Source organism: Fundulus heteroclitus, chromosome 20 (assembly GCF_011125445.2).
Source record: "Fundulus heteroclitus isolate FHET01 chromosome 20, MU-UCD_Fhet_4.1, whole genome shotgun sequence".
Taxonomy (NCBI): Eukaryota; Metazoa; Chordata; class Actinopteri; order Cyprinodontiformes; family Fundulidae; genus Fundulus; species Fundulus heteroclitus.
In genome coordinates, this window is record NC_046380.1 from 29,440,632 (window position 1) to 29,678,493 (window position 237,862).

The following is a 237,862-nucleotide window of genomic DNA, read 5'->3' on the forward strand; positions in this document are numbered from 1 at the left end:
TAATGCAGGTGTCAAATAACATCTGAAAATACATTTTTAACAATCAAACAAAGATTCATCTCCTGCTCTGTCATTGCTGCAGCCTGGTCTCTGCCCTGACACCTGGCCTTCTCCCTCGGCTCCCTAATACAGATTAAAAATACTTTAGAGTATGTGTGTGTGTGTGTGTGTGTGTGTGTGTTTGTTCTCGCCATGAACTGACTTGCAAAGGATGCAACACAGAGGCAACAATAGGATTCTTTTCAACTAGCTTAACATGATATGGTGGCATGTATTAACGAGTCATCATTTAGCTAACGTTATCTGCATCATGCATGCAGCAGCATCACTCAACTTACACAGTTTATTTGGAAAAACCCATGAAGCCCAAAAAGCATTTCTGCCCATGCTTTTAATCTTGTACAGCCAGGCAGCTCCCACAGTATAACAGAGCCTTCACTGTGCCTAACCCATTATGAGGTGTTCATGTGATGGTCCTTTTTTAAAAATGTATCCTATGCTGATTAAGCACTTCTTTAAGCACTGTATATTTCCTGTGGCTCGGTTCAGTTGTATGCATGGCTGAAACCATTACCCAAAGGACGTTCAACGCCTTTAAATGGATTTTTCCACACCGGCATCCTTCCCTTGAGTTTCCTCACAGGCCTTCGGGGTGTCTCAGCGTATTTATGTTATGTTAAAACTGATCTGTCAAGGTGACTTGCATCTTGCTAAAACAGAAACAAAACCCAGTTATGATTTATTTTTACTGACCACCCGCAATCGTGGGGAAAACCGTGAATTTCATGCGTCGCCTTTGACTGGCGGAACGAAATCCTCTTAATTCAGTGATCTGTTCCATTATTGTTGTGTTTCTATGTTGTTAAAAGTGCAGTTAAAAATGTTTTATTATTCTGATTTTGCAATATTGGGAAATTTAGAGAACAAATTATTCTAGCCAGGAAAATAATAAAAGGATCTAAATTATTTCCAATATAGTGACCTAAGTGACCAAAAGAGGGTGAGTACTAACTGACTATAACGCTAATATGTATATATTGTTACAAACCTTTATCAAAAGCGTGCTGGTAGATGCGGTGTAAAGAAAATGAACTGGAGGCAGCTTTATTTTATACTCTGCTGTACAGGGCAGCCAAGGAGCCCTGATCTCATGGATGTTGTTGCAACCAGAGTCCCTCTTTCCTTCATGTAACCTCGTGCACAGATGCAACGGCTCAGCAGACTGCACGAGCCCAACCTTATCAGCAGGCAAAATAAGGGCCTCCGCTTCATACCAGCGCTGACAATTAACTGTCGCCCGATGACTGGATCGCTCTGATAACCTTTCATTTGTTCCTCCAGGGTACCCCCTCTCTTGCAATCTGCCTCCATACGAGTCCAGCCGTGGAGATACGATCTGAGGTGAACTCAAATCTCTTCCGACATATTGCTGGTACGTCGGATGCACCTCGATATAAGTCGGCTGTGGGCGTTAATCTGCACTGGCGTGCCTCGGTAATCACACCGCGATTTTTTGTTCTGCGGCTGCCCGGTACGGCCTAACTGATTTTAAACTGCTTCTGGCTGAATCCAGTGGCAAATCAGAGAGGTCATTAGGTCAAGGAGGACGTGTGATGACAGACAGTGCCCTCTAGTGGCTGATTGCAAAAATACCATGAGGAGAAAGTTCAAGATAATTAAAGGCTCGGCGACGTTGAACCTTGCACAGTGAAAGCGGAGAATCTGTGTGGTGATTTGAGGTTGCGTCTGAAACTGTTGTTTATGACTGACTGACCTCATAACGCAGTCAAATTAGATGGAGGGCACCTGAGAACATTCATTTTCATGTTTTGGCACATACTCTAATTGGATGTAGGGCTGAACTGTCTGTCTAGCAGAGAAAGGGCACAGCAAGACAAGGGGAGTGCATTATCTACACAGGTACAGCTAAAAAAAAATGTTTGCCACTCATTTTAAAGAGTGAAACTTCTTTACTGTAGAGATTCATAGATTAATTTAAGCCTTCGCTTCTTGTAGTTGTGGTGATGATGGCTTACAGATAAGAAAACTTAAAAATCTAAGTCTCAGAAAATTTGGTTCACTGATACCAAATAAAAAAAAAAAACAGTTAAATGTATAAATATTATGCAAAAGGCCATATTATAGTCTACACAATCACAGGGAAGACTGCTGACTTGACATATGTCCAGTCAATGAAACCCTCCACCAGGTGTTGTAAACAAAAGGTCATAGCTAAAGAAAGTTGTATTCAAACATATTAATTGAAAGTTGAGTGGAAGGAAAAGGTGCACCAGCAAAAATCCAATTGAAGAATTTGGGGGAGCTTTACAAGGAGTGGATTGAGGCTGATGTAAACATATCAAGAGCTACTATGCATAGATGAATCCTGCATCTGGCCTATGAATGTTGCATTTCTCATGCCAAGCCACTCCTGAACCAGAGACAGAAGCATCTTACCTGGGCTAAGGAGAAAAAGAACTGGGATGTTTCTTTGTGGTCTCAAGTCCTCTATTCTGATGAAAGGTAATTCTGCATTTAATTTAGAAATCAAGGTCGCAAAGTCTGGAGAGAGATTGGAGAAGCGCAGAATCTACATTGTTAGAAGTCAAGTGTGCAGATTGTGATGACTTGGGGTACCATGCCATCTACTGGTGTCGATCCACTGTGTCTTCTGATGTCCACGGTCAATGCAGCCGTCTAGCAGGACATTTTGGAGTACTTCCTGCTTCCTTCTGCTGAGAAACCTTATGGAGATGTTGATCTCGTTTTTACAGGACTTGGTACCTGCCCACACTGCCAAAGGTACCAAAAGCTGACTCATGTGACCTTGATGTTCCTATTCTTGATTGGACAGAGAACAGGTCTCACCTGAACCCAATAGAGAATCGATGGGATGTTGTCAAGAGGAACCCAACAAGGCAGATGAAGTGATGTCTTAATTTATATTAACGCAGAACCACAGGCTGATTGCCTATATGCCATGGTGCATTGATTTAGCATTCCATACAAGAGGAGGCATAACCAAGCTTAAATCAAATACTTCTCAGAAGCCCTGAGAAATTATTTTATCTAAATTAATAATTTAAATAAAATGTATCAGACATTTTTTGTCCGATACATTCATGCAATTGCACAGTAATTGACATTGTAAAGTGACTGCAATCGGTCTTTTCTGACTCGATCATTTAAATTTTATCAGCTGCTAAGGATTATTTGCACACTTTTAGTTTCTCTAAGTTTTGGTGAATTAAACTTGAACATTGTCATTCTGTGTGTTGTGTGTGAATTCTGAGCAGTGTCTCACTAAAATATCATTATGGTTACACAATGACAGAATGTTGATTCTTGATTTATGTTTAAAATATCCTTTATTGAGCTTATGAAATATTTTAATGACTTCATACATTGAATTACAACAAATGAGGGCTTGAAATGTTTCTATATATCTAATGAATATGTGAGTTTCACATTCTGAAATAATAAAGAAAATGTTAGGCTTTTTCAAAATAACATGACATTATTTCGGAGAGCTTTACAGAAACAGAAAATCTAGTTACACAGTAAAGCTCAGCCAACAGGCCCTTTCAGAATGGTGTCACAGCAGAACAAAAAACACTAGGCTGGGTTTAACTTCAATGAAGACGAAATAAGAAAAAAATAAAATAAATATAAATGCAAAATAATAATGCAAAATTAGAGAAGCAGGAGATGGCAGAGTGAGGAAAAGTGGTCTGCATATGTCCACTTGTAAGCCTATTTTAAAAGTAGACAAGGTATATGTCACTTTTCACTAAAAATTAAGGGGAAAAAACATGTATTTTATTTCTTACATTTCATAACTATGAACCAATTTGTGTTGCTCCATCACAAAACACAGTCAAATAAAATTTCACATATATAGGTCTTGCATTATTAAAAAAAGAACTTGCAATGAGGCCAGCGGCTATATACAATTGTTTATTTTTGATTTGCAAAACAGACAAAATAACATTACATTAACACCAATTTATAATAGAAAAAGAAAGAAAAAATAAAAGATATTCTGAAATTACATTAGAATTTAGTAGACATAAGGTTCTTGATAAACGGAGCCATACCATCCTGACCAACACTGGCAGTTCAGGGCTAGTACTTTGATCAGTCCACATGTCACACTGTGTTAAGTGCTTTTGTTGGTTCAGATACAATTTGGAGTTGGAACGCCAAATTCTGAATTTTTTAGTTACGTTTTTACAAAATGGGATTATTAATTTGATTGACAGACAGCTAAGAAAGAAGTGAATCGTGCAGTTGGATGACTTTCTGCTGAAATCGTCTGGAGGAACGCGTGAAGCCGGCCCCGTTAACACCCTCGTTATGGCACACGGGGGCAGATGTGACTGAGGCAACGCCGTCCCTTTCATTTCACCAACGTATAAAAAAAAACACGGCAATTTCATTCAGTGTTTCCCTTAAGCAGTTTGACAATGAAGACAAGATGGGCTCACCAAAAGCGAACCTTGCTAACATGATGCAAGGATCTGAATGGAAGTGTTTTTCCCAGGAAGCACCGGTAAGTTGCACATGTTCTAATAGAGACACATTCCTCCAAGGGAGGCTTGTCCCCCTCTGCTGCAAAGTTATACTTTGGACGATGTTATGCACTGTGTCCTTTGCACGCAACGTTTTGGCGCCCCATGACAATAAACCAAAAAAGCAGCATTGCATGGATACTGAGGATTTCAACTCTTCTCATTTACATGGGTGAGGAATTGTACAAAGACTTTGCAACAGAAGGAATGGTGGAGAGGATGGAGAAGACTAGAAAAACAGACATGCATTACAGAGCTCAAGCTATGCCAAAGAAAACTCTCACTTCCTCTGTTGCAAAGTCCATCAGTTTATTTATTTTTTTTTAAAAGGTGTATTCACTCTGGAGATGTCTCTTCATTTTGCCCTTTAAAAACAAGAAGACGCTGCAGATATCAGCATCATGGCAGCAAGATTAACTGCATCCTGTCGCCGACTAGCGTTATAAAAACAGTTCAAAGAAACGGCGATGCAGATAAGAGTGTTGCAACCCGAGCAAATGCAGCCTCATCCTAGCCAGAGTCCAGATGGTCAGAGTACAGGCACTGGTTTAAAAAATAAACACAAAAAAAAAAAAAAAAAAAACACACTCCTGGTATTTTGTGCGTTAAGGGGGGATAAAAAGGCATTACTAATCCAGAGGAAATATAAATTGCGAAATGACAAACAAAAACTATGAATGACTTCATTAGCTGGACTCTCCCAAATGTGTGAGATATCTCTGAGGTAATCATTGAAGTATGACTCATTAGACAGCAATAAATATCCACATGAATACAAATATTTAAAAAAGTAAAAACAGAGGCAAGTTCTTAAATTCTTAATGCTAAAGCAACATATGAGCTAAAAAGAGGTAGGTATTTTTTTTTAGGTAGATTATAATATACATCCATCATGGACACTCCTTAAAAAAAACAAAACAAAAAAACAACTACATTTATGTTGATTCCATTACAATGCCTGTTCTGAAAGGGGGGGAGGGGGGGGGGGGGCACGGGGGAGACTAAATCCTTCGCGTGGAAGATCGCCCGACCGTTCGCTGTGAATATTTGCCCATGGTTTGTTATTCCAGACAGGATTTGCAATGACAGTCATTTTAAATTTTAAATAAAGAGAGAAACTGTAAAGCTTGCTGGTGACAAGTGTATCTTGATGTATGCATGTGCAGGCATTGTTACGGTGTTATGACGTTCTTTAAAAAAAAAAAAATAATAATAATCTAGTCTGAGCAGCCCAATATTTAATATTAATATATATATATATATATATATATATATATATATATATATATATATATATATATATATATATATATATATATATATATATATATATATATATATATATATATATATATATACACACACACACACCAAACAGGAAACTCGTGACGATGCACCATGTTCACTTTTACTGTATTAGCTTGATTTTTGGGGCTAATTAAATGAGAGGAAAAAGACAAAGAAAATAGCATCTAATCAGATATTTAATGGCACAGAATAACACCACATTACATTATGCCCAATTAGTGTTCAATTAGTGGCTGTAATACATCCTTGCGAGCTTTCCTGTTCGGTTGTCAAATCCACAAGTGCAACTCCTCTGTTACCCTGTTCTTGTTGCGGAGGAAACTCTCCCTGTGGCACTTACACATTCACTGATCCTCCCACGCTACCAGGCCTACACAAATCAACACTGCGTCTCAAAACTAAATAAGAAACGGAACCAAATCAAACGCGCATCAACATACAAACATACAGGGAGGGAAAAAAATGAACTTGGAGACTTTCAAATTCTCAAAAGCCAGTGTTGAGAAACCAAGCACGTCCTCACACACCCTCTTCACACACGCGCACAAGTGGTACTGCCTACACACAATCTAGCTTTAACCCCCTAAAAAGTCCAATCATGGCAGGGTCTGTTGCAGGGCACATCAAATTGAATACCGGTTTGTATTTTTTTAAGTATGGGAATATGGAATGGTGATTTTATCTTGTGCTATGAAAGTTGTTTGAGTGGAGCCCTGACTGTCAGCTCGCGGAGCGTCACAGTGACTGAAAAGTTAAAACAAAGTCACAGTGGCGTAACAACAGTCTTCAGAAGAGCGCGGGGATTTGAAAACGGGTCCGAACCGACCGAAGCAACCACTTCTTATGTGTTGTGATATGGAGACGGCTCTCCAATAAATGTGAGATCTCGTCTTTCCCCACCTTCCTTACATCGTTATATTTACCTACCGAGATAAAAAGGAAGAAGTCTTTGTACCCCTTTTGTTTTGTCAGCTTACAAACTCAAACTTCAATTTATTCAACACAAAATAGTGCGCAATTGTGAAGTGGAAAGAAAGTAGAGAGCAGAAAACGTGGCAGAAGGTGCTCTTGTGACATAGAAAATGCTACACAGTGGTGGACAACTTACACCCTGAACACGGCATCCTGATGGTGAAGAAAGGTGGTGGCAGTATCATGCTGTGGGAATGCTCGTCTCCGCCATGGGACACGGGAGCCCTGTAGGGGCTGATGGGAAAATGGAGCGAGCTAAATACAGGAGCACTGGATTTTGTTTGAGGGGAATTAGCGTACAAGGAATTCGGTACAGATTTGTCCTGTCAAACATTTTTTTTCACTTCACAAATACGTTAAACTTTGCGTTGGTTCGTCACATAAATTCCCAATGAAATAAGTCGAAGTTTGTGTTGGTAACGTGACAAAATCCGAAGAAGTGCAAGGATTTTGGATAATTTTCCAAGGCCCTTACGCTGGACATGGGGTATGGGGGGGGGGGTGGACTATTCTAACTGGTCTACAGCAAAATAATAGACATTTATTCTTTCCTTTGTTGGTCTGCAAAGTTCTCTGGGGTTAAATCACTTGTCAGAAAGGGGGGAAAATTACTTCTTTGGAGAAGTGCTTCAACATAAAAGACGCGCCATCTTCTATGGGAACGTCTAAATCCCGCACGTCGCCTCACAACACTGGCCCCAATTCTTAAATGCTTAAAGTTTCTTGGCAGTTTGGTTTATATGTCGTTAGATGGTGTCTGATGAAGCATTAGCCAAAGATGACCGACAGCAGAGAGGAGGCAGGTTCCTATAAATATACAAGCTTATGTTCCTAAAGTCATATGTAAATACCATTTTAGCTCAGGACATAATTCCCAAGGCTCTAAACACATCAGTTTGATGCACTTTAATATAGCAGGTAACTAACTTGGCAATTTATATGGCTTATACGCGAGAGCAGCTTATCCTCTTGCTAAAAATTAACATTGGAAAGTGACACCACACTACACAGATGATAATCAGTCCAACACACAAGCAATCCCCGTTTTAGCCATTTCTTGATCTTTCCTACTAAAGGATACGCCCAAAGCAAAAAAAAAAAAAAACACAGAACAGAGTGTTTCAAAACAAAGTGTTAATAAATCAGAAACAAATTGTGTTTGCATATTTCTTTCTGGGGTGGAAAAAAAGTCTTCAGGATTCTTGTAGCCCTATGTACAGCGGCAGACGTTATATATCTATAATATATATGTAAATATATATATATATATACCTGGTATTTACAGAATGCAGCCACTAGAGGGCTGCGCAGCATACAACATCAAACGGGAGGGCCAAGCTGTGGAGGTGCACAGCACCACTGCAACTACCAGGCCCTCAGACATTCTAGAAAATCCACTTCCCAGTCAGAAACGAAAGGGGTGCGATATTTGTGGAGGTCCGGAGTAGCTTCAAAGGGTCTCCACCCTCTGAGCTGACGGTATACTGGATAGGAACAATTCATGGAATTGGTTTTTTTATAGGCGAAACGAGACAAAACGCACAAAAACTAACTAAACAAAAAATCTATTGCAATTATATCCATATTTATGCCAAGTCCAAGTATGGTATGCAGCTATATATAAACAAGAAGACAGGCCCCTTGCTTTGGCCTCCGCTTACTGTTCCAGTTAGGTTTGGCATGTTAGCCCTTTAGACATCTGTGATAATACACTGGATGCACAGGGTAGCTTAACAGTGCTTAGAATATATGACATAGCAGTAATTATAAACATAGAAATAGACAATCAAACCGAAGATTAGTCAAATATACTTTGAGGAGTTACAAGCCATTTACAACTCCTGGTTCGATTGATAATTAGCAGTGTAAAAGTAGCTAATACATTTAGTGGCTAATTCTCACCTCAGACCCAGCCACCTTGTTAAAGTCCTATCAAAAAGTCCCTAAATTACAGACTATGCTCTGGACTCTGCAGACTCTGTATAATGAAATTTTCCTTCATCGAAGTCCTCGCGCAGAGCGGCTGCACGAGGAAAGCAAACCATGGAGCAGCGGTTATTTTCAGGTAATGGAAGCGGTTTCTAGATTATTTGACTAGACCTTTGGTGAAAGGTTGAAAGGCATGTGTTTAAATTGTACACAGTCATGTTCATATGTTGCCTTGGAGAGAAGCAGACAAATACACACAGGACAAAAAAAAAAAAAAAAAAAAAAAAAAAAACATGATTTCCAGATGATTCAAAGATTCAAAGTTGTGTGCAGGCACTGCTTTTGCACTGGTAAACTAAAACGGTGCGGTATCCAAACTGATCTGTGTAAAAGTGACTCTTTCACAGAGGTGATGTAGTTATAAAACAACCCGGTAAAACAAAGAGGTAGCTGAACTGAATGGCTAAACGTGTAACTGAGGATGCTTGTTGTGAAAAGTGTGGGCACACGAAACGTGCACGCACAGACTGTCCAGGTATTTTAAAGCAGCTGTTTTGTCTTAAATAAGTAGAAAAACAAGTAAATAGATATATAGGCAAATGTCCTATGGATAGCTTAGTTTGTACTACGTGACATTCCCTTGTTTATTGTGTTATTTAACATCTGCCTGCTCTCCACACCTGCTTGGCCTTTGGACCAAGACGCACTTCTTCAGACGTCGCAGACATGAAGACACACATTAACACACACACACACACACACACACGCACGCACGCACGCTGCACTTTCTCTGCTCCACTTGCTCCATACTCCACATCAGCTTTAAGTCCCTCCAGCACATTCTCAGCTCGCTCCCTCCATTTTTACCCCCGCTGACGTTCAGCGGAGGATCCTAAGAGACCTCGCTGCCGAACACCTCCAGCACCAGCGGGGTGAGCTGCATGCTGTGCTCCGGCTGGAAGGACAGTGAGCGGTACTGTTTGGAGTGCTCTTCGTTGAGGCTTCGCAGGTCGGCCAGCTTCTGGATCATCTTGGCATACAGCAGCTGTCCGCCCGGGTGGTGGAGGCGGATGTAGGCCTGCAGGGTCTCAGACAGCTTGTCTTGGAGGGATTCGATTCTCGCGTGATCCTGCACACCTGGACGGTCTGCAGCGGATGAGAGGAGGGTAGGCTCTAAAACATTTACGCTTGTTGGCACAGGAGACTGAGCAGTAAAATAAGCAGAGATGATGACAACAGGAAACAAATTATATTTGTTAAGCATACATTATGCAGCTTAGTCACTGCTCCACAAAGACGCAGTACCTGGAGAGAGCAAACAGATGGCCATCAGCAGTACATGTTCCTCTTCATGTAAGTTCAGCTTCTTCAGGCCCACCTGGAACTTCACCAGCGGCTCCAACAGCTCCAGGGTGTGACCCGCTACAAGAGAGATCAGCCCATCGTTACTTTCTGGTTAGGGATCCCAAACTGGTGGCACCATCCTTCAGGATATTCTGCTAGAGACCAGAATTCATTGATCCGTCAATTACAGCAAGTTGCCCAGGCCACTATGACGTTCTCCTGAAATGCTGTTAGTTTTATGCCAGATGGAACGAGACCCCACAACCTTTTGAAAAGCTGCTTTTGTCTCATCAGTCCACAAATGCTCTGAGGTCTTGGGAATCATCAAACTGTGTTTTAGCGGCTGTGAGGGAGTACTTTGTGCTCTTTTTTGGTGCTTCAGACGCTGTTCTGGGTTCTTTGTGACCTCCTAGATGGGACGTCAATGTGGAGTAATAGGCCTCTCACTGCGGGGACGTTTACCACCGTTCAGGTTTACTCCATTTCTAGATAATGGCTCTCATTGTAGTTCGTTGGAGGTCTAATGGAGGTCAGTGCCTTTGTTTGTCATCTGTCCCTAAATCAGGACAATATGTGATGCTTTTTGAGGTCTTCTAGCTTTTGTCGTATTTTCAGACCCTTTGATTCTACACGTCCTGCGCTAATCAGTACATAATCACAGTTAATTTATGAACTTGCAATGAGGTTTAGATAGCCACTTCTTGCTTATCATTTAAAATCTAATTTTTGCATCTACTCAGGTTATTTTTTGAATATTATAACATGATGATCAAAAGAAAAAAAAGAAAAGAAAAAAGAAGTCTGTACGTGGGAAAATACACGATTAACTTTAATATGGTTTTATTCAGTATGGGCTGCTTACTGGCATCGATAAATATCAAGATTTGAAAAAGTTTCCAACCGCAAACATGTCACATCATACCATTCCTGTGGGTTAAAGTCACTTTAATGAGATGCCAGGGAAATGCAAAGGGACGAGTCATCTCCAGCTGTATGTTGAAGGTACCCCTCCCCTACATGTTTCTGTTTAGTAACTGCTGGTTAGCTGGCTGAAAAAAAAAAGCTACTAAACTTTTTCCTTGCTTACAATAAAATAGACAAATTTGGCATCTTGGTAATATATTCATTCACTACAAACATGAAGACCCATAGGTTGTAAGATAAAGGAGCTAGTTAAGGTGGCAAGCTGGCAAGTTACCATCAACCAAAGTCAGCTCAATTTAATACTCTATAAGGAGCAGAGCAGCAATAGGGTCTAATATTCTGCTAAATAAGTACTTGAAAACTACATTTAGGATGTCTTTATTTTCTATTCCTGCTTCAGTTTATGTATCAAAAATCCAAGTATCAAACGTTATAACAGAATTAAAACTGAAAAATTTAGTGTGTTATAATATTTCAGCAGCAGCAGGGATACCTATTCCTGTTTTAAATAAATGGTTATGTGATGTAATGCAGATTTACGTGTAAATAAAAGCCTGTGAAATTGTGATATTTTTATTTAGATTTTCTTTCGAACGTTATCTTACCTGCCGAGAAGATATTAATTTCCAGAGCCCAGATTTAACTTCCCAGCATCAATAAGACAGCACACATGTATTCAGGTGGTGGTGGCAGGACAGCATCATGTTTATGGCAGATCTGCCCCTGCGCTAGGTTCAACTTTCCGGAGCCAAATGAAAAAAGAATCAAACGAATCATCTAGTGTCATTTTGAGATTTTATCTTTAACTAGCCTGTCTTAGACTACTGCCACGTTACACTAAAAACAGCAAGGACCCCCTAAAATAGAACAAAAAACACATTTGCTTTGCTTAAATTATATATTTTTTTGTCTTATTTTATGAACTAAGTATTTTTTTAAGCATCCACAAAAAGAGCAATTAAAGGGCACAATAGATTGAAAAATATTTTGTTTTTAAATGTTAAACACGCTGAACGAGACATTTTTCTGCAAATACGCCACAGTGAATGCCTCACAGCGGCGTAACTAGTTCAGAACGTACACGCCATCGATTAGCGCATGAGAAAACACGTCTGTTCTCTCATGTTTCTGACAAACACTCAGTGACCTAAAGTACTTTGTGACAGATAAGAGCACAACAACGCTTCTCCTGCTGGTTCGCACACTTGTTTTGCAGGGGGGGGGAGTGGGGTCACGGGGAGTGACATTCCTTTGCCTGATCGCAGAAAGAGGTCTTGTTTTCAAGGTAAATGAAAGTCATGCCCACAGGGGATTCTAAAGATATGTAAGGCCGGTTATGCAGAAACAACCGAATCAATATCCTGATCTCATGAGAGTGATGGTTCAAAAACAGTGATAAACATATCTCCAATCGCAGGGTGTTTTTTTTTTTTTGTAACATATATATATTTGCTTTAACTCCTGGCTCTTTAAATGTGTCGTTTTTAAATAACCCTGAACTGTAGCTTGTCTTCAGAGCAGTCAAACCGGCAAATCAAATATAGCAGCTTTCAGACTGACCTTTGGTGACATCACTGATCTGGTATTTAAAGTCGGGCCCACCGCAGCTCCAGGACATGTCTTCCAGATTGAAGCTCTGATTCGACCGCAGCATGATCACCTCGATGGCGCTGGACTTGAGCAGAGCAATCTGGTCCTCTGCAGTTAGCTCCCTAGTTATATAAGAAGAACGAGCAAATAAACAGCTTTAAACAGTGAGATTTATTACCAATTATATCATAATAAATCAGTTCGGTGTAGGAGAATCTTAGTTCTTTTGTAATTTCACTTTTGAAATGCAGTTCAAGGTCAATCCGAGCTCAGGAAATCTTATATGCACCTGTTTACTTTGTTGCAAGCTGATACAGGGACAGGTTACTATGCGTGGGACGTGGCTCAGTTAAAAACACTTCATCTGGTAACAACAATTCTCTCGAAAATATTTTCAAATGTAACTAATGAACTGACAGGAGTAATGGGCTGAAGCCTGGAGAATTCAAGGGGAGGTCCAGGGGTGTTTTTAAAAGGGATTAGAAAGCAGATTCAAAGACGGCAAACATTCCTAAGGTGATCTTTCATGTCCATCACCTGTTATGAAACCTTTAGAAAAATACAGGTCCTGACTTGTTGCTGCCTTTACTTTGGATTGACCCTTCGACACGCATTACATTTGTCCCTGTCAACACACTGACAAACACCCCAGAAGGGACAGTTTCCATGAGGATAACAGAAACAGCCATCTGAAATATAAACTTTGCGGTAATTAAATAAATAAAAAGCAGAAATGCAGCAAGCAGGATTTTACTGGCTTGCATACTAATCTCCTGTTGTCTTGGAGGTCTGATCGGCAGATTCTAATTTTGACTGAAAGACAACATATTGCAAATAACCGCCTGGAGTGCAATAAGTGTTAGCTAATTCTTGAAGCCCTCTGCATTCAGGCAGCCAGTGGCCCCCCCCCCCCAATATGTTTGGTGACATTTGTACAACATAAAAAGATTGAAAAAGGTAAAGAGGTGGTGCAATTGATCAGAAACTCCAGCTTAGTTGTTTCATTGCCAAAACATCACTAGTTGGAGGGACGCACACACACACATCAGGTTCCATGTAAGATTGTAGTTTTTACTTTCATGGAAAATGAAGGGATTACAAAATTATTCCCATACATGTTTCAAAGCATAAATCTATGTTTGTTGATGTCAATACCTGACCTAAGAATCGGTGCCTTACAAATAATAACAATAAAAAAACTGCTAATGTCTGTAACATGCATATTATATATTATTTTTCTTCATAATCTTTCCTCCGTATCTTTGAATCGTAATTTACCAGGAAGAGATCTAAACCAGTCAAATTTATTTTCTTATATTTCCGGATGTTACTCAAATACATTCTTGTCAGATTCAAAACCCGTTTGCTCCACCATGGTACAAAATAAATTCCTTTGGCAAAGGGAAGAGCTATGGGAGCAAAGTCTTCAAAACTGTGTCAAATGTCACTTTCTGATAAACAGGAATACATGAGCTTTATAAATAAGTTGACATGAGGAGCGATTCTAAAGGTCTAGTGAAGCAAGAGTTTTAATCTCCTAAAGTCAGATTAAGGCAAACAAAAACAACAAAGAAACAAAAAAAGAAATCAAGAAAAATCGATTATAGTCAGTAAAAATCCTTCTATTTTATCTCATCTTACTGTTACAGCAGCCATAGTTTAAAGTCTAAGTGCTTGTTTGTTTTTTTATGAGAATGTTTTTCTGTACCATTTTTACAACTTTTTGAAAGTATTCATTGTCCTGGCGCTTTGTGACGTCACAATCACACACTTTAATTGTGCTGCCATTTAATGTGACAGAACCCCACAAAGTACAGCACATATATCAGGGTTCTCGCCCGCGCATTTCAGCGCAACGTTGTCAAAATTACGCTGAATTTGGTCAGTAACACGGGTGTTTCAGAGCAACACAAAAAGGTCAGAAGCTAGCTGTTGTTAGCGTGACGAACAGGCCCCTTCGAGCTGCGCTACGCAACGGTCCGCTGCGAGAATGCATCCAGAGCAGCAGCGAAATGACACCAGCAATCTCTTGAGTCACTGCATTATACACCATCTTACATCGCAATTACAGATGCAAAACCTTTAGAGGTCTGTCCTTAGTAGCTTTGCACAGGTTTAGACAGAAACGTTTGGTTGATATTGGACTTTGGAAAGGGAAATGGGCAAACTGAATGGGTACATTAACTTTTATTGAAGTCTGTTTTCATGTCTTGCCAAAGACTTTGACTGGGCCATTCTAACACAATAGTGTTTGCATCTCAACCAAAACATATTTTTGCTCTAGAGTTTATACAGTTCAAATCAATTCAATTTTATTTACATATCGCCAATTCATGAAACATGTCATCTCAAGGCACTTTCCAAAGTCAAAGTTCAATCAGATTATACAGACTGGGTCAGATTATACAGATTGGGTCAGATTATACAGACTGGGTCAGATTATACAGATTGGTCAAAAGAAAATACATACAGCAGTATCAGTTTAAAGTGGCTGCATATTAATGCACAATACACCTTTTAGATTTGTAAAAGAAAGAAACATTGAAAATCTTTTCCTTTTATTTTGTGTTGGCCTATGACATAAATCCCAATGATATACAGCTAAATTTGCACTAGTCAAAATGAATATAGCTCAAAGGGTGTGGATATTTTTCAAAAGAACGGCAACTGCAGTTGACAGCAGGTTAATGTTTTTCAGGGTGAAGTTATTCTTCATGCGTACACACGTACACACATACCTGAAACCAGGAATCATCTTGGCAAAGCCAATCACTTTCTGTATACTGTAAGAGACCAGGTCAGCCAGGTGGGGAAGCATTGAGAAGCTGGAGCCTTCCTCCTCACTAGAGTCCGGGCTGTTGCCATGTTCCTGGTACATCATCAGCAGGTTGTTGAAGTTCATTTTTGTGTCGACAGACTCTGCAGGGACAAAGCAGGTTATGTTTAGCGCTATGTTAAAAGAATTCTCTATGAGGACACAGCCGATTTGGAAATATATCAGCAGAGGTTTGATGAGTGGCAGAGTACGGCCTGGAAAACCTATGAAGCATGTACAGCTAACAACGGTTGTTTTCAGTAATTTCTCTCTGCCTAGCTCAGACCATGTCTTGAACTGTCGTCACTTCATTAGTGATGGATGCCTTAATGAATGGCTGCTTACTAGTGGGAGTCAGGTGTCTGCATGGTGCTCATCACTGGAAGGGGTTTGCCTGGATTCTCAGCACTGTAAGCCAACTTGTGCCATAAACTAGCATGTATTTAAAAAAAAAAAAACTTTTCTCAAACATGCCTTAAATATCACAATACTCTAACCTTTTTCACTTATTTCTAGAACATTCAAATTAAAAAAAGGTGAAATTGCTGGATAAACTGTGTAGTATTCTAGTTTAATCCTATGTGAAGTGTGTCACAGTGTGTGCCTTTTACCTGGAGAGTGACTAAAAGAGTCGGAGGAGGCATCAGAGAAGGAGTGGAGAGAGGCAGCTCTGCTCGCGCTTCGCGTCACTGGGCCCTCGCGCACAGGAGGCTGCAACAGGGAGAGAAGGGCCTTTTATAAAAGCTCAAACACTAAAGCTTCATATCCTCCTTTTCAATAAGTAAGAATATGTGTTCCAATGAGACTCGTTTGCAAAGTCAAAATTTAACAACCTCTGAGGAGGTATTAAACACCTTTCAATAAGATATAATTTCTGTATTAACATGTTGTTTATTGGTCCGATGTAATATTTTAATCTTAAATGTGTTTTCATTAGCTGGAAACTGAAAAATCATAATTAACAGAAATAAGGACTTGAAAACAGTCTGTTTAAAATTAATCTATACATGGTTAAAACTTAAAAATAAGATTTTGATACAGCAATGTCAGCCTGCTGCAAGTATGTATTGTACAGTAAATGCACTTAATATTTGTTGGGTTCCATTTGAATGATCACTGCATCTATGCATCATGTCATGGAGGCGATCTGGTTGTGGCTCTCCTGAGGTAAAAAGGCCAGCTTGCTTTAATAGCAGCCTTCAGCTTGTCTACATTCTTGGACCTTCATCATCATCATCTTCTTGGTAATACCCTTAGGTTCTCTATGGCAGAGATGTCCAGCTCTAGTCCAGCATGTTTTAAATATGTCCCAGCTCTAACGCATTTAAAATCGATTGGCTGAATTACCTCCCCAGTACGTCCTCAAGTTCTGCAGAGACGTGGTAATGACCCTCTCATTTGATTCAGGTGGCCTGATCCAGATAATCTAAAACATGAAGGACACCAGCCCTTGAGGAGCAACTGTGGACGCCAATGCTCTATGGGGTTCAGGTCAGGGAAACCATGGTCATTAAAGCAGTTTCTCAGACTTTCGGCAGAGTGGCCAGCTGCCGAGTCTCGGTGAAAAATTAAATCAGCATCTCTATGAAGCTCATGAGCTGAGAGGGGCATTAGGTGCTCTACAATTCCCTGAATTTGGACTTGATTAAACACAGCGGACCCAACAGCAACACATGATATGGCTCCCTAAATTATCCCGGAATGTGGAAACCTCACTCTTAACCTCAAGGAAATTTGACAGCAGTCTCAGGAAACTTGATTTCTAAACAGATGCAAAATGTTCATTCCTCTGGAAATAGGACTTTGGACCCTTAAGCAAAAACACACTAGTTTAAGTCTCTTGTTTAAAAAGGTGCATAGCAAAGTTATTTTACTTTTTTTTTTTTTTATATGCCAGTAGCTCACTCTGGTTGCATGCAAAGTTTTTATCAAAGATTATGACGTCCTGCTGGCGTATTAGTTGTCATATTGGTGTTTTATGCTTTGTTTTTGGTCAATTTGTTAGTAAATAAAGCTTTTTGTGTTTATTTACTATATTAACTGAAGTACATACTGTGCATGTGGTGCAGGGGTTAAAACGATGCGAGTATATATTCTGATATGAGGCTCTTAAAGTTTTTGAAGATTGTTTTATTTAAATACCTAAAGCTACTGCTTTATTATGAGGCATTGCAGAGGGTCAGGTTTGGTCCGGCATTATTTACAATTAAGCAAACCGGCATTATGTGATACTACCGGTAGATGTAGTCACGTCTGCTTATATTTGTTAATCTCGCCCGAAAGTGAATTATATTTCGGCTCATAAAGGACTATCAAAACACTATCAAGATGGAGGCTTTGTGTTTATTACCTTATTTTTTTATGATCAAACGGTTTTTGGTCTGTTTTTTTATGAGCATATTATGTGGCTATATACCTTTAAGAGGTATTAACATCAACAAATTAACAGTTGCAGCCCACGTTCTGGGTACATATGTGTGGTGACTAATAAAGCCTTAGCCCCTTTCACATCGTAGCTTCAAAATAAACATGCAATCATTGATCAGTAAATCGCGAAAATTGATCTACTGAGAAAATATATTGTTTGTGCTTTCAGATCACACAACTAGGATTGCAGAACCAAAGAGGCATAGCTTACAACGTGCTGCATTCAACTGATATACCAAGAAAATACCCTATAACTTGTCAAATTCCCCATATTGACTCTCCGAATGCATTCAGTGATTTAAATACAGGCAAAATTGTTGAACACCACCCAAACTATCTGCTGATTTCAGATCAGATGGACATCCTGCATATAATCTCCCACTCTGCACCTGCTGACAGTGCTGCTGTATTTGCTTTGCATATCACCACATTTCATCAGTACAACTGTGTTTTACCCTTTAAAGTGTTCCAACTGAATGCGAACAAGGCAAATGGGACTAGTGATTTACATATTAGGACTATGTAAAGCCGCGATCAGGAGCAAATTAAGGGTCGGCGATGTGAACACCACATTTCGAGAGATGAAAATACCGCAAATTGCAATTTGGGGGAAGAGTGAATCAATCTGAGCTTCTCTGTCAATCGGTGTGGCATTGGGGTCCTCTTTGTCCATGTAATTTAAACGTGAAAATGTTTTTATATGTTACTGATTTAGACGACACGATTAGGCTATAATTCTATTGACCAGAGATTTGGTTCTACTGACCGCAGACAGATGGAAAGGTGCTCTGCAGCGGGGATAGAGCGGATGTAGTTGGTGTCCTGGAAGGTGATCCATACCCCAAAATGTGGCAGCAGATCCTCATACTGGGTCCTGGACAGACGGAAGTACCGCTGGAAGCGACCTTCATCCAGACGCCTACGCCTTTTTCGGCTTTCCGCATTATATACAGCACCGTGACTCGCTTGGTAAAATCCATCTATGCCATGGTGAGTTGAACAGAGGAGGAGCCGGCAATCGGATAAAGGCACCTCCTATTTAATGACGCGGTGAAACGATCTGGGCGGAATTTTGCCACGTCAACATGAATTGTTTGTGAGAGAGAGAGAGGCGAAATGTCAAGCGACCAACAGCAGGCAATCAATGCAGAACGTTTGCCTCATTCGCATTCAGTGTGAACGGACCTTCACAGTTCATAATGGCTAGATGTTTTTACTGGCTCTACAGGTAGGATTAGGGGCGTAATACTGATGGGTTAACGTTATCCTCCCGCTCATTGTCTGGACCTTTCAGTTTATTGGAAGTAGCAAAGAATCATTTTTAATTACTGAAAAATTATTTGAAAGGGGTTACAGACTCAGTCCATGCCTTCTGAATATTCTTTGTTTATGTTGTGGTTATCATTTCTATCCCGTTTTCCTTCGGGTGATGTGCTTGCGTACATCACTCTGAACAGCCGGGTTCCTTAGCAATTACCTTGTGTGGCTTATACTCATTAAGGAGGGTCTTAATGACCGTTTTCTGGACATCTGTCAAATAATTGTGCAGCTCATAAAACAGGACATTTCTGTATTAAAAATCCCTTTGTAAAACTAGTGTTACACAATATTGGAAGTTTTTGGATTTTGGGTTTTCTTTGGATGTAAACATGAATCTTCATAAATAAACCCAAACACATGAAACTTATTCACTCAATGGGTACTGAATCAATTAATATTATAAAATAGCACAAAGTCCCAGTGTTACCATTATAAAACAAAAGGAAAACCGAGTTGGCAAGTTAGGAAAAACCACGGCAAGTCAAAATGTATTTCTTAGCTTCACATTGTTCTGATTTCATGTTGGGCAAAATAAACAGATACCAACCCGAAAGCGGCAGAAATCAGAGTAGGAGTCGTCGTATGTTTTGTGGTGTGCCTCCACCAGGGTAGCGATGACGTGACTCTGTTCATCTGTGAGTCTCGGTCTCCTTGCTTCCTTTTCTGCTTCACGTTGTGCCTCCTCGTCCTTTCTTCGCTGAATCAGGTCCTTCTTTCTCTGAACTTCCTCGTCTGTCAGAATGACTGCAAGGGCAAGGCCGAGAGCACGGTTGAAATATACACCCGCAGTAAAATCAACTTTCAGATTAAAAAAGAAAAAAAAAAGAAAAGAAGAAAACATACTTTCGTTGGGTAAAAATAGCATCAATAAAACAGAAACCAAGCAGGTCAGGTAAACCACCGGATGATGAATTATAAATAACCACAAAAACAGAATCCATCCGCACATCAAAACTTTTCAAAAGGTACATTATGTACTTGGGCTCAACACTATGATGACAGACGTGTGTATGTTGCATTGGGTGAAAGGAGGTTGTTATTCTCTGGAGGAAGAGAATGGGAGGGGATGGGTCTATATGGAGACCCCTGCTGCACTGAACAACTGAACACATTGTCTTTGTTCCGTTTGCTGCTTGTTGTTCTAGCAGCTGAATTAGCTCACAGAAACAGAGCGAGAGCCGGCTCTCCACAACATGCTGCTGTTTTTTTCAACAGTAACAGCCACATCACTGGCTCCTGTTCACATAAAGTGTACCGTAAGGGCTGTTGCCAAGGCGTCCAAAAAAACCTGAGGGTGAAAAACCGTATAAAAACAACATCTTACCTGGCAGGCTGAGACCTTTTGCACTAAAGAGAACTTTGGACAATATCCGGATATCGGCAGAAAACAAGACAAGACGTCTCTTCTATATGTAGACTATTAAAACAAACAAAACTGTAACAGGAGGTCAGGCTAGATCGCACACAAGGTGTTTAAACTTTAGATGGGTATACTTTACACAATGCTGGGAGGCTCCACTTATATAAACAGAACATGTCAACACTCTAAAAGGGGCAAAGACCCAGAAATCCTTAACCTGCGTCAAATGATTACATAACATGACAAAAGCCCTCCACCCCCAAGAATGCATATACCAGTTGTACAACTTCAACAAAAAAAAAAAAAAAAAAATGGTGTTTGTTTTCTTTGCCTTTTTCCCCTCTCCTGGAGAAATCGGATCTGATGTAATGGAAGTACAGTAGGGAGCATATTCCTTTACATCCTTCTGGTGGGAAGCTGCTCTTGGATCCAACCCTGGTATTAACTTGGTGTTTGCACAGCATGTTGGGACAATTACAATGCCGCAAGCTCAAGTTTCCAAGCAGATAATCCATTAACAGAACCACACAATATTCAAAAGGGCACATTATACCCCAACAACTACACTTACACTCGTCCGCTATTTTCCCAGTTTAAGGCCTTTTATAGCCGTTTGAGACTAACCAATAACCAACAGAATAAAACTTGATGATAATTGCTAATTTCTTGCTGGCAAATTTCACCTTAAATTACAGCAACAAGAGCAGTCAAACTATATACTATATGGGTCACCATGCCCCCCCCCACTTACACTCTTTCATCATGCCAATGTCCACACAGCGTTTGAGCCGGCATGCCTGGCAGTGACGCCTGTTGTCCTTGGTGATGGTGCAACTGCCATTAAAGGGACACGTGAAGGAGGCCTTGCGTTTCATGCTGCGCCTAAATAAATGACATACATTTCAAAGGTTAGCAAAATACAACTACAGTGCCTTGTAAACATTTATCTAACCCTTGAACCATTTTCCACTTTTTATCATGTTAGAACCATAAACTTTAGAAAATATAAATTCATTGTGAAGTGGAAGAAATAAAATACATGTTTTCAACTTTTCTTTTACAAATAAAAATGGAAACATGAGCATTTGTATCTTTCTTGCAAAACGATGAAGCTCTGCCCCAATCTTTAGTCTTTTGCAGCTTCTTTGAGGACGTGCATTTTTCTCCATCATTCAATCAACTCCGAACAGTATCCTTGTCCCTGGCTGAAGAAAAGCATCCCTAAAGAGGTTGCTGGCACTACCACGTTTCATGGTGGATCCAGAAAGATGTGCAACGTCGTAACTTAAGTTACATTTTGTTCTTATCTATCCAGAGCATCTTCTTCCATGTGTTTGCCATGTCTTGGTAGTTTTTCCTGATGCTGGTTGTTAAATAATGTTGTCTAAGATTAAATCATACATCAGTAGATGGGCTCCAAATACCAATAGTTGACTTCTGAGAGAAAGTGGCTGATCTTTGTTTTCATTGTTTCAGAGTGAAGGGAGCTAAGTGAGTGTAAATCTATACCACACTTTGCAGATTTTTATTTGGCAAACATATTAAAAACCATGCATTATTTCTCTTTCACTTTACAATTATGAGTCAGCGTTGTGTTGGTTTATTATATCGAATCGCTGGTAAAATAAACAAAGTTTGTTGTTGCACCAGGAAGAACTTGGAAAAGCTGGAACTATATAAAGGTTGTTTTTTTTTGTTTTGTTTAAAACAGTACATTTTATTTTTTATTAGCATCATTTAATGTACAAAAGAACATATAAAAAGTTAACTGGGAGGCAAGTTCACAGTGTTTTGCACAAAAATAATTCAAGGCAGAAATATATAAATATTTTTTCCTTCAGGTCTGGGACTGAAGAGAGAAAAAGCAAAAATATGGACATATGCCAAAGAATCCAGGGGTAAGCGAGAAGTTGAGCTAAATAGTGACGCAAAGTATAATTATTTAGTCACAAGAATGTAGGAACATCTATAAACCCATGTGAGCTAAAACATTGATGCACGTGCTTTATGAGAGTTCAAACGAAGGCCATGTGAGAGACGAGGAAGACAATTTTTAAACATCCGTATTTTTTCTGCTTTCCCTTTGAATACCAACACTGCTGAGAGGAACAGACGTAAATGTACAGAACACAGGCACATACTCCAAAACAAAACATGGAAAACATTTTTTTTCCCCCACAGTTTTATCTGTACTCAGATTTCAAACTCTTTTTCAAATCAGTGAGCAGAGAAAAGGGATCCGCACAGTGGAAAACACAAACATAAACAACACCCAAATCTTTTAGCACGATGTTATCATTAATCTGGTAATATAACATTACTAAAAATAAATATTGACAATGCACATAGTTTCTCTGAGACAACCCTTTGTAGGTAATGACGGATGACTGAGCTGAGGTTTTTTAATTTTTTTTCAATCAGTAATGAATAATTTATTTTTAAAATAACTGCCTTGACATGCTGGCAGATCTTGTGTCAAAAAGACCCTACTTGAAATAAGAAAAAAAAAAATGAACGATACTTGCTTCAAAACATTAGGAACATTCCCCCAGCATTCTCATTGTGCAGAGCTATGCGGTGTATGACAGCTTTGTTTGGGTGATGTTGAGCACGGAAGCACTTTTTTCAACATTGTGCGCACCTCTAGAGGCTCAGGAAGTAAACACCTGTACTGTCGGTCGCTTTACATATCAGGCACAGAGGATGCAGGGAAAACAACGCAGGAGAAAACGTGCATTGCAGCAGCAGTACATTCAGTATATACTGGCAAAACAACGACTGGGTTGCGAGAGGCTCGTGGCTTTATCACTTGACAGCTAAAGACATCCTATACTAACCATTTTTACTGGAAAGAAATTGGAATAGCCATGAACTGTTCCCATTGGGAAAAAATCTTATTCGCACTTGTTCATGCGTTTCAATGTTTGATTGTGTTTATTTTATACATTTGAAAAATCCTAAAAAGGGGACATATCATGCTTTTAACTTCTTCCTTTCTTACATTTAAATCATTCAGCTGTTGTCTATATAAATTGGAACGGCAATGTTTTGGTCTGAATTCATCGTTGTACTATCGGCATCCTTCAGCTTGAACTAGAAAAAAAAAAAAATAAATCGCTGAGAAAAATAGGTAAGCTGTAAGTCAATGACCTTGTTTAGTAGTAAATACTGTGACGTAATTGTTCAGAAACACATAACAGAGAATAGAGAAGACTGAACGGCTTGAAAAATATAACCCAAACAGAATATTAAGATATCTAAGCAGCTCCTGGGACTACATTCAACATGTCTGTACTCCTAGACGGCAAGTACACAACAAAATGTATTTAAGGGCTAAAAAGTGTATTTAGCATGATATGTCCCCTTCAAAATAAAACCCAAGTTAACTTTGGAGAGTATCAATAAAATAACATCTTCTTTTTGAGATATGAGATCTTACAGAAGCTAGGAAGGGAAAAGTAAATGTGAATTCTCTTGACACCATGCAAGATGAGAACCTGTGCAAGAAATCAGCACTACTGCCCTAGTTAAACAATGTCTGTCCACCATCTAGCATTCAGTCTCCACGGCAACCAAGCACTTCGACTCAGATATGCACCAAAGCATCAGAATATATTTTTGCAGGGAATAATGTTAGGTGACAGGCTAAAGCTAAAGCTGCATTTAAACAAATGCTCTATGGAGCATGTCAATAACAGAAACACAGCAGTCTCTTAGTTGCAGGTGTGTACTTGCTGCTGTAAATACTCCATCTCGTTATCCAAAGAGCAAACAGTAGGCAGTGCTGCAGTTGCAAACAACTGCAGGAGCCTCCACAAACTATACTGACGCATCTATTGGCATACCGCTCTGCCCCCCGCCTCTGGAACTCTCTACCACCCCTACTTAGAAACACGGACTCACTTCAAAATTTTAAATCACAACTCAAAACTCATCTGTTTAAGACCGCCTATTCTCTTTAATTATCAATTTCCCTGTCCCAGCCTCGGTATTTATTTATTTTTTATTTATTTTTTAAATGTTTTTTGTTTTGATTCTGTTCCTGACATTCTGTTTTTTACCCTTCTGTACGGCGACCTTGAGTGTCTAGAAAGGCGCCTTTTAAATAAAATGTATTATTATTATTATTATTATTACCTGAAGAAGCCCTTACATCCTTCACAGGTCATGGCGTTGAAGTGGAAGCCTGTGGCCTTGTCACCGCACACTCCACAGATGCGTGGCATATTCCTATCAAACTCATCGGGGGCCACGGTGGATGTACTCACAACGGTAGACTCCATCACTAAACAGAAAGCAGAGAAAAGCAGGACAAAGTTAACAAAAAAACAAAAAGAAGAAAAAATTAAATCATGTAATAGTAAAAGCTCTATTTATCTCAAAGACAACTCTATTTTTCATTTGATCAAGGTTACTTTCAAACTCCTACATACACAGAAAAACTGAGTGTGTGTGACTCAACGTCCCAGTTTACCCTTTGGAAGCAAACTTAACTTCAGTGGTTTTGTCCAAGGGTGTAGAACTGAAGCCATATGAATCAAACGGAAAAACTCTCCTTAACCCCCACCTCCTGAAAAAATAAGGGTTTTGGTACTATTTGAATCCACAGGGCTCTGATTACCTTTTAAACTTGGCCATGTGATAGGAAAAAAAAAAAAAAAAAAAAACATGTCACCACAAGGCTAACATCCTCATAAACAAACAATCACTGTCCTCCACAAAGCTCCTCTCATTTCTTTCTTTGGTCCCTTTCACTGCAGTGAAAGTCGAGCAAATGATGGAAGGAGGAGGAGGAGGATGTGGAAGGCCACGGTAACTAAAGCAACACTCAACAAACTCGCAAATAAATCAAAGGCCAATGCTGCAAGGAGCCAGCTGAATAATTCAAGATAATTTGACACAGCTTTTCATCACTCATGTCCAATAATAATAACAAGAAGACTAAGAAAGGTTTGAGTCAAATGTCTCAACAATTTCTGTTGCTGTTTTGCCGTTTAGATCAATATAAAAATGCAGTATTATGCCTTTAAAACAAATTTAGACCAAATTCTGTAAATCATATGAACCGGACATGCATTCTGCATTAAAATCTAAAGGATCTACTTACTATGTTTTACTATGACAGATTGTAGTGGGTCAAGGTTTTACAGTCTCTGAAATTGGATCCACTCATTTCAACCCACAATATCGGCTACATTCGGTTATTGTATACTGCTACATGTCTGCCAATACTTGGTATTCATCTGATGGATCAAACGGCTTTAATGAACAACAAAAAGTAATTCTCTGACTGGTTGGTTTTGCTACAGAGCCAGGGATGACCAGTAGACTCAAAACAAGTACCAAATTTGGAAAAGCTACTATGAAGGCTCTGCATCTTGAAGATCAATTTAAAAATGATCACTAAATAGGTAATAATTTTTTTCTAAACTATTTTCTGTTTCAATTTCTTTCTGTGGACAGTTTACGGTTCTTTGTCCAACTCAATGTTTCATTACAAATATATTTCTCTCTATCTGGACATGCACCAGACAACGTAAACTAGAGCTAAACGATAGAGAAAACAAAAGCAAATCAATGAAAATCATATTGCTCGATATTGAAAATGATCAAAACATGTCGCGTGTGTTTGTGCATTCACAAAAACACACGAGAATCCATCTTGTCCCACTCTCGTCTCAACTGTTCGGACCAAACCAAGAACGATTAAGGCCAATCACGTTGCAGTGTTATGGGTTAAAGCGGGGCATACAGCTGTAATGAAAGCAAGAGCGGCTAAGCCCACAGTTGAACCACAATAAACATGGCAGCTCAGAAGTTTACATCTCCATCTTCTAAGCAGAAAATCCTTGAATGAGAGATGCTTTCTTTTTTAATGATGCCAGCGATTGAACTTGGACTTTTATTGGCAGATCACATACTTTGGGGTAAAAATATGTTCCCCCTCTATGCAAACATTGTGTCAAAACTAAACAGTTGCACCATCTTCGCATTATATTGATTGACTTTTTATAGATTAAAGAAATATTATGATAAAGTTAAGGAAATATGCTTGGGGAAAAACTTCCATATTTTGTGCTGTATTCAAATAAATCAAAGAATCTAAGCTCAGTTTTTTTGTCTTTTACATGTGATAGCCCTTTAGATCAGGATGTACAAGAAACAGAATTAGACCTCAATGAAAAATGGAGGCTGCTATTGGCCCGGTGAAGTGAATCGGTGCATCTAAAAACAGACTTCCCCTGAATATCCCTCTTAGTGACAAGATCTTTTGTGAACACAAAAGAAATCTCTGATCATATCAAATAGAAATGATGTCGCTTGGAAAGATGAAATTATATATGAGCTTGTGTTTAATATTTTGAAGTATTTGCACTTTATGGATCCAGTATTATGTAAATAATACCAGTTTTATTTGAAGTTTCCCGCTGATAAATTGTTTAAAGTATCAAAACTAAGCCTTTGGGAGTGATTGTAGTGTCTTGAGAGGTGATCGGCTGTTACCGAGTCCTAAATGTCTACAACAGAAAGCTGTATGTGGTTGTTTTAAGGATCAAATTACCGCATTTACCATAATAGTCCCAAATCAATATTCACCCTCATGTAATGTTGTAATACCCGACTGGTATAAATGGAATTAACCTTTATAATAAAGCACACTGTATCAGTCCGACTGCCCTAAAGCAATCCATTCACAGCAAGCATCAGTCATTATGAACCAAAAAACCAATTTACCTCAGTTTACTATTGAATGACGGCTGAAGTCAGTCCTCTGTTACTGCATTCAGCCTTGACAGGCCATTACACTAAATGTGCAGAAGAACTGAGAGAGCTCTAAATAATGCAGCTGCTTATTAGACTAGATGTGTACTCATTCCAGCCTTTTAAATGCGAAACAGAATCAATCCCCCCCCTCACCCCCAACTTCAGGCATAGAATCAAGGTCTTACTTTTGACTTATTCACACATAGTTGAGACACTGTTAAGCCGTGGTAAAAATTCAAAACATATCTTCAATATGACTTTCAAGAACAGTAATTTTGAATTCTGCATATGCTGGACAATAAAACAAAGTACTTCACAAAATCTTAATAAATAGATATTTCATTCTGACATTCACGTTCACTTAGAGCAAAGCTCAAGTTGATAAGAAACTAACATTTAGATTTTTAAAGCATACATGAGCTTGTGAAAAGCAGGGTTTTTTCTATCTTGTAAGTGACCTTTACATATTTTTTAATGGAAATTAATTTGAGGGTAAAAATAAATAAATAAATAAAAAAAAAGATAGTATTATTCTCCTGAGAATCCTCTGAGCATTTAATATCCGTCCAAGAACTGGTGCAAAGATTAAGACTCACGCACGTGGTTTTTGTTATGAGCTTTGCCACGACATCAAATGATCTCCAACAGGGCCTGATGGGTCCGTTCTTATTCAGAGAATGACGCTGGCAAGGTAGCTTATCTCACACACCTGACTCGTATTAGTAGAAATATGCAGAAATCTTAACCAAGTGCAAAGTATATCTTAAGACTGGTCTGTCATTTTAAATTCTCTCATGGGTTTTTGAGTTGTGTCTTCCACCTCTACACTGGTTACAGTATAGATGTATGATTTCATAACTTTGCTGAGTCACATCCTGTAAATTTTAAATCAAACTATGCAGCGAACATAACAGTAAATTTGCAGTCATTGTCAAAATCCTTGTTTGAATTAGTTTTGACTGAAATCAAAATCACAGTGATTGTCCAAATTACAGTGGGCATGTAATGGTAGGGGAAAAAACACATCAGCACACTGTTAAATTCACAGTTCTCTAACTAGATCTTCAGCAAAGAAATGATTTCCATTAAAGCTTTTGGATTTTTATTTTCACTTTTTGCTTGTGCTTCGTCCTGGAATCCTGGATAAAATTAAAAATGGCCGCACCAATGGTTGCTTTCTGCCCACGTGTGTCCCTCTCCAAACCCTAAGGTGTGGCATTTCTTAAAACCACATGCACAAACTGGTGATTTAAAGGAGTCATAAAAGTTAATTAACAATGACTTTTATTTAACGTGTGTGTGTGTGTGTGTGTGTGTGTGGGGGGGGGGGGGTATACCAAAAAAATACCTCAATTCAAGGTAGCCCATTGTGTTCTGCAACTTTGACCTTACCCTACATTTACAAGGGACAACCCTGAATGCTTCAGTGGAGTAGGAGGATGAGGGTCAACACGACTGGCTTTCTAGCATTTAAAATATAAGATTTTTAAGGGTGACACTTGGAGCCAAACAGCAAGAGAACATTTGTAAATTACCTCAAAAAAGTAAAAAAAAAAAAAAAGTAACAAATCCTCAATGGCTTGATAACCACTCCACTTTCTAGCCTGATGTTTTGATACGTCACAATTAATGTGATTGTTAATTACCAATTATTAGCATTGAAAAACAACAAAACTAACACATTTAACACCGACTGGAATTAGCATTGGGGTACAATTTGGGTTTTTACTGTTTACTGTTTACTGTTTTTGTTCAATAACATGCACTACCTTACTATCCATGTTTTAAATAAACAACATTTAAAACTACAACTCCAAGAGGGGTGGAAGAATAGCATATCCTTGCTTGATAAATGTTTTAAGATCTACAACCTGGATATTTTATTTTTGCATTACATTTATGTAATTTCCCTTTGGGGTTAAAGTATTTTTGAACCAAATTGAATTCTTCCTTGAAATGCATAACAATGTATGCTGATGACAAACTGGATTGTTAAGCCACCTATGTTTCCTGTTTCCTTCCTGGCAATCAGCAACAACTGATCATGTACGGAGGGTCACTTGTCTCAGTGGAGTATTTTAATCAAAGCCTATGGAGTGGCAGGGTAGGTTTAGGACTAGGAAATTGGGTTCACAATAATCTTTATCTAAAAACTTACAACTGCAAATAAAATGTCATTACTTTCACAGCCCTGGAGTTTCACTGGAGTCCGGCTATTTTGCCACGAATGGGTGGTTTCATTCATAGAGATGTTGTGCATGACTGTAGTGAGCATTGTAGGAGAGATGGTCGCAATGAGTGAAGTAGGCCTTAGAAGTCATATCAAAGACATATTAACAACAATGTAGTAAAAACAGGCAGATAGGCATCTGGATATACAGCATGAAGGCTGGGATGTCTGACCTCTGTCAGAGTGACCTTCTGTGTCGCTATAACTCGCTGTACCCTTCTGGTATTTGTGGAAAATATAATGAGTAGTGACCAAAAGAAGATGATCATCACAAACAGTATTTTTTTCATCATTTCAAAAGCAGTCTAAAAATACACCCTCATAAGCCGCTTCAGTAACTGGCTAAATATAAATACTCTAATCTATGACAGCTCCTCATCTGAAGACGGATCAGAGGACAAAGCAGTTTGATGTTCATGTGGGAATTAATTTTATTGTACGATTTCTCTCTGCTGGTCCCCTTCTGTCACATTTAAAACCAAAAAAAATAAAATAATAAAAAAATCAAACAGCTGATTTGGGAATCACATGCTGTGTACGTAGACTAATCAGTGTGGAACTAGCTTTCTGTTGTCTGTAAGTGTGAGAAAAATCACATGTTAATCCTAATGCAGCTCTTTATAGCGATTGGGACTTTTTTTAGGATCAATATGCTGGAGGTAAAAGGTGATAACCTCCATACCTTTAATCAATCTGCTCACCCAGAGAGAGCTAATCTATTCAGGGAGACACTGATAGTGCTGCACTGATAGGCAGTATTATACACAGTTACCGCCAAACGTAGTTGTGTAACAAATGACAAAGATATGATGTTCTTCTCCATTCCACACGTTCAAGTCATTAAGTTGATCTGATTGTTAGCCTGATAGTTTGACAAAACCCGAGCAAAGAGTCACCACAGGCAGTCTCTCACACCGAAAAGGAGGGGTTGTCAGACACTATTTGGGTATCCTATATATAATGTGGAAAAACCATGATTACAAAACACAGGATTATTGGAGTTTCTCAAAAAAAAAGCTGTATATGTCCTTAGTATTTTGTAGAACTGTCTTTAATGTTGTTTTCACACAAGGACAGTCCAATCACTCTGTTCAATTGGTTAGGGATTGTCACACCTAGATCTGGTGTGGTTCATTTTCACACGGCACAGTTGAAAATGGGCCAAATCAAAAATGGGCCGTGCAGTTTCAACGGCTGCTCATTTGGGGGTGATATCAGAAAAAGCTGCCTTTGGAGAGCACCGGTTGAGGCAGTGAGCATTCAAGCATGTTGCTTTGTATAAATGAGACAAATGCAGATAGTAAAAGCTGAGTGTTGGAAACCAAAACATGCTGCTCGTCTTACACAATGCTGAGCAAAGATTCAAAGGTGTTCAGACCCCATCTGTAAGTCAGACATGCTGTGATAGCATGTCACCGGTGCAACAAGTCCAGTCATGAAATTTCATCGCTCCTAAATATCCCACAGTCAACTGCCAGCAGTATTATAACTAAGTGGAAATGACTGGGAATGACAGCAACTCAGCCACGCAGTGGTAGGCCACCTAAACTGACGGAGCATGCTGAGGCGCATGGTGCCCAGAGGTTGCCAACTTTCTGCAGTCATTCACTACAGACCTAACTACATGTGGCCTTCAGATTAGCTTAGAAACAAGACATAGAGAGTTTCATGGAATGGGTTTCCATGGCTGAGCAGCTGCATCCAAGGCATACATCAGCAAGTGCAATGCAAAGAGTTGGATGCAGTGGTGCAACGCACAATATGCTCTCTAGAGTGACAAATTGTGCTTCTTAATCTAACAATCTAATGGACGAGCCTGGGTTTGGTGGTTGCCAGGAGAACGGTACTTTTCCGACTGTATTTTACAGTGTAAAGTGTAAAATTAGGTGGAGGGATTCTGGTGTAGGATTGGTTTTCAGGAGCTGGGCTTGGCTCCTTAGGTCCAGTGAGAGGAACTCTGCTGTTCAGTATTCAAAGTGATTTTGGACAACGGCATTCTCTCGACGTTGTGGGAACAGTTTGTAGACGGCCCCTTCCTCCTCCAACATGACTCCACCAGAGCACAAAGCAAGGTCCATGAAGACATGGATGAGAGAGTTTAGTGTGGATGACCTTGACTGACCTTCAGAGTCCAGATCTCAACCTGACAGAACACCTTTGGGATGGAGTGGAGAATGAGAACCAGGCCTTCTCATCCAACATCAGCGTCTGACCTCATAAATGTGTATCCGGAAGAATGTTCTAGACTTCCTTTAACACACTCAAACACCTTGTGGACAGCCTTCCAAGAAGAGTTGAAGCTGTTATAGCTGCAAAGTGTTGACCAACGTCATGTTGAACCCTATGTATGAAGAATGGGATGTCACCTTAGTTCATATGCGAGTCAAGGCAGGTGAGCAAATACTTTTGGCAGTAGTGTTTATAAGTGAAGTGTTTTCCTCTTTTTGGTTTGCTCAAAAGTCCAGCTGTGGACCCACGTTTTTCCCAACCAAAAGTTAAGTTGATTGGTCTGCACTGGTCAGATAAGCTTTTGCATCTGGCCAAATGAAGCAGGCTACCTGAGGAAAACAACTGGTTCGTTTGTAGCAGACGAAACAACTGAAAGAGCTCGGGTCAAACGTTTTGGGTGTCTTTCCATAAGCTTCTTACAAAGACCTCTGACAAAACTGGTGTAACTGCCTCAGGTTAGTGGGCTGTCGTTTTGGTACACGCCTGTTCATCTCTTCCTCAAGTTTTCTATGGGACTGAGATCCAGGGTTTGTGAAATCCTCTGCAAAACATAAATACATGTTTTTTCCTCAAGTTGCCATCTGTTTTGTGCAACAGTCAAGATGCAGCAGCGTAACGTCCCATAACATGACGGTGCTAATAATGTACTTTACAGCTGGGATGGTTTTCTCAAGCTTTTAAATTCCCCTTTTCCTCCAAATATAATGATGGTCATTATTGTTTAGCCACACGGCAATTTTAGTTTCATCAGATAACAGGACACGTCTTCAAAAATGAAACCCATTGTCCCAGACTAAATTTGCAAACTGCTCTGGTTTCTGATGTTACTTTTGACTTATTTTGACTAGTTCTTCTTTAGGTGGCCTATTAGCCTATTTCTGTACATCTCATAATGGATACTGGTTACCAGTTTCATCCAGCATCTCAACAAGGTTGACTTTTCTTCAACGAAACAAAGTTATCTCTGGGCACAGAATAATGGTTGGACATTCCCGTGGTGTTTAAACTTGAACATGTTTGAACAAATGGATGAAACACCTTCAGGCATCTAGAAATTGTACCAAAGGATGAGCCAGACTGATCGAGGTCCCCAGTTGTCTTCTCGATGTCTTGGCTGATTTCTTTGGATTTTCCCATAAATTCACACAAAGACACAAATGTGTTTAAGGTGCCGCCTTAAAAATAAATCCAGATGGGTGCTTATTTTTTATTCATGTGTGAATTGTAGCAAATCAATCGCAAGCTAATAAAACCACAGCCCTTTAATCTGAACTTCCAGTGTATGTAAACTTCAGTTGCTCAGAAAGTAATAACACATTACAAAATAAACTAATGAAAAATTACAGATGTATTTAAACCTTCCAACATAATATAAAGTTTAAGCTAAATAAAGTGAGAGGATGAAACAATCAACTTGTGATGCTGCATATGCCACAAATTAAAAACTAAATTTGTCATTTTAAATACATTGGAAATTTTCATCAAGCCCATGAATCTGCTTCCCTAACAACTTACACCCAACACTAAATAGTAAATAAATAAATAATTTTGAACAAAAAAGATTTTAAATCAAACACTTTTTTCTATATATAGGTATGCTCCATGGGAAAGTCAAGAAGTCACTTCATAATGTATCGTGATGGAAGAAGGAAAAAAAACTCTTGCAGCACCAGCCATTTCTAAAATACTTTAACCGATTTAAAAGTGATGAAAGGAACAATCTGGAATGCTACAAAGAGAAAGCGAAAATGAAGATGTGTTTCAAGGTCTGGGAAAACCAGCAGCAGTGGGCGAGTGAGCGAGAAATGAGGCCTGTTATAATTATGGAACGAATCCCAAACTGACTGCAGCACGTCGTTTTAACTGGGTGGTGAAAGCTGTAAAGACGCAACCCCAATTCTGGCCGCGTCCTTGGAGGAGAGGATAGGGAGTTTCCTCTTCTTTTACCCCAACAGATTTAACTCTGAAAGAACAAGTGCAACTTTGCATGCCGAGGTCCAGTGACTCATCTTTTCCTAGTTTCGCTTCATGCGGGTACAGCTGAAACGATTTCACAAAATGACACTAACGCCTCACAGGTTTGAAGTGAAGAAATAGCACGCCAACATATTCAGCTTAACAGCGGAAGGCATCATGCTACAATGCTAGAAGTCCAATGTGTTTAAGGGGTGTCCCACAACAATCTGCATAAATGGTAAATGGCTTGTACTTGTATATCGCTTTTAACTAGTCTGGCGACCCCCAAAGCGCTTCACACTACAGTTAGTCATTCACCCATTCACACCCCAACGTTGGTGAGCTATGTAAGTAACCACTGGACCGAACCGGCAACTCGTCAATTGCAGGACAAACTCCCAAACCTCTATGCCACTGTCGCAACACCCAGAAAGCGGCACATTCCCATGTAACAGTGTGAACTTCTCGGGCCATCTGCAGTCCTGTGAGACTAGCTAATTGTGCTAGAACTAATTTTATGACACTTAATGTTTTCTGCTCAGATTTAACTTTGTGCAGTGCTTTGTGAAAGGTTTTCATACCACTATGACTTTTTCACAATGTGTTACATCACAGCAATAAACATGACGGTATCTAACAAAGAACGCAGTCTTTTTATGTTATTTTACAAATAAAGTTCTGAAGTTGCATGTATTTTTATGAAACAAAATCCAATGAAATCAACTGCAATTGGTGAAAGAAAGTCAATATGCATCTTTGAGGTTTGCAAAAAGCCAAGCTGACAAGACCAAACACTTTCGGCCTACATGTAAAGCGCAGTACATTTTAAAAGTTTCCCACATCACTCCGAACATTCCCATCCCTACGGTGAAACGTGGTGGTGACAGAATCATGTTTAGGGTCTGCTTTTCTTTGGCTGAGACAAAACAAGCTGGTGAGAGTTAATAGGAAGCCTCTAATAGAAAAACCTGGCAGAGGCAAGAAAAAAAAAAAAAAAGACTTAAAACTTGTGCAAAGCAGAACAACAACCCTAACTATACAAATACATGCTGCACTTTAAATTTTTATTTGCAAGAGATTTTAAAAATCACGCATCACTTTTTTTCCCAGCTATACCAACTTTGTGTTGGTCTATCATATAAAATCTCAATAAAATATACTGGATTTAGTGGTTGTAGTGTGACAAATGTGTGGGAAATGGTTTAAAGGGCACAAAGCCATTTGTAAGGCACAGTATGTCCTAATAAACTAAGCAGTGCTCATGAAAATGACTGTCTTTTCCACACCGTAATAAGCAAATAAGTGATCCCCTGCTGCTATTATGGCACCAGCTGAGATTTTAAAGCAGAAGTTAGTACCAATGCCGACCGTGGAACACGCCTGGAGCCAAAAGGATTTTCTTTTATCATCATAAGTCAATCACAGATGAAACACAGATGATATTTAAGATGCAAAAATGACTGAGTGCAGCTAATAAGATAGATACGTTTCAACCTAAGTCAATACTAAATGATTCGAAAACCCTATGAGAATCCACACCAACCATCAAACAAACCTAATTAAGCGATGCCATTACAGCCCGGACGTTAAAATGAAATGTGGATGAAGACAGGAAAGACTAACAAAAAGTGGATTGAGGGAAGGAAACAGAAAGCATTTAAAGTCTAAAAAAAACCAACACAAAAAAGAAAGGGGAAAGAGGGAAATAAAATAAAAAAATAAAAAAACCTCTGGCATCACATCCTAAGAATGTCAGCAATGAGCTTACAGACCACATCCCAACACGTTAGAGTGAAATTTAGGATCCCATCCAGACCTATAGCAGCACTGAGAGGAATAGATGGACAACTGAATGAAAGAAAGGGGCCTAAAATGACAATCCAATGAGCATTAATCTACATCACATGATGCAATGCCCACAAATTGTTTTGAAATTGTTGCGTGCAAGCCAAACATTTTCTCGTTTAAAAAAGAGGGGGGAAAAAAACGGACAAACTGGAAGAAAAATCTAAACGTGGAAATGGGGAAAGAAAAAAAAACAAGAACCTGAGAGCGAGAAAACATAAGGCGATGTGTTTTACTGCATACCTTGATCTGGGTCACTACAGTACGGTGGAGACATGAAACAAATCAGATCTGGAATGACCCAGGTTGCAAAGAGAACTGGGCAACAATAGAAACAAATGGCCTTTTGATTCACACACGGTAGCACACAAAAGAGCACAATGCCAGCAAAATGCAAATACAACCAGAAATAGAACAAAATATTAAGAAGCACAAAACAATTCAAAACATGAAGATCAGCGATATTTACAGGTACATCTAAAATAATTAGAATGCCATGAAAAGTTTGATATTTCAGAAAGTGAAACTAATTTTATTAGATAATTTCATTACACAAAAGGAAATGTGTCAAGCCTTCACTACTTGTCATTTTGATGCTTACTTACAGATGATGGTAACCCAAAATATATCAATTTCAAAAATATATTTTAATGTATAAATGTTATGTTATGGCCATATTGTGGCCTTCTTACACTGTACAATTTTAGCAACCATATATATATATATATATATATATATATATATATATATATATATATATATATATATATATATATATATATATATATATACACACACACACATTTGTGTGGCGGCACCAGTCGTACCCTGTGGAGCCTCTCATATCGTAACAGCTCTGTTTAGACACAGGTCATAGCAGCTGTCACACGGTGAGATATTCTTTCTAAATATCTCACACATTTAGATATTGATCAGAGGTTATCTCTGGTCGTAAGATGCTAAAAATGGCCATCCTAGAACCTGTCTCACTTTGTGACGCAAGACTGCAGATGTAGAGCCACGACCAAAGATTTCGCCACGATTTTTCTACAAGGCAAGTGTATTTGTACACTTCAGTGACAGGGACATTCAAAGTGGTGTACATTAACAGAACATAAGAAAACATACAGAGGAAAGCACATAGCAGGGGAATAATATCAGTAGGTCAAGAAAAATTGGACTACAAACTTAATTGTGGATGTACAGATATAAAAATTTGGGCCGATAACGACATCCGATATTATTATTACGGTAATGACTGATGACTGATAGTTACCGATGTGTGTATGTACACACATTTACATATCCTTGATGGTCAAATTTTGTACACTTTTGTGTCAACTGAAAACGATGCTAACTGAATTTCTGAATGTGGGTTATAGTCCAGATTTACACACTGCTTTCAAACGTCTTCTTTCGACACCGTGGAAAAGCGACCACACTGCTGACATTGCATCCCTGCTTCATTTAAAAAAACAATCCTGGCTGTGATGCATCACTGTCACTTTCACATTACCAAACAAAAACTGCATGACCAGCCCCCTCCACTACCCCTCTTGAAACACAGGCACAACAGGCAACTACATGGAAATAAACGTCGCCAAACAATACCGGCCCAGTTTTACTTATCTGACTGATATCGATATGATATCGGCTGATACCAATGTCAGTGCCGATATATGGTGAATCCCTAAACATAATCTAATGAAGCTTCATTGAACTACAAGAGTTTAAATTGAACATTTAAAGACAACTCTAAACATATATGTTTTTAACCTTGATTTAAAAGGAACTTAGGGTTTCAGTACTTTTAGTATTGTGGGAGTTTGTTACACATAAGTGGAGCATAAGTACTAAATGCTGCTTCTCCATGTTTGGTTCTGGTTCTGGGTATGCAGAGTAGACCCGAGTGGTGTGGATGGCTGATACACTGATAAGTCCGTAATGCATCTAGGTGCTAAGCCATTGAGTGATTTATAGACTAACAGAAGTATTTTAAACTCTATTCTCTGAGATACAGGGAGCAAGTGTAAGGACTTTAGAACTGGGGGGATGTGCTCTACTTTCTTAGTCTTAATGAGGATGTGGGACGCAGCGTTCTGGATCAACTGCAGCTGTCTGATCGACATTTTTGGCAGCCCTTCGAAGACATCGTTGCAGTTCTACAGTCCTCGTCTTTCATCTGTGACGGCCAAAAACCGCACAGTGTGTACCGGGCATTACATAATCATATGGAAGACTGCTGACTTGACAGATGTCCAGGAGACACTCATTGAAACCTTCCACAAGACCACCTCCACGGGGTGTTGTATACAAGCATATTCACAGAAAGCAGAGTGAAAGGAGAAAGTGAGATAGAAAAAGGGGCACCATCAAAAGTGATAATCACAGCTTTGACAAAAAAGGGGACATGCCATGTAGAGCGGGCTCGTTGGAAATTAAGAGTCTGAGGAGGCTACTAAGCAATAACACAGCTACTACTTGCCTTAGCATGAGCACAACATCTGACGCCGCAACATCTGGTCGTCTTTATCTGTGAGAGTGAGGCGCATGCGGGTTACAGAGAGAGGCAAAGCTGTGACGTCATTGTTTCAGAAAAGATCCAGCTTGCATGTACACATGGAAACACTAAATCGCCCTTTAAAAGTTATCTGTTCAGGGCGCCGGTTTCAATAATTACCGTCCATGGCCTTCCAAAACGCTACAACTGTGGGGACGCACAGCCTAAACGACAAAATACCTTTGTGAATACACCTAATCTCATTTCCGTGTGGACAGGGCCTTAAAAACACATGCCTACAATGTTGCAACTACTGGACTTCTTCAAGCATCAAACCAAACAGTGTGACAGGTCAGGCTTCATTTTTATAGATTCATAGCTCTGTGCTTCAAGTTGTCAAGACTGCTAGACGACAGAAATTACACAGAGGTAACAGCTGGTGATGCCTTTTATTTCTTATTACCGCCACTCGCTGGACTGGAGGTGTGGAGCAGCTTTCTTTACAACTTCCCCATATGTCTTTGGGCTCATTTAAATGGATTTTCCACATTTCGAAGACACAAAATTTGGGGGTTTTATTTTTATGTAAGCAATATTCATCACAATTACAACAAATAAATGATTGAAATATTTCACTCGATGTGTAATGAATCTATAACAGGTTCCCTTTCTGAAATGAGTGATGAAAAATATAAAACTTTTTCATGATATTCTTAACTGTTTTAGATGCACCTGTAAGTTTAATAGAAATCTACTTTGTACAAATGTCCCTAAAAAATGCACAAAGGACAGTTGTTCAAGGAGGACAGACAAAAACAGACTGTGCGAGCCAAACAACGGCGTACACAAAACAAGTCTGTAATGCAGTTAAACAACTGGCTGAGCAGACTAGTCCAGTCCTGTCTCCTCACTACCCTTTCCTTCTCCCTCCTGCAGCCTCCGCCGCTCTATCTCATGCTCTTTTCCTACGATCACAGGGAGCATGTTACAGCAGCAGTAATAGCACATGACAAGGTGACCTGTGCCCCACACAGGATGGGCTAAACTGGGGTGGAAGGCGTGGGGGATCTCATCATGTCCCGTGTCCAGCCCTATGGTCTCCGCATGCCCCCTCCCCAACCCCCACAATGTTCAAACACCCGGGCTCCACTGCTGACCAGCAAGGGGAGAGGGAAGGCAGTAACGACAGGCAGCCCCCTTTATGCTGGGCCCCTTGCTGGACTCTGGAGAGGAGAAAGAGACAAGGCAGGGAGAGGCCCGTTCAAATACACACACACACACACACACTCACCAAAAAGTCCCTTTTATGTCAATGTCGAATATGACAAAGAACGCACATTTTATAGCAGGCCGAGTTCCACACACAGACGTGGACATGTGGCAGGTGGGTGCAAAAGCACTTAGTCCAAAAGTTATGTAACCCTCCATAACGTGATGTCTCTTGTTCAGTGCAAATTCTTCAGGGAGAGTAATATATATATATATATATATATATATATATATATATATATATATATATATATATATATATATATATATATATATATATATATATATATATATATATATATATAGCCTGCTTGATTTGTTCTGATCAGAAGCTTTCAACCACAGGAGGTCATTGAAAACTTAAAGACATTATTGAGAACTTAACACGTCGTTAGTTTCAAAGGGAGCTGAACGAACGTGGAAAGCTGCACACACATGCACTTAAGCAGATTAAAGACGGTCTTCACAGTTTGGTTAAGTAGTGTCATACTCTCTATACGGTCACATGCAGAAGGAAGCAACCAATTACAGTAGCCACGAAAAAAAAGGAGGAGGCAATTGGAGGAGGAGTCTTAGGTGGTTGTACCATCTCCAATGGCACAGTGCTTCGTAAACAACCTGTTATAACTTGATTCAAAAGTACAGGGTCACATGTTATGAAATCTGAGTAAAGGTCTACCTCAGTTCAATGAAATGAACTGATTTGTACCTCATCGACCATCTGTTCTGATGGCTACCCTACTTTTAACCAACTCTTTGCTAATGTCACCTTACATCCACAACCTTTGTAATACATTTATAATATTTTACAATATATTGATAAAATATCGCATTATCCAACAGTGACTTAAATGTTTGAATAGGAAAAACAATGCTCCCTAAATCAGGGGACCAGCTGATAAATTGCCTTCTTGAAACCTGACAAAATCTAAAAAAAAAAAAAAAATTAAATGAGCAGAGAAACATCCTCCTTCAAAATTTGATTTCTAAGTAGCGAGCATCTAAGAGTGGACAGTGGGGTTTTCAGCGTCTCAAATAAAAAAGCGTCTCGGTTCGCGGCAGACATTGATTATTCATCACAATGAACAGTGGAAGAATTCTCCGTGCCTGATAAAGTGATCGCGGACAGCAAAGTATGTCAAGTGTCACTGTGACAATCACTACCTTCTCAACCAACTCTAGGTTTGCAAGCAGTCATAACAGAGAACACATTCATACAAAACGTAGTAACAGTTAATGGCTACATGACGTGAACATGCAAAACCATAAATCTATAAAATGCCCGTTTTGATTTGGGCTAAAAAAAGAAAGAAAATAAGCTTCTTATTTAAATGGATTTGACTAGTAAGTCTGGAAATTATGTTAACAATAAAGCCTTTGTCCATTATTTTCAGGGAGTGACACTACTTAACCTGGAACATACTGTATTTATACAACTGACATTAATGGTCACACTGCAGGAGGGCGTTGTTTATAAGAAACAAAAGCGCCACTCTGAAGTCAAACGACTCCACAGATTACAACACACAATTACAAATATAATAACAGTAATTGTACATTTAATAATTATAATTTTGCTGATAAGTCTTTTTGCTTGTTTTTCTTGAGTATGCCCCATTTATGGTTTCAATGCCCTTCTAGCGTGTTTAATTTCCCTTTATAATCTGTGATATTATTTGTGAACATTATTTTTAAACCTGCATCGGAGTTTTAAAAAAATCATAGGTTCTTATAAAGTTCATCTAACGCCTTAGAGTGGTACAAATACCACTAGTATTTGGGTTGCCTTTAGTAGTAATTAGAAGAATTGTTATTGATATTTACTGAGTACATATGACTAAATCTAGTGCTTAAAAGTAACAACAACCAAGCAGATGAGCTGCTGAAGCACACTGACCTTTGCTTTAGAAAACTTACTCAAAAGAGAAGACAAAAGAGTAAACTTCAAGAGCTCTAAGCATGACTGTACGAGGATGGCCGGATGATAGCTACCCAGCAATAAATGATGGTTGCAACATGTAGGGGGGGTTCTACTTACCTTTGAAGTTGCAACTTGGATGTGGGAACAACATCACTTCCTTGATTGCTTTAAGTCCCAAGTTTAACAATCAGTGTTTGATGTTGGTGAGTCTGAGTCACAGATTTCCACAGTGTAAACACAGGGACGTACATTTGTCCAGAAATTGTGAATTTTCTTTTAAACGCATTTGTCCTAAACTTTTAACCTACACAAGTGATGTCGGTTTTACTTGAAAGTGCTTTGTATTGCTCTTTCATGTTTTGACACACGACTCTATTGAACGTTTTGGTAACATCTGATAGTTGGTGGCAGTACTGTACTGGACGTGACTTTACCGTTTCCTCTACCCTTTAAAATAACTTTGGCTGTGATTTGCCCCACGTTTAGCCCAACGGGGAGTCTTTGGTCGCTTACATTTTACTTCTTAACCATTTTACACTATTAAAATTTTGGTACCAGACTGTGAGGGCTCAAAAACGGAGCTCTGTAATTTGACAAGGCCATTACCCAACCCCTGCTTGCTTTGAAAACTGAAACATTTGAAGTAGCCTTCTGCTTGAAGTCGATTGTAAGGAAATGTGGTTATAGGACTCAAATAGTTAAAATCTACCAGCAGGAGGTCGAGTAGAGTTTTGTGGGTTTCATTGAGTCATCTCTGCCATATGGCTGAAACACTGGGTCAGAACCAAAACAAATAAAAATACAATTGATACAAACGTTCTAAATAATGTACTACTGAATTTAATAACACAGGCGATTTAAGCACATCACAATCAACTCCATGATTCCTGTTAATCATAAACCACAACAAGAAATGTACGAACATATAATGGTTTAAGTAAAGTGGGTGCGAAATGGGCAAAACGGCAATGCGTAGCTAAGAAATCGAGGTTTGCATCGGTGCGGGTTTTAATCTTATTTAGCTCGTTTGTGTTGTTGTTTTTTTCTTAAAGCGTGCGTGCGTCGCTATACCTCCAGCCTGCAGTGTACGAAAACTCCAGCATTTAAACCAGACTGCCAACACGTAAATTAACAGTGCCGCAGCTTTACAGCCCACAAGTGCATTCTAGTGAGAGGAGAAAGAAAACGTCTCACCTGAGGTTTTAACATGTCCTCGTACAGATTGTAAAACTCGAAACCTCTCTTCCGTTTTCCCGGGTTGTTAATCCTGTTCGGCACAAAAGCAAAAAAAAAAAAAAAAAAAAAAATGGTATGTCGCAAGTCACCGACTGAGCCTTTACCCTCGGACCTGACCTGCAGTTGCTCTGTTTATGTAACACTGAACTATTTTCAACAGTAACATACACACTCTGAAGTGATCTTACGGCGGTCAGGGAACTGCGTGGGTAAACACGCCGATTAAGACAAAAAAAAAAAAAAAAAAACAACGCCGTGTCTCAGATGGTCATCGTAAGCTTTGGTAACAACTAGAAAAAAAATAAATCACAATAATGCAAAACCTCGACTTGAGCATTCCTTCGGTGCCTGCGAGTTTCATACCTCAGCTCAACTTTTCCCCATGTAGATCGAGCAGCTTTTTAATCCTCTTTAGTTGTGGTTCGCCGTCTTCGTGCTCTTGCAGCGCGTGTCCTCCTTCATATTGTGCAACTTACAAAAACAAAAAATAAAAAGGAAAATACGACCAGAGACGGTACACTTCGAGAAATGCAAGAAACACTTCGGGGAGAAAACGTCAAACTCGTACGCCCTTCCAGACGCTGGCACACGCACACACACGGATATACGCACACACGGGGTGGGTTGTAGTAGCTAGCATTAGCGTGGCTAGCTGCCTGCTTTAACCCTCAACGCGGCTGAGACTTCGGTCGCGTAATTAGCCGCTGTCTGCGCGCGACTCGCCAACTCCCCACGGGAAAAAAAACTCGGCTAACGGGTAGCTAATACACATAAATCGTGAGCACACCTGCAGCAGTGCGACAAGAAATAGGCTAATCCTCCTTCTTCGGGACCCAAATAGATGGCCATTACTTTTTGTTATGCACCGCCCCTCCTCCTTTGGCTCTCTACGGGGGAAAAAGGGATTTCCCCCCTCGGCGCCTACGATAGCCAATCGCAGCCCGGCTTGGTGTGAGTCCTGTTGTTTGATTGGTGGCGTGGCTTGTCGAGCCTCTCCCTGATTGGTTGGATCCGGTGCTCGTTGCGCGAGGTGCCGCCCCGTCAAACAGGGGTGTGTCTTTACGTCAGAGGTAACGAAGAGGTAAACAACTTTGACCGCGTGAGGTTTAAAGCAACATGGTTACACCGCTGATCTCTGAATCAGCGGCAGACCCGAAAGGCGGATCACCGCGCTCACCCTGACTGCGGCACTCGCGTCTCCACGGGCTGGAATAAATCGCCTCGCTCAGGCGTTGTTCATTCAGCTGCAGCAGAGCCGAGTGCCTTTGTTTGTATTTGCCTCAGTTGTGCAATTTCACAGAGCCCCAATGCAACTGCAATCGACATCACACGGTCGAAACTTTAAAACCACGGGTGCCGACGTTGACACGTCTCGGTTCACGCGTTATAAAAAGTGATATTTTTGACAGTCTCGGACGTGTGCAGCGAGGCGTGCACATTGTAGGGGTGTGTCTTTTCTGCAGTACGGTGGTAGGCTGGAGCCAGGCGATGCAGGCGCATGGCTATGCTGCTACGCATTTGCATTACATGAGAAAGGGCTGCGTCGCCCACATTTAGGAGTAGACTAATCCGTTTTCTCGCCTGTCCATGCGGTTTGGTCATCCACTGCTTTATGCGCACCCGGGATCTCGGATAGATGGCTTAAATTGAGGCGTAAGTTTTGTGTTTGTGTGGGCGGCCGTGTGTAGGCATGTGAGACGTTGGAATGAAGCAATCAAGATTAAACGAGGGCGTCGCTGCCATTGTCTTTGTGTGTGTTTCAAATACAGCAAACTCTACAAACCGAATGCATAATCAGATATGTACATATAACTTTATATTTAGGTATTGCACATGTACTAATTATTTGAGTAAAGCATGTTTTGCAAATTAGTCAGTGACACTGTCAAAAAAGAAAGAGGCATTGTCTAGTTGTGTGAGAAATTTAGGACACTGATTGCAGTATGTTTGTACATATTTGGACACGTTGATGTTTATCATCAGTTTAAACACTGCAAATTAAAATAGGACATTCATTTTTTCCAGTTTTTTTTTCTGCATATTTGTAATAAATGGTTAAAATTTCCAACCATTGCAAAGGACTAAATCATTACTCAGAAAAATTTTAGTCATTTAATTTGGTGTGCTTAGACTGAAACCATGCTATTGAAAGAGCTGAAGGGGTAAGGGGCCACAATACTCAGAGGGGACATATATTTTCCTCCAACATCCTTACACACTCACAATCCATGGTTTTGGTATAAGGTTTACATTTCACCAGCCACATCATGTTCAAGCACTGGAATGTAATTTAAAAAAAAATGTTTACACAGTAAAAACTCATTACCGTTTTATATGCATTTTACCGTCCATAGACAAATCAACCACAAACGCACATCGCATGTGAGAAAATCCAGCGTTTTTATTAATTCTTTTAAAACCTTTTTACTTTTTCAGAAATGTCATCTCTCTCTCTCAAACATACACAACGTTTAATGTGGGAGACCAGTAAGCATTTTTTTCTCTCTTCGGTTTTCTATTCCTCTTCAAAACTCTCTTGATCTGATACGGCAAGTTGGCCAAGTCATCAACATAAAAAATCTTTGCAAAGGAAAAGAAAAGAGCCTCTTCTTGGAAAAAGGTGATGAGGGGAGCCAAGTTCTTGGATTCCCTTGAAGAAACATCTCTGGAGTTCACCAGTCATTCAACCAAGAACCAAATAGGAGGCATGTATTTAAAAAAAAGATCTGTGTTGTTTTCATAAATTTTACGCTAATCTGTTGATGTGGTCAGTATGTAATCACATGGCTGCCCTCTTCATCTTAAGCTGCCTTCGCTCAGACCTTTCAAAACTTAGATCACATCTTACTATGATCCAAGTTACCATTTTGTGTTGCCTCCTTGCAAACATGGCATTTCGGTGGCGCTCTGTTTTGGAGTTCCGTTTAAAGCCACTTTGCACAAAACCTTCCTCCAGTTGGAACAGCCAGTTTTCAGAATGCAGGGGAGAAATGGCGACAAGCATAACCAAATACAGTCTCTGCTGATGGAGTTCTCCAATCATGTGTCATCTCTGTACCATGACTCAGTGAATCCCCTTATGTGGTCGCCATGTTGCATCATGGGGAAAACCTCAAGGACAGGCTGCACAAGACACAATCAGCACTTTTATAAATCCATCAGGAGTGTGAGAATAGGCACATTAATAGTTTTAAAAAATATATATACAGAGAATTGTTCACCGCTGAGCATGCATAATTTGATGTAGTGTTGCATTCGGCGCACATATCGCCCAGTGCAGTCACGTGGAATCATGCTTACAAAATTCAAAATCTCTGAGTTTCTGATATGAGTTGCTATTCACACCAAGTCTCGGAAGCCCAAGCTCGTCTTTATGTGTTGCAACGATGCAAATACTGTGCAAATACTATACCCTTTGAGTCACAGCTTGTGCCTTTTCTGCTGTTGCATCCTCCTTTCTCCTCAACACCAAGTACCATGCTAGTTTTTTTCTTTGACAGCATTTCAAAACCATTTTGAATTTAGACTATTGTTTGAAGAACCCACACCATCTTTCAGTCATTTAGTATCCAGCCTATATGCACAATTTGGAGGTGTGTGCACTTAATCTTTTAAGTATATTTCTCGTGATATCAAGATGATACTGAAATGCATATACAAAGGGCCTGACCATGTTGTAGTTTTTGAACATTTCTTTTGCTGAGAGCTCATTTTCTCGTGATATCCAGAGCATACTGATATGCATGTGCAAATTGCCTGACCATGTTGCAGTGTTTGAACATTTGTTGAGTGTGGATTGTTCTTTTCAGCTACTTGATTAGATCCTTTTTTGCAGTGCCAGGATGCAATGGTCACAGAAGCCAAAAGCATGAGGATAAATTACCTTAAGCACTGCCAGCTGGCCGTGGGCGTAATCAGGGTGTAGTTTTGGAAAGAGGCCAGGGTGGCCAAAGCTCATTCAGATTCACGAACGACCTAGCCACAGTGCGACTTGGACACGTCCTGAATAAACTGCCACTGTATCTACCAGACTTTTGTATTCAGGGCCCTTGTTAATGATCCATCATGATCTCACCACTCTTTGTGCCCACTCAAAACAGATCGCTCACACAATGTGGAGGGCACCGCATTGTTGATGCAAACCAGAAGACCCCTCCAAGAACTTGAGAAGAGGATCTTCGATCTGTGTAATGTTGTAAAGGCACAGAGTTCTTCCCTCGAGGTTTCCTAAATTTTTAAAAAGTGTCACCGATCATGTAAAAACCAAAACTTCAAACTCCTTTAACTGTGTTATAGCGGCTTAATGATCCAATCCACAATGCTGTTATGTACAAAGACAGTTCTTCAATAAGACGCTTTACCCAGAAAAAACTTTTAAGGCTACCTGCTGATTTGAGATTACTTTATCAAAATAAAAAAAATAAAAACACCCCCCCCCCACACACACACACACACACACACATACACATGCGCGTGCACATTTTATAAGACCCACACTGTGCATTGACATACAGCTTTTCATTTTTTTTTTTTTTACCTGACCCGTATGTGTTTCGGTGCAGTAAAAAGCAAAGCTAGCTTCACCAACCATGCCTCTCTGCACATTCTCTTTCCCCTTTTACAATATAACAGGGCTTCCATGTGTGTGGTAGTAAGGTCAGCGGAGGGGCCCTCAGGAGGTGAAGGTCAGATGTGCGTCTAAAGTGTAAACACCATAAAGACCCCAGATAAGGAGGGGAGGGAGACATACGAGGGAGGCCAGTCCAAACCATGCACGCCCAAAAGAGCACAAAAACATGAGGTGAATAGAATACAGAGTAAACGTGGTGACTTTCTGTATATGCTTTAATGCTGGGTGTTTTGAAAGACTAAAATTTCATACAAACTAATGTTATTACCGCTTATCACTTTGTTACTACAAAATTACCAAGAAATGTGGAGAAGAAAACACCAGTGTATTACTACGATACCTAATTATGTATTTAACTTATGTATTATAGTTCAATAAAAGCTTGAGCTGCAGTCAGTTTATTGCATTAGAACACATAAACAAGCTATCTTAACTCATCAGAGGTGTAGCATCCCTCTGTTGATCTTTGCAGTGCAATCTGCAGGAGCTGCAGCGTAATCGCCTCGTCTGTTCTGCCCTCCAAATCCCCTGCTAGCGGAGCTTTTCCTCCAAAACGGCAAGAATTTTTACAGCTGACATTCCCTCACTATTTTAGTCCATTCCACATTAGACAGTTATGCGTTTTGTGCCCGTCGGTTGGACCAAAGAGTACAGACCACTCAACAATTAGCCTCACACCATAAACCCCAAGGACACGTGCAAAGTTCACTGTCAGCTACAGACCTGTTTACGCCAACTTTACATTCATTCTGCACCTCAGAAGTTGCGTGGGCCAAGGCTGCCAGCACCTCCAGCATGTGTCAGATGCATTTTTTTTTTTTTTACTGTTCATTCAGAGCAGAAACTAATAGTAAAGTGTGTGAGTGTCAGGCTCATGTTTGTGGGGAGTCGATTCTTGTCCTGTGGCTTGGCCAGTGTCCAAGTCTGGCACCAGCTCTGGATCAAGCCGTTCTGCAAACGGGGGTGGGGTGGGGGGGGTTATTTGGCTCCATAGCACGCATGTCAGACATGCATCCTGGCCCAGCCATTTTGTGTCCTCAGATGCTCCAGTTCTTCACAGTGGGCTGGCCTGTTCTTTGGAAACCAAGAGAGTGGAAATCGTAAATCAGAAACGACTCACCCCCTTAAAGTATGGCGGTCGGTATTTGTGGCAATGGCACGGAGACATAAATAACTGACACGGTAACGAAGCTCGGGGAGAAAATACAATCTACTGACAGCCAGATTTAACCGTATGTTTTTACTGTGGTGCAAAATAACAGTACAGGACTCATAAACATCAACTGAGAACATGTGTTGGTTTGTATGTTAAAATCTCCATCATGAGATTTAAGTTTGAAATACGGTGGTTTTATGAGATTACAGTAAATGTTTTTTTTTTATGATAAGAAGTGTTGCATGCGCAATGCCTGACAAAAAATATTCACACCCTCTTAAACCTGTCCCACATTTTCTCACGTTACAACCACAAAGGTCAATAAAATGCGCCCAACACACAGTAATGCATCATTGCAAGTAAAGAGGAAATGAAAAGGAAGAAGCTCAAAACTGTGGTTTGCATGTGGGTTCAGCCATCTTCACTCTGGCTCTCCTTGTCTGCACCCGTGTAGAATGTAAACGTGACTGGCTAGACAACATTAGTGAACAAGCAGCCTCATGAAGATGAGGGGAGAAGGTTAAGGAGAAGCTAAAAGCTTTGGAAGGTTACAAAACAATATCCTAAGCTTTCAACATCGTATCAAACTATTACAAGCCCACGAGGACAGAGCTGTATACCTACAGGGCAAGGCATGTGTTATTTCATTTTTTTCCCCCAATCTTGATGTGCCAACCTGGCCCGGGCATACTCCAAAAAAAAAAAAAAACAGTTGCTGTTATAAAGCGCTTGCATTTTCCATCCACCTTCCCAGTTATGCTCTCCTTTCTGTTTGTTCTATCACATAAAACTCCAAAATTTCAATTACAGTTTGTGACTGGCTGCAATGTGATAAAATGTGGACAAGTTCAAGGGGTCTTTTGCACGACTCTGTATGAGTGCTGTGCAAAGAAGTGTTTCTCCAACCAAACAGGAAAGCAATAAAAGCTGAGATGGGCAGCTTTGGGGTGGTCCGAAGACAATTAGCCACCCCCAGTAGTACAGCTGCGACTCATGTGTATCTGCTTTTCCTAGAAATAAAGTTAACGTGCTTTAAAAAAAATTTTCCCTCCAGAATCCAGGGCTTTGAGGAACATCCAACTCTTTAATCACCAATGAGCATCTTTGGTAAGGTTTGGAGAGCATGTGCTGATTAGCTGGGAAACCTCTTAATGGACTCTCTGCCTTCTCTGTTTGGTGACGTAACATGAATGTATGGTATGCCTATGAAACTCAGGATATCCTGCTTGAGGGACAGCCACCCTGTTCCACTTACATCTGTCATCATGAGATGCCTTAGGCGGCTGGCCAAGACCCACACAGACTCACATCCCCTGGGTAATCTGCACTTTGTATTGAGCATTAAATCACTATCAATATAACTCTCTCTCTCTCTCTGGCTCAGAATGTTGTAGGTTGACCACAGAGCATCAATGAATCCCCTTCACCCTCAGGAACCATCTCAGCGCCACTGTCTGCAACTCAACCCTGGATTTGCTGATGAGCAGGTCAGTGCTGGTAAAGATTAGCGCCTTCTCCTCTCTTACTGTAAAGCATGCCAGTGCTCACTGGTCTCACCTTAGACTATTACACAGCAGAATGCCAATCTCTGAAAATGCCACTGCAGCAATAGGGGTGCTAAGAAGAACGGAAATTAGAGTGTGCGGTGCAAAACATAAAAACTTAGTGCAGAGTATAAATCTCAATATAAATCCATCTGTTTTTGTAATGACTTCAGAGGCCTGTTAGAGAATATTAATGAGCAAAGGGCTCCAAACAAACAAAATAGATCCCACCCCCCTGGAAGTTCAGGGACAAAGTGGTGGAGAAGTTTAAAGGAGGGTTAGGGCTATTCATGCTGTCACCTCATGAAGGGAGGAGTGAGACACAACTGCAAACTGCCCAAAACGTGGCACACAAACTAAACTGATCAGCCGGGGAAGGAGAGCGTTCATCAAAGAAGAAGCCAAGAGACACACGGCAACTGTGGGAGCTCCAGAGGGCCTCGGCTCAGGTGGGAGTATCAGTCTACAAGCCGTTTATTAGCTGTCCACTCCCCAAATTAGGTTTTTCAGGGATAGTGGGAAGAAGAAGAAAACCCACTGGAAGTTTGGCTAAAGACTGCCACAAGCCATTTAGGGACACCCTAAACTAGTCAAATGATATGCTGTGTAAACATGCAAAATGCTACGTGTGCTGGAAAGCAAACACTACACATCACCATTCCTGTGTGAAACATCTCCACATCTTCCAAATCCTAGAATCCTTAGAAGCAAAATACTTAAGACTGGAGAGGATGTTCACTTTCTGCCCCGACATACGGCCAGAGCTATAACGGAACGGTGTATTAATAACCATGCACACGTGTTACCATGGACTAGCCAAAGTCCAGACCTAGATCCAACTGATCCAACTAGATCAACATTTGAAATTCTTCATCCAATCTGACCTAAGCTTGAGACATATGAAAAACATGTATAGGCAAACAATTCAGCCGCCAGATGAGGTATGAATACTTTCTGAAGGGCCTGTCTCTTTCAGGAGCATCCTGATTTAGGAAACTTTTTTTTTCTTAATCCAGATGAAACGATATTTTACGCACCTTCAAAACCCATGAACCCGGACATTGATCCACCTCTGACCCTTTGTCATGTATGCATGCAGAAACGGTTCTCGGGCCTGCACAGAAACTTTCTGATGACAGGACGAAGCAAAAGGGGATGACAGTGGGATACAGGAAATAACAAGGTCGAGGAGGAAGCGCTCGGATCGATCTGATGGAAGTGGAGAGAGTCAGCAGTTTTGAGTCCCCTCGGATCAATATTAGTCGGTGATGTAAACATGGAGACTGACCATGGCTATAAACATGCCCATAGTCCTCCACATGTGCAGCACTGAGAGCTGCAGCTCCTGGGTCAAATATATGTGGTGTGATGCACAGCTCTGCTCTGCAAATCTATGCAGCAGGGTGATGTAAACAGCACAGGTTCTCAAAGGAAGTAAACAGCCAATGCAGGGGAGGGGGGGTTTACCAAGAGAGACGCTCATGGAGCTCCCAACACACCCTGGCCACAACCCTGGCAATCCTGAGAGCTTTGGAAAACATTACAGGTAAGAATTTCCAGTGGTTTCAGGACAGCATCGGTGCTCCACTCGTGCCTTTTCCTGTCTACGCAAAACACAATATCGTAGCAGTTGTTTGTGTGTGTGTGTGTGTGTGTCACACAACCAAATGCACTCAGCTGCAGCAGAGCCGAGTGTACGTAGAAGTCAGGAGGTTTGCTCCAAACGATTTTCTCTTTCTGGTCTTCACAACCGCTAAAAATCTATCAAGGCACTCGTGACAAACAAGGGCCTTACATAGATTGTTGAAGTTCCTCTCATTCTTTAGCATTAAATGGATTCTTTTGGGCTAAACCTGGAAGATCAATGGCTAGTTGCCTTAAATTCCTAATAACAACCACAATAAAGCTACTTTTAAAGCTGTTTTTGATACAGGCCTTTAGACTTTGCAAAGAAACAAAATGGAAAGGACACCATTTCTCGGTTTTAGCAAAGCATTAAAAATGTCGCAGGAAATCCAAGATCCTTTCCGAGGAGTTTTTGGTCTCTGCAAAATGGAAATTTTACTGCTCACAAGGCATTCCATTATAGTGTCTCTAGCTCCCCCTACAGGATGCATTGGGGAAATACATAAATACTCATCACCCACTACCCCATTTTTACAGGGCTGGTGCATTAAAAACAAAACAAAAAGCCCTACAGAATATTTTATGCCTTTTCAAACTAATGACGGTCTGTCAGTAAAATGTTTACCAACAGGCCGCAAATTGTTATTCTAGATTGCTGTTTCCAAGCAACTAAAGATTTAAAAGAAAGGTAAAGGTCAATAAATATTCAATACACATTTTGCAAGACGGTGGGAAGATCAAGCAGAAAGTTATTTTTGGCTAGTACATTTTACACTTCAAATGAACTCAATGAACTGCAGCACTGCTGCTCCTTTTCAGAAATGAGCTGTGTTTGTATATAATATTTGTCTGACACTGCACAAGAAAAAAGTTCTGCCCTGACTGTTTCAAAGACAATTACTGAGTCCAGAACAATGTTAATTTGTTCCTTCAGCTGAGGGTTGAGGGAACACATTTCTCTGTTTTTGCAGAGTATGCACAGCCTTTATGATAGGTGAGTATCAACAAGTTTCCAACAGTCTGGAAAAGTCTGGTATTGGATTTGAGTATTTACAAGGTGAAATTAAGTATGAAAACATAAAATACCAAGGGAAAGTAACTTTACTTTTACTCTTTAATCCCCTTGCTGTTGTCTAAAAGTGAATCATCCAATTTTCCCTATACCCATCCATTCATATTGGTGTTCAATGTGGGTTCTGTAATTAAATCCTGATAATTTTAGAGATTTAAAGGTGCATCGTTCAGAAGTTTTTTCTAATGGTCTGTAGGATAGATTACAAAATTTATCAAATAAATTGTCCTGTAAAAGTGGCTTATTGGGACTAGAGATACCTGAAGGACTGAGAACTGTGGACATATATATTTCGGATCTAAAAATGTTTACTTTAATTTCAGCTAGTATGTTAGTTCATCAAGTTGATCTATCTTGTTTTTTTTAACTGTACTTCCTGTTTTTCTGTTAAGCACTATGAATTACAATGTGTATAAATATAAGCAGACAAATAAACTCACCTTGCCCTAAAATAAGACCCTTCCAATTTGTGTTAGTTTTTTTTTTTTATATGGTCAGTTTTTTTATATGGTCACTTTAACATATAACTATGGTTTAGCATAAATTATATTGTGGCTCTGGATGTAACTTGAGGATGAATGTCTTGTTGGAGGTTGGACCTTGTTGGAGGTTAGACCTCCACTCAAGTCTCCTTACAGAGTTAACTCTTTGTATTTAGCTCCACCCATCAACTCTGTTCAGCTTCCCTGTCACTAATGAGGAAGATCACTATGAGGGTGGCATGTCAAGGGTGGTGTGCGCAGTTATTTTTCTGCATGCCTAGTATTTTCCTGCAAACAATTTTAAATGTCCTCATATTTGCTGTGTCCCCTATACAACTGTGTGCTTTCAACAAGGACTTTCTTCATGGCCCTCTTCAACAAAGACCAGATTTGTGAAGTGCATGTCCAATATTTGTCTTGTTGACATCTGACCTGTGGATCTCCATAGCTCTGCTAGGGTTATCACGGGCCTCTTGGCTACTTGTCTGATAGAATGAACAGTGATAAGTAAAATGCCTCCCGTTTGGATATGGTATTTTTCAATCTAACCTTGATTTAAACGTCTCTACATCCACAATATTCCTTCAATCCTCACTGGTGAGGTCGTTGGCCCTTATGATGTTGTGTCCAATCACTGATGTTTGCTATCAAACCTCTGAGACCTTCACAGCTGGACGGGCGCCTGAGATTATACTACACACAGGTGGACTAAATCCTGCATTTTTGGTAAACTCACTTTTCAGATGTTTTTATTGCAATAAAATGTTGAAAACCCACAGTGTATCGTTTTCCTTACACTTCACTGTTATTTGATAGGTCGTGTTACTACATAAAATACATAAAACTTTGCGGTTTTAACGTGACATAATCTGAAAATGTGTGACTACTTCATCGAAGGAACTATTAACACCACGAATACAAGTTTCCCATAAATCCTACTTTTATTTTGAAAACCTCGCTTTTATTTTGTTAAACACAACAGAAACCAGAAACGGGCAACGACATTTAAATCAATCCAAATGACGTGTTTGCGACCTACTTAGCACCACGGCTCTTTAGTGTTTCATTAATTAAATCCACAATAGTCTTCAGACAAAAAACCTGAACCTGTTTGTGCGTAAGCAGACATCTTCAGGCTACGCTCACCGGAACGCGCTTTCACATAACAGCGAGTCTTTGTTAAGTGAGGCGTTAGCCAAGGTAGCTTAAGTGACTTAATGGGTAATCAAAAAATTGAGTTTCCGATGTGTTCACTGATATACTATGTCTTTCTTCTTAGAAAAACACACAGCGAAGTAACCCAAAAGCCGAACTGTGGGTTTATGTAGGAACATGGAGCGTCTGCGCACGCAGTCGGTCCCATGGTGTAATGGTTAGCACTCTGGACTTTGAATCCAGCGATCCGAGTTCAAATCTCGGTGGGACCTCGTCCTTTTTATTCCCGACAAAAATAAAGAGTCAACCTTAATGAAGTGAAAAGTTTGATTGTAGAAAAATTGGTGCATCATGGGAAATAATTATATAGTAAGGAAGACCTGGTGGAAAAACTAACACAGATAGCTTGTAAATGATACAATGTACACGTCGGTTTGAAATCAGTACCTTGGTTTAATAAGTCCAATCAAATATGACACACATCGTTCTTTTATTCTTTCTAACACATCAAATGGCTAAAATATATTACTTTTTTTAAACATAAAAATCCTATATGAAAAGTAATAATAATTATATTGTCAGTCATATAAAAGTACCAAACAGATACATGTGGAATATAAATGCAGGAAAACAGGTTTAAACAAAACTTTGGCTTGAGGTTTGCATTTCTCTCTGGAGAAATATGTCCAAGTTGTTCAACTATGTGTGTGTGTGTGATTATGTTGGAAATAGATACATGTTAGATCCTACTAAGATGAAAATTCTGTCAGTGCAATTGTCTTAAAATCTATATTAAATCACACACTTTTTTTGTCTGTGAAATCTCTGTTTAAGGATCTATTATTCTCACTGAAGCAAAAATATATCTTCTTTGTGTGACTATTTTACTTTTTATATGATTTTACAACACATGCATCTACTGATGAGAATTTAGCAAAATTACTTTCTTCAAAAATGATCAGGAACCACAAAAACCATAATTGAATCGCTCATATTTCTCTTTCTTACATTTCACAGAAAACATCTGCATTGATGCCATTTTACTCTTTAAAACGTGACACCGTTCTAACACATTGTTCACATACATTAACCTCTATCCTTACAGCTTTGAATGCCAACATCTGGTTAAATATATATGCTAAATGTGATTTATTCCATATAATTTTTGGACTTAGTTGTATATCCCAAGGATTGCATGAAACACGGTAAAAAATATATAAAACCAAAACACAGAAACAAACATAAAAAGTCATGTTACAATCTCTTTTGGCATGTTGGGTCAGTCTTTGGCCTTTTGACATGTGTATGACTTCCTGCTTTGTAAATTGACTTTCAAAACAAGACGTCTGCAAAAATAGTTCAAACTGGATTGTTATAGAAAAACAGTCATGCAGCATAGCACAAAGGTTCCATTTGCATAAATTCAAACAAAAATATAGCTTTTGAATGGACGAAATATCTTTTGAAACGTGTCAAAAGCATCTTGCGAAGCTTGACGGTGCATAGATTCCAATGACTTTGTTGCTCATCTTCGCAGCTGTGGTCCCAGCATGACTTTGTTGATGAAGTTGACTATGGCCACAGCTGGCTGCTCAGGGTCCATCTCGGCAAACAGGTGACACACGTTCTCTGTCGTCGTCCCCGTCCGTCTCGCCACAAAGCCAAACATTCTGCACAGGAGAGAAGGCATTAAAGGACTCTGCTATGCGACTACATTATTACTTACAATGTGATACCAGCCAGGTTTGAAAATGTAGGTACTGTCAATTGATCAATACTTTATTTTTTGCAATCCACATTTCTTTATAACTTTACTTTCTATTGAGGTTCCTTCAAGGCCCTTAAAAATTCCTTGATTTATCACTGTTTCTACTCTCCTTTTATGGTATTTTGCTGCCTCCAACATCAAAAATGACTTAGATGCAGCTTGTCTGCCATGGAAACCCATTCTATGATGCTCAACCTGTCCTTGAGCTAAACTGGAGGCTGGTAGCTTTTGAGTATTTGAGGGTTGGTGATCTTTTTTCATGATGCCTCAGCACTTGCTGACCCTTCTCTTGGATTTTACCGTATTTTCTGGACTATAAGTCGCAGTTTTTTTTTCATAGTTTGGCCGGGGGTGCGCCTTATACTCTAGAGCGACTTATGTGTCGCTCTAAAGTGTAAGAAATTATTACACATTTGTACCGGTATATCATTACACCTGTTATTTTCACACCAAACCGCAAGAGAGCGCTCTAGGCCTGTGTTGAATCAGACGTAAGCGACGTAGAAGCGGAAGTGCCGCATCTTCTACGTCCAGAGTTATTTGAAAGTGACACCGAGGATGAAGATTTCACTGGATTTTAGTTATTTGGAGTGACACGGGCGCTTTGGTTAACTTCTTCACATGTTATTTATGCTATAGTAATCTGAATAGCTTTTAATATTTGATGTTAACATACCAGGCACGTTCTCAGTTGTGTCATGTAGCGTAAGCTAACCGTACAATTATTCAGCCTGTTGTTGCCTCCATTCTATTTTTATTTAAAATTACCTTTCAAGATGACATGTCTGTTCTTGATGTTGTATATTATCAAATAAATTTCCCCCAAAAATGCGACTTATACTCCAGTGCGACTTATATATGTTTTTTCCTTCTTTATTATGCATTTTATGGCTTGTGCGACTTGTACTCCGGAGCGACTTATAGTCCGGAAAATACGGTACTTGGCCTACCACTTTGGGGACGAGTTGTCATTCTCATTCAGGCCCACTACTAACAGTAGACAGCAAGAAATTTCATGGGCCCATTGCACAGGTGAAATGCTATGATGGTAACATGTTGGAATTAACTAAGCTTCTGAAAGTGACCTAATTATTTCACAAATGTTTGTAGAAAGCAGCTACATGCTACTTAACTTTAAGTACCTATGGCATTCAAAGTGATTGAGCACCTGAATTCGAGAGAGTTACAATGTCAGTGTGGTAAATGCCATTTGATGATGCATTTTAAAAGGAGCGCTAAGTGAAAATTCATTATTTTATCAGGACCTGTTCTTAAAAAAAATAACGGTCTTTGGTAAGAAGTTTTCAGATAAGGAAAAAGACAAAATGAGGATTAACATTGGCCTCACGTTTCCGAGGTGGAGAGCATTTCGAGAGCAGAAGCATCTCCACATTGAATTGGAGCTAGCTTTTCTCCACCGGACAGGTTAGTGACAGCGTTAAGTCAGATGCTGGTGTTACAGGCTTGTTAGACTCACTTGTGTTGCTATGTTGATTTGATTCAATGCAATGCTATAATTGTGGCATGTGGGTTAATTGTTGTAGTGACCAGCAATGGGCCAAGTGTTACTGTTATGTGAGGTGAGTAGCTGTTAGCCCAGCTAACATAATTATCATTGTCCATTGTAGCACAGCAGGCTTTAGAGCTGCCCACTGTGATCCTCGCAGTTCTTTTGACAAAAAAATGTGAAATTGAAACAGATAGCTGGTCTGATTGTGAAGGTAGAGATGGTTGTGGCTTACCACACATCTTGTTTTGGTCTACAGACAGTGCTCAACCAGTGGTGAAATTTCACTTATAACTCCAAATTTTCACTCACACAAATTGTTTTTTTCCGCTGTCTAACTCTGACAAAGAAAACACATCTTTTGGAGTGAATGAGACATGCAAAACTTGCGAACAAGCACACCGTGTTAGCGAGTCAAAGCACAGTAACACAAGCACTTACTTGCTTGATGTGCTATCAGAATTAGTCCACCTGAAGCAAAGGCACACAGGGGCACAGAGACAAAACATAGAGATACATGAGTAACAAGAAAATGGAGACATTTGTAAAAGGCACTTGTTAGAAACTGGACTTTACATACATGACAGGGTAAAAAAGCAGACAAGTAACCCGAAGGGAGAACTTATATTTCCGAAGAAATATAAGTATACAGAAAGGCTTTTTTACATTAGCAGCGAAAGGTATACTAAAGGTGCCCACCTTTAGTATAACATTTACTCAAGGCAGAAGGCAAACATTTGCATATGGTGATATGAGTTGATTTCTTTTTTGTAAAAAAAAATAACAATAAAGAAATAAAGATCCAATGTGTGTGTGTGTGTGTGTGTGTGTGTTTTTTTTTTCAAACCTCTTATCTTGGGGGCCCAAACTGCTGAAAGTGACACTGTTGATTGGGTAATGGCGCCGAAAGAATAGTCTGCGTAGACAAAAAGATAAAAGATAAATAAAAAATACAATGCCAAATCTCTATTTGATATTTCAACAGGTTCATGGATGTTGGCAAGGAATGTCCCGATCAAAATTCAAATGATCAGATTGTAGTACCAATCTGTGCACTTTTAAAGCATTGCTAACTTGCTCCCTGATTAAACCCAAGAGCTTGATACATGTGGTAGGGTTATTCTCTAAGCATTCATGTTGTTATGGCATCCAGTAAAGTTTGCAACAGTACTTTGTGCTCCATTTAAAAAACAGGACCACCTAAAGGCCTGTGCACGCCTTTTATAACTGTTGATCTAACAAATTTGGAATTTCCCTGACAATCTAAATGATCCATTACACAGACTTTCTCAAGACATTCAATAATCACTTAAGTCAGTTTGAAGCTCTCAACAACACTCTGGACTTTGGCTCTGGTAGAGCCAAAGTCCTGGCTCTACCAGATGAACAGCCACTCAGACTTGACAACATACCGGAACGGATGCTCAAAGACTGTGCTGACCAGATGTCTAACGTCCTCACAACATATCCAACACCTCGCTGGCCCATGCTGTCGTCCCATTATGTTTCAAGACTGCAAACCATCATACCAGACCCCCCCAATAAAACATGATTTCATCACTGAACAATTATCACCCCGTAACACGCACTCCAGTCAAAATGAAATGCTTCGAGAGGCTGATGAAGGACCACATTATCTCCAGACTCCCCCCCCCCCTCTTTTGATCTGCTACAGTTTGCTTACCACTCCAACTGCTCCACAGAGGACACCATTTCCGCGGTACTCCATTTGAGCCTGGAACACCTGGAGCAGAACAACACCCACATACGTATGCTGTTTCTGGACTTCAGCTCAGCATTTGACACAATCATCCCCCGGCACCTAATGAGCAAACTGGCTCCCCTTGGAATCAACACCCCCTGTGTAACTGGCTGCTTGATTTCCACACAGACAGACCCCACTGTGTTTGGGTTGGCAAAAACACCTCCAGCATCATCTCCCTCAGCACCGCCTCCCCCCCAGGGCTGCATACTGAGCCTACTGCTCTTCACCCTGACGACCTAGGGCTATTGTGCCAGGTTCAGTATGAACCACATCGTTAAGTATGCGGACGACACGATGGGTCTCATCAAGGACAACAACGAACTGGCCTACGAGAAGCAGGTGAAACACCTGGTTGACCGCTGCGACAAAAACAATCCAGTCCTGAACGTCAATAATAAAAGATCATGGCTGACTTCAGGAATAATCTGTCAAGTTACACACGCCCTCCTCATTATTGACGCCACAGTGGAGTGAGTCAGCAGCATCAGATTTCTGGGGGTGCAGATCACGGACACTTTGACCTGATCCCTCCACACCTCTGCTCACGTGAAGAGAGCACAGCAGCGTCTGGACTTTCTGCGACGGATGAGAAGAGCAACCCTCCCATCCTCGCCACATTCTGCAGTGGGAAAATACTGACCAGCTGCATTGTTGTCTGGTTTGGGGCCTGCAATGGACAGCACAGAAAATAACCAGGACAGTGCTTCCCTTCATCCATAAAACTGCTCACAGACGCTGCATGACCAGGGCTCGGGCAACCATAAAAGACCGCCCCCTCAACCACCTTCATCATGGACTGATCATGGACTGATCACCCTGCTGTGTTCTGGCCTGGCAAGAGGTTCAACAGCTTCAAATACTGCTGCTACATATATATCAACAAGTCATATTAAAACAGTGTGTAAACACACTAGTATCAGCTTAGCTTTTTAGCAATCAACTCCACATGACATCTTAATTTTTTTAATACTGTAGTCTTATGCGTTGAGTTAGATTTTAGACAAAAAACCTTCAGACAAAATAAAATGGTATGCTCATTTCAGCTGACGTGTTGTCCTTATTCAAATGAAATTCACTCATTTTATTTATGTAGTGCCAACATTTATTTAGTGCCAACATTTTCAACAAATGTTGAAACGAAATTTCATTCTGTATGCACTCTGTACATACAAAATGACAAATAAAGTTGTCTAAATCTAAGTCTAAGTCCAATCTTAAGGCAATTTACATAAAAAGTAATTTCCTATCTAAGGAAACCAAGCAGATTGCATCGAGTCATTGACTTGCAGCATTTACTCATCCTGGATGAACATGTAGCGACAGCGGACAATCGCTTGCATTGTGTCGTTGACTTGGCAGGAATCCATTATACAGAGCATGCATGTATTAACAGTGGAGAGGAAAAGTCCCGTTTAACGGGAAGGAACCTTCAGCAGAACCAGGCTCACTGTGAACGGCCATCTGCCATGACCGACTGGGGGTTTGAGAAGACAGAGCAGAGACACAAAAAGAGCAACGAAGTACTGATCCAGGAATCCTTTCTATGTGAGAGAATAGTAGAAACGTAATATCTGGAGTGCCTCTTTTAGTAGCTTCATCTAGGAGAGAAACACAGCTAAGTAGATAAGCTCTGAGCCACTTTTCAAACTAACTGGGTTCGAGCAAGAGAAAAGGTTTACATAAGCTCCAGTTGGGACAAAATTCAATGATTTACACAAAATGTGGGCAATCATAGCTGATTTATGATTCAACAGAGGAGGATATAGTCTTTTCAGACTTAATAAGTTATTTGTCCGGATTCAATGGCGGCTCATGAACATTTTTTTATTTTTATGAGGGTGTACTGGAGGTCAGAGATTACCATATAATAAGAAGCTCTATTTGAACATAAATCCATCCACAGTCACATGCCTTCTGCTGGATTTTTTTTAAGTCTGGTCGGACTGGACCAGACAGATCAAACTTAAAAAACCCGATAAAGGACAAACACAGGTCCTTTATCAACTTTTTTCCTCCAGTGAAAGCTGCTTGAAATTATTATTTTATAAAGAAATTACCAAATGATATTTTTCTTTGCCCTGCTTTCCTGTCTTGCTTTTGTAGTCTGACTCTTCTGTTTGCACCATGTGTGAGCGACATTTGCGCCAAAGCATATAAGGTCTAAGTTAGGTATAATGGCTGAATCAGATTGGATGACAAATTACAACTATTTTGTTTCATTGGAGACCAACATGAAGTTACCAGGATGCCAAAATGTTACAAAGCTGCACACACTGTCTTCTGTCCAGTGTGTCCCCTGTCATTTTGATGGGGGTGCTGCCCCCATCGAAAAAAGCCGCTACTGTTTGGATTTTTTTTCTCCCCTTAATAAATTATATTGTCATTTGTAAATGGTCATTTGTATTTACTCAGGTTGCCTGATATAAAAGTTTGTTTGGGGATCCTTTTTACTTGTTAGGTGTTTTTCATAAAAAAATAATCTATGTACTGTGCAATCATGCATCAAAAAAAAAAAATTCACTATGAAAGAGGTACCTTCTTTTACTGTCCGTTAGTGTGATCCCTTGAGAGGACACTTTGAAGTGGACCACTGTTGGGACCGGGCGTGGATTCAGAGCCATTGTAGACTTGACAGCCCTGGAAATGGCCTCTGGTCCCGTTAATGACTCTGTTTCCACTGAATTCAGGTAGAGCACGTTGCATGCTAAATCATTGTAAAATAGCAAAAGATAATAAATAGATGTTTGAGATCAAACATCTGTCTTGAGCAGATTTAACAGTTCAACGACACAACATTCTGATATGAACAATTAATAAGTCCACATCGTACCTGCTCCTTGTTTAAGGAGGTCAGCAGCTGTACTAGTATTTGTTGCACTTTGTATCTCCTGAAGCTCACCAACCAAATCTGAAATATGACAGCCGTCAGTTCCTTTAAAAATGACCAGAATACATTGTGACATCGTTCATATGTAATATCTAGAACTATTGAGTTTAAAAATACTAGAACTACCTTTGTCAGGAATGCGGAGGGCACATGGCAGAGAAATTGGAGTTATTGAATGTTGGTACACCAGAGCAGATAAGCTTCCTGAGACCGAAGGGTTGGAAAAACAAAAGAAGCAAACAGATTACACGAGTGTGACAGATTTGAAGGGATTAAAACAATTAAAACAGGCATCTTGAAGGGGCACCAAACATTGAAATGCTCATAGGTTTACATAATCTGCTTTGTGTGTCCTGAATAACAGAATATGTGAGGCATATTATAGTTAGATCTATAAAACAACTGACCGAAGTAGGACTCGTTCTGGCAGCCCTTGATCTTCACTCCCCGTGGCCCTGTCTCGATGAGGAAGTGTCTAACCAGCTGTTCCAGAGCGTCCCCTGGGAAACAGGAGAAAATGTGGAAAATATAAGACAGGCTGTCATGTTGTCATGAGTCTGTGCGGTGAACACCGGTTAGCTCTACTTCAACCCTCTCTGATATATTGTCGGAGACAGGAAGAAATGAACTGACAAAAACAGGCCATGTAGATTGATGTAATCATAAATAAATTACATGCCAAAAAAGGTTTTCATCCATTTCTCTTGTGATCCTTACTCTATTCATTCGTTGTCTTCTGCTTACCTGAGATCCTCTAAGACATTCCTGCCCAACTGACATCTAGTTCCATCCATCCATCCATCCATCCATCCATCCATCCATACATCCATCCACACATCCATCCATCCATCCATCCATCCATCCATTTTCTACCACGTCTATCCTTTGTAGGGTTGCGAGGGGGGCTCGTGACTGGGCTGGTCGCCAGTCTATCGCAGACATCTAGTTACTTCAGCGGCTAATTCAAGCTGTTCGTTCCCAGGCCAGAAGTTTGTGGGTCTAAAACAGGATCTTATTATAGCGGGGTGGGGGGGGGGGGGGGGGGGGGGGGAAATAAATAAAAAGCCTTCCACACACGTTTTGATGCAGAAGAGCAGCAGCTCTACTCTAAGCTCCATCTTGATGGTGGAAGCTCCTAACCCCATCTATAAAGGCTCCCACATACTCGAGCATACTGTGAGCCGTATGGGCTCTCCAATGACTCTGCGCATACGTTTTACCCTTCATAGTTGAGCATACCTATAGCCCACATTTCGCATGACAAATTCATTCATACAAATTCATTCATACATTCATACAATTTTCACTCTTTCTACCAGCGGGACGAAGTGGGGGAAGAGATGGTGAAATGATTGATTAGCTAGTTGAGACCCATTTCTTTTTCCAGCAGCTACCCACCGCACACGTGTCAGTGTCAGGGAATTTCTCAGATGCTTAAACCGAGAGATATTTGTTTTGACTTATTGTAATGATGATTCTTTAAGACACCTTATAGACTAACAAGAGACAAGCTTTGATTCAAGAACTGAGACTTATAAGAGCTGCCCCTGAACATAGCTGCTTCACATTTGGCTGTGAAGCTCTCTAGTACAGACTTAATCTTACGCCTTGAAGATGCCACAAGAACCACATCATCCGCAAAACGCACAAAATATTCCCTCCTCTCCACAACTGGGCTTTCAGATCTTGTCCAGAAACCCCACACACATGATCAGTGATACGGGGCAGATCTGGCAGAGTACAAATGATTCAGGAAATAAGCTTGACTCTGTGTGAAGAATGCAGACACATCTCTTGCCTTGGGTATACAGTACAAGGACCCCATGACCCTTAAAAGAAACTCAGGTATCACATATTTCTTAGGCTTAGACTTAGACAACTTTATTTGTCATTTTGTATGCACAGAGTGCGTACAGAACAAAATTTCGTTTCGCATACAGCTTGAAATGTTACAGTAAATAGCGTGCAGCAGTGATTTCCTAGTAAACAATTTAAATATAAACAACGTAAACAGTGTAGGAGAAAAACGACAGTGGTAACTGAGAGTTCGGCAGCATTTGTAGTGCTAGATAAGGATGCAATGATGGAATGTGCAAATATACAAATATTGTACAGAGGCCATTTTGTGGCTGTTCAACAGTCTGATGGCATATGTGCAAATGTGTAAATGTGCAATTTTGCAAATGAAATTTGGTTTGGGTGCTGCAATTTTGCAAAAACCTTGGGGGACATTCTTCTAACCCTTCTCAAGATCCACTAAATATATGTGGACCAGACGACCAATCTGCAATGACCCCCTCAGCTCCTCAGCACTTTCCCTTGGGTAAAAAAAACAAACAAACAAATCCTCAAGTTTTTGTATTGAAGTTTAATGAAAAGTTTAAAACTTAAAATGACTAGAAAAAGCAGTTCCTGCGTAACAGCGAGTGAGAATGCTAATCTGCAGAATGCTTTGAGCAGAAGATTTCTGCAGAAGAGAAAAAGTAGCTGAAAAACATTGAAATCAGATTTGAAGAATTTGAAAAAATTGAAGAATTAGAAGAATGTGAAGAATGTAAAGAATTTAAAGAATTTGAAAAATTTGAAGGAATTTGAAGAATTTGAAAAAATTTGAAGGAATTTGAAGAATTTGAAAAAAAATGAAGGAATTATAAAAATTTGAAGAATTTGAAAAATTTGAAGGAATTTGAAGAATTTGAAAAAAAATATGAAGGAATGTGAAAGAATTGAAGAATTTGAAAAAATTTGAAGAATTTGAAAAAAAATGAAGAAATTGAAGAATTAGAACAATTAGAAGAATTGGAAGAATTTGAAGAATGTGAAGAATTTGCATTGATTTCAATGGGAACAGCCAAAAAAACACACAAAAAGGGAAATATTTTAAAAAAGTGTAAAAGTTGGCATAACCATGAGATATAACAGTCACGCCAGGAACGAGACGAACGTTTTGATATCAAAATTGTTGAAATTGGTTGAAGTATGCGGGAGTAATTAGACTGCGATGGAATAATCATAATACAGTAATAAAGAAAAACAGGAAAACAATAAGTGAGAATGTTGTATAGCATTCTCACTGATTAAATAGATAAATACTTGATGTGTAAAACAAGGTGTATTGTATACCTTTGTTTCCAGTGATGTTGGCATTGGGAGGAGGAGTGGCCACCTTAAGAGCCAGGCCATAAGCACCCTGGAATGAGTTACTGTCTCTAATGAGAAACGCTCCTGGTTCCTTGTCCTTCAGCGCAGCTATGGCTGTGGCAGAGAAGGCAAATTAGTGACCTGGTCAACTGTTTCCTTACCATACTGTGTACAGGTTATTAGAAAATGAAAAATCTAAAACCTAGATGAACGTTTCTCAGTCCTCTATAACCCTCACCTTGGTCTCTGGAGATGCCTGGTTTGTACCAGTATTTGGAGCTGTCCTGAACAAACTTAGAGTTGACCCTTATTTCTGCCTCCTCTGTGTAACCGGGTTGTGCAGATTCCCTCCTTTTCTCTCCCACCGCAGGGGAGAAAGTAACATGGTGCATTTGTGAAGGACAAGAGGAAGTCTGGAGCAAAGCAATATGTCCATTCGGGGATACCACTGTGGAGGAAAATCGTTTTTTCTCTGGGAGTGGTGGTTGGATGGCAGGGATCGTTACGGCAGTGTACCCAGTGTATGGCACGCGAGGAACATTTAATAGTGAGTAGTAGTAAGAGGCTAGGGGAAAGGTCGGTGTGTGATATCCGTCTGGCACGGGTGAAGGGGGTTTCACGTCAGCTGTGTCTTTGGCCGAGATGGAGTGCTGAGGAGAAGGCTGCTTCTCTGGAGAGCCAATAGGAGAATGAGGGGAAGGGCTAGAAGGACTTGAACTTGGACTAATGCAGGGATTTGTGTTTACACCGTTACTGCAGTCAGACGTAGCATTGATAGGAAGGACAGCGCCATTGAGTTGAACTTGAACTGGAGGGATGATGACAGTGGCATAGTTTGAGAGGTTTGATTTGGTCTTTTCATCTGAACTTCCTCTGACCTCAGCAGCTCCAAGCTCAATATCGCTTTTCAGGAAAGACTCAGTTGATTGTTTTGTGGGGTTTACAGATAGTGTTAAACTCTGGGTTTTTTCCTCTGGTGCTAGTGGTGTAAGAGATTTGCCCGTATTTGTGTTGGACTCCAAATGGGTCACGGGTTCCTGGCTCTGATTGAGGCTATCAGCATTTGCACTAACAAGAAAGCAAAATATGGGATAAATAAGGATTTCCGTATATCTTAAAATGTGCAACTTTGTAATGAGTGTCAGCAAATACTTGAACCAAAAGCTTTACCAACCTGTCTTCGGTGTGTGTGGGGCTGCTGCTGCCAATAACAGTGTAGTCATGATCAGAGTCCACCCCGGGGGTGCTTGACTGGCAGCGGACATCAGATTTACCCTCCGAGCCTAGAGATATGTCATCTTCTGCGACAGTCTTGCCTTTTTCCACTTTGACAGGAGAGATTTTAAGTGGTGAAACAAGAGAAAAGATTTTAAGTGGTGAAACAAAGGAAATATTGAAAAGAAAAGAAGCAAAAATGCAGGTACTTTTCACCAAAAATCCTAACTATTAAATATTCACCTTTGTGCTGTTCAGTGTGTGGCTGCTCTCTGGACGCTAAAGGGATTTCTGGTAGCTTTCCCCTTCCAGGAGACGGGCTACTTGCTGGCAAAGGCGATGCTGAGCGAGAGTGATATCCTGAAGTGTAACCCCGGCTTTCATGGCTTTCAGATGGAGAAGACTGATACGGCGAGCAGGGGCATGAATGTCGGGGCTGCAGAGGGGTGTGGTACCCACTGCTAGCTCCATCTCTGACATCTATCAGACTCTGAGGTACAGGGTAGTTTTGATGCTGTCCAACAGCAAACCTAGGCTGCTCCGGGTTTGAAACGTGGTCCATAGCAGGGTGGTAGAGATGAAATGCTGGCAACGGGGCCTTACACGGCCAAAGCTCCGCCTCTCTTGTAAGGTCCCATGGCTTTTCTGTTTCCCAAAGTGGAGGTACCTCTCTTGAACGTTGGACCCCAGCCCCTTGTGACCAGTGTGGGTTTTCGGCTTTGTCCGGGTGCAGTTGTTGGAACACTTTGACTGAGGCCGATTGATGTTCTCGCCTGCTGGAGCAGTCCTGGCAGGGGCAATAAGAGGAAGATGTGGGAGAAGTGACAAAAACCTCTCTGTAAGGACTACCAGGTGGTGGTTGGAGGGAGGGGTGAGATACTGATCCATGGCTAGGATAATGCAGGAGGTGACAGTCTTCTCCAGGGTAGCATCTGTTTGAGGCTGGCAATGTGTGACTGTGGGCAAGGACATGTTCAGGGGTTGGATAAGGGTAGCATGCACTGTTAAGGCAGGGCAGAGACGGAGGATGGATTGGACGGTCCCATGTCAGCTCAGCTACAGGATGGGCACTGTGGCGATGGCAGAGCTCCATAACAGCCGAATGGAGAGGAGGAGACATAGATTTGGATGGTAAAGCTGGCAGCGTTTGGCTTTTTGGATTTTTTTTAATGCTGTTGCAGTGTCCGAGACATCGGCCACTGGAAAGACAGAGTTCCCTCTCTCTCTCCCATCCTGCCTCGCCACATTTTGCAACGGCTCGTCCACAACAGGAGTGCTCTCGTCTCATAACCCCTGGACTTGACGGGTCTCCGTCGTCCAAAATCGCAGTTTCTCTATCCCTCTCTTTCTCTCGCTTCTTCTCCTTCGCCCCGTCTTCCACATCTCCTCTCCTCGGTGGGCAGTCAGGGTTTTCTCTCTCAGAACTGTTAACGGACATGGAGGTTTCACTCAGTTGATCTGAAGAGACCGCGGAGCCTCTGGGGCTACAGCTGAAGGCGAACGGTTGCGGTTTGGAGGGAGACTGGGGTTTCACAGTTGGGCTACTAGTTAGGCATCCATTGGGTGAAGCAGCCGAGGAAGTTGCGCCTGGACCCCGTCGCTTCCTCACTTGGGCATATAGGCTGCCATCTAGAGGGCCTCTTGTGTGAGCGATGTCTGATGGAAGGGCAATGAAAAACAAAACGGATGTTATGCTTGAATTAAACATTAAGCTATGAGTCTATTTCGGTGTGAATGTTTCTTACTCTCCATGCTGTCTTCATGGTGAAGATTGAAGTTTTCATAGGAATCCCATTTGACCACAGGGTCTGAGGTATTGTAGTCTACTTTAACAGAAGAGTCGTTTTTGCGGTACTCTCGACCTTATAAAGCAGATTTGTGGAAAGATGAAACACAAAGCACCATTTAATGTATAAACAAGAGCAATGACGGACCAAAGATGAAAATACCTTTGAGTTTCTCTGGACTGTTAGCGAAGATAAACTCCACTGTGGTGTCTGGCGGGAATCTGTCATCTACAGAAAGATGAGCACAAAAGAAGTAACTAAAATATCTAGATCATGACCACAGAGAGCGAGAAAAACGTCAAGCAGAAAGTATGATCTATCAAGCAGAAAAAGTTAATAAATAAAGAAAAGTTGCTTTTACTCAGAAAGAGCAGAAAAAGGAAGAGAAATACTTTAATAAACAGAGCAGAACACATCAAACACGCCTGTCATCTGAAACAACCTTTCTTGTCGACATTCAATGCTCAAAGTGGGTAACATAATATATAAATCATATAGATTTTGCATGCGTCAGCATGTAGCACCAAGAGACTTCAGCTTAGAGGGCCATGTGCAAACATCTCACATCTAACCTGACAACGTTGTTTGCTATTTGTCTCAAAGTACACCCAAAAACAACAATGGTCAGAAGAGAAAGTGGTTCTTGATTCATGTCATCAAGGAAGCAACAAAATGAGGCCTCTTTGCTGTTTGTACAATTGTGTGTGTTTTCTACACCCACTTATCCCGGAAGGGTCATTGGGGGCCTGGTGCCTTTCTCCAGCAGACTTTATACCTGTGCAAGCCAGGTCCAGCTCTGTTTTTCCAAACCACAGCTGGGCTCCATGAACTGTGCAGGTGTGGAACTGGACTCTGAACACAACCTCCCGCTCTGCTGCTCTGCTCCGCCGGTGGTAGCACTTCACCTAAAGAGGCAGGTGAGCAGAGGCTCATTTAATGAAGAATCTCTCAGATTTAAACCACATTTGTGGTATAATATATATATATATATATATATATATATATATATATATATATATTAGATATGCTTTTTCATTTGGGTGGCTAAATGCTAGTCTATTTACTCTACTTACTCACTCAATAAGACATGCTAAATAAGCACAATACAATCACACTATTTTATAACTATTTTTTAAAAGCTAATTTACACAGAAACTGTAGGCCGTTAGTGACACACGGCGTAAAATGCCATCTCAAGGTCATAAAATCTGATTAATCTTTTGTTATATTGCAGCCTCAAATTTTACTGATTTCTGAAAAGATTTTTGAGTCAATATGAAGCAGTTGATAATTGTGGCGTGAAAGTAAATTAAGAGTGTGAGTCACACACTTTTAAGGACTTAATTTTACTTAGTTCATTTAGAAGTTTTTTTGTGGCATGCCTCTACCAGCTTTGCACATCTAAAGATAGAAATTTAGCATTTTTCTTTGCAGAACAGCCTAAGTTTGAGAGACTGGATATGTACCAACCATAATGTACATGACTTTTTAATTTCCCTAGATTCTGGATTGAATTTTGATCTATACTTTGACTGGACCATTCTAACAAATGACCAAGCTGTGATCTAAACTATTTCACTGTAGTCCTAGCTGTACATTTATTTTTGGTGTCTTTCTGGAAGGTGCACTTCCACCCAGTCAGGTATTTTGCAGTGTGGAGAACTGCCCTGGGTTCAGGACCTTCCATCTTTCCATCAGCTCTGAACAGATCTTGTACCAGCTGCAACTCACAGCATTATGTTTCCACCACTGTTTTTCCTCAGGAAGATGGTGGTTCAGGGTGATGTACGATATTATTTTTATTATTATTATTATTCACTGCACAATATCATCTGACCAGAGCACCTTCTTCCACATATTTGCTTTGTCTCTTACATCACTTGCAGCTAACTTTGAATAGGTCTTCTCAGAGCTTCCTATGGCACAGGTGGAAACCTTTTAGTAGTAAAATGACTTTAGGACATTCACTTACTCTGGACCCCCCATTTACAGCTTGGAGTGTAAATGGGGGGCTAAATAGAAATCCATGCACAAAATACTTTTCTGAAAATTTATTTGTAAAAACCTTTCAAAATCATCAATCACTTTCTTTTCACTTTGCAAATGTGCACTATTATATGATGTTCCATTTCATAAAATCCCAACGAGTTAGATTGAAATTTGTATTCGTAACATTACAAAATACAGAAAAGCTCAAGGAGTATACACGCTTTCCCAAAGCATCATACATATGTGCGTGACTACAATTGGGATTGAAATCAAACAAAATGTTTGGGTCAATTGATCAGACGTATCTCACCATAATGTCACCCTTTAGTAGTAGAGCTGGCTCCATAGTCACACACAGTTTTCTAGCCCTAGAGCTCTGAGGATCACTGTGCACACGTAAAAAGAACAAAAACAAAATGGTATATTTGCTTAGAAATGACGTAGAAAAATATTTCAGTAGAATAAAAAAAAATGTGTAAGCACTATTTCCTTTAATGTAAGCACAGACAGGCTACACTTAAACACAGACAGCAAAGTGTAGAGTCGACATCTGTCAAAGGGACTCAGGGAAGGAAAAGCCTCCACCCACAGGAGGTGAGAGCACACGGTGATTCAAGCAGACAAGTGGCAAGATACTTACTAGACGCCTGAGGTGTAAACCAGCTGTAAGGACTGGTAGATTTTCAGAAAAGGATAAAAACCTGCAAAGAAAGGTAGTGGAGAAGAGACACCGAAGGTTTGATGGTGAAGGCTTTATTTAGTTTTACATTAAAAGCTCAAAACACAGTTTGTTTGTTGTTTCGCCCTCATAATCACCACAAAACCCCGGGAGAGCGACAACTGACCTCCTCCTGACTGGAAGTTTGGTAGCGAGGGAACAAGCATCTGATGAAGGAACAGAGGACTGCTGTTCATCTTGATGGTACCTGACAGCAAACCGCTGAAATAGTAGATGTACCTGGTAAAGAGAGGAAACGACGCGGGAGGAGAGATGAAAATGAGATTAGGAAGGAGATGTCCGCCGCAAAGAATCATGAATGTCAGACCTGCTCTGAGATGGTTGCAGCGAGGAAGAGACTTTGTCTTCACAAAACTTCCTCATGGCTAATGTGGTGAGAGCCTGGTCTGCTCTGAGGGCACAAGAACAACATCGGGTTTACATGTATATATTTGTAAACGGGACAATGGATATCAATGAACATAATGTAAATATGCGGGATTATAGTCCAAGCTAATTTCTATCTCCAGCCTGTCGGCAGGCTAAGCCAGACACAAAACAACAGAGGACAACTGAGATCTAAAAATGTTACAAGCTCTGTTACTTGAGGCTTTAAAAATATCCTGATTGTCCGTAGTTACTAAAGGTTATTAAAAATCATAGAGAAAAAAGAGAGGTGTGCATGCAAAATGCAATGTTGGTTGGGTCTGCCAATTAAAGTTAAAGAGATTTGTAAAAACAGGAAATAATGATTTAGGATTGAAGAGGATTATTGTATAGGCGTCGAGAGTCAGTTTACGTGGTTCTTAGTCTGTGTCATCATATAAAGGGGCAGACCAGATTCTTTAAAAGGAAATCATATTTTCTACGACATGAAACATGTCTGTGGTTCATTTAGGCTGCAAGAGAGAGACCAAAACTTTTAGCAGAAATCAGGAAGGCTACAAGGGCAATAAAGAAGATGCTGTGTTTTATTCGTTTGGGATTTCAACCACAGTGTGTCACATAACTGGAGATTTTTTTAACTTTTTCATTAAAGATCCACTTTTTCGAGGAGTACACACAGGCTTGCTCTCCATGCTAATTGCCCAAATTGCAATGACCAGTCGAGATGTTGATGATAGTTTTAAGTGGCAACTATGTGGTTATTTTGGACTTTATTTTTCAAGATATAAATAAATCTGAGTTTACAGTAATGTATCTCTCCACACCCACACTGTTATATCCCTTCTGCAACTAAAATAAATAACAATGGCCACTCATTGTGGATATCGAGATAAATATGTTGAATGCTGTTATTATATCTTCTTATATCGTTATTCGTTAAGGAAAATCTGAATTTGGTGAAATCAGTACTGGAAGATCAAAGGTGTGTCAAAACTGGAGATCAGAAATCCTTCTCAAAACGCTGCTTGCTGCATCTCTAATAGCTAGTTAATTATATTGCTGCATGTTACCCAGCTGATATCTTGCTGTAGTGCATGTAGGCCGCCACTATGACCCCCGTCTTTCCTTTGTTCCCCTGTCAGAGCGATAATAAAAAGAACAGCAAATGAGACACTTGACTTTACATCATTCACAACAAAGGAGTCGACGTGTGTTCGTGCTGCACCAACTTTGCAGTGGAGAACCACAACGTTGTGAGGGTCAGCGGTCAGCCACATCTCCATGGCCTTACAAATGGCGCAAATCCTGTCCAGCGGAGGGGCGTGGAGATCAGGCCAGCCGTAATCCTGCACCTGGACAACATAGTGGGGTTGATGTTTCAATTGATAGATTTTTTTTTTTTTTTTTACTGTGGCGAATCTTAGCATAACCAGCTTGACAGAAATCATATAAACAGTGTCTTGTTCAAATGTTTCTTATCCCTTGAACTTTTTCCCATTTTGTCTGGTTCAAACCAAAACCTTCAAAGTGATTTAGTTTGATTTTAAAAGTGCATGATTTTGGAACAGAAAGAAATTTTTTTTCAAGGTTTCAACATTTTTTACACAAATGAAAAATATGAAAAGGGTGGCGTGCGTTTGCACGTAATCCAGAGACAGATGTTTTTGCTTATTTTTCTTAGCTGAAGCTTAGTCAGACTGGATAGAGGGGGTTTTTGAACAGCAATTTTCCATTCCTACCACTGATCCTACATTAGATTTAGGCCTGGACTATCAGGCCTAAATTCTATCATACACTGCCAGGCCAAAAAAAAAAGGTCACACTCTAATATTTTGTTGGACATACATTTGCTGTGGCATTGTTTCCATAAGCTTCTGCAATATCACAAGATTTATTTCCTCCCAGTTTTGCATTAATGTTTCACTAAGATCTTGCATTAATGATGGTAGAGTCAGCCAGCTGCGCAAAGCCTTCTCCAGCACATCCCAAAGATTCTCAGTGGGGCTAAGGTCTGGACTCTGGTGGCCAATCCATGTGTGAAAATGATGTCTCATGCTCCCTGAATCACAATTCGAGCCTGAGGAACCCTGACATTGTCATCTTGGAATAACCTGGTCATTCAGTACATTCAGGTAGTCAGCTGACCTCATCCTTTGAGCTCATACTGTTGCTGAACCTCGATCTGACCAACCGCAGCGACCCCAGATCACAGCACTGCCCCCACAGGCGTGTACAGCAGGCACTAGGCATGATGGGAGCATCACTTCACCTGCCTCTCTTCTTACCCTGATGCTCCATCACTCTGGAACAGGGTCGATCTAGACTCATCAGACCATGTGACCTTCTTCCATTGCTCCAGAGTCCAATCTTTATGCTTCCTAGCAAATTGAAGCCTTTTTTCCGGTTCGTCTCACCGATTAGTGGTTTTCTTAAGGCTACACAGCTGTTCAGCCCCAATCCCTTCAGTTCCCTTTGCATTGTGCGTGTGGAAATGCTCTTACTTTCACTACTAAACAAAGCTCGGGGTTCTTCTGTTGTTTTTCTTCGATTTGATTTCGCCAAACGTTTAACGATCACGACCATTCAGGATTTCTTTCCGGACACATTTTTCTTTGAAGACGATTGGTCCCCACGATCCTTCCAAGTTTTTAATAATGCCTTGGACAGTTCTTAACCCAATTTTGGTAGTTTCTGCAATCTCCTTGGATGTTTTCTCTGCTTGTTGCCTGCCAATGATTTGACCCTTCTGAACCAGGCTGACATCTTTTCCACGACCACAGGATGTGTCGTTGCACATGGTTGTTTAAGAAATGAGAAGCAACTCATTGCACCAGTTGGGGTTAAATGACTGTTGCCAGCTGAAACATAATCGCCCATGAAGTAATTATCCATTGGGAGGCTCGTACTTATTTGCTTAGTTAAATCCAGGTGGCGACTTTGTTTTTGGCCAGGCAGTGTAGCTCTGGTTGTATTGTAACAACACGGACATGGAGCTAGAGGTCCAGTTTGCTTGGATCTATTCTGAACAATAAGCTGTAATTCAGAGGCTATTTTAGATATTATTCATAACATAACCTGCTGTGTTCCTTGGTCTTCATGACGCTGTGTGCTCTCTGATGATCTCTAACAAACTTCTGAGGTGTTCACAGGTTTACCACTGCTTATTCATTTTCCCTTCGCTGCAGTTATGCACTGCTTTGTGTCGGCTTTGCAAATCAAAATAAAAAATTTCTCAGCAAAACAGAATGTGATAAGTTTCAAGGAGTACGAACACTTCAGCAAGACATAAATGCTTAAATAATGCCCAATACCTTTTAAGGAGAAAAAAAATCTTACCTTTGGGTTAAGCCTGGTGATGTCATGTCTCTTTTCCGACAAATTCAGTAGCTGGACAAAGCCAGAAGCAAGTAAGAATATCAATAACCAGTCAGGCGTTTCTTATTTTTAATTCCGGTTATTTAGACTAACCAGAAACTTGTCCTGGTGCTTAGATTTGAGCATGGTGGCCACCTCCTGCAGGTTTCTGCGGTAGCGCTGCTCCTCCAGGTCCGGCACAAAGAAGACAGAGATGATCCTCTCTGTGATGTAGGTGAGGTCGAAGTCGTAGTGCCCCTCCATCACATGTTCCATCACTTGTTCGACGCTTTTCCTTCTGCACAGATATAACATCCATTGTTTTGGTTCATCAGAAACAGACACTCACACTAAATCTCAATTCTTCAGCCCACAATGGCATTTAAGAGGTAACAAAGCTTTTAAGAGGCCTGGAGCAACACTGAGAGAGCAGCAGGGCTATCTGACAACTACTGATCATGTTGAACAATTGACACTCCCCATTAGTCTGGGCTAAGGATTAGGGCAAAAGTCTTTTCTCCCAAATAAAACTTTGCAAAGGCTTGCAGATGTGTGCTGTCGACTAAACAGTGGCTGAAGTTTTGGGCCATAATCCTAAATTGTGTCGGATAAAAAAACAAAAAAAAACTCCAAATCCCCGGAAGAAGACCATACCAACAGTGAATCATGATCAGTAGTTCTACGTTTTCTGTCAACGTGGTTGAAATTGAGGTTCCCGTGAAAACCTACATGTGACTTCTAGAAAACTAAATATGAAGATGGGTTTAATTTTTCACCCTCACAGAGAGTCCAAGCATAAACCCAAATCCACATACGAGTGACCTCATGAGAGGAAAACACAATAGTTTTAGATCGGCCCAAGACGTTTACAGAGGTAAATTTGATGCACAGCCTGTGGAGTCACCTGAAGAGGGCTGTGGACCACTGATGACGTCCCAGTCTGAGAGATTTGAGGAATTTAAGCAAGATGGATGTTGCTGATGAACTCCTAAAGAAGTAGACTGAATGTGTATATTAAAACAAATGGTGGTTGAATAAAGTTAATCTGGTTAAATAAAGGAAAATGAAATGATTAGGGTTGAATTAATTTAAGGGTGTGCACAGTTATGCAACCAGATTAATGTTCCTTCTTTATTTATTCCTTAGGACCAATGTCTTTGTGTTTGAGTGGAGCTGGTCTGGGCAAATGCCAGAGAAAATGGGAAAAAAAATAACATAATTTATTAAAGCTGTGTGTACACTTTTGAAAGTCCCCACAGATCTACTTCCATAAATTAAAAAAAATAGCCACTTTCTTCCATCTGCATGTTGAGGTATTTTTAGGCTTTTTGTTACCTTGGTAAGGAGCTTCTTTTCTTCTGAGATATTGACTTTGCGGAGCTGTGCTGGGAAAGCAAACAGAAAGGAGCAATACGGTGCTGCAATGAAACCCGATGAAACAAAACATCTCTGGATGTCAGAAATAACAGCAGCGATCGCACAAACGTACCAGATCCGGCACTGGGGCGCAGGTGGCGGGCACCTGCGAGGGAAGAGAGCATATGGTTAGATTTTTGCAGGAGTAACAAATGCACTCATTCCCAAACACTGGGAATAAATTAGCTCATATCTCGTCATCTGTTTGATTTAACGCTTTTGGTTCCCCTCCAGCGGTGCAGATGAACGGAGAACAACTGTGGGGTGAGAGGGAAGGATGCAGGGAGCTGATGGGGAGGGTAGCAAAAGTCATTCCTCCTCCGTCATCTCCAGCAGATGGCTGCAGGAAGTTTTTGCCATAAATCTTCAAATTGCTCATGATAAAAAAAATGTGACAAACCACCAATCAAGAAAAAAAACGTATCGATAAACAGAGTTGCTGTTGCGCTGTGAAAAACAGCTGAAAAAATTAAAAAGACTTCTAACACCTTTTTTGAACCTCAGAAATCTGATAAACGGTTTGTCAAAAACAAAGAATGAGCAGAGATGTGTGAGGATATCACAAGTCAAACATAAATGTTGATTTCTTGAGTTTTAGTCAAATAAGAAGACAGTGTAGGTAGTTTATCGCTGGAGGAAGGCTGGACATGTGTTGAGCAGTCCTTGTACACTTCTGATGACTCGACTAACTTCAACATAAGGCGAACACACATATATAAATTACACACAGTGAAGCGGAGGCCCTTTAAACAGGATACGACAAAAGCAAAACGCTCCATGTTGCAGCCACTTTTACTCTGTATCGATCATACTGAGACGTCGACAAACTGGAAGAAACTCACATGCCACTGCTAAGTTATTTTAAACACAAAATTCGGTACTGCTATTTAGCTCTACGCTTTGAGTCATAAAATGTGACGCCAAATCAGCTTTTAAACTTTGAACCTTAAAGCGGTTAGACCAGCAGCTGAGCCAAACTCAGAGGTTAAATGGTGGCAAACACCGACAGGTGCCAAATAAAAGGTTGACAAGTGAAATTCCTGACAACAACAGTGATTTACAACTGTAGCAATGTGAAAAAACCAACAGCGACCAGGACGGGGAGCTGGTTTTAAACTCTCCCACTGACCACTACAAGACTTTACCAGAAAACTGGTCCTGCTACGAAGAGATGTGATCGGTTGTACTGAATTGTATCATATTTGTTTAAAAAAAGGCCCTGTTGATGTCAGAGAAGATGGTCAGATTGGTTTAAGATGATAGGAGGGCCCTCTAAATCCCAGCTGCCATGGTGGTCTGGTGCCTTCCTCGAATCTTGGGGGCTGGGTGGTCTTGCTGCCGGCGGTTGGTGTGGGCCCCAGGCTGAAAGCGGGACCATGCCCTGGGCTTAGTGATGGCGCTGGTGTGGCCAGGCCAGGGTGAGGTTCAGCTTATTTCTCTTTGGTCTGCCGTCTGCTGGTCCTTTGCTTTACGGTTGACCTGCCTCCGTCGGGGCGAGTGGCTAACTGGACTGCATGAGACCGCTACGGCCCTCGGAGCCGGGTCCACCTGACCTTTGATAAACTGGGGTGCTCTGTCTAAGAGTTGTGCTCAAACACACACACTTAACAGAAACACAGTTATTTCTGCACATACACTAACTTGTTCAAGAGCAAACGTGTCATTGGAGATTTTCTATATAAAACCAGAAATACCACAACAGGGCACTGGAAGAAAAAAGGCACTTATAATAGGGCCTTTTTTAAATATCATCTTTGAACACCACCGAATGTTGAACTATGAAGGAAATGAGCTGCAGCAGGCTTATTCCTATTGAGGGGCAAATAAAACTGGACCAAAACCCTGTTTAATTGATTTTTTTTTTTATTCTGAGGCTGTTTTAAGGTCTCATAATAATAATAATGGTGTCAAAAGAATCCATCCGCAAATTTGAACTACAAACTGAATAACAGTAAATGATCTCCTTAAGAGGGGCTGAATACTGTATTGGTTCCCTTGAAGTTAAAATTCTTGCAACACAGAATGCAGATTGAGAAATAAACAATGTCTTCATCTGTTAAAATCTGGGCAAGTAGTGCACACTGGCACTGGAAGCATTTTACTACGTAGAAATGAGGTAGTGAAAGGTCAAAGAAGGAACCTGTGGTGTTTCTTCCAGTTCATTTCAGAAATGGTTATGTCATAACAGTAGCCATACCCGTTTAAGTGATTGTTGTACAACATAAACCAAACATTTCATCTTTAATATGTTCATGTCTCCAGGTGGAGATGGGCAGAGCATACGCAAACTCTGAACCTTTTTAATAGAAAATGAATAAACACTGTGATCAAGCCATGGGGGATAATTTAACAGGTTTAATAATTGTAATTAACTGGATAAATTGGATCCAGGAAGGAAGAGGAGGAGACAGAGAAAAAAAACAACACACAAACGTACCCATGTAAAAATACAAACTTAAACACACAGACACACGTGCAGTAAAAATAGGTGAACATTAGAGGTAGAGACCATGGAAAACGCAGAATTTGGCCAGAGAAGCAGGACACCAACGTCAACAGGAAGCAATTTACAACAGGATGTCAGAGTTAGTCAGCAGAGGTCCACAAACACACACACAGATACATGCAGGGCGATGCATGGGTGCTTGGTAGCTCTCCCAGCCTCGGGGTCTTCATTAATGCCTGCTGGAGCCGATGGGAGTGGGCCATCTGGTTCAGTTTGTCTTGTTCATCAGTTAGCATTTACTGAGGTGCCAGTGACAGCCCTCCATCACTCCCTCAGGAGCAGAGTAAATGTTGCCCGACCGGCCGGTTCTGTTGTTTTCTGACTCTTCTGGAGACAAACTCAAGGTTTTCTGAGTTACTCTGAGCTGAGCCTTTTTTAATGTTTAGTCTACTGGACAAGTAATTAAAAGAAAACCTTTTTTTGTTTCTAGAAATGTTCTCATCTTTTTATGATAAATATACTAACGGGCCTGAAGTCGAATCTGGGATTGATGTCAGACTGAACAAGTCTGGGATTGGCTGGGTCCTGGTCCCAGTGATGAGGCTAACACAGCATTTGTATTTTGTGCAGTCAAACACTGCAGCAACATGTTCACAGGCGGAGATTGTGCAGAGCTATGTGTGCAACTTGTTACATGAGATGTAAACCATCAGAAGAGCAAATAAACATCTTTTTTACTGCAGCTGTCTCAAAGTTTTACATATGATGTTGCAATACTTGATTTTGACGTAGAGGTTAGTAAGAAACACCTGACTTTCCAAATTAGAAATCTGATTGGGTTTCTGAGTTGGGATTTCGAGAGTGTAAAAAAAGAAAATGCTACTTTGAAGATTTTCTTTCATTTCTCAGATATTTGCTCAAAAGACTGCCAGGTTCTTGATTTGTGTTGCAACACAGTTTAGGAAGTTTTTGACCCAAATATTGAATCAGAAATTGTTTCCCAGTTTTCCTGTGCAAATTCTCAGTTATCGGACTTTCGCTCAGGTTGCCTCCGATTTAAGCATGTTTGCTGTTTCCCAGTTTGCTGGATTATAGAAGAATTGAAAAGCAGCCTCCTTATTCTTCACAGACCATCATTTTTGAACAACCTGTTCAGATTTAAGGTAAGATGGTAAAATAATGCAGCACAATGATGCTGATGCCAGTGGGTTGTGTTTGTAAATGTAGTTCAAAATAGAGAACTGATGTATTCACTTCAGATAAAGTTAGCCTTTGCTAAGTAGTCAGCTCAAGCTAGTGCCGGCTTCGTTTAGCATCCATATTTAGACCAAAGAATAAGTCATACAGGCAATATTTTCTGTACTGACTATGAATTTTATGATCAACACATAAGTCTTAATAAAGACTTAAATGTTATAATTTGTTTATTCAAATGTAAACATTTTTATTTTGAAAAACCTACTGGGCTCACAGACAGTAATTCTTTAGCTCAGCTGCCTCACAATAAGAAAGTCCTTGGTTTGAATCCCAGCTTTGGCCTTTCTGTGCAGGGCTCTCAGTTCTCCCTGTGCATGTGTGGGTTCGTAGGCAGTCTGCCTTTCTCCCAATGTGCAAAAACAGGCAAAAACGTCTTAAAGTGTACGCGCATATTATTAATCTTGTAGATTGTTGATCTGTCCAGGTTGTACTCTGCCTCTTGGCTATTGGCCAATAGAGATAAGCACCTGCCTTAGCAACCCTGAAAAAAATTAATTAGAAAATGGATTGTTTGATTAAGTCTAATACAAATAAGTCTTGCTTAGTAACTCGGGTGGTTTTTCTACTTGTCGGCCCACTGTTGGTGGTTGCTCTAATGTTAGACGGTGTTTTGAGGTCAAAACCCACACCCATAATGTTGGGTCAAACCTATTACTCTACCCCGTTGAGTTAAATTTCCCCTGGCGTGGATCGGTCCATTTTCTTCAGAATTGGGGAAGCAAAACAAGCCAAAGTTTTAATGCGATCCACTCCTGAGCGTCAGTCAACTACTAAGCATTAACAGAGTCCGGACCTTCACAACAACAGCACGAGTCCGCATGATGACTGCCTCCTCTGGGGTTGTGTTTTCAGAGAAAGGAGATCGAACTTATGGATCGGTGAGAGCCGAGGAGGGGGGACCTACACATGAACGTTGAAGGCTCAGGCGTCAGGCGTTTCACTCTGAGCTGGCATCTCACTCTGGAGAGAGGGAGGAGTGAGTAAGCCGTCCTGTCAGTAGGAGGGGGGAAAAAGACCACAGCTCCTTCCAAGTTCCATAGACACATGAAAAGCTAAAATAAAATCCCTTTTTTTTTTTTTTAAATATGCAATTGTTCAAGTTCACTCAGGGAAAATTTGGGAGTGGCTGAAGTCATTTCTAGAAGGCACGTACCAGTCATCTCTCTTCATTTCATCCCCTCTGCTATTCATCTACGCTGCAGCCTACAGAGCTTCAAGCATGACGACTATCATCCCCTCCATGAGATGTAAGCATGGACCCAAACACTCTCCTCCCCCCCAGTGCAAACAACATTAGATGACAAACACCAGCCTGATAAGTATCGCCACACATAGCCAGCACTGGTCACAAACAAACGGGCCCCCGAGCAAGCAGGGAGCAGGAGCTCAGAGCAAAACCAAAGCAGAAAGATAGGGAGAGCTTAACAGGGAGAAAAGATGGAAGAAGAGAAGGGGAGGCAATCAGAGAGAGAAAACAAGGGAGAGTTCTGAATAGGAGAAAGATGTCAACAGCTGAACATGCCTCGTGAGCCTCACGCAGATTTAACAGCGCTATTTTAATAAGGCTTCTTATTTTAGACCAAATGCCGTCCATCTCGGAAGACTTGAAAGCTCGGTTTGTCTATTTGAATGTCAGTCATCTCTCCAATCCACTCACCTTCTTTGTTGTAATTATGGCAACACTTCTAAGTGGATTAGCGCCACGTGTCATGTGACTGGTTTATGGTTGCACTAAATCGCCGCGTTTAGCTGGCCTAGCTGCCCTCTTTGGTCAAGAACCTTTAACGCCTAGGAAGTTAAAGTGGAACAACTTCCCCGTTCATGTCAGCACGTCGCATCCTTAAAGACTTATCTGTTGTTGGAATGCAGTGCAAAAAAAAAGAAAAGGAAAAAAAAAAAAAGGAAGGGGGAACAACCTAATTCCCACAATATTAATCAGTGTATCTCAGGAAATGAAAAGCGGAGAGTCAGTGTAAACATTTGTAGCATGCATCTGCACCTGTGATACTCTGATGTTGCTAGGGTGAGGAGAGCAGTAAAGTCAAATTAAGCATGACGATTATCCGCATGCAGCCCATCATGTCGGTGATTATTGTAAAAAGCAATAATAAGGCGACTGTGATAAGCCACCGCCGTCATTGCTTTATAAAGATATTCATCAGAGGGGATATTTTTGTTTCCCTCTAACATGCACTCCAGCGATCTTCGTCGGCTTTTTTTTTTTTTTTTTGCCGTCCTTCTAATGCGCGGTGACACTTTGTGCTGCCACAGGACAGCATGTTAACCTGGCTCCCTGTGGTGAGACATGAAAGGCTGCAAAGGTTGGAAAATGAGGCCCCTGGATCCTGAGAGATGACAGCAAAACACACAACATTTGGAGGAGAGCTGGCCTTGCTAAAGCTTGAACTTTTTTCACAATTTGTAGCATCACAACGACACATATTCAAGAATTTCATTGGGATTTTTTGCAATAGAAGGGAAAAGATTCACATTTTTTTTATGTGATACCCCTAATTAACATCCAGCTCCTTCAGAAGTCAGCTAATGGAGCCCAGCAGCATGTAATTTAATTACTGTATAAATACAGTTGTTCTGCGAAGGCCTCAGAGGTCTGTCTCAGTGTACAATGTGTAGGGGGCATGGTAAACATGTGGATGAAGTTGCTCTGGTCAGACGAGCCCAGAGAGTCTTATTTTTGACCTGCATGCAAATTAGGTTCCCTGGCCCCAGCTTCCCCTTCAGGGAAGACAGGATGGTGGAGGTGAATGCTGGACAAAGAAGAAAAGCTGCAAGATGCTGCAAAAAAAAAAAAAAAAAAACTGGAGCAGGGGTTCCGCTTCCAGCAGGACAACTCTAAACATACAGAGCTGCATAGTTTGAGATCAAATTACATCTATATATCAGAAGACCAGACCCAACATGATAAAATGTGAAGTAAGCTAATATAAATTCGTTTGGCCTTTACTTCTTCAAAAACCGGCTACGAAAATCCATGTAAAAAACAAAAATGCTGGATTTACCCAAATACCCCCCCCCACCCCCCCAAAAGAAATCAGATCTACTCCCAGTAACAAACAAGCACCAATTACAGTAACAATTGATGAATATACATGAATCATTAGAAGAGCAGCTTGCGTATAAAAGAAAGCTGCAAACATGTATGTTTCACTAAAAACATATACAATTAATCAAAGTGTGCCAGCATATCTGAGCGGCTACTTGTCTTCGCTTATAGTTAACCGTGACTGAATATCAGAACAATAATTGTGTGGATATGTTTAAATAGCTGTGAATCAGACACTTAACAGAAAGCTTTAAATAAAATGAATCAAGTTATGATTAATCTAAATGTGAAAAGACCTGCACTTTCAACTGACTGATCCACACTAACATTCACAAACATGCAGTCATGCACTGACACTATTTTGTGCACCATATATGTACATCATCTAAGTAAAAAAAAAAAAATGCTTCAAACATTTTCTATTAGCATTACAGCATCCAAGCCAGTCTCCACGATTTAAGTTGCAGTTCTCTACCCTTTAGTTCATAAATGTCTCATTAAAAAGTAATTGTTATGAATTCACTCTGTAGGATAAATCATTTAGACCAGCTTATGTTTTACAGGTCAGCGGAGCGGCGCTTTTAATTCCACGCTTGCCTAAAATAAAAGCAAACATAGTGGACTTTTTGATCATAGTACGAGATCTAAGGCTACATCTTTATAAGAATAAAATGGCATGCGGCAAAGCAGTCAAAAGACTGCGAAGGAGATAAAATGAGTACCTTCAAAAGAAGTTTCAGCCACTGCGCTCAGGATGCGCCAACTAAAGTCCAATAAATCCGACGCAGAGCATGTTTTACCTCTTCAAGAGGAGCTTCAGTCCCGTTCCTCTGCCTCTGAGCAGTCCTGTCTGCGGACTGTGTCTACGCCCAGCCTCCCTTGCTCCTCTAGTGCACACAAACGCTCTGCTCGCTCTCTCACCAACTCACTTGGTCTTCCACCCTCACAACAAGGCACACACACACACACACACACACACACACACACACACACACACACACACATGACGAGTGTGCAGGCAGAGCGTGCAACATAGCGTTAAAGCCTCTCACTGCGCCTGTGACATACACGTAGAGACAGCAGAGCGCATCAGCTGGGCGGGCGAGGACTTTTGCTCGCCTGTGCACTCAGAACTACTTCTGCATGCAGACAACAAGCTGCCCTGGCACGGTGCGCTCATGTCTGCTGACCTCTCCAGGCAGCCCGAGGCTCTGGGAGTAAAAAGGGACAGAAGGACGAGCGGCAGTGATCTAGTGTTTGGACTGATGGTGAAGATGTGTGATGTTATAAATCTGTATCATAAGCTATGATATATGAAACGTTAAAGCTGAAATCCTAAAATTTTTTTTTTTAAAAAGACACCTTTTAACCATGAAAACATTAGAAAGATTCAAAATATAAATCCAAAAACACAAATGAAGACGCGGTGCATAACTTAAAAGTGGAAGTGACCTGTTAGATGAGATGAACCATACACTAGGGGACATGGCGTGACATGAAGCAGACATCAGTCTCCAGCCTTGGCCTAATGTTCCTCTTTATTTATGAATACCCCAAAATGGGAATGATTAAACACACACACACACACACACGCACGCACACACAGCTGCCTCCCACCCCCACAATCACTCACCAGGAAGCATCCATGGCACTCCTGTCATTTTCTATATTTACCCACTCTGACTTCTCCTCTCCGCACTGATCACCCTCCTGTGTGCCCATGTCCTCCCTCATCCGCCACGCCCGCTCTGCTGCGGTATCAGAGAAATCTTTTTTTATTTACCTTTTTCTATTGCCGTGGTGACCGGAGGCATAAGTGCGACGAAAATAATACAGGCAATCTTTTTTTTTTCTAGTGAAGCACTTCGAATGGTGAAGCTCATTCATGCCATATTACAGTATTTGATGAAAAGTGTGTAGCGTCAGCGACATCATGCAGAGAAAATATGTACCCTTAAGGTGAATTATTTATGCTTTAACACTGAGGGGGAACGTCTGTGGGAAATTAGTTCAAATTGAATGTTTTAATGTCCTCAGAAATCATGGCTGCATGTCTCATTAAATATAAAAAGAAGTGTTTGTCTGTGTTTGGACTCACTTTTGCTCTCTCTGTCCCTCCTTTTACTTTCGGAGCAAGTCCTGGTGGTATTTATGACTTAGACTGTCCACAACGGAGTGTTTTCCACTCACCCAGTCCCACTGCTGGACCAGCACCCACGCTTGCTTTGCAACAGTTATTCTAGCACCAGACAAATGGTTCAATCTTGGCACCGACTCTCCACGGGGGCCAGAGAAAAGACACCCTTTCATCGCTGGGGGGGTGTTCCTAGAGACCAATCACCTGTTAAGATATTGTGACTGCCACGTTTAACACTAAAGTCAGTCACACGTTTAGTCTGCGTAATTAGGGGAAGCATTAATACACGTTGATATTGTTACCGCAGTATCAGAGCATAGAAAAAAAAGAAAGGTTTTCAGCTTTAGCTTGAGGCTCTTAAGCTAAAGCTGAAAATGTCTTTTTCATGATTTACAGTGGTCCATATGAATGTCTAAGTCTACACTTAGTACAAAAAAGTCACTTTTGCTTAGTCTGAACCAGTTTTGTAATATCTCTAACTTGGAGGGGGGGGGGGGGGGTTACACACAGAGGTAACATTGACTTTAGTCTACGTTGGTGTAGCCTCGATATAAAAACCAGGACTATTGCTTATGTGGGTGAGCCGGTGTTTGAGAAAGAAAAGGATGGCGATTTTGAAGGAGGGATTGGTCTGTGTGTGTGTGTGTGTGTGTGTGTGTGTGTGTGTGTGTGTGTGTGTGTGTGTGTGTGTGTGTGTGTGTGTGCGTGCGCGTGTGTCAGAGCTCAGGTCGGATTTTCCTTTACTATTAGCGATTTGTGCGGCCGAACACTGATATACAACAACCTGCTTATAGTGGGGTCGTGAACTCAGAGGCGAGTGATACTGAGCTGCTGTCACATGAGGGCACAGGGGGCTGCTGCCAATGTTTTGACATAAGCTGTGGACAGAGGGAGTGCTTGTCTCACAGAGTGGAAACGTGTCATCTTTAAAACGAAACAGTCCACTCTTTGTCCAAACCTCCGGGTTTCCGACACGTTTTTCCGCACTCAGACGTTTACATTTATTTATAGATTCTTTACATCATGTTCAATCCGACCTGTGAAGATGAATAGGTGTGAGTTAATTATTAAAAAAAAAAAAAACATATAGGTAAAAACCCAACAGCTAATGACGTCATATCATTCAGGCTTAGCTGGATATCTGCAGCTCTAATGTAACTAAAACGTAGTTTAACACAAAACTGGTTCATTGCTCAGCAATATTACGCAGAGCAATCTGCAAGAACAATAATGTCTCTGTTAGAAGAAGTAACAAAAATCCTGGTTTTTGATCACATATTTCTGATAAATACCACGCCAGAGAAGGCGACCAATTGCCTTACATCATTGCTTGTCACAGTTTAGAATGACAATACACAGTAGACAAATTTTGCCAGGGGATGAACAACTCTGGGATTAACTTTATCTTTTTGTTGAAAAAAGTAAAGTTGCCTTGTGATATTCTTTGTGGCAAAGCAGTTACAGGTCTTGTTCACTAGTTAGGTGAATTCTGAAGACACTGGATTTTATTTAAGGGTATCAGGGCAAATAGGTTTGAACCTAAACTCACTTTAAACATTTAAACTTTATTTGTAAAAAACTAAGGGCATCAACCAACAAACCAGTTTCATAAGACTTCACAATGATGCGTTGCTTTTTGTTTGGCCGTCACATAAAAATAAATGAAACTAAGGTTTGTGGTTGCATTGTGACAAAACTTAATCAAGCTCAAGGTTTATCCCCCCCTAAACCTTGCCCCTCTGGAGCAGACCTTTTTTTTTTCAGATCAGACTGAGGTGTGGGTTGTTGGGTGAATTGAGGTTAGCTCACCTTTGCTTCGCACATCTTGTGGACTGCGATCTTGCACTCTGCAAACCAACAAGAGGGCCCGGTTTGACTCTGGGAATCAGCTTTGACATACACGAAAGAAGACAGCCAAGGCGAACTTGTCCGCCTGCATCCACGCTGGTCAGGCCCGACTCTGGAACCCGCCACGGCCGACTTGACAGAGGTGTGGACTCACCCTTGCAGAAAGCTCCTGGGTCGTCAATGCTCTGCTCGCACACGTCACACACCCGTCTTTTCCTGAAGCTCTTCACGGTGAAGACGTGACTCGCTGGCTTGGTGAGCTGCAGGAAGGCACAGGACAGTAGAAGCTAATCGCCCGTACAGAATGTAGGCGACAACACACGGAGATTAGAAACGCTGCTCCTGAGAGGAGGGCGTTGTTTCAGCGATGCCCAACAGAACGGAGCACGGAAAACTCTACTGACATGGGGAGGGTGTGATGTTGTGATGAGCTGAGGTTTTGCATTTTCCCCATTTCGTTTCCTTGGGTATTTGAGCTCACTCTGTTCCTTGTGTCGCTGTTGTCAGTACAGATGTGTGCTTCTCCCCGAAACTCCTCCTCCATCAAAAGCACGCCTGTCACCTCGCAGCCTCTTTTAAAAATGTTCTGATTCTGTCTCGTTCTGCGGGCCGACCGCGTGACGAAACGCAGGGGGTTTGTCCGTTCGTTTCAAGGCCCCTGTCTTCCATATGTACAGGCAAGATGAAAGTGACTGAACATACTACGTGAGAAAGTATTGAGCGTGTCTATTGTATTAATAGTGTGTTGGCGTTTTTTTCTTGCCTATCTGGCTGCGCATGTGAAGTTTTCTCCTCCGTAATGACGAGCTTAGATTTTAGTTCAACATTACAAGGAGGGAACACACTGGGCAGTGCTGGCAGCTGTGTAATTAGAAACCAGGAGTCGCTGTTTCTATCCATCTGAAACAAGCAGACTCAACTATTCACTCCTGGAACACAGCTTCGCATAGTGCCTTGCAGAAGTGTACCTACACCTTGAAGTTCTTAGCATTTTCTCATATTGCAGATACAAACGTTAACGTATTTTACGGTGAATTCCTTTTTCTTATTGGATGGAAAATGACACATAGTTTTTACTTCATTTTTGTAAAAAATAAAAATTCCGACACATTCAAGGGCTTTGATCTGAACCATGATTTGCCTGCATTGAGCTCCATCTGTCTTCCCGTCAACTCTGACCGGCTTTCCTGTCCCTGCGCGGGGAAAGACAGTCCCAGAGCATGATGCTGCCACAGCCATGTCTTAAGCTGCCTCGGGCTTATTAAGTGAGATGTGCATTTTCCATCACATGTTGTTTCTCATGTTGGTCAAAATGTTAATTTTTCCATCTCATTTGAGCTCCTTTTTCCACATGTTCATTGTGTCTCCTGCATGGCTTGTGGCCATCTGCAAAGGGGACTTCTCACAGCTTTCATCGGTGGCTTTCTTCTTGCCCTCCTTCACTGACAGCCAGATCAGTAAAGTACAAAATCATCGTTGGCTGTGGGATCTGCTGCTGTTTAGCGTTATTACTAGCAATACATGACGAGAACAATGTATTTCTTCATGTTTTATACATTCAAGCAAAATAGGGAATATGTATAAAAGCAGACATTTCAAAGGATTAATAGTAATTTCTCCATTGTGGGACAACAGGAATATCTTGACAATGGTTAAAATAGATTAAAAAAAATATCGGAAGTGCTACTAATGTCATGATTTGGGTTTTGTTGTGGTTTATGTTTATTATTTGATTAATTAGTTCACTCACCTGCTTTAAGTTCAGTTTCTGTTTTGGTGTTTTTTCTTGTTTGGTTTCTATTAAAGCTTGTGTTCTGTTTAGCCTTAGGTTTAGGTTCTGTGTCAGTTTTGGAATAGTTTGGGTTTTATTGTGGTTTGATATTGTTTTATGTTATCAGTTTTTATGGCCTGCTCCGATCACTTCTGTCACCAGCCTTTATTAAGTTCACCTGCCAGCATTCTTTCACCTCTTAGTCGCCACCCTGTCACGCCCCTTCTCCAGTCACCATCCTATCAGCTTCAGTTTACTTCCAGTCACTTCCCTTCCCCTGATTAGCTCCACCCATGCCAGTAATTAGTTTCACTCCATTCACCTGCTCACTCCCCTACTTATACCTGCCACTGCCCCCTGAAATCTGCCACATCATTGTTTTTTTTCCGTGCCCATGGGTGAGTTTTGTCCAGCAGTTCCTGTTATATGTTTCTCATGCCTGATCTGACTACCTGCCTTTTTTGACTTGGACTGTTTATTTACCACTAGCCTTGTTTTTGTCCTGCCCTTCATTTTTGCCTGCCTGTTTTTCTTGGTTCCTGCTCACACCTGTTTTGGAAATAAACCTTCTTAAAAACGTGCCTCTTGTCCGGCTGAATACTGGGTCCATCTGTTCCCGATCATGACAACTAAATTGTTAATACATGCAACTTTTACTACAGTTAGCCACATTGGATACCAAATTGGATCGGTAATGTCCAGCGTTCCCAGCTGGGATACCTGCATCAAGGAGCGTTTTTGATCTTTTGCCAACTGGGAACTCAAAAAAGCGGACTTCTAAGTACAAACAAATTGCACCGATAACCAGGATCTCTTGGCTGTTCTATTCATGAGCCAATCAGTTTGGATAGACCATCATGTCTTGGTAGGTTTGCAATTCCTTTTTGCTTCCTGATCTTGTTCGGTCACTTATGTTCTTTTACAAACCTTCAGAGTAGTTGCATTTTACTGACCATAAACCACACACTAATGAACTCTATATACCAATTAGGGCAGCAGGAAGCGACTTAGGAAGCAGCTGGTTGTGCTGGATTTTATTTCAGGTGATCAGAGAAAAGGGGGCTGAATGCAAACGCTTTCTGGTGCAGAGAAAGGCCATCCTAAATTATTTTTCCCACTGCACAATTATGCACTACTTTGTGTTGTTCTCATACTAATTAAACACAAATGAAGTTTTTGGCCGTAAAGCGACTAAATGTAAACAAGAACAAAGGATATGAACACTTTTTCAAGGCCCTGTAGTGTCCTTGACTGAAATATTTTATTAAAATAAATGGGTGGTGATGTGCTTTATTTAAATTTCATATTATAAGAGAACTACTGAACATGTTAATCCACACCCAGTATGTGAACTGGAAAGTCAAAGGCACTGAGTCATATTCCACAGATTTTTTTTTTTCCCCCCTCAGTTTTTAAATAACCGCCTTTCCTGGTGAAAAGAAGCGGGACGGTGTTTATATAAAGTTGTGTTAAAAGTCAGCGAAGCAAACGAATTTGTCAGCATGTGAGGCACATTAAACCATCACAATTTTCCGAGAGCAGAGGGGGAGGAGGGGCCTGGAAACATCAGGAGGAAGGTGGGCTTGTGCCATGTTAGCTGGTGGCGTGTGCGGCAGAGCGGGAGAGGTTCAGAGCAACAAACACCGCACAGTGTTTGCAGACGTGTGCGTTAGCTCTACAGTTAAACGGCTTAAAGAATTAATGCAGCGGACTTTAACTGCGGCAGCTGACACTGCATACAAATCAGTTTTCTGACTAACAAACCCACCTTTTGATAATACAGAAACACTGACTGTTGTTTAACGCCTATCTTAGTCTGTGATTCCTTAACTTGCAACACAAAAATCGCATCAAACATCATGCAAAAGAAAAAAACATTTTGTTTGTTGCTTTCAGTCCTGAAAACTGCAGGGAGTGGTGGGTTATCCATAATTTACCTGAACCAGAATGGGCTATTTTTTACATAATAGTGCAAAATCTTTTTTTCTCAGAAATGTACAGCACAGTGTGGGTGGAACAACGGTACAACTATTTAAATCTTTGTAGTTGTTACTTGTTTTGTCATTTCCATTTCTGGGATTAAATGAACGCATGTTTTGGGCCATTATCTTATTAAAAGACCCAAAGATGATCCATTTTCAATTCACCTGATTCTTACTTAAAATATCCTAGTCTTTCATTTCATTTCTGATGCCATTGCCTCTAACAAAGTTCCTCGGGGCGTTTCAAAGATAAAATAGGCCCGCAGCATCATACATCCCACACTGTACGCTACTAAACACATTCATCCAGGAATGTTTAATCTTTGTCTCAACTAAGCATAACCAACATTTCCAGGTAAAGCCTGAGTAAAGTTGAATAAAATCCATGTGTTTTTATTTATTCTTTTTTTCCCCAAGGTAACACTTCCAAACAACTGACATCTACAGAACAAAGACATGTAAACATTTTTTCCCTGTTTTTTTTTTTCACTGTCTGACATCAGACAACACATTTTTAATGTTTTAAGTCAGTAAGGACTCCCAAAATTATTTCTATTTCCTAACTTTTAGAATAACAAGAGTCAGAATTGTTGATTACTTTATTTATATTGAATAGTTCAGGCATGCCAAGATTAATGTGCTTTTTTTAAAAGGGTAATTATGTCATGGGTTTGGAAGCTTCTGATAGGTTATTTTACAATGTTCGAGTTAGAAGACCGCTGCTCCCCTGTGAGACATAAGGGAGAAATCGCAAGTTATCAGCTAAGAGAATTGTGGACCTCCACATGTCTGATTCACCCTTGGGTTCAATATTACGATGCCTGTAGGTGTAAAGTTAAATCTGTGTCCCATTTTGTGTGTGAAATGTGTGTTTGGAACCCCAGAAGATGAATTTGGTGAGCGAATATCACATCCAGAGTGAAACAAGTCAGGTAGTGACATGTGCTGAAAGCTCTCTCGGCAAGAAGGGAGCCATTACTCCAAAAGCAGCACAAAGGCCAGGTTACAGTTTGTAAATGCACTCAGGGGGAAAGACTTTCATTTTTGGAGACATGTCTCATGATCGGACAAAATGAAAAAAAAATAAAAAAAATAGCCTTAGCAACCCTTGTTGCTATATTTTGGGGGGAAAGGGGTAAACGTGAAAGCCTGAGAACACCCTCCTAACTGAGGGGGTGGCAGCATCATGTTGTGTGGGAGTTTTGCCACATGAGGGATTGATGCATTTCCCAAAATGCATGGCATCATGAGCAAATAACTTTCTGTGGAAATATTTAAGCAACATATGAGCCAATAAGTTACATTTGGGCACAAATGGATCTTTCCAAGGAATAATGACCCTAACAATACCACCAAATTAGTTTAAAAATGACTTAAGGAGAACAAAATCAACGTTAGGGAATAGCCATCACAAAGGCTTTATCTCAGTCCCTTTTCTGGGTCTGAAAACATGTGCGTGAGCAAGGTGGACTACAAACCTGGCTCAGTTTCATCAAGTCTGTCAGCAAGAACTGACCAAAATTTTAGCAAACTATGGTGAGAAGCATGTGGAACCAAACCTAAACCCTTTGACCCCAGAAAATTCTACTAAATATTGAAGAAATTCGTTTTAACCTAAAAAACAATCACTTTTTCTCTGCCATTTGGTAAACGGATAAGATTTGGCAACCTTGAATTATCTAAAAATGTAAAGGTTTGGTCTGATCAGACAGTGAGAGCAAAAAGGCTAAGTCTTTTTGAAAAGTGAAAGCTGGGATCAAACCCTAAGAGTGTTTTTTTTCCCCTAAAAGTACTTGTTCTTTTTCTATTCTTAGTTGTTCAGTGTAAACGGAACAAAATCGGCACAAAAGCGGGTCTCGATTCTCACATCCCAGCAATATATTGTTTGTGGCAACAAACTGTGATTCCTTGCAGAGTATTTCTTGTGATTATATATTTCAATAAAAAAATGTTTGTTGCTTATTTTCAGGCAATGGTTCCAATTTCTTTTGCAAGTTTCTAAACGAGATGTTATGGCAGCATTAATGAAGGCTGTCTGAATCAATGCATAGCATGAGCCAAGAGCACAGCCTGGTGGACATATTGAAGTACTGCAGCTAATTTTTAAGTAAAGAGATAATAATAACAAATCAGTTAATTAGGAGCTGGAGAAAGCCCACATAGCTGTTTTTGTTTTAATTGTGTTGTTGAAATTCAGGCTATTGCAACTCATGAAGTTCAATATGTTTCAGTCATTAAACTGCTGGAGTTTATCTTGCAAGATATGTTTAAGTGGGGCTTGGATAAGTTTAGGTAAGTCTTTTTGAGTTTTAGTGAACATTTTTATTATTAACAATAAAACTGGCTTAATGATGAAAAGCAACATAGGCTAAATAGGCCTAAGCTTTGTCCTTAATGGTAAGTTGGCTCTTCAGATGACAATTTTGCAGTGATAACCAATCAAGGACAAGGGAAATCTTTGCAAAAGGATTCACCTCCCAGTGAATTTTTCACATTTTGCAACCAAATCTTGACTCTTTTACTCCAATCACCTGAAAATATCATCCAGCACAACCAAGTGCCTCAAGATGTTACTTAATTTATAAAATGACTCCACTTCCAGGCAAAAGGAGAGTTAATCAGCTAAGAGGACCAGAGACGACTCTGCTTGGAGAATCTGTTGACATCAACTTATTGAAAGAAAGCCTTCAGCTGTCCTGTTTTCCGTTTGGCACAAGCCATGTAGACACAGCAAGCATGTGGGAGAAGGTGCTCTGGTCAGATAAGACCTAAATGGAGCTTTTTGGTCTACATGCAAAACGTTACAAGTTGTGGGAAATTAACACTGTACATCACTTTGAACACATGAGTTCGTCTCACAATGACACATGGTGGTGGCAGCATCATGCTTTGGGGTTTCTTGAGAAGGGAAAGCGGTTGGAATACTTTACCAAGATGCTGTGAATCCACCAAATGTAAATTTATAGGACTTTGAATATTATATTTGCATTCCTGCTCCTATAAAAATTGAAAATAAGACATTAAAAGTAGCTTCAATATCATTCCAGCCACTTAAAAAAAACCTCTAAACTAAAAACCCTGCAAAACCTAAACCGTACTGATCGTTTTGAGTCTGATTTAAAGCTGTTCTACCAGCAAAAAGGATCTCTGGCTGAGCGGACCTTCAGTCTTCGGAGGCTCCCATGAGGATGAGCAGAGATCCAGCGTTGCATTGCAGAATAAAAGAACCCCGCCCTGAGTGAACGGTTTAGTGCAGCCAAAGTTTATGTCATTCTCCAAGCATCTATGACCACTAACAAGAGCCTGAAGCGCTCTTCCACATCCAGCATGTCGATCCAGAGAGGGTCATCAACAGGCAGCACAATAATGGATCTCTTTATGACTGTTGCATGGTCTCTGTTTTTTATTGCAGGAAAACAGCAGCAGTCGCTTTTAATTCATATGTAAAAAGTTAAAAAAGCATCAAATGTGACCAAATTGCCTTGCAGTTTTACATTTATCTAGGGTTTAAACTAAAAACCTGTCCCTGAACCAGATGAATGAGCTTGTGTACAGTAACACACCCCGCTTGGCACTAAATGCCTCATTGGCTTTTTTCAGTGGCACCTCACAAGTGATGACACGCTGGAGACCAGGAGTCACAACCCGACACACAAACACACACACACACACACACACACACACACACACACACACTATCCACCCGGGAAGAGACGGGAGCAGGTGGTAAGCCGGGGGTTCGCTCCAATCCTGGGTGGGTATTTATAACCTGTGCAAGTCGGGGTCACCACCTCCAAACAGCCATGAAAAAAAGCTGAAAATAGGTGCAGGAATGGCAGTGTGTGTGTGTGTGTGTGTGTGTGTGTGTGTGTGTGAGAGAGAGAGCAAGGGAGGCAAATGGACACTTCAAAAACGTCACAAAGACCTCCTCAGCCAGTATGAGATATTTCATTTCTCTGCACTGCATTCACGTCCACCCATTCAGAGGGGAATATGCTTTAATAATTTGGCATGGTCACACACACACACACACACACACACACACACACACACACACACACACACACACACACACACACACACACACACACAGAAATGATCCGGGCAGCTGAGGAACCAGAAGTCTTTTGACTTCCTTCAACAACACATTAAATCTAACTGTGTTGAACTGGTCGAAGTTCCGACTGTATTTACTGACCTGACTGCAACAAGGGTTTTCTTTTAGCGCACTGATATTTGTTTGTTGTGACACGTGCACAGACAGAAATTACATTAGTAAGAGCAAAATCCAAATAATGCTGCTGGATCTCGGATGTGGACTTCACAGAGACGCGTCGCGTAATCCCCACTGCTTACATACTTTATATTCTGTATTGTACTAAACAAATTAAAAGCTATTTTCAAAACCCTCCTCTTCCGCTGACCTCCAGGGAGGGATGGTGATGATTTACACCGGCATGTGAGCAACAAACGTTCAAAGTGCTCGGTCCTAAATCCATGGATGCTCTTAAATAGAACCAGCAGACAGGAAGGCGGTGGGTCAAACCCAGACAGTAACTAATACCACTTCCTCTTAATCTAGGAGCCTGAAGAGACATCATGAACCCTTAATCAGCTGCTGCGCATTATTTTTTCCAATATCTTATTAAAATTATCGGCTCAGCATCACGATAACCCACCCAGTAACAACTAATACATAGTTAATACACCAGTTATTAATAAAACAATTAACACTTTAGAAACCATTAATAGTGAAGTAATGTTTACAGGTGAGACAGAAGTGAGAAGTTATTTTGCATTAGTGTGTGAAAAGTCTCCTATACCTGCCTTATAAGTACTTATTACTGGTTTATACAGTATTAAATGGGTTAGATTTCAAAATAATGTTTTTTATAATCCCTCCATTGAACCTTTACATCAAGGCTCCCTAAATAAACCACCAATACATGGTTTATAAACCAGATATGAAGGAAGATGTAAGCCTTATAATCTATTAATAGTCTATCATTTACATTAAACACGTTTTACCTCTTTAAATCATGCACTATACCTCTGAAACAATTGTTTATAAAGTGTTACCAGCTTAATAAAAATGATAATTTAGGGTCACTTTATGTGTGCCTTTACAATAACACCCCCCTTATGATCAACTAATAAGCTGCAAACTGCTTATAAACCACCATTAAAGAGCCATAGTGCCTTATTTAATGGTTGGGAGAGTTGTTAAAATTGACTAGTGCTTTATCAAATGATGATTCCTCATTTATAGCTGCCTCATACCTGCTTTTATCTGCTATGTATGCTGGTATTTATTAGCTCCTAGCCATGAATTAATTTGCCCTTAACAAGGGTTGTCCTATTATAAATGTAAAACAAGACTGTCTTTATAAACGATGAATGACACACAAGCTATTGATCAAGTGGTAGATATGTTTGTAAACCATTAATAGAAAGGTTTAGTACATTGGGTGGGAGAGATGGGAAGCATAGCTAGTGTCTTGCCAAATGTTTTTCTGCATCAGCGTCTGAAAAGTCTCTTTTTGCTCATTTTTAACTGACATTTACAACAGTTTAATAACACCATCATAATTACTGATCCTTCCTTGTTTGTACCCTGTTTTATTAGGGGATGCTGATTGATAAGCTGAACCAAAATACCTGGTTTATGCGTGATAGTAGTCTCCATATGTCTCATGGAGAGGGAGCTGCACAGAGCACAAAGATTGTGAAACGTTCGCCACAAGCAGCAGATCTGCTTTGAATCTAGGTTTGAGACACGGTGATAATGGTTTGCGTTATTTATCCATTTATTGGCTGTGACTGACGTGTGACCAGCGGTGTGCAGAAATGAAAGTTTAGCAGAGATCCGGCCGAGCCAAATAACTTCACCTGCAACAGCCAGGCGCATTAAGGCGAGATCTGGTCTACTCACCTTCTGATCTCCCTCAAAGCCAGCACGCATTTTTTTTTTTGTTTAACAAGCCGAGCAAACTGCACGACAGAGACGGCAATATTTCTGACATGTGCAGTGAGACAAAAGGGTAATAAATCATGCACCTCAGTAAGCTGAACGATCTCAGGATGCACCTCGGGGTCTGCCTTCGCAGGGATTCTTTCCGCTCCTGCAGCCGGGCCATCCTCCTTCGTGGTGCCGCTGCTGTGCATGCACCCCATGCTTCCAGCGTTCAACTCTTCCCCCTCGCGCCTTTAATTTCCTCAATCCTTATCCACTCTTTCCACACACCAGCACCGCGCTCCCAGCAGCTCTGGATGGATCGTCGTCGTCCTCTCACCACTTCATATTTTCTTCTGTTTTCCTCCTCTCCCACATTTTCTCCCTTCTCTCCCCACCACCCCCCCCCACTCTTTACACCTCTGCCCTGTGCTCTGACAGCTCGTCCTGCTCTGAAACCAACCCCAGATGACTTTCAGCTCCCCCGGACTCTCCCCTTACAACCCCTCTTTCTCACCCACCCACCCTCTCCCCTCTGAAAGAAGTGTCACTGAGAGCCGACACTCCTCTCTACCTCCTCCAACTGCATTCTCCAGCTATCCTAACCCTCAAGGCTCACACCCCCCCTCTGCTGTCCATTTGCCAGCACCTCCTTCGTGGTTCCTCCAAACCCTAACATGCCCCCCTTCTCTTTACACTGATGAACCCCTTTGGTCCTCCCCTATCTTGTTCCATCAGGCTCCTCTTGCTGCCCCCCCACAAGAGAAAAGGGGCAGCTGTTTTGTCCCGTTGATGTCAGACCCTTCCCCTTCTTTTTTTTTTCTGGCTTCACGTCAGGCCCTTTCATGCTCTTCTTGCTCATGGGGAAATGATCAGATGAACCTCCCCGCTCAGGAGCTTCTTCAGAGGGTCATGCTGTAAAACCCTGAAAGTGTTTTCTTTTTCCTTCCACCTTTCCATTTCAACATGTCTGCAAAATACTCTAAATGTAATTAACTTCACCGCTCTGCTCGATAGGGCACATGACATCAACTTTCATGCATTTTATTCCTTCTGCTCAGTTCTCTCTCTCCTGTGAAATGAAAACAATGATAGGCTCTGTGCTTAAATCAAAGATCTGTGCTCCCCTCGCTCGACAAATTCCTTCGGACTGCAACGAGCTCCTTCTCAGGAACTCGCACAGAGCCGTATTTCCTCAAAGTGGGTTCCCCAGACAAAATACTGCTTTAAGCCAGAGGTTTTAAGGTTGTGAGGTGAAAAAAAAAACTCTCTCCAACAATAAGCTCTTTCTACATCCACGCTCTTAGCCACCAGTCAGACCCTACAAAGCGGTCTTTGGTTGAAAACTGAGACAGATCCAATGGTTGAGGGCTATTTTAGGCTGGAAACCATCAACATGTGTTTGTGAGGGTTTTCAGCTGAGGAGTGCGTATTTATCGGCAGCCCTATTAAGGATGTGCAAGGAAAAAAAAACTTAAAATAAGTCTAAATTTTACTGCTATAACATTCAATTCGAATTCCAAAATACTTTGTTAATCTCAAAGAGAAATTAAATAACCTCACATGGAAAAATCTAAATAATAGAAATTGCCAGTAAGTTGCATGTCGCTCTTCGTAAGTGAGGAAATAGCAACAGGACAACAGCGAATATTTTTAGATATCAAAGATTTCAACGTTTAAAACCACTGGAACTGTGACAAGCAAGGCTGACCACGCCCTGTGAGCTGGATGGGAAGTGGACTGAAAAAGTTATTCAAAGCTCACTGTTGGGGTACTGCAGTAAGCTTTGATAAAAAAAAAAAAAACAATATATGCCAGCTACATGCTCAAAGGCTCCTAGGCATGCCAGAAAAACAACAACATTCTGACCTACCATCACAAATGAACAGCCCGTGGGTGAAATTCGCTAAGAACACCAGAAATGTGTGCTTTGGTAGGATGAGACCGTAACTGACCTTTAGGAGAGGCAAACTCCTCATGTGGGTTTGACTTGAAAAAAGGAATATGCGGGAAATGTGGTGGACCAGTGTTGCTGGTCCAGGGAACCTTGTTAGCATGCAGGGCATCATGAACGCCTCACAATACCAGGAGCGTTGGACCCTGCCCATAAGGCAAACGAGTGGGAATAGGTCTTTTACTGGGATGATGATCCAAAATTAATATAGCAAAATCAGCACAGAAATGGTTCTCATGACACAAAATCAACCTCCTCCCTTTGCCCCCCCAGTCCCAGGTCCAAAACCTGAGAAAATCTGTAGGGTGAGCTGCAGAGAAGAGATGATATGACTGGACCAAGGACTCAGTAGATTGTGCAAGGAAAAATGGTCAAAGCATGCGCCGTGCGCCAAGTAGTGAAATGTTACAGGAGCACAAAGCCTGATAAGATCAAAGCATTTAAACTTCTAGAATTTAAAAGGGGGGGGGGGTACTTTTTTGTTTGCAATGATAAGCGCCACTCATGAGGCCTTAAGTGGAGGAAGGAGGAATCAGCTGCTGGAGTATGTTGCAACAGGCACAGGGGGGTTTCTGACAGTCGATATACAAGTTAAAGCTCTATGCTAGGCTCCTTTATTTTCTTAACCACTGTAGCATACGGTGCAGAGACAATAAGCGTGAAAGCTGGAGAAAGGTAAAACTACAGAACCAGTCATTTGCCCAAAATGGTACTTTTTACATTTCTAATAAAACGTGTAGTAAGTAAAGACTTAATTTAGCTAGCAGAGTCTTTGTTATTAATGGGAAGGTGAGGATTGCATTTCTGCAACTAGATTGCAATTTCTCAGAAAAATCTTAAAACTGTAATACAGCTTAGTGACGTTAAAGTATGAACGACACCTAAAGACACTTTGTGGCAATAAGAATTGATGTCTTAATGCTAAATAGAGCTCGACAGATTTTGCTTTCACAAGTGGAGCAGTCAGCTTTCGCCATAGTGCTCCGCTTGATTTATGCATGTAAATAGTTTTATTGTGATTCCTGCGGGGAGAATTTAAATTATGTGGACACTATAATGGGAAAGTAGGAGAGTAAAGGAAGAACAAACAGAGAAAAAAAAGAGAGAGGTGAAAGAAAGAAGAGATAAAAGGGAAAGAATGATAAAACGTCTTCCGTCTGCTTCATCACCTGGAAAGAGAGATGTAAAAAGAAGAGCACAACCAACAGACATAAAGCAACAGATACAATCGAGTAACACCTTGATACCATTGCTAAATCATAAGTATTATTATTTAAGCTGACGTGTGATACCTGAAAAAAGAAAGTGAAAAAAAAAAAAAAATTACAGGCTTTCTGTATATAAGTGAACACTTAGAACCTGGAACCTAGAACCTTTAATTACAAATGACTGAGTGAATCACAATTTATATTATGTTATCATCATTATATATTTTCTTTCTTTTCATAATGACAAGTGAGGCCTGACTTGCCTCCCCTAACTGCACGTCACTGGTACCAGGATGAAATCCTGACAGCTGTTGTTGCATTCCTCGCTGGTGCAGTGGGTTCTCGGTTCCTCCTGGGGTACGATTATGTAAAGACTCATGCAGCAATACAGTGTAGGCAGTTCCTGGTGAATTAAGAAATTGGCATCATCGACTGACCTCCACGCTCCCCTGACCTAAATCCAACACATACAGGATGTCATGTTTAGGCCTATCTGACTCCACCAGGTTGCACCTCAGACTGTCCAGGAGCTCGGTGATGTCCTGGTCAGGATCTGGGAGGAGATACCCCGGGACACCATCCGTCATCTCATAAGGATCAGGCCATGATTTTGTCAGACTTGCATGCAAACACATGGGGGCCATATGAACTACTGAGGACCATTTTCATTTGCTGCAGTGACTTTTCAGCAAACTAGACCAGCCTGCTGCATTATTTTTTCAGTCTCACTTTCTCCGTGACTTTGGATCCAGTCTTCTGTAGGATAATTTTCCTTTTCATCAAATTATGTGGCATCCTATTGTTCCTAGCATAACAATTCCATATCAGCGTGGATATCCAGCATGTTTTCTTCTCCCAGTTGAGATCAGATGCTTTTAATGTTTGTTTTTAGTAGTGTAGATCTGTTTGTTTACAGTCGTTTCTGCATCTCAGAGGTGAACCTTGCAGCCTCTGATGAGGTATTTTGCAGGATGGTCCTGTATTTGCCTACGTGTTATTGCCACTGCTATGTCCGAGCTTCCCAATTGTGGGACAATAAAGGTACTATCTTATTGTTAGAATGGCCCTTAGAGGCTGGCTGAAGCAGGAGACTTGAGGCAGAGAAACGGTGCACCCACTTGGTATTTATTGTCCAACCTTAGCAAACAGGTCACAGGAGCAGCCACAATCCCACTAGCGTCTTACAAGAAGCCTTTTATAGATCACCAACTCCTCCCATTAACCAGATCTACCATTAAACAGGGGAAACACACTCACACTCTAACATACAAACACTAACAAATAATATAGCTAAAACATTATACTTTATTTAACAATCATCATCATCTATAAATATCTCAGAACATTTCTATCTAAATTCCTAAAATACTACACCAGCCAAAATACAGTTTACTTCCCCCCCTCAATCCATAATGGACTCTTCCGGAACCTTTAAAAGGTGTTCAGGCCCCCGGGGAATCTTTTAGCCTGAACACCCTGCAGAGGAAGAGACAGGAGGTAAGTCATTTACACAAACAATCACAATTCTAAACAGTAATCAATGGTTTGGTTTGTTGACAGGTCATCAGTGCCAGCTGAGAAGAACTGCACAAACCATCACAACTGAAAATAAAATACTTTAAATCACAGTGCAAGTTATTTGTATACAATATTCTAAAACTGCATTTTAAGTGTCATAGAAACAGTAATGAAGCTCTTCATTACACTTATTTAGCACTTATTTACTCAGTTTTACCGGCTTCTCTGTCCCCACACCATAGGCATGATATTGCCACTACCACGTGTCACTTTAAAGACGTTGCATTTTACATGTTAGCTACAAAGCTCAGCTGGTCTTATCTGACCAAAGCACATTCCTCCATGTTTGCTGGACTCTTGCCTACACGGATTGTAGAAAACTGCAAAAGAAGACTTATGTTTTTTTTTCCCCCAGCATAGATTTTCATAAAGAGAAATGTTCAGTGAACAAGTAATAGTTGTGCCAATAGATTCTCCTACCTGAGCTGTAGCTTGTTCCACCTCCTCCACGGTCACCACAGGCCTCTCTTGGCTGCTTCTCTGATTATTGCTCTCCTTCCCTGACCTGTCAGCGGACCTGAACAGTATTCAAACCCATTGTTTTCTAACCCAACTCTGCTTTAAACTTCTCAACCTCCTCCCAGACCTGTCGGCAGGGTGGCTTGGTCTTCATGATGCCGTTTACTTACCGTACTAATGCTCTCCAAGAAACCTTTAAGGGGTTCATGGAACAGCAGCATTTACACCAATATTCAATTTCACACAAATACTCACGTTCATATTGGAAGACTTCTGAAGGCTATTGGCTTTTAAGGGTAGTATAGTAAAAAGGAGACAAATAAAAATGAACAACTTTAAGAATCACAGTGGTCTAAATAAAATCAAATTTATCTTATTTACTCAGCTAAATGTCTCCTCTGGGTTTTGGACATTTTTATTTTTTCAGAAGTCTTTTGACTCAGGATTTTCTTTATTCAAGTGTGAAAGCTAGCAGAAAAAGAGCCACTGGCTGGATGAAAATAAAACCAATAAAGCTTCTGCAAAGACTGCCACATGTGCCAAGGATGAAGAGATTCCAGGGGTAAGAAAAAAACAAGAGGAAACATTTTCCAATGCAAACACCTGGATGTTTTTCTGTCCGTCCAAAATGTAGAAAGAACTAGTTCAGTCTTCCAGCTCCACCTGTCACCTCTACTCACTGTGTCTGCAGCTAAGTCAGTAAATGCCTGCTCTCCTTAAGGTTGTCAGTTTTGCTTTATCTTGTCAGATTTGTTGGAGAAGAGGCATTTAGCCGAAGGCAAACTGAAATTCAAACTTTAATTTCATTTGAAAAGAGGACTTTGGACCACTGAGCAACAATACATTTGTCTCATCAAGCCATGTAAGATGCTCTGGTTCAGGAGGGGCTTGACCAGTGGAATGTGTCCCATCTGCAGCCCCTGTGAACTGTCCAGCCCCAGTTGGAAATGTTGCCCAACTTCTTGAATGGATTTTTCATTGACAGTCCTGCTGTTCTCCCTGCTGCTGGTGCATGTTTTCCTACCTCTTAACTTTCTGTGAATGTTATAACTTTTGTTTTAATTTACATTTTCTGAGACATTGACTCTTGGATTTCTTTGGAGGAAAGGCTTAAAATATTTAATTTTGTGTAATCTAAAGTTCCACTTTCTGAAATAAGTCACAAATATTGAATTTAACATTCATATATTTTTTAGATGAGCCTGTAGACAGGTTTGGGTACGCCTAAATGATGTTGCATCCGACTGAAACTTTTAGTTGCACCAGAGCAACCAGTTAGTGGAAAGCTCTGTAATAGGATATGCAACTTCACCTTTCACTGAGGCACACCCCATGGCATAAAACCCCCATGAAACAAACCTTTCACTAAATGTGAGATTAAGATTAATTTAGCCAGACACTGATCATCTCCCTATTTGGCCCAGTGTTCTTGTCTCCTGTGAAATTGAAATACCAGCATAAACTGGAGACTGGTTGAGCAAGCACCATCTTATTTCACTTATCCAAATGTTTTTATTTTTTTTAAATAAAAGGCGAAACTTCATCTTTTAAAATTTTACCAGAAAATGCATTGGGACACATTTGCCCAACATACTTCAAAGATCCGTTTCAAATCAGCAGCACAGCTCTTGAAAGGCAATCAAGGTTCTGCCACTATCACCAATAGGTCTATGTAACTAACAAAGCATGGCTGGATGGATGGTTAGGTGAAGAAACCAAAACCACAGGTCATTTTGAATGCAGATTGTGTGAAACGCTCAGCAGGGTCCTCAGCAGCTGCACCCATTAGACTCTCAGCAGGGTGCAGAGGCTGAAGAAACAAAAGAAACTAATTGCAGCATAGACCACACCTGAAGAAAAGCTAGAATAACACCTAAACACTTTGTTGTTCCATATGTGGGACTCATGACAACTCGTCACTCTGCAAATACGTTTTATTGTTTAAGGCACGCCCAGGAAGCTGCCGTTTTAAGATAATCTGTTAGACTGACTGACCTGCAAGTAAACGGCCACGTTCTGCTTCAGCAGAGCATCAATGAGCTGAAACTGTGCAGCAAGCAGCTGCGTAAAGCAGAGACCACGTTATTGGAAAGCACATCATCTTTCCAATTGACAGAAAACTAGAAGAAGAGCTCATTTAAATCCTCTAACGCAACTACCAAGCCAAGCTTTTCCTCATGGGCACATTGTTGGAGCTACACAAGAAGCATAAATAAGTCAAACAGCTGAAGAGAAGCTTTTATATGATTGAAAACCACCTTTATGGGCGTTGTACTGATGCGGTTACTTCTGTGCATCAATGGGGAGGGGACAACAGTAGTGGCACTTTGATGGATCCTCCGCATGAATCGCACAGCGGCTGCTTCTTTAGTCTTGATGTACAGATGCTGCTGTCTGTGTTAGTCCTTTCTGCTAATACTGAGTCAGCTGGAGCCAGAATAATATTTAATAATAATAATAATAATAAAAAAACAACACTAATTCTGCTGGATTGTTAATACATGAAAAGCAGAGGGGGTTTAAATTACTAGCTAAAAGTCTATGTTCTTGAGCTTTACTAGTGGAAGTTAGCTTTCAACATTAAACTCGCTGATAGATTTTTTTTTTTTTTTTAATGTTCAATCACTAACCTGGAAATACAAGGAGCAAAACTAATAAACTAAAAACACCATTTATCTATGAAGTACGCAAGTCAAATACTGCTCATTAAAAAAAAAAAAAAAAAAGCTTCACTTATTCAGCTACAGCTTGTTTATTAAATCCCACCTCGACACGCTTGGAATTAAAAAAAAAATATATACAAATTGATCTTTTTCCTCACTTTTTCCATTTATTTATTACAATTAATTCATTGCTTGCCATCACGTTTCCATGTGTCAGCATTTCCATTTAAAACAAGTCCAGTAGGTGACTGTTTTCTTCTAGAACCTGAAAAGTCCTGAAGGTGGGCCGGGGGAGGAGGGAGGGATGGTGGGCTGAAAGTCAAGGACAGGTTTGTAGCAGGAAAACAAGGGAGAGGGAGGAAAGGGGGGGGGGGGGTCAGGGAGAGAGTGGCCCCCTCCCCTCAGAGCCACTTCCGTGTGAGATTTATTTTTCATAGACTATGTGAGATTAATTTTTTAAATTTTTTTCTGGAGTTTGTCACTTTATCCTCTTGATGCGCTAGCAGGCCTCGTTTCGTCATTTACTCGACGTCCTCGGTGTCATCTCCTTGCTCTCCGTCCATTAGCAAAGCGGCGTATTTGCTGGCTGAGCTGAACTTCTGAAGTAAAACAGAACAAAAAAAAGAAAAATATGTTAATTATGTTTTTACTTTTCTTCCTTTTATGCATTTCCATTTTTAGCAGAGTTTATTTTGTATCCATTTAGGTGTAACTTTCTTTCCTTCCACTTAAGCTTTACTTGGTGGACTTTATTCATGTTTATGTTTTTAGTTATAAAGTACAGAAGCAAGTTATCGATTAATGAGTTAATCTAAAGTTGATTGATTGACTAACGTATGATTGATTGACTAATGTATAACTTAATTTATTTTACAAAATGCTGAATTTAAAAAAGGAGTCCCATCAATATATTTTAACAATTTATGGTGCCACCTGTATCACATACTGACTGAATAAACACATTTTTTTAAAGGTTTTCTCACATCATTAAACAGGAACCTATTTGGTCACTGAATAAAAAGAAATAAGCTGAAAAGAATAAAACTCTTGACAGCTCTTACAATCAACTGTGCTTGCGCATCAGGTCTTTTTCGATCATGCAACAATTTTCTTTTTTGCGTAATGCCCTAAACCTGTCATCACTCCTGAACACATCAGGGAGTTTTGGTTCAGAAGCTGACGTTGCTCCACCATGCAGCAAGGCTGAACACAACGCTATTTAGGTAATATAAAGAGCTTGTTGAATGTTTATATTTAATAACAGAAGCGCATAAAGTGCATTTTATGTACTTGTCATTAAACAGTGTAAAATAATCCCACACCAGACTCCGTTTGGACCATTTTACATTCCGGTTCGGGGTTGATTATTTTCTTTTACTACTGTGGTCTGGCTCTGCTTAAAGATGAGCAGTGGTGCCCTCTTCTGGATGCCACCTGGATGGATTTGTCCTTAGCTTAGGTGGGACTGTGGTTCAGGAGTGTTTATAAACAGGGCGTGTTACAGTTGTAGCCCATGTTCTGGATGAGTCTGGGTGTGGTTGCTCCTGAAGCACCAACAGCAGCCACGGTCCATGTCTCGTCAATCTCCAACAATCTCCAGTCATTATCTAATTTGCATATTCGTTCATACATTTGTGACCCAGGCTGTAGGTATAAGGCTTTTGCCAAGTGACTGAAAACAGTAATTAAACTACAAATGACCTTCATGAAAGAATTTCTGAATTTAATGCATTGCCTGAATGCACACTACAGTACACAAAACAAACTGTACCAAAAAGAGATACCAAAAGGTGCACAACGTGAACGAGGTGAATAAGTGATCGAAACTAAAATTATTCCCTGAATTTGATTCACTCTATTTGTGCATGTATGATTCATTTGAAAACAGTGGCGTGGGTCTCCTCTCTGCTCCCTTTTCCTAACTTCCTCTAGCAGGGATTTCAGGACGAGGCAGCAGCAGCTGTGGTGTGCCTGTGGGACAGTGCTGAGGAAAGCAGGAACGGGCTCAGCAGCTCTTGTTGCTGCCTCAAGACTCACTCCAGAACGATTGATGCTTTCACGTCAAGTCCCCATTAAAATGGAAAAAGACGATAGACTTTTTGCTAGTCGCTTTTTGAAAGAAAGTCACCAAATATAGAAACAACGACGCTAAATAGGCAACACTGGACTTTCCCAGCGCACAGTAGCTACTAACCAGCTTTGCAGCCAGACGGGCCACAAATTACCTGCTATATTTCACTAAACTCTGAGGTCCTGTGATAATACTAACCCAATGCGACTAGGCATTTCTGTGATTTGGGCAGAATTGGGTAGAACAAAATATGTGAATAGGCGTTTTGTTTCCTGGGCGCTTTTTTTTTTTTTTTTGGCAAAAAGGCTGTAGGAACAATTTCAGATGCAAATGGTGGATCACATCGTACATTGCACTGTGCGTTTTTATTCTGTTTCTTCTGTATACAAAACTCTCCCGTCCAGTACCTACTCTTCTTAGCGCCCGCTATCTTGAACACACAATGTGTGCCGTTATGCAATCCGCAGCACGTTAATGTCATATCCAGGGGATGTCTCTAAATTTCAGAAAAGTCTCAGGCTTCGGTTACCACGTACAAATGCGGCACTTAAAAAGCTGACGTAGGGGGGTATATTTTTTTTATTACATGAGGTCCCAAGATAAAACCAATCGCATGCGAATAGGGCTTTACACGAGATGTCAGACATTGCTCCTGAGCAGCCAGGTCTAGTTACAGGAAAGCTGGTTCTGGGACACAAAGCCATCTGGGATCCAAAAACTAAGTGAGCTCCACCCATTACTCTTATTAGAGTAACGGTGTTTTAAAACTACAGCTGTCTGCTTAAGAGACATAGCACTTAAAGACTGATGGCTACTTGAGCAGACAGCCCAACTAACCAACCAATGGCAGTTTGCTGAAGGTACAACATTCTGTGCAATAGGCACTTAAAACCTGCTAAATTTGATTGTACCAAAGCATTTATTATAAATGTTTGACATTTAATTCTTGTTATTTTTATAAAGATATATTTGAAGTTGGAATAATTGTTTTTTTTCCACTAAATGCATTTAGATGATTTTATACATTTTTGTTTTTGCGTAAATAGAAAAACCCGGTGTTGAAATGTTATACTGTGAAATCTGGTAAAAGAACAAAGTAATGCTAAACAATGACGACTTACGGGGATTGGGGTTTCCTCGTATTTCTTTGGCTCTGGAGGTGGTCGGGAGTCTCTTCTGATGTCCTTTCTACAATCAGAACCACCAAGAGGGTTAAATCGGCAAACCAACAAGTTAACTCCGGGTGTTAATCGGTAAAACAAACAGCTGAAAAGCACTACACCGCTAACTCTGAAAACCAACAACCTGATTGTGCCCTGTCCATGCTAAAATGGCTAGATCACATTTATTTATGCAGCATATCATCAACTACTCTACTGCTTAGCTCCACATAAAACAGGTCAGAAGACTTGGATTACAGCTGGAGGTTTTAGTTCTGATGCCAATTTTCTCCCTATGATTTGGTGCAGACAGGGATGGGCATTTTTAAGTGGAAGCTGGACATCATGGCGTTTGCATGTTGTTCAACGTTAAGGGGGGGAGAAAAAAAAAAAAAAACGAAGAAACAGCAACAGAGTAGGCCACTCTTTACAGATGCCCAGAAACTGTTCTCCTGTCTCATTAGGAGTGCTGGAAAGCTACTTGTTCTTATTTTATTGCTGACCTGTCTGCCTCCTTTTTTCTGTCTTTGCTGGGCACCTCTCCTCGGCCCCGCCCAGCTCCAGGCCCTGCAGGCCCCCCTCGCCCCCGTGGGGCCCCTCGGTCCCGACGCACACCATCAGTCTTGTTCTCATCTTTAAAAAGATGACAGACATTGAGTGAGGGCCTAATTGCGGTGTTTGTGCAGTAGACAACACAGTAATAATATCTAAATGAAAAGCCATTTTGCTTCATTCAAGATACCTTGTTACAAAATGTAATGCGTAAGCATCAAACAAAAAGTTAACTAAAGTTTAAAGCTGCAACATCAGCAGAAAGCTCCATTAGTTTGTTCCAAGAAATGGCAAAACAAAAACAAAAAGAGAAAAAAAGAAAAAAAAAAAAGAAAAACAAGAGCCAGTCAGTAAATGCAGTTAAATTGGAAAATGCTTTGGTTGTTTCCACTGCAGAAGCTGCTCGAGATACTTTTTCATCTTGTGAAGCCAAAACGGTTCTATTTTAATGAGGGCACCGACACAGACAACCGTTTCTCTCTAAACAAGTAGTAGTTTGGAAAAGACCGACAGGCCAAAACCTTAACCGGCCCAAACAGCTTCCTGCCTTTACTGAAGACCGATTTTTCCTGGAGATGCAAAGAAAGGTCGGCTGCTGACCAGAATCCACGTTGCGGTTTCAAAACCGCTCCGATTTCACGAGGATTGTATGATTTTAAGTCCATTTAACGAAAAAGTGCTGAAGTAACCAGAGGTTTCGCCAACATCTTGAAGCTGTAGAGCAAACATGCAGGGCCCCTTCCCCACCTGTTGCTGCTCCCTGCCGGTCATCTTACATCTCCTGCCTCATGAGGAATTAAGGCTGTGACATTTTTTTTCTGCTCACAACAATGTGGGCTGTCATGGTGAGAAATCTCCAGATGTATCAAAATTGAAATATAAATGTTACAGAATAAATCATAATTGTAATATTTCATACACTATTTAACAGTGGGAGGAAAAACAATTTTAAATAAAATCAATGCAAAAAGAGATTAACATGCAGCATTATGTCAAAATATAAAGTAAAAAAAAACATTAAGATTTTCAAAAGGAAAAACTAATCTTGTAATGCTTATGTTGCTTTTACTTATCTGGCTAAAATAGACCTATTTATAGAAATAAAACCACTGTATGCACTGCATTGACTACATCAACCAAATGATATAACAAAATAAAAAAAATAAATAAACCAGCATTCCTTGTACACAACATAACCAAAAAGCAGATGCAGCATCCTGAAACCAAACATTGTGGACAAAACGGTGCGAATAAAATGTTTGTCTCTTACATCAATGGCCAGCAACTTTATTAAGCCTCATGTTACTAAGTTTACATAGATCCTGGTCTACAAAAAAGTAAAATAACCCACTGTAATGAACTTAAAACATTTCTAGCAGAATCAGAGTGAGATAAGATAATCAACAAAGAAAGCCATGCTGGAGAACAGCGTGTTGACATAAACAGCAGGTCTAAACAGGTTCAGCCTCTTCCTGAAGTCTCAGGGTTATGATAAAACAAGGTGGTTGTTAAAGGCTTTTTGACAATAAAAAGGCAGCTTAATCAGCATGGGGTTTCTTGTTGGTGTTCCTAAGTATGTGCATAAACAAATCTGGTCATGTATATGTGCACTAGAACGCTACGACAGGGCTGGAGAGAATGGCAGTATTTTCTAGACAAGAAGGGGGCTCTAAGTTTTATAGAATCACCTCACAGCTCACCCCAGATAAAATCTGATTATTTTCACCTTGATAGACCAGTTGGAAACTTAAAGGAGCAATAAGCGATATTGCACCACTAGGTGGTGCTAGAACACCACCTGTAGACCAAAACAAGATGTGTGAGAAGCTTCGCTTCTCTCTACCATCACTCCAGCTGCATATTTGGAAAGGATAAATACACAGAATCACCTTTGGGAGAAACATGTCAAGTGAAGAAGTAACTCATAACTTTATATTGCTGTTAGCAAGAGAACATTTTGATCTGCTGGGGGTGCTATCCGCCATGTTGCTCCAACACTGCACTGCTCTGACAGTAGCACTTTAGGGCTGGCAGGGGCTAAGCCCTGAGTGGCAGCTGTTCACATGCACTTACATGCATGCGTGGCCGGCCCGACTTTGTAAACTAGAGGCTGGAGAGCAACACAGAGAAATGTGGTGTGGCATTTAACCCACACCACATCTGAAATATCGCTATTCTTTAGTTATATATATATATATATATATATAAAAAAAAAATGGCATTTTGCTTACTGCTCCTTTAAGAAAAGTGTTATAAAGTCATGTGGACAACATCACTATTTTTCGTGTGCAAGGTGTTGGGGGAAACCCAAAACATGCAAGAAATTAAAAGGATATTTAGGGAATATCAGCAGATAACAGGAAGGCTGGACGTATTACAGCCATTTGTCATTTTACACTTTTAAGCTTTCCACCGCAGTCATGGAAAAAGGCAGGATTTGGAAAGGTACAGATCTTAAAATACAACAATAATATTAACTTAACCAAAACCAATTTTTATGTTTAAAATAAAAGCCCTAAAACCCTGTTTTACAGAATGCTGTCTCTCTCACATGGTGTGATGTTGCCTCTGCCCCAAATAAAAACAAATGAATGTGGTCATATTACATAATAAAGCACAAATCTGTTCATAAGAAAGCAACAGAAAACTGCTTAAAATAGGTTTTTCTAAGATACAAATTTATCACCAACTCTGATGCAAAGATCCCCATGGTGCTAAAGAGCCTATAAAGATCCCAAAAATACCACCTTATGACAGTAATAATGTGGCTCTAGGACTAAATAACACAGGCAGTCCAGATTTGTGTCAATAACTCTCACTGTGAGATTCCAGGATCAACTGATCAAGCTATAAAATGGTACACTGAGATACACCAGCTTGCATTGCATGTCAAGTTTGTGTTCAGCACTCACCTTTTCCAGACCCTCTTTCATCTCCAGAACTTGGGGAGCTACAGTAAAAGAAAAGGAAACAAGAGATACCCTTTAAAAAAAATATTTCAGACTAACTATTTAAAACCCATTTTCTTTCCCAGGCATCTCAAGATTAAAGGGGGCTATTCAACAGTCCTCACCTGAACTTGGGGGGAGCAGAACCACTTGGAGAGACCGGAGAGACCGGGGGTCGACTCTCTCCCTCACTAGAGCCTGTGCTCACAGCACTTCGTTTGGCCCAAGCGTTCTCCTTGGGAGGCGGGGCGGGCATCACTTTCAGCGGCTCCTTCGAGGAGCTCGTGGAGGTCGGCCGCGGTGAGGAAACGGGGGAAGAATTCCCTTCTCTCCCGGAGAAAACCTCATTCTCCCCAGAGCGCTCGCCATCTAAACACCTTGACCCTGCCGGATGAAAGTCGTTTTAGAAAATGCTAAAAAAAAAATTAAATAAGCAAAGTTACTTAATGGCACAAATTGTCATGCTACAGATTTAATTTGAATGTTAGGTGAAAAAACAATACAAGGTAGAGTGCATTGTGGAAAGAAAGAAATCATAGGTTAAACAGGATTGTTATTAGATTTGGAAAAAAAACAATGTAATTATTCCACTTTAATTATGTACCATACCTTGCCTTGAAATCCATTTAAAAACACATTCAGGTCTATGGCTGGGGTGCTTTGAATACTATTCTAAGGGACTGTGTGCAAAGAAATAAAATATACCCATACATGGATTTTTAAAAGGAAGGCTTGAGGAGCAGAGATATCTCACCTCTCCCAGAGGTGCTTCCTGGCTGTGAAGACTCGCTTTCTGTGCGGGATCGCTCAGAGAGAGTTTCTTCGTTGCGCCAGCTGGGGTCCCTGAAAACAACAAAGCAGTCCCTTTATTTATTTACCCAAAAACAACCAAAAAGCACATTGTTGTAACTTTATGCCAGGGTTCTCATTTGAGCGTAACAGGGCATTACCCTGTCAGTTGCCTAAATTATACTGAAATTATTAAACTAATTAAGCAGTCTAATTAACGGCTTATGGCTGAAACCTGAGCTCCCTTTACGCAGGATTTTCTCCGCTGACCCATCCACATCTGCCCAAATTGTCACTTCTTCCTGCACTTCAAGAACCTGCCTAAAAATGAGAGTATATAATGGATGGAATGTTTCATTTTGTAGGTTTGTTAAAAAAAACTGAATGACAAATCCACGGTAATATTGTATGCCTGTGGAGCTACAATGAAGGCTAACCGCTAAGCTAACGGATACATAAACACTAGAAGTGTGCAAGTACAGCCAGCAAGTGGGCATTAACAAGGAATGAGTACGCACATCGGCGTTACATGAGCGCGTCAGAATATGTTTTACGCTGGTGTCTGCCTTAAAGGTAATTTCACCAGATTAAAACGACTCTTCAATAGTTGACATGTGGATGTCTGGTGCGAAGAGCAGTGGTTGGTTTTTACAGGCCTGCAGCTTGTAGAAGTTATGGAGTCTAGATAAGAAGCTGATAATGAATGGAAAGAGCATTGAAAGCAAGGCACTGAAAGTTTTTGGAATACTTGAAATAATTTGTATGAGATATAAGAGCTCCCTTCAGGCAGCAAGACACATTTCAAGACCTTGGCCCGCCTGCCAACAGGTTCTTTAAATTGTGGTATTGCTAAAATTGTTTGTGCCTTCTAGAAGGTTCTCAACTCAAGAAAGATGAGACATGCGAGTCTAATTGTTGCACTTTATTCTCAGACTGCAGGCTCACTGGAGGTTTGTGGCGTTTCGATGAATGGGAGGCTGATCTTTTAGTTATCAGCCTCCTCTCCTGTGGAACCAACTCCCAGTCTATCTTTAGGAACAGCCTTAAACGTTTATTTTTGATAAAGCTTGCAGTTAGACTGGCTTAGATTATCCTAAGCCATCTGTCGTTATGCTTCTATAGGCTTAGAGCTGCTGGAGGACATACTGACCACTACTTTTTCCTACAATTCTTGTTGTGCGTTGACAACAGTTATTGCTGACATTAGCTTTATGTTCTGTTTTTTGTTCTCTATTAAAGTTACATCTGGTGTTTCTGTTCTACTGTGACACAATCCTAGAGAGAGCAACCAGGGGAGCTGTTGCTGCCAAAACCTTCATGTTCTTTCTATAGACGATACACTTGGAGATATTGTTGCGATGGTTAGTACACACATTTATCCCATCGTTTTCACAACTGCCTCAGAGCTTATCTGTTTAACTGTGTTTCACTCTAGATGAGCTTATGAGGTTATAAAGGGCTTTACTTTTTCTTTAACATAAAAAGTATTCCTGGGTCAATGCTTCTGTGTGTCTGCTCCATCTTTCCAAACCCCAGCCAGTCATTCACACTGAGGCTGGTGTTGCTGGAGGTTTCTCTCTGGTAAAGGAGAAGAATCCTTTCTGTTTTCGTCTAATGCATGCTCAGCATGAGAGATTGGTGCAAAGTCACAATGCTGTCAGCTCTCCACTTATATATGTTTGTTCATGCTGCAGAGTCAATCAATCAATGCAATCATCCTGGGTTTCATTAGACAGGAAACTCTTTACCAATTGGCATTTCAAACTGAACTTTGCATTGGGTTAAACCTGGACTGAAATTACTACATATTACTGTATAAAGATTTGTAGCCTCGATATGAGATTTGTAATGAACCGCCACTATATAAATAAACAGAGCTGAACAGACTTTGAATTAAATAGTTTTCTGAATAGTTTACATTTGAACCACACAAACGTAGGAGTCCTCCCCGCTTACCTGTCCCTGATCTTTCTCTCGGGTCCCCGGCTTTTGTCCACCTCTAGTTGTCTTTGCAGCCTCTCTTCTTCCTTCTTCAGCCTCTCCTCCACCTCCCTCTCCTTAGCTGCTGTGTCAACTGGTTTTGCCCCACCGAATATGGAGGAAGACCTGGCTCCAGAGCTTGGAGGGACAGCTGGGGATGTTCCCCCGCTGCTGGTACCTTCCTCCTCTTTCGGTACACTGCGAGGCTTCAGGTTTAACTTGGGTCTTTGCTGAGGGGCTGGTGGAACAAATGAGTTAGCACATCCTCAGAAAACTGAACTTCAGAGTGTAATAGTTAAGAAAATCTAATAAGGTTCCTAGACATTGTTCTTGTAAACCCTTCATACTTTTGCAGACGAAGCGTAAATACATAATTTCACAACTGATTCATGGTCAACCTGCAGAAACTTCAGACTGGAAGGAAGATTGGAAAGAGACAAAAGACAAACATACGGGTGATAAACAGATCTACACACATCAAAAAGACAGATCGATAAATGGATGTACAGACAAGTGATGGATGGAGAAACAGATTGGTGCATGGATGGAGGGATTGTTGGGGGAGGGGTAGAGATGAACAGATAAATGACAGACGAATGGAGAAATTAATGTTAATGCATTTCCAAGTTGGATGGACTTAAGAACGGATGGATGGGTAAAGGGATGAAAGGAGGGAAAAGGGCAGACAGTTGGATGAACACATTAATAATAAATAATAAAAACAAACAAACGGATGGAGGACGGAATCAATAAAATAATGTAGGCATAATAAACGTAAAAATGCAGAGAAAGTTGAAAGAACAAACTGCTGCATTGATGGATAGACAGACAAAAAGCTGGACTGACATGGAGGAATTGCATTTTCATTTTGGATGGATGGACAGAAGGAAAAACAGAAAACAGGTCGATTCACAGACAGACCAAAATACAATGGGATATAGAATCGAATCTAAAAACCAAAAGATTTCCTTTTTCCACATTTATCCAGATCTGGAAAATACAAAATTCAAACTCCATGCTTTTCCAAACGGCGTAGGAACCCTAAACAATTATTGTATTTATACAAACTCACCTCTCTCATCACGCCTCTCATCTCGCCTCTCGTACCGATCATCCCGGTCGGCATAGCGATCCTTGTCGCCGTAACGATCACTGCTACCTCGACCGTCTTCATAATCTCGACGAAAGCTGCTACCAAAGGCACGACGACCTCCTCCACCTCCGCGGGAGTCAAAGCCTACAAAGATGACATTAAAACAGAGGCAGGAATTAGCGTATCTGGCTGCAGGCAGAAAAGAGCCAATCACAGCTACCTGCAGGCCAAAGGGGGGGTCAGAAGCAGTCTGACAGACAAAACCATAACTCACCTCCTTTATCAAAGTCTCTGCGGTCTCGGTCGTCATAGCGATCCCTGCGGTCCCTGTCATCATAGCGATCCCGGTAGCGGTCTCTTCCTCCATCGTAACGGTCGTCCCGCCGTGACCCCTCTCTGAAACGGTCGGACTCATACCGGTCCCGTGATCCTGGGACGGGATTAATTACATAAATAAGAAAGTTGCATCTGAATTTCCTTTAGAAAAAAAAAAATTCTCAAACTTTTTTCTTTTTGGTACAGTTTTTGATAGGGATGCATCAAGAAAGATGGCTTAAAACTGACCATTTTCATCTTAAACAGTAGCACACCAGTTGGAAACTCAAAAATCCGATATTTCTCCAGGTCAATAAGCAAACAAGAGCCTAAAGGCTGATAACACTGTTTAGTGCGAAAGCTGCGACAGAGAGAAAGACTGTTTGTCATCCTCCTTATACTATAGGTGCTGAGTTGTAACAGAAGTGATTATAATGTCATTAACTTTCACAAACATCATGCAGTGGGACGTCTGCTGCAACAGGCAGACGATTTCCGTTATAACCCTATAAGATTGTTTTTTTTAAATGGCACCTTGTGCACCAGGGTTCACACCCACACATGGTGTGCCTAATAAATGACCATTTACCACAGCAGAGCTTCTTCAGCCTGTTGTATAGCTGAAATTAATTACCGTACTTGATTTATTAATTTACCACATCTAATTACATGTATATGGCATAAGATATTCTGCCATTATAATAACATTCATATATCAATGTTGGATGTCCTCATATTTTGCAGGGGGAAAAAAAATTGAAATTTTGACTCACTTTCTCCAAAAGCATCATCCCTCCTCGGAGGTCCATCATCACTGTCCGCACTTGGTCGAGCCCTCCAGTCGCTGTCCGTCTTGTCAGGACCCATGTCTGCCATTCGTCCACCCCTGTCTCTACCTCCCATGGATCCATCTCTTTCTGCAAAGTTAAGATGAAAGGTACGTCCTCAAAAGTTTTACATAAATATAATAATATACCAGCTGAGTCTAAAAGCTTTTAAAGGCATGATTAAAACGGAAAACAAGCACTAGAGGATCAGTAGGCAGTTTACATTTGCATTGCATTTGAATGTCTCACATCAGTTCCCTAGGAGTAGAAACATCATGTCCATCTTTAGTTTCTCCCTAGATGCATAGAGTTTTAAGGAATTAGCCAATGATACTGAATTAGTAGTACTATTGGCCAACGTTATGCTGATGTCAACTTCTTTCTGGTTTCCGGACTTAAACATTTTAGACTTCAGATCTTAATTCCCATTTTTAAATATAAAATACACAATTTCATTACATTTATGGCAGATATTTCCACACTTGAAAGGTTTTAAATATAAAACAGTAAACTCCACAGACAGGAAGGAAAAATGAAGGACACGCAAAAAAAAAGTACATAAGGACGAGCGGAAAGAAGAAAAGGCAGAATGGAGTTCAGAAGGAAGGAAGGAAGACAGAGGAAAGGACAACATTTAGACAATGGGACAGGAAATACAGTCTGAAAATACTCTTTACTTCTTCCATATTTATCCAAAGCAGGAAAATACTGAAATCACATCCAACACTTTAGGACTGAATAAAACTGTGCGACTTCTACAAATATAAATTGTTGCTGTATGCTAGTAGATGCAGTTGTTAACCCTATAATCCACAGCTGTTAATTATAAAGCCCCTAAAACACATAACACTACATAGGCAACTTCTGAATAATTTCATCAGAATCTACATTGTTTTTTTTTAAACAAAATTCAACCAACAATTTGGGATAAAACTGTTCTTAAATCACCGTTTCTGGTCCAGTAATATGGGACCAAAGGGATGAGGAGAGTAAATATCAATTGGAGAAGGAAATCCTGTTTTGGTCAACACATTTAAAAAGCCAACACGAAACGCACCTTTATCATTTGACTGATCTGCAATATCGACACGAATCCTTCGGTTTCCAAGGTTCTGTTGTCATGATCCGTGAACAAAGAAGCACAACGCACAAAGTTTAGTTATGTGACTCAAATACAGTTTGAAAAGCCAAATTAATAAGCCCCTTCTAAGGCTGTTCATCTCACCTCTTCATTCAGACTCAGGGCCCTCAGGAGGGACTCCAGGTCATCGAATTCAGCATATCCAAAGCCTTTCAGCCTCTCTGGATTACTGGGCTCTCGAGGCAAACGGACTGCGCTGATCTGGAGACAAAAACCAAACGAGGAAATTAAAGCTGCAAGCAGCATTGGGTGGCCCTCCCACCTCGAAGCAGCGACCGCTGATGTTCTGCATCACCGGCGTGGCGCTTCCAGCTTCCAGCTAAGTTTTCTACGCTGGGGAGGAATCCTGATGTGTACTTGGGATTTTCATCTATCAAGATTATTTAGCTGCGATTGTCCGGGTGAATTCTACCATCAATATAACTGGCTGCCAAGTGCCTAGTTTACTGTTATCGAGGTGAATTGCTCAATTTATCGCGATATTGATTTTTAGACCATATCGCCCAGCCCTACTTCCTGTTGTATTTTGCAAATGTCATTTGAAATTATTATGTTATTAGACAAAGGCTGAAACATCTACAGGCAGTCATTGAGTGTCATTCAGCACAGAAACCTGTAATTTTGCAAGCAGTGGGCAGAGCTAAAGGGATGTCATTAACTTACCATACTAATGTGTTTTAACAGTCATCATTTTGGTGTTGATATGACAATGCATAAGGGATATAAAGCTATTGGAAATATTCTAGGGTGCGTAGTTGCTTTAAATTTGAATGGAATCCAATGGACTCATTTGGCCATTGACAAATATCCATATCCAGTTTGGAGCAAACAGATTATGCATGTGTGATTTAGAGCCAAACTTATGCACAAGGGCGCTATAGTGAAATCTGCTCTTCTGCTACACCCACAAGCTCCAGCCAACAGTCACTGTTCAGAGTAGGACTCAACACCTTGTTCTGCCATCAGACACTGAAACTTATACGAGTCAGAGTGTAAAAGTTGAATATCCACGAGCAAATATGTTACTTCCTGTTCTAAGTGGGTGAAGCTAAAGTGAATGTGTTGCATGCTGGTCTGTGATGACAGAGTTTGGTTCAGCTCTGACATTATGAGTGAGAGTCATTAAACCTTAGTCTTTCATGGTGAGAAGTCCGATTTTGAGGCTTGGCCACACCCACATGCTTGAATACAGCAAAAGGTTTTTGGTAACTTTTTATTAACAATGGCTTAAGACTACGCTGAGTAATATTGATGTCTGCGAGTGAGAAGCTGTAGGCAGAGATCTCTCATATGTGTGTAAAAGACTGATCCAAAATGGCCGACTTCCAGTGGAGTTTGACAATGGCTTTTCTGTAGGCTTTGCAACACTACGTATGTGTACCAAATTTTAAAATTCTTGGTCAAACAGTGCTTGGGACCGATTGCTTTAATGCTTCTAGGGGCCACTGTGGAGGGATATTGCCATGCCCACCAAAGTCTTGGCTAAATATTTTAAGAGATTAGAGAAATATCAGTCATGGTGAATAACATAGAAAGGATTCCTGGATCAATGTGTGCTTCTGTGCTTTTTGCGTCTCTGCTCTCTCTTCTCTAAACCCCAATCAGTTGAGGCAGATGACCGTTCATACTGAGCCCGGTTCTGCTGTAGGTTTTTTCCGGTTAAAGGCGAGTTTTCCTCTCCACTGTCACTTCATGCATGCTCAGTATGAGAGATTGCTGCAAAGCCATCAACAATGCAGGCGACTCTCCCTGTAGCTCTACGCTCTTTCAGGAGTGAATGCTGTTTGTCAAGACTTGATGCAATCTGCTGGGTTTTCTTAGATTGGAAACTTTTTGACCATTCTGTATGATTTGATTATATTTTACTGTAGAAAGTGCCTTGAGATGACATGTTGAGAATTGACACTATATGAATAAAATTTAATTGAATTTGGTGCAGAACTAATAAAATGGGAAAACTAGCGTCAAATGAAATACAGAAGTTCACTAATGGCAGAATTGTGTGCAAACCTTTGTGACTTCATAAAACAAATTCATTTGGAAAAAGGAAGAAAAATCCTGCGATTACAAAAAGCCTTTGTTGCTCAGATCTAAAGTTTTCAAATAAAGCCAGAGCCTTGCAAACGTTGGGCAAACAGTGACATGAAAAAAAGACTGAAAACTTTAGTAGTTACTATTAGAGGTTTCTGTTGCCAATTTCTCAAACAGAAATAAAACAGTCAGTGAACAATAAGTAATAATAACTAATAAAGAATGATTATTTGGTTTTAAATGATGAAAAACAGAAGTTATAGTTGATCTCAAATATTTTACTTTGGGGCATCTATGAACAAGATGATAAACTTCTCTAACTGACGGGTAACCCATGTCAAATTGTTTTTTTTAAAACACAATTTTGCTTCACACATTACATCAAAACAAACTTAATTTTAAAGCCAGAACTTATTACATTTAATACAAAATAACTGCAGATGGCAGCAAAGTACTGCGAGCTTACATGCATGGTTTTAAACATGCGAGTACTTTAATAAATTAGCTCATCAAAACTTTATATACACTTCAATATTTAAAAAAAGAGATATAACACAACTATTTATTTCTGTTAATTTGCATTATTATGGCTAATGCCAAATCAAGAACATTACATATTACCAATAAAAAAAAAAGATGTTTAATACAGAAATATTTGCCTAGTGAAAAGTACTTCTTAGTACTGTGAAGTATATTCTTGTAATACTTGATCAGCCCGTGTCTCTGCTGGGGTGCTAAGGAAGCTCAAGTATCGACTCCAGCTGCAGTCCACAGACTCTTGCAGAGGTTTGTTCCACAATACTCTAAATATCTTGGTCGTCACTGTTGCTTTTGCACCTTTTTTCTACCCCATGTATCCCTCCGGGTCAACCTCACATTATTATGCATGGATACAGCCCTGAATAGCCAGCCTCTTTAGCAATGACCTTTTGACACTTAATGTCCCCGAGTAGGATGTCAATGACTTCCTGCTGAACAAGTGCAAGTCAGCAGTCCTCACTGATGGCACTGACCGGAACGAAACATTTCTGTATCAGAAATTTGTTTTGTATTATATCTTATATAATATTATCATTATATAAGAAATCTAATTCAATTTTCATTAGCTATAAGCCACAGTTAACACAATTAACAATACATGCTTAAAATATATTACCCTGCTTGCATTAAATGCCGGTTGTGCTTGTCAAAAGATAAACTTGCACCAACTAAACATTTCATTGTCCTATCACCCACCACTTTTATGCAAGCACATTGTGTCAACTACAAAGCGAATGCCTGCCTGCTGCGTGTTAGCTGGACCTACCGCTAAGCCGCGGAAGAAGTCTTTTATTGAGTCCTCTGTGACGTCGTAGGGCAGGTTCCCCAGGAAGGCGGTGTACGGAGGGCTACGAGGCAGCCTGGCGCGGTCGATGTTGGGCTCACGGGCCGAGCGAGGGGCCGTGGGCAGGATGGACCGGTCAATGGGTGGTGCCCTGTACGTATCCTCCTCAGTGTGCCACGATGTGGCGACTAAAATGATTCCAAGAGGATACAACTTAGAAAAGGGTATCAAGAAATCAAGAAATAATTTCGGTTAAGAGAAGATTTAATTGCTTACAATATGACAAATCAGGGCAAGACGATATAGAAAAATAGCATATCGATAAATAAAAAAAAATAAAAAAATCAATAGTTAAAAAAATTGATAGAAATCACATTGCTCGATATCAACAATTATAAAAAGATTCAAAACATATTTAAGTGCAGCCCTGGCCATTTTATGCTATTGCTTAATGACCTATTTTTAGATAAAGACAAATACTGAATTCAAACATAACCCTTTATTCAACTGACTTTTTACCAAAACTGCAAATAAAATAAAAGTTGGTGATTGGTTGGTAGTGACTGTAATATTAACCTATATTATAGGCTGAAATACAAAAAGGAAAACAATGTTTCTTCTATTGAACTTTTTATTCCCCCCTTTTTTCTATTGCAACACACATCAACCGATATATATCGTTATTTAATTATTGTCCAGCCCTATGACAAACTTAACTCATTCAATTCGTCTGGGAGTTTAACTAAATATGCTTGTAAAAGAAGATGGTGGCCCTGCCATTGTAAATATAACAAAATGTTTGCTCTAGTGGTATTACACAATGAGCTAAGAACAGGCTTCAGTCATATAACTATAAATGTTTAAACTCGTATTATGTTTAAAAAGGTTAACTCTATTTTGACAATATATTTACGTAAACATATTCAGCATTGCATTCTATTCTCTTCATCGAAGTCCAATGATCGCATTGGTAAAATAAAATCTCAATTTTCCAGAAATTAAATCTTAAAAAAAAAACCTGCAAATTAGAATGAATTGATTAAAATCGATTTAACTCCCAGCCCTAAATTGACCTTTGACTCAATCACAAAATTATTTCCTTACTATACTCATCTATAGTATGCCACTATATGCTTTTATTTGCCGGTTAGTTTGCTATTGATACAAATAAATTTTGCCAGGCTAAATGTCCTTTATTTTAAATATGTTTGTTTATACACTAGTAACAGGGACAGCAAAGACGGTATGTAGTAGGGTTGTTAAAATACGGTAATTGATGCCTCAATGTATGAGATCAACATAAAGCTCAGTTAAGCTCCTGTCTGCAACAGTTAAGTAGTAAACCTCCTGTACAACATAAGCTAACGCTAGCTGTTGTTAGCTTGACGGACAAGGACAGCGCAATGACAAATGACCCCTCCCCCCCGTAAAATACAGCCAGAAGAAAACCTTTGCGACCATTTTTAGCAGACATGGCTAACATTGATCGGTTGTACTTTCCCCTATAAGGAAGACTTACAGGTAAACCGAAATTAGCTATGCTAACAGTACAAGCTAACGCTACAAGATAACGCTACGACAATGATGTCTAAGAGCAACATAGAAACTTAGAAACTCCAGGATCTGCAACAGTGAAATGGTAAACCTCCTGAGCTCACACCGTACCACACCGTTCTATTGTGGTACGAATTAACGCAGAAGAATTTCAAGCTGATGGGTCAGTCAGCTGCTAAAAAGTGAAGCAACAAAAAAAATAAAAATAAAAATTTGCTTCTACATTTAGTTGTAAAGGAATCGGAGCCTAATGTGGCTAATAACACAGTTTCTCTTTCAACATTTGTTTCGGTAGCTCACTAAGGGACACGCCCTTAGCACCTGTCTCCCAGAAGCTCCATTACATTACGCCAGTCTTTACTGGTATACAGAAGTGCTGTTAGCCCTGGGAAGAGGGACTTCCTCCTAGCATAAAATCTGACGTCACACTGGTGATCCTAAGTCTAACATCTCTTCTCGCCTCTACAAGCATCTGTAACACGGCTGATACGGTAAACCCTTTTTGACTTTGAAACGTCAAAGTATGTAGCATGTAGTATCTACATAAAATGCAGCTTGTGCTGAAACAGTCTATGAAATGGGCTGATGGTTTATTTGATTGTCAGAAGTGGTGTTTCTACACTGGTTGCATTGTTATGTCTAATTATATTCCCTAGGTGCACTAGCACAAGGGTAAGGTTTAACCAAATCACATTTGACACCCCGGTTTTACAGCTTCAAGTTTGTTGTGTTAAATCGCTGTTCATATAGACAACATTCACTATTAAATGATTGACGTACAATCTCGTCAACATAAACTTTATTTGAGGCAAAATTATTTATTACCTAATATTATTGTAACAAAACACCTAAGTAGCAACTTGTTTTTTTTGTGCGCTTATCTGCTCTGTTAGTCTTTTTGTCCGATTCACAGATTAAACGTAAAAATAATCGATTATTAAAATAATTGTTAGTTGCAGCCTTAGTTGCCACGTTAACAAAAAAGGGTATCAAGTATCAACTTTGAAAATTTAGAGACAAACCCAACAGTAACAACTTCATGTGAAAGTGTTTTTATTTGTTCCTAGTTTAATCCTCTCATAAAACATACTAAGTAGCAAAAGGCCCCCCCCCCTCCTAAATTGACAACAACAAACTAACCCTTGACATTATTACAACACAGGGAAACCCCAGAAGCATCTGCATGACAACAACTAACACCAAACAAAAGGCATCAGTGCAAACCATTTACACCTGTCTCTACTCAAGAGTTCAGTCTAATCTTTTATTTTAGCAATTCTGAAAACAGCAAAGAAACAGGCACAGTATGAAAATAAAAATAAAATATATGTTTTTATTGAATCAAAAATCAAAGGCATTTATATCCTCGTCTACATTTCCCCAATTATGAGTTATCTAAGGATGAAACTAAACAACTAATATCATTTAATTAATGCCTCCTATCCACTGACCGAAACCAAAGTTAACCCTCTCAACATGAAAGTAATAAAAAAATACATTTAAAAAAAAAAATCAGCGTTCAAACAGACCAGGCCGAACTACGGCACAGGACGGTTTTTTCTTTTCCATTCATATCATTGGCAAGGTAGCCGAGACCTATCAAAACTACCACTCCTGTTTGATTTTAAATGTCTACATTTTATATGCGGAAGATTAAACCTAAGAAACTTCCCAGCTCATCATCTGAAGACACCCCCCCCCCCCCCCCCCGATTTAAATGCATAAAATCTCAGCTCACCATCTCCATCCAGGTCGTCAGTCTCATCAGCCCAGCTTGTGGACTTGGATGGGTAACTGGGAGGAGGAGGCCCGCCGCCGCCGCCACCACCACCGCCGCTGCCTCCGTCTTCTGCCAGGAAGTCATTCAACGTGAGGGTCTTGCCCTTCTTATTCTTCTTCTTAGCTACAGGAAAAGACATACAAAGCATAAGGTGAATTAAGACAGCACACCAAGTCATAGTTTAGGTGCACTTATAACCTAGTGATCTGCACTAATACTACTGTAATAAAGACTAATGTCGTATTTCTGGTCACTTTTACTTGCATTTTATGTTTCTCTGTTTGATTTAATGTCATCTCAAATTCATCAGCAATGGTTTAAGCTAGAAGACAACCAATCAGAGACTGGAAATCTGCCCATTTTTCTCCTGATCACCAGGTCACATGTTGATCTTTTAGATCGTAGGAGATTCTTTCCCTGTTCTAGAAAATGCTTGAAGACTAAAACCTCAGAGCATTTATGTGCAATGACCAACAAGCAAGTATCCGCTGCACATTTCACAGTTTGATAAAAACTCTATTCAATTCATGTTCCCTAATGCCTAAGTGGAGGAAATCAAGACATTCCTTGATTCTGTTTGATGTTAAACTTTACAAAAAGAGCCTGCAGCATAGTTTTCAATGTAATGCCCTATAGTTAGAGGGAGAATAAAAAAAACTAACACCAAATCAGATCTGAGTGAAAACTGGTCGGAATGGCCCGATCAGTGCAGCTCTAGTTAAATGATGTCAGCAGAGCTGACCGGTGTGTAAACACACACTAACCTGCAGGTGCTTGACTTCTAACATTTACCACTATTGGATTTTATGCATTACAGTTTGTTGCAAAGCTAAACACCTTAGTGCAACTGCAAACACCCATCACAAGAAGTGATCCATTTTAAATTGCAAAAAACCCCCATATGACTGAAATTTAAGTTCAAGTACAGACCCCCTCCCAACCTTTTAAAGCTTATTTTAGGATAACGGATGGGGAGCTTTTAATGCCATAATTGCCAGGGAGGGGCATAAAGCATGTTTGATTTGTTTTATTTGTTTTGGTGTGAAGAATAGGCAAAACCTTTGAAAATCCCTGCGGTCAGGACGTGCCTTATTTTTTTAATTAGTATTCAAAACACTTTTCCGACTTACATAGAAGATAAACCTGCCGAGCCAAGCAGCTTTATCTGCTCTTACACGTGTAATGTACATTATCAGGAGCATCTGTTCCAGGACGCGGGACTTTATTCGGCTTGACGTTTATTTTTTATTTTTTTTGCAGGAGGTAAAAATGTTTAGTGTGTAAGCACAATTTGCTGGCTTCGTTATCTCTTTTGTCTCGGTCTTTGCGGGCTTAGTCACCACAGGACTGCTGACGGAGGAGGGGAAGTATCCCTGCTTAGCTGGCTAGGTTTTAGGGCCTAGTGCAACGTCAGGATCCAAGTGCGCCATCAGCGGCGCAAGACTCGGCCGACTGGGAGAGGGCAGCTCCAAGTCGGAGGAGCCGAGCTGTGATCGGTACCGGAGGCGACCCGACAGGTCCAGCTGCCCCGTTTCGTCAGAGACGAGGTGCCAGGGAGCGGCGCCGCACACGTGGGAGACACTTTCCAGGCGGCCCGGGCTCCTCGGCCCAACCCCTCCTCCACAAAACGCGCCTGCGCCCGACGCTTGTTTGCCCGTAGCGCCACGGCGAGCTCCGCACGCAGTTAGCAACATTTGCCAACGCATTACCCCCAAAGCGTTACAGCAAATACACCTAAGCGCCCAAACACCGAGGTTACAAAATCTCCGAATAAGCGATTATTTTGGTTTCATTTGTAGGCCGGAGCATTTCAGATCACAAGTCGTGCTTCGTTCATACGGCTTCCCCGTGCCAGCTTCGCCTTCGGCGGACTAAAACAACCCATTGACAAATTCATAGGCCCGGGACAACAAGACGAGCCGCTGCACAGACGAAAAAACTAGCATTTTAATTTAGCTCTTGGAGTGTGCGGACACATAGCCCCACGGAATTCCCTCTAAACGACCCGGGTCGTTCACCCACATAAGCCTCACCTGACGCCGCCATGTTGGAGAAGCAGTTCGTTGAAGTTCCCGGATGAAAGCGTCAGAGGTTTATGGGCGGGAGCGCGCATCGCCGTTCACGGGCCTGTGCCTCCTCCCTTGTTTACTCCCTGACCCACATCTGCTCCATGCTGGCGTTCTGCTCGGTTGGTCCCTGAAACCGTCTCCAAATCCTAATCATTGACTGTTTATTTCCATTTAGTAAGAATTTCAGATATTGACCTATTTCTTTTTTTCCCCCTAGAACTCATTTTAGTGAGTTATAGAAAGCTTTAACCATAACTCCAAGAACAAGAGTTAAATGTTAAATAACAGGGCAATTTCACTTATCCTGCATGTTTTAAGAATTGACACCCCCCCCCCCTCCACCAGAATTATTTATTTTTCACATTTAGTTCCAGTAACACAAGTAAAATAAAAGGATGGGTGAAAATACTTTGAAGTAGCCATACATCGTAAATAATCTATTCAAAGTGATCGACAAATAACATTTAAATCTTCTTACACTTTATCAATTTTACCTCATTATATATATACTTTTTTGTTGAATCTGTGCACACTTTATCACTGCAATGTTCTATCTGGTCTGTCAAAATGAAATGTCTAAGCCAAGCTTTATGGCAAACTCTGCAATACAATAATTTCAGAACATGGCAAGTTCACTGTATATCCTATTGATGTGTTTTTAATTATATAATTTAATAAGCTATTTGTCTTTTTAGCTGTGTTTCAATTTATTCATGTTCTAGTGTTTATACTCTTTCCTGAATTTCCCCACAATAAAGGTATGTATTCAATTCTATTCAATTCTATTCTATTCTATTCTGTTCTAAAGCACCTTGGTATTTGTATTTATTAACAGTGCTTTATAAGTAAATACACCTGTTTACTTACATGCTATTAAAGGTATAGTGGACGATCTTTCAGCTCTGAGATCCGGTGGGATCATATTATCTATTGGTTGTCCCACATGCCAATCATTGTGACCTGCTCAACGTGCGTGCTCGCTCCTTGTTAGTGTCCGTTTGCTGGCTGCGCATGCATACTTCTATTGTTTATGTATCCAGTGAGCTTCGGTGTTAGCCATTCATTGTAGCTCTGCTGCTCTCACCTAGTTCTTTGTAAAATGGCTGAGAGTCGCAAGAATCAAACCGCGTACATGTTTATGAAAAGAAGAGGAAGGTCTTAGTAGAAAGAAACAACACCAGAGTGGATTTGGGAGGTTTTTACTTGCAATCCGAGGAGCGGAAGAGCAGGTAAGATGGTCAAAAAGGGACTTCTTACCAACATACCGGAAAGATAATCCACTCTACCTTTAACAACATCACTTGGGGTGGTAAACATTGTCTAGGCATATAATGTCAAGTCAAGGATCAATCATAACTGGAGAAGTAGCTGAGAGGCCCATGCTAACTCTGGAAAGAGATCCACTGCTCAGGTGAGATAATCTTTTGACAGAGCAACAATAGTCAGGCACTCCCCACATGTCACCTTTATTATACAGTACTGTGCGTCAGAAAGAAAGTCATTGTTGAAAAGGGGCCATGCACAAGCCATGGAGGGGGACACAGTAAACATGTGGAAAGAGGTGCTCTGGTCAGATGGAGTTCCCCTTCCGCCCAGACAAAAACCCTAAACATACAGCCAGAGCTGCGATGAAATGGTTTAGAACAGGGGTGTCCAAAGTGTGGCCCGGGGGTCATTTGCAGCCCTCTGAATGATTTTGTTTGGCCCCCGACAATTCTGGGATAGAGCAAATCTAACCTCCAAGCACAGACAGTTGATGCAAATGGACACTTCTTTTATTTTTAGGGCAACATTTTCATATGCAAATAATTTTTTTTAAAATACGGTACCTTCAGGTCTAATTTATTATTGAGCAGATGAAACAAAGGGACAAGAAATTTGCTATTACATTTAAGTAAAGTTTAGACCTTCGGCCAATTAAGCATCTGTGGTAAGGTTTCACAAATGTATGTTTACCGATGCATTCCATGTAAACTGACTGAGTTTTAGCTGTTTTGTAAAGAAGAATGGGCGAAGCTTTAAGTCTTTAGATGTGCAAAGCAGGTAGAGGCGTGTCTCAAGAGACTTGTAAACACAGTAGGACAGTTTCAACTCAGGTGGTTGAATACAAATGCACGCCACACTCTTCAGATACTGTGGGCAATGTGGAAAACCAAATGTAATTTTTTTTCTTCCACCTAATAAACATGAGTCACCTTGTCTTGTTTTGGCAAAATCCAAATAAAGTAGATTGAAGTTTGTGTTCTTAAGGTAATAAAATGTGAAAAAAAATAATTCATGAAGTATGAATCTTTTTAAATTACACTTTTGAAGTTTACTTTTAGGGCGGGCTTTGTTTATTTTTCAGGAGCAATATGCCGAACCATTCTTCAAGCCCTAATAGCAAAAAAGTAAATTTGAAGTTTTGGATATTCATACCCTGTCTTTACAGGGTATGAATGTCTTTTTCAGTGCAGAAACATGCAAAATGTATGTAAAATTTTGATAATCTGTCAAACATTAGCATTTAAGCTTGCCATTTTTATTCATGAACATATATGCCTTTTGATTTCTATTCTGGTTGGTAAATACTTAATACTGATATTATGAGGATTATACTTGATTTTCTGCTTCATCTTCTAACTCTGGTCCAATGACTTACCCATCAACTTTATAAAACACTTTAATACCTTTTTTGTACATTGAGCAGCTGTTCTAAATTGCGAAGGGCATTATACAGTTCTATTAAATAATAAATACTCAAAATCACCACAGCATGGGAACAATTTCTTTTATTTATCAGAACAGGCAATGTGTGTTTCTGAAACAGTTTCAGTGGCCGGGCTGTATTTAGGATTTCTTTTTTTGGCTACGTGGATCAGCAAGATGCATTTTTCAGATTGCTGTAGGTTGTGGGCGCGAGATTTTGTTCTCCCTCCGGACCTCTGTACTGAATTAACTTGAGGCGGCCAGCTCCTCCAGTGCATCCTGGAGCCTGTGCAAAACAGGATACATTTTGTTTTTTATAAATTCTGATTGAAAACGAAGGAGGAGATGGAGCCATACACATTTTTATCCCCTTTGTAATTCTTACTTAAAGTCTCCACCATCCAGCAGACTCTTGTAAGTGCTGATCTCGGCCTCTAGTTTCATCTTCATGTTGAGCAGCGCCTCGTACTCTTGGGTCTGGTGCTGAATGTTCGCCCGCAAGTTGGTGAGTTCTTCCTCCAGGCAGACTATGAGGTTGTTGTACTTCTCCATTTCCATGTTGTTGTGTTGTTCTGTGTTGTTTAAAGTGTCTTCTAAGGAGGCTTTCTGATAAAGAAGTGGAAAAACTTGTGAAAATAGGACCCAAGAAAATAAATGTTTTAATAAATAATTTGAATCTGAATAGATGCAAGGCAAGAGTAGAGGCACCGAAATGTCAACTATTGCAATAGCAATTATAGATAAATGTTAGATTCCAGTGACAGGCTTGTTTTGAAAGGTTTGATTATTTTAGTCTGTGAGTAAAATAGAAACTTAAAGAGTAGGTTTCTAGTGCTTACTAAGTTCTGTTGAGACGCGAGTTCAATTTCCAGGGTTTGAATCTGTCGGGATAAATCGCTTTTCTCCATCTGAGCCCCCTGAAGTGCTTCTGTGTTCTGTGACACCTGGACTTGCACATCTGCAATCTGACAGGGGAAGAAAAACAGCATGTTGACCAAACAAGACAGTCAACCAGTCTGTTTTACCATTTTACTTTCTCTTTACAACATTCATTACCTGATTTTCATGCCAGCGTTTAAGGTCCTCTGCGTTCTTCATGGCGATCTTCTCATAGTTGGCTCGCACTTCCTCCATAATCTGAGCCAGGTCCTGACCTTTGGGCGCGTCCACGTCCACTTGCACGCCAGAGTGAGAGACCTGACTCCTCATCTCCATCACCTCCTGTTGGATTGGAAGAGGGTCAAAAAATGTAACTAATCTTGCATGCCTAGTGACCTAATCTATTTTCTGAAAGATTAATGTCTTTTTTTCAATTACTTTTCATATCATGGGCAAGGCAATTCATCTTATTGTTGCCTTTGCAGGGCTCAGTTAGTTAGGTTACTACGACCTTGTAAAAATGATACGTGAACATATTCTCCCACCCTTAAGAAGCTCTTATCACCCCCCCCCCCCCCCCCCATCATAAACACACGAGGAAGTGCTGATCTTCCTGTGTAAAACACGTACTGAGAACTGTGAAGAATTTAGTCCTGAATAACTCTCTGATATTAAAATAAAACAACAAGAAAGAACATTTTTAAAGCATTTATGTTAAGCAAACGCCATTATACAGTATATATCCTCACACTACCTTTGTATTAAGTAGTTACTCTGACAGGAAACACTGTTCTCAGCACTTGTTTCCCACAGCATGATCATTTTTTGATCCTTCTCCTCCCTCCTCTCACCAGTTTAAGTAATCTCTAGCATCTTTGTAATTAACAACCAGGTTAATAAAATAGTGTTAGCATAGCCTGCTGTGACGTCTGAGATTAACAAATCCAATTAGGTGTTTGCCCCTAACTGTTAGCTTCAGCCTTCGGGATTAGCTAATCTGGATTCATACTATATGAACATACCAAGAGAGTTATTTACTGCTGGTGACATTTTAACTGTTCATCCCCTTTTGAAGGAACCCAATTTTAAAAATCCTAAATTCGCCACTTCAATAAAAACAGCAAACATACTTTTCTTCTGCTGTAAGAACAAGAACAAAACATGTTTTTTTATTTTGTAAATTAGTTTTTCAGTTTAAGAGACTTGAAGTTTGAATAGTTGGATGTTTGTTTAGCCTGTAGAATCTTCAGGTGAACATAAATATAGTGCAAACATATATAAATAAATAAAACTATCTCAGATTAATGAGATCAGAGTCAAGCGCTAAAGCCAGTATGGCTTTCAGCCCTGGGTGGGGGTCGTGGTCGCCACCTGGCAAAATAAGTGTCCAGAGAGCTTTGCTCTTACATAAATATGCAGTAAAGGGAATTGGCGCCTCCCTGTGGGGTGTGTGGTTTAAGCGTTTTAAGAAATATGTATAAAATGTTATATATTGTTGCATATCATTTGTATCTTATTTTTCAACCTAATTTAGTGGCCTGCTCTCTGTTTTTTTAGGAGGTTTGAATACATTCAATCACCTCTAGTTTCAAATTTGAAGTACCTCCACTGGATTATTCTACAGATAATATAGGTCAGAGGTTATATTTTTTAAATTAAAGACATGTTGTGCTTTTGTGACATTCCAATCACCTTACATAGTTTTAAAAGCAAAAGCACATAGACTAAATTTTGGATGCTTTAAAATAAAGTTTGTGTTTTGTAAAACCTCAACTCAAGGTGAAGAAAGTGCATTAATTTTGAAAATGTTTCTAAAATCTGGTGAGATACGAGGCTGCTCAACTAGAAACAGCAGCCGAGTGTTTCCATTTAGATGTGAGATGTTTGGTGAGTGTTGATGCTCAGTTTTATCTAAAGAACAGGGACTGATTAAAGCCAGTGTTCACAGCTTGTTATTGAAGCTGCATCTCAGCAGTGGGAAAAGAAACTCGGCAACTCTGTTACCAATGCGTGTTAAAAACTGCAAGGCCACAGATAAATCCAGGGCGACTTGTATGCATTCAAGGCCACTCTCATGTAGTTAGGATCTCAACATAGAACATAAACACATTTCCTTCAACAATATCTGGTACATTGGACCTTTTACTCTATAAAAAATACTGAGGATTTGTTTCCCTATTTAAAACTTGGTTAAAACTGAAACATCACAAAAGAAATTAAAATATTTCCTGTGACTTTTGAGAACCACTTGTGGCAATCAGTAAATGTTTTGGACATTTGCTCTGTATGAATCTATTGTTTTCTATTCAGTTATTAAAAAATAAATTGTGCTGCTCAAAGAAAAGTGATACAAATAACACAGAGGCACCATAAACTCACATTTTCATGATTCTTCTTCAGGAAATGGAGCTCTTCCTTTACAGCTTCGATCTCACTTTCGATGTTCATCCTGCTCATGTTGGTTTCGTCGATGACTTTCTTCAGGCCAGCAATGTCGCCCTCCACAGACTGCCGGATCGCCATCTCATTCTCAAACCTGTTAAAAATGCAAACGTTATTCCACGTTACATTCCAGAAGACGACAACCATTAAAGTAATTGATGTGGAGAACCAACAAAACGCATACTTCACTTTGAAGTCATCTGCAGCAAGACGGGCGTTGTCAATCTGGAGCACAAATCGAGCGTTCTCTGCTACTTTGTCAAAGATCTGGATGAGAAAAATACATTTTGTGGCATTAATGGCATTTGAAGACATTATTTCAGAAATGTGTTTAAAAACAATCTTATAGTGCTTCAGGAATATTTGTTGAAGGGCTTCTTTCATAGATGTAAAAATATGATTCAGAGCAGATACTTCTCCATTGTTAACAGTAGAAACCGCACGAGTCAACAGGGTAGTATTGTTAAATCCATAGCAACATTTGTTCATAATAAAAAAAAAAAAAGGAACCTTAAATTGCAGAACAGGAAGAGGGGATGTTCCTGTGCCAAAACCGAATTTAGTTTGTTTTAGTGTTGCTATGTAAACGGGTTTCCTGTCTGAATAAGTCACGCAAATAACTTTTTCTTCTCTCCAGCTTTCAGTCGTACTGTTGCTGTCAATCATTTATATCACTCTGTGGGTAAACGGGTGCACAGATCGGGGACATTCTTTCAGAGTGACTATCGGCTTTTTTTGTGGTCAAACATCCTGCCGCAATAGACAGGCTAAATTCTTGTCCCCTTTATGCTCAGACTGCCACCATAAACGTGCCATTATACGATATTGAAGCACTGGACCCTGGGAAGGAATGTGACATTTGACTCTCTGCGACTGGAGCAAATTGCTGAAAAACCATTGCACTGCAGACATCTTTCAGTGTGTGGATGTGGGTTTACTACACATCTGTTTCCCATTGAGGCCCTCCCACACCAGAGCATGCTTGTAGAATCACCATCTGACAAGCAGATTCTTTCTTTTTTTTTTTTTCTTTTCTGGTCGTCTGAGGCCTCCTCAGTAAGCCTCTTGTGATTCAAACCTCGTGTTAGTGATTCATCGGAGGAAGTTCTGGGCGGTTTGAAGCACTAAACAAAGTTTTGCAAAGGGAGGGTTGTAGCTTAGCAACCACACCCTTCATTTTCATGCATGAAACCTGAAACTTTTAAAGGAAATGCGACCCATTTTAGGAGTCTTATCTGGGCCTCCTGTTAGTCAGGAACACACCGACAAGGGTCCATTTTCACCGCTTAAACCCCCCTTTTTGTCATTGCCTGTGCCTTTAAACTGTAGCAAGCAAGAATCACAGATTTCCACTTTTCTTCTCACCTGGTTGCGTAGGTCTTCTATTATGGGTTCATACTTGCTGTAATCCCTCACATCCTGACCCCCTTTTTCCAGGGCTTCCCTGATGTTCGTCTCCAGCTTCTTGTTGGCCTGCTCCAGGTTCCTCACCGTCTCCAGGTAAGTGGCCAGACGGTCGTTCAGGTTCTGCATTGCCCCCTTCTCGTTGCCGAGGATGCCAGCACCTCCACCAGATGCACCAGCAACACTGGCCCCGCCGAAGCCAGCGCCTGAGCCTGCTCCGCCGCCCATCGCGCTGCGGAGCTTGAATCCGCTGGAGGAAGATGACATGGGAGCACTGGAGCGCAGGGAGGATGCAGAGGCAGAGGAGATGCGGGCCCCCTGTCCACCAGCACCGCCATAAATGCTGGCAGCTCGGTACTGAGGAGCGGAGCGGGTGAAGGAGACCCGGGTGGAAGGGATCTGCTGGATGCTGGAGGTTCTGTAGCTCATTTTGAAGAGTAGCAAGAAGTGCAAAGAGAAATCAGAGATATAGAGACTGACTGCTGGCCGACTGAGAAAGTGACGCTGGCAGAGGGAAGTTGGAAACTTATACTGCTGCCTCGCTCCTCCAATGACAGCTGGCCTCTCAGACCCTGCCCACTTCAACATCTAACATTCTTTGTTTCCTGATCCGCCTCGCTGCTCTCTCCTTCTGTAGTCCACTCACATGTTCTAAATCTTTTAACCTACAAAGTGTTTTTTTTATCACCATGGAGATGCGTTAAACAATGTTGGCTGTGAAAAAGCTTTAAGGTTGTTGTTTTATTTTAAGAAAAATGAACCCAAGACATGAATTATTCATCAAAGCAGACAAAAGAAAGTTACACGCATTCTGCTCAGAGAAGTTTGTGTTTGAGCTGTGTTTCAAAAGAAAAAGGGTAAATGAAAACTCAAAGTTGCCGTGATCTGCATGTCATTAAGAAAGGTGTTCTAAGTAAAGATCAGGGGCATCATGGCTTCTAGTTTCCATCCATGCCAGGAAAATGCTTGTGGTTTGTCCATAAAAGGCGTAACGAATCAGTTGCTGCATAGTTTCTGTGTTTGTGGTCAGCGAGTCCCAAAATAAATAGATTTTTCACCAGCCTTCCTGCCTACAACAGCCTAAACACAAGATAACGCAGCTGCAGATATTAGAAACAAGATCAAACTGATCTGCCTATGAACACATTTACGATAATGACAGAATTTCAGTACTAAACACAGAACTGGTTTGCAAAGCTCTTCACACCCCTTGAAAACGGCAAGCAGCTTCAGTGTACTACATTGGCATTTGGTTTGATAGACCAATGCAAAGTAGTGCATCATTGGAACTGGTACTTTGTGGAGCCAACTTCCGACCCAATTACAGCTGCAAGACTTTTGAGGAAGCTCCAAATTAGATTGGACAGATAATATCTGTAAACAGCCATGAGCAAGTCTTGCCCCCAGATTCTCGATTAGAGTACCGCAGTTCTTATGTTTGATATGTTGTCTATAACCTCATCCTGTTTTAAACCTCTCCACAACCATCTCCCTTATCTGCTGCTGTGTTCTTGGTCTTCATGATGCTTGTTGATCACTAATGCACTCTAACAAACCTCTGAGGCCTTTACAGAACAGCTGGATTTGAAGAGTAAATTACATATGGATGGACTTTGTCTCCTAATTAAGTAAATTCTGGGTGCAGTTTGTTGCAACTAACACAGGAACAGACCATCATACTGAGAGTCAAACATAGTGATGGTAGTGTGAGGGTTTGGAGGCTGCTTTTATTACCTCAAGACCTAACCTCTAAAAGGAACTGGTAACAAATAATTGAATGAAGTTTACCCAACCTAATGTATTTACGGTGGTTTAACTTGACAACTTATAAACTAAATAAATTAAATTGGATCATTTTAGGGAGAGTTGGTTATTTTTCCAGAAATGAAGTAAGAAGTGCCCAAGTCCCTTTTTGAATGACTGCGTATGTGCAAGACGATCTTACTTGCTCTTCTGCTATCCAGGAGGAATCAAATACACCCTGGTCTTTTTTCTTTCTTCTGAGGCCTTCCTCTTCTCATAAACTTGTACGACGGTTCGCTTCTTGTGACTCTCAGCCAATTTCAAAGTATACAGTGAGAGCAGCAGAGCAACAATTAACAGCTAACATCAAAGCTAACCACTAGATACTAGAAGTGCACATGCACAGCCAGCAAGTGTGAACTAAGGAACGAGCACGCACATTGGTGTTACATAAGCGTGTCACAATGAGTGGCGTGTGGGACAACTAATAGATAAGGTGTTACCCCTGGAACTCTAAGGACAGAGGGGTGTGTGTGGGCAGGACCAAACCTCTTACCAAGCCGATTGGTCAGAGGTCTCTGTGGGCCTGCAGCTCCCACAGATATCACATTTTTTAACCTTTTTTTTCTGAATAATGTGTTGACCACTCTCTGGCTAGAACGACCATTTCACCCAGTATAACAAAAAGCGTTTCTGAAGAGGAGCACCAATTATAACTGTAATTCAGTTACTTGTTACCAATATCCAACCGTCAGTACAGAATCTTAGTCCAAATCCCACTTTGGTTCTACAGAAGGACAATGATCCAAAGCACAGCAGAGAGATGACTTCTGAATGACTAAAAAAGAAGAAGAAGAAGAAGAAGAAGAAGAAGAAAAAAAGACAAAATGAAATTTCGGAGAGGCCTTGCCAAAATCTGGACTAAAATCAAGTTCAGATACTATAATATGACCTTAAACACGCTGTTATCAAACTCTCCAACATAGCTGTAACTGAACACATTTGCAAAGGAGAGTGTGCCAAAATTCCTCAGTGGTGATGTTAAAATAAACCTCATTGCCAGTTACTGCAAATTCTTGATATCAGTTGTTACTGCTAAGGCTGGCACAACCAGTTATTAGGTTTAGCGGGCAATTACTTTTTCACATAAGGCCTGGTTGGTTTGGATAGACTTTTTCTCTCTTAATGAATAAAATCATCCTTTAAAAATACTTTTTTGTGTTTACTTGGATTCTTTACCTCTATCCAATATCAAAAACTGATTATCTAAAATGTGTGACAAAAGCAAAAACAGGGCAAGGGGGCAAAGTTTTTTAAAAGCACTTTACTACACTTTCCAGGTTTTTATCAGTAAAAAAGTTTTGAAAACCATATTTTCTTTCTATCTCACAATTGAGTTCTACTTTGTTTTGGTCTATCAGATAAACTGAATAAAACATGTTGAAGTTTGTGGCTGCAACATGACTAGAAAGGAAAAGAGTGAAGGGTTGTGAATGCTCTCACATTGTCACAATATGAAAAGAGGCATATTATATAGCAAACTAAATAATATCCAAGCTTCACATGTTTTGGTGTCTGTGCAGGTTACAAAATACTGGAGAAACAAAGGTTCTTTGCTAAGAATCCTGTCGAATTGAAACAACGGATGCCCCCATTCACCAGTCATACTATCTGTATATATCTCTGTCTTTGAGGATGTTCAACACATATTACCAAAGCCCTAACTGTGGGACTTGACATGAGAGCCAGCCTTAAGTAGATCAGTGTGAAAACCGACCTTTATTTATGTTAAGTCCCTGGGGATCGCAGTTTTACATCATTCTCTTTATATAAGATATACTTTTAAAGGTCCCAAATTATTATTATTATGTTTTTACATTTTACAAAATAAATAAACATTTATGAAGATTTTGTAATTTAATATAACAAATGACAAAGTTACTTGTCAATGTTCCTTCAGCATATTCCAAAATCCTATTGGACAAATTTCAGAAACTCTAAAGTTGTGGCCTGAGACGGTATAAAATGATCCGCCCACAGGAGGGAACTCTAAACACTCCCCAACGCCCTCTTGAAATCCCTCTGCACCAAAACCCTTTTCTTTTCAGATTCAACAATACCACGATCATGTTTCAGTGTATGTCACCTTTCACATTATATTGAATAACTTCTTAAAAATTAAAAAGTAGCCCAAAATGCAGAAAAAAATTGCAGAAAGGATGAAAGGAAGCAGCATGACTCAAAACCTCATGACTGTCACCACTGTCCTGTTTGTCTGAATGTGTGTTGGCAACGTTTGATTCACTCAGGGAAACCCTATTAGCAGCTGACAAACACAAAAAGGTCACATGTCCAGCAGTTTCATCCACAATAAACAATCAATTTTTCATATGTTACAATACATCAATATAAATGGTCTTAGTTTCTGAAGTTTTGTTTCTTGCTTTGGTCTGAGAATTAGAACTGCTCAATGTTTCCAGAAGATAACACAGGAAGTATGATGAATAGGACAACTGGAAAAAGTATTACTGTATGAATCAAATAACTGCAGGAATGTGGAAACTACTGGGAGTTCCTGTGTTTCGTGAGTGTTGGGCCACAGCCTTAATGTTGCTGTTCTCATGTGGTTTGGCCTTGAATAAATCTCACTTTCCTTCCTGCTTTGTTTAATCCAGATTTTGTGTAGACTGAGAGCTCAGGCAATGCCTTGCAACAGTATTAACACTCAGTGAACTTTTTCACATTTTGCCACATTACAGTCACATAAATGTTTGCAGTTTACCTGGATTTTATGTGACAGACCAAGATAATACAGATGTGTGTATATATATATATATATATATATATATATATATATATATATATATATATATATATATATATATATATATATATATATATATATATATATATGCCAATAATATATATATATATATATATTATTGGCATCCTCCCAAACATGATTACCTCGTCCTCAGTAAGTGAGGCAGCGTTGGAGGAATCTTTAGAACCTGCGCAGTGTCTGAACTGTTTAGAAGCGGAAGAGCTTTCTGAGCGATCTAAAAATTTTAGCTTCATCTAAACCTTGTGCCTGTATTTTAGACCCAATCCCAACCAAGTTGTTTAAAGAGATATTCCCTCTGATCAGTTGTACTATTTGAGACATGATTAATCTATCCTTAGTAAATGGATATGTACCACAGGCTTTTAAAGTAGCTGTTATTAAACCTTTACTTAAGAAACCATCTCTTGATCAAGATGAGTTAGTAAATTAGAGACCTATATCTAATCTTCTTTTCTTATCTAAAATTCTTGAGAAAGTAGTTGCTAATCAACTTTGTGAACATTTACAAAGTAATGACCTACTTGAGGAGTTTCAGTCAGGCTTCAGAGCTCATCATAGCACTGAAACGGCTCTGGTGAAGGTCACTAATGATATTCTCATGGCCTCAGGTAATGGACTTGTGTCTGTACTTGTCCTGTTAGATCTCAGTGCTACATTTGACACAGTTGATCACAATATTCTCCTACAAAGACTTGAGCATACTGTAGGGATTAAGGGGAAAGCATTAGGCTGGTTTAAATCTTATCTGTCGGACAGGTTTGAGTTTGTTAATGTTAATAATAAATCTTCTTCAAACTCTAGGGTCACATGTGGAGTACCACAGGGTTCAGTCCTTGGACCAATTCTCTTTACTATATATATGCTTCCGATTGGTAAAATTATTAGACAGCATTGGATTAATTTCCACTGTTATGCTGATGACACTCAGCTATATTTATCCATAAATCCTGATGAATCCAATCAATTACTTCGACTGCAGTCATGTCTTGATGACATCAACAGCTGGATGACTTTAAATTTCCTGCATTTAAATTCTGACAAGACAGAAGTTTTAATCTTTGAACCAGAGTCCTCAAAAAATAAACTTCTTAATCAATCACTTAATCTGGATGGCATTAACTTGGCCTCTGGTAATAAAGAAAAAAATCTTGGTGTTATTTTCGACCAAGACATGTCATTTAAATCCCATATTAAACAGGTTTCCAGAGTTTCCTTTTTTCACCTCAGGAATATCGCCAAAATAGAAACATTCTGTCCAGGGGTGTGTCATGGTTTAAGTTGTCTGGCTTCTTTCTTGTTTTGTAGTTCACCCAGCTCTCCCTCCCACAGCCATTAGTCACACCTGTTGGTAATCAGTCAGATGCATTTCACCTCCTAGTCTCCCTATTTAAGCCTCCCTCTGTCTCACTCTTGTGCCGGTCCGACTTCAGTCACCACCTCTCCATGCCAGTCCTCGTTTTGCCTTTGAAGATTTGTCCCTCTCGTGTAAAGGTTAGTCTAGCCAGTCACTCTAAGGACTGTTACCCCTGTGTTTCCCTGGAGAAGTTTCTGCTCTGTGTCCAGGTGTCTCTATAGATCTGCTAACCTGACTAGCCGCCCAGGAGATACGCTGCTCTGAGCCATAGTGTCTCCTGAAGACCTGAGACCTGAGGACCTCTGTGCTTTCTGACCACTTTGGTCTTTATGGACTCTAGCTCCGGGCCGTCAGCTCCTATCGTCACTTTCATCTCTGATCCTCTGCAACCCTGACCCTCCGGACTTCATCATCCACCATCCAGCAACCTCTTGTAATAAAACTCTTTAAAGACCTTCAGTCCCGTGTGCGCGTCCTGAGTACACCGGTAAACAATCATGACAGGGTGATGCTGAAAAACTAGTCCATGCATTTGTTACTTCAAGGCTAGACTATTGTAATTCTTTGCTATCAGGAAGTCCACAAAATGCAGTTCAAAGTCTTCTGCTGATCCAAAATGCTGCAGCAAGAGTTCTGATGAAAATCAAGGGGGATCATATTTCTCCAATTTTAGCTTCCCTTCATTGGCTTCCTGTTAAATCAAGAATAGAATATAAAATTCTTCTTCTAACATATACAGCCCTTAATAATCAAGCTCCATCTTATATCAGAGCTTTGATTACCCCGTATGTTCCTAACAGAGCACTTCGCTCTCAGACTGCAGGTCTGTTGGTGGTTCCTAGAGTTTCTAATAGTAGAATGGGAGGCAGATCCTTTAGCCATCAGGTTCCTCTCCTGTGGAACCAACTCGCAGTTTTGGTCCGTGAGGCAGACACCCTGTCTACTTTTAAGACCAATCTTAAAACTTTCCTTTTTTGACAAAGCTTATAGTTACAGTAGCTCATGTTACCCTGAGCTACCTCTATAGTTATGCTGCTATAGGCTTAGGCTACTGGAGGACATCAGGGCCTATTTTTCTCACTCTACTGATTTCTACTGTTCTCCAGTCTACTGTTCACCAGTTTTGCATTGCATTACATTGAAATGACTGTCATTTCAGCTTTTACCTTTTTGCTCTCTCTCTCTTTTCTTCATAGCTCTGCGCTTCTCCAGGAGTGAATGCTGCTTGTTAGGACTTTGATGCAATCAACTGATTCCCTTATATAGGAGATTTTTGACCAATCTGTATAATATGTTGAATTTGACTTTGTAAAGTGCCTTGAGATGACATGTTTCATGAATTTTCGCTATATAAATAAAATTGAATATATATATATATATATATATATATATATATATATATATATATATATATACATACACCCTTTATCCCTTGCCTTGTGGGGTTGTGAGGGGTGCAGGTGCCTATCTCCAGCTGTCAATGGGCGACAGCTGGAGATAGGCATTTATATTTTATATATATATATATATAAATGGGTACTGAGCACTGGAGCAGGTAGAGAAAGGTGTGGCTTGATACATGGCTTGTTTTGGTCTACAGACAGTGCTCAAGCTCCACTTAGTGGTGAAATATTGCTTACTGCTCCTTTATAAAGAACACAACTGAATTATTTAAAGTGCAACACCTTGGACTGAATTCCTCATCATTGTTGCCCCACTGCCCCTTTTTTGCCCCTGTTCTGAGGATTGTCTGAGAGCAACTCATTTAGGTGTGGTCTCTTTAAAGTGGACTTTTTTTGCAAATAAACTGTATAAACTGGGCCTAACGGTGCAACTTTAATGTTACTGTACAATCTTTTACATTTTTATGTGACCTTGTTTAGTTCTGCAATATTTGTCTTAAAACCATCCTAGTGCTGCCCTCTTAAGGTGGTGGCATAGTGGTTAGAGCAGTGTGCTTGCACTCTGAGAAGGTTGCAAGTACCTGGTTTGATCCTTGCAAACTGCCACTGTGGATCCCTGAGCAAGACCCTTACCCCCAGATTGCTCCCCAGGTGCTGTGATAGCTGCCCACTGCTCCCTAAGGGATGGGTTAAATGCAGAAGACAAATTATATTGGAATGTCCAATTACAAATAAAGATTTCTTCTTCTTAAGGTTGAACGGTGGCTATTGCAGTTAAATTTTCCTATTGGTTCAAATGCTTACATCACCATAGACTTCTGTTTGGGGGGTGAAAAATCCTCCACCTCAGAAGACCGTTCCATGACAAAACCACCAGATGTCGCCCTGCTCACTCCATGTTTCAACAGGTCACTTTCCCTCATCCTGACCGCAGCGGCAATGAGCACCGCTTAAAACTCCCACCGCTGACCTGTGTCTCTTGGAACCGCCTATTTTGGTGGAAATTTACAAAATGTGTCTCGGGGCAAGGTCATGCCTTTATATCAGGGTTAGTTACACAATAAAAGCAGATCATGCCCCCCTCCAGGTCACAGAGCGTTCCACTCCACGCCACTCAACCATTTTGTTTTAGTTTGCTGGGGGAGGAACTGTGTGGGTTAGTACGCCTAACAATCAAACATTTTGACTTATCCACTTGTTGCTTCAGCATCCTTGAACTTGGACCACAAAATTGCGGTGAAAAAAAATAAAAAATGGGGAATTTGCTAAATGGGTTAGCCAGGGTCCAAGACCTATAGCAGCTCCCCTGCAAATACTACGATTTAATTGTTAAAACAATTTATAGAGAATGGAGAAAACTGAAACATATGTCGCAGAAAGAACAGAACAATATATATGAGCTCCAGGAGAGACTGCATTTACATTTTCTGCCCTTTCAAGCAGGGATTGATTATATAAAAAAAATCCCATTACACTGAGCACAGTTAAATTCATCGTCTGAAAAAACAGTTCAGTTGCCTTCGATTTTAACATGTTTGATGGTAAGAAGAAAGCCTCAAGGGGTTTGCAGTGTGCCCATGTAGGGGACACAGCAAAAATGTTGAATATTTGGAAGAGAGAGATGGAAATGTTACTTATTTGGACTACATGATAATTTGAGTTGGGGAGCAAAGCTAACATCCAACACATCATCTCCACTCTGTGATATGTTGGTGGAAGCATCATGCTGTGTGGATGGTTTCTTCAGCAGGTACAAGGAAGCTGGTCTTAGCTGATAGAAAGATGGGCAATAGTTGAAGAAAGAACTTGACATGGTGGTGGTACTTTAACTTTCAGCAGCCTAACCATCATAATCAAACAGACAGAGTTTATATCACAACATATTCATTTAGTAGGATGGATCCACCACAGAATCTATGGCAAAATTTTAATTGTTGCTGTTGATAATTGGACTGAGCCTGAGTGATGTGTAAAGCTGGTAGACACACGCCACAAAATATTTGCAGATGTGATTGTAGTGAAAGATCCTTCCGTAAAGTATCGACTCAGGGGACCCATTACAAATGCCCGCCACACTTTTCATATCTATATTTGTGAAACATTTTGAAAACCATTTTTCTTTCATATTCCATATCAATAGTGAGTTAGTCTCTCATAGAAAATTCTATTAAGATAAACTCAAGTTAAGAGTTTTGTTTAGAGATAAATGTGAAAAAAATCAAAAGGGATGAATACCTGTATATAAGTAGGCAACATATTATATATTTTTACAGATTCACATGCATGTTTTCACATCTTGTGGTCCACAATATGTACAAGGGAGCCTGCTTGCATATGTGCGAGCGTGACACATTCTTACTCAGAGAGTTCCTCACATCCTCCCTTCTCGACTCATTTCTCCCTTTCCACCTTCCCTCTTTGGCTGACTAATGATACAGCATTAAAACACACCCAGTGGACGCAAAATTATATTCTATTTAAACAAATTTGGATAAATATGTATTTACTTTTCTTTCAGATTTATGGGCAGAAGCACTGACAGTGTGAGGGGTACACATCACAGCTCAGCGAAATGTGTCGTCTCGGAGACATTTTCTCTGTGGGTTGTCATGTCCATTTTGAGCTCAAAGACATTTCACAGGAAGACATTAAAGGATCGACTGCTCATTGTGTGTAAATTCTGGAGCGCCAGATCCATTTCTCATGTCAACAGTACATGCTTGTTTGATTAACCTTGTTGGCAAAAAAATAATTTACAGGACACCTGGATTTATTATTAAGTCACAGCTGAAGGGTTGTCAAAAAATGTTCAGTTAGTGAATGTGTCTGCGACTTCTTTTTTATATTTTCTACTGTCACAGCTCTAGCTTTCAGTGTCTGACAGATATTTAGTTTTAATGTGTGTTTTTGATTGTTTAATAATGGTTCAAAGTGCAAGAAAACAAAATGTATGGCAAATCATGGCTGCACATACCTGATGGCACTAAGAGGGTTAAATTAAGTGAACAAATTGATTAAAATAACAGGGACGATAATGGACAACAATAACAATTACTATTTTTAAAAACCAGTGGAAAATGTCCCAAGAGTTAAAGGTAAAATAAAATCCTAATGGCCTTCTCTGAGCACCAGACTGGCATCAGTAAACTCTGCTTTAGTGGCATTGAACAAATCCTGTTAAGCAGGCAACCCTAGTAAAGATGAGCAAGAAAACCTTATGGTGCGTTCACACCTAACACGAACAACACACATTTTTTGCCATGTTCACCTGCTGTTGGACGCTTGACATTTTGCCTCTTTCTTGCGTGAACAACTGGGCGAAATTTCCCCCCGCTCGCCTGGGGAGCATCTATCCACTTGTCAGCTCCTCTTGTCTGTTCAACTCACCGTGGCCGACCTTGATCTTACAGATGGAGTTACAGTGTTATAGGTAACAGCGGCGTAGACGCCGGCGTCCCTGGGTCCACCAGATCCTCCAGAGACGCACCTGGTTTGGTGAGTACCACCACCTGCTCCAGGAGCTGTGTCTGGATGACAGTCGCTTCCAGCGTTACTTCCATCTGTTCAGGACCCAGTATGAAGACCTGCTGGCCCACGTCGGGGGACGGAATTGCATTTGCACGAGGAATGCAACATTGTAGCCCATGTGTAGGATTTGTCTGTGTGTAGTATCTCTTGATGCATGGACTCCAGCCTGAATGAATTCTGCTGAACAGTTCTCTCAAGGGTGTTTTTTTCCCCCTGTTGCTTGTGCACCTCTTCCTTCCACTCAACCTTCTGTGACCATTGCTTGGAAATAGCACTCTATGAACAACAATGTTTAACAATGACTTTTTGTAGCTTACCCTCCTTGTTGAGGATGTTGGTGACTATCTGTTGAATATCTGACTGGTCAGATATTCAACAGAAATCCATGTCTCCCCATGACTGTGTAACCCACTGACCCAGACTAAGAGACCATTTAGAGGCTGAGGATCCTTTGCAGATGTTTTGAGTTATATAGTTCATTAGGGTCTGACACCATGAGTTTCCAGTATTTAACTTTTTCCACTATAGTCACAATTTCTGAGTCACTTATTTTTTTGTTTTCACTATCTTTAAGAAATAATCATCAGAATTACACGAAACAAAGTCTTGATAAATTTGACTCTATGTGTATTGAATCTATATGTGCTTTACTTTCTCTAATGAGTGACAAAAAATGTTGACTGTCATGATACTCTAATATTGTTTGACACACATGTATGTTAAAAGATGCAACAGTTGCATTTATTTTACAGAAATTGTCAGAAAGTTTCAGTATGTGTGGCAATGAAGATTTTTTTTTTGTGAAGAGTAACATTTTGTGTTAACATTTTTCCCCAGTGAGCAAATTTAGTTCAAAGGTTGGATTTAAAACGTGTGACATTATACTACTCAGTGAAACATTTTTATTGACAATTTGCAAACTTTTAACAGGGTACTTCAAATGGTTGAAATTTTTATCTAATTTAACAGCAGTCTCTCCGCACAATGAAAACTGAATCCCAGTAAAAAGATGGTCTCTTGAGGAAAATCAAACGTGCATTTACTGAACAGTGTTCAGTGAACACTGAAGGTTTAAATCCTTTTAGCTGCTAAGATATAATAGCAGTGACCCATCATGTTAGCAGAGAGCCATTATCATTAAGAAGAACAACAGACTTTTTTGGACAGACCAAGCAGAAGCGCAATCACTCCAGACAGGTTTGCTCTGTTGAAAACACTCAATTTTGACACTAGGGGGCATAAGTCACAAGCCAAATAAACTGCTGTAGCTGAAGAACAGAAGCATCTCTACACTGGGTCCCAAAGAAGGCACACATAGTTAAAAGTATTTTTTTAAATAGAACATAAACATAAGAAACACAAAAAAGGCTGGCCTAAAGTAAGAAAAGACCATACAAAAGTTCTGCAATGTAAACAATCAGTACATCACAATTACTGATATCTGAACTTTTACTCTCTTTAGTGGGTTAATTTATTTAATCTTATTTGCTTTTAAAATAGATTCACAAATTATCACTAGGATAAGTTACAGTACACTGTCTGTAAAAATTATATAGAACTCTAAATAAAGTAATTGTTTCAAAGTTTTTGCCACTTTAAAGTGATGTAAAACTACAAAAACTTAGAATCGTTCAGCAGCTAAGTTCCTCTTCCTGCTGTCTCGATGTTCTACCCACAGCTTTCTTTACGAAAGTTTTGACAGTCATAAAGTCTGCTTGGACCCAGATAATAACCACTTCCCTTTTGTCAGGCATTTTCCCCCAGGCCCTTAAAACAGCAATTTTGAAACCACTGTTGAAAAGAACAGTTTGGATAAACTACTACTGCAGAACTCCAGGCCCATCTCAAACCTCCCCTTTATTAGTAAGATTATTGAAAAATTATCATTTAATGACATCCATATAAATGCAGACTGTGGGAGAACCACAGTGCTGGTACTATTGAACCTGAGTGCAGCATTCAATACAGCTGATCAATCTGTTCTATTAGAGCGCCTGGAAAACTGGGCCAAACTTTGTGGTACAGCACTTGACTCGTTTAAATCTACCTAAAGAACAGGGATTTTTTTTGTGTCAGTTGGTAACTTTATATCAGAGACCACAAAACTCACATGCGGGGTTCCCCAAGGTTCCATCTTGGGTTCCCTCCTATTCAATATCTACATGCTCCATCTAGCTTGTTTCAATGCCTCCATTCTTATAAGATCTGGGGAGCACAGTTTTTAAGCTGGTGTGGATAAAGTCTCCAGCCACAATGAAGATGCCCTCTGGGTGTTTATTCCACTGCTTGTTGTTGCTGTCATGCAGCCTATCCATGACTCAATGTTTGCAGCTACAAGAAGGGTTTTGTCTGGATTTTGACAGTCTGCATTTTAACAGTAAGAATTCCAGGTCTGGGCAACAGTGTCTCTCTATAACGTCAGTGTCCATGCAGAAACTGTTGTCAATATAGACACACTTACTCAAGTATGATGTGTGGTCTGCCCAGAAGATTGTACAGCCTGCTATCTCTATAGTTAGATTCAGGATGTTATCATCCAGCCATGTCTCCGTTATGACCATGATACAGCTGTGAATGCAGGGGTTAACATCACGTGGTTTAATCTCATCCATCTTGTTAATTCAGGAAGCAGAAGTTGGCTAGAAAACTGTTTGGACCTTCTGGTTGCGGGGAGCCTTGCTCTGATGGCTTGTTTGCCGGTTTATGGCATGTTTTGCAGCACTGCTGCCGCCTTCTCTCTTCCTTGTGTTCCAATGTCTGCTCACACTAATTATTCTCTCTCAGCTCTTTAGCCCTTATTGATCTCAGCTATTTCTCATTCTCTCCTGATTTCCCTCATCTGCTTGCCCTACCTTTCTCTTTACCTTTCCCCTGTTTATACACTGTTTGGTTTTCCTTGTTTCTTTGCTTGAACCTCCCATTATTCTGCTCAATGCCTCATGCTTCTCTGCCTCTAGACTCTGTCTGCATGTCAGTTCCATGTTCTGTTCCTCCAAGTGATACTTTGTAAGTTTTTTTCCCCCCAATGTCATTACTAAATCTTTCTTTCAACATGTGGCTCCTGAGTTACCATCTGCGTTTTGGTTCAGCTCCAACCTCCCAGCTCACGAAAGATCTGTGACACATCAAAGGCCAGACACATTTTATGAGAGAACTACAGATGTAATAATTACTACATTTTTTTCCAGCAACTTTAAGCGGGAAGCACTTGAGCGCCCCCTGTTGACAAGCAGCCACTAAATTTGATGCAATTTATCAACCTACACATCTACTTTAAAGAGTCCCTACAGGATTTCACGATTTTTTGTTGTTGATTTTTTTTCCAATCAAAATCACAGATTTTGTGGTGCTGCTTTTGCAATATTTGCAATGAATTTTGTGATTTCTTTTCTAACTATACCCCTTGCAAAATCTACATTTAGAAGAAAATAAATGAGAAGATAAGACAGATAGGACACACATTTTTATTCTTTAAGAACATAAATAGCTCAACATCAGACACTGACATAGCCCATGTCCTCAATAGCTTTCAATTTTTCAAATCAACATAGGACATCAACTTATATTAACTTCTTTCAACTTTTCAAATTAAGAAGTCTACTTATTATGGTAAGAAAACGATCACAACAAACCATAAATCATTGCTCAGGAATGAATATACCACACTGAATGAAAACAAATATCGTCAGAATGTGTTTCTAAACAGAAACTGTTCCCATATCAGTCAACATTACAGACTAAGTACATACCTCCCTAGTGTCTCATCAAATATAACTGCAACTGGATTCCCTGACATTTCCCTTAGTTTTTGTTTTTCCTTTGAGTAAAGATCTCCAAGGTATTTCTCTTGAAGTTGGTGTGCTTGCCATATTGATCATGGACTTTAACCGAGGAGGCAGTGAAGTAGACGTAAGAAATACTGTCACCTGCAGGTTGGAGTTAGCAGTCACTTAAATCCAGTGTTTTTTCACAATTTTTGCAGAAATCTTGCAACAAATTAAAAATTATGCATTAGTGCAAATTTCCACGATCGCAGAGTGATGAAAAACTGGAGGGACTGTTTAAAGTTATTTGTTAAAATGGCTCCAGTCAATTAACATTTACAAGTGGGGGGTCGCTCAGAGTGTTTTTTGTTTGATCAGGGGACATAACCACCTAAATTTAAAAAGAGTCCACTGGACCAAATAGGGAACTGTACTGAACTGAAAAATTAACTGGGACTGGTTATAGTACAAATATTTTTAAAATGATATACCGTAAATAAATTAAAGTATATGTGACAGCTGATCATTCTATGATTATGTGTGTTCATAATTTGTAGTTCATAATCTCTTGAAAATATTGAACTACAAAGATAAACACATTAGCATTTCAGCATATGTACACGGAAGTGTTTTGTTTAAAGATATGAATTAGAATAAGGAAAGGATGAAATAGTAACACATGGGTACAAAAGAGAGGAATTGTTAAAGAGACGAACAAACGGACAAACCTTCAGCCAACCACGTGTTTGTGTTGTTTGCTCAACAGAAGGCCGCATCATTTGCATAGATTTATGTCCTGTCTGTGGACAAAGGGCTTTATTTGTATAGGGTGTATCAGGAAGCAACTTTTACAGCATCTGTTTCTGATAGCGCTGAAGGCTTGGTAGAACCTTCCAGAAAAATGATTAAAGATAAAAATCAAGCTTCAATGTTTTTTTTTTTTTGTTTGTTTTTTTTTGCTGTGATTTGATCTCCATTTGAACTAACTCTAATTTTCCTCACAGGTTACTGTTTTAGTGAAACTTAATCCCAACTGCAAGGTGAAGTTAAACATGAGCCCATTAGAGTGTAAAAATGCATGTTTAAGAGAGCATAACAAGGCAACCGAGATAAAGCATTAACTGGTCAAGCACAGTTTTATTTGTTGACATTTCTGTGCAGCTTCATACATCCCACCCAGCTCCCTACCGATCCCCGTGAGTCAGCCAGTGGTTGAGCAACAGATTTCTTCCTTATCTTTGCTAATTGTCTTCTCATATACCCCACCAACTCCACTTCTCACCCTTGCTCCTGTTTGACTTGTCGCACATATGTGTTTCTCTCAGCACATTCCTGCCTCGGTGTGTCATTTAGCAGCTTGGCACAAACAATCATCTTTGGCCTCCTCGGAGCTTTGAGTTTTGGGGATAAGGTTTGCAAATGAGCCTCTGGGTTCCCTGCTTTCCCGATCAAATAAGGACTTTTATTAGGGATAGGAAACGCAACCTTTAAGAGTTGGCCGTCGTGGAAGAGGTTGAGTAAAGGAAAAAAAACAAACTGGTTAACTTGTACATATATGGTTGTCTCCAAGTTCAGCACAAGTACTCCTTTGTGAAGAATTACATCACTCCTTGAAACTAGCCAAGCAAAGCATGCTTTTTATATAAGGATAGCTGCAGTGGTTTTGCCTTTGATAAACATGCCTCCTCCTCCTGAGGACAGTGTACCATTTTCATTAGTACATTAAATGTAAAAATGTTAGTTAGGAGGGCTTCTCTGGTTAAAGTTGGCTGCGTGAGTCCCAACCTTGGCAAGCTGCACATGAATCATGATTTCCACACAATGAGAGTAAGATTTACGTTTCACTGAGAGAAAATCATGAGAGCTTCCCAAAGATCTGTTTAGATTTGAGATATGTGAAACCATGGCAACAGAAACAAACACACACACACACTAGAAAGACCTGGGTCCATTGATTCATTCTCCTCTTCTTTCTTTTTTTGTCACACTTGACTGTTTGAGATTATCAAACCAATTTTAATGTCAGTCACACATAACCTGAGTAAAAACAATACATTTTCAAGTTATTGTGTGTCAAACTGTAATTGTTCCCCCCCATTAAAAAATGATTTCTCTTTGATTAACCGATTGCTGCCTGAGCCATAGAATCATGAAACCACAAACTCACAAAGAACCTTTCTGAAAACATGAAGTAAAATATCTTAAAAAGCAACACATCATGTCCTGATCTACAAAACAAATTAGGTATGATTGAGAAACAAAGTCTTAGCAATCGGTCTGGGGAGGGCTGCAAAGCCAGTTCTGCGGCTCTGGCACTCCAGTGAACCACAGCGGTAATCTACAAACTGAGAACGCGATAAAAGTAAAAATAAATAACTAAAAATAACATACCAACAATCAAACATGGTGGTGATACTGTGATGGTCTGGGAATGCTTTACTATTTCTGGACCTGAACAATGGGGCAGGAGTTGATGAAACCATACACTGGTTTCATCAACTCCTGGGGTTGTGGCCTAGCAGTTAGAGCAAAATCTTTGCATTCTGAGAAGGCTGCAAGAACCTGGTTTGATCCCTGCAGACTGCCACCATGGTTCTCTGAGCAAGACCCTTAGCCCCAGATTAGCTCCCTGTGTGCCACTCAGTGTTGGAAACACACTGCTACGGGATGGGTTAATCACAGAGCCCTCAAACTCAATGGCACTTGAACCCACCTGCTGAAATATATATTTGATGTATGTACTTGTACTTTCACCTGAGTGAGAACATTTTTTCCACATTTTACTGATAGTAAGGACTTTTGGCCCATTCTAGATTGGTCCTATTGTGATGGAAGGAGAAAAAAAAGTATGGTGGATAAGAAGTGCCTTCAAGCCAATCCAACTTGTCGGAGGGGCTTCGGGAAGCAAGGGGTCACATTTATTAGGTTAACAAATTGACAGCTAGATTGCCAAATTTCTGCAAGGCTGTAATTGCTGCAAGTGGAAGATTCTTTGATAAAATCAAAATTGGAAGGACAAAATGATTTTTTAAATCATTATTTCTAATCTAGTCAATTTTATGACTATATTTACTACTCAATTTGCAGTGAAATCTTTTGGGCAACCCAAAACTTTTGAGCAGTAGAGTATATTGGCTACATAAAGAGAGACAGCGATGGGCATGGGGTAGGGCTAGGGTTACCCGACAGTCAGGGTGTGCGACACAGCAAACATCAGGGAACGGGGAAAGCTCTTCACTTTTCCCATGAATTTATACAGGCAATGCATAAATTCATTTGAACAAAAAAAAGGGGAAATTAGAGAATTACAGAAAACAAATTTGAACATACATATTTAAATATATACATATATATATATATATATATATATATATATATATATATATATATATATATATATATATATATATATATATATGTATATATATATATATATATATATATATATATATATATATATATATATATATATATATATATATGTATATATATATAAGAATGTTTTATCAGCAGTTTTATCTACGTTTCTATGGGTGGGGCTGTTGAGACCAAGGTGGGGTCTTGTGATAAAGATAAAGACAGATCCTGTTTGTTCCTGACCTTACATATATAGGAGGAATTCACTTGCAGGATTTGAATGCAAACACATCAACCCTGGCCGATAATAAAGCCATTCAGAAGATTGTCTGAACCATAAAGTCATGCTGCTGGCTTGCTGTAAATACATCCACAATCCCAAACTCTTCAGTGTGGTGCATTTATTTATTTTGTGCCCGTATCCATATATATAGTTTCAGGATAAGGATAAAATATGACAAACAAAAAGGAAAATTTGCTGCTTCCATAACTGTGAGGCTACACAGTCATTTCTCAGCATCAAGTAAAGGACATCACACGGAGCAGCCAGAGTTTCCATGACACATCTGTGAGAAGAGGTTGTGGAGTAGGGAAGATTGTGGTGAAATTAGATTCTTGTTCATTATTTCTAAGGTATACATTTTTAGTATACGATGTGAAACACATAGAATTTAAATCTGTTAACGAATATAAACATTGCAAAGTTTGAGTCACATCTGAAATATAACAAATCCAACTTCTCATATGTCTGAACAAATGTGACTTTTTTCTGTATTCCAACAGTAAAATTAAGGCCGCTCTTGCGACTCCTGAGTCTTTATTCTAATTTGCAGTAAATGTGTAACATGATGTAATTTTCTTTCCTGACATTACCTCACTTTGTACTGCTCTCACTCTCCCCTCTTGACTCCAGCCAATCGCAACACAGGTGGGTCCCTCCCCTGCTCTGATAAATACCACCGAGGACCAGGGAGGCTCCATCTGCCCGACTCTTCCCCTCAGCGGAGTCTCTTCTCCTTTCTCACCACCTCAGTGCTACAGAATCCCAGTGTGACCATGTCTGTCAGAGCTGTGAAGACCACCGCCCTCTCCACGGTGTCGTCCTCCAGGGGCCCCACCCAGGGATACAGCAGCCGCTCATTCTCTGGCTATGGTGGCCGGGCAAGGCAGAGCTACGCTGCCCGCACCTCCTATGGAGGAGTCGGTAGCAGTGGTGCTGCTGTGGGTGTCGCTGGGGGGTTTGGACTGAGAGGAGGCGCAGGGGATTTTGGCCACCTGGGGTTTGGTGGGGGTATGGCCAACGAAGTGGTGGCCCCCATCACAGCCGTGACCGTGAACAAGAGCCTGCTGGCTCCCCTTGATCTGGACATCGACCCCACCATCCAGGCCATCCGCATCCAGGAGAAGGACCAGATCAAGACCCTAAATAACCGCTTTGCTTCTTTCATCGACAAGGTCAGTCACTCAATATTTATATGTAGCAAAAAAGCACAATTAGCAAAAAATAGAAAACCAAAAAAAGAAAATAAACACCCAAAACAAACAAAAAACCAACCAAACAAAAGAACAACAACCATTGTATTATGGGGAGCTGCTACTCATCTTGGTTGTGGTGTCTTTCCTTGACCAAGCCCAGGGACCAGCAAAAACACAAGGAGACATCCGTGTGTTTTTAGCATCCTTACATCCATGTTTTGATTAGATACCATCTTTGACACTATCAAATCAATAAAGTCAGTTAAGCAACAGATGGAATATTCTTTTTTCTCGTGTTGTACAAGAAATCTGCATGGTATGGTAACCAGACCCACGGCTCTGCCCAAGCTATTAGGAAAAAGGTTAGAAAGAAAGGAAATTCTTATGCACAGAAGGAATATTAAAAAAATACAATGCACATGTTGTTGACCCGACAGTTGGGATAGAATAAAAACTCAGGAAGTGCAAAGGAAATGAGTGTTTTGCAAGCCAAAACAGGTGATTATCCTGGGGACATAGCCTTGGAGAACAATATTCTTTTTAACAATGAGATATTTGTGGAGTAAATCTCAGGGATATTGCTTGTTCTGCACAGTTTCCTAAATTTGATCTGTGATGGAATCACAGAGCTCAAATTGAAAAGGCACCCTCAGTCCAGGAGCGCTTTTCTCATTAGACAAATATCCTGCAAAAATGCCTTATGGAAGAAAGATACATTTTCAGGCGTCCTTTACTTTCCTGCAAAGTTTAATGCATACCTTGTGCTCTTTGTAAACATTGAAACCTGAGTATTTACTGCTTGTACGAACAAACCGAGAGGAGTCAAGAGACAAGTGACTCAGAAATGTTTTCAGGACTATCTGTAAATCCTTGCAGCAGAAACTTGAACAATACCTGTTTTATGAGGCCAAGAAAGCTTTTAAGCTGAAGGGAGAATGAATCATTGTCATACTCTGGAAATTCAACATGAGAAAAGTTTTTTTTACAAACCAATGCTTGTTTTCTGCTGCACAAAAGGTGATTTCTTCAGTGATTTTTCACTTTTCTATACAATGTTTAATAGTTTTCTTGATCCAAGGAGGCACAGAATAATGAAAGGGGTTTCAAGTAAAGCCTGCTATAATTCCTCAGATCAGCTCTCTACCATTGCTCCTCGGACCAGTGTGACAGCACAAATTATATTGACTTGGTTGTAGCTTGACTCCACCCAGAGGGAGAGTGGCAAAAAGAATAGTTGTACAATCGACTCTTGGGACAAAGGGCCACATTGTGTTGTGCTGTGGCATTATGTGTAAAAGGAATTGTTTCATTTTAAGATGAGACGCTAACTTTTGTTTTCTCTCAGCAGTCAAACTTGCTGTTGCTGTTGGAGTCATCCCCACGCTTTACATCAATTCCTTATATATCAAGCTCCATTTCAACAACCAGGCCCTTCTTCCTTTTAACATAAACGTCTATCATCAGCATTCAGTTGTGATCCTCCTTGTCTCCAGGTGCGCTTCCTGGAACAGCAAAACAAAATGCTTGAGACCAAGTGGAAGCTTCTGCAGGAGCAGACCACCTCTCGATCAAACGTCGACGGCATGTTTGAGGCGTACATCGGCAACCTTCGAAAGCAACTGGACAACCTGGGTCATGAAAAACTCAAACTGGAATCTGACCTGCACCAGACAAATGGCTTGGTGGAGGATTACAAAAACAAGTATGTGCAGCTGTGATTTAAACAGTGAAACTGGTTTCCTTTCTTTTTCAACCTTACATGCTGGATGGTCTAGCTTTCCCCAAATCTATTCTCTGTAGCATTACTCGACTTCTAGCAATAAAGCTGAGGTTTTATAACCTGAGAAAAAAACAAATGTTCCCCTATAATGATTCATTCCCTCGTTTAGGAACAGGCTTTTGGCAATATAGAGTTTAAGGGTGTATTCACACCTGCCACATTTGGTACGCTTTAAACAAACCAGAGTTTGTTTACCCCCCCATGGTCCCGAACTTTTGTGCAGGTCTGAATATACTAAAGCAAACCTTAGTCTGGACTAAACAACCGGAGTAAGACCTACTTTTTGTGGTGGACTCAGTCCGCTTCCAAATGGACTTTGGTGCGGTTCGCTTCTGTATAAACACAAAATGACCTCAAACCAGCCCAGCTAAAGAAAATGTCCCTTGGTACTTATCAAGCCACCGTAGAGGTGAACATAGTACTTAAATCATAGCTGAACTGCATTTTGTTGCTCAGCAACACAGCTTCCAGCATGCTTTGGGGCTCATTCGGGTTGCAGGATGAATTATCTGACGCAGATCCAAGATTAGAAATAAAAACAAATCCTGCATTGAATGAGCTGACCTTGACACTCAGTGATTTAGCAGCTGTAATAAAAATACAAACACGTAAAACCACGGTGCTGCAAGCAGGATTTCTAAATTAGTTTTCCTCCATATCCGGGTCATTGCTCTGTCTAGCCCTAGTCATTTCTGTCCAATGGAAACGACTGTCACACGCGTGGCTTTGTTCGCTTTTAAAAATAACAATTTAATAGCCAACCGCATCCAACAAACAAAAACAAAAGGTTCGCTTTTGGTCCAGTCCAAAGGACTTTCCTGGTGTGAATATATACCCTAAATCAGATTTTATTTAGCTAAGTCCACTCACTCGACTTACTTATCAATGGCAGTCTGAGACATCAACTTTATATTTACATATATTTTGTCCCATTGGGTGTTTGTGTGGGGCAGCCTTTTGTCTCTAAACATACATTTGACTTAAAACATACAGCTAATATCCTCAGTAGACTCACATTCAGCTCATGCTAATAATTTTTTCATGTGGAGCAGTTAGCTGTAATGAGATGCTCATTACAGCTAACTACTCCACAGTCAATAATTCAGCATATTTTCTCTGATTTAATATGACTTGTTGATCATTTGGCTCTCAATGACTGCTGTCTGAGGACAGTGTTCGTCTCGTGACACAGACAGACAGGGATGTTCTGCAGCCAATACAGTCTCTCTTTCACTGTGCACATCATTGCTGAAAAAAACGTGTCATATTTCCCACGTAATACAGATATTTAAAAGTTTTTGCTCATTGTATTCAAAGGTAAGATTAAAGTTAGATTAATTTAATTCCAAATGGAAGACCTCTCACTTTTTTCTGTTTTGTAAGGTATGAAGATGAGATCAACAAGCGCAACGAGTGTGAGAACAACTTTGTCCTTATGAAGAAGGTTTGAGATAATTTATTTACAAAACGCATACAACACCCTGTGTCGTATTCACCATTAAATGCTGCGATTGTTCTGTTATCATCCGAAGGACACAGATGCAGCCTATATGGTCAAAGTGGAGCTGGAAGCCAAGTTGGATGGCCTTTCGGACGAGATCGAGTTCTTGAGACAGCTCTTCGATGCAGTAAAAACCTTTCTTCACAGCAGAGTTCTACACGATAGGCACCCTAAAGTATAAGCTACCGTTTTCTACAGTTATTTAATATCTTATCATTTAATGCAGGAAATTGAGGAGCTGCAAAGTCAGATCAAGGACATATCCGTTGTGGTGGAGATGGACAATAGTCGTAATCTTGATATGGACGCCATTATTGCTGAGGTGCGCGCTCAGTACGAGGACATTGCCAACAGGAGCAGAGCGGAGGCAGAATCCTGGTACCAGAACAAGGTGGTAGAACATTTCTCATGGCTTAAAATGAAACCTAACCAGTAATGCAGATTAGAAGTATTTGTTGCTGTTTTTAGAATTGCAGAATGACTTGAAATTGTTGGGTGGTTTTTCTTTGTTATGAGAAATTGCAGATTTCTTTTCTTCTTTCCTAATCATCCACGTACATTTACTCCTTTTTCTTAAACCACGGCTCTTCTTATTCAGAAACTGACTGTAAAAAGGAAAGATACATTTTTCAAAAGTGGATCAGGTGCTAGAGGGTTTATAAAAATCACCAGCTAACAACTGGTTAGAAATATTTCATGTCACACAGACCTTATCTCTAAACATAAAGAATGGTTATGTTTAATCTTCACTTTTTTGTATTGATGAAACAAACAGAATGCTATGGGAAACTGCATCTTTTCATAATATTAAAATCTGTCAGCCTAACCATGCATTTACATTATAAGCCCGTTAAATAGCAAGTGAAGATAAAGAGCGAAGCTGAAACATTGTTCGTCAGAATTTGTTGAGGTAGTTGTAGGTATTTAACAGTATTGGTAGCTGCTTTTAAAAGAGTGCTGTTACAATTTTTGAGGCATAAGTCGTGCAAAAGGACAACATGTTGTGAAATGTTCTAAAGTAGCCAAGGTCATTTTGCAACATTTAAAAAGCAGATTGTTATGCAATGTCAAAGTTAACCCTCAAAGTAGAGTCATGCATGCATGTCATCTCGTCTATCTTCAACAAGGCTTCTTGCTTAGCCTCAAAACGTTTTATTTTTCAGCGCACTTGATCTAACACTGTGGTGGTTGCAGGTTTCATGTTGCTGTCTGCCTGCAGTGAGCTCTGCTCCGCTGTGCAAACCATTATCTTAAGAAACCACAATTCATGTACTTTTGATGAAGCAAACATAGTCGGAGTCATGTGTCTTTAGTTTAGAGGCAGCCGAAAAACATAATAGGCAACAGATGTAACAATGGAGAGAACTTGAGTTTAATGAAACTGCTTTTCATGTTGTGTGTCTCTCTTTGTTGCAGTATGCAGAGATGCAACACTCAGTTGGGAAATATGATAACGACCTAAAGTCCACCAGAGCTGAAATCGCCGACATGAATCGTAGAATAATGAGGCTTCAGTCTGAAATTGACATGGTCAAAGCACAGGTGACAATTAAATTTTTTAGGTTGTATATATTCTGCTTTCTTTACTTAAATACGATCTTGGATTTACATTTCTTTGATTATGATAATTAGATTATGATTCAATAATTCGGAAGCGACTCTGTTTCACACACACCACTCTTAGAGAAACAACTTGGAGGCTCAGATAGCTGAGGCTGAGGAGCGGGGGGAGCTGGCAGTGAAGGATGCCAAGCTGCGTCTCAGAGACCTGGAGGAAGCCCTACAGAGAGCCAAACAGGACATGGCCCTGCAGGTCCGCCAGTACCAAGAACTGATGAATGTGAAGCTGGCTCTGGATATTGAAATAGCCACTTATAAAAAACTGCTGGAAGGAGAGGAGATCAGGTAAACTGTCATTGCCGGAGTACTTCTGTTCCCTCCTGTGGTGGAAAATAAGAACTGCATCCAATTGAAACATATTTAAAGATGACTTTTTTGCATCTTCTTGGTTTCTATTTCTTCTGCAGGCTAGCAACAGGAATCAAAACCAGTGTGTCTAAGCAGACTTGTAAGTTACTGCTGTACCATCATGTAAACGGAAAGTGTTACCTTCCATACGTCAATGGCACAAACAGCATAACTTTGGTTTTTAATTCTTTCTTTCTCCTCAACATGCAGCCTATAACTATAATGCCTTCAACCTGGAGACGTCCCGTATTCCATCATATGTCAGCTCTTCCTATGATGCAATCAAGTCCAGCAGTGGTTCAGTCTCCACCCTTGAAGGCGGGGATGTGAAGACCACCACAGTGACCACAACCGAAACTGTGGTGAGCAAGACTGAGGAAAACAAGGAGGAGGAAAATCATATAGTAACCGAGGAACTCCCCGCTACAGAGAAGAAAGAGGAGGAGGAGGAGAAGGCAGAAGCTGAAGCTGAATAATTATGTGATTCCTTCCTGATAACTAAAAATAAAGCACATCTTCCCAACCTGTTGATTCCCTTCTTTAAAAGCATTGCCTTGTCAATAGGAGGCGCTAAAGTGCTGCCTCATCAGAATTGCAGAAAACAAGAGTGTAGGCACAGTAAACACAAATAACCAAATACAAAGTAATTATCATATCTGTTCTGTCAAAAAAGGTGCCTGACCTTTGATTTTTCAGCATTCCCATTCCATTTTGGGTTATTTTTTTTTGTTATTTCTTTTTGTAGGCCTCCTAATTGAATGCTTCAGTGCTAAATGGCACCAGACAGATGAATGAAGGTTCTCATACTTTCGGCTTCTCTGTAACATCGTGCTGGTCTCTAATTGGTTACTTAAAGTGTAACTCACCCCAAATTCAACTTTTTTGCAGATTAAGTGGGCCTAATGGTGCTACTTTAATGTTACTGTGCAAATTGTTTTTACATTTGTCTTAAAACTGTTTTAGTGCTGCACTCTTAGGGTTGAACGGCGGCTATCACACTTAAGTTTTCCTATTGGTTCAAACAATACATGCTTTCAACACCATAGCCCTGCATTCAGGTTTGAAAGCATCTCAGTTAATCATACGCACCCGTGGCGAGTTGGAATCACAAGCATCAGGAGCACTGATAATAGAGTTTAGCGTTTGTTACTGCTTAGAATGTTAGCCTAAGTTAGCAATGATGCATCAATTAACGACTCAGAAACAGTACCCATTCTGTCCTCCTCTGCCTCGGCAGAGCAGATTGCTAAATCAGCACCTTGAGCCAGTGGCTCCAACTGATCCTCGTGGGGACTCCTCATCCTCCGGTGATGAAGGAGGTGGCAAAATCCTGCAACTCTAAACACTACTGCATGGCAAAACCATTAGATGTCACCCTCCATGTTTCAACATGTCCGTTTCCCTCGTCCTGACTGCAGCCCTGTTCATGTACAGCACTTTACATGTCTTGTTACTGAAAAGTGCTATATAAATAAACCTACCTTACCTTACTCATCCCCACACTTTACATGCCTTTACATCAGGGTGAGTTACACTTTCATCTCAGCTGTCTGCGTGTCTTCCCAACCACAACCGTTTATGTCATTTTTCATCCAATCAGATTAATTGATGATACTACTCAAAGCCACACCCCATGGCAGCTTAGATGTGCAGACTGTCAAATAAGAAGAGTCAGACTACAACACCAATCAGACAGAAGAGTATGGCACAGCAAAAGAGTATTTTACGGAGCCCGGCAAGTGTCAGCATGGTAAAAACATAAATCAGGTGGAAATCAGTGCTCATGCTTTACTAAACCATGCACTCCGTTTTGCAATCCGTTCACGCAGATTACTGAGTGACGTCTGTGGAAAGCTCAGATGCATGGCCCTCACCTGCCTCATTTTAAACATCTTATCTCAGTGTAAAATAAATAAAGTCACATTACAAGCTGTGAGATGTGCTGATTAAAACAGGGTAGTGCTTTAGCATCATAATATGACAACATTACCACAGAATTTACCTCGCAAGTGGGCCATGCGTCCAAACTCTTGACAGATGTAACTGAGTAACGCTCATGTGTGGATTGCAAAACTGAGAGCACAGTTAATCCGTGTGCACAGTTTAGTCACACATGCACGGATTTCCGCCTGATTTATTTTTATTTTTTACCTGCTGACAGAAAGGTTGGGATCGGTGCCTCCAAATCCGAGGCCATGGTCTTGAGCTGGAAAAGGGTAGAGTGCCTTCTCTGGGTTAGGAAGGAAGTCCTGCCCCAGGTGGAGGAGTTTAAGTATCTCAGGGTCTTGTTCATGATTGAGGGAAAGATGGAGCGGGAGATCGACAGGTGGATTGGTGCAGCGTCTGCTGTGAAGCGGGTGCTGTACCGGTCCGTTGTGGGTGAAGAGAGAGCTGAGCCAAAAGGCGATGCTCTCGATTTACCAGTCGATCTACCGTCCTACCTTCATCTATGGTCATGAACTCAGAGTAGAGCCGCTGCTCCTCCACGTCGTGAGGAGCCAGTTGAGACACCTCCCTGGTGAGGTGTTCTGGGCACGTCCCACCAGGAGGAGACCCAGAGGGAGACCCAGGACTTGCTGGAGGGACTATGTTTCTCGGCTGGCCTGGGAACGCCTTGGGTTCCCCAGGAGGAGCTGGTCCAAGTGGCTGGGGAGAGGGACGTCTGGGCCTCCCTACTGAAGCTGCTACCCCCGCGACCCGACCCCGGATAAGCGGAAGAAGACGGATGGATGGACCTGCTGACACTTGGCGAGCTCTATACAAAAACACAGCATAAAGTCAAAGGAATATTTGGCTACAATAAAACACAGCAAGCTTTATAAAGAGAACTATGGAAGAGCAATTTAAAATACCTATAATCTATTTCAAATTCATTCCACTAGAGTATTTAGTTATGCCACCTGAACAGCTTGATTCTTGTGTCTCTTGGGATGTCATCGAACCACATAAACACAAAGCAGTTATTGGGGTTTTGTACTTGAGCAAACTTTAAAGCTTTGTATTTTTGTATTGGATAACTATACATAATAACACAGCTGTTTTCTTTCTTTTTCTTTTCTTTTCTTTTTTTCTTTACTGTTAATGCACATTTGTTTAAAAGAAAAAAAACTACACAAGTGTATCCTACCTTTAACTTCAGTTGTTCCCCAGTGAACAGTGACTATTGCACCAGCATTTTCAAGCCAGCAGATGGCAGTGCAATAAAGCACAGCTGACCTGTGAGCCTTCAATTCTTTCTGTAATGTCTTTAAAAACAACACAAGACTAAGGTAGGAAAACATATGTTTATATATGAATTCTTGCATGTGTTTGCATCAAAGTCTTTCAGATTGAAAGTGCAATCAGTTGTGTTCTATCTCACTGCAGTTAAAAACCTTGAGAAAGGTTCGTTGCAGTTTTACTTCACTGAACAGCTATGGGTAAACATTACCAGGCAGCATGGTGGTTATGTCAAAAACACACACATAGACTACAGTTAGAAAGCGAATCATAAAGGACATGAGGGTTGCAACCAATGTCCCAGCCTGCATTCCTACTGATGCACATAAGCCGCCTCAGAGGAATTTCTCTTTGACAGAATCAACGGTTAAAGGATGGAAGATCCCTTTCATGATAACATATCCAGCCAGAGTTCTCAAAACCCCTGACAAAACAAAGTAATCAAACATGCAAACTGATTCACACAAAAATGGCATACTCGAGAACCCGTGACTTTGAAAATATAAGAAACATGATCCATAATTCGGAGCTGGACCTTTCAAGCTATCCAAGCCCACATCGAGGAACAGGTTTGAACACAAATAATGGGTGCTGGTGCCCCTCCCCAGGTCATGCAACCTCTCATGTAGTCAACAGAAAACTCTCTCCCTAAATCCCAGCTACTGTTTAGCTTTCTCAATGCAGCGCTGGCGCTCACTGGGACAGATGTGAGCATTTTTTTTAAAACGTGATCACCTAACCGAGCAAAAGTGACACCACAGGGTGTAATGTGTGAACAGAATATGCTCACAGCGGTATCTAAATCTCAGGTGGCACAGCTGACCGCACAAAAGCATCCTGTGAAAGCTGTAATCACACATGTACTTCAGTTATGAATACAGTGGGGCACACCCGACGGGTCACCAGTCGATCCAATTACTGACTGAGAAAGAAATAGACACACACACAAACACACACACTGTCAGACAATTACCACTTTGTATTGAGATGAACAAGAGAGAACAAGTGAAAAAAAGATAAATGAATACACAAAGATAAACCCCTTCTGTTGTATGCTGTTGTGATTGGTTGTTCTTTCATCTGTAAGTGTGAATTACATGTGAAACAGGGCTAATGTGTAAATATAATCCATGCATGTGAGTGTTCTCCATCGGATACGCCAGCTTCCTTTCAGGGTCCAAAAGTATGAATGTTAGGTTAAAGGAATGGTTTGGTTGATGTTCTGTGAAGTTATCATCAGTAATACTGTAGTAGCCTAACCCTATAGTAGAGAGATGTGCTTTCACAGTGAGCTTGTTCAAGTTGATACATCTTTGGAGATGTTTGAGCTCATAAGCTATGTACACCCTCTGTTTTTAGCTGACTTCAGAAATTTAAAACAACCCTAACAGAAAATGTTAATGTCGGTAGCATAGAATGCTGTGCCGGTGGCAATATACAGCGTCACGTTTCTCAACCAAGACATTTGGCCTCTACACTCCAATCTCATCTCTCCATGGCCATGCTGCTCAACATTTCTTGGAGAGATGAGCTCTTCTCTACCCCTCTTTACAATACTCCACCAGGTTAGGGAGTGAAGAGGGTGGTCTCTGACGTCAGAGGCCAAGGGGGTTGCTTGATTGGTGGAGAAGCTAAAAGGAAACAAGAGAAACTGTCAGCAGTAGCCGGCTGGCCACGACACATGAAAAGCAGAGTGAAGCAGGATGCTTTGCAGCTTAAATAGTTGGCCCAAAACGTTAAGTTATGCCTGATAATTCTGTGTGTGAAGCAGCAATGCCCCAGTTAACTGCTTGATTTAGCTAACAGGCATTGCCTCAATTTTGCAACTTATAGGAATATGCAGTTCTGGCAACTAAACCTGCATGTTTCACCTGAATATCTTCTGTCCCTTTCTAGAGGGGAATATAGCTCTTCTAGAAAGACCCAAGCTACAAGTATGCAGATGAAAATGTCCTTTTAGAACATAAGAATATATTCCTGCCTGGATTATTGAGATACAAGGTGGAATATGTGAAACACATTGAAATCAAAATTGGTTTAGCGAATGCAATATCAAAGCACTAATTTGCAAAGATAAAACTAAATTTGCCATGACAAGACAACATATAAGTGCACACACACTTAAAAAAGGATGTGCACAAAACACAAAACAGAAAGCAAAGTGTGGAAAATCTATCAGGGTAAACATGGAGGATGAGCATGAATATGAAGTATGTACTTCGGATGTTTGGTACATTTAATGTTCCCAGCATGGAAAAGGGTTCCGAGTTTTTCGATCATCTGTCATCCCAATGTGCCTCATTTGACTAACGCTTGCACACGATACCCTTTAGGGATCTGCTTCGTACGCAGGGGTTCGGCATTCAGAATACTTTTCGCTTTCTAAATATTCAATCACGTCCTTTGTTCAGTGACACACCGCCGCATTCATTCACTTAACAACTCATTTAACGTTTAACTCATTCAACCAACAGGAGTGGTGGGTCTACTTTACACATACTAAGCAGATGACATGCTAAACAATGCAAGGCATGCTCCACATTGCTACAACAACGCTGAACTTAGAAATGTTGCTCTTGGTCATTATGAACTAACAGTGAGAGTTGCTTTCCTTTTACTCTAATCACAGTTGTAAATTGTTAGAGCAAAAAGAAAGGAGTGTAAGAGTAAAAGTAAAGAAAAATAACACGACAGGTGAGAAAACGAAAACAATATAGGTTAAGGCAGGTAAAGGAAAGCAGAACATATTAAAGAAATTTAGCCATGGTTATGTAGCTGATTGATGGGTGGGGTTAAACGGAGCGTTTTGTAGGTTTAAAGGAATCAGTCGTACCTCCATGGTATGCAAGCCACACAATACGCCTCTGTGGAACTGCAGCGCAATGGAATTCTCTACAGAGTAAATAAGTTCACACCTGAAGGAGAAAGAAAAGTTACGCCTTTCTGTCAGAGGTTGTAGAGGTTAGCGAGTTGTAACACTGCGCTTAGTCAGAAGATTTAACAGATCACATTTTAATCTGAATGGTGAGTTATGGAAGCTGCTTAAAAACAGTGGCCAGAAAAAAACAAACACAAAAGCGGCCTCTTCCTGGATATTTTAGAATTAACACATTTAACTTGTGGTTTGTGCCAGCAGGGGTCTTCTTTTACAAGCCCCCTTTAGGTTCAGGTGACTGAATAAATAGAATGCCATTCGATTCTGTTCAATTCAGTTTATTCCTTTAGCGGCAACGCACAACAATGTCATCCAACTAACTAATTTTTTTAGAACTGGAAATATTAGAGAAGAAGAAAAAGTTGAATTTAGAAATCAAAAGCAGAGGTTTGCATTTGTGCCATACTCTTTGCACTTTATTTGATGTTTTAAACAGAGCATCGCATGATGTTCAAAGCTAAGGATATTATGTTATGTTAAAAACGAACCTAATGAAACTCTGGCACAGCGTCATTCCTGACCTGTCTGTTGGGATTCTTGGTCTTAATGATGCTGCTTGTTCACTAATATTCTCCTGCAAACCTACAGAAAAGCTGGATTCATACTGAGAAGAAATGACATACAAGTGCACTGAGTAGAGGACACCTGAACACAATTGCTCGCACTTGATTTTATTTAGGGGTGTCGGAGTAAAGGAATACAAATAAACACCAACGCTCCAGATATATCCCTTTGCCTTCCATCCGGCAACTTATCTGACAACAGTATACACTTAGCGTTGGTCTTAGAGCTCAATCAAATTTCCATAGTTCCCACTGGCTTGGAATGCTTTCAGTAAATAAGCTCTCTCATACAATGCTGCACAAAACAGCCCGATTGCAATTCCCAAAAAAGAAAAAAAAAAGAAAAATTACTTGATAAGAACCCCAATGTTGAGGAAATTTGTTTATGTCACTGCTATTTCTTTATGTCACTGCTCAGGAGGATCCCAGCGGTGAATGTGCAGTCAGAAAGGCAAAGCGTCGTGAGCTAAATCAGACGTTATCAGGCTGCATGTGACCAGAAGATTTATCTCCACATAAACCAGGATGACCTCCTAGTACAGGCTGAGGCTGAAACAGAATAATCCAGAATAGTAACACTGTGTCTATCTTGACTTTTCTTTATTAGGTTATGCAAGGGCTGGAGAATTCAGCTTGACACACCTGTCCATTCCTGAGGCAAACAGTTATGCATGAGAAAAGTAGACGAACAGCGAGAGTGCACGCTTTCCTATCAGAGCCTAACTTATGATTGACGTGCGTTCAGTGAATCAGGCATCTGGCAGTGAATAAGAACAAAAGATCTGATAAAGAGACCGCCCATGATAAGCAGCTTTCATATCTGCTGGTCTGTTTCCAAATGACGAAGCTAGAAAGGAAAACGCAAACAAATGTTGGGAATTAAAGATGAAGTGTAAATCAAGAGGAGTTGTTCACAGACACATATATTTGCTTTCTCCCACGTTATATTTACAAAGCAGCAGAGGACTGCACAGATGTAGACGTAGCTTGACAGCATTTTCCACTTTTGGACATCATCGCACATTATCTGTAGCAGTAAGGTCTGTTAACAGGTACTATTTGGAGGCACACCCTGTCAGATCGTAGCGAAGATAAGAAACTTGATTGGACACGACAGACAAGTCAGTCCAGCTGTCAGGTGTAGTTTGAACAGGGTAGACCCTCCTCCTTCTGTCTGCAGGGGCTAAAGCACCTGTCAGTCAGTGTGGGTGGAAAATGACGGATGGCGGCGTAGTCAAAGCCAGAGCACCGATGTCATCTGTCAGCTTTGTTAAACCAGTGAGCTTTTCGTGTTTGTCAGAAACCACGTGAAATGCTTTGAATGGTTCAGAGGGGTGTAACGAGGTGTAAATAACCCAATGTGGCATCCCGGCTCTCACGCCTTTTTATCTGTTCGATCAGCTTCTCCTTTTCCTTGTTTACTGCTAATGTATCAATCTGTTTCACTGGTTTTGATTGGATTTGTCCATAAACATTCTCCTGGGTTCCTTTTCTGAAGCTTTGTTCCTCTTCTTTTTTTGCAGAAATGATTTCTGCAAAAAATCACGAGAGAACACAAAATATTACAATTAATTAATTCATTACAAAGCTTATATTGAGTTAGAGGATTTAACTTGTGGTATCTGGTAAATTAAGGCTTTTCTAAATGACTGCCATGATGACACACTCATCAATATGGTGTACATAAACAAGCAACTTATACTTTCAGTCTTGTTAAGTATCCAGACAGTTCTTTTTATTTTTTAGAAAAGATTAATAAAACTGGCATTTTAACTGTAAAATGTACACAGCATTTTGTATTAATAATGCACATGGCTCATATTGCTTCTTGCTTATATAGTACCTGGTAACATTTAAGAATATGTGTGATTGGTGTTCTTTAGTTTTCCTTTAGATCAGATTACTGCCTTAAAATCTTTGACATTTAAAATATAATTTGATCATGTCACTGTTGCGGCTAATTCTCTTGAGCAACCCGTTTGCAAGTTTGTACATTATGAAGGTTATGATTGCAATGAAAATGCCATTCTCTGTCGTGCATCTTCAAACGAATCTAACTTGGGTTAAACAATGTAATGCATTGTTTTAACTTTGTGCTTGAAGGAACATTGAGACACCTACAGCAAGAATGTGCAGAAACTGAATTCCACAGATGGGCATACTCTGATCCTATAGGTCTCAGTTGTCTCCGCCCTGAACCTGTGTAGAGGAGTCCCAACTCAACCTGACAGACTTTCTTATCAACTTCTGTTTTTTCCACTATTGTTGGTGTGAAAACTTGTGCCCGTGTTACAGGCATCACCTCAAATCCCACTCAGACAAACTGTAAGTGAGACAAATTGGTGTAAGGATTTACCGTATTGCCTCTGGTGAAGGATTGGTGCATTTAAACCATTAAACCTGTCAGCTTTCACGACTAAACCACACAACCCCAGGAGAAATATCATGAACCAACATGTTCCTCTGCTACTGCCAGTCAGTAACAGCTGGAGGATAGATTTAATCTCACTGTTTCATAATTAGGCGCTGTGGGCCCAATAGGATATACTAAATGATATCAATGCCAAGAAACAAGTAATGAGGCAGGCTTTCTATTTGATGAGTCATGCACCGATTCACCGCTGCAGGTGATTAGTTTTCAACTATACTGGGCATTTCTAAGTCACTGGCTCGTTTTTGCCTTGTGAACAGTATTTGTATACCAGCAAAAGAAAATCATTAATGTGAAATACTGTGACTTCCAGTGCATTTAATTGGGATTATATGAGATAGAACAGCAAAGTAATGGATAACTGGAGTGGAAGGCAAAGGAAACATGGTTTTTAAGATCTACTTTTACAAATACAAAAAGTTGTGTCCATTAATATTCAACCCATTTACTTTGACATTCCTGAACAAAAATCCAGTGTGAGCAATTGCCTTCAGATGCTACCTAGTCAGTTATTAATTTATAGCGTGTAATTTAATTTCAGTATAATCTGTGAAGGGTTTGGGGGGTTGTTAGAGTCGAGGGACATGTTAGATGTTTAATCACTGCAAAAAGGGAACTAAAAGTAAGTCAAATTATCTTGAAATGAGTGCATGTGTCCTTGATTGAAGCAGGTAAACAAGATTGTCTGCCAATGGAATTAGTATTTTGACTCCTAAAATAAGATAATTAGATATACTGCACTTGAAATAAGATGTTGGGGATGAATCATTTAAGCTTGCCTGCTCAACTGAAGGACAAATACACTAATTTGAAGAAAAATTAACTTACTTCTAGTTTCCTTTTTGTAGTGAACTAGTGCCTGGTTCTAAAACAATACCACTAGCTTTGAAAATCTCACAGAGGACCATGCCGTCATCCAAAAATAGAAAAGCATGGTACAATTACAAACCCATCAAAGCATAGTTCAGCTAAATTGAGAGACCAGGAGAGAAGTGAATTAATAAAAGCAGCCATGAGACCCTTGGTAACTCTAGAGGAGCAGCGCAGATCCATAGCTCAGGTGAAAAGAAGCAAGTGGCCAAAAAAATAAATAGAACAGCAGAATACAAGTGGAATAAAGCATTCTGTTGGCGACATTAGGTTCAGGTGTGTAGGAAACAAGGAAACAACCAGCATCTTAATGTTAAATATAGTAGTGGAAGCTTCATGCTGTGGGGATACTTTTCTTGAACAGAGACAGGAACTGTTCAGAAGCAGTAGAGCTTTCTGAGCTATCTAAAATTTTAGCTTCATCTAAACCTTCTACCTGTATGTTAGACCCAATCCCAACCAAGTTGTTTAAGGAGGTATTCCCTTTGATTCCCAATTCAATGAGAGATAATTGAATTGAATTGAATTGAATTGAAAACAGCTCGGAGTTGTAGGGAGACGGACGGAGCCATTAATGTAAAACCCTGTTGGAAACAGCAAAAACATATAAATGATAAGACTGGGATAAAGGTCCTGCTTCATCCAATAAGACAGAGCTATTTTACGAAGATGAATAGGGAAGAAATTCAGTTTATGACGTAAAGCTGTTTGTGATATACCCCTAAAGAACAGCAGTGAAATGCGGTATCATAAAATGTTGATTTTGACAAGTCCATTGTTGCACTTTCAGATTTTTCATTCATGAAAACCATTTATAACTTTGTTTGCAGTTCATAATTATGTACCACTTTATGTCACAAAAATCCCAAATGAAATACATTGTAGTTTGATAACAAACCATGTTGTAACATGATAAAATACAACCAACTAATTCAAAGCAGGCAGGAAAGGGTTTATGAAATAGCTTTTCTGGAGGTGCACAAGCACTACAGAAAATAAGTTATCAGTCAGTTTTGCCTCTGTATTTTCAGTTGCTGATTTTCATGTCCAGTCAATAGGGTGTTTCCAGAACCTTTTACTGTTTTTGTGAAATTGAAAAAGGATGTCCCAAGTTTTTTCAAAAATATCAATCAAGGTGGTCACTCAGGGTGCAATTCACGCTAAGCTCTCATTGCTGCTATGGCTTTTTTGAGAAAAAGATTATTTTCATCTTGCAGAAGTCTTCTTTAACCTTGGTTTCGTAATGCCTATCCATCAGCTGGACAACTAATCTGTGTTTCATCAAAGTAAAGGCAGTGAAATAATTACCCAGGGGCTGAGTTACCTACAGGGAAACATGCTGAGAGGTCAAACTCCTAACACAACCTCACTTCATCCACAATGCCCTTTTAGCAACAGAAATTGTAATGTTTACAAAAGAAGTTACACCACTGTTAAAACAGTGCATTTTTTCTACAAGTTTGAACTACAAAACTCAGACAAATATACCTCCTTTGAGCTTTTTAACAATAGTGGGGAAGGTTTTCTTTTAGCCAAATGGAAAAATGAGTGCTAATAAGCAGCAAACCTCTGGCATCCTGTTGGTAGACTGCAGGGTAGGAGCCTAGTTAGTAATTTCCTATGGTATCCTGAAAGTGTGAGGATTAGGATGGTGGAGTGGCTCAATGACATGTTGTAATTTCCCTTCTACCTGTTCATACAAGCAAAAAAACTTTATGCGTCAAGTAGTGTGCTTTGAATTGCAACACTTCTCTGTTGCTATTTAATCCACTTTTGATGTTTTCACTTAGTAGAGGATAAATCTTAAGTCCTTCTTTCCACAGGTTTTCAAAACACTCAAATACAGATATTTACCTCTACAAATCAGAGAACAAAAAAGTTGACAATGCACTCCCCTAAGTCGAAACCTTTCTAAAATGTTCACCACCACATAACTACCTTGTTGTTAATCAAATTCAAACTTTAACATGTGTCAACTAAATTCTGCAATTTGGCTCCAACCATAAAAAGAAGTGTCCCAATAATTTACTGTCCAGTCGTGTTTTAGTAACCTATGCACAAAACAGACACACCATAAACCACAGTTAAATAATTAAGGAAGCTCATGAATACGCCGGCAGCCTGCTGGTTGCTGGGCCTTCCAACACCAACACATATATCTCTGAAATGTGTGAAAAGAATGTTCTCTATGTCAGTGTGGTAATTTCTATTACCAGTGCAATCAAATGTTATTTTGTTATATTATATCACTTCAGAATGTGGGTAGGGTTTTAGTATTATTCAACCTTGGTTAATAAAGGTGACAACTGAATACAAACAAGTCTCGCTCGGCTTCTATGATAAACAGTGAGTACTACTGTTTTTAAAACCTTAGGAATGGAGAGCTCAGTTGCAACATCAAACAGGTTTCACTGCTTATGAGAGGCCCATAATCAGCCGCTGTGTTGACTGACCAGCTGTCGCGTAACCACACCCTTTGAGAGTTTTTTGTCTTTTGGTTTGTAAAACCTGGTCTGTTTGAGTCAATGCAATGTTCATTTAGCAGTAAATAAAAAAAGAAGCCACTTAGCTGTAAAGCTTGTGAACCTTTCTGAAAGTGAATTATGGGCAGGTTGACATGAGTTCAGGGGTTCTTGGTGCTGTCCCTAGTCACTGGAGGTCAACAATAGTCCAGGCCTTCGTGTTACATGTGCAAATTGCAGGCAAAAGAGGCACTCAGATAAGCTACCGTCTACGACTGCCCAGAGAAGTACAGCTCTTTGGCTTTCAGTTTGAATATGCTTAACCTAAACGTTATTTTATTTAAATCAGGTTGCTTTTTTTTAAATTAGTTTTGTATTCCTAATCTCAACCAAGTCAGCTAGCAAACATGGGATGCTAAAAGACGAATCTTGCTAATCTCGGCATGCTTAAACGTCTCATGAAACCTTGCTAACAGCAGCTGTTTTCTAATTATCACCAAACACTATGGATAATGGGAGTGCTATTCATTTGGATTTAGCTAACTTGTTAAGATTCTGTGAACAGCTATTTTCATGAAGGTCTTTTCCTAACTTCATCCTAGGATTTGCTTCCATTCCATTTTTTCAGGGGGCACACTGAAAAAAACATTTTATATGCTTTAGGCTGAACAGTGGCTCTGTGACCACTCCTACAGAGTTTTATATAGTTCCATACTTTTAACAAGAGTCCAAGAAAGCTTGAGATTTGGGCTTTTTTTTGTTGAGGGGTTATTTTACATTGTGTAGGGTGCATGCAAACTATCGACACCCCGACAATGAGCACAGCTGTCTCTGAACCAGCAGTGACCCATCCCTCTAACTGTAATTGGTTAGCACGTTGCCTTCAGTCGTTGATTTGATTGGTTGAATTGTATGATTGACAAATCAAAGATAGAAATAATACAAAGTTGGCCACTGCAAGATAAAAAACAAAACCCAGCTTCCAGTCCAGGGCGGGCACAACCAGCATGACCACCTGGCCTTTAGTCTCTTTCTCCCATTATAAGGCAATTCTCAGCACAGTCAAATACATAATGCTAATTTTTATTTTTACAGTTTGGTTCTCTTAATCCTACTTTTTCTCAATGTGGCAAGAAACACATAAGGCATGTGTCCATTGGGTTTGTTACCAATATTGATGACTAACTAGCCAGAGTCACTTTCCAAGGCAGCGGTTTGAGCTCAATGACCAGTCTTTGATTTGTTTTGTACTATTTTAATAAATGTATATTACCTTGCACTGCAGGAGTCAGGAGAATTTAAGATTTTAATTTAAGACAGCTATTAAGACAGATGACTAACTGCCAAGTATGCTAACTCTGACATAGCAGTGCCAGAGGTTTTGTATGAAATGCAAAACCTAGGCTGCTTTTTGTTTTACACATTAGTATCGGTGAGAGACACAGACAAGTTGCGAAGCTATTCATAGCAGTGTAGTGTAAAGATCTGCTTAGACTCTCTCACAAAAACAGATATTTGTTAATCCTTCGTCACCTACTGTAGACAGAGCTAATTATCATTGCAGTGTGACTGTTAAAACAAACCTAGTAACAACACTGTGACTTCATACAAAAGCAGATGCTTTCAAAATATTTCCCACACAAGCTGATGAGCTGGTTGCTGGGTTTTTATTTAGCCAGACAAAATTCATGATGTTGCTTCTCTGACAAAAAGTAAGTTATGTCTGATTGCAGAATTTATCAGGGTCCCCATACTGGACTAAAATTGTAATGAGGTGTGAGAGGCATCTTATTATCAATTTAATATTTTTCAGTATATAAGCCAATCTTGAGGAATATTACCAGAGAGGTTTGAACTGAGGTTTGGCTGAAATGAGACTTAGGTGGTGGTCCATATTGCACAAAACCCAATCAAATTCCCAAATAAGGAAGCATAGATGTACAGGTCTGGGTGTGTACGTTGAAGTGTTGGGGGAAAAAAACAAGATTTTAAAATCATGCACCATTGTTGCAAAGTAATGATGGTTTATCAATAAATTGAAACAGTTCTGGCATGCCAACAGGGTGCATGCAAACAGTCCTGCTCCCGTGAGAAATTCTTCTCTGCAGCGACTCTGCAATGCAGCTGAACGTGTTAGTCTCTGGGAAGGTTTCGTAAGATAGGCTGCTCCTTATTCTGTTAACTCATTTTCATATAGTCCTGACTGCAGACTAACCACATTCTGTTGTGTTGGCCTTCACCACATATTTTCCGTGCTTGGCTTGTGCTCACTCTGTTCTAAGGGCGTATTCATTTTTTGCAGGTGGTGGAATTGGGAGGTCCGAGTTCTAACCCCATTAGACAACACTCCATCACACCCAGTACTTTGAAGAATGCCAAAAGAGGGAGTGTTCACAAGTTTACGACTGCAGGATTATTTGGGTTGTTTCTTATTTTCTTTTCTCGGTAGATAATAGTTTGGTTATCCTCTTAAAGATCTAAGCAAAGACATTAATCTCTAGCTATTAACTTTGCTAAAGAAACAAGTTGTGCATAAACTAAAAGAACAATTTGCAAATTAAAAGAAAAATGTCTACAAGTACTGTGCTTCAATTTAATTTATACTCTTTCTTGTTCTTGATTGCTTGTTCGTTCATGAGAACCCCCCCCCCCAAGACTTTTGTTTAGGCAGTGACCACTAAGACGTTTGTGAAAATACTCTGTAGACTGATAAGACAAAACTACATCTTAAAACAAGTGTCTCCTGTTATAACCTTGCCTGCAAGCTGAATTCTTGTGTTATTTGTGCATTCATAAACACACAAGAATCCATCTGGTCCCGCTCCTGTCTCACTTATTTGGGCTGAACCAAAAATGGTCAACAACAGGACAACCGACGTTATGTTCGTAAATTCGTAAATTTTACAACCATGTGACAGAAATGTGACATTTAACTGAACAGGAAAAGGATTTGCCAATCCTTTATAACCAGACCCCTGCTTAACATTGATGATTTAATCTGCAATCCTGGCCCCTCAACAATAGGACAACCGACGTTATGTTCGTAAAAAGGAAAAAAGAAAAAGGAGAAACAAAGTCGACCACTGACCAAATTTAGAGGAAGATGCTGTCAAACAAGTTTACGTAACCGGTGGTGAAGCTTTAACGAGAGCATGAAAGAAACAAAAAGGCTCAAGAATTGAACAGTTGACAGGTGGAATTTAAGCTATATCCCCTCCGGTTGCCTTTGGCTATGAAGATGGTGACAGCTTTGAAGCAGAAAAAATTCTTTCCTAACTTTTACTACCAGATTTGCATATAAACATTGGGCATAGCACATGTCAGACATAACTGCAGCTTTGTCTCTTCTGTTGTGTTATTTAACTTTTTTCTTAAGAGAAACTTAATTGTGAAATGACACAATGAAAGCTGCTTTTACAACTGCCTTCAGTAGCTGCCTAATTAATAAAAACAGTATGGATCCACATGTTCTGTGAAGGCCTCACATGTTTGTTAGAGAGCATTAGAGGACAAGCAGCATCATGAAGACCAGGGAACATACGAGACAATTCAGAGATGAAGCTGCAGAGTAGATTTTAGCCAGGTTAGGCTATAAAAACAATATAGCGTGCTTTGAATATCTTAGGAATTACTGTTCAATCTACTGACCAAAAAAAGTTAGCATGGCACAGCTTCAAACAGATCAATACATGGCCGTCCACCTAAGCTTATAGCAAGAACAGCATAAATCAGGGAAACAGGCAAGAGCCACATAGTAGCGTTCAGCAGCTCCTCAGGTGGAAAAATATCTGTTGAAGGATTAGCTATTACTCATACACTCCTTAAAGTTGTTTTTTTATGGAAGAGTGGCAAGAAGAACGTTAATGTCAAAAGAAAGCCGTAAAAAGACCCATTTACAGTTTGCCACAAGGCGTGTCCACAGCAAATATGTGGGAGAACATGTTCTTGTCAGGTAGGACCAAAAACGTAACTTTAAGGCCTACTTGGAAGACACGTTTTGTAACAACACAAGTCGCTCTGAACGAACAGATGGGGAAAAATGCTGGTGCAGCATCATGCTGTCGAGATGCCTCCTGCTTCAGGGACGACTGTGGTTCAGTAGATAGTCACCTTATAATTTCACATCTCTATGTTACCCTGGCCAAGGAAGGGACATACCCTAAAGTTACCTACCAATCTGCATATTGGCTATAGTGTGAAGCTTTGAGTGGTCAGTATGACTGAAAAAGGCAAAACATTGACCCTTTACTACTATAAAGTGATTTAGAACCAAGCATATTTACGTAGTAGAATAGCTTAGCCAAAACCAAGTCCTAAACCTTGTCTTGGAGAGTTTCCCTGCTTGTTCTCCATACGTCGAGCCAGAACATTTTTCTTAAGAGGTGTCTGACTACTGTACTGTGATTGGACAGGATTTAGATTAGGTTGGAGAAGTGGAAATTTCTCACGCATCTGTCAAATTGGAGTCCCGCAGTTCAACTCTGGTAGTAGTTGAACGTGCTAATTACACTCACTCGCAGCGTTTACTCTATTAAATTTTATAGCAGGGCAGTCCTGCACCCCATAGCGCTGCACGTCCCCGGTGTTCACAGTCTTTCCAAATAGCACCAGAGCACACCGTGTGTCTGCTGCTCAACTTTCAGCTCTCCATGGCCCCCTCCGCCTTGATCTTCAGTGACGTTGGGCTGACTTCTGCAGCTGAGCATCTCGTGCAGCATGAATAGACAGTGCCGAAACAAACTTTGTTCTTCTTTTTCCCACCATGACCACGAGACAAAAACTTTCTGTTCTCATGGAATATGTAACGAGCTTAACTTGTCGTGGTTTCTCATGGTGCCTGCTGCTTGCATTATCATTTGATACCGTAATTGCCCAAAAGCAACATTGGTAGGCGGGAACTTTGCTACGTAGGCAAAGCGACACCTAGGAGGGACATGTAGCAGAACTTTCTGCTGAACACATTTCATGGGAGCAGACCCAGATTGATAATGTGCAGAACGGAGAGTGCTATACATTATCAATCTGGCCTGCCAGGTTACTCCTCTTACATCTTGTGTAAAACTAATAGAGCAAGAACATCAGTCAGACAGACTGACATGGTGTTGGTACTGTGTCTGGGGGTGTTTTACTTCTTTTAAATCTATACACTGTATGTTGTGATTAATGGAACCACAAGGTCCACCATCCACCAGATAATCCATAAGGAGAACGTCTGGCTATCAGCCACAACTCAACTGCATTTGGCATCAGCAGCACAGCGATGACCCAAGAAGCTCACTACTGCCCACCTGAAAATAATGTATCTTTCAGCACCCTATTAACACTGGTCATACCTGAAATAGCCTTCTTAAAACTAATTAAATACTTCTGATAGTCTATAGCTGGCTTCATTCTTTACTTTGATAGAAAACTCTCACGCACATGTATCTGTGAAAACTGTCCAGTAGGTTGTGCCTATGTGCTTAACAGCAGACGTCTCTAATTGAACCACCCTGCAAGGTGTGGTTCAATCTGAAGTTACAAATCAGGAAAGTAGTATTGGTTTCTAGTTGAGGTTAAGATGTAGTCAAAACAAAGATTTGATGTAGGGTTGCATTGAATGTTTAGTGTCGTAGTTGAGCTAAAGCCCCCACACTATTTCAGTTAAGTGCAAAACGTTTTAGGAAAATACACAAAAATCTTTTGGAGCCACAAGATCGTGGTGGGGAAGTAGTAAAGTAACCATACTTGGTTACTACGTGGAACTATGTGGAACCATCACTCTATTTTGTCTTTATCACAATTTTTGTCTCTGATTTGCAATGCCTTGCAAGTGCATTCTGTACCTTCTCAGATTTTGCCATGTTGCAAGCACAGTTGAATTGTATGTATGTTTCTGGAAATGTATGTTAGAGGCAACTGTAGTGTCTGATAGTAATTTTTTTCTTTAGACCATCTTTAGGCTGCTTGGAGAACATTTTGCCTGAACTTGCTCAAAGACACAGGCTATGCCAAATATGGAAAGTGTGTGCCTGTTGAAAAGACTGTGCTTAAAGTTAGATCCATGAGCTGGGAAATACAAAATTTGGGAAACAGTTTGCACTTTCTGTGCACTTATAAAGAGAGGCTGGTTCATAGGTCTTTGGGGGAAACCTTGTGCAATCTGCTTTGTTCCCTCTAGAGTGGTGCACCTTTTGATATGGGTTGATATGGTTGAAAAAAGATCCTTCTCAGCTCAACAAAGTCTGTGTCAACAGAGTCTTCTTCCTGAAGTATTTTCACATTGACAAATCCCGGTACACAACACAACACAGACTAGTGCGTAATTGTGAAGTGAGAGAAAAATGGTATTCAAAACTTTACAAAAAATAATATTCTGAAATATATATATATACAGTGACTTTGTATTGATTGCAACCAATTTTTCTTTTGAGGCCACCTATTTTTTTAAATAGATTATTCACAAGTGTAGTTTAGTATAAATCTTGCTGTTCTGTGATTTTCTCAGAGGTTATTTAAATGCATTAGTGAACAAACAGCATCATGCAGACCAAGGGAAAGCAGACATTTCGTAGACAAAGTTTTGGAAAAAAAAGAGTACACAGGATCAATGATCCAAAAAGACTTGGCAAATCTTCTTTCTCTGGAAAGGTGTAGTTGCAGGTGTGTCACCTGGAGGAATGCAAAAGACAATCAACAAGGATGCTGCTGGCACAAACCGTTTTGGGTGAAAATGTCATGCAACATGTTTAGCTATTTCAAGCAAAGATTAACTTCATAATTTTTTTGATCTAAACATGTTTACCTTAAACCTAACTTGTATGTTTTATTGTTTAAACCACATAAATTAATAAAAAACATCAAACAGAACAGGGGAACAAAACTGCACACACATTTAAAACTAATTTGTTAAACAATTAACAGTATCCAAATTCAAAGTCAGATCTTTTCCCATTAACATTTTACAGTGATGTACTGTTTGAAGTACATTTTACAACCATGTGACAGAAATGTGACATTTAACTGAACAGGAAAAGGATTTGCCAATCCTTTATAACCAGACCCCTGCTTAACATTGATGATTTAATCTGCAATCCTGGCCCCTCAACAATAGGACAACCGACGTTATGTTCGTAAAAAGGAAAAAAGAAAAAGGAGAAACAAAGTCGACCACTGACCAAATTTAGAGGAAGATGCTGTCAAACAAGTTTACGTAACCGGTGGTGAAGCTTTAACGAGAGCATGAAAGAAACAAAAAGGCTCAAGAATTGAACAGTTGACAGGTGGAATTTAAGCTATATCCCCTCCGGTTGCCTTTGGCTATGAAGATGGTGACAGCTTTGAAGCAGAAAAAATTCTTTCCTAACTTTTACTAGATTTGCATATAAACATTGGGCAGAGCACATGTCAGACATAACTGCAGCTTTGTCTCTTCTGTTGTGTTATTTAATTTTTTTTTAAGAGAAACTTAATTGTGAAATGACACAATGAAAGCTGGTTTTACAACTGCCTTCAGTGGTTGCCTAATTAATAGAAACAGTATGGATCCACATGTTCTGTGAAGGCCTCACATGTTTGTTAGAGAGCATTAGAGGACCAAAAACGTAACTTTGAGGCCTACTTGGAAGACACGTTTTGTAACACCACAAGTCGCTCTGAACGAACAGATGGGGAAAAATGCTGGTGCAGCATCATGCTGTCGAGATGCCTCCTGCTTCAGGGACGACTGTGGTTCAGTGGATAGTCACCTTATAATTTCACATCTCTATGTTACCCTGGCCAAGGAAGGGACATACCCTAAAGTTACCCACCAATCTGCATATTGGCTATAGTGTGAAGCTTTGAGTGGTCAGTATGACTGAAAAAGGCAAAACATTGACCCTGTACTACTATAAAGTGATTTAGAACCAAGCATATTTATGTAGTAGAATAGCTTAGCCAAAACCAAGTCCTAAACCTGACTGATAATGTATGGAAAACCTTGAAAACTACTTCCAGAGATCCTCTCCATCCAATCTGACTGAATTTAAGTCATTTTCCAGCAACAATTTCAGTCTGTACAAAGCAGGTAAAAACATTCTCTAAAAGATTTGCAGCTGTAATTGCAGTGAAAGGTAGTTATACGAAATATTGACCCAGGAGACCTGGAGATGTATACATGCCATGCTTTTCAGGTTTCTATTTCCAAAAAAGGTTGAAAACCATAAATCCTTTTCTATTCCATTTTATAGTCAAGAAGGACTTTGTGTTGGTAATACAAATGGAATTCCAATAAAAGATAATAAACCTTTAAGTTTTATTGAGACAAAACGTGAAACGGTTCATGTTGACTGAACTCCTTACTATCCTTAACTGAAGCTGAATTAAAACAAATATGCATCAGTTTATAAAACATAGTTGGACATTTGATCACCTGCCACACCTCCATAACCTGTCCGGACTCTTTACAATAAACCTTGCAGTCCTGAATGAAACCTTTGTTGCTTTGCTGCAACACAAAGACGAAAAGCAACATGACCTGGGTGGTCTTTAATATCACCAGTTATCAAATAAACACTCAAGGCCTTGCTCTGCAGGTATTGAAAACTTTGCTTGCATTTGCACTTCACACGGATTGATTCATTATTGCAAACGTTCTGTGTGAATTTAGGAATCCAATTATGTGCACATCTGCTCATTAAAATGTTCAGTGTGACCAGGCCACACCTTAGACATTGTTAGGTGTCCACACCCAGTTAACACACACTGTTGAGGTACAGAAGCAGTTTATGTAATAAGTTTTACTCTGCGTCTTAGTTTAATTTGAGCTTTACTCTCTTTACAGGCAACATTTTACATGCTAGAAAATGTTGCCCACTGTAGTGTGTATTAAAATAAGTTTAATACACGCGATCAAATCATTGCACTTCTAGTACTTGTTCTAAGTTACCTTTATGGTTACAATGAGAGTTTCCAATAACCTACAATGTCATGATTATAAAAGCAAGTATACCCCTAATGAGAAAAGGGGATTGAACGAGAAAGAAAACAAAAACAGACAAAAAAAAATCCTGATATTTCTTAAAAGCGTGAGTAAAACAGGTATGAGGAAGTTAGAGAGGGTGGAGAGGCCTCATGACAAGAAAGACTATACAGTCTTGGAGATGCAAATGAAGAGCTAATTCTTTCCAACTCCATTATCATTACTTGATATGATAGAGATGAGATCAAGTGTAACTTAAACTGTGAACTCATTGCATATTTAATTTGTAAATAAATAATAGATATAAGAGAAAGACCCTAATAGGAAGGTTTAATGTAAAGGAATTTATCTCTTACTTACTAGTCCCCATGTTGACACCATTTTGTTCTTGTAGTTTAATTAGATCCTCAAGGCAAGGCAAAGCAAGGCACATTTATTTGTTTAACTCATTTGAGAACAAAGACAATGCAAAAGTGCTTTACATGATTAAAATATAGGAAAATAAAAACAGAATAGAAGCAAGTTGGAATAAAATATAGAAAAAATTTGGGAAAATGGAAACTAAAAGCAAATATTAAAAACAGCTGGACAACAAACTTGAACTAATGATGTTGAACAACATGATGTTGAACTAATGATAATGAACAGTTTAACTAGAACAGTGAAAGGCAATCCTAAACAAATGTGTTTTAATCTTTGATTTAAGAGAACTCAGGCTGTCAGCACTTTTACAGTTTTCTGAAAGTTTGTTCCAGATAAGTGGAGCATAGGAACTAAATGCTGCTTCTCTGGCAAGGCAAGGCAGATTTATTTGTATAGCACATTTCAGTACAGAGACAATGCAAAGTGCTCTGTGTTTGGTTCTGGGTATGCAAAGTATGCTGGAGCCAGAAAGCCTTAGTGGTCTGGAGGGTTGATACACTAATAACAAGTCTGTGATGTATTTAGGTGGTAAGCCATTCAGGGATTTATAGACTAACAGAAGTATTTTAAAGTCTATTTTCTGAGATACAGGGAGACAGTGTAAGGACTTTAGAACTGGGGTGATGTGCTCTACTTTCTTAGTCTTAGTGAGGATGCATGCAGCAGCGTTCTGGATCAGCTGCAGTTGTCTCATCAACTTTTTAGGCAGACCTGTGAAAACACCGTTGCATTAATCAATTCCACTAAAAATAAACGCATGAATTAGGTTTTCCAGATCCTCCTGAGACATTAGTCCTTTAATTCTGGAAATGTTCTTCAGGTGATAGAAAGCTAACCTTGTAATTGTGTTTAGATGTTTTTGGAGGTTCAGGTCTGAGTCCATCACTACACCCAGATTTCGGGCCTGATCAGTGGTTTCTAGCTGAAGCGGCTGAAGCGGCTGAAGCTGTGTGATACCTTTTGATCTCTACCCTATTGGTCCAAAAATTATTACTTCAGTTTTGTTTTTATTCAATTGGAGAAAATGTTGGCACATCCATGCATTGATTTCTTCTAAGCATTTACCCAGTGCTTGAATGGGTTCATAGTCACCTGGTGACATGGTGCTGTGTTTTGTCCATATAGTGATGGTACCTGATGTTGTTTTTTAATGATCTGAGCAAGAGGGAGCATGTAGATGTGAGGTTCCCCAAGGGCCAGGACCCTTGGGGAACCTCACATTCGATTTTTGTCATTTCTGATGTAAAGTTACCTACTGACACAAAAATCTGTAAAAGGTCTATTCATTTTGGCAATGTTCTAAAGACAGCATCTGTCTCAGCCAGCACAGTATCTCACACAGCCCTCACCATACTTCCAAGCAAATCCTGGTCACCCTTTTGTGTGAGCTCCTGAGCTGTTTCATGAGCCCTGGACATCTCATGCAGCCGAATTTTGTTCCGGAGTGAAGACAATGTTCTCTCTGTTGAAGAATGCCCACTCCTCAGATATGGAGACTCAGATCTGTCAGGACACTGGTTGACTTGATAGTACTGCAAACAATACATCCTGCAAGTAAATAAAAATGATCGTGATTGTATAATTGAAAAGTTTCCCCAATACCTATATTACTAGTTGCATCCACTGCTGGCCCAAGTCTAAAACATGCATCCACAATTCCGTTCATTATAAATGCTGACTGTTTTGCACTATGACTAACTTAAACATGAAAATGAAATGATCAAGCTATATTTATGTTATTCTTTACTTTTTAATGACTGCCCTGAACTATACTGTAAGATGTCTGTCAAGAATAATATACATAACTAAGCTAAGCTTTTAAATCTGTGATTATCAGACAACTAGAAAATTAAAGCCATAATATATTAATATTCCAAATTTACCACTTTGACAGTAAATGAATGCTACTGTAACCTGCATAGATTTATTTGATGAACTAAACTTCATATACACACTTGTTCCCATGTTTGCTGGTGTTCACCTAACTTTCTGTCCCTCCATTCTAACCAAGGATGTCTGTTTTTAAAGTCCCTAGCATGACTTTCACTCTACACGGCTAGCCAGGAGCTCATATCTAAAAACATAAACAAGGAGTTTTACAACGAGTACTAGGCACAGCGTTTTGTTGATTATTGGAACAACGACACACTTGGATATGAATAATTTTTATATTCACAAATTTATTTCATGTTTATCAGCCCTGTAAACTTGCATTAATTAAAAGTACTGCCTTATGAAATGTAACAGCAAATAGCTGCACTGTGTGATGCAACACAGTTGCAGCATGAGCTAGCATCAGCTACCCAGCCAATTACCAGGGGTAACGCTGACATCAGTCTCACTACCACTGTTTTCAGCCGTCAAATTAATAGCGCGTTCTTCTGAAGCTGCCTCTGTGGCTTCAGCCTCAGCTAGTTTATATAAAAATTAACAAAATGCAGCTTATTTTTCTCTTCATTTTGATTCTATTGTCATAAGCATTGAACAGTTGACTGCTGCGTCTCTCTCGACCATGCTTCTTTGTAGAGTTTATCCTCAGCGAGTGAGCCGTGGTAATGAGTTCAACCAAAGCCTGTGAGTCTCGGGGGGGGGGGGGGGCAAGAGGGAAGGGGTTTGTATGGCAGTAGGTGACAGAACAGCGGATAGGAGCAGAAGAGAGTTTGCTTTTGTCCTTATAACAGAATGTAATCAACACGTTCTGCATACAGATTGCCACGCATCACTGGGCACTACAAAGAGGTTATACAGAAATTTCCAAGCATTTCTAGTGGGTATACAGCTTACACCAACGTATCACATAGACTAGCCCACTGCTCTGAGTGAACCTACAGAGAGTTGATTAAACTAACTCACACCAGATGTCGTGAAACAGAAATCTCACAGTTTCCAATCGCAGACTAGATCCATTCAGAGTCAAGGATTTGATTCTGAGTTTGTTAACACTGTTTCGTGAAATAGACCTCAGGTTTGAGCTCCTCAGCAGCTACAGCCATGACTGATAATGACATTTCTAACAACAATAGACAAATCTGTGTTGATGATGTCTTACCTCTGGAAAACAGATTTGGTGTGAAACTCTGGCTTCCCTAAGTCTTTAAACCTAGTTCAGTTGCTTTAATTAAAATCAATTCTAAAATACTTTACGAATCCCAAAGGGAAATTAAATGTAACTCTTAGTATAGGGATTTCTTCGATGAGTTGTTGTAGATGTTGATGGCTGCAGGCAGGAAGGATCTCCTGTAGCGGTCTGTCTTACAGCAGATCTTGTAAAGCCTCTGACCGAATACACTCTGTTGTTTGACAGTCTGATGAAGAGGTCGTCCATAATGTTCTGTAACGCTTAGAAAGATTAGAACCTGATATCCAAGCCACACACGGCGTACCACTTTAAAGGTTTATTTAAAAAAATAAAACAAACAAAATCAGATGTGAGCAGGGAATGTCCAAAGGGGAGCAGGCTGCTCACAGTAGAAGATGACAGGCAGGAGAAGACAGACAAGAACAAAGGGGGTGGGCAGGAATTGTGGTCAGAGTGCAGTCCAAGGTCATGTCCAGACATCAGAAGGCCGATGAGGTAACCAGCGAGGGCAAGGGAAACAGGGAATCCAAAAACAGAGAACTGGGGTCCGTTCTTCGTACGTCACTAACTCAGTTAGCTGGATTTGATTGTTGATGATTTGGCATGATCTTGGATCGTTTGGTTCTTCCAAAGACATCCTGCACTTGTTGTCATAGCAACATGTGCGCAAGCTTAAACCTACTTGCGAGCAGGCTTATTTCATGTAGACAGGATTAGATCGCAGCTTTATAAGCGGAGAAGATAGGGAAGTCTGTCGTAGCCATGTCCATTTTTACGACAGCAACCTGTTGCGGAAGGTGCAAGAAAAATTTGCAGAGTTTTTTTTATTAATCGTGTATTGCGCAATAGACAGGATCCTTTAGCGCAGCGCGTCAGTGTAATTGTAGAGAGATTTTTCTTGGTGGCTGTTATAAACAGACAAACACGTCATTTAACAGTGGAAAAAGTTGTGTCAGAGCCATAAATAGAAAATATTTAAGTTATTTGTATGATGGTTTGTTTTTTATTTTTATCATATTCAGTAAGAAGATTTGTTCAGGCCATTTTATTGTGAAGTTTAGTTTTACTTTGAAAGGCTTGCTTCCTTGTCGAGCCGTACATTGTATTAGAAAAAACTATGGATGGGTTATCTAGACACGGAATAATACAGTTTTACCGTGTAAACTGTGTATGACTTGGAAAAGGAAAAACTTTATTTTTTATAGATAAAGAATTTTTAGTTAAAATTCCTGGTTTGCACGCGTTCTTTACTTCCATTGTCTAAGGAATGACACCAATATTGGATCTGTTGCCATAACAAGTGGCTTTTTAAAATAAAGTATAATAAAAGGCTACCATTTTGTAGAATATTCTTGTACTTCACTTGTAATTGTCCCCATGTTGTAGTGGGTCCCGTGGAGGCTCTGACATAAAAGAACAAAGTAAATATTAAATTATTAAATGCAAAAATACATACTTTGGAAAGTGATAGAAACAGCTAACATGGACAGCACTTATGCATTTAATTTGTCTACTTTTGCCAGCCCTCTCTCCTGGCTTTAGCAGACTTTGAGGTGTTACCTGTCGTTTTAATTAATGACTCAAATTCGGCATAACATTCCATTAAAAGCTCTTGTTCTGCTTGGGAGAAATACTGTTCGCGTTCTTTGGCCATGCTGAACATCCAATAGCAGCGTTGCTGATCATTGTTACTACTATTGATACATTTCCCCTTTTAAAGCGACGCATGAACGCGCAGTTATCACAGATAACTCAATCCAGCCATACTAATCATAAACAACAGGTTTGTTCAAAGAACCCAATTAGCCGGATCATGATTAGCCGGATGAAATCATCCTGGATGACTCATTTGATCTCGGATTTTTTAAGCAACGTACGGAGAATGGACCCCAGGTCAAAACCAAGCGACACAGACATCAACGATGGATGGCTACTCACACAATGCTTTCAGACGATCTGGCAAAAAATTACTGTGGGAGGCAGGATCAAAAGGCAGAATCCCAGGTGACACAGATGCTGCATAATGAGCATAGCACAGGTGGACTGAATGAGATAAATTGGATGGAGCTATGGTAGAAGGTGACAGATCGAGAAAAAAAAAACAACATTAATGGAGCTGAATAGAAATACGAGGACATAATTTGACTGAGGACACAAACACAAGACTCCAATAAAAAATAAATGCAATAATTAACTAGAACCCAAACGGTAAAAAAATTAATTAACAAGGAAAAACATCTAACAGATCTAAAACATGAAAAGACCTATAGAACATAAATGACAAGAAAAACATGAATCTGAATCAAAACCCTTACCAGACACCTCCAAATCATAATACATTCTTCATTTTATGAGGAATCCTTCTTTGTGAAATCTTATCCAAAGGTTCTAGAGGAGTCCCCAGAACAGAGCCGGCTTTCTATAAACTTGTTGAACTTCTTTAAGTCAGCTGGTCTGATGCTGCTTCCCCAACAGATGATGGCAGAGGAGATCAAACTCTCCACAACAGACCTATAGAAAATATGTCATAATTTGCTGCAAACCCTGAAGAACCTACTGTTCCTTGGGAAGTACAGTCTGCTCTGTCCTTTCCTGTAAACGGCTTCACAGTTGTGTTACCAATCCAGTCTGTTGTCCAGGTGAATTCAGAGCTATTTATACTCCACCTACACTTCTTCTCCCAGTATAGTAATAATGTTGGTAGTATTACTGTCTCTCCTCAACTCTACAATCATCTACACCATGACACAAAGTGGTCCACAAGCTCCCTGTTCTGAGCTTTCTGTCCATCTCTGATGCACCCAACAACTGTGGAGTCATCTGAGTAATTCTGCAGATGACAGGAGTCTGTCTTTTACTGGAAAGCCTGCGGTGTAAAGAGTGAAAAAATGGTGAGAGTATAGTCCTCTGTGGTGCTCCTATCAGAATCAGAATTGGAAATACTTTAATAATCCCATAGGGAAATTGCAGTTCCAGTACAACCATCCATCACATACATCACAAACATTTCGGGGGAACGATTGACTGAGGCCTTGCTGCCGAGGACCCCGCCTGTTGCGGTTACCATAGGGCGCTGCCTTTAACCCTGTGGAAAGATAGGAGCAACATTTGGAGAGGGAGAGGAAAAAAAGACATATTTCACACTTTATCCTATTCCAGGATACAGTTTGAGATATCAAAAAACCTCGCACAAGAAACGCACATATGATGAGGCAATATTTAAGCATGGGGTTAAACTTGGAGACTAGTCGCACGAAGTTCGTATGTTGTTGTGGGCATCAGTTATGTGTGTGTGTTTGGGTGAGAGTTGTTATATTTCCATGAAAGCTCTCCAGAGTGCCATTGTCCTTGATGTTATCAGCCGGCCCACAGTTCAGAAAGCATCCACAGATGTCCGCGGGGGAGGAGGGAGCGGGGGTAGTTCTGAGCTCTCTGACCATAACATCCATGGGAGTTTTTTTTTGATAGGGGAGACATAATCCAAATACACAATTTGTTATGAAAACAAGCTGCACCAACTTTTCCATCAGCTTTAAGTCCTATTCATTGGTGGCTCCACATGGCGAATCCAATATTCAAAATTTGTTGGGATTTTTTTCTGCGTTTCACATCCAGATTTTATCCCATCTCCCCTTTGAGTTCAACCACCGAAGCCAGTCTCCTATGCTGCTGATTACCTGGTTAGACACACAACACTTCAATCTCACAAACTGTGTTTTTTTTGTCAGGTAGTCTCTGATCCAGGCAACTGTTGAGGTCTCTACCTGAGTGTTGTGGAGTGTCTGACAAAGTAAATCAGGCGGAGTTGTGTTAGATGTATTGGAGGAATCAAAGAACATGATCCTCACAGTGCTGTCTGCCTTATCTTAATTGAATTGACTTGCTTCATTTGTCCCCCAGGGGGAAATTGCATTTCAGTACAGCCCATCAAGAAAGACAAACATGGGTCGGACAGGTGAATGAGGCTGCTGCCACAAGGCGCTGCTTTTTCACAGATTGGAGAAAAAATACATCAGCATAGTTGAGGGGGAAAAGCATTTCTCTCAACAAGGACAGTATGAGAATGCAAGAAAAAGCCCTCAGCACAAAAAAAGCAGCATGCAAACACCATCATACCACACACCGGAGGCGGTGTGTGTGTGTGTGTGTGTGTGTGTGTGTGTGTGTGTGTGTGTGTGTGTGTGTGTGTGTGTGTGTGTGTGTTGACATGTTCATTTGTGTGACAGTGGGTTTGTTGAAGCAGGTGTATGATGGTATCTTCAACTCTTCAACTCCAACTCCATGGCAATAAGCAAAGTGCAGGGTATCCTCATAGTTGCTTGTTTGATTCCTCAGGTGGGCCAACAGGAGTCTCTCTGGGACCTTTGCAATGTGGGATGTCAGGGCAACAGGTCTAAAGGAGGGTCTGATGTCTATTTGGCTGTGGGCAAGAGAGAAGGATGCCAAGTTTGTTCCTGAACTAAACCTGTTGAAGAATGTGTTCAGCTCATTGGCTCTGTTCAGACTTCCATCTGTCCAATCCTCCTGCTGCTTAAAGCCAGTAATCGTTTTCAGTAATCGTGTTTGACCACACATCTCTTATATTGTTCTGCTGGAGCTTGCTCTCAAGGTTCTTCCTGTACACATCCTTGCTTATCTTAACTTTAAGTTGCTTCTGTAGACTCCCTGGTAATTCCTGGTCTCCCTTCCTGAAGGCTCTTTTTTCTCATTCATCAGTTCCTTCAATTAACTGGTGATTCAGGGTTTGTTGTTGGGGAAGCATCCCCACTGTTCTGGTGGGGATGGGGTTATCCACAAAGCAGTTTATAAAGTCAGTCACACACTCATGGTATTGATGTCCTCTCCATGTGGCTGACACAGTGCACAGCAGTCTATTGCCTCCAAACAACCCTTAAGGGGTTCCTTAGCTTCCTTTGACCATCTTCTCACAGTCTTTTTACTGCAGGTTGCGCCTGAAAAAGAGGCTTATATTCTGGGCAGAGAAAAACAAGATTGTGATCTGATCTACCAAGAGGGGTCTTGCTTTGGAGATTTATGAGTCCTTAACAATTGCATAGAACAAATCTAGTTTTGTTTTCTCTGGTACAGCAGGTGATAAACTTTGGAAAGTTGGAAGTGTAGAAGAGAGTGAGGCACGATTAACCAAACAATTTAAAGTAAACTATTCAAAAATAAGTTGGTTAGTAATATGTGTGTAGAGTTGTGATGTCCTCTGTCACTGATATGTGGGATACATGTAGTTATAGGATACACTGCAGTTCATATGCTAGTCTACTACTGCTATTCTGAATGTTCAATACTGAACCAGAGGTACGGATGCCTTTCAATGTCCAATGTTCTCAGGAGTGATTGCACCCACCGCTGAGGAGGGCATCACTGTAGTTGTTTTGTTTTTTGTTAATGCAATTTTTTTTTTTTTTTTTGCTGAGTCATGTATTTCATTCAACAGTCTATTTTCATGATTTTGTGAACTTGTATTAAACAAACATAAAAACAACCCAAAGAAACAAGAACATCTCATAAAGGAGGTTAACATTTCATACATACTACTGTCCCCACCCTTCTATCTTTTTTTGTTGCAGTCTGTCTGATGGAAGAAGATGTCATATCTTATCTCATTGTAATCCTCCCCACCTGTTAGACAAGACTGGCCTCTCCTGTCTCTATCACGGGTGTGTAGGGGGACGCTTGACTGCAAAAATGAAAGGTTGAAAAACATGTTGAGGTGGCTGAAGAAGACCACCTCAAGCAACTCCCCCTAATTTGCCACAGTATAAAAGGAGGCAGCATCAGCAGTCAGACACTCAGAGGGACTCTCCTTTTGAAGCGTGTACATCTCCAGGTTTCTTTTGCTCAGCCAGTGGACAATCTTTTACACTGCCAAGATGAGGAGGGCAATGTCAACTACAAGCTCCAGGACCGTCAGACAATCCTATGCAACACCTGGCACCTGGAGCAACCAGACAGCAATTTATGGTTTTGCACCCAGCTACGCTGGTGGCATCAGCAGCATGTCTTTGGCAAGGCAGGGGTTTTGTTTTACGCAGCAGAGCATAACGCCACAAATTTCACCAGTCCACTTCAACCAGAGCCTGCTGACCCCAATACATAGAGATTTTGACGACACCGCTCAGGCTATCCGCATCCAAGAGAAGGAGCAGATCAAGACCCTCAACAACCGTTTTGCCTCGTTCATCGACAAGGTTGGTGTACTGTCTACCTCTTTGCCACAGTTCAGCTACTGCAGTCTTGATTTGCCTGAAACAACTACTGCTAATTTTGCCATCTTTGACTTGTGTTTGAAAGAAAAATGAGAGAGAAGTTAAAGCACATAGGAAATGTAGTGTTTAGGATTATGCGTAAAGACACTGTATATCTGATCTCTGAGGCATAATGATCTCTGGCATGTGTCTGTACCTGAAGCTGCTCATATTATTATGTCAGTCATGCGCTGATTTGCTTCTTCCTCCTTTAATTCAATCTAAACTCTACTGTACTTGGCTTGAAAGCCCATATGAGCTGTGTGCAGGCAACTCTGCCCACTAAACTTAGGTAGAGATTATATCAATGCTCACTTGGTCAACCGGCATAGTTAACACAATACCACTAAAGAGTCCAAAGTCTGTCATTTGCACATTGCACATGGATCAACCAGTTTTTAAAAAAGTTTAAATTTATTTAGTATTTATACCAACATCAAAGGCATTTAAAGCCTCATCCCTGAAATGACAAACCCTTCAAATTTTTATTTTAACCAGCAAAACACATCATGTTTTGTTTTCTATTTTTTTCTGCAGGTCCGTTCTCTGGAGCAGCAAAACAAGATTCTGGAGACAAAATGGAGCCTCCTGCAGGAGCAAACCACAAGCCGGTCCAACATTGACGGCATGTTCGAGGCCTACATTGCCAACCTGCGCAGACAGCTTGATGGTCTTGGTAATGAGAAAATTAAGTTGGAGGGAGAACTGAAAAACACGCAAGGCCTGGTTGAGGACTTCAAGACAAAGTGAGTTTTGGAAGAATTAACTGAAGCATTTATGCTCAGAGTCTATTTCACTGTATAGATATAGAAAGAAAATATGCTCTTGTTTTATCTTCCAAAAGGTATGAAGACGAAATCAACAAGCGTACATCTGCTGAGAATGAATTTGTGCTCTTGAAGAAAGTACGATAACATGAACTTGGCTCTTTTAATTGTTTCAATTCATTTCTGGAATTTGGATAGATAAAAAAAAAACATTCTTGTGTTTCCAGGATGTCGATGCTGCCTACATGAACAGGGCGGAGCTGGTGGCTAGAGTGGATGCTCTTCAGGATGAGATTGACTTCCTCAGGGCTGTGTATCAAGCTGTATGTACAACTTCTGTATCAAACTACTTGCAATATAATTATGACTAGTGTCCATCAAGATCCTGCACAGAGGAGCTAAATTGGCAACTTTTTGTGCTGCAGGAGCTTTCTGAGCTGCAGGGCCAGATAAAGGACACCAGTGTTGTTGTGGAGATGGACAACAGCCGTACCCTTGATATGGATGCAATTGTGGCTGAAGTGCGTGCTCAGTATGAAGAAATTGCAAACCAGAGCAAGGCTGAAGCAGAGAGCTGGTACAAGCAGAAGGTACCTAAAATTGTGGTTGATGTTCTTTTCCCCATTCTATTACAGGCATGAGCATGTAAATGTTGTGCTATTACACACTGTTTTAAGGTGATTTAATCTTTAATAAATAACTCTGTGTTTTAGGTATTGTCCAGTGAATATCAGTCTAAGAGCTGATATCAGGACAATAGTTGAAAGGGATGATTCGAGCAATGGCGTTCTTTTAACAGTGGACTACGCACACATATAGAATAAAGGAGTGACAACTTCTCTTCAAGTTCAAGAATTTATTAACAGAAATAATATGAACATCCAGAGAACATCACTATTTATCTGAATTAACACTATATTTCAATCAACTAATCCTCTCTACGAGGCTAGTAAAACTTAATTAAAACTACTAAGCAAAATAAAGATGAAAAGAAGCTAAAGAACTATGTACATACAAAAGACAAAATAAACTGGTTGATTAACATCATCATCAGAATACTTCAGTGAATGATGGTTCACTGCAAATCTGAGTTAAAGAACCAAAGTTCATCTTAAAGAATGAGAATTGAGGTGGCTATGCTTCGGTGGCACATTGGTTAGCGCGCACAACCCATGTACGGAGGCCTTAGTCCTCCACGCGGCTGACCCAGGTTCGACTACGACCTGTGGTCCTTTGCCACAGGTCTCCCCCTCTCTCTCGTACCCCCTTTCCTGTCAGCCCACTATACAAAAAAAAACGAGCCACTAGTGCCGTAAAAACCTCAAAAGAAAAGAAAAAAAAAGAATGTGAATTGAGGTTAAATTGGCTAAACTAATTCAGTACAACATTGGGCATGTGTTTCAACCCAGTCACAATGTGAGTTCAGTTCACTTTGGGAAAGCAGTACTCCAGGAAAAGCAGCGGGCATGTGGCTCTGTGGCTGGCCGAAACGCGGTCGGAGGAGGCCGCTCAGAGGTCCGAAATGCAGTCGAGTCCCCGGAATGCGAAACTCAGCCCTGCAGCAGGCGACTCCCGATCAGCCTCTCGTCTCAGCTTGGCCTGGTGAGGAAAGGAGACCGCTTAACGCCGTCTAGCGTCAGCTTTCCTGCAACAGCTGAGAAAAATAAAGCTGGTTCGGCTAGATGGATTCTTTCACTTCGACATTTGGTTAAACAGAAGTCAGACTGCAGACTTAATGCTGATTTGGCCAGCAGCTTTCCAATGCCAATCAGGTCCTCTGCTCTGCAGAGGACGATGAGAATTCCCCCCTTTGTCGCTCCACTGAAGCAACGGGATATGAGTTTCACAGAAGTCTAATTTTACACAGCTTGTGAGTCTTTAAGCCCCATGAGGCCCGCATAGCATGGCTGGTCCCCCCCCAGTGCGCACCCTCTCCTTGAGAGTCCACCAGCAAGAAGAAGAGAGTGAGGTGGAATGTGGCCTCATAGCAGGGCACCCTGCTGTGAGAGGCTGTCTCTGCGTGAATGTGTGAAATACCTTTGCTTACAACCCATTTAGATTTCTCCTCATGTTACATGGTGTTCCCAATTCAATCAGACTTTTGCCCATGGCCTGATGGCACAACATAACCATCTTTCTGGAGTTGAGGTTCTTAGAACTAATTCTGTTCTTCTAATTGACAGTTTAATGAAATGCAGAGCTCCGCAGGACAATATGAGACAGACCTGCGCTCAACAAAGTCTGAGATTACTGACCTGAAGCGTATGATTTCACGTCTTCAGAATGAGATTGAAGCCATGAAGGCACAGGTACAATTCAACAATATGGTGTCTAAAATATTGTTTAGAATTATGTTTAGACATTCAGCCACTTGTGACATTTTCTACAGAGGAGCAGCATTGAGCTTCAGATCACAGAGGCTGAGGAAAAGGGTGAAAAGATGGTAAACGATGCCAAGGCTAAGATCAAGGATCTGGAGGATGCACTTAGCAAAACCAAGCTAGAGATGGCCCGCCAGGTGCGTGACTACCAGGACCTGTTGAACATCAAGATCGCTCTGGACCTTGAGATTGCCACCTACAGGAAACTGCTGGAGGGAGAAGAGTTCAGGTGGGAAAAAAAACTCAATGTTTATTTCAATTGTAAGCCTAACCGCCACTTTGAGCACTAAGTCTCCATTGTTTCTCTTAAAGACTGTCTAGTGGAGGATCCAGCTCCAAAATCCATGTGCAGCAGAGCTCTGCAGGCTATGGTAGGTATCCAGTGTAATTTATCATCATCATATGTGGCAAATAAGACACTGAGATAATAGAAGAAAAAAATCGTATTCCTTCTTGTACATGTACAGCACTTTGAATGTCTTGTTACTGAAAAGTGCTATATAAATAAACTTACCTTACCTTACCTTCTTTTTTGTTTTGTGCTGCAGGAGTAATCAGTGGCAACACCGGATATGGGTATGGTGGCATGTCCAGTGGTTATGGTGGTGCCATCACCAAGTCTGTCACCACACAAAGCAGCTCCAAAAGATTATATTAATGTTTTTCTTAGAAGTAGAGCTACTTTTTAGACCCTTCAGAAACCTTTGAATTTGTGCTAAATCTCTACCCTTTCAGTAAGTAATGCTGTCACACGTATTCAAGAAATGAGCTGAGTGTCTCAGAAAATCTGCAATTCTTAAAACGGGCAACAATTATGTTCTGGTCAACAACATATAAACAGAGGTTTCTGAAGGGCCAGGTCAGTTAGCATGGCAATATTTTTTCTGTACTGACATCTCTTGGAAAAGGAGACACAAAGGTTAATGTAGAGTGGTAAAACACATATAGTTTTATAGTTATAGCACATATAGCAAGTGAATGCTTTACTTCTTTTGCAACACAGGAAAATGTGCTTCAATTTTATTTCTGCCTCAGACTACAACTGTAGTTTACAGTCAACCATTGGTTGTCTTTAAAATCTTGTTACTCATTCTTGTGATCTTCAAGATGCTTAAGTTGAGCAAGTCTCTCACTAGACCTAAACTGGAAAAATACAGAATAAACATTTATTGAATTTACATGTTTACATTGAAACCTTGTTATCTGATTGGTTATTGACTCACTCCCTTTAGCTTTGTTCAAACTCTCCTTTGGTTTTTCATTTAGTTGCCTTTGACCAAAAATAAAGTTAAAACCAGGTTTGCTTTATGAAAGCTATCTCAGTGGCATGATGAATGAATGTTTAATTACCATTTAAACATCCCATTAAAGTGAATCTGAGAATATAACAAAAAAGGTCTTTCTTTATTATTGTTTCGATTACTAAAAGTAAACAACTTTTTCAAACTTATGCAGATTTCTCAGTCACTTTAACTTATTAGTTGGATTACAAAAGGGGTAAAAATGTCTCCCAATGGTAGCTGTTTTCGGACAGATCCCTTTCAGAATCAGAATCAAGTTTAATCGGCAAGTAGGTTTGCACTCACAAGGAATCTGACTTGGTGTTGATGGTGCAGACAAAAAATAAGAATACAGTAAAATAAGAAGATGCACAAATGATATACCTATTCTGCTCATTCTGATTTTGACCAATGTCAATGTTTTTTCTAAGGCTCATATAATTACATGTTTAAAAAGTAAAAATATGTTAAATTGGAAAATAGGTCAAATGAAAATGCTTGAAAATAGTCCGTTCCGTCCGTCCGTCCGTTGTCTTCCGCTTATCCGGGGTCGGGTCGCGGGGGTAGCAGCTTCAGTAGGGAGGCCCAGACGTCCCTCTCCCCAGCCACTTGGGCCAGCTCCTCAGAAGGAACCCCAAGGCGTTCCCAGGCCAGCCGGGAGACATAGTCCCTCCAGCGTGTGCTGGGTCTTCCCCTGGGCCTCCTCCCGGTGGGACGTGCCCGGAACACCTCTCCAGGGAGGTGTCCAGGAGGCATCCTGACCAGATGCCCGAGCCACCTCAACTGGCTCCTCTCGACGTGGAGGAGCAGCGGCTCTACTCTGAGTCCTCCCCGGATGACTGAGCTCCTCACCCTATCTCTAAGGGAGAGCCCAGACACACTACGGAGCGCACAATTTGTAGTTCTTTTTCAGATGGCTGTAGGCCCGATTTGACTAGAATCATCCATATGTGTGCTTGTCTTGTAATGACATATGAGTTAAAGACTGTCCGAAATTGGCAGAGCAGTCTGAAGCTCCTTTCCTTTGCATGATAGAGTTCTTGCTGTTGACCTCATGAAAGGTCAAGAACAGGAACTAGGAGATATAGTTAGAATGTTTCGGATGCAGCCTTAGAGTGTCTTAAGCAGGGAGGATGGCGAAAACAGAGAGAGCTGTTTGGTTGATCCACCGCCTAAACAGTGGAGGAACAAAGCACATAAACATCTTTAATAATCATACAAATATTATGTAGAATATGGCAGCTGGCTGCAAGATAAATCAGTCATCTCCTTCAAATTATTTAAACTTTCCTATTCTCAATGCGATGGCTGCAGATGCACCCACACAAAAGGGGTAAAAGCAAAATTGTCAGATGGAATAGATAATTGTCACGATCTAGGCTTTTGATTACTTTTTTTTTTTTTTACTTTTTTGGACTAATTAGTTACCACTCCCCTCAGCCAACAGCCATTTGTCACCACCCAATCAGCTCAGTCCACTCCTCAGTCACCAATCACCAGTCAGTTAGCCTAGATCAGCTCCACCTGCTGCCATTAATTACTGCTAACTGCTCACCTGTTTCCCTGTCTATAAATACCTGTCTCAGCCAACTCATCCCTGTTTCAATCTGAAAAACTCAAAGAGAAAGAAATGGCAATTAGAAGAATTTTATTGACACAATATTTTAAGTCTTTGGCGCTCAGACCTCGGCAGGAACATTAATGCTGAATTATACTTTAATATGCATAAGTAGATGTATGAGAACAGGGATGTTCCCCCCCAGGTCTGAAACTGGTGGTGGAGTGAAGAAGTTTGTTCAGTCCATATGGTGATCTGTTTAAGATAGATGTCCAACTTGATAAACACAGGTTTGCATGAACTGTCCATGATGAGCAAGCTTGAAGCGACTGTGGAGAGGAAAAACTCCCCTTTGGGAAGAAACCTCTGGCAGAACCGGGCCCAACATGGTGGTCTTCTGCCGGACCAATAACGAGGTGATAGGGAGTGCTGAAGACTGAAGGGAGAAAACACTCTGATGGGTTGAGGATGGAGGAACGTCTTGGAAGCTAGATGAACTCAGCTACGATGGTGGAGAAGGGGTTGGGGGTGGGTTGAATCGGACATCTGATTCGAAATCCGACATGCAATCCGTTTGCATTTGCTGGTTAGCAGGCTGAGACGTGGATTTGAAGTTGCTTTTAAGATGAGCGCGGGATGCTGATTGGGCTTCATGGAGGTGCGGTTCGTAGCTGATTGGCTCACATCAGAGGCGGATCGGACTCATTGAATGGAGGCAGGCGATGAGTTTCTTCAATTGAACTTGCGCTTCAGCTTCTTTTTTTAAAATAGGTAAACATAGCACTGGCAGATTTGACTATTGTGGGCAATAAGAGACAATAGAATATGTCATGTTACATTGTAAGAAATGTGAGGAAATAAGGAGCATGGAAAGAATACGCTTTAATTTAATAGAAATTTTTAGAATGAATTCAAGACATAAGTGCTATGGAATTGTTTTTCATTATCTTAGAGCAATCAATATGACTGAGAGGATCTGAGTCTTATGTTTGCTGTGTTGATTGGTTTTTCATTTAGTTGCCTTTGACCAAAAATAAAGTTAAAACCAGGTTTGCTTTATGAAAGCCATCTCAGTGGCATGGTGGATGAATGTTTAATTACCGTTTAAACACCCTAGAATGAATTCAAGACATAAGTGGTATGGAATTGTTTTTCATTATCTTAGAGCAATCAATATGATTGAGAGGATCTGAGTCTTATGTTTGCTGTGTTTGGTTTGTTCTATTTTGTTCATAACCGTTCCCTTAGATCAGCTGACCAGTTGTTACTCAGGGTGCCGAAGACCTCTGTTCCTCTGTTCTGTTCTGCTTAGAAATTTTGTGTACTTCACTGTCTAATACTATTCCATTAATATTAGCACCATCTGTAATGATTTGGACTAATGGTTCAGTACTGATGGCAAACAGGAAGTCTGCCCTCCCTTCCTATGAAATCTACTTACAGCTGTTATGATATATTTTTCTGGGATGAACCCGGACACAGCACGCACACACAGAGTCAGTTCTTATGAGTGAGTTTTATTGAATAGTTTGGAAGATGGAGGATGAGACCAGAGTCTTTCAACGGACGGAGGTGAAGGGTGTAGAAGCTGGCCGGCAGGAGGAGTGTGGAGAGACTGACCGGGAGGAACTCTGGAGCCGAACACTGGAGAGCAGAACATCTGAGCCGGGTGCTGGAGAGCAGAGCATCAGAGCCGAGCAGTGGAGAGCAGAACGTCAGAGCCGAGCAGTGGAGAGCAGAACGTCAGAGCCGAGCAGTGGAGAGCAGAACGTCAGAGCCGAGCCGTGGAGAGCAGAACGTCTGAGCCATGCAGTGGAGAGCAGAACGTCAGAGCCGAGCCGTGGAGGGCTGAACGTCTGAGCCATGCAGTGGAGGGCTGAACGTCTGAGCCGAGCTCTGGAGAAAACAAACTGTCGGAAAGTCTTTGGGCTGACTGTAACAAGACCAGGTGAAAGGAGTCTTCAGGCTGACCGTAACAAACGGAGCTGACAAGAATACTGGCAGGGACTGAGCGGGAGTGAACGCTATGGACCGGCGACGGGAACAGAAAGAGGTGAGTCTTATAAAGCGGTGGAAACAGGTGGAAGCAGTTGTGGGTTAATTGCAGCCTGCCAGGTGAAACCGATCAGGCTGCGCAGGAACAAGAGAGAGGGAGAGAGGCTCAGCATGCAGCCAATAAGCTGCATCCTGACAACAGCCATTAACTTTGACCGCTGCCTGTGGAGAGGAGTAAAGTGTTTGTATCCAGTAAACAAAGTGTGCGCCAAATCTAAAATGTTTCAGTGTATGGAATAGATATTTTCAAAATACACTGTCAAACGCCTTTAGGGCATCTAATTAATTAATCAATCAAAGTTTATTTATATAGCGCTTTTCAACAATCCATATGGTGCACCATGTGGTCTACAAGCTAAAATACAAAAAAAAGATGCTGAGGCAAAATATATAAAAAAATGTATTGTAAAATAACAGGATAAAAAGAGATAAAAACTAGAAAAGTGCATAAAAGCTCAATTCAAAACAGTATTAAAAGCTATATAGAAACATAAAACCACCAAATAAACAAAAGTTATCCACAGTTGAACAGCTAGGAGTGAAGGGCCTGTCTGAACAGATGTGTTTTTTTAGCTGTGATTTAAATACTCCTAGCTCAGTAATGGATCGTGGCTCTGGTGGTAAAGCGTTCCACAACTTAGGAGCAAAAACAGCAAAAGAATGATCATCCCATCTTTTGCACCTAGTCCTGGGAACATGCAGTGTTCTCCGATGAATGCAGAGTCCTGACATTGTGGCGAATGGTTAAAAGCTCAGACAAATATGCTGGAGCAGGGTGAGTTATGACTTTAAAAGCAAACAGCAGGACTTTAAAGTCTATCCTAAAGCGAACTGGAAGCCAGTGGAGAGATCAGAGAGTGGGGGTAATGTGGGCTTGTCTGGGAGCGTTTGAGAGAAATCGAGCAGCTGCATTTTGGACCAGTTGAAGCTCAAGGAGAATGGACTAGCTGATTCCTGCACAGCACATTATAATTGTCCAGCCTTAAATGCATGTATTGCCTTTTCAAGATCAGCCTGTGATAGAAAGGGTTTGACTTTTGATGGGAGTGTTAGCTGAAATAACCTTGCTCTGACCACTGAGTTAACCTGTTTATCAAACGTTAGAGTGCTGTCAAAAATCACACCTTGGTTTCTCACAGCTGAAGTAAAATGTGGAGATATGGGACCAAGGCTTGAGACCTGACAAGATTTAGAATTGAAGGGAATGTACTCAGTTTTCCCTTCATTTAGGTGGTGTCTTCATGGCCAGGGAATTGTACCGAGTACTGGTGTGTTTTTCAATGACTTTTTCTTTATGTGACAGCTCACAGTAATATCTCACACTGTGTAATAAACCGACTGTTTGTGCAGTAAGTCTTTGCCATCCTTTTAGCACCTCATACACATGCCATCCTATTAGAAAATATATCTGAAGTATACAGTCACTTTATATTTTGTGTCTAACACTGTTTATTAACCCAGAAAAAATAATGACACCCTCAATTGAAAGTACTTCACTAACGGTCAGTAGCTCATAGCTAACCTGACATCCCGCTTGCCATTAATCAGCATTGCTTCCATGAAAACAACGGCAGCCGGCGTGGGATGTTGGAGGCTTTTACAACAGGTCTGGCATCTTGGTGGCATCCTGGCATCCTATGGCCTTATCGTAGCATCTTCGTGGCACCTAACGGCCACAGACTTCCTAAGTGTGCCAGTGTGTTTTCAAGTGATGTTTTTATATCACCACATTTGTTTTTCTTATCACGAGTTAAACCACTCATACAGCAACCTTATAACTTTTCTATCATCCATCCATCCATCCATCCATTTTCTAACCCGCTTAGTCCCTCATGGGGTCGTTGGACTTTTCTATTAAATTGCTTGAAAATGTTTGTTAAATTATGTGAATTTAACACATGAATAATTGAAAGTAAATATATAATAGGTATTAAATAACCCCAAAATCAAAGCATTTTCCCATAAACAGCAACAGAAAGGCGGCAGGTGGCCTGCCGGCTTAGTGACACCTTGTGGTGGCTGCAGTGGCATGCAGCTGCCACAAGGCTGGCGAAAGTTCCACAAACTTTTATTGGAAATAATATCAATAAAACATGATGATTTGGAAGTAGTTATAGACTAACAGCCATCTATCACAAATCATTTGCCCACACACAGCAACAGGAATGCAGCAACAGCCGTGACATCTTCTTGGTCAGCGCATGCCAGTGAAAGTGCCACTGCCACCACAAGTGCGACTAATAGCTCCAACAGAAGTGCCACTATGAGCCGCCAGCTTATATTGCTTATATAGCTGGAGCTGCCACAGGAAATGCCACTAGTAGCTGGAGTTGCCACCGGAAGTGCCACTATTACCTTCACCAGAAGTGCCACTATGAGCCGCCAGCTTATATCGCAAATAATATAAATAAAATATGATTATTTGGAAGTAGTTTTAGTGTAACAGTCGTCTATAACAAAAAATTTGCCTAAAAACAGAAGCAGCAGTACAGGAAGAGCCGTGGCACCTTGTTGGCAAGAGCATGCCAGAGAAAGTGCCACAGCTGCCACAGGAAGTGCCACTCTGAGCTGGAGCTGCCACAGGAAGTGCCACTAGTAGCTGCTGCTGCCGTAAATTGAGCCTGCTGTCTCTCCATCCCAGTCGCTTCACACTCGCTGCAAACCACTCCAGTCACAGGTGTTGATCACGCCCTGATGAAACCAGTAGAACCTTGTCATCTGCAAATAGCAGAAACGCGAGCCTGAGACCACCAAAATGGATCCCCTCAACACCTTGGCTGCGCCTAGAAATTCTGTCCATAAAAGGACCGAGGGACACGGTTGAATGCCTTCTCCAGATTCACAAAGCACATGTAGACTGGTTGGGCAAACTCCCATGCACCCTCCAGGATCCTGCTGAGGGTATGGAGCTGATCCAGTGTTCCACGGCCAGGATGAAAACCAAACTGTTCTTCCTGAATCTGAGATTCAACTATTCCAGAACCCCAGAATAGACCTCACCAGGGAGGCGCAAGAGAGTGATTACTCTATAATTGGAACACACCCTCTGGTCCCCCTTTTTAAATAGGGGGACCACCACCCCAGTCTGCCAATCCTGGGGAACTGCCCCCGATGTCCACGCAATATTGCAGTCACATTGACCAACACATGGCATTGATTGTGAAGAATTATTTACTATTTCCTCACAACCCTGTTCTATCTGACCATCTTTTAATAACCTTTGAGTTCAATCTGAGTTCTCCACCCCAAAAGATGGTTTCATTACAGTAGATCTTTTATCAGACAATGCTGTATCAAACTTTAAAGAGTCTGCAGTGCTATTTATTCCCCTCCACAAACTGGGGCTCTTGTTGACTGTGTTACTGGCTTAATGTGTTTTGCATTAGACAACATAGCCCTCTTCAAAAAAAAAGATAACTTGTCACAGGAAACTGATTCCCTGGTTTAATTTAGTTCTTTGAAGCACATTAGGATGTTGGAGAGAAAATGGTGCTCTACATATCTGGAGGAATTCTCCATAATCTGGAAAAATCCAGATTTCTTTTTCTCTAGTAGAGCAGGTGACAAGCTGGTGAAACATGGGAAGTGTAGCAGAGAGCGAGGCATGGTAAACCAAATCATTTCAAGTAAACAATTTAGAAATAAGTCAGTAATATGTGTGTGGAGTTGGGATGTCGACTGTCACTGATATGCAGGACCCCTATAGTTCTAAGATAAACTGCAGATCGTGTGCTAGTCTAACATTGTTATACTGCATGTTCAATGCTGAACTAGACAAATAGATGCCTTATTTGCCATTCATTGTCCTACGTTCTCATGAGCAATTGCAGCCACCGCTGAGCAGAGCATCACCGTGTTTTTATTTCTTTATTTCTTTTGTCAGTGCAATTTAATTTCTTTAAGTTTTGCTGAGTTGTGTATTTCATTCAAATGTCTATTTTCACTAACATTTTCCCAATCAATGTGAATTTATATGACCAAAAAACAATCCAAAGAAACAAAAGAACACTTCAAATAGGAGGTTAGCCTTTCATACATAATACTACCACCACCCTTCTATCTTTTTCTTGTTGCAGTCTGTCTCATGGAAGAGGATGTCATAGCATATCTCCCGGCAATCCTCCCCACCTGTTAAACAGGATTGGCCTCTCCTGTCTCTACCATGGGTGTGGAGAGGGGTGCTTGACAGCAAAAATGAGAGGTTGAAAAACAAGTTAAGGTGCTTGAGAAGACCACCTCAAGCAACTTCCACTCCACCATTTCTGGTTTGTCACAGTATAAAAGGAGGCAGCATCGGCAGTCAGACATTCAGAGGGACTCTCCTTTTGAAGCGTGCACATCTCCAGTTTTCTTTTGCTCAGCCAGCGGACAATCTTTAACACTACCAAGATGAGGAGAGCAATGTCAACCACAAGCTCCAGGAGCATCAGACAATCCTATGCAACACCTGGCTCCTGGAGCAACCAGACAGCAATGTATGGTTCTGCACCCAGCTACGCTGGTGGCTTCAGCAGCATGTCTTTGGCAAGGCAGGGGTTTGGTCTTTCCCAGCAGAGCATAACACCACAAATTTCCCCAGTCCAGTTCAACCAGAGCTTGCTGGTCCCAATGTGTAGAGATTTTGATGACACCGTTCAGGCTATCCGCATCCAAGAGAAGGACCAGATCAAGAACCTCAACAACCGTTTTGCCTCGTTCATCGACAAGGTTGGTGTATTGGCTGCCTCTTTGCGACAGTTCAGCTACTGCAGTCTTGATTTGCCTGAAACAACTACTGCTAATTTTGCCATTTTTGACTTGTGTTTCAAGGGAAAATGAGGGAGAAGTTAAATTGCATCAGAAATGCAGTGTTTAGGATTGTGAGTTGAAAGTTGAAAAAACGTCTGAGCAAGGACGCTGTATATCTGACCTTTGACACAAAATCATCGATGGCATGTGTTTATACCTGGAGCAGGTCATATTATTATGTCAAACAGTCATGCGCTGATTTGCTTCTTCCTGCTTTAATTCAGTCTAAACTCTACTGTGCTTGGCTTGAAAGCCCATCTGAGCCTTGGGCAACCAACTCTGTCCATTAAACCTAGGTAGAGATCATATCAATGCTCACTTGGTCAACCATATAGAACACAGTACTACTACCACAGAGACTGAAATCTGCCATCCACATACTGCACACCCATCAGCCAGTTTAAAAATCCAGAGTTATGAATATTTATACCAACATCAAAAAATCTTCAAGAGTATGAGCTCAAGCTGATGCTGTGATGTGATGCAATTGTTCCAGCAAGGGTGTGGCAGTTTAGATAGGTATGTATACAATCAGGCACGAGGATGCAGCCAGGCATTTAAAGCCTCATGCCTGAAATTATACACCCTTCAAATCTTTGTTTTACACAGCTCCCCCTGTTTTTCTTTCTTTTACATTTGTCATTCAACTTCAACGACCTTTTGTACAATGCCAATATGAGCCCTCATTTTAAGTCATTTCAAATACATTGAAGACTTCAATCTGTCTCTTTAAAACACATCATGTTTTGTTTTCCGTTTTTTTCTACAGGTCCGTTTTCTGGAGCAGCAAAACAAGATCCTAGAGACAAAATGGAGCCTCCTGCAGCAACAAACCACAAGCCGGTCCAACATTGACGGCATGTTCGAGGCCTATATTGCCAATCTGCGCAGACAGCTTGATGGTCTTGGTAATGAGAAGAGTAAACTGGAGGGGGAACTGAAAAACATGCAAGGTCTGGTTGAGGACTTCAAGATGAAGTGAGTTTTGGAAGAATTAACTGACGCATGTATGCTCAGAGTTTATTTCTCTGTATAGATATAGAAAACAAAATATGCTTATGTTTTTTCTTTCAAAAGGTATGAAGACGAAATCAACAAGCGTACATCCTCTGAGAATGAGTTTGTGCTCTTGAAGAAAGTAAGATAACATGAACTTGGCTCTTTTAAATGTTTCAATTCAATTATGGGATTTAGAAGGATACAATAAAAAAATAATAATTCTTGTGTTTCCAGGATGTCGATGCTGCCTACATGAACAAGGTCGAGCTGGAAGCTAAAGTGGATGCTCTTCAGGATGAGATCAACTTCCTCAGGGCTGTGTATGAAGCTGTACGTACAACTTCTGTATCAAACTACTTGCAATATAATTATGAGAAGTGTCCATCAAGATCCTGCACAAAGGAGCTAAATTGGCAACTTTTGGTGTTGTAGGAACTTTCCGAGCTGCAGGGCCAGGTTAAGGACACCAGTGTTGTTGTGGAGATGGACAACAGCCGTACCCTTGATATGGATGCAATTGTGGCTGAAGTGCGTGCTCAGTATGAAGAAATTGCAAACCAGAGCAAGGCTGAAGCAGAGAGCTGGTACAAGCAGAAGGTACCTAAACTTGTGGTTGATGTTCTTTTCCCCATTCTGCTACAAGCATGAGCATGTAACCATCTTTCTGGAGTTGAGGTTCTTAGTATTAATTCTGTTCTTCTGATTGACAGTTTAATGAAATGCAGAGCTCCGCAGGACAATATGAGACAGACCTGCGCACAACAAAGTCTGAGATTGCTGACCTGAAGCGTATGATTTCACGTCTTCAGAATGAGATTGAAGCCATGAAGGCACAGGTACAATTCAACAATATCGTGTCTATAAAATATTGTTTAGAATTGTGTTTAGACATTCAGCCACTTGTGACATTTTCTACAGAGGAGCAGCCTTGAGCTTCAGATCACAGAGGCTGAGGAAAAGGGTGAAAAGATGGTAAACGATGCCAAGGCTAAGATCAAGGATCTGGAGGATGCTCTGAGTAGAACCAAGCTAGAGATGGCCCGCCAGGTGCGTGACTACCAGGACCTGTTTAACGTTAAGGTCGCTCTGGACCTTGAGATTGCCACCTACAGGAAACTGCTGGAGGGAGAAGAGTTCAGGTGGGAAAAAACCTCAATGTTTATTTCAGTTGTAAGCCTAATCACCACTTTGAGCACTAAGTCTCCATTGTTTCTCTTAAAGACTGTCCAGTGGAGGATCCAGCGCCAAAATCCATGTGCAGCAGAGTTCTTCAGGCTATGGTAGGTATCCAGTGTAATTTATCATTATTATATGTGACAAATAAGACAAAGATGACAAAAGAAAAAAATCCCATTCTTTCTTGTACATGTACAGCACTTTGAATGTCTTGTTACTGAAGAGAGTTATATAAATAAACTTACCTTACCTTACCTTCTTTTTTGTTTTGTGCTGCAGGAGGAAGCAGTGGCAACAGCGGATATGGGTATGGTGGCATGTCCGGTGGTTATGGCGGTACCATCACCAAGTCTGTCACCACACAAAGCAGCTCCAAAAGATTATATTAAAAGTAGAGCCACTGTTTAGACCCTTCAGAAACCTTTGAATTTGTGCTAAATCTCTACCCTTTCAGTAAGTCTAGCTGTCACACGTATTCAAGAAAAGAGCTGAGTGTCCCAGAAATTCTGCAATTCTTAAAACGGGCAACAATGTTCTGGTCAACAACATATGAACAGAGGTTTCTGAAGGGCCAGGTCAGTTAGCATGGCAATATTTTTTTTGCACTGACATCTCATGGAAAAGAAGAAACGATGGTTAATGTGGAGTGGTAAAACAAATGAATGCTTCCAAATTTTGCACCACAAATACTTAAGTTGAGCAAGTCTCTTACAAGACCAAAACAGAATAGAAATTAAGTGCATTTACATGTTTACATTGAAACCTTGTTACCTGATTGGTTATTGACTCACTCCCTTTAGCTTTGTTCAAACTCTCCTTTGGTTTTTCCTCTAGTTGCCTTTGACCAAAAATAAAGTTGAAACCAGGTTTGCTTTATGAAAGCCATCTCAGTGGCATGATGGTTGAATGTTTAATCACTGTTTAAACATCTCATTAAAGTGAATCTGAGAATATAACAAAAATGGTCTGGGTTTATTATTGTTTTGATTTAACTTAGTAGTTGGACTTCAAAAGGAGTAGAAATTGTTCTACAATAGTAGTTGTTTTTTTGGACAGATCTGTTTCAACATGCACAAATTATGCTTTTCCCTGTGGTCTGAGCTGCCTATTCTACTCATTCTGATTTTGATCATAATCAATTGTTTTTCTAAGTTTCTCAAAATTACAGGCTTAAAAAGTTAAAATAGGTTAAATAGAAAAACAGGTTAAATAAAAACAGTTAAAAATAGTAACAAATCACAAAATTTCATTTGTAAAGCAGAGTTTAAAAATAAAACAGCCCACCATGTGTCAAATTATGTGTCTATAAGCCAGTGCCCGTATTTACAACTAATCCTAAAACTAAAAGTAGCTCTCTGTTATGTAATTTAAGGAAAAATCTTAAAATTTCTTAAATTATAAGATTTTTCCTATAATTTTACCTCAGTAAAATAACCGTTATTAATTATAGCATAGGTACCTTGCAATGTCTCTCACTGATGCTAAGGAGCTAAAAGGAATCCCACACTCCTTCGCATAACATGGTGTATAAGCACAGCCCACCTCATTGAAATTTAAAAAATGTCTAGAGAGAAGAGAGCGCTCACTTTGTAGTTCTTTTTCAGAGGGCTGTAAGCCCAATTTTACTAGAATCATCCGTGTCTCTGTCTCGTAATGATGTATGAGTGAAAGGCTGTCCAAAATCAGCACAGCAGTCTAAAGCTCCTTTCTTTTTCATGATAAAGTTCTTGCTGTTGACCTCATGAAAGGTCAAGAAACAGGAGCTAGAAACTATGGTTAGAAATTTTCAGATGCAGCCTTAAGAGTGTCTTAAGCAGGGAGGATGGCGAAAACAGAGAGAGCTGTTTGGCTGCTCCACAAGCTAAACAGTGGAGGAAATGAGCACATAAACATCTATAACAATAATTAAAATATTACAAATATTATGTATATTATACCATCTGGCTGCATAAGGACTATATTAGCATAATTGAATTGTTAAAATGTTCACATTCCCAGAAACACAGGATAAGGACGAGGGGTAGCAACCATCTTTCAGTCTGATTTATTAAACAGTCCCATGCAAATTAATAGCTGCATTTGTTTCGAACATTTAACCTTTAGCTTCCCTCATCCAAACTGCAAAGCAATAAAACCACATCTGTTTGTTGTTTTGTATTGCCCACAAGGCCCTTACTCTCAGTTTTCAGATCAGTTCTCAGACTTCTTATCTGATTTAGTGTTAAATGCTGACAAGGTCATTATAGTGGGGGATTTGAACTTTTATGTAGACACTGAATGTGATAACCTTACAGTAGATTTTAATAATGTCCTAGACTTAATTGGTTTGCTCAAAACGTTCATAAACAGACATATTCTTGTTTTCATACTTTGGACCTGTCATGATTTGTCTTGGATGAACCCGGACACAGCAAGCACACACAGAGCTGGTTTCGAGAGTTTATTGCAACAGGGGGTAGTGGATGATGAGAGCCAGAGTCAGTTTAGAGTTGTAGGGTGCAGTAGCTGGCTGACGGGAACGGACCGGAGCTGACAGAGCAGGATCTGGAGACGGACAGGAACTAGAGGGGCGTGGTGTTCGGATGACTGAAGAAGAGCCGGCGACGAGGAACAGACTGAGGTGAGTATATATAGGGGTGTGAACAGGTGGAGCCAGTCATTAGTTATTTGCAGCCTGACAGGTGATCCTAATCAGTCCTGCGCTGGGAAGGGAGAAGGCAGGAAATGTTTAGAGTGCAGCCATCAGGCTGCATCATGACAGGACCTTGTGCTGACATATGGAATTGATTTCAAATAAATAATTGTATTTCATCATAACCCTGTTTTATCTTAAAATTTTTAATAACCTTTTAGTTCAATTTAACTGAATTCTCCACCTCCAAAAGATGGTTTCATTATAGTAGATATTTTATCAGACAATGCTGTATTAAACTTTAAAAAGCCTGTTCCCCTTTTAATTTCCTTGTTATCACAGATGTACCTAGCAGAGGTCAGCAGTTTTATTTCTTCGCCTCCACATTGTAGCCCCCTTGAAATAGAAGGCAAATATTCACAGGAAACATGCTCCCTGGTTTAATCTAGAGCTGCATTCTGTTGTGCCATCAAAGCAATGAGAAAGAAATCTGATTGAATTGGGAACAACATCTAACCTGAGGAGAACTCAAAATGGGTTGTAAGGAAAGGAATTTCACACATCCACGCAGAGACAGCCTCTCACAGCAGGATATCCTGCTATAGAGCCAGACTTCACCTCACTATCTTTCTTCTTGCCAGGGATTCTCAAGGAGAGGGTCCGCCCTGGGGGCCAGCCATGCTCCCTCAAGGGGCTCAAAAGACTCACAAGCTGGGTAAAAATGTGCTTCTGTAAAACTGATTTCCCACTGTTTCATTGGGACAGCAAAGTGGAGAAACGTGTTCTCTGCGGAGCAGGGGACCTGACTGGCATCGGATAATTACCGACCGAATCACACTGTTGCAGGAAACGGACTCAAGACGGAGCCGGAGCAGCCAGCAGAGGACCCATTTTCCCAAGCTGAAAGCAAAATCCGGACTGAGATCGCCTGGATGCCGGGGACTCGACGACGACCCGTGGCCTACCCCGACCGCGTTTCGGCTAGCCGCAGAGCCGCATGCCTGCTGCTGAAATGACCAACTTTCCCTTGGAATACTTTTCCCTGCTTTCAACTGCTTTCAAGTGGATTCCCAAAGTGAACCGAACTGACGGAAGCACTGACAGGTTTGACCGACGTAGCTCCCGTGAGCATTCTCCGACGATGCCAAGGCTGATGTAATTCGAGTGTGGTCTTAGAATAGAATAGAATAGAATTCAACTCTGTTGTCATTGCACTGTCACAAGTACAAAGCAACAAAATGTGTTCTCTGCTTTTAACCCATCCCCTAGGGGAGCAGTGGGCTGCCATGTGCGGCGCCCAGGGAGCAATCTGGGGTTAAGGGTCTTGCTCAGGGACCCAGAGTGCCGGCACTGGGGATCAAACCAGGTACTTGCATCCTTCTCTGAGTGCAAGCACGCTGCTCTAACCACTCGGCCACAAACTTATGGTTATAACAAACGTTATCTGAACAAGGGTTTCATACATTGATGGGATGTTAATATGTTATCTGGTCCACTCATTACAACCAGAATAAAGCCGAAGCTTTTAAAATTAATGCCAAATGTCCGCTAGCCTAAATGCTATTAGTTTCCGGTAACTTCCGCTTTCTCGAACTTGATAAGGTTTGTTTTGTTTTGCTCCACCATCGTTCGATAGTGCTATGAGTGTTGGAATATGTAATATTAATGTTGATTTAAAGGTGTTTTGTATAACTTTAGAAGTAACCGCTTTTAGAGACCGATCGCTACAGCGACCCGTGGCCTTCCGGAGGTATAATCACATTAATAAAATTCTAAAGTTCACAGATTCTTACTGAAAAAATCATTCTTTAAAATGTTATTTTATCAAATAATGTTTTATTTAACTCGGGATTTGCATTGTACCTTGCTACCGGCATGTTCAGTACCAAACACTTTGTTCCATGTGGCTTCCTCTTGGACAAAAATGGATTGTTCTCAATTAAATCCCTGTGAACGTAATCGATACGAGAAAATCGCTGTTATTGGATGTGATCCATACAAAGTCCCTGCAGACACTTTTCAACACATTTTCTCAACTGAGCGGCTCCAGACTTTTCCTTCCACTACTTGTACATATACATAGCTCTCAACTCTCACGCATTGACCGTGTGACACACGCATTTCATCAATTGCACACGCTCACACGCATTACTTTGAAAATCTCAATCTTACAATGAAAATCTCACTCTTGAAACGCACGCGTACGGACGCTTCGCGTCATGGCGGAACCAATTTGCGGTACAATGGTTTCCGCACGTCCAGTAGTAGAGGTAACACAGCTGCAAGGACCGCCGCCGCGCAAACAAGTTTCCCTCATCCAAAGTGAAACAGTTGTACGGTCCGTGTTGTGTGCGAATTAAATGGTAAGTCGTCATGTGGTATTACAAACTGTAACATGAAAGCAAAGTCCGTCTAAAATAGTGACCGTCTTGAATCGAACAACAGCACCCCCCGTTGGACCGTCTTCAATCGAACAATACGGAAGGTACACTGTACAGACAGCTACTGTCAGTTGGCGTATGACGACATTCTTATTATCAGACTCAACTGCACAATATACAGAGGGCATCTTTGACCACCAGGTTTACAGCGGGTACCAGACCAAGTACTCAATATGGCTGCGGCTAGAGTTCGGCAACCATTGACGCGTCTGTGACGTCAGCTGCAAGGCATCTACAGGGAAACGTTGAATAGGGATATATTGAATAACCATGATGCCCTGCGACAAACTGGTGACCTGTCCAGGGTGTACCCCGCCTCTCGCCCATTGAATGCTGGAGATAGGCACCAGCACCACTTGCGACCCCACAAGGGAAGCGTGACAGAAAGTAGATGGATGGATGAATAATCATGAATGAGAAGTAGAGAAATGTACAAAGAATATAGTGGAGAGGAATATTTGTATGGGGCAAAAAAGGGCATATGATTTTGCAATGCATTGTGGGAAGATGATGATGATGATAATGATGAACTTTATTGTCCTCTAGGAAATTTGTCTTGGGTACAGACTCTGGCTGCTGCATAATCCAAAACCATAGCCTCTTTTCCATTAAAATACCCAGTATTTAAAGCCCAAGGCTTTAATTCAAAACACACACTGCAGCACATCATTTGCACTCTGCATTTATCTTAGAAATATTTAGGGGCTCATCGGTTCATTTATTTATGGAGCATGGAACATTCACAAAGGATCTCCTTTACGTTCACTTTTTCTGCAGGCTTGGCTAGTGCTAGCTAGTTAGCAACACAATCTTTGAGAAAAACACATGTTCATAATTACTTTTAAAATTACTTCAGTTATAATGAAATATTCAAGATGACCTCCAAGGAGTAAGGACAATTTATGATGTAATGTCTAAATTAATGTCCTATGCATGGAGGAAATAGAGGTTCTCCTTTACTACTTTTTCTATTAGCCTCAGTTGGCTAGGCTAGTGCTAGCAGTCTGCTAAGCTGCATGTTAAACAGCACAAAAATTTACCAGTCTGATAATGCCCTGAACATACACCTGTATCGGAATATGACTTTGAAAGTGAGGTCTGGTCGTCTCATAGCTGCAATCCAGAGTCTATTGGGCATCTAATTGTTAGTTTAGAGCTCTTTGGCTTTGATTCCATGCTGGTAAACTTAAAAATCTAAATACATAGGTGTTTTTTCTCAAATGATCGAGTGTGAGAGTTAATGACAGCTCGTTTGCATAATGTTTTACCCCTTTAAAAAAACAGAAAACATAGTATTGTGGATGAAGTCTATGTAAACTAGCAAAAACTGGTTTCCCTATGCCTCGATATCCCACATTGCAATGTGGTTGTTACGCCATCCTTTCAAGCCCCATTATTTAGACTGTAAAATGCTTTCAATAATAACATTTTGAAGAATTTTAAAAAGTTGCAGAAAAACATATACATAAAGCACACTAGACAAGAAAAAACAGGTGAGAAAGTATTTTCTGTATTGCACATGACGATTTAAAGGGATCCACGATTAATTGTAACAAAAGCTTTTGTCATGATTTGTTTGACGAACCCTGAACTCAGCCACACACAGAGCGTGGTAGAGCTTTTATTGAAGGTTGAGGGTTGTGGAGGATGTGACCAACAGTTCATACCAGGCTGGAGCAGGTGAGTGGTGATGGCAGGAGCAGATGGACATGCAGGAAAGACGAGAGAGTGCTAAGGTCCAGAAGGAGCCTGTAGCTCAGCAGAGTGAGTTCTCAGAGAGCTGGGGTAGAGGAACAGCCAGCAGCACAGCAGAGGGAGAGTTGTGGGAGTGCAGGTGTTGTAGCAGAACCAGCAGCATAGCAGAGAGAGATATCAGCAGGCGGGCAGGCGGGCAGGCAAGCAGGCGGGCAGGCAAGCAGACAGACAGACAGACAGACAGACGAAGAAGAAAATACGGGCTGGCAGATGTATGAGTGAAGAGAGCAGAGGTGAGCAATAATGAGCAGACGATCCGACGGGGAAGAGCTGACAGAGGAGAGTCTTTATAGTAGTGCTAACAGGTGGATTGAGTCCTGGCTTGATTGGGCATGACAGGTGATGGTGATTACTGAGGTGTGGAACTGGAGATGTACGGGAGTAGGAGAGTGCCATGAATATGTCCATGGTGCAGCAGGCAAAGCTGCACCATGACAGCTTTCAATTGAGAAATATATTTTTTATGTATAAAAAATATAGAGTGAAAATAAAGTAAGATGTTTAGTTTTATAAATTGTAATAAAATATTGTCACACAGGTGTTGCCACGTTGTTTACGCTGCAATGCATTCTGGGTAAATGATGTATACTGGGTCATTTAGCGCTAGCTCCGTCCAGCCAAAACAGCAATGAGTAATGTTAAACCTTTTAAGTTTGAACCGGGGCACTTTGAAATTGATGACAATGTAGTGATGTAGTAGTAATAATAATAATAATACTAATAACAAAAATAATAATGAATAATAATTATTAATTACTCTAATTAATAATGAATAAATAATTAATGACAAATACCACTCGTAGGACTCTAGTAAGTAGTGCTCTGTGTCTGGCGTCAGGTCCAATAACACTTGCTTATGATCTGATCAGGCTGGTATTCAGTCTGTTAACACCCGTTTAGGGTCTGGTCTTCGGTGCGGTGTTGGGTCCGTGATTTTACATTCGGTACTGGTGGCAGTGGCAATACCTCCATTATTTAATAGGGCTTTCAGTGTTGCCTGTCTCAGATGTTTCTCCCAGCTTCTTTCGCTCACAAGGCGGCGGGGCTTTTGGCGCTTTATGGATAAAAATACACCCAGTGTTAGCTCCTTCATTAATTTTGTTCATAAAAATGATTAAAAATTGTCTGGAGAGAAGTGTTGAGAGCACAAAGGTGGGTCTTTCGGAAGTTGTCTTCTTCCAACAGCTTTTCCTAAAATGTTTTTTTTTTTTTGTTTAACGTTAGAAGCGATGAAGACTCACCTCACTTTTTCTGTTGTGTTTTGTTTTGTAATTACAACCAACAGCAACACCATGTGGTGTCTAAATTTACATCAGTCAAATGCAATATGATAAAAAAAATGTGTAATGTGTTAACTCTATAAGTTCCAGTCCAGTAGGACCTAACCACATCAATAACCCATCATGCATTGCACAGGTAAAAAAATGGTGACTTCCATGGGTGAAAAATATACCAAAGAGTATACAATTTTTTTGGGTATCACAAACAACAATTTTTAAGTTAAAAGGAAAATTACAACATATTTGGCCAACATGTTCAACTAATAGTGGATCCCTTTAAGAGTGATCTGATGACTAATCATCTACACATCTGCTAGGGTGATGTCATCTCCTCTTTGGCTTTTGATTGCTACACAGAGTGCTTCTCACTTCCCAAGCTGGTGCGTAAAAACAGAGAAAAAGACGTGCATAGAAAAAGGAAGCATTGATCTAATAAAGTACTTCAAAGTCCACCGATTCGGACCAAGATCCCAGGATCAATTTACCAACATTCCTTCTCTCGCAGAACTGTACAGACAGAAGCGCTGCTTTCTGGACTTTTTTCTCCACTTTTATGTTGGTCTTTATGTTGGCCAAATACAACCACTTTATACAAGCAGGCAATCACAGTAAAATGCTGAGAGTTTAGCGCCCATTAATGTTAAATGGATAAAGTAGTAGAATGACTAGTATGGGGAGTAAACATAATAATAATCAAAATATTTATGAGGATGTAAATATGGTACATTCAAACATTTTCATGCTTTGTCAGGATTATTTTCTTAATTATTTGATTATTTAATTGTCATCATCATGACACACATGTCTTAATGTAGTGTATCCATTGGTTAATTTCTCTTTATTGATTTTTAGGAGCACATTTGTTGTGTGTTTTATTTTATATAAAAAAAAAAAACAATTGGTGTTTGTTTGTTTGTTTGCTTGTTTTGTTTCAACCAGTCCCAGCTCTGAAGACAGCATTACATCTAGAAACAGGGTCAACTACACCTCCTCACTGAGATAAAACTTTTCTGTCACCTCTTTCCTCAGAGTCACTCTGTGCAGCTATCCTAATCAGGGAGATTGTTTTTTGCCCAAAATAGGAGCTCTCTGAAAGGACTCTATCTTTGTTAATACCGACTCTGATAGGCATTTTGAGTAATTATATGTCTCCCTCACATTAAAAACTATGCGTGATCTTAAGTAATCGCAAAGGGGAGGGACCAAATTCTGTGCTGAGCCTTCCCACCTGTTAAACAGGATTGGCCACTCTTGTAACTCGCCACTGTGGGTGTGTCAGGTTAGGGGGAAGGCTTGACAGTAAAAAAAAAAAGAAAAAAAAAAAAAGAAAAGAAGTTGAGGAACAGGTTAGGTGGCTGAAGAGAGGATTCCCCTCTCCGGTTTGTCACAGTATAAGAGGAGGCAGCATCGGTAGTCAAACATTCAGAGGGACTCTCCTTTTGAAGCGTGCACATCTCCAGTTTTCTTTTGCTCAGCCAGCGGACAATCTTTAACACTGCCAAGATGAGGAGAGCAATGTCAACCACAAGCACCAGGACCGTCAGAAAATCCTATGCAACACCTGGCTCCTGGAGCAACCAGAGTTCCGGTTATGGTTCTGCAACCAGCTACGCTGGTGGCTTCAGCAGCATGTCTTTGACAAGGCAGAGGTTTGGCTTAAGCCAGCAGAGCATAACGCCGCAAATTTCCCCGGTCCAGTTCAACCAGAGCCTGCTGACCCCAATGCCTAGAAATTTTGACGACACCGTTCAGGCTATCCGCATCCAAGAGAAGGACCAGATCAAGACCCTCAACAACCGTTTTGCCTCGTTCATCGACAAGGTTGGTGTATTGTCTACCTCTTTGCCACAGTTCAGCTACTGCAGTCTTGATTTGCCTGAAAAAAACTATGGCTAATTATGCCATCTTTGACTTGTGTTTGAAGGAAAAATAAAGGAGAGCTTAAAGCATGCAGCAAATGTAGTATTTGGGGGATTCTTGTGAGTTGAAACTTGAAAGATTCTCTGAGCAAGTATGCTGTATATCTGATATTTGAAGCATAATCATCCCTGGCATTTGTCTGTAACTGGAGCTGCTCATAAAATGATTAAGTCATGCAGTCATGTATTGTTTTGCTTCTTCGTCCTTTAATTCAGTCTAATATCTACTGTGCTTGGCTTGAAAGCCCCTCTGAACCTTGGACAGGTAATTCTGTCCACTAAGTACACAAAAGTAGAGATGATATACCAAAGCTCATTTCGCACTTGGTCGACAGGTATAACTCAAACTACTACCACAGAGTCCAGAGTGTGCCATTTGCACATTGCACACCTATCAACTGGTTGTTAGGGGCAACATGAATATTAAGTATGTGGCTCTAAATCAACTTTCACTTGATCCTAATCTTACAGCCACAAATTCCAATACTCTTTTTCCTGCTCTGCAGTTTCTGCAAACTCAGGAACAAATTCAGAAAATACGCATTTCACTGATTAGATGTTGGTTCGTCTTCTGTGCCTAAAGTACCACACCTGGTTTTAATGGCTACATAAACCTTTTGGCTTTTATAGCTCAACAGAGCACTTAGGATGAGACATAGCTCAGCAAAGAAACAGTGAACCTTTTCGTTGTCATCTTCAGAGTGTTACATATCCTTTGAAAAACCAAACTGTTTATACCAACATCAAATAATCTTTAAGAGTCTGAGCTCAAGCCGGTGCTGTGATGCAATTGTTCCAGCAAGGGTGTGGCAGTTTAGATAGGTATGTCTACAATCAGGCACGAGGATGCAGCCAGGCATTTAAAGCCTCATCCCTGAAATGATACACCCTTCAAATCTTTTGCTTTTATCATTCAGCTTGAACAACCTTTTGTACAATCAAATCTGAGCCCTCCATTCTAAGTAATTACAATTATACTGAATACTTCAATCTGTCTCTTTAAAACACATCATGTTTTGTTTTCCGTTTTTTTCTGCAGGTCCGTTTTCTGGAGCAGCAAAACAAGATGCTGGAGACAAAATGGAGCCTCCTGCAGCAGCAAACCACAAGCCGGTCCAACATTGACGGCATGTTCGAGGCCTACATTGCCAACCTGCGCAGACAGCTTGATGGTCTTGGTAATGAGAAGAGTAAACTGGAGGGGGAACTGAAAAACATGCAAGGTCTGGTTGAGGACTTCAAGATGAAGTAAGTTTTGGAAGAATTAACTGAAGTCTGAGCATAACTGAACATGTATGCTCCGAATTTATTTCGCTGTATAGATATAGAAAAAAAAAAAGCTCATGTTTTGTGTTCCAAAAGGTATGAAGACGAAATCAACAGGCGTGGATCTGCTGAGAATGAGTTTGTGCTCTTGAAGAAGGTGGGATAATATGAAATTGGCTCTTGTAACTAATTCATTTCTGGGGTAAAATTTAATTAGATTCTTGTGTTTCCAGGATGTCGATGCTGCCTACATGAACAAGGTCGAGCTGGAAGCTAAAGTGGATGCTCTTCAGGATGAGATCAACTTCCTCAGGGCTGTGTATGAAGCTGTACGTACAACTTCTGTATCAAACTACTTGCAATATAATTATGAGAAGTGTCCATCAAGATCCTGCACAAAGGAGCTAAATTGGCAACTTTTTGTGCTGCAGGAGCTTTCTGAGCTGCAGGGCCAGGTTAAGGACACCAGTGTTGTTGTGGAGATGGACAACAGCCGTACCCTTGATATGGATGCAATTGTGGCTGAAGTGCGTGCTCAGTATGAAGAAATTGCAAACCAGAGCAAGGCTGAAGCAGAGAGCTGGTACAAGCAGAAGGTACCTAAAATTGTGGTTGATGTTCTTTGTTTTTTCTTTCATTCTGTTACAAGCATGAGCATGTAACCATCTTTCTGGAAGTGAGGTTCTTAGTATTAATTCTGTTCTTCTGATTGACAGTTTAATGAAATGCAGAGCTCCGCAGGACAGTATGAGACAGACCTGCGCACAACAAAGTCTGAGATTGCTGACCTGAAGCGTATGATTTCACGTCTTCAGAATGAGATTGAAGCCATGAAGGCACAGGTACAATTCAACAATATCGTGTCTATAAAATATTGTTTAGAATTGTGTTTAGACATTCAGCCACTTGTGACATTTTCTACAGAGGAGCAGCCTTGAGCTTCAGATCACAGAGGCTGAGGAAAAGGGTGAAAAGATGGTAAACGATGCCATGGCTAAGATCAAGGAACTGGAGGATGCTCTGAGTAGAACCAAGCTAGAGATGGCCCGCCAGGTGCGTGACTACCAGGACCTGTTGAACATCAAGGTCGCTCTGGACCTTGAGATTGCCACCTACAGGAAACTGCTGGAGGGAGAAGAGTTCAGGTGGGAAAAACCTCAATGTTTATTTCAATTGTAAGCCTAACCGCCACTTTGAGCACTAACTCTCCATTGTTTCTCTTAAAGATTGTCCAGCGGAGGACCCAGCACCAAAATACATGTGCAGCAGAGCTCTACAAGCTCTGGTAGGTATCCAGTGTAATTTATCATCATCATATGTGACAAATAAAACACTGAGATAACAGAAAAAATATAAATTATTTCTTTCCTGTTTTGTGCTGCAGGAGTAAGCAGTGGCAACAGCAGTTATGGGTATGGTGGCATGTCCGGTGGTTATGGCGGTACCATCACTAAGTCTGCCGTCTCCACACAAAGCAGCTCCAGAAGATTCTATTAAAGTCTTTTAGAAGTAGAGCTACTTTTTAGACCCTTCAGAAACCTTTGAATTTGTGCTAAATCTCTACCCTTTCAGTAAGTAATGCTGTCACACGTATTCAAGAAATGAGCTGAAAGTCCCAGAAAATCTGCAATTCTTAAAACGGGCAACAATTATGTTCTGGTCAACAACATATAAACAGAGGTTTTTGAAGGGCCAGGTCAGTTAGCATGGCAATATTTTTTTCTTTACTGACATCTTTTGGAAAAGGAGAAACAAAGGTTAATGTGGAGTGATAAAACACATAGTTTGATCATATTTACTATGCTTCCATCTTTTGCAACACAGGAAAATGTGCTGCAATTTAATTTCTGCCCCAGACTACAACTGTAGTTTACAGTCAACCATTAGTTGTCTTTAAAAATCTTGTTACTCATTCTTGTGGTCTGCAAGATGCTTAAGTGGAGCACATCTCTTACGAGACCTAAAAATGGAAAAATACAGAATAGAAAATGTAATGAATTTACATGTTTACATTGAAACCTTGTTACCTGATTGGTTATTGACTCACTCCCGTTAGCATTGTTCAAACTCTCCTTTAGTTTTTCCTCCTGTTGCCTTTGACCTCAAATGAAGTTAAAACCAGGTTTGCTTTATGAAAACCATCTCAGTGGCATGATGGGTGGATGTTGCTAATGACTGTTTAAACATCTCATTAAAGTGAATCTGAGAATATAACAAAAAAGGTCTGTCTTTATTATTGTTTCGATTACTAAAAAGGTAAAAAGGTTCTGCATACTTATGTAGAAATTTCAGTCACTCTTAACTTATTAGTTGGACTGCAAAAGGGGTGAAAATGTGCCAAAATGGTGGTTGTTTTTGGAAGGATCCGTTTCAAGATGCACAATTGATGCTTTTCTTGAGTAAGAACAATTTACAGTTTTGCTTGAGGCCCGACCTGCTTATTCTTATTTAGAGCGATATAAATATTTTTTGAAAGGCTTGTATAATTAAATACAGTATTAAAAAAGTTAATTGATTAAAATGCAAAAAGGCAAAGTTTTAAAGCAACATCAAATCATGATGACATATATAAAACTTTGTTTGAGTTGTTTTAAAAGACAGACAGTTAAGAATTAGTTAAATTATGTTGTGTCTAAATCAAGCCGGATGCCTCTTTCATGTAGTTTCTATGGTTGTAATACCTTCAAGTGTCAGGAGATGGCACATCCATAGAAGGACTAGGGCTCCCAAGGGGCAAAGCAAGTTTATTTGTGTTGAACATTTAAGTGACAAGATAATTCAAAGTGCTGTACATGAATTGAATATCAGAAAACCCCCCTCAAAAGTACACTGCAGTGGCATAATAACGACGGGTAAAGAAAAGTTGAACTACAAACTTTTCTTTACCTGTAGGCTACGTACCCAGTTTTCAGTTAAGTTTACAGAGGCTTGCAAAAGTATTCATACCTCTTGAATATTTCCACATTTTGTCACAACCACAAACATAATTTTTGTTGGAATCGTCAAAGGCAACTCTAAACAAATGGGTTTTTAACCTTAATTTAAAAGAATTTAGGATTTCAGCCTTCTTACAGTCTTGTGGGAGTTTGTTCCAGGTAAGTGGAGCATACAAACTGCATGCTGCTTCTCCATTTTTGGTTCTAATTTTGAGTATGCAGAGTATACCTGAGCCAAAAGATCAGACCTGAGTGCCACCACAGAGTACGCAGAAAAGAAATACTTCTTTGTCTTTCCAGCAGCAATATTTCTGCTACCCACTGAGCAATACCTTTTTCTTTTCACACAGCCCTACTCTTGAATAATGCTTTTCAGAGGTAGGACAGACAGGGGAGTAGAGACAGACCGTCTTTGCCAGGCCACCTATTCATCAGAGTGAATGATACATGGTTGCACCAATTTTAAATTGTGAACTGAAATGCTGATTCTAGAGGTGGCAGTGGGTAAGTGGGGCACTACCAGTGGGTCAAGGTCAAACCTGCAGTCTTATCTTTTAGATTTAGTACTTTTTATGCTAGAGTACCTGCTGAAAGTTGTTTAGAAATAAAAATCCACTTAAAACGGTTCATAGAAGGTGCCTGAGATGTTCCAGCTGGATGATGTACTTGTTTCGCTCATACTAAAAAACTGTGTCTGGACTCTGGAGCAGCTTTTCAAAAGCAAATCTGTTTGACCTTGTCATGATTTAAGTCTTTGCTTAACATAGACAAAACTGACAACATCTTTGCAGTCTCAGCTCTGTCCTTGTACGCATGAATAAAAATCAGTTATTGTGTAGATATGGGTCTCCCTGTTTATACAGGTATTTTTAAGTTGTTGCTATTTAAAAACTCCAACAATTTTCCTATTCCAATGATCCTGTTCCTTTTATTTAAAATAACTTTTATGAGATGCCAGAAAATGTTTTATCTGGCTGTGTGGAGCATAGAGTAGTGCTCTCTACTGGGCCTAAAAAAAAATCAATAGCCCCTTTTCCATTGAAATCCCCAGGATTTAAAGCCCCAGTATTTGGTTTCGTGGGGTAAATGAAACCCTGAGGCTTTTACTGTGGTATTATAAACCAGTAAGTGCCATGGCCACTGCCCTGGGCGAAGAGGACAGTGTTTCCCCTGGCACTAGTGTTGATCGCAGCTGCTGACAGAATGAAACCTGCGGCAGTGGTGGAGTGGAGGAGAGGGGTTCACAACAAAGCAGAGAAAGAAGAGGCTTAATCTACAGAGACAGACTTTATTCACTTAAACTATATACTAACCTATATATGAAATATTATTCACCTAAACAAGTGTATCCGATCGAAATATTTGATGTCTGTATGTGCATAAAATTTCACTGACTACTGTAAAAGGTATGATTAAATTATGTGTATTTAGATTCAGATGAAGAGAATCCTAAAAACGTTCATCTTTTGATATCAAACCTTACTGTGTCCTCTCTAGGAAAGCTTTCTGAAGACGCATAAAGAGCCATATGGATTGTCAGCATCCATCAGAACTGCCTGGCTCTTGACGCTAGGTCAAACAGAAAATCTTCACAGACAACTGTCAATGTGCTTTCACGGCACCTTTTAAGATTTACTTTCCTGCTGTCTATAAAGAACAAGCTGGTTTTTACAATCTAAATTGAAAACTACTGAAGGGGAAAATCATAGTGGGTCAATCACAGGGAGGTGTCAACACTGGAGAGAACTGTGAAGAGACAGACAGGCTGATATGATGGCACCCATCAGAGAGAAATGATGACCATAAACTTAGAGAAAACAAAACACTTATGGAGCAGATAAAGTCACTCAATCTGGTGCAAGCAAATTTTAATATGCTTACAGTTGAGCCTAAAATTATCCGTACTCTTGGAATATTTGGATTTAGAATTACTGTATTTTTGTGCAACCAAGAAGTTTATTTGTTTCTGAAAGAAAATGCGTTCTAAGTTGTGAAAATAAATATATAAATGTTTTAATAAAAAAAAAAGTCCGGGTGAAAATTACTTCTACCATTCTCAATAATGAATGGAAAAACATTTGATGCCTTTTTATTGGCATCAACACAATTAGAAACTCTTATAACTGCTGGCCAGCTATTTGAATATTTCCACTAGTGCTTTGATGGTTCAAGTTAAAAATTAGTAAAAATCAAACCAAAGACTGTAAAACAACCATACTAAGAGTAAGGAAGTTTCATTAATTTATCTTAACAGTTTGCCATAAAGGATAGAAAACCTACACTTCACCCTACACTTAACATATGATATTGCTTTTAAACAGATCCAATATACTTGTTTACTGAAACAGAAAATTAAAAGTGCTTTCTTTGGTTTGCATTTTGCAGTCACCATGAAACAAAGTGCTTCAAGTTGAGCCTGCAGTCAAATAAAAAGCTCAGAAATCATGACCCCAAATTTAAGTATGAGCAATGAGTGCAATGACCACACAAGATAAGAGCAGTGATAGCAAAGTCATCAGCTGTAAAGGGACAGTATTTCAGTTCACCTCTGCCTGGTGAACTGAAACTTTTGTCAGTTTTAGTTCCCAGTGGATAGATGGATTTACTGTTGTTTGTTAAAAAAAATAGAAAGTATTCAAATGTGATTTAAAGGCTAAGCTTAAAGCATTTGCAAGAAAACATGAACCAGAAGGACAGGGCATAATGAAAAAAATAATATACGAAAATATTATGAGCATGTAATGTTTTAAATTAAATTCCTTATTCAGACTTTCTGTAGGAAAGAGAAGTGTAAATCATTGTAGATCCAAATGTTGTAAAGGATATTGCACATTTGCCTCTATTAAAATGTGATTTGCAAATTTGTTTTAGCGAGAGATTTCTTTTGACTACATTGCAGATTTTAACTCTGTAATACTTTTGACCTAATTAAAAATAAGAAGCCTTCATCTACATCATCCACCTGTGCTGGTGGGCCAAATCATTCTTGAACTGCAGGTGGGGGCCGCTCAAAATCAGTTCAGGGGTCACACTTCGGACACCGATGTTTCAAAGCATTAAAAAATTGTGTGTTGGTTTCAGCTCACGCAAACCAGTCTTTCAGTGTCTTGTATTTTATTTCCTTGTTTACATTTCTAAACATGACATTTGACAAAATATCACTGATTCATATGTCAGGCTGATTACCAGGGACAATACAGACTTGTAAATCATTGATATAATTGATCAACCATTGTGTGCTATGTCCACAGCTATCCCCATTCATTTGCTTCTCCTGCAACAGATGCTCTGTGACATTTGGTTTTCGGTTTCCCTCGTCCATGACCATAAACTGAAGGAGATATGATTAGAATTTCTCCTGTGCAGTCTCACACCCGTTGATTTTCACTTGTTATGGTCATACTTCCGGGCATCTCAGCATCCATTAGTGACACCAATTAACCCTGCAGTGTCAGGCTGTTTGCTGCTTGATGGGGCCGGACAGCTGAAGGATCTGAGAACAGGTGGAGCCAGAGCAGACATGGTAAAATGCATGAGTCTTATCACATCTTATTGGGGCTTTTTCATTTTGCTGGTTAAAACTCAGATGTACATAGCTGCTGCTGAATGAAACCTTCAATTGCACTTCCAATGAGGAACTGGCTGGGCTACCTCTTAAAAATGATTTGAACGGCTAACCTGTGATCTGTGATTTGTTTCCTCTTCAACAGAAAACATGCTGGCAAAAGTTCCTTGACAATAAACAACAGCAAATGAGTCAATTTTCCTTTTTGTACAAGTTTTTACTTTCCCAGAAACATATTTCTTCACAAAGAATGTTGTGGAAATATAATAATAACCATGATAGAAAGGACTTTCTCCTAAAAGGTTAGGTCTCTGTAAAATGGAAACATACAACCACTATTGGCATCAATCAGCAATCAATCCATTCTTAGAAAATGCTGATGCTGACCAGCCATTTTGCTAATTTTCTCTGGTATTGTGACGATTTATTTTTGCTGATGATAATCTCACATTAATATATATATTTTTTAAATCAAATTAATGGTGTCCTAACATTGCCTATAATATTACTACAACTGAAACAATGTTCTGATTTACTTTACTTTGTGAAGTGCCAGAGACAATGTTATGTTATAATTCATGACTTTGAGTTGCCCTGAGGTATAACTAGGATGTGACACAGAGGTACCTTTCTCTTAGTCTCTTTTGAAAATGGTGAGGACAACAGAACATGCTCTTCAAGTAAGGGGTATTTGGGTTAACTTCAGCAGTCTGAAAATAATGTAAAGATAGCAGCCACTCACTTAAAGTTGCTTATACCACAGTCAGAGGAACAACTCAAATGTTTAAAACCTTAAAAATGTGGAACTGGGACAAAGAAGGGTGGGCAAGGTCCCGAGTTAACCATGACACCACACAAATCCAGAATCAAGAATCTTTGTTGTCATTATGTGACCATAATGACATTTTGGTGAGGCACCGGCTCAGAATTCACACAGATTCACACATAACACACAGACGCAACAAGACATAATGTCCAAATAGCTGAATGCAACGGCAACACTTCCTGAGAAGCTAAAAGTGTGCAAATAGTCCTTAGCATCTGAGAAGATTTAAATCTTCGAGTCAAAAAAGACAGCAGCGACTTCACAGACAACTTTACAGGCGATATGGTCTAAATAACTGTGCAATTGCATGAATGTATCAGACAAAACACTCCCTGAGAAGTTAAAGTGTGAAAAAAGTCATTGGCAGAAGTGTTCTCAACAGGAGGCGATAGCCTTTACAGCTTTGGATTTAATGTTCCTGAATCATTTTCCTTACATTAAAAAGACTGCTAGAAAGTAAAGAAAAACAACTGTAAAGCTCACAGAACATTTTTCAGTAAGTGTGATAATATCTCTGCAAAAAGCTGCTCATAAGCGTGTTTTTGGTTGGAAATATGTAATAGTTTGTATTTCTGCCACTGTTAAGTTTCTGCCTTAGTTTAGATTTCTGTTTTGGGTTCTTGTTTGATTTCTGTTATTGTTTATTTTCTGTCTCAGTTCTGTCAGTATCTCGGCACTGATGCCTGGTCTGATTACTTACTCCACACACCTTCCTAGCTCCACCCCTTCTGCAATCAACTCTTACCTGATCCACCTGTTTCCAGCAGTATTTAAATCAGTCCTCAGACCAGACATCAGTGCCAGATCTTCTTGGGTGCCTGTCGATGAGTTGTATCCAGCATTTTTGATTTGCCTGTTGATCCTGACCTGATTTGCCTCGCGGATTTCTGAGCCAGCCTGTTCCTGTTCTTGTTTGCTCCTGCCTGTTTTGGACTGCCTGTCTGTTTTTGCCCGACCTGGTCCAATCCATAGGATTCTGAGTTTGCATGATCCCTGCCTGTCAAGTTCTGCTCACCCGTGTACTGACTAGAACTGTTTCTTTAACCACTGGACCTGCCTGTCCTTATCCTGCAAGTGTGAGGCTAATAAATCCTCTTAAATCATCTCGTGCTTGTCGGTCTGAATACTGGGTCCATCCGTCCCCGTTCATTACAAAATAAGGTATTTTATAGACGGGTTAAATGAAACCGACCATCCCCACTATTCAGTTTGTTGATACAACGAGCTCAGGTTCATAGAGATTCGAACAACAGCTTTTTTTACTGGTGCAACAAGACCAGGAAAATAGCTGAAGCTCCTCACAATCAAAAGAAGTCCCCGATAAATTAAGGATACATAAATAAAACAAACACAAAAATCTTAAAAGTAGATTTGCTCATATTATATAAAATGTAACACATTGTTTTCTTTTATCGTCTCAGATTGTCAGGGGTGAATCATGATACAGACAGCTTAGATCTGATACAGACAGCTTAGATCTGGAGAGAAATCCTGCATTTGTTCTGGCATTTCTTGTTAGCTGGCAGCAGCCCCACTGATGGCAGGGCAATCCATGTTTTGGGCCTTGTATTTGGGAAAAAAAGACAGAACTGCTTGGTATGCAGACAAACACATAGTGCTCCAGGTGAGACGTCATGTTGTGATGCTTAGTCTTTAATCTGTATTGCGTGTGGTCACAAATCTACAGGAATGTGCTTTGAATAGTAACTGACGCTTTAGGGTTTCTTGAAAACATCTCCGATTAGTATCCTGAGACACGGACAGATATTGACTAAAACCTGACTCTATCCTTATCTCCCAGATGTCTAGTTGCTTTATGTTGCCACAGTTCTGGCACTGCAATAGTAGGTGTGAGTGTGCTTGCATGCCCACCAGGAAGTTTTGTCATAATAGTGGTAAGAGGAACACTGCACCCCCTGCTGGCAGAAAGGTTCATTACAGTCAATGGTTTCTGACAAGATTCCATTATCGGCACTGCTTGTGTCAATTAATATATTTGTATAATGATATAGATTTATAGTGCTTGAACACCAACATATAGTGCTTATCATATCATAAAGGATAACAATGCAGATTCTCAGCCAAGGGCACAGTAGGTCTCATCATCAGCTTTAAATGTGTTCTATTGTTCCATTGTGCAATTTGAAAATCTAGGATTAGACATTAAACCATATAAAGCCAATTTCATGCATCTATAAAATACACAATGGTTATATTTGTTATTATACAAAGTTAAACAGAATTTAAATACAATACTTATAAAATAAAATGGGGAATGTTCCTTTTCTTCATTTGTTATAACTGAGATTTTCACAGTTATTGACAGGAAGCATGACCAAAACTTTATTAACTTAAAAAGGCATGTAGTGAGGCTCTGACAGAAAACACATGAAGGGCAAGCTGCTGGCACATACTTGATACCTTGGAAGCAACAAGGGGAAAGTAATGATCTCACTGCAATCATCTCTTGAGATTACCGGAAAGGTTATACTCTTCATGGGTTCTGGCAGGATCTACCATTGTTGCATATGTCTGTTGCTTTGAGCCCACACAACAATAGCTGTAAAAGGAGAATCCAAGTTTGTACAATGGATTCATGCAGATTATTCACAACAAGGGTCGTGTGGATTCCATAAGATAATATTTCCCTTTATGCCAATTTAGAACCACCCTCTTTTATGGAGCTCAATACTATTCTAATTTAAGAAGCAGCATTCACATTTAGAAGAATATTATAATTTTAGTCGGCCCACCACTCCTGGGAAGGTTCTTCACTGTTCTGTTTTCACCATTTGTGGATAATGGCTCTCACTGTGGTTCGCTGGAGTCTCAAAGCTTTGTAACCCTTTCCAGACTAATAGATCTTAATACTTACTCTCTCATTTGTTCCTGAATATCTTTGGATCTTCCATGATGTATTGCGTGATGTATGGCTTTTGAGTCTGGCTTTTTATGTACTTCGCTTTGTCAGGAAAGTCCTAACTAAAGCAGCAGAGTGCTGTATATTTACCTGAAAAATAGTTGAATTTATCGCAAATTAAGCTAATACTTGGGTTAAAACATGCATGGTGCTGATTTAAGCAATGTCTTAATTGAGAACAGATGTGGCAGTTTGTCATTGTTTGTAAGACTGACTTTTTGGTACTATAGTCTCTCCATCACTTCAACATCAGCCTGTATTCACAATGATTCCCAGAGTCCTCTCAGACAGCTTCTATCTTAGCCTAAACATTTCTACCTAGGAATCTTAGCTTAGCAGTGGTTCTGATCGCTGCTCAAAGCGACTCTGAGTAGGGAGGCGACAGACAGTTTTATCTTGGGGAAGAGTTGACCCCGTTGCTAGGCGCGGCGCTGTCTTTAAAGAGCTGTGATTGGTTGATAGTACAAGAAAGAAAACACACAAACAAATGCGCTCCTAGTAATCATTTGAGAGAAATTAACGGAATAGACTGGATTAAAAAATCTGTGACATGATAATGAAACTTAACATAAATTGTCACAGCATCAAAATGTCTGAACACAGCTTGTTTACTTTCTCATCATTGTTTTGATTTACTTACTGTTATGTTTACACACCATACTGGTAATTTTACTACTTAACCTATTTCATATTAATGTGCACTCAGCTGTCAGCATTTTACTGAGATTGCCTGATTGTATAAAGTGGTATTTGGCAGAACGACCAACTTAAAATATAGAAAAAAACGTGGAAAGCACGAATTGGACAGAGGAGCAGTGTCTCTGTAAGCACAGCTCTGGGAGAAGAGTAGAGGAGCGTAGAAAGGTAAATTGGTCCCTGGATGACACGCAAATAGGCTGACTTTTAAGCATATTGCTGCAGATCAATGCAGCTTTTTCTCTGCTTGTCTTGGTGCTTTTAAGCACCAACCTGAAAAGCGAGAAGGAAGAGAAGAGATTCATGTGATCATTTAGACTACTGGTATCATCATGTGCAGTACAGAAAATATGTTCTCACCTCTTTTATCTAGTCCAGAGTGATTTTATCTGTATATTTTTCTGCAAATTTTTTTTTTTTTTTTTACCATTCTTCTAAAAATATTATTGAGTGCATCTCTGTAAATAATATAATTTTTTTTTGGTACTTTATTCTTTGTACATTTCTCCAACTTTTGTTTATGATTATTCAACATTTTTCCTCTTATTATATATTTTTTTGGTACAAGAGCCATGCCCTTAACCCACTGAGCCACTGAAACTAATTAATTTTCCCCTGTGGGGTTGATATCCCACAGTCCTTTGTGTGACAGCCTCCTCAGGGAAATCAACAAAAATGTCCAGAGAGAAGAGAGCGTGCACCTTGTAGTTCATTTTTGGAAGGCTGTAGGCCTTTGACTCGTATCATCCATGTGTGTTTCCATCACATAATGATGTTGGAGTTAAAGGCTGTCCGAAATTGGCACAACAGTCCGAAGTCCCTTTTCTCCCCATGTTAGAGTTCTTGCTGTCGACCCCATGAAAAGTTATGGAGCTAGAAGCTATTATTAAGGGTATGGAGCCTCAGGCCTGCTAAAGGTCCTCCTCACTACTCCTGATATTTTTTCACTTTAGGAGCTCTCTTAACGCCTAGGGTGCTTTGCAAATAACTATTATCTTACCGGGGTAAAGTTTTGTAAACAATCATAGAATTCTGAAAAGATTTTTCCTAAAATTATGTCATTAAAAGCTAGTTTTAGTCTTGGGAATCTATGTAAATACGTGTAAAGAACTTCGGCAATCTCTCGTCTGTCTTTTCAGTACAATTTGGTATAATACTGGTACTGGGCTCTGTCTCTCTCTAGTGGTCCGCGTCCATATTTACGGTGTCAATTAAAACTTGTGATGGCAGTGTGTTGTGTATTCCCTGTGCAAATACTACGAGATGTCTTCCCCCTATGTCTCGTTCAGCAGTGGTTGGATTTCAGCCTTCCTCAGCTTGACGCTGTGTCTGAGCACTAAACGCCTTGTAAATCATCAGGTAGGTTGCAGTTGTTGAATATTACTGCACTAGGGGAGTAAAAGTTCTTGATTACTTTACTTTTACATCTAAAATATTTTGCTATTAATTTGAATCTTTCTTAACACACTTATTTTGACCCTATTTGCAAACACTGAGAGCTGATAGAGTTTCTGCAATTTTTGACTTTTGAGTTGAAGAGTGTTTGTTTCATTTGGCACATATCTCCTTAGGCCACACCTTGCCTCATTGAACTAATACACATCGCCTGACATGCTTAAATTTAGTGCGTATTCAACTTTGTATAGCTTGGAGTTGGAAAATAAGCAAAAGAATGATGTAAGCAAAATGCTCAATAGCCTAATAATCATGCACAATGTGTACATGCTAGATATAAAAGTGGTACATAACATAAAGTACACTCTGAGAAGCATCAATAAGAGTTCAGCCTTAACTCTTCTTTTCAACATGTTGTTTTTACTTTACTATACTAGAAGTAGGTTTAGAGACATGACATGCTTTAATGAAATCCCCTGTGTCTAAAGCTTAACTTTCTTTGAGAAAAATGCAAGACCTTAATCATCAGGGATAGGAGAAAAAACATCCTGTTCCTGCTGCGTGTTTAATCTTCACCACAAAGTAGAAACCACAGTGACTGAGTCTCTGTTGTGGTGTTAAACTAATTTTATACAGCATGGCAAACTACACCAGAGCTCTTGTTCTTCACAAGGCGCATGAATTTGCCAGAGGGGCTGTTTGGAGTGCCTGCCAGTTCACTGGGTGAGCTTGGCACATCAGCATATAAAACTGTAATAGAAATCCATCTGTTGGAGGACTGATGGTAAGCCAATCCTCTGGAACCAAGGCTGGTCCTCTGGATTGGAGAGTGTGTTGTTTTGTCTATGTGGAGGGGGGTGTATATGTCCTCTTGCACTAGAGAATTTGTCTTAAAACGTTGGAGGTTTCTCCTCTTCTCTTCAGCCAAGGAAATTTAGAAATGTTCTGTGAAATATAACACAGGCGTTTTGGGTTTATTTACAAATGCTGCATGTGGAAGATATCAGTACTGTGGATTGAAGATTTAAAGAAGACTTGGGAAAACCCGAATCAAGAGCAAACATACCGTGCCTCAAAGTCATTATTGCTTTTCCACATGTTATCACATTTAAGCCACAAACTTGCATGTATATTACAAGGATTTTATAAAATAGACCAGCACAAGTAGCACAAAATTTTTAAGTGGAAGAAAAAAAACAGTACAGTTTTCAAAAATGTTTGCATATAGAAATCTTAAAAGAGTGCATTTTTATTCAGCCACCTCTACTCTGACAGTGCTTGAAAAACATAAGGCCCGTGACAGGACCTTCCATTTAGCCCCACCCCCAACGGCAACAGGGCCAGCTTGTAGTAATATCATAGCTGAAGGAACTCTGCAGTGACACTGAAAACATCTCTCATTGAAAAAAACAGCTGCATAAAATGAGAATATCATCATAAGTTATTATTTTCTAATAATGTTTGACCTTTCAGTGTCTAATTTTTCAATGCCAAATCTCTTTTTCCAAGTGATTTTTCAATGTTTAATTTTACAATGCCTAATCTCTTCAATGTCACTGCATGAGCTCCATAGAGGACAGGTCCAAAGGATAAGCAGGCAGAGTGACCCCCCCAAAAAAAAAAAAAAAAAAAAAAAGAAAAAAAAATCCACCGGGGAGAAAAACACACGCAGGTGGCTAGACAAGACATTCTGGCAGGGAGTGGTGAGTAAAGCAGGTATATAAAGGCAGAGCAACAGGTGCAATGATTTGAAGGTATTTAGTGGCAGCAGGTGGAGCTGATAATGGTGCTGAGTGGTGACTGAGAAAAGTGCAGCATGGAGTGAGAATAATTAGCCCAAAACAAAAACCCAAATCATGACAGAAAGTGATGGAAATGTATAATAGTGTCATGACAACATGGCATTATGGAAGGAAATCAAGGTGGAGAGGACAGGATATATGAAAAAAAAAACTGGTTGATTCAGTCCAATCTGATAACATTACGCTCAAGAACCCTGCATACTCTGGAAATCTCATCTTCAGCCAAGTAAGCAGAGGAGTCCTTTAGAAGGCAAAGAACATGTGGAGCCTCCATGGAAGCAGTCCCATCAAAAAAAAAAAATAATTAAAAAAAATGGTGCCTTACATTTAAATGTGTGATGGCAACAGCAAGTGTTTTCTTGCGACACTTGCTGTGACTTTAGGGCTTGTAGGATCTGTTGAGGATAAATGAGGCTGAATGCTCCAATGATTCAAACCTGGGGAGTATGAGATGTTGAGTGGGTTTGAGCTCCGCATGCAGCTAACGTGTTGGAGCACTCTGTCAGTTCAATGTGTCGAGGTAGTAAAACATTACATTGACAAATAGTCAATGTTCAGTTCCTTTGCAGGGTATGATTCATGGTTGCTAGCTGAAATAAAACAAAAAATATCTTCCACTTAATGTTCAAAAATGATCTTTTGTTTTGTAATGTATTTTATTTTTTTAAAAAGAGGCTCACTATACTGTCAGAACCATCTGTCTTTGAGACAGCATTCAGACTTTCTCCAATGCCACTCTAACTTTAAGACAAAACGTATTTAGACCCCTTCAGGTTATCCACATTCTGTCACTTTACAATTGCAAATATCAATGTATTTAATTGGAATTTGATGTCATAGACCAACATTAAGTAATGCCTAATTTTATAAAATGGAAAGAAAGTGATATATATGTTTTTTTAAATTCTTTCACAAATGAAAACCGAAAAGTGAGACATCCATTTTTATTCACCCCCATTGAGTTGATACTATCTCTGCAATAACTGCTGAGGTTTTTGGGGTATGTCTCTTCTAGCTTTGTACATTTACAGAGAAAATACTGTAACGATTCCTGTGCAAACTACATCAAGCTTTGAGTCTGAATTGATAGCATCTGTAAATGTCAGTTTTTGAGTTTTGCTACAGATTGTAGTTCACTGGAGTCCCAAAGCAAAAAAACTTTAAAGCATAAAAAAAAAAAAAGATTTTCAAACGTGGTTAAAGTGGAGATTTTCAAACACTGTTTAAGGTGTGTATGCATTGAATGTATTGGGAGGGTATTAAAAGTGACACAGAGGGTATTAGAAGTATTACAGAAACATCTGTAATACTTTGCATTTCCATTAAGCTTCAAATGTATGATGAATAAGTGAGTGACTGAGAGAAAACAGCAAAGTATGATAACAATAACTCCAGCTTCAATTCTTCAAATTAACACTCTTATGGTTGATGCCATCACCACCTGCTTGCACATGATGGGTTTTCCAGGAATCCCTCAGACCGCCAAGATGTAGATTTTTTTAAAACACAGGGAAAATATCAGCTTGGCCTTAAGCTTCTTTGTTTTGTCATATGTTTCCTGGTGTAATCAGAATAGATTTTTTAAATAAGACATTTATGTAAGCCTTCAATATTATATAAAGACTTCAAGTACATAAATTATTCAATACATGGATTGGTTTGTTTCAACGATCAACACTGTCCAATGGAATTGGGAGGATCATTCTCATAATTCACTGTTTTTTGTCAATTGTGATACGTTATTACCAACCACAATGGCTGAACAGTGAAGAAATCTGATTATTTAACTTAACATACCTTGAATAATCTGAATTTGCTTTAACAAAAAGTGCATTTTAATGCCCAGGAAATAAAATGCTATTGAGGGCTGACATACTTTCCGAGCTGTCTCACTTTGTTTAATTTCTAGCTTTGTTTGCATCTGTTTGGTTGATTGGAATGTGGTCAGCGAGCTAGCTGGTGGAAAAAAGAAGGCCACTGATGAAAATTGGGAGAATATTAAAAATCCTTTGACTGCAATCTTTCCCACTGTGTTGCAATACCCTGGGCTACCTAGAGTAAAAGCACAGACAATTACACTTCCTCCTGTGCAAAAAGCCCTCTCTAATGAAACAACACCAACACTGCCTGCTTTAAAAGCCAAAAATTGATTTTGCTTTTCCAGTTCCTAAAAGACCAGGAGGCATTGTGATTCTGCACAAGTAGCATTTAAGTGGCTACAAAGGCTGCTGATTGCTGATCCATATAATTATGTCTTGCTGATGTGAAAAAGGGGAATTTAAAATTGTTGCACTTTATATGCAGTCATGGCCATATCCGCGCTAATCAGAGCTCATTTCATTGCTCTGAACTTTCTTGAATCCAGCAGAATATCCCACAAGAAATTTCCAGTCGCTTTGACACTCCATTCTTTGCTGCATACTGGCAGAGAAATGCAAGTTCAAAGCAAACCTCTTCAAACCCACATGGCAGTCAAGAAAGTGGAGCACCTCAGAAACATCATAGCTTTCATAGCATGAGTCCCTCATAGTACGAGAAAGATAAATTAAAAAAATAATGGCAACACCAATTAATCTTTGAAGTATTGATTTCACACAGGTGGAGGGGGGCAGTTATTCTCTGCCCATTAACATGGGCATCATGCATCACGGGGTGTATTTAACAGAACATTTATTTCTTTTTTTCTCCTTAACAGAACATTTTTACTATTATTCTTCCTATGTTGCTCTAGACTTCAATGACAAAAAATGTTTCTGCAACTTTCATCAGTTAGTTTAACTGTGTTTGCAACACATAGCTAAAGTAGGTGAACAAGGTGCACCCTGAGATGCTAAATGCTCCAGACATTGAGGGGGTATTAGGGCTAGATTTTTGGAACCGGAGCAACAAAATGCTTTTTTATATTTACAGATGCAGTTTTTAGCAGTTTAAGATTTTGCATACAGTTGAACTGAATTTCCACAATAGAGTAAAAGTACCATCAGTAGTTTTTCAGATATATTTTTCTTGTCATTGGGTTGGAAACTATGCTATTTTTGTACAGCTGAAACAAATTAATTTCCCTCTATGGAGATGATAAAGTTTATCTAATCTAAATACTAATAATTGTATGATTGTTAAAAATGTTTATGTGTTAATTTCCTCCAGTATTTAGGTTGTGGATCAGCCAATCAGCTCTCTCTGTGTCTATCATCTTTCCTGCTTGAGAGGTTGTTAGGCTCCCTAAACATCTTCCTCACTACTCCTAACTTTTTATCACTGTAGGACCCTCTTAAGGACTAGGATGCTTTGTGAATAACTTTTATCTTACCGAGGTAAAACTCTGAGAAAAATCTTGGAATTGGAGAAATTCTAAGATTTTTCCTTAAATGACGTCTCTAAGAGTTACATATATTGTGCAGGCAATAACTACAGACAACCGTGTAAGGTTTAATGGTTTATTTGACAAAACAAGCAAGTAAAGGTTTCCATAGGACTCAGAAGAGGGATGCAGGAAGGCACTAAGAAAGAGAGGTGTCAACAGAGGGTTGAAAACTTTGGGAACTGATGTTGGTGACCAAGAGGAGAAAACTGATGTTTGTAGAGATGGTGAAGATCCAGGAGGGAGGTAAGCACACCCACAGAGCATGAGGTTGCCAGATTGTGGCAAGCAGTGTAGGTTAGTACTGATCTTTTGGTTGTTTCCAGATGTAAATGATGATGGCAGCACAGCATTGGAGGGTGGACAGGTAGGTGAGTGGTGCATGGAGGAGTTCTGACAGCGGACCCAGGGGAGAATTTGCCACCCGAGAGAACTTTGAACAAAAGAAGAAGAAAAAAATCAGATATCTGGAAGCTAAAAAGAACCTGGCAACCTTGTTTTTGTGTTCGTCATTTGTACTGACAGAATTCTGAAATCAATTTTAAACAGTAAGTCAACTAATGACTCCTATCTCTTTCATTAACATTAGAATATTTTACAATAAAAAACATGATAACTAATTTAGTTTTAATATTTTTTTTATTATTATTTCATAGTCTTGTTCAAAATGTAGATAGATTATTCATTTTCTTTTTGACAAATACACATAACAGAGTCAAAAAACATATGGAAAAACTGTGAGAAATCTTTTTCTTTTTTTATCCTAACACGTACTACGTAATAATTCATGCATCAAAAAGCTAACATTTTTGTTTCTAGTTTTATTTCGTTCACATGCAACACACAAAACATCCGCATCCAGAGCATGGTCCATCTTCATGTTTCTGTCAAGCCACATTACCTTCATAAGGAAGGGGGAAACAGAAAGGTGCTTAATGTACCTCACCTACTGCCATATTCTCCTCTACCCAGCGCCAAGTTAAAAAACGTCCCAGAATTGAGCAGCAAAAATCTGCTGGAGTGCAGAGCCATACCCAGTGAACCAGGAAATGGTGGCGAGGTTGCTGCCATTATATAGTGTTTCTTGAACAGCCAGTGGGATGACAGATGGACACAGAGGAGAGAGGCCAGCAAACAATCTACCTGGCAGGTGATGAATTCTCTGGAGTGTGAAAACATGCTCCCACTGTTGCAACTTCTACCGTTTGTGCAGGGTCATTTGGCACAACAAAGGAGGGGCTTAACATTTTCTAGTCTGGCGGGTTGACAGTTATAAGGAAAGCTCATGAGTTAATAGTCCTCTGCTTGACCCCCAAAAGGAAAACGTTTCTGACTGCAAACCTTTCAAAAAGACTATGTGGCACTTCAAACAACCTTCATTTTGAGACAATTCTCATAATCATCTGCTTTGTAAAAACGCAGTCAAAGGAAAGATGCAACATGACATACATGAAGATGAAATTGTAATCACAAAGCTGTTGTTTTTTTTTTAAATAAAAAAGTAAGAATGTAAGAATGAAAAAAATGTTAGTGGCTGAAGTTATATAATTCAGCAGATGTCTGAAAGGTGCTGTTTTATAGTTTGGAGCTTTCTTTGATATTCAGGAGGTGCAAAACAATGACAAGATCTCTACATAGTCAAAAGATATGCTGCAATAGCTCAGACCCAGAGAGCATAGCAGGGAAGAAGGAGCAGAAGCATTGGTCCCACGCAGGCTGATTCCTGAACCTTCCCTTTTGTTACAGCAGCATGACGCAAAAAAGATGTTGAGGTAAATTTTACAACGTGACGAAGTCATAAAAACCTGTTTAAAGATGGAAATTAAACTTTAACAGTTACTAGTGAATACAAATAGTTGAAGAAAAATCAGATCATGTATGTGTTAGTTCCAGACTGGGCTTTTGCAATTTTCTATCCTCAGAAGTGCCCAAAATGTTTGTTTTAAAAAAACAACCCGAAGTTAATCCAAAATGCTGCAGAAAGAGTTCTTATAAGATATTAAAACGAGATGTCTTATTTCTCAGAATTCACCTCCTCTTCATCAGCTTCCTTTTAAATTTAGAATTTAAAATAGCCCTTCAGTCCCAACCTTCATGTTTACCAGTGGTTTCAAGGGCTTGAGGTAAAATGACAGGCAGATAGATCACTCTTCAGGCTCCTCTCCTGTGGGATCAACTCAAGAGTTTTTTTTCCCGTTTTTATCTTCCTTTGACACCAGGTTAGAAACATTCCCCCTTGGTTAAGCTTCTCAGAGTGGGTCATGTGGCTCACTAGTTATGCTGCTATAGGCTTCGCAAACACATTCTGACCAAGTTTTCTCACAGTGACTGTCAATCTATTACATAATAATCCCTTATTTTACCCTTAGTCCTTAAATTCAGTATAGGTTGCAAAGTGGCAGACTGTTCAACACTGTAAATATGTTATTATTATTTATTTTTGCTTTACATGCAGTTATTGCTGCCATTTACTCTTAAATTTTCTCAGTTTTTCTCTTTACATAAAGTAGGCCCGAGCAAGCAATTGTGTTGAGCTGTGTCTCTATTGGACATATGTCCAGGAAGGATGGCACCAGGAACATTCTGAGAAAGAAGAGCACAGGTGGATGGTAAGGTAAGTTGTCAGAGCAGGAAAATTAGCGCTTAGAGGAAAAGCAGCAGAGCCCAGGAGGTGTTGGTCTGTGTGCTGGGATGGAATCAAGGAAGTGGTGGTGTTCGAAGGAGTTGCTTCCCGAGGGCAGCAGGTAGGAGCTGGACGTGAGGTAGGGCACTGAGTTACTAGGGCAAAGAGCTGCAAAGAGCCAGTTGACGAAAATGAACTTTTCAGGAAAGTATTGCAATGAGAATCTGAGTAGATTGTTTGAGGGTTCTCTAGAGAAAATTCATCACCATGAACTCACCATTAATCAGCAGGTTCAACCTGTGAGAAGACACAAAGGAGAACAGTTGATGCTGGAAATCATAATAGTGCTTGAGAAACGCAGAAAGCTAGAGGCCACCACTAAGCCTGACACTCACTTGGGGTTTTGTACACAGATAGAAGGATCTTAAAATCAAATATCTCCCCGGCACCATTTTTTAAAAATAATATTGTACACACAGAATCATTTTCAGAAAGGTTTTGTCCACACAAGCCTGCACAAATACGTCACCTGAAGGTTGTTTTAAACATGCCAAACACGCAGGGGGCAGTGTAACGCAAATCTAAAACCTATGTCAGCTAATCAAAGTCCTTCAAACAATGAGGTCATTGACCAGAATTGTGCTTCTGTACTGGGAGGGAGAGTTGATAGAAAACAGCTGCCATCCGAGTGCTCTTTCTCCTTTCCACCTCAACATATTGGAGCAATTTACCTTTTTAAAGGAAACAAGCAAAAGGCGTCTTATAATATTTATAACGTTCCATGTATGCTTTTACTTTGAAGTTTTGATACCGAAGTTAAGACAGGACATGCTGTGGGGTTGCCGGTGTAACAGTCAGTTAGAAATAAATGATGGCCACTGATTATGGAGCAGTGAATTTTTCCAGTTTAATATTGATTAGACACGTGTTGTAAACAGTTGATTTCCCCCCAAAAAACACCAAAAAAAATAAATAAATAAAAAATAATCAGCACCTCTCTGATAACATTTATTTTTTTCCTTCACTGCATGGTCAAGTCAATAACAGTGGTCACACATGTGACGTCGGAACCGCAATATTTGTCACAGACTGTGATGCGCCAGACCCTAAAACTCTGTTTAGCCATGTACTACACACAAAAACGTCATTTTCAGAAAATCTTCACTTTGGTCAGAGATTTCAGCAATAATGGAAAACTAAGTTTACACGTTTATGAAGGGCCAAAACGCATAAAAATGTATTGATTTTCCAAAAATATCTGGCTACGTGTGGACAAGGCCTCAGTCAGCTGCAGCAGTTGATATGGCCTGATGTGGACCAGGTGTGCAGGAGCGTATCCGCTCAGCTCCACCCTCCAGTGGAGGAAAGGTACAGCTCAGGAGATCAGGACACGACGCAGACACAACAGAATCCCGAACAATCAGAAGCGTTATCTATACTTCGTTTAGAGAAAATATCCTACAAAATAACCTCTGATTATTATTATTTTTTTGTAGGGATCTACATAAAAGATACAATGCTAACAAAATTATCAATTCAGTTTTACATGTGGATAAGATTAGTTATATAATAGTTACTCTCAGATACATGTGCTTAAAGAATAATAACAGGATTACATTTGTTAATGGATACAATAAAGTCAATTTCCATAAATTAAACAGGACAAAAATCATTTATCAGACTGGAAGAAACTGATTTCTTTGTGGATGAATTTCCTCAGATATTGTAGCAGTCCACTTTCCTTTCTAAGAGTAGCAGGAAAAGAGGCAGCTGAACATATCAAAGGGAACCCAATAAATAATGGATGCCATGAAGCTGGACGTTGCCAGCTTTGAGATTCCCTCCCAAGTTGAGTCATATTCCTAGGTCCCTCTCTATTTTACATTTAACTGGCTCTATGCGGTGTAGCCATCATGTCCTTCACACACACACCCACACACGCACGCACGCATTTTATAGATCATCTTTGACAGAGGCTGTCTGAGGCAGTTAGTGCTGCGGAGATGCTGAACTCAGAGCAGCTATCACAAAGGTGTTGTCTTGGGGCTCAAGCCTGCATACA

At 40.3% G+C, this 237,862-nt stretch overlaps 8 protein-coding genes, 1 long non-coding RNA gene and 1 other non-coding gene across 24 annotated transcripts; 6 read left to right on the forward strand and 4 right to left on the reverse strand.

Annotated features, from left to right (window-relative positions):
• Positions 1-6,037: 6,037 nt before the first annotated feature.
• LOC105931721 (vitamin D3 receptor B) lies at positions 6,038-43,423 on the reverse strand. Of its 5 annotated transcripts, XM_012870514.3 has the most exons (11): positions 43,299-43,422; positions 42,875-42,982; positions 42,470-42,542; positions 24,698-24,845; positions 21,312-21,442; positions 19,748-19,944; positions 16,065-16,164; positions 15,377-15,557; positions 12,609-12,760; positions 10,086-10,202; positions 6,038-9,926 (listed from the first exon to the last, which is right to left on the reverse strand). In XM_012870514.3, exons 4-11 carry the CDS (start codon positions 24,841-24,843, stop codon positions 9,673-9,675), a joined length of 1,278 nt encoding a protein of 425 aa, XP_012725968.3. In that variant the 5' UTR covers positions 24,844-24,845; positions 42,470-42,542; positions 42,875-42,982; positions 43,299-43,422; the 3' UTR covers positions 6,038-9,672. The 5 variants fall into 5 exon arrangements, with proteins under 5 accessions (XP_012725968.3, XP_036007408.1, XP_021176116.2 ...); XM_036151515.1 differs by lacking the exon at positions 42,470-42,542 and having other exon boundaries at positions 43,299-43,423; XM_021320441.2 differs by having other exon boundaries at positions 42,875-43,418.
• Positions 43,424-43,860: 437 nt separating this feature from the next.
• LOC118567151 lies at positions 43,861-51,491 on the forward strand. 2 transcript variants are annotated; one of them, XR_004933517.1, is made up of 3 exons: positions 43,861-44,164; positions 49,352-49,404; positions 49,514-51,491. It is a non-coding gene; the product is annotated as an uncharacterized LOC118567151 (long non-coding RNA). The 2 variants fall into 2 exon arrangements; XR_004933518.1 differs by lacking the exon at positions 43,861-44,164 and adding an exon at positions 47,077-47,312.
• Positions 51,492-54,376: 2,885 nt separating this feature from the next.
• trnaq-uug lies at positions 54,377-54,448 on the forward strand. The gene has a single exon. It is a non-coding gene; the product is annotated as a tRNA-Gln (tRNA).
• A 161-nt stretch (positions 54,449-54,609) lies between these two features.
• Positions 54,610-97,043, reverse strand: LOC105931742 (tensin). 9 transcript variants are annotated; one of them, XM_036151507.1, is made up of 27 exons: positions 96,703-97,043; positions 87,017-87,122; positions 86,824-86,861; positions 76,184-76,216; positions 76,030-76,079; positions 74,809-74,992; positions 74,677-74,727; positions 72,570-72,692; positions 72,411-72,475; positions 71,282-71,365; positions 71,081-71,193; positions 70,876-70,936; positions 70,546-70,621; positions 69,022-69,151; positions 68,409-68,474; positions 68,205-68,321; positions 66,703-68,115; positions 66,419-66,569; positions 65,483-66,312; positions 65,227-65,358; positions 62,511-62,603; positions 62,230-62,307; positions 62,047-62,124; positions 61,752-61,920; positions 58,299-58,367; positions 57,893-57,922; positions 54,610-55,846 (listed from the first exon to the last, which is right to left on the reverse strand). In XM_036151507.1, the coding sequence occupies exons 1-27, from the start codon at positions 96,787-96,789 to the stop codon at positions 55,702-55,704; spliced, it is 4,572 nt and encodes a 1,523-aa protein (XP_036007400.1). In that variant the 5' UTR covers positions 96,790-97,043; the 3' UTR covers positions 54,610-55,701. The 9 variants fall into 9 exon arrangements, with proteins under 9 accessions (XP_036007400.1, XP_021176123.2, XP_036007399.1 ...); XM_021320448.2 differs by having other exon boundaries at positions 96,673-97,043; XM_036151506.1 differs by lacking the exon at positions 57,893-57,922 and having other exon boundaries at positions 96,673-97,043.
• A 7,532-nt stretch (positions 97,044-104,575) lies between these two features.
• eif4ba (eukaryotic translation initiation factor 4Ba) lies at positions 104,576-126,041 on the reverse strand. 2 transcript variants are annotated; one of them, XM_012870505.3, is made up of 15 exons: positions 126,029-126,041; positions 123,954-124,118; positions 120,644-120,849; positions 117,391-117,507; positions 117,223-117,277; positions 116,112-116,255; positions 115,298-115,453; positions 115,003-115,167; positions 113,907-114,168; positions 111,916-112,004; positions 111,287-111,545; positions 111,126-111,163; positions 108,165-108,294; positions 107,623-107,689; positions 104,576-105,029 (listed from the first exon to the last, which is right to left on the reverse strand). In XM_012870505.3, exons 1-15 carry the CDS (start codon positions 126,039-126,041, stop codon positions 104,952-104,954), a joined length of 1,944 nt encoding a protein of 647 aa, XP_012725959.2. In that variant the 3' UTR covers positions 104,576-104,951. The 2 variants fall into 2 exon arrangements, with proteins under 2 accessions (XP_012725959.2, XP_012725960.2); XM_012870506.3 differs by lacking the exon at positions 108,165-108,294.
• A 2,777-nt stretch (positions 126,042-128,818) lies between these two features.
• On the reverse strand, positions 128,819-133,988 carry LOC105931717 (keratin, type I cytoskeletal 18). The gene is made up of 7 exons (XM_012870507.3): positions 133,439-133,988; positions 132,258-132,340; positions 132,011-132,167; positions 129,809-129,973; positions 129,592-129,717; positions 129,138-129,358; positions 128,819-129,038 (listed from the first exon to the last, which is right to left on the reverse strand). Exons 1-7 carry the CDS (start codon positions 133,904-133,906, stop codon positions 128,999-129,001), a joined length of 1,260 nt encoding a protein of 419 aa, XP_012725961.2. The 5' UTR covers positions 133,907-133,988; the 3' UTR covers positions 128,819-128,998.
• An 18,452-nt stretch (positions 133,989-152,440) lies between these two features.
• Positions 152,441-158,719, forward strand: LOC105931738 (keratin, type II cytoskeletal 8). Its single transcript, XM_012870555.3, has 9 exons — positions 152,441-152,926; positions 154,441-154,649; positions 156,111-156,171; positions 156,260-156,355; positions 156,455-156,619; positions 157,645-157,770; positions 157,913-158,133; positions 158,256-158,296; positions 158,407-158,719. Exons 1-9 carry the CDS (start codon positions 152,528-152,530, stop codon positions 158,670-158,672), a joined length of 1,584 nt encoding a protein of 527 aa, XP_012726009.2. The 5' UTR covers positions 152,441-152,527; the 3' UTR covers positions 158,673-158,719.
• Positions 158,720-188,931: 30,212 nt separating this feature from the next.
• LOC105931713 (intermediate filament protein ON3) lies at positions 188,932-193,721 on the forward strand. The gene is made up of 9 exons (XM_036152097.1): positions 188,932-189,322; positions 189,917-190,125; positions 190,224-190,284; positions 190,374-190,469; positions 190,572-190,736; positions 192,330-192,455; positions 192,536-192,756; positions 192,840-192,898; positions 193,076-193,721. Exons 1-9 carry the CDS (start codon positions 189,005-189,007, stop codon positions 193,183-193,185), a joined length of 1,365 nt encoding a protein of 454 aa, XP_036007990.1. The 5' UTR covers positions 188,932-189,004; the 3' UTR covers positions 193,186-193,721.
• A 7,990-nt stretch (positions 193,722-201,711) lies between these two features.
• On the forward strand, positions 201,712-205,345 carry LOC118567293 (intermediate filament protein ON3-like). The gene is made up of 9 exons (XM_036152096.1): positions 201,712-202,127; positions 202,978-203,186; positions 203,286-203,346; positions 203,442-203,537; positions 203,640-203,804; positions 203,918-204,043; positions 204,126-204,346; positions 204,429-204,487; positions 204,663-205,345. Exons 1-9 carry the CDS (start codon positions 201,810-201,812, stop codon positions 204,770-204,772), a joined length of 1,365 nt encoding a protein of 454 aa, XP_036007989.1. The 5' UTR covers positions 201,712-201,809; the 3' UTR covers positions 204,773-205,345.
• An 8,551-nt stretch (positions 205,346-213,896) lies between these two features.
• Positions 213,897-217,890, forward strand: LOC105931712 (intermediate filament protein ON3). Its single transcript, XM_012870495.3, has 9 exons — positions 213,897-214,312; positions 215,450-215,658; positions 215,773-215,833; positions 215,910-216,005; positions 216,108-216,272; positions 216,393-216,518; positions 216,601-216,821; positions 216,903-216,961; positions 217,061-217,890. Exons 1-9 carry the CDS (start codon positions 213,995-213,997, stop codon positions 217,171-217,173), a joined length of 1,368 nt encoding a protein of 455 aa, XP_012725949.2. The 5' UTR covers positions 213,897-213,994; the 3' UTR covers positions 217,174-217,890.
• Positions 217,891-237,862: the final 19,972 nt, after the last annotated feature.

Bases quoted from the DNA above. Each gene is read 5' to 3' on its own strand.
- LOC105931721 (XM_036151515.1), bottom strand. From the start codon at position 24,843: ATGGAGTCTACCGTTGTGAGTACATCCACCGTGGCCCCCGATGAGTTT. The intron at 19,945-21,311 runs GTAAGTGGGGGG...TTGCCCTTGCAG, and splicing joins CATTGGCATGATGAAAGAGT to TCATTCTGACAGACGAGGAA. The intron at 15,558-16,064 runs GTAAAAGGCACA...TTGTCCCTGCAG, and splicing joins CTCTTTTAGTCACTCTCCAG to AGTCTGTCGACACAAAAATG.
- LOC105931742 (XM_021320448.2), bottom strand. From the start codon at position 96,789: ATGGGGTGCATGCACAGCAGCGGCACCACGAAGGAGGATGGCCCGGCT. The intron at 68,475-69,021 runs GTATAAAGTCTG...ATCTTTCTGTAG, and splicing joins GCTGGACCTGGCTTGCACAG to ATGACAGATTCCCGCCAGAC. The intron at 65,359-65,482 runs GTGAGGGTTATA...TCTCTGCCACAG, and splicing joins AGGCATCTCCAGAGACCAAG to CCATAGCTGCGCTGAAGGAC.
- eif4ba (XM_012870505.3), bottom strand. The intron at 112,005-113,906 runs GTAAGCGGGGAG...TGTTGTTTTCAG, and splicing joins GAGAGAAAGATCAGGGACAG to GGACCCCAGCTGGCGCAACG. The intron at 107,690-108,164 runs GTCAGCAATAAA...TTCTGATTGTAG, and splicing joins AGAAAAAAGGAGGCAGACAG to AAAGGACATCAGAAGAGACT.
- LOC105931717 (XM_012870507.3), bottom strand. From the start codon at position 133,906: ATGAGCTACAGAACCTCCAGCATCCAGCAGATCCCTTCCACCCGGGTC. The intron at 129,974-132,010 runs GTGAGTTTATGG...CCAATCCAACAG, and splicing joins TGAAGAAGAATCATGAAAAT to GAGGTGATGGAGATGAGGAG. The intron at 129,718-129,808 runs GTAATGAATGTT...TTCCCCTGTCAG, and splicing joins AACGCTGGCATGAAAATCAG to ATTGCAGATGTGCAAGTCCA.
- LOC105931738 (XM_012870555.3), top strand. From the start codon at position 152,528: ATGTCTGTCAGAGCTGTGAAGACCACCGCCCTCTCCACGGTGTCGTCC. The intron at 156,356-156,454 runs GTAAAAACCTTT...CATTTAATGCAG, and splicing joins TGAGACAGCTCTTCGATGCA to GAAATTGAGGAGCTGCAAAG. The intron at 158,297-158,406 runs GTAAGTTACTGC...CTCAACATGCAG, and splicing joins CAGTGTGTCTAAGCAGACTT to CCTATAACTATAATGCCTTC.
- LOC105931713 (XM_036152097.1), top strand. From the start codon at position 189,005: ATGAGGAGGGCAATGTCAACTACAAGCTCCAGGACCGTCAGACAATCC. The intron at 192,757-192,839 runs GTGGGAAAAAAA...TTTCTCTTAAAG, and splicing joins CTGGAGGGAGAAGAGTTCAG to ACTGTCTAGTGGAGGATCCA. The intron at 192,899-193,075 runs GTAGGTATCCAG...TTTGTGCTGCAG, and splicing joins GCAGAGCTCTGCAGGCTATG to GAGTAATCAGTGGCAACACC.
- LOC118567293 (XM_036152096.1), top strand. From the start codon at position 201,810: ATGAGGAGAGCAATGTCAACCACAAGCTCCAGGAGCATCAGACAATCC. The intron at 203,805-203,917 runs GTACCTAAACTT...TCTGATTGACAG, and splicing joins AGAGCTGGTACAAGCAGAAG to TTTAATGAAATGCAGAGCTC. The intron at 204,488-204,662 runs GTAGGTATCCAG...TTTGTGCTGCAG, and splicing joins GCAGAGTTCTTCAGGCTATG to GAGGAAGCAGTGGCAACAGC.
- LOC105931712 (XM_012870495.3), top strand. From the start codon at position 213,995: ATGAGGAGAGCAATGTCAACCACAAGCACCAGGACCGTCAGAAAATCC. The intron at 216,273-216,392 runs GTACCTAAAATT...TCTGATTGACAG, and splicing joins AGAGCTGGTACAAGCAGAAG to TTTAATGAAATGCAGAGCTC. The intron at 216,962-217,060 runs GTAGGTATCCAG...TTTGTGCTGCAG, and splicing joins GCAGAGCTCTACAAGCTCTG to GAGTAAGCAGTGGCAACAGC.